Raw genomic sequence first — 247,580 nt, forward strand, 5'->3', positions numbered from 1 at the left:
AGATGGCTGTACAGTCAAAGATAAAAACTCACTTATTTAACACAAACTCTCCTTGCATTAATGTTAAGAGCAATGCACCCGCATAGTACTGGGGTTCTAAGAAGGGACTGTTCTGAATAGACATCTAGGGCTAAATACAACAGCAGTTTAAACCTACTGACTTCAATGGAGTTTGCCCAGTTTATGCCCAGGTTGGAGTCTGCCCTAGGGATTTTGTAGCTCATCTTCTGTCACTGATGTTAATGTGGACTTTACCGTTGACTTGAGTGGGAGTGGGATTCTGTCCTTATGTAGCAGAGCTAGGCAAATAACATTAATTGAATAATCTATTAAAGTAATTTCATAATGTTTTTATTCACTCAGCTACAGAGTGCCTTCCATGAATGTTGTCATGAATAACGTTCAATGAATTTTACAATATTTCTCAAATTATTCTAGAATATGTTTAAAATTATTTGCCTGGCCCTATTAGAGAGTTTCCCAGAGGCCACAGTAATGGCTCCAGCAGTCCACTATTCAAAGCAAGATCAGGGATTCTAGCAAAAGGTAATTTCACTAGAAGATCAAAAAAATATATACCATGAATGAAAATGTTCTGGACAAAATTGAGATATCCACTGATATATGGAAAACCTGTGCAATGGGATCCTCAAAGCAATGCATGGAAACACTCACCCCGTTCTCTTCCATTCTTGTAAGGAATGAAAGAGGCCTATCTAGTGATAGCCACGCCTCAGTTTCATGAAAGTGAAAATGCACCACATCCACAACCAAAATACCCCGGCAGAAAAAGGTATATGAAGCCAGTAACGTTTTGAATGACCTAACATTCTCTTCGCTTGTGTGGATCTCACCTGTAGGTGGCAGTTCTGCACTTAAGAAAACTTGCAGTGACAAACAATGATCAAGGCAGAATAAGCATCATCAAAACAAACTGCATTATAGTTGAGAATATTCACATTTCCAAGATCTAACTCCTATACAACCAGAAAACAGAACTCATAAGACTATCTGTGTTAATGACATCTAGTATCTCCCAGTACCATGAGGAAGCCAGAGAATGCCAGAAAGTATGTCAGACTGCCACAATACTAATATGTTATCAAAAACTTTCACATCTGACCCTGTACAAATAAAAGAAACAGTCAGAGGGCTAAGAGTAAAGGGTTAAAATGGAATGTGGATGATATTCAGTAGAGGCCTTCTCCAACTTTCCATGGACTTCATCCGGGGCTTGATTCAATTCCCATTGAGTTAATCCCCTGGAGTTTTGGAAGAATATCTTGAATCATTTCTAATAATCTGCATCAAGTAGGAAGGGTCCTTGTGAAACTAATTAGTCTCAACCTGGTTTCCACATCTTGGAAAATCACATTTTATTGGCACTCTGTTTACAGATCTATTTACAGGAGTAGAATTGGGCCAGTTCTCAGTGGTTCATCATGCCAGCACTTTCCCTGAGGGTTCCCATCTTGTGATCTTGAATCTAAAAGTTTTTGTTAATTGTGACCAAATCTTTCAAAAGCAGCTGCCTATATTTAGGCACCAAGTCAATGGTCTGATCTTCAGAGGCGCTGATCACCTGACCCACATTATCAGGTATCTAAATATGAATTTAAATACCTGTTTCTAGGCCTCCACTTCCAAAAATTTTGACCAATGTTTCTAGCCCTTTTGGTTGCAAAAATAATCTTCAAAATGTGAACTGAATGTAATCCAATATTGATGATGCCTACAGGAAGCCTGAATCAATAGCAAGAGGTGTGAACTTCTCCACTTATCTCAGTGGGATGTTAAGTCTGGGTGACCATACTGTGAGGCTCTGAACAATCTATTGCCCCATCATCTTATTCCGATATTGTGAGCAGGCAGAGCCTGCGACTTGGCCTACTTTACATATTTACTTCAGTATAACTATGTCGCTCAAGGGTCTGGATTTTCACACCCCTGAGCAATGTAGTTACACCGACCTAACCCCCTCGTGTAGACAGCGCAATGTCAGCAGGAGAGCTTTTCCCACCGACATAGCTACCGCCTCTCACAGAGGTGGAGTTATTAAGCCAAAGGGAGAGTCTCTCCCGTCAGATTACAGCGTCTTCACTAGATGCACTAGAGCAGCACAGCTGCATTGGTGCAGCTGCACCAATGTAAATTTGTAGTGTAGACCTGCCCTGAGTTGTGTGCGGAGTTTTCTAATATGGCCCCTTCTCTCCAAGGAGATACGTCAATGAGTGAATCTTGCATGGCTGCTGTGAGGCTTAATTTATTAATGTTTTTAAAGCACCAGCCTGGAGCTTGGGGCTCAGCCACACCATATTAAACGGAAGCCAAAAGGGAGGAAGAAACCAGCACAGAGACTCCAATAAGTGGGGGGGAAAGATGTTCCTTTCTGTCGATACATGTTACTACTGCTTGCAGCTGTCAACTCCAGCTCTGCATGTCTCCATTCCTTGGAATACGAAATGCAAAGCCATAGGACTGGGTCTCTCTGCACAAAAGTATGTAGTGAGCAGGCTGAGCAAAGAAGTCCTACAGTTACAAGTACTGAACTCAACATGCAATGAACTGGAGAGAAAAGGACCATGTCACTGACAAACTAAAGGGACAGGAATTGATCTGACCTGCTGTGACGCTCTGTACCTTGGGGGAACACCCTGCACCCCCATTTTCATCCTTATAATATGATTGTGTGGTGTCGAATGCAAAATTTGTCATGTTGGTTGTCTTCGGAAGGCTCATGATGCACTGTGCATTGTTGTTATAGTAATGTTATAGGTTGTAATTTCATGTATATAGTTATGAGGCTGAAAATGTGTCCTTATGGCTTAAAACAAGCTCAGGCAAAACTCTCCAGGAGCCGAGGGGCAGTTCACACCCCATCAGGGCATGTATGGGATAAACCCAGCCCAGCCTCACAGGAACAAAGGCCACTGGCTGCGGCAGCAACAAAGGATCTGTTGGACTCTCGAATGAGTCACCCCCCCTTCCATTGGTCAGTTTGGAACTGCTATGAGGTAATGCTCACCTGACTCTGAAGGTGGGGGGAAAGCCAAGAGGGAAGAAAGAACATGATAAAAGGGAGAGAGATTTGCCATTCACTTCCTCTCTCTTCCACCTCCATCTACAGACACCACCAGCAATCGACTGAAGGGCTGATCAAAGGGAAGGGCCTGGCTGAAGGGCAACTAGCCAGCTTGTGGTGAGAAGCATCTAAGTTTGTAAGGGCATTGAAAGTGTTAAAAGCAGCTTAGAATGTGTTTTGCTTTTATTTCATTTGACCAAATCTGACTTGTGCTTTGACTCATAATCACTTAAAATCCAGCTTTTGTAGTTAATAAATTTGTTTGTTTGTTCTACCTGAAGCAGTGCATTTGGTTTGAAGCATGTCAGAGACTCCCCTTGGGATAACAAGCCTGGTACATATCAATTTCTTTGTTAAACTGATGAACTCATATAAGTTTGCAGAGTCCAATGGGCATAACTGGACACTGCAACTTGGAGGTTCCTGGGGTTGTGTCTGGGACCGGAGATATTGGCTAGTGTCATTCGGTTGCACAGTCCAAGCAGTAGCTGGCCAAAAGTGCTCACTCACGTAGCTGAGAGCAGCTTACATGCTAGAGGCTGTGCGTGAACAGCCCAGGAGTGAGGATTCTCACAGTGGAGCAGGGTAAAGCTGGCTCCCAGAGTCGAGGATTGGAGTGACCTCGCAGATCACCGGTCTAGATAGCAGCAGGGGAACGCTACACCTGCATTTCTCCATCAATGTGAATAGCTGTAATGTTACAATAGTCTAAACCTGCCTCTTCCTCTCTTTCCAGGGCATCATTTTAGACATCAGGACACACTGATATAAAGGGAGCTTCCCTTTATTTGTCATCATGCTAAATAATCAATACCTTTTATTAAAATTGATGCCACAGCATGTGACAGTCCTGCAGCACAGGAGTCCTTAGTTAAACAGTATACACACATGGTGTGGGAAGTGGAACCCTGGGCTTTCTGATGAAGCCTCTCCCATTTGAGCTGAAGGAGAAATCACCATTAGCTGTCAATGGAGATTTACAAGCTCTGGAACATGCAGCAAAGAAGGATGCACATATTGGTGTGAACGTACAGAGAAAAAAGGGGACACAACCACATAAGGGCAAAGAAAACCAGAGACAAGGGAAATACTGAATGCTCAGGACTATTTCAAGGGAAGATTAAAAAGGCTGCCTTTCTCTCAGTAGTCTTTTCATCCAAAGCACACTTTAACGGCCCAGTGAAATTTCCATGCGTCATCTGTTTCCATTGAATCTGTACGCCAAAGGCATTTCACGAGGTAGAAAGAGAAGAGATTCCATTGGGTTTGGTTTTTTTTAAAACTGCCTGTCACAACATACCCCAGAAAGGCAAGAAAATTATACCTTTCACTTACTCATTGTCACTAATATCTACAGCAGATATGGGAACATAAAACGGAGACCTCACCTGACTAAATGGAAACCTAAAAAAGGAACAACTAATCATATCAGCAAAGCCTCAGACAAGTACTTGAGAGACACTCTCGCCATATCAAATAGTACCGGCAACCAAAACACAGCCCTACATCATGTGACTTATTCCTCCCTGTAATTGTGTATCAGTGCTGTAAACTGGGAGCCCTGGAGGCTGAAGTCCTCTGTACACAGAATAAATATGACATGGGCAGCAGTTGTGCAAGTTTTTCCTCTGCACTGCCCTGCTAATGTGCCTCAACCTTGGTTTGTAGGGGTGAGAGGGGAGTTAACTTCCAAGGCTCAGGCAGACCTGGGCTTCTCTGCTGAGACTGCCAACAGAAAAACCAACTAGTTTCAGTTGTGTATTTTATTTTGTTTAATATGAACTAACTAGAATATAATTATTATTGATGATGGATTCTCCCGTCACTTTGGTGGATGAGTGAACTATCATATGATTATACGTAACATGAGCAGAAAGGGGTTCAGCACAATGAAACGGGTGTAGAGACCTTTTGGTGGTGGTTGGGAGGCACTAGCCACAGTACTACTGAATAGAACCTTTGCAGTGATTGAGAAGGGGAAGGTTAACATTCTCACCCACTGCAGATTGGTTATGCTGCCTGGGATTCACAGGGAAGCTGGTCTTTATTTCTGTAAATTTGAAATGTCAATTAATCTTTTTCATGGAAAATTGTCATCATTTGTGGAGCAACTATAATGATCAGGAAGATCCCTCAGTCTGCTGTGAGGTGGGGCTCCTAGGAAGAGTTTTCTGAGTCACTCTCTAGTTGACAGTTTGATCCCAAGAGGTGCAGAGCAACCTCAGTTCCCACTGAAGTCAGTGGGGTCGGGCTCTGTGTTTAATTACAGCTGGTAAAAAAAATCATTGAAACATTTTTTTGAAACAAAAAATGGCTTTCTGATCAAAACGAAAGCTTTCACAGAAAAGTTTTATTTGGGTCAAAATTTTCCAGAAACCAAAAATGTTGCATAAACCGGAAAAAAAAATTAAGATTCATTTTTTTGTTGAAAAACAAATTCTCATGAGAATTGTTTTACAGTCTTTAAACAGCCTGCAAAATAAATAATCATCATTTTTCAACCAGCTCTAGTTTGAATGCTTATAGGAACCACTTTCACCCTGGGACAATGAGAAACAGGGCTTATGAGAAGCCCTTGTGCTTTTATTGTTTGGAGAAATCCTTTGAAGCCAAGTGTATGAGTGGCTTCTCCTCCACTGAAAGCAACAAAAGCTAATTCAACACTATCCACTTCTACTCAACCCAGGGGCCAAATTCATCCTGGTGATGTAACTCCATTTAACAAAAAGAAAAGGAGTACTTGTGGCACCTTAGAGACTAACAAATTTATTTGAGTATAAGCTTTCGTGAGCTACAGCTCACTTCATTGGATGCAACTAAGTGACTTTAATGTAGTGTCTTTCACTGCCGTCTGATCATGTGGTCCAGCCTGATCTAATGTGACTGGAAATAACTAGAAATAACACAACCCTTTTGCAAAATGACTTAATACAATCCAACGGCACCAGTGAGGATGTGCCACATGGCCCCACACAAGCCAGTGAGACTGCATCTCCAGTCACACTGCAGCTGTGAAGAAGATGACTTGGTGATGACTTCAGACCCACAGAGCTGAAACGTGACATTTCTTTTCCCACAAGGCAGCAGAGACAGTGGTCACCTATGCAATTGCTTTCACACCAGGGAAGTGTCAAAAGCCTGATTGCTGGAGATGTAAGAAGGATCAAAATAAACTTTGGAGCTAAATTCTTGTTATCTCCCATTCTTTGTAAGGAGCTTATCTGGGCAGCACCCAGGGAGGAATGCTGGAGATCTTGGCTCTATGTAGGGTTTACTGCTAATTAATGCGCTGAGAAGGGCAGAGTAGCTGTTTATAATAGGAATAATAAAGTACATTTCTTACAATTCATTTAATACCAGAGTGCTTCATGTATTGTATGATACATATTTTCCTACCACCTCAGTAAACTGCCCAGGACTCCCTCTTTCTGCCTTGGAAGCATGCCTTGTTCTTGTGCCCAAGGGAATATAAAGGTTTGAAATCAAATACTTAAACCATAAACTTAACCCTTCCAGTTGGTAAGAATTGAATGCACACTCTAATCCTACTTTTGGGACACAGGCAGAAAATGCGCTCAAGATCACACTAGGAGACTCCTCATGACTGCAGAGATATGAGAGTGAGAAAATAGCTATCCTTGATGCTTGACTGATTCTGCTGTCACAGAACAAGTGCCTTAGCAGGTGGTGATGGACAGACAATCCTGATTCTTTCAGTCCCAAAAGATCTACTTGATGGAAACTCATTCCCATTCATTGAATACCTGATAAGTCTGCTTAATGGACAGGAGCTCTTCATTCCTTTAGACTTTTTTTGTTTTTTTGAGGGGATGTATGTGTATGTTCTTCATATTTAGATGCTTCAGTTTATCTGGTTACAGAATGTGAAGGGGAAATTGCTTATTTGTCTGGCTTTTCACAGCTCCATCTTCTGGTGTGTGACCAGGGGACAGCTGGAGCAGTGGTGGTCCTTTGTGGGGCAGCTCAGGTTTGATCCGGGAAAATCAAGGCCACAACAAAAGAAAGGAGCAAAATCTGAGAAGAGCTGGTACAAATTCAGGCTCATCCAGTCTGCTTCAGAGAGGTAGAAATATTTATTTTAGAAAAATCTGGGTGCATGCATGCACACACACATGCTGGGTGTGCAGTGTATCCACAGCCTGTAATGGTGAGGTACTGCCCTTCCCCCTCTGAACACAGCACCCTGTATCTAGGGGGAAGTGATCTATGACACACTCAAATTCAGGGTGACTCCAATGCAAACAGACTGTGACAGGTTTTCATTACAGTCACTAGATTTACTTCACTGAGACGAAACATTAGCAGTGTGCAATGGCCTGCAGCTATGCCACCTCAGACTGTGATCATGTCACATCTGGTTAGCTAAGTGGGTCAGCACTGGTCAGTACTTAGATGGGAGGCCTCTAAGGAACAGCTAGGTTGGTGATTCAGTAGGTGGCACTCTTCCCTTTGAGCCAGTGCCCTGGAATGGTGCTAGCAATCACTATGCTGCTGGAGGTGCTGACTTTCAGACAAGATGTAAAGCCAAGGAAATAACCACTGGCAGCCATTAAAGACCTCATGGCATTTATTTTATTGCTTTGCAAGACTGATTGTTTTAGTCAAATTCCATCCTGGATAATTATATTAAGCCAGATCCCAGTTGGTGTAATTCTGCCTAGCTCAATGGAAGTCAGTGTACCCAACTGAGGATCAGGCTCCGTTCTATGTACCTAACACTTGCACTTCAGTTTCAACGGGAAGAGTTTAGTCTGCGGTTCCCCAACTTACTGATGTGTAGTACGGCTGGCCCAGAAAAGCTGCAGCGCTGTACCCACAGGTAACCATTTCAGTGGTTGGTGAGTGATCACAGTCACTGAAAAGCACTTTGAGGATCATTCAGCTGAAAAGGGGTTTTATAAATGTAATTATTATTAATAATTTGTCCTGGGACCAAAGTACTATTCTCATCCAGGATGCAAGGGGAATTCCATCTCCATGGCCATTATTTCCTCTCTTTTCTTTAGCTTTTTATTAAGGCAAAGTTACAATAAAATGTTAACAAACTACATTGTACATTACTATTACTTAATCAGGATCAGGTTACTATTCAAAGAACCTGGCTAATGATTCTGGCTTGCTAGCTAGGGAGACCTCTTCCTCTGAGTATGCTAAAAGGGGTGACCAAATTTCTAAACGACTGTCCTCTTTTTGGTGCTTCTCTTGAGTACATACTTAATCTGAAGGTTTTTCCATTACAGGGACTGTCAACATTTTACTGCATCATAATTCCATAAGAGAAGTCACATTTTTCCAATAGTGTGCAATACAAAGTCTTGCTAACAATAAAAACATTAATTTGTTGTTCTGTTTAAAATGTAGATCCTTTACTGGAGCATTAAGCAGGTCAGGGGAGGAAGCCGGCATTTTGTCATAAGATGACTCTCTTTAATAATTTCCTCCCCAAACTGTCTAATTACTTGCACATGTAATGATTGTGTCCCAGATGTTGCCTTTTCCTGGAAACCCCCCCCCCCCCCATCAGAGCACCTCCGTAATAACAACAGTACTATGGATCTTAATTGGAGTCAAATGCCATAAGTAATTTATAAAAAATTTCTTTATGAGCTGCACAAATTGAAGAGATATATCCCCTTTCCCATATAAAGACCTACTCAGCAAGATCAATTTCTTTGTCCAAATCTCTCTTCCTTCTTTTCAGTGGGATTGTTTTCTTAGCAACATCTTTTTGACTCAGAATTGTATACATTTCAGGAATTAAACCTTTTGTTCCAGTTTGCTCCTGGGTCAACTCTTCAAATGTGGTTGAAGGTCTAGATAGAAACATTTTGGGTCCAGATTTTACAATAAAATGTTTGTTTTGTAAATATTGAAAATGTGTTATCTTTATATTATTTCCATTGTCACATATTTCTTGGTATGATTTCAGATCAGGACTTAGCAACAGCTGGCCAAATTGAGTAATTTCAGCTCTTCCCTACTGTCACTTTGATTTTTCCTAAGGATAAATTCCTGATTATTAATTAAAGTAGCTATGGAAGAGGGCCTCAGTGACAAAATTAAAAAAAAAAAATTCTAAAGCTGGTCTGGATGAATGTGGGATTTTTTATTTTTGGTGACCTACATTTCTTTTTAACCCAACAATTACTATGAATTGCTATATTTGGGCTCCAGTTTTGTTTGAGTTTTATTCAGTGCTTGGATAGCCTATTGTTAACCCAATGAGCACATATTTTAATTGTGATACATAATAATAATAAGACAAATTGGGGGAAATTAGTCCCCCCACAGTTTGTAGGCTTAAAAAAATTGTTTCAAATTCAATATCCTCTAAACTCTTTGTGACTCTCAAAGATGTATGATTTTGAGGAAAAATGTCTTTCAGAAGCGTGAGTTAAAGATGTAGATGCATACATATATATTTTAGTATACAGTATTAGTACAGGGAATGAAATGTCAGGTGCTCTAGGCCCCTCTGATAAACATTAAGGCGCTAGTAGTGGTGACTAATGAGAACTGAACTGCATTGCGCAGTATCAGCTCCCAGGCTGGGCACATCTAAACCTACCAGCAGGCTGCTGGAGTCAGGGTCTTACAGAACAAAGAATGGCACCTGGCAGCAGTGACGTATATGGGGAACACTTCACTGAGTTTTATAGGATCTTTGGTGGCTGATCCATGGAGATGAGCATCGCACAGGGTAATGCGCACAAGGAAAAGGGCCACAGGACAAGGATTTTATTTGTAGCCCTGTAATTAATATCCAGGAGCAGTTGGTTTTGAAGGAAGGATCAGGAAGGATCTATTGCTCTGTTTCTTAGGAAATTAAATAACAGCACCATTGAGACACAGAGGAAACAGCTAAATTTGTACTCACATATACATCCCCAGGCTATGGCAACTGGTTCTGAGAGAAAATCCAGCCATGACCAGAAAAAATGGGTAAAGTTCCATGGCTTGGGCAGCAGTTTTCTTACATTTAGCATTCCCACCCACAGCCCTAGTAGTCATAGGATTGATTTGTGCCTTCTTTCCCCTTCAAAAGAGAAGATAATAGTTTGGTCCACCACTTTCCCCAATAACCAAGATCTGATATCCAAAGCTTCTGGAAGGATTTCTATAACTAGAACAACTCCTTCCCAACTTCTGGCAACTAAAGCACAGTTCTGGGCAGAAGGTACCACTGAGAAGCTGGCAAGCAGAGAAGGAGCTATGGGTGTTTGAGTGCTATACAAAGCACACAACACAATGAATAATAACAACTAGAATGATCCAAAGTGTGCCAGGCACTGTGCAGGCAAAGAAGACCTTCCAAGCCAAGATTCTTGGAATGGGCCCCATGTCCACATTTTGGTCTCTACATAACTGGCAAGCACTTTGCACCCAGGACATATCTAAGTATGGTCTTAGGAGCCTAACTGCAGGGCACATCTTTTTGAAAACCTTTGCCACTGTCTCTTCCCTTTCAATCTAAAGCAGTTGATGATATTTTTTTATCCCATGATTCCAATTTTCTGTGTCTTTACAACAGCTAGGGGAGGTATTTGGATTTTCATGTACCAGGATAGAACTGCCAGACAGCTCCACTCTATTCCATCTGCTCAATCCACCTCTAGCCTGTAGTAGCTCTGGAATCCACAGCAGCTTTGGCAGAGCACTGGGACCAGAATAGGAACTGCTTTCTCATTTACCCTTCGGGGGGTGGTTGACCTTAGACAAATTAAAAACCTTCTGCCTTACTGGCCATGCACTGTGCTAAGTGATAGGGGAAAGGGGATTTGGAAGACAGACTGGCAGGGGAGCCAAGGGAATAAAGAGAAAGGGACAGAGGATGAGGGGAGTGAAAGAATGAAAGGGAGAGTTCCCAACAGAGAGAAATGAAGGGTTTTCATGTGCTCTGGCTGTTGCATATTCTGTTCTGGTGGCTGAATAAACTTGGGATGCCGTTGCACAATCCCAAGAATCAGCCAAGAAGCACCCCTGGGACAGAGAAAAGGTAACAAGGGTATTGCTAATAATGGAAGGGGACAGAGGACAGATGAAAGACAAAAGGAAATAGGAATGTATTCAGAATATTAATATATATTAGATTTCAAATTAGAACCTGTCTGGATTCTGATTCCAAAAGGTCCTCTGCCTGCTACTCCAGTGATGGTCAAGCTATAAAAATAGAATACGCCATTGGGTAGTTGTGGACCTCTGAGACCAAATAATCCAGCGCATCTGAGAATGTGAAACTCACCACATCACCCCAGGATCCCCAGAAAACAATGCTGCTGGAATCTGACAACTCAGAGCTAAACACACTTGGAAGGTAATGCCATAATACCATCTGGCCCAAGAACGGCAAGTTTCAATACCCCAATGGCATCATGCAAGTGCTGAGCTTTGTCTGCAGGAAGTTTTGTGGCTCCTGACAGCTGCCCATCTCTGAGATGCAGCAGATCTGATCAGTGACTAGAGATTAATTACCAGCTTGGCATCTCAGCTCCCATTTTCTGTTGTTGTTTTTGTTTTTAATTAACCCAACCTTCTGAGGGAGAGAGCTGAGCCCAGACAGCCTTCTGTTTAACTTCCTTCATGGAAGAAATTGCTAATGGACAGTGCTAGGGCTGGAGTGATTATTGGATCCTTTACATGAATTCACCTACATAAATCATTCTGCAGAAACTCATTTGTCTTAACAAGTTCTTGCGTCAATGTTCTCTTTATTATCTCATCTTAGAAAGGCTTGCTAGCTCTTTCCAGACGCTCAGTCCGTTAAAGAAGAGGGCAGAATGAAGAAAACTGACTAAGCATACTAAAAAACTCCCATGTGCTAGAGCACAAGTACTCTCACATTGTCTTTCTGCTTGTCTCTCTCTCGCTTTCCTGGTTTCCACTGCAAATCCAGACTGTAGTATCTTCCTCTGTGAATATTCCTAATGATTTAAATGGGAATACTTACAGCATAAGACACTAACATGGGTAAAAGTCTCACAGTCTAACCTTTAAGACGAAACATATAGCAAAATAAATGTTTTCCCTTTTGCTTATTTACGATGTATACAGACTGGCTCAGTGATTTCTCTTAAAAAATGGTCTCTCGCCTCCACCAGCAGCTGCTTGTTTTTAAATTAGAAATATCAGCTCCTCATTGCTCCCTTTGCTGGAGGATCCTGACAGGTTTTTATTTTTAGAGGCACCAAATAATGTTATCAGCCGGGGCTGCGAGTCACCCCCTGCTGTGTAAAATGATCTCATCCCTTCAGTTGGGAGAGCCACACCTCAGGTGCGACATCACTAATCAGATTCTCCAATGCTCTCTCATCAGTCTGCTCCAGGAAATTGGGGGAAGTGAGGACTTGACAGTTGTAATGCAGAAAACAAGCAGCAAAAAATAAAAACCCACTGGGGCTGGGAGAGGGGGAGGAGCAGAAGTATTTTCACATCAGAAAGGAGCACTAACTGGCAAAGCTTTTTTAAAAGGTGCTTTATGATTCACTTTGAGCTTGTTCATAATGGAAATTGGAATGGCGCTGAATGTATAAATGGACAGAATGGCCTGTATGGCAGCAGAATCTGTGCCCACTTGGTAGAACCCGCTACTGTGCCCGCTCACTGGTACTGCCAAAATATTGCTGATGGATGACAGCTGTGCCACTGCATTGGGGTTTACAAACCCCACAGGGACCTGCAAGGGTTAATATCCTGCTGTGAGCCCATTTTGCCCCACCCACCAGAGGAGCTACAAAGGGGCAGGCTGGTGGAGGAGGATAGGTCTGAGAGAAGCTGGACTGGAGTCTGGAACTGGTCTAGGATTGATGCTGATCAAACCTCCCTGGAGGGACTGTAGGCTGTGACAGGGAAGTATTTGGTGGCAGTTGGGGCCCTGCCAATAGTCAGCAATACAGATTGTTTGCTACCAAGACTGAAGTGCGGCCCCCCCCCCCCCCCGCCCTTGTTGTTAGCTGTTCATCTAGCAGCTAAAAGTTTGTTTATACCTGTGTTTGTTGCCCATGGAGCTACTAGAATACCAAGGGGCTTACCCTCCTTTCACTTTCACCGGTTGAAGGGAAATCAGATTTATTGACTTCCATTGAATCAGGTGCATTAACTTCAGTGGAGTTACTCCAGACTCTACTCTGGGTAAGCAAGATGAGAATCAGCCCACGTGTATCTGTATTCAGTTAATTCTGCAGAAAAACTGGCTTGGAGAGTGGTTTGACTGCTGTTTGGAAGCTGGTTTAAACAATCCTCCCTTGAAAGCCCTTACTAATTAAGCCTGGCTAAGAAAATCCAAGTGGATTCTTCAAAGCACAACACCCTATAGAGAAAGGAATTTACACCTAACAATCCAGTGTTGCAGAGTGCCAATCAGTCTTACTACCAAAAATATTTCTATGCCCAGCTACATGTGGAATTGCTAGGATTCCTCCACCATTGTAATCATGAGCTGTGTATTGACAGAGCACTGGCCAGAAATTACAGGGGTGAGTGGATTCTGTGTCAGTTTGAAGTACATGAATAGGAACTAGGAATATTGCAGGTGAATGGGCACAGGGCCATTAAGCAGCATTCCAATCTTGTAAAACAGGCCAGAAGTATCCTTGGTAGATGAATTTGGTATTAATTAGATTTTCTCACGGATGAACCTATTCTAACTTGGTACTACTGGAAACCATCAGGCTAAAATGACAAAGAACAGACTGTACAACTGGATGAAAAGTAGTTCCCTGGACAAGCAAACTTTGAAAACTGTTGGGGGGAGGAGGGTCAGTAACTAGTAATCAGCCCACACTCCTCATCTTGATGGGCAGGATAAAATTGAGCTGTCACTTCTCCAAATTCATACCAAGTTCTCTTTTATCCAAGTTCATATAGATGAAGTTGAAAAGCCTTTTCTGATGCATTTGGGAAACTTTTTTTTTCATAACTGATATGAATTTCAGTGCTTGGGAAAGTGAAAGATTAATAGCACTGGCTAGAGCCAGGCAGAACACAAGCAGGCTTCCCGTACGCAGGTCTGCCAATTTCTACTTGCAGCACTTCAGATAATCTAATCCTGAGCTACCACGCAGTTCTGCCAATGCACCAGAATTCTGCCAATGCACCATTCTGTGCTAGCCCCATCCTGGTCTCCCACCCAATTCTGACAACATACCAGAATCCTGGCCTGTGCCATTCCCTGCCACTCCAGTCTTGGTTCTCTACACAGTATTACCAGGTTTCAGAGTAACAGCCGTGTTCGTCTGTATTCGCAAAAAGAAAAGGAGTACTTGTGGCACCTTAGAGACTAACCAATTTATTTGAGCATAAGCTTTCGTGAGCTACTACTGCTGTTACCAACAGGAGAGTGGGTTTGGGGGGTGGGGGGGAGAAAACCTGGATTTGTGCTGGAAATGGCCCAACTTGATTATCATACACATTGTAAGGAGAGTGATCACTTTAGATAAGCTATTACCAGCAGGAGAGTGGGGTGGGGGGAGAGAAAACCTTTTGTAGTGGTAAACACCCGTTTTTTCATGCTTTGTGTGTATAAAAAGATCTTGTGTACTTTCCACAGTATGCGTCCGATGAAGTGAGCTGTAGCTCACAAAAGCTTATGCTCAAATAAATTGATTAGTCTCTAAGGTGCCACAAGTACTCCTTTTCTTTTTACAGTATTACCAATGCATCTCAGTCCTGATCTTCAGTAACTTCTCTTCCAGTTGTGAGTGCCCCACTCCCTCTGCATTTTTTTTTAAAGCTAACTCAGAACTCTGAATTCATCTCATTGCTGTCCTGCAATATTATCTTGCTATGCCAATTCTGGACTTCTTTGGAGCACAGATTTCCAGTCCTACTAGAGTGTGGTTTGTTTACAGTGTATAGAAATACTCACTAGGGAACAGACTGAGATCACCAAAGTCTCTTTGGTTCAAATTCAAGGCAGATGCTCAATGAAGCCTGTAGAGGTGACCAGCCAATGCATGAACTTACTGTACCCCAAAGCTCTCTCCAGCTATCAGAGGGTAGAGGGAGCAGTGGAATGCCTGCTGGAGGTAGACAAAGCATGCCCCAGTTTCATTTTAAATATCCCCCATCCTGTTACTGTGGTAGCACCATCTTCAATGCCATGTGCTGAATATTTCTTTAAGGCTTATACTGAAACAAATATGTGGCTGCCTAGGATTTCACATTGGTCACTATACAGCACACCAGAACTTCACTGGAATGGCATGGAATGGAACCTAGATTCTCTTGCTCCAAAGGGCCTATCATTGAAGCTAAAGGAGAATCTCCACTAGCTGTTAGCAGTATAGGTTCTGTCACATGCAGTTGCACAGTTCTGATTCCATCCAGGAGAGGGAACTGGTTCACGTATACACTCTAGTCAGTATTTTACTCTCTCTGACATCCCTTGCCCATGACAGTCTCATCTTGTCAGAAGCTCTTAATATACACTTTCTTGGGATTGGAATCTAATATCCAATCCTCCCCTTCTATCATAGGTTGTTTGTTTAAAAGGAGAGTCTATGCCACATAGCAGGATGCCCTTTTTCATATTCAAGCTTCTTCTGAGTCTGAGAAGCTCGCTCAACAGTAATTCCTGAGTCTGGCAATTTTTGTAGCAAAGATCTGTGAACAGGGCAGGGTGTTGATTTTGATGGATTAGAAACAGCATATATTACAAGTCAGTGAAATGTTAGCCCTTTTAAAATCCATTTTGTGAGGGGGTGGGTTCTCTCCCTCTGCCTTTTCTTACTGTTGTTGGCTAACTCACACAGATATACGTATGTGGGTGGGTGTGCACTTTCATGTGCATTACACACACACACACACACACACAAGATTTTATACCCTCCATACACACTCTGAGGACTTTACCCCCACCCCTGTGTACACACATTAATATACACTCATATGTGACTGATGTCCCATACACAGGTACGCATGACTTTACACAGACACACATCCACATTCCTGCTCAACTTTACACATACACATTCTCCTCCTCACACTTCCAGCCCTTCCGCAGGAATCCATCTGGGCTCTGGTGATGCAATTCTTTATGAAAAACGAACATATTGTCCTAAATTGTGCTGCAAGGGCCTCACACTAGTTCCAGGATAATGTCCATGCTACTGCCACCATGCTCACTTCTACCACCAAGACACTGTGGGCAGCACAGCATTTCGCTTATAATGCTGAACAGTCTCTTTGCAACTCCTTCTGCCACTGGATGGGTTACAAGCTTCCTGTTTTTTACCAGGGCCGTTTTAAACAAAGGGCAACTAAGAATGGTGAGATCTTGGGGAAACTGCCCCCCTTTCTGTTGCTTGGCTGTCAGATGTCACCCGCAATGCCAGCTGCCTCTCAAGCTATTCTCCACCTGAGAGATTCCAAAACAACAGCAAATGAAAGAAAGCCTTAATAATGACGCCAGCTAATGAAGGATAGAGGTGAGGGCCCAAACCTGTGAGGCCTCCTCCTGCAATGGGAGAGTTGAGGGCATGCAGTACTTCACAAGATCAATGCTGAGAGACAGAAAGAGATCCAAGAAAAATCCAAGGCATGCTTTTCAGCTCAAACTGAATGTAAAAATGGCTCCTGGCTCCCATTCCGGAGCTCTTCCTTGCCACCTTTGCTATTACCAAGACCATGCTCGGGCAAGGAAATCCCCACTGAATGAACCCATCTGTGTGAAAAGGCTTTTAATTAAAGTTGTAAAGGAATTTCCGTAACCCAACCCTCTCCCATGTGAGAGATTACGGCATAGGGTTACGTAAGAACCATTGGACCTGCCCATGAACCCAGCACTTAATGAACACCCTGGCAGGGATGGCATTAGCCCTGTGAGAATGGCAGGTTACAAGAAGACCCCTGTCCAAGGGGTTAATAACAGCTCACTGCTAATCAGACTGAGCTAATAAAATATGTCATGGCATCAATGCTATAATCACAAACAGGAGGGGCAGGAGATTGAGTGTTCTACTTATTACTGGAAATGCAAACCGCAATCCAGAATCCGTTAAGCCATGCATTTCAGTCACGCAAGATCTCTCCTTGGCTAAGGCAGGGAAGGATGTGACAGTCCAAGTCTTTGATATTGTGAGCGTGACTCAATGCTGCATGCGCTGGTATGCTTGTACTGGGGAACAGGGGGGATGGATGCAGTCGTCCACTGCATGGCTTTGCATTTGATTTTGGGTGCATCTCTGTGGCAAGGAGAAACTAAAGCTCACCAAGCTGTGGCTATTGAAGAATATGAACTGTCAGCTTGTTCACATGCTCAGCTGTGATAATTACTTTCTGCTTCTGTAACTCACTCGCAGCATCTAACTCAGTGGGAGGCTTTCCCTTTTACTCATGCAAGAAAAATGATTTTAGTGTGTGGCATGCCCTAGCCAGGCTATCTACAGTCAGGCCAGATTGAAACAGTAGAACTGATGTGGTTTTAAGCTACTCCCCTCTTGCTACCCATCGTCCCCTATGACCACCTCTTGGCTCACCATTCTTGGTAACAAATCAGGCCATCATTAATATATATATATATTATCATCAACTCTTATTCAGTGATGTTCCATTCTATTTAGTACAAGCACTGGCTGCAGTCAGTAAATTCTGCTGGACATATGTGTAACATGCATTCATAGACCTAGGTACACAAGAGTATGCTTCTTTTATACTCAAACATTTATACTGTCCTTTTACACCCAAATTTACATCCACTCAACACCAATCCTTTTCTTTATTGTACTTGATTGACATAAGAAATGATAATAATGAACTGATGCTATGATCTTTGGGCCAAGTTCTAAGGTCCTTATTTAGACAAAAATCCTAACTTTAATCCACACAGGGAGTGAGCCAGGACTTCAGGATTTGACCCAATATTTTTCATACTATAGAAATTAATCACATATCATTTGAAGCTTTTTGTACTTTTTGTGTGTGTGTTCCCCTCATCAAGGTCTTTCTCTCATCTCATGGACCTTGGCATGCTGAAAGATGCTGGAGGAAAAGTTCAAATACTTGCCAGAATATTTAAATATGAATGCATGTGTGCTCTAATTGATTTGTAGACTTCAAGGCCACAAGGGACCATTGTGATAATTTAGTTTGACCTCCTGAAAAACAGGCCATAGAACTTCCCCAAAATGATTCTTAGGGTGTATCTTTTAGAAAAACATTAAATCTTGATTTTAAAATTACCAGTGACCGAGAATCCACAATGCCCTTTGCAAATTGTTCCAGTGGGTAATTACCTTCACTGTTAATATGTTACACCTTATTTCTAATGACTGTATTTGTCTAGTGCTTTTACTCCTGAAGGATCCCAAAGCTCTGTATAAAAGATAATACAGTGCATATACAGCCACCTCTGGTGTGAAACATGACAACTGGGTAACAACCCACAGCGATGTTACAGTTTAAGACTGGAAGTGAAGAACAATGGCCTGATTCTTCATTACTTTGTGCCTTGTTTAGTCATTTACCCCTGTGCAAAGATGGTGTAAAATGCTTTTCTGCTGATTTGGTAGCATTTGACACCCATTTTGCACTCATTTCACACAAGTATAAGTGACTCCTCGAGAAGCAAGGCAGTGGAGAATCAGACTCGTTGTACCAAGTTCGAACTGTAAGGGGAATATAATTACAGTAGGCTAACTGTGCCTACCCCATTGGAATTTGAACAGGGCACCAGGACTAATACTCCTGCTCTCCAAATAAATGTCATGGGAAGGGCTGCAATTGCTTACGGTCTCTGTTTTATGTCACATCTGAAAGGCAGCATTTCAAAATGCTGCCCCTGACACCATGCTGGGTCATTGGTTCAATACTGATTCAGAAGGGAATGCCAGCTACAGAATCGTCACTCCCCCAGCACTCTGGGTTTTTTTGGACATATTCTGACCAAGCCAAAATGGATTAGCTTACGAGATCTGACAAGTTCCCAGCCTGAGGTGGTATGATCTACTGAAATACATCGGGCATATACTAGTGTGCTCCTCCCTTAACTGGCGGCTTTGGTGGATAGTGGGATTACCTAAGGGCAGAGCCAGTACCAGTGAAGCGGTAATGTTAAATGTGTGTTGTCAATTATCTAACTTTTCACAGTGGTGTGTATCTAAGAAACCCCTGTAAAATTAAATTAAGAAAAAAAAGAAAAACCCAGCAACTATATTAATGTATTATGAAGGTTAGAAATGTAAATGAACTAAAGGGTTGCACATTTCATTGCTTCTGTAGGCCAAGTTCACTGTACACACCAGCGGCTGCAAGCATCCTTCCATTACCTCCCACAAGCTCCCTGTGTGCTACCCTCCCATGCCCCTCTGTTCTGGGGACTCCCTTCAACCCCCCTTCCTTCCTCTTGCCTGGGGCTCTGTATATCCCCCATTTCACCCATTCCAAAGACCTCTGTGTTCCCCTCTATTCTCCCCTCTGTACTCCGATTCCTCCATACTGGGGTTCCTCATTCTCCCCTCTTGTCCCTCATTTCCACCTCATACTACAGCCCTGTGTTCCCTCCCCAACACCCTTTTGGAAGGGGCTCTGTGCATCCCCCATTCTCCTCCTGTAGCAGGGCTCCCTGTTCTAGCCACCCCTGTTCCATGTCTATGATGGGGTTTATAGACACCACACTAAGACTAAGGGAGTGATGGAGCAGTACTGGGACAAGCGGCCACTGCCCCTTAGTAGCTGCAGAGCATGCTCCAAATAGGGGACCTGCTAAAAAAGGGACTCGGACAGGCAAACAGGGAGAGTGAAGGAGAGGCTGTCTGCTGGGAAGAACTCAGTTTGCAGCTTCTGGGACAGAGTGATCAACAGGAGAAGGGTCTGGACTGTAGGTAAGACCCAACTGGGAGGCCAGGGGCCTGATTCTTTGCCCTCCCCTGCTCCATGACAAGGGAGACTAACTGGACACTGAGAAGCAAGCTGGAAAGTATCCATTTGACCTCTTAAACTGCTGAGGCTGATTGGGAAGCCTCTGCTAGGGAGGGGCAGAGTGCTGTGACCATGCCCCAAATGGAAGAGTGAGCCGGGAGGTAGGAAGTGGCCCAAGAGAAGCTGGTCTGGTCTATGAGCAAGAGGGGATTGAGACACTTCTCACTCTTTCTGCCTTGGTCCCTGGGCTGGGAGCCAATGGAAAGGGAGAGCTTGGATACCCCTACCTTCCTCACCCTGCAGCTGGCTGGGAGAACCCAGGGCGCACTGGGAATGACCGACCGTAATTTGGCTGCTAGGCCCATGGATTGTCCAGCAAGGCCATCCAAAGAGGTTGGGGACTGTTGAGCCATGACCTGCAAGTCCCTAAGTGAACCCCCCACCATTCCCTCTTTTCCCATGCCAGGGTTCTGTGTGCCCCATATACCTCATTCCTCATTTCCCCCTCCCCCACCCCATGGCCCTGCCATCATCACTTCTCTTTCTGTCTGGGGGAGAAGACCTTCAGGATGTCAACACAGTAAATTCAACTGGAGGATGGGCAGGGATGAGAATGATAGGGGTGGTTGTTATGCAGGAGAGTGTTAATAGGTGCTATCAACATAAGATGACTACTGGTGCATCCCCAGAATATGAGATGTCTCTGCCCCCATCTGCATAAGCTCACCTGTGGGAGCCCATCCCAGCCTGCATGACTCCACACAGAGGCATCATCTCCGCTGGTGTCCTCATGTGTCCACAGTCATCTCTTCTCCTTTTCATCAGAGAAACTGTCACACCCTGATGGCTCCCTCCCTCAAAGGGTCCCCTGGGGAAGGCAGATCAGCATTGTGTATTGCTAATGCTGTTGCAAGCATTGCAGGGTATTTTGGAAAGGGTCAAAGGTGTGAGTAAGTGTGGAATGGAGGATTCCTTTGCAGGTGGCAAGAGGCTGGGGGGGAGGGACGTCGGAAGAGAGCAGAAAACAGGTTAACTCCACGCTCCTGCTAGGCCCGAAGATAGGACGCTGACTCCAGCCAACTCAAGGCCAGGGCACACATCTGACTCTCTGCTGACTGCCAAGAAAGAGGGGAGCCCAGAATCCACCGAGCAGCTGTGAGAAAGAAAAACCCAACTGCACAGATCTGCACGGTGGTGAGGCCAGCAAAGAAGAAAACAAGGTCTAAAACTGCAAAGATTAAAAACACCAGCAAGAGGGGGAGCCAAGCCTTGCGTTCCTGAAGCTGGGGTCTTTTGAAAAAGCTAAAGACACCATGGAAAGCCGGTTTGGAATGGCACAGAGGGCATCAGGAGAAGAGGTCCCTGAACGAAGCACCCCCCCCCATCCCACCCCCAAGGAGCCTGGAACTTAAAACCCTCCTAAAAGCTGAAGCAACTTAAAGATCACAGTGGACACCGGACGACCTGGGCCCAGGTCAGAACTCCCGTCCACTCTTCCCCCTCTTCTGCTTACATTACACCCAGGCTTGGCCAGCCTCGGGTAGAGAGTGTGTAATTATGAAAGTGTGTTAGGGCTCGGGGCACTAATGCTTTCTTCCTTCCTCTAAGTAACATGGGAAGCACCCATCACACTCTGCTGTTATTTTATTATTTTATCAATAAAGCTTTAAAATTTAGACACTTGGTGTGTTATGTCAGCTCCTCCCTTAACAATCCTGTGGCCTCAGCTTAATCACCTGATGCTTCAGGCAGATTGGTAACAAAAATTTGTCATAAAACCCATGTCCGCTGCCAAGTCCCTAGCGGACAGGGACAGCGCTCCACAAAACTAAGAGTGTCCGGCTTTAAAAGGGACAAATGGCTTCCCTATGCCTATAGGCCAAACGTTGACAATTACAGACGTGGTTGAAGCTGCTGGGTCTGCTAACCAAATGCCAGGAGCTCCATGTGTCCCCCATTTCTCCCTTTTGGTTTTTCCAATTTCACAAAAATCAATAGGGTTTAGTCCATTGATGCCAAGATCCCACATACCCTGAAATCTTGCAACTGATCAAATGTGGCATTCAAAAGTTATCGTGTTACATCCAGACAGAAAAATGTCATCACTGGTGCTGGATATGAGGCAGGGGAGTATCTGCGTGTGCAAAGGGCCATTAAGCACCCTCCCCCTTTTTAAACATGAAGGCCATGCCCCCTTGCTTTTGAGAACCTGATCTCAACAGGGTCACAAGCTGAGTGGACTGTTAAGGCCAATAAGTGTCTTTTTACTTGTTGGGCTGTCAACAATACATGCTGGGTTGGGGGGAAGGGATGGCACATAGATCCCCTGCCACATGAGGAGAATGAGGGACTGTGGTATCGGGGGAAGGGAGAAATGTGGAGGGCAGGGGAGGACGTGGTGAATGGGGGATACATAGAGCCCCTGACCTGAGGAAGGGGTTTGCAGAGAGTCCCTGAAACAGAGTGGGATGGGAGGTAATGGAAGGATATGAACAGCCCCTGGTGTGTGCAATGAGATCAGCCTACAGAAGCAATGAAATGTACAACCCTCTAGTATGGACAAAGCAAGTTGTACTTTAGCACATGCTAAGCTAAGAGTTGGAGCCTAAGGTTCACCTTGCCCAGCTAACACATGTTAAGATAGGTTTCAGAGTAACAGCCGTGTTAGTCTGTATTCGCAAAAAGAAAAGGAGTACTTGTGGCACCTTAGAGACTAACCAATTTATTTGAGCATAAGCTTTCGTGAGCTACAGCTCACTTCATGTTAAGATAATACATAGTCCTGCCATGCGTGCAGGAGACTGGACTAGATGACCTCTTGAGGTCCCTTCAAGGCCTATGAATCTATAAAAATACAACTTTTCCTGTCTTCTCTAGTGTTTTAGAATGTGTTAGTTAAAACACATTTCAAGTATAAATCTTTTGTCCTCATCTAGACAAGACTTTAGAGCTTGTAGGCCTGATTCACCAGTGCAATACTCCAGTTTTATGCTGTTGATGGAATTATACTGGTATAAAACTGGAGTAATGCAGTGGTGTGTAAGAGAGTGCAGTTGCTTCCTGAACTGATGCTGGCTTTCTTTTAGTATTGCAAAAACAACTTGAAATGGGGAAAAGCTGGCTTTAGACTAGGAGCTTTCACACTATTTTTAAGAGATGCAGTTACAGAAAAGCTGTCTGGATGGAGCACGCAGATTTTTCAGAACTGTTGGTGTGCTATGCTGATGAGTCATAAGCTGCAGTTCATGATCACCATTGAGAGTGTGCTAGGCACTGTACATTCACATAACAAAAACCTGATTCTTGCCCTAAAGAGCTTATACACATCCCTGTTCAAACATGCATATGCTTATCAATATGTTAGATTAGGATACTGAGTCAACTCCTTTCCAGCTCCTAGCACAATAGGATTCTAATCCATGACTGAGGCTCCTAAGTGCTACTACAATGCAAATAATATAAAATAATAATACAGGAAATAACCAGGATTCCTGAACTTTCTAGCCATGTGGAAGCCATGATAACTAGGGATATAACGGTGGAATAATATTTCCAAAGTGAGCAAGTGTGATGGGGAAGATATCTCTGCATCCAGCTTGTACAAAGAGCTCCTATCTTGGCAGAAATGAAGGGCCAGTAGCCAATAACAATGCAGCTATGTAGGGGGCTCAGAGGGAGAGATCAAATCCTTCCTGCTTGAGTAACACAAAAGAATCCTCGGGAGAATCTTGAAAACAATTGACTCTGACATCTTAAGTGACTGAGTGAGAAGATGTACAAAGAGGTTGGTAAATTAGCAACAACTTGAATTAACTTGCTCTGATGGTGCTGCAGATTTGAGTCCCAGAAAGAACACAAGGCCACAGTATGATCTCAGAAATGCCTACGCAAATCTAGAGTAACTTCACTGAAGTAATTCCAGATTTATACTGGAGTGAAATCAGAATCTTGCTCTCAGAGTTATTAGGCTGGTACAAACTACGCTTTACCCCAGTGCAGAAGGTCCACACTAAGGAGTTGCATTGGAGTAGCTACACTAGTGCAAAACCCCTCGGGGTAGACAAGGCTTTGGGAGAAGCTTTTGGTATGTGGTCTGTGAATGTGAACTGGGTACAGCAGGTTTGGTTCCATAATTACAGGAGAGAGGAGGAGAAATCTGAAAAAAAAAATGGAGATGGGCCCTATATTTGAATAAATGTACATAAGGATGGCCATACTGCGTCAGACCAATGGTCTATCTAGCCCAGTATCCTGTCTTCTTACAGTGGCCAATGCCAGGTGCTTCAGAGGGAATGAACAGAACAGGTAATCATCAAGTCATCTTCCCCATTGCCTATTCCCAGCTTCTGGCAAACAGAAGCTAGGGACCTGCCTATCCTGGCTAATATAGATGGACCTATCCTCCGTGAACTTATCTAGTTTTTTTCTTTAACTCCGTTATAGTCTTGGCCTTCACAACATCCTCTGGCAAAGAGTTCCACAGGTTGAATGTGTGTTGTGTGAAGAAATACTTCCTTTTGTTTGTTTTAAACCTGCTGCCTATTCATTTCATTGCGTGACCCCTAGTTCTTGTGTTATAAGGAGTAAATAACATTTCCTTATTTACTTTCACCACACCAGTCATGATTTTATAGACCTCTATCATATCCCCCCTTAGTCGTCTCTCTTCCAAGATGAAAAGTAATGTAATGGGAATGGGTTTCACTTGCCTCCTATGACCAAACCCACATTTACCCAAAAGGCTCATCTGAGAAGGTACCATGAGGACTTTCTCATTTGAGCAGGATAGTGTGAGCCACCTTGAAGATGCACCTCCTAATGGACTAGAACTAGAAAGCAGAAGAACTAGATAGAAACATCTTTTCTAAGGAAAAACTCAGAATTTGAAGGAAAAAAATCCCGAAATGAGTCAAGGCCCTAATACTGCAAGAGTAGCTAAGATCTGCAATGTTTTCATGCCTGTAGTTTTCTCCTGTCCTTGAAAGTAAAGCAGTTTTTTGTTCTGTTTCAATCTCCCTCATGAAGATTATAGCAACAGCCTATCCTCCTGCTAGGTCCCTAGTCAACAAGGGAAGAGACACTCCCCCAACCTCCTATGTGAAGCCATGGAAAAGAAGGGGCTCCATTTGGCTGTTAAATTCTTCCTTAGATGCCCAGTGAGCCTGAGAAGCAATTTTCCAACTGTTTACAACTTACTGTTTTCAAGACATGGCTAGGAGACTATTTCTTAGGGAGAACCAGCCCCATAACAGGTCATCAGATTTGGAGGTGTTATTCAGCCATTTTGAGTTATTGATGAGCAAGTAAAACAAAAAAAAAATCTCCTTTTTTTTTCTCAGCTAGAAAATTGTGTGTGGGATGGTGGGTGTTGTCACTTTTTCTACTCACAATCAGTTGAAGGGTTTTTTTCCCCTCAAGATTTCATACCCCTGTGTCAGATGAGACCAATCATAGAATGTTTCGGTCTCACCTAAGAAAGTTATAACTTAAGAGCATGTGAAAAAAGGGGGTAAGCAATGAACATAATCTTAGCTTTTTCTCCCAGCAAAAGCTATAACAATAATTCCTGAATATGCAACAGGATGATGGTTCACATGCAGTAGGTAAAGAATATAACGGTATACCAAATGTGCAAAAATATGTCTTTATGACCCTACAGAAACAAACCTCCTACAGCCCTAAATTATAATACCATTAAAAAAGTTACAAACCTATTACATGAAGAATCTGCACAATGTTGCTTAATGGCTTTTCCATTGTTCACTGTTATTTCTGTGACGCATTGCTATCTATTGCTATTGTCAGCACTCAAGAGACAATGTCATTTAAACATTGTGTATGTTTGTGTATGTGAACACACACATGCACACACAATCTGCAGCAGATCCTCAGCTGGCGTAAATTGGCATAGTTCCATTCAAGTCAATGCAGCTGTGCTGTTTTATACCAGCTGTGGATCTGCTTTTCTGTGTATAAAAATAGAAACTAAATACCGTCACTTTGATCTTGGTCATAAATGAACACTAATGTACATTCAAACACATTCTCATGCACACATGTATGCATGCCCACTTATATACACACAATCATCTTACTAATTATGACAATAAATTTATGCTGCTTCCTTAACTGGAGCTTTTAAGAATACTTAGCTCTTACCTAGTGTTTTTCATCTCTATGTCTTCAAGTGCTTTACAGCAGAAAATAAGTATAATTATACCCATAAATAGGTGAAGTGATTTAGTAGGTCATTGGCAGAACTGGGGATAAAGTTACATCTCTTGATTCCAAGTCCAGTACCCTAGCTCAGGAGTTCTCAAACTTTTTTTTGCTGGGACCCCCTTTGAAAACATTTCAGGCTGTTATTACCCCTTCCCCCATATCATGCTACCCTTACTTCTGCACTGCTGCTGGTGGCGGTGCTGCCTTCAAAGCTGGGTGGCTGGAGAGCGGCAGCCACTGGCAAGGTGCCCAGCTCTGAAGGCAGTGCAGAAGTAAGGATGGCAATACTGTGACCCCCCCCCTACAATAGTCCTGTGACCCCCTTTTGAGTCAGGACCTCCAGTTTGAGAAACACTGCCCTATTGGATATTGCCTCCCGAACTGAGCCACACTGCAGAATAAATTCTATAGCCAAGATTCACATCTTCCTATCCAAGGTTTCACTGAGCACAACAGCCACATCTGGAGGGAATGCTAGAATGCTATTAACTTAGCTTGTGTTAGGCTACAGATCTTTTGGGGGAAAAATACATATTTTCCGGAGTTTACATGAAAGAAATTGGAGGAAAAAAGCCACAGTGCAACCTCATTTTAATCTGACCTCATAAATGATTCCTTCCCCTTTTGCTTATTTATTCTTTGTATTCTTCTACGGCCATGGATCACAAGCTACTGGTAATTTTATAACAAATGAAATATTTTTCTATCTGTCGCACAAAATACATTTCTGGCTTTCTATAGTGTTTTTCCTAAGGGGGAAATCAAAGAAGGTTTCTTACCAGAGATAAAGAGAGAGAAATAAACCATAGCTGAACTCAGAAACAAAGAGAGAAAGAGCAACATAGCTAGGGAGACACAAAGAAAATAACAGGCAAAACAGCAAGACAAATTAAAAAAAAAACAAAACAGGGGAAGCAAACCAAACAAGAAGCAGAAAGATTAAGATAGACAGCAGAGCTCTTTTCAGACTCTCTCTTGCACTAGGATTTCATGGCACGCAAAAACAATCAAAGGAGCAGGATCTGGATAGGCAAAGTGTCATTGCAACCTGGTATGTGTGTGCATGTGTACGGGCATGTATTTTTGAACCACTAGTGAGAAACTGAAATTAATAAAAGCGCAACCCTGCATAGATGATAGTCTCATTACCTGGCATGCTGCTAGGTCTAGGAGTAAATTTCTGAGCTCTGACTAACTCTGACCCATACCTCAGTTAACTTTGCATACAGTGAATGTAAAAACATGTATAATCATTGCATAATGTAAATACCATCTCAAATGCACCCACAGACTCTATCTCTAGGTTATAAAAACAAGGATTAACATTATACAAATTCAATTATTTATAAAGTGTGTGTGTGTGTGTGTGTGAGAGAGAGAGAGAGAGAGAGAGAGAGAATACACGAATGAAGACTAATTTTAACCCACAAAAACCAAGACACTGGACTATCAGTTGTGCCACTGAGTATAGTAGGAATCTCAGCACAGCGAGTGACCTTCCATACCACATCTGCTGCAATGCACAGGCACAGCAGAGAGGGTTATATGAATGGAATGGGTCCCCAAATGGTACCATTACCTGGCATTGATGTAGTGTTTCTTGCTAAAATGTACACTGTACCATTAGCAGTCACTGATGCAATGCGCCTCTGGCCAAGATTACCCATGGTTCTGCTAGCTTCTGGCCAGTATTTCCTGCCTCACCATTAGCAGGAATTGATATTGTGATCTTCTGGTTGGTATTTTGTGTGGCTTCATTACTGGCCATTGAGACCCTGTCTTAGCAGGAATTCCCAATGGTTTCATGAACAGACATATTCACCCTTTCACTTTGGACAAGATTTTATTTTACAACATTCCCAAGCAATAAGGGATTAACCCTTTTGTTTGTGATTGGATGGCAGTAAAAATGTTGCCCATGAGCCCACTCCTCCTAAAGATGGGAAGTAAAATTGTGCCCTAACCCTGTGTCTGCGTAGGAAAGTGATACCAAAAGAGCCAGACCAACAAAAAGTTCAATTATATGCAAGAATGCACTGAGCGCACAATCTAAGTGATCAGAGAGCATCCAACTGGCTGTAACAAAGCATGTCGCTGAGTGCAATCGAAACCAAAATAGAAGAAGCCTGTCTGCATCCCATGCCCATCTTCATTTGACCACTGGATGTTGTCTGGTATTTACTGTACCTTAGGCCATGGCCTCTCCTGTCCATAGGTCAGTACATCACTGCCATAGGCACTGACACATTGTCCTTCTTATTGGGATTGCCTTTGACATCATTTCTAGGCACTGACTGCCTGTCCCCCTGGCCAGGATTTCATAGAGAATCATTACTTGCAGTTGCTTCCCTGGGTATGTCTACAATGCAATTAAAACCCTGTGGCTGACCCATGCCAATTGACTCCAGCTCACAGGGCTTGGGCTAGGGGCTGTTTAATTGTGGTGTAGACATTCGGGCTCAGACTGGGGCGCAGGCTCTAGGACCCTGCAAGGTGGGAGCGTCTCAGAACTCAGGCTGCTGCCTGAGCCTTGATGTCTACACTGCAATTAAATAACCCCTTAGCCCTAGCCCCGCAAGCCCGTGTGTGTCAGCTGGCATGGGCCAGTCACAAGTATTTAATTGAAGTGTAGTCATATCCCCTGGGTCCCTGGTTGGTACTTCCCATGATTTCATTACTAGGCACAGATACTTTCATGTGCTAGCATTATTAAAGCACTAATGCCAGTCCAGCCCTGCCTCTGGGATTTCTTTCCAGGGAATGGCACTCTGTTGCTCTGGCATGGGTTTTGTATGGTATCAATTCCACAAATGCAGGTGCTGGCTCTGTGACTGGGATTGCCCATGGCATCATTGCTAGGCATTCAAACTCTATTCTTGCAGCTAGGATTTCAAATGGTACTGTTTCTGGACATGGACTCTTTGTCCCTCTAGCAGGTATTTCTCATGGTATTGTTACCAGCCATTAACTCCAATCCCTTTGTCTGGAATTTTATGTGGTGTCATAACCAGGCACTGGTGCAGATTTTACATGATCATTCAATTCATTTCATACTGTGGATTTTTGGAACCATTACGGATATACCTTAAAATGGGATATAGATAGCCTCAAATAGTTTATTTTCATTTTCCTCCCTCTTGAGCTATTTAGTCAAATTAAATGTTGTTCTTAAAATGTCTGTGAGCTTTTCTACATCGGGGCTTTAGCCATCAATGTAGCTGCGGTGATGTAACTCTCTACCATCTGAAACTAGGGTAAGCCACATTGCTGCAAGTCACTGCTTACACATCTACAATAGGTTTTGCATTGGGGCAACACCAGTGCAGCTAAAGCAGTGGCTCAAACCCCAATGTAGTCAATCTCTGAGACAGTTAGTGCATTTCTTCTGTACCCAAAATGAAATGCATGGGGATTTGTGGTGTGCAAGGAATGCAGGATTATTGCAGTATTTTTATTATTTTTACTGGTGCAATGCGCAAATATGGCAAAATATGTTAATAGTGATAATAAACCCACAAAATTTACAGTAATTAATTGAAATCAGTGGGATTTTGTCTAATGCCTTTACCCTGGAGATAATCCATAAAAAGAACATTAATGCATAGTTTAAAAAGAAAAATTATGGAAAGCAGCACTTCTGCATATGCAGTAGCTTCATTTTAAAGTTACGTAATTAGGCTTTTTAAATTAAACAAAAAATGTAGTACATGGCCTCTGTCCATAGCAAAGACTAAGTGGGTGTAACATCTAGCTCTCTCAAACCATGTCTCAGAATCATAGAATCTCAGGGTTGGAAGGGACCTCAAGAGGTCATCCAATCCAATCCCCTGCTCAAAGCAGGACCAATCCCCAATTTTTGCCCCAGATCCCTAAATGGCTCCCACAAGGATTGAACTCACAACCCTGGGTTTAGCAGGCTGATGCTCAAACCACTGAGTCTTCTTTATTACAGGGTAAGATAAAACTACCCATCTGATACATCCCAACAAAAAATAAAATAAAACTGGTTTCAGCTCAGTGCAAATCCAAATAGTTTATAAACCCTTGGAAAATGTGGTTTTGTAAAACTTGTACCATGAGATGCTTCTTGCAGGAGAGATGGTCTTGTGATCCAAACATAGAGCTGAGATTCAGCTGAACCAGGTTTTGTTCTGGGCTGTGTCACAGGCATCGAGTGGGTAAGTCACTTTGTGTCTTTGCTTCACCCTGCTTCACATAAACAGGGATAATAACTCTGCCTCAGATTAATATATGTAAACTTCAGTGAGATCTTTGGATGGAAGATTCTATAGATGTTCAAAGTATTTGTATCACAATTTATAATTATTCTTTATATGACAAAGGACTTTGCCACCTAAGCAGTAGGAGCAAATTCTGCAGTCCTTACTCAGGCACAGCTCCCATTGAGGGAATTTCATTTGTGTAAGGACTGCAGGATTTGACCCATTTAGACTCAAGAGGCCAAATTAATCTCTGCTGGATTTCTCTGGTACATACAATGAAGCATCTCAAGGGACTAGCAATGAAGGGTGTTCTTCTGATAAAGATAAGGAGGAAGAATTATACCCAGTACATTTGGGGATACTTTAGAATGGTCTCTTAAGACAAGAGGTTGCCTAATAAGGGTGATCTGAGGCATGCTAATTTGGGAACCTGTATTTCTGCGGCAACACGTTCCAGAATGACTGACCTTATTTTTTGTTTTTAAAGCAGTAATTGAGGCACTTATGCAATAGACTCCTAGGTAGAAAGAGATATATGCCACAGGATAATAATCAGACTAATTCCTGCTGAGAAATATCTATGTAAATCTTTTCTCCTACCTCTTCTTTCATAGGTGAGTTCTGCATTGACGTTCTCACTGACATGCACCAGCAATTAACTGTCCTCTGCATACCTGATGAATTCCCCCCCCTTTCCAGAGAAAAGTTTGGAATGCACAGATTATTATTTTTTTTTACAATGTAGATTTTTTTTTTTTACTGCTGAGAAGAAAAATAATAAAATGAATGACCCCAAACTTTATTAAAAACAAAGGGCCTGTGTTTTTCTGCAGGCCCCTTGAGGTCAAGATGGATAGTCACTTGTCTAAAAGCTTAGCTGTTCACTTCCATCCAAGGTTTACGGTGAGCTGGCTCATGAGGGATCTCAACCGTGGCCCAAAATACGAGAGACCTCTGGGTTGTGCCTGAGGTGGGAGGGAGCATTACAACTGTATTTAAACAAGCTGTCTGGGCCCTTCAGTTTTGTGACAAACTGATGAAGTTCCACTGTTAGGCAATAACTGACCTGGTACTTCTTTTAAATCACTTTAAGCCCTGCTTCCATCCATCACATTCCTATAAGATCTGATTTCTGTTCCATTTAGAGTGGCCATTTTCTCTCCTGATTATTATTCAGGTCTTACAGTCCTGGTCAGAAAGACCAGGGGAGGGAGAGGAAATTTAAGAGAACATTGGATTTTAGCATTTATAATATGGCAATACCATGACTGGGGGTATGGGGGAACGAAGGAGGTGAAAAATCTTTGCTATCTAGGGTCCTTTCCACACACCATGTCTTCTGAATCAAATTTCCGCTATTGTTGCGTAAAAGCCCAAATGCAACTCTGAAGTTGGCCAATTGGATCTTAGTGAATACTAGGCACACTGTCAAAAGGAAGTGAAAGATCCTCCACATTCAAGATGCCTTTAGATTAGATTTTGTTGTCTCTTTGATTTCCCTCTAGCATTTGCAGAGGAGAGAGGATGAAACCCAGTGTACCTAATCAATAAAAGACAATGAACCTGCTAAAGTGAGGAGTTTAGACCTTTTTCAATCTCATAAATTTCTTTTTATACAAAGATTTTGGTTTGCCTAAGATATAGGAGGAAATAGAAGCAGGCTATTTTAATCCTCCTGAGTGAAGAGAGCTTCAGGGATTGCTATGTTATCCCTGGCAGCAGTCCTGATTTTTCACAAATCACTGTGTATGTGTCAGAGATCAGCAGTGTCCTTAATGCTCCTCGGCGTGTGCAGTTTGATATGACATAATAAGAAATTCACAGGATTTTTTTCCCCAAGCAAACCCCACTGCAAAAATGCAAGGTTTATAAAGGAGATATTCAGACTTGTGCATTGAAACTGACTCTTCAATCTGTCTAATGACGTATGTGAGAAACTATATTCAGATGAAAGGAAAACCTTGCCAATGTTATGTACCTAATATTGGCTTCACTGCAGGGATTCACTGTTCAAAAACAATGCGCTTGATTCTGCACTTATATGGGTTTCACAGTGGTGTAACTCCACTGAATTTATTCTGAATTTACAGTAGTATACAGGAGAACAGAATCTGTTCCTATGTGTTTTTAAATCTTCTTACAATGCATAGTGAATAAGGGCCCGCTCCTGCAATGGTTTACTATCCAGCATAGCACTTACTACCATGAGTATTGCCACTGAGCTCAGTAAGTAGGGTTTTCAGGATTGAGCCTGCAAATTATAAGCTTTTAGAGGCTTCTGGTGTGAAAAGTATATTGTACATATAAGGTGCGATATAAATTACTTTAATTGTCATTTCTGCATCACTTCTGACTTAGTCATGAGCCAGACCCTCAGCAGGTGTAAAGCACTGAGAATATAGCCTCATGTTTCTAACTGCCCTTCTGTATTCAGAACAAACACAGCAAGGAAGGGTTCCTTTTCTGGAAAAAGAGGGGGAAAAAAACCCATGATCTGGGCTCAGAACTGTGCTGAGGAGGATCTTTTGCTTCAACAACATCAGGAAGAAACGGATACACTTTAATCTAGATGAGAAACAGTTTTGGTTTTACCATCAATGTGAGCTTCTTTGTTATATGCCATAGGCATATAAGCATTCTACATGCTCTTTCTTCTGTTCCTAAATTTACTTACTCTGACTTTTGACCAGAAAAGACCCTGCTGTTTCCAAACCACCTAAGTAAAGGCAGATCAGATATCTAGCTCAGTTGTAATTGCAAGCTGGTGAGCTGATGGGACTCACTGGCTGCATAAAGCAGAAAATTTAACTCTCCAGTATTATTCTCTTTTGGTGTTGGACGGCTAGTCCTTGTATACTATCCGTACACACACATATCATTATTAGCATTCAGTATTAGTATTCATGCTATCTCTGTTAGGCCAGCAAAAAATACTTTCTCCCTTTAAAAAGCTGGACAGGTGACAGACACTTCTTTGGGGGGGGGGGAAGGGGGGCTCTAAACCCAGAAAACTGAGATGGGCACCCTAAATATCATAACTGGACAACATCTATGTTTATGTGTATGCATAGTCCTGATATGTAATATACTAAGGCACCCCCACAGGTGAGAAAATCCCCTCTGTGTCAGACAGGGACGCTTTTTTTCCAGCGACCAGCCGCACAAGCCTGATGAAAACAAATCCTGCCACACGGCCGCCGCTGTCCTTTGCAAAGCCTCCTTCCCTGCCTTGCCTACACTGAGATCAGCTTCGAGCAGAGACTTGTTTATTTGTGACAGAGAACAGCCCGAGCACGGGGCTGGCGTGTGTGCCCCGAGCGGGCTGGATGCGACCAGGGACAGCAGCCACACACACAAACCGACGACCCGAGCGGGAGGAAAGCGGCTGGTGCCCTTCGGAAGCAGCAGCCGCGCGGCTCCTTGCGCTCCCGCTGGAGAGCACAGCTAGGGAGGGATTCCCCCACCCACCCCCGCATTTTCCGTGGCAGGGAGCCGCGGGGTTAGATCCCAGTTACCTCTTGGCGCTCGGCCAGGAAAGAGCCACCGGTCTCCCCCCACCCCCACCCCCACTTACTCTGGTCGCCTGCTCAGGGCGCCTTTGCCGATGGCCGCGGCGGGTTTGTGCTGGAGGAGGGCGGCGCAGCAGCCCCTCTCCCTGCTGTCCTTCTCCGGGTGGTGCTGATGGGGCTGGAGCGGGGGGTGCTGGTGAGCGGGAGCCCGGCTGCTGCCGCCGCCGCTGGGGCCCGGCTGAGCCTGCCTGCTGGGGAGCGGCTGCGGCGCCGGGAGCTGTTGGGGGTGCTGAAGCGGCCCCGGCTCGGGCTGCGGCGGGGGAGCCGGCGGGCGCGGCGGGGGCTCGGCGGCGGGAGCCGGGTGCTGCTGGCGGAGGCTGCGGTTCTCGGTGCTGAGCTCGTCCAGGCGCCGCTCCAGCTCGTCGATGCGCTGGCGCTGGGTGTGGATGAGGCTCTGCTGGTTCTGCACGATGGCGGTGAGCTCCTTCAGGTAGAGCACGGCGCGCACCGGGTTCTCCAGCAGGCTCTCCATGCCCCGGGCCCGGGCCCCTCCGCCCGCCGCGCGCGCACACACCCGCTCCCAGCAAGGCCGGCTGGCGCCAGCCTCTGCCCCCTCGCGTCGGGCGCGGGCTGAGAGAGGCGCGGGGGGAGGTCTCCTCGGGAGGGCCCACCCCCTGCTACTGGAGGGACAGCCCCTGCGAGCGCCGCGCAGGTAGCCGGGGCGGGGGAGGGGGCTGGGCAGGGAACAAAGCGAAGGGGGAGCTGGCGAAGGGGCTGGAGAGAGGCAGGTGGGACGGGGAGGGAGTGGCTCGGGAAGGGAGAAGAGGAGAAAAGAGGGGGGTGGGCTGGAGAAGGGAGGGGGAGCAAGGAGGGAAAGTCCCCCTCCCCCATGGCTCCCCTTTCCCGCTAGTGCCCAGGGGGTTGTGCTCCAGCCTGCCTTTTCATGGCTGCAGAGAAAGTTACTTTGCAGCTCAGACCACTTCCTTCTCCATGTGATAAAGTCATGGCCCAAACCAAGGGGGAGGCTGGCAGCAGCCGGCAGTTACATCACAGACACCCACACACACACACACACCACATCCCCTGGGGTCAGGGCCCCCAGCAGCAGCCGGGCTCCCGCTCACCGCTCTCTGGGTGTCCTCGTCACAGTTTCTCCCACCCCCATGAGTGGCATTTCTAGATGCTGCTGCTTTCCTCCATAATGACGCAGGGATTTTTTTTTCTTTCTAAAAAGTGACTACAATAATTCTGCCGGGGTTTGTCTGGTCCTGGCTTTTTACTTCCCCTGTTAACATGCAGGAGGCAGGACTGAACATGTACCTGGTGGAGGAGTGATCAAGGAGAGTAGATGGTAGAAGGAATTCTTCCTTAGGAGCCTGGTGGTTCCCCTGAATATTTCCTCTCCCTTTTCTATTTCAGAATAAAATGGGACAGAAAGTTCAGTTCTACTCTGGGAAAAGAAGCTCTGTAAAAATAATGTCCTGGGGGCTTCCTGCTTACTGGCTGTCAATTTCCATATCAAATGTGTTCATTTCACAAGAAATAACACTTTTTGTCTGATTACAGCCTACAAACTCCACATGGGATCTGAGAGACAAGCTGGGCTCTTTCATTCTTATGCATCATCATCATCATCACCAGTAATAAAGCATGTGCTGTCCAAATTCTATCCTCAGTGACACCTGTGTGACCTCATAAACAATTCTCTTGATGCACAAGAAGGAAAAGAATTCAGTTCCCTTTCCCATCACTATTTTGGCTCTGCAAAGCTAACAGGAGTAAAAAGCAGTAACATCTTATTTCACTCACTCACATCAGAAGATATGACTAAACAAACACAGAGTGCAGACCTGTAGAATTAAAAGGAACCATTTTATAGTCACATTTCAGAGTTGAACTGCATCCAGCTAGCTTTGCAGGCCAGCAAAGGCCATGTCCATGGCCTCCTTTATTGGGGAACCTAAAGATGTCAAGAAAAATTTCAGTTTCAATTATGATCAAGGATAAGCCTTGTGCAGCTAGCCTTGAAAATGTAAACTGATGCAAACAGATCACCTGGAAAGGAACTTGTCAGTGATTCCTTCTAAGTCAGTCCTCTCACAGCCAATTAGGGATGGCTTTTGGGGTCCAAAAATCCACAACCATAGGCTCCTTGATTTTTGGGAAGACCCCAGATCAATTCACAGCAGTTAAGAACAAGGCCACCCAGCCTACCACAAATGGCAGTAGAGATACCACAAGCTCCCTACCATCCAAATACCTGGGACAGGTGAACCAAACCAAGAAGATCTCTTGCCACAAGGTGGGGCAGTTCAATAACATGGAACACACTATTGGCTAGTGGACTAATGGCCTGATTTAATGGCCACTGAAGTCAGTATTAAGACTCTTTTTGACTCCCTGGGGCACTGGATCAGGACCTAAACAAGGGACTGAGAGCAAAGGGTTAATCCTAGCTCTGACACTGACCTCTATGGCCTTTGTCATGCTATATACTGGTAAGTATACAAATTTGAAAATTTGAATGCCTAAAATGAGCACCTAAATCCAGAGATCCTGAGCTTGTGCAGATCCCATTGTCTTAAAAAAAGAAACAAACAAGCCAATTTTGTTTAGGTGCCTCAATATGGCTTTAAATGCTGAATTTTTACACCCACATTTGACAAGATTGATCTTACCTTCTCTACACCTTAGTTTCCACATCTGTAAACTGGAAATAATATCCACCTCCCTTGCAAGGATGTGGTGAGAATTAAATAGAACATGCTAGTTTGTGCCATACAAGCTCTCAAATTCATAAATCCTCCTTGTGCAGAACAATGTGCAAAGAGGGTTGTGGGAGAAGCAGGCTCATGGTGCATTGGGGCTAGCATCCTTGGCAAAGCAGGGGGATTGGGTCTGGGGAATTGTGATACAAGACACAAGCTGATAAGTAGGGAAAGGTGGAATTGTAAAAGCTAGGTAAGTTTGGCAGGGGGTGTCAAAGAGCCATATTGCTAACTGTACAAGATGTCCTAGGCCCTTTAAGGAAGCCTACTGATCCAGTACCACCTCAGTCTTGGTTCAATCCTGAACACGGGCATTCTGGGGAATGTAGTCCAGAGGAACAAATGGAAATTGTAGACTGGCAGAAATATTATATATATTATAAATATAATTGTAGACTGGCAGAAATATTATATGTGTGTGTGTGTGTGTGTGTGTGTTGCCTTTTGCCTAGTAAGAGGGAGAGATTGATTGAGGTTCACTCCTCCAATGGAGAAAAAGCTAGGCTATTTTAAATTCTCAGTCCAGTTCTGTGTGTAGTGGCAAGACCATAGTGGAGAGGGCCCCTTTATTGCTTGAGTGGGTGAGTGAGGGTGGGTTGTAAAAAAATCATTTTGCAAGTCCACCTAAAAGTACTAAAGCTAGCTCTGGTGTGCAGTTTTCATGGAAATACCAACTGACCAAAAATGGTTTTTCTGACGGATGATTAGAAACGTCTAAAGAGCTACAATATGTTGCTGAAATGTTAGAGGGCACCTGAATCACCACAGCTGCTCCAGCACCTCCAAGGTGTCCTTGCAGCTATAGCGGGTATGTGTGTATACATATATAGAGAGAGAGAACCAGGGTGATGTTACCCCTGGTCACTCCCCAGGCCCAGCATATGATCCTAGCAACCCATCTTCCCTTCTGGGAGTGCCACATAGGACAGGAGCTCCCCAACTCCTGAGGAGAAGGGTGAGAGAAAGCCAGGCTAGGATCTCCTCAACCACCTCTGGTCAAGTGGCCCATTTCCCCCCTGCCCCCCGTGCTTTTCCTCCTCCCCCCAGGATAACAGCTTTTTTCCTGCTGCTGGTTATGGTAGCTCAGGTGGTAGCAGTCTGTGCTGCAGTTCAAACATGCCTGATGATGCATAATGGGGAAGTTGTTACAGTTGGACAAAATGGGATTTGTTTTTACCTTTTTCCTAAACGAAACCAAACCAAACCAAACCACACAACATACATCTTAGGAAATAACATACAAAAGCTCTACATTAAAAGAACGTTATTTTGATTCCAAAGTCCATAACGTGAAAGTTAGGAAATGCTAGCTTTGCAGTTGTCTGTGCAACCTTAATTCAGCCTCCTCCTTGTGCCTGTGGAGGGGTCTTTAACTACATGATCCATACTATTTTTCACCCGCAGGACCCTACTTCATTCAGTGCGCAGGATGGATGTATGAAGGACGATAGCACTAATTATGTAAATAGACACAAGTGACTGGCTCCTCAGGTGCACCAGAATGCTGTTTGGCAGGGGGCATTATGCAACATTTCCATCTCCCATCCATACTCTTGGGGGGCAGCCAGGGGCTGAGTCATCACCCATTGCAAGTTAGCAGCTGCTTTAACAGCTACTTACAATAAATTGCTTGCAAACAGCTTATAGACCAAAAATTATTTGCAGGAATTAGATGAATAATTTCAAATAGCTATTCAAATATCAAATAGATATTCCAGAAAATTACAATGTCCTCATGCATTATTCATAGGGTATACATCTAATGAAGGATTCTTTCACTCAGAATTGTTCACTTAGGGCCTGATACAAACCCCATTAGTTCCTCATATATTTTTATTTTCATGCATCATGTTCATATAGAGTGGGATCCCACAACCCTTACTCATCTGAATGTCATCATTGAATTCATTGGGGCTACTTGGCTGAATAAGATTTGAAGGATTAGACCCATGGTCTGCTTTTTTATTTTTACCACTGTTGTCACAAAAATCTGCACAACTGTCATCTCCAAACAAAGAGGCTGACTAGCTCCTCTGAAGAAAATGTCTCTGAGTGGCTTTTGCTATGAAGTATTAATTGATTAAGTGAGCACAGCTTTATTCCAGAGAAAGAGGCAGGAGACAAGGTAACATTTTGTGACATTAAAAGGAAAAGTACATTCTAAAGAGGGACCTTGCTACCTTTTAATTTGCTGTAAATATTGCAAGGTTTCAATAGCAGAGATCAAATACAGTCAAGAATTTTTTAAAAAGTGAAAAGTACACATCTCATCTAATTATACAATACGGAATTTGTACCTTTCCTGATGAGTAGATGTTTTAAAATATTTATATATCAGCTTGGCTGACTGAACAAAAAAAATGTATTATAAAAAACTAAAATATGTATACTTAACACATCTCAGATCCTTATGTTTGATTTATAAAACAAAATCATTTCCCCTTGCTTTTGATTTTGGGATATCAGTATGAATTAACAATTAAACAGTCCTGTCATGCATGAGTTCACCTTACTGCAGATTTCCTTTCGAAGACTGTAGGTAAGATTCCTGAGTATGCTTCTCAATCGTTAAAGTTGGGAAATGGGAACCAGGACACATGGGGATGGTTCCTGGCCCTATTCGCATCTGGTTCAAAACCCACTGGAGTCAATGAGAGTCTTTCCACTGACTTCAGTAGGTTTTGGATCTAGACCCACAATGATTTGCTGTGTGACCTTGGACAAATCACATATGGTATGTCCACACTGCAATAAAAAACCTACAGCACTGTGACAGGGTGTATCAACCCAGTAAGCGTTAGCCACTCCCTGTGAGCCCAAGAGGCCTTGCCCCTTTCTCCTGCTGGGCATGCTCCAGCTGGAGACAGGGTATAAAAGGAAGAAGCTCAGCTCAGACTGGGTTGACTGAGGAGGAGAGTGGTTGTAGGCTACAAGCTCCTGCTAGGAAGCTGCCAGTGCTCCAAACAGAGGAAGCCGAACCCATCAAATCTACTGTGGGACCCCAGCCAATCACAGAGACAGAGGGAGGCAAGTGGCTGCTGCCCTGAGAGTAACCACCAAAGCTGGTATCCTGGGTAGGAAGCAGTGTAGGGAACACATTTAATGAAATAGGAAACGGAACCTGACATTGGGACCACTTGTTCTACAGGGCCGTGGGTTGGGACCTGGTGGTATAGGGTGGGCCTGGGTTCCCCTATCCCTTCTCGCACCCACTACAGGGACCAGTGACTGCCCAGGGGCCTAGGTGCCATGGCCTAATATTGAGTACTACTACCTGAGACAGTAGACACTGGTGCATGGCCCAGCTTTACTGATTCTGGCCACGAGGCCTCATGACCCTGTGAACAGGGCAAGTTGTCCCTTCTCTCCCCTTTCAGCCTGGTGCCCCACAACAGGCACCGAGTCTCAGAGCTTGGGCTGCAGGGCTAAAAATAGCAGTGTAGACATTTTTGGGCTCAGGCTGGAGCCTGGGCTCTGAGACCCTCCCTCCTCCTGTGATTTCAGAGCCCAGGCTCCAACCTGAGCCCAAACTGAGTGTCCACATCTTCTGAGACTCCTCCAGTGCTCCTCCTCATCTCGATGCTTCCTGAGTATTTGAAAAGGGACATGCACACCACGAAATCAAAAAGGAAGCAGGAAGGCAAGAAAAGAAAAACACAATATGGTTTTCATGGCAAGGTGCAAGAGGGTATTTGAGCCAAACAGCGACTCTGGAGGATTATTGCAGTGGTAATAAATTACAAATAATACAACAAAAAGTTCTTCTAAATTAACCTTCTAAAAATGGAATGTGAAGGTCCCAATCTTGCAGAGAGGTGAATGATTCCAAGCAACTGAGAGGACTAGGCACATTGTAGGAGGTACTTCAGCATCTTCTAGGCTCAAGCTCTCAAAGTTAGTCATTGTCCAAACCTGTCACTTTGAAGTGGGGCCTGATCCCAAAGCCCATCCAGTAGGCTTTGGATCAGGCATTTATTGGTGCCCTGCCATTTGTATGTGTCAGTAGTTATGATTTATTTAAAAACTCCCTTTCTGCACTTCTTTGTACTCCATTTCATACACAAATGACTGGGGGATGGCTTGGATTTTGAAATGACTCTGGAAACATTCTCTTTGTTTATTTTTGTAAATTTTCTGTGTGCTGCATTTTTACAGAGATCAGCACACACCAAAAAAGAGGCAAAACACAACGAACCGTGACAAAATATATACAAACAATAAAACAGCACAAATTAACTATAGAAAAATGAAAGCAGTCTAAAACAATATAGACCAAAGTAAATCATGCCCAATAAGCATAACTATAATAATAAACATGCCTTATCTATGTCAGATCCACCAGTCATAAATATTTATTTAGGTAACAAATGGCTTATTGACAGAATCTGAATTTGGGATTTCTCTCTATTGTCCAGTCTAAGTAAATATGAAGTGTCTGCCAAATCTGCCAATATAAATCCTACCAATGTCATAGGGATCATCATACTTAATAAATTAAATGAGAGAGAGAGGAGGAGGGAGACTGTTTTTGTCCTACTAATAGGACGTATAGAAAAACGGTTAGAGAGACCAGATCACGTCAGTGTTACAGCCACATTGAAAGTGATGTGAACAGGATAATAAATTGGGGGAATGTGTTCCCTTTTTCCTTCAGTGGTTGCAGCTATGGTTCAATCCTATAAATTGCTCCATGCAGGCGGATGCATGGAACCTCATAGGAGTAAATGGGGCTCTGCCCAAGTGCAGTAATCTGCCTGAGTGGAGCAGCTTGCTGAACTAGGGTTTATGTTTGTAATTCTTTCAGTGGACGAAGAAGTATTTCATTATTATGGGATGGATCCTGCTATCAATGAAGCAAGTAACAAAATCTCCATTGACTTTAGTAGGAGCACGCCCACTCCTTTAGATTTAAGAAACAAATTAAAATTAATCTCCAGCAGCAGTTAGGAAAGGAAATGGATAAACCAGTTATTAATGAATGCAAAAATGGCATTAATGCAACATGCAGGTTGCAGTTAAAATCCAACATTGTGTAAAAATGGAGCAGTTAAGATTGTAACAGCATTGGGAACTCTGCCAAAATGCTCATCTTTTATCTTTCGTCATATGGATTTTTAGGATATAAACAATAATATACCAGGCTGCATATTTAATTAACAAAACAAGGCTAGAAAATACCACATATGGCTGAACTGATGTAGCTTTTGGCACTAATTTTGCATTTCCTGACCTGTGAATTTAACAGTTCAAACTCAGGTCCAAATTCTGTCTGCCCCAGTGCAGATGTGCTAGAGCTGAGAGAGAGGACACAGGGAGCTGCTTTTCCGTCACCTTGTGTACCTGCACAGGATATAGCCATAATGCTGCAGGCTACAGTCCTTGGTTGGGTCTTCACAGGGGAATTTAGTAAAAAACCTCACTGATGCTACTACTGGTTAAGCCATGCCAGGAACAGCACTGGCGGGAGCCCAAGTGTACAGGGCCAGATTAAGAAAGGGGCTTTAGGAGCTGCAGCCCAGAGCCCATGCTCCAGGGGGCCCCACAAAAATAAATCACAGGCACCAATCTCCAGGGTGCTCAGGCTGCCTGCCCTCGCCCCTATGCCACTCCCAGAAGCAGCTGGTTGCTGGCATATCTCTGCTGCCCCTGGCGGGGGGAGGCAGCTCTGCACGCTGTCCCCCTTCCCCCAGCAGCGCACAGAGACATGCCAGCAGCCAGCCGCTTCCAGGAGCAGCATGGGGCTATGGCAGGCAGGCAGCCTACCTGAGCCCTGCTGCGCTGCCAGTTGGGAGCCACCTGTGGTAAGCGCCTCCCGGCTGGAGCCTACACCCCACACCCGCTCCCACACCCCAACCCCCTGCCCCCAGTTAGAATCCCCTCCTACACTCAAACTCCCTCCTAGACCCTACACCCCCTCCTGCACCCCAATCCCCTGCCCCAGCCCGGAGCCCTCTCCTGCACTAAACTCCCTCCCAGAGCCCACACCTCTCACCTTCTCCTGCACCCCAACACTCTGCACCAGCCCGGAGCTCCCTCCTGCACCCAAAATCTATCCCAGACCCTGCACCCCAGTCCCCTGCTCCAGCCCAGAACTCACTCCTGCACCAAACTCTCTCCCAGAGCCCACACCCCTCACCCTCTCCTGCACCCCAACACTCTGCACCAGCCTGGAGCCCCCTCCTGCACCAAACTCCCTCCCAGGAAAAAGACTTGTAAACGGGGGCCCCACAAAATCTAATAGCCCTGGGCCCACAGGAGAGTTAATCCGGCCCAGCAAGTGTAGACAAGACTCCAGCAGCTTCTGCCATTTTTAGCACCACATTAACTGAACCGGTTCCTCTAAAGATGTAAGTACTATAGTGGTAAAAACTCTAGGCCTTCCTACAGTGCCACTATTGGTTCAGCTGAGCTAGTAGTTAGGTCTGCTGGGAAATTTTCATTAATGTAAACGCAGCCATATAGCATTCCACAGGCCAATTGTACCAGAGCCCCTTAGAGAGTGTGCACAGTGAGAAGTGATGTCATAAAATGGCAAGGTTTTATTACACTCTACTAAAATCTTGGGGTAAAGTCCTGTCTCTGTTGAAATCAGTGGCAAAATTCCCGTTGACTTCAGTTTGGCCAAGATTTCACCCTTACAATCTAGCCAGCTAGCTACTATCATCTATAGACCTAGCTATATCTGATGCTTGGTATCTGGACGCCCACTGAGCATGATCAGAAAGAATTTTTCAATCATTCATCCCTTTTAAAAAATTACCTCTCTGCCACAAACTAAATAAAGAAATTAGTCCTCAGTGAGGACTCGGTTCATGCTAATTTTCAAGCATCAGCGTTCTTGGTTTTTTTCTGAAGCTCCATTGAAATGAATATGATTAGATTTTTATTCCTCTGATTTTTTCCCCCTTCCATTATTCAAAGCAGCTCAAGGGATTTTGTTCAAACTTTGTAAAATAATTCCACTTTGGGCAGAGACCCAGAGCCCAGTGTGAAGTGTGGGTGCTCAATCCCATGCAAGGTGAGACCCCAGATTTTAAATCCTGCCGATGACTTATTCCTCATTTTAATTCCAAAATTGTCTATGTTCCGTACAAATGTAGTGCCCCATCATTTTTATTGTTGAAAGTTATTTACTTCAGGAATAAAGTTCCATGGAAATGAAGCCACAGAAAAAGTTATGCACACTAAAAGAAGGAATCCCCACATCATTATAAGTTTCCCGTATGAATCGCTTTTTTGGTGTTCCTCATTTTGGGTCTCTCACACTGCACCTCGTGTGGCAGATTGAGAGGAACGATTTCAGCACCATAGATGAAAGTTTCAGGAAGTTATGAGCAGAAACTGTTCTGCAATCTTAACCACTAGCTGGTACCACCAAGTGCCCACTGTACTATTTTAAGGTAATTAACATTTCTCCCTTGACATCAGTAAAAATCAGCTTTTGCCTGCTGCTAATTTTCTATCTGGTTACTGCAGCTACTCTGTGTTTGAATGAAAGTGGAAAGAAGCTGTTACCAACTGTTTACACAGCACAAGCAATGACTCACATGGGAAGAGATGTACCCATATGTTAATGAGCAGTGGAGGCCTTGGTCAAAGTACAGTTATTTCTCCTTGAACGTTTTGGAAATCTGATGGTAGCCTGGTGAACAATTTGATGCCTAAGGGCATGCTCATTACAGATGCACAACTCCTTTCCAGTTTCACTAACTGCTTCCATTGCTCATACCAAAGATATTTATATTTATTTGTGCTCTGAATTGCACCTTATTGCTTGCTTAGTACTAAATCCCTTCAGATTCAAATTTGGACCTCAAAAAGGGGGTCAATAGGGCCTGTCTCACCAAGGGTGAAATTCACTCCTGTGCACCAGGTCAGCACAGACCCATTTAAGCCCTAGTTTGAGGACACAAGTGATACATAAGCATTGTGCTGGACCTCTGCACAGAGTGAATTTCACCTAGTAAGATCTGTGGTCACAAGGAAGGGTAACGTTGTAAGCCTATTGTGGGATCTCACCAACAGCAGGATTCAGATCTCGCAATTCAGTTTCTTGACCTAAATTGCTATTCCTTTTATTTTTCCATTGCAGATCATACCTAAATGGCCATGTGTTCAGAACATCATTTTCTTTGTCATTTTTAAAAGAACCCATGTTTTTCATATTCAGAGCACATACTGACCTGCCATCTCTATTGCTTAGGGTAACATTTTCAAAAGTGCTTGAGTCCTAAGTTCCATTTTCAAAATGACTTAGGTACTTAGGGACCTACGTTCTAGTGACTTTCAGTGTGATTTAGGAGTCTAAGTCACATATGCAGTTTTGAAATTTTTACCTTCATTCAAAAGGTGTTAAGGTTAGAAGTTGTACAAAAAGTCAGCACCAGTCATAAATCAGTTAAGCCTGTGGGGCATTCTCACCCTCATTTAACAAACGGAGGTAATGGAGGCACAGAGGAGTTACCCAAGTTTACACAGCTAACCAGTGGCAGAACCAAGAATAAACCCCAGGACTCTTAGACAATGAAATGAGAGATGGGGCTACCACCACGTCTGTTGGGAAATCAGTCTCAGTAGTAGCAAATATTCTTGATGGAGACCTTACATTTTCCTTTGCCTACTTTCATTCCATAACTCCTTGTTAGTCACATAGACTCATAGACTTTAAGGTCAGAAGGGACCATCGTGATCATCGACTCTGACCTCCTGCACATTGCAGGCCACAGAACCTCACATACTCACTCCTGTAATAGACCCCAATCTCTGGATGAGTTACTGAAGTCCTCAAATCATAGTTTAAGACTTCAAGTTACAGAAAATCCACCATTTATAGTAGTTTAAATCTGCAAGTGACCCTTGCTGCGGAGGAAGGTGAAAACCCCCCAGGGTCTCTGCCAATCTGACCCAGGAGAAAATTCCTTCCCAACCCCAAATATGGTGATCAGTTAGACCATGAGCATGTTGGCAAGACCCACCAGGCCAATGCCTGGGAAGGAATTCTTTGTAGTAACTCAGAGCACTCTGTACCTTGGGGGAACACCCTACACCCCCATGTTCATCTTTATAAAATGGTTGTGTGGTATCCAATGCAAAGTCTGTCGTGTTGGGTGTCTTCGGAAGGCTCATGATGCACCTGAGCATGGTTGTTATTGTAATGTTATAGGTTATAATTTCATGTATATAGTTATGAGGCTGAAAATGTATCCTCATGGCTTAAAGCAAGTCCAGGCAAAAACTCTCCAAGAGCAGAGAGGCAGTTCACACCTCATCAGGGCAGGTATGGGACAAACCCAGCCCAGCCTCACAGGAACAAAGGACACTGGCCTAGGCAGCAACAAAAGAATCTGTTAGACTCTCCAGGGAGTCACTCCCATTCCTTTGATCAGTTTGGAACTGTGATGAGGTAATGCTCACCTGACTCTGAAGGGGTGGGGGGAAGCCAAGAGGGAAGAAAGGATATGATGAAAGGGAGAGACATTTGCCATGCTTGCTCTCTCTCTTCCACCTACACCTACAGACACCACACCAAGCAGCTGAAGCGCTGATCAAAGGGGAGTGCCTGGCTGAAGAGCAACCAGCCAGCCTGTGGTGAAAAGCATCTAAGTTTGTAAGGGCATTGAAAGTGTTAAGATCAGCTTAGAATGCATTTTGCTTTTATTTCATTTGACCAAATCTGACTTGTTATGTTTTGATTTTTAATCACTTAAAATCTATATAATTAATAAATCTGTTTGTTTATTCTGCCTGAAGCAGTGCATTTGGTTGGAAGTGTGTCAGAGATGTCCCTTGGGATAACAAGCTTGGTACATATCAACTTCTTTGTTACATTGACGAACTCATATAAGCCTGCAGCGTCCAGTGGGCATAACTGGACGCTGCAAGATGGAGGTTCCTAGGGTTGTGTCTGGGACTGGAGTTATTGGCTAGTGTCATTCGGTTGCACAACCCAAGAAGCAGCTTACATGCCATAGGCTGTGCATAAACAGCCCAGGAGTGGGGGTTCTCACAGCAGAGCAGGGTAAGGCTGGCTCCCAGAGTCAAGGACTGAAGTGACCTAGGAGATCACTGGTCCAGACAACACCAGAGGGGAACGTCACACCCTTTCCATCTAGTGTCCCCATCTCCAGCAACTGGGGTTTTGTGCTACTGGTAGTCGTGGATGGGCCATATGCCATTGTAGACAGTCCCATCATACCATCCCCTCCACAAACTTTTCAGGATCAGTCTTGAAGCCAGATAAGGTTTTTGGCCCTTGGCCCATCTAAAATAATTCCTCTCCTTCTTTGGTGTTCATATCCTTCAAATACTCTTAAATGGCTCTTATTCCTCTTCCACTATCAGCAGTTTTCTGGCTAAGCTATTTAGTTCTTTGACTCTTTCCTCATAAGCCAGTCCCTCCAGCTGCTTAGTCCTAAATCTGTTTGACTTAGCTGTCTTAGTCAGCTGTCTTAGACAGCTAAGTCCCTAGTCCACCTCCACAGTGCTAGAAAGGTCAAGTCTTTGAGACCACTCTCTGGTCACTAACACACTCACCAGGGCTTGTTATAAAGGTAGGCAAATGGCCCCAGGCATTTTTAGGCAGAGAAGAGCAGGATGTGGGTTGACTCTAGGACTGCAGCTCAGCAGATTCTCCCAGTAGCAAAACAGTCAGGCAAAAGGGGAAAGAAAAGCAAAAGTGCTTAGTATTGCTGGGCAAAGCCTAGATTCTCTCTAAAAGGAAATTCAAGGAAATGTCTGTACAGATGTGGAATCAAATCTTTAATGATTACAAAAGATAGGCCCAAGCTGGAAAGTTTGGATCTTGGTTCAGATCCAACCTTCCCCCAAATTCAGGGGTGTTTCTGGTTCTTTTTAATGGGTAAAATTTATCCCTGTGAAGAGGGCCAACCCAAGACCTATGCACCACTGAACTGTATTTTAAAGCCTCAAAATAGAGCTTCAGGACTTGATTCAGAGCCCATTGAAGTCAATGGGAGTTTTCCATTGACTTCAATGAACTTTGGGTCAAGTTCTTTGCAAGGGGTGACCTTTCCCAACAGGGTATTTTGGTTTGATTTGGTTGGGTTTTTATCTGAAACTGTGAAAAATTGTCTAAATGCTAAAATTATCTCTTCATGAACAAGATTTTTATGAACAAGATTTTGGGTGCAAACTTTTTTTCCCTAATTTTTAAGTTTTCAAAAATGTGCCCATTGAAGTCACTGGCAAAAATTCCATTTACTTCAATGGTTCAGGATCAAGCCCTAGTTGAAGATATTCAGAATTAAAATAGCAATTAATACATACAGCTTGCTTTCTTTTTTCCTCATTATTCTGTCTGGAAATAGGCTGTCCTAAAAATGCACCAATTGTTCTGCTGTCTCTATTTAAATTGGAAGTAATGCAATTTATTAGTATGCAACAATATTTAGTTCATATTTTACTATAAATTTTTTATCACTCTCCAGTTATTTTTAACTATAATCTTTAATGTATAGACTTGCATCTCTTTTCCTGTTTCTCTTTTTTATTAGTCTTCTAGAGATAGTCAGAGATCCTCTAAATGTGAATCAGACAGTTGGTCTAGGAGGTAGACAGTAGGTCTACATTAATTTAATGTAAATTAAAAAATTGAAGCTAATGTAAGAAACTAAGAAAATACTGTGAAAAATCTCTCTAATCAAAGATATATGATTCATATATTGAATATATATGAATACTTAAAAGAGTTGTTTGAGAATTGAGGATGCAATGGGCATGAAAATTCCACCACCACCACCCCTTTTTCCCTTGGGAATTAAAAGCTTAAAAGAAAAATGTCACCGCTCCAAAGCTGGTTGAAAAGTGGGATGACATTTTCATGAAAGTGTTGACTCCTTTTTTTCTCATCACAATTCAGAATATCAACAACATAAAATCATCAGTACTTCAAATTTCTGTAAGCAACTCCAACATTTAGCACTAGATTGCAAGCAACTTTGCCAAGGAGTAAGTGTCAGAGGAATAGAGAAGTTAAATGACTTGCCCAAGGGTATGTCTACACTATGAAATTAGGTCATTCTTATAGAAGTCGATTTTTAGAAATCGATTTTATACAGTCCACACTAAGCACATTAAGTTGGCGGAGTGTGTCCTCACTACTGTGGCTAGCATCAACTTATGGAGTGGTGCACTGTGGGTAGCTATCCCACAGTTCCCGCAGTCTCCACTGCCCATTGGAATTCTGGGTTAAGCTTCCAATGCCTGACAGGGCAAAAACATTGTTGCGTGTGGTTTTGGGTACATGTCTTCAGTCGCCCCTCCCTCCGTGAAAGCAACATCAGACAATCGTTTTGCGCCTTTTTTCCGTGCAGATGCCATACCAAGGCAAGCATGGAGCCCACTCAGCTCAGCTCACCGTCACCGCTGCTGTTGTGTCCTGGGTGCTGCTATCAGCAGATGATTCAGTAGGACTGCTAACCATCGTCATACACCACGTCTGCTGCAACTCTGCTCTCCTGCTCCCCAGCGACAAGCTCGGGGGAGCTGTTCTGGTCCTCCTGGGTGCTGTACGACTGCTAACCGTCATCATCCATTCTACTGCAGCTCTGCTCTCCTGCAGATACCATACCACAGCAAGCATGGAGCCCGCTCAGCTCACCATCACCGCTGCTGTTGTGAGCATTGTAAACACCTCGTGCATTATCCTGGAGTATATGCAGAACTGGCTAAGAGACGCCAGCACGAGGAGGATTTTGATGAGGACATGGACACAGATGTTCCTGAAAGCACGGGCTGTGGCAATTGGGACATCAAGGCGGCAGTGGAGCTGGTTGATACAGTGGAACGCTGATTCTGGGCTCAGCAAACAAGCACAGACTGGTGGGACCGCATAGTGTTGCAGGTATGGGATGATTCCCAGTGGCTGCAAAACTTTTGCATGCATAAGGCCACTTTCCTGGAACTCTGTGACTTGCTTTCCCCCACCCTGAAGCGCAGGAATACCAAGATGAAAGCTGCCCTGACAGTTGAGAAGCGAGTGGCGATAGCCCTGGGAAGCTTGTAATGCCTGACTGCTACCGGTCAGTCGGGAATCAATTTGGAGTGGGCAAGTCTACTGTGGGAGCTACTGTGATCCAAGTAGCCAGTGCAATCATTGATGTTCTGATATCAAGGGTAGTGACTCTGGGAAATGTGCAGGTCATACTGGATGGCTTTGCTGCAATGGGGTCCCCAACTGTGGTGGGGCGATAGATGGACTGCATATCCCCATCTTGGCACTGGACCACCTTGCCAACCAGTACATAAACCACAAGGGGTACTTCTCAATGGTGCTGCAAGCACTGGTGGATCACAAGGGACGTTTCACCGACATCAACGTGGGATGGCCGGGAAAGGTGCATGACGCTCGCAAATTTAGGAACTCTGGGCTGTTCGAGCAGCTGCAAGAAGGGACTTACTTCCCAGACCAGAAAATTACTGTTGGGGATGTTGAAATGTCAACATGTTGAAATAGTTATCCTTTGGGACCCAGCCTACCCCTTGCTCCTATGGCTCATGAAGCTGTACACAGGTAGCCTGGACAGTAGTAAGGAGTAGTTCAACTATAGGCTGAGCAAGTGCAGAATGGTGGTAGAATGTGCCTTTGGATGTTTAAAAGCTCGCTGGCACTGTTTGCTGACTAGGTCAGACCTCAGCGCAACCAACGTTCCCATTGTTATTTCTGCTTGCTGTGTGCTCCATAATATCTGTGAAAGTAAGGGGGGGATGTTTATGGTGGGGTGGGAGGTTGAGGCAAATCACCTGGTGTCCAATTATGAGCAGCCAGACACCAGGCTAATTAGAAGAGCACAGCAAGGTGTGCTGCACATCAGAAAGGCTTTGAAAACCAGTTTCATGACTGGCCAGGCTTCGGTGTGATAGTTGTGTGTGTTTCTCCTTGATGCAAACCCACCCCCTTTGTCGATTTTAATTCCCTGTAAGCCAACCACCCTCCCCCCTTCAAAATAAAGTAACTATTGTTTTGAAACCATGCGTTCTTTCTTTATTAATTAAAAAAAAATGAGATAGTGGACAAGGTAGCCCTGGTAGGGTGGGGGAGGAGGGAAGGACAAAGCCACATTGTTTATTGTAGCCACACTAAAAATCAAACAGTTTGAATGACAGCCTTCTGTGGCTTGGGCCATCCTCTGGAGTGGAGTGGCTGGGTGCCCAGAGCACACCCCCCCACACACACATTCTTGGGCGTCTGGGTGAGGAGGCTATGGAACATGGGGAGGAGGGTAGGCGGTTATACAGTGGATGCAGCAGGGGTCTGTGCTTTTGTTGGCTTTCCTGCAGCTCCAACAGCTCCATCATGTCCGTTTGCTCCCCCATTAGCCTCAGCATTGCGTCCTGCCTCTGCTCTTCGCGCTCACTTAATCCTTTCCTGACCTCTGCCACTGAATGCCTCCATGCATTAAGCTGTGCCCTATCAGTGCAGGAGGACTGCATGAGCTCAGAAAACATGTCATCGCGAGTGTGTTTTTTTTGCCTTCTAATCTGCGATAACCTCAGGGACGGAGATGATAGGGGGAGCGTAGAAACATTTGCACCTGGGGAGAGATAAAAAGGGAAAGTAAAACTGGGTTGGCTTCTTACACCTTCATAACATGTGGGAATGTTTTCAAACTGCAGCACCCCCCCTTTCCCAGAGCAAGCAATGGGTTGGGTTTCACATTTAAAAGGAGGGGCTGCAGTATTTGGGTAGATGTGCAGCACACACATACCACCACCCCACCGCGTGGCTATTCTCCGGGATGATCCCTTCAGCCCTCCCCCGCAACACGTGGCTATTCTCTGGGATGATCCCTTTTAACCAAGCACAAACAGCCCAGCATGAACAGGGTCCTTTTACTGTTCCCTTACAAAAATTCCCCTATTTCAACCAGGTGACCATGAACACTATTGCTTTTAAATCCTGTACTGTAGTCACAAATGTGCACTCACCAGAGGTACCTTCTCCGGCTTCAGGGACAGGGATCTAGCCTTGGGAGGGTATTGGCTCCAGGGTGATGAAAAGGTCCTGGCTGCTGGGGATTCACCGCTTGCCTGCTGCTCATTCTCCTCCTCTTCATCCTCCACAAAATCCTCCTCCATGCGACGTGAGACTCCCCCCTTGCAGGTGTCCGCGGACAGTGGTGGGATAGTGGTAGGGTCCCCACCCTAGGATTCCATGCAGCTATTCATAGAAACGGCATGTCTGGGGCTCTGACCTGGAGCAACCGTTTGCCTCCTTTGTCTTTTGGTAGGCTCGCCTGAGCTCCTTAACTTTCACGTGGCACTGCTGTGTGTCCCTGGTGTAGCCTCTGTCCAACATGCCCTGTGTGATTTTGGCAAATATATTTGCATTTCTTCTTTTGGATCGGAGTTCTGCCTGCACATATTCTTCTCCCCATACAGCGATCAGATCCAGTGTCTCCCATTCAGTCCATGCTGGAGCTCGTTTGTGATTCTGGGACTGCATGGTCACCTGTGCTGCTGAGTGCTGCTGAACTCGCCACGCTGACCAAACAGGAAATGAAATTTAAAAGTTCCCGGGCTTTTCCTGTGTATCTGGCTAGTGCATTGGAGTTGAAAGTGCTGTCCAGAGCGGTCACAGTGGAGCACTCTGGGATAGCTCCCAGAGGCCAATACTGTCGATTTGCATTGGCATTACCCCAAATTCGACCCAGCAAGGTTGATTTTAGCACCGCTCCCCTCGTCAGGGAGGAGTACAGAAGTTGATTTTAAGAGCCCTTTAGGTCGATGGAACTGGGTTGGTTGTGTGGATGCAGTCATTTTTAAATCAACCTAACGCGGCTAAATTCGACCTAACCCCATAGTGCAAACCAGGCCCAAGTTACAGTGAATCAGTGGCAGAGTCAAGACTAGAAGTTAGGTCTCTTAACTTCCATGTTTTCCACCTATTAAAAGTGTCAGCAAGAGTATTCTTAGTGGGTTAAAGTTTTCAATGACCGCAAACTTCATTGCTCCCTTCTTTCACCATTGCACTTATGTGTTTTATGGCTACAATCAGTTTTTGACAAAATGTTGGAAAGAAAACAAACCAAGCCAAGATTTATAAGTGCACTCTGAAATGGATAAATAATGGCTGTTGCAACTGAAAGGGCAGTGGCTGAACGTTTGGAGGCAGGAGGCTTATTGATATGAGCATGCCTTATTCTGTATTGACTTTAAAAACTCAGCAGTTTGTCTGGTCAGAACTTGGCTGGGTGGCCACCTTAGAACACTTCTTGTTCTGAGCTTGTTTCTTTTGTCTTAGAGCAATGGCTAATGTTAATGTTTCAATATACTTTTAATAAGATTTTATTTTGAAAGGCCTTACATGTCATGTTTGATGTCTTGCCTGGTAGCCCTGTGGGAATACTCTGCATTGTTATGCAGGAAGTTTGGGTTTGATCCCTCCTTCTGTTATCGTATTGCCCAGGAATTCATTGTTACAAAAATAAAAGCATTAGCCTACAGCCAAACTGCTATGGGCAGGGATGTTTGTGATGTTTTGGGGCTCACCCAGACCAGTAAGAGGTATTGTCACCACCTGCCCTGTAATATTAGGGGCCTTTATCCTGTCCAGCTATGGTTCAATTTCCTGACACTCATAGGTATAGTTTGACTTCTATATTTGGGGGTGGGGTGGGGGTATAAAGGGTGGGGAGGTAAAGCTCAGCAGGGGATGCAGGTGTGGGAGGGGTGGGGCTCGGTATGGGCTCAGTGTGGGGGCTCTGGATGCAGGGTGTGAGACTCTGCAGGATGATGATTCAAGTGGGGGAGGTTCTGGGTTTGTGTAGAGGGGTCTGAATGCAAGGGGGTTGGATGGACGGGGGGGAGGGGAAGCTCCCCATACAGTGACCCCTCCTCCCTGCAGCTGAGCAGTGATGACGGCAGGGAGCAGGGGAAAGGAGCTGACAGAGGAGCTGGCTTCCTCATTTCCCAGGGGGTTCTCAACCCTGGCTCCACCCTAGGCCCTGCCCCCCATCCACCCCTTTCCCCAAGGCCCCACTCCCACCCCCTCTCTTCCCACCCCTTCCCGTCCCCACTCTGCCCCCGTCCCGCCTCTTCCCGCCCCCTCCCCTAAGCGGGCCCTGCCCTTGCTCTGGCCCCTCCTCCCAGCGCCATCATTGAACAGCTGATCGTGGCGAGCGGGAGGCACTGAGAGGGAGGGGGAGGAGCTGAATGGCAGGGCTGCCAGTGGGTGCTGAGCATCCACTGGTTTTTTTTCCATGGGTGCTTCAGCCTTGGAACACCCACCGAGTAGGCGCCTATGTGGGTGAGGAGCTTCCTGCAGCCAGAGAGGTTCCTGCGGGTGGGTCTGACGGGGCTCCAGCTGCTCCAGGGGAAGAGGAAATCCCATTCCCTCCACCCCCAGCAGCTGAGCCAGGTGCAGAATTCCAGTTCCTCCAGGAGTAATTCACTATGTCACTCACCTGGGCTGTACACTGCACAGATGCTTGGGAAGCAGCTCAGCTGCCTGGCTCTCCTGGTTCACTGCTTTCCTGCCTTCCCCTTACACAGACCATGAGGGGGAAACTGACTTGCTAGCAGAGAACACCTGGCTGTCCCCGTCCCCTCCAACATTCATCCATGCCCTCCGAGGGGGCTGAGGGGTCGGGGGAAAGCAGCAATGCCAGAGGCTCTGTGCCTGCTGGTCAGTTTCCCCATGTGGGCTGTGCCCTAAGAAGCTCCTGCAACTGCTCTGCCATGCCAGCTTCAGTCTCCAGCCGGTTCCCCTTGCAGAATCTTTCCCCAAGGACACGTGGCTGGGGGAAGGGAGGATGCATCACAGTTCTGGGTTGGGAAGGGTGAGGGATGAGAGGGGGAGCAGTAGCCTCAGTTGTGCCCCGTGTTACAATTCTGCTTCAGAGTGTATGCACCAATACAGAAGGGTATGTATGAGCAACTAGAGTTATAGGAAACAATGGTAGCACCTTCTATTATATTGCTTGGTTTCCTGACTAATATGCATATTGCTTAGTGTTGTGTGATCCCAGTGTTGTGTGAGCCTATACTGAGAAATATTTTGCACTAAAAGAGAGTGCTTCTGCCATCAGGAACAGAACAGGGTACAGATATAGGAACAGCAACTCAATCTGTTCCAAGCTGTCTTTACTTCTGTACCACAAGTGGAAAACTAGAGTTGAGCCTGAACCAAAACCTAGGGTCTGAACATCCCTGAAGGTTAGGATAGTTCAGTTCCAGATTCAATTGCAGTGTCCAGGCCTGGTCTTTATCATGGGTCAAACCAAACCTCAGATCTGAAAAACCTCAACTACAGGGAAGTTTGGAATCAGATCTGGTATGTTTTCTGGTTATGGCCTGATGCTGTGCAAAATTGACTCAGCCTGCTCCTTTTGAATGTTTGGCAAGAGCTATTCAGCTAACTAAAAGAAACTTGAGAGAACTCCAAAACACACATGCATGGTAGCACCCTAGTTCTGCTCACCTTCCCTTTGCACATGTTCTCTCAGATTCTGGGGTTTCTGTTATTAAATCCTAGTGTAAAGTAGAATAATAGCACATGACGCTTTTCATCTGAAGATCATAAAGGTGGAAAGCCATTATTATTTCCACTTTTCAAGTGAGGAAGCTGAGGCATGAATTACTTACACAAAATGTCTTTGCTTGCTAAAGGATGCTGCAGCAACAGAAAGAACAAAATAACGTTATGTTCTCAATCTCCATTTTTTTTCCACCTAAGTAAAAACTCCTAGATGAAAGGTACAGTGCCTTGAACCTGCGTGAAAAGCTGTCAAATCTATTGCAAATCTAAAAGACTTGCCTTTTGCATGTGAGTTTGAGGTTATGACAGGAGAGTTATCAGGATGAGTTGATAACAGCAATAAATCCAGCCTATGGGGAAAATTTGTCTTTATGCAGGAACTGTGGACATTGTAGAAGAGTTTAGATATTACTGTGATGGAATACCAGCAAGACAGACAAGCACATAGATAGCTAGATATAGATAGATAAGAGGAAGAATGGCTTTGAAAATACTGCTTGGATCATGAAAAGATTTAAAATGCCCTGAACTGGCACAGATCAGACACTTGGGCACAATGAAGTTGGTTTGTGGCCATACCATGCGAAGCATCAGGACAACAGGAAGAAACAGTAGAATCATCTAGTTTTGTTTGTTAAATAGACTAAGGCCAAAACCCTGCCCTTACTTCAAGTAACCTCACATGGTGTGAGGACAGGGGAAGAGGGCCTATAACCCCCTGTCCCTACAGGGCATGATGGCTGAAAGTGAAAGGTTGCAATGCACTCTTATGTGCTATTTAAGTTCCCCAGATCAGGAGGAGTATGCCTTTTCCTGCTGTTGCCTGCTAGCATATGCAGATCCTGTCAACGTATTCAGTAGCTGACTGACAAACAGCCTAGACAACCTCCCTACCCTGCAGACAGTGACCCTTTAGGGATGAATGATTTGGCATATTAGCTGAGGCCATCTCTTTGTACCCTAGAGATCATGTTCCGTTGGTTGCATAGGGAGATGGGGCTCCCTACATTTTCTTCCCTCACCTATAGAAAAGTGGACAGTATTCTCTTAAGCAGGGGAAGAAAATCTATACTGTCTGATTTGAATTTGTTTGCTGAAACTTGCCAATGCAGAGAACTGGGAAGGAGAATGATGCCCATGCCTGGGTTAATCAGCTTTCAGTACTCGCTATGTAAGAGGGTCCTGTCATCAAAAGCACTAATCAGCCAATGAAAATTGTTCTGGATAGGTTTTTATCCACTGTTTCACTGGCTGAGAGTGGTGTCACTCAGTATCTGCAGAATAATTGTGTGGGTGGAGATGAGAAGTAAGCCAGAGGCTAGCCCTGTCAGCTTGCTTGCGTAGTTTAATTAAACACATAGTAAAACAGTTGCTTTTTCTAATTTGCCTCAAGATTATTTTTATAAATTCTTTAGTACAATCACATCTCCCATTTCCTTAGGCCTTATCTAGACTACAGGGGAAAGGTGTTTTTTGGTCTGTGTTTTTGGTATATGACAAGGCCTTACTGGAGCTCAGAATATTATTACTTCCCTCCCACTTGCAACCATTTTCTTATTGAGATTCTGGCCAGTCCCATTGCCATCCTGATACCAATTCTTAGCTGGGCCCCAGTCTATTCTTGTTGCTCTCCTCCTGCTTTCTCTCTTTCCTCCCAGTGTCTTACTGGGGTTCTCATGGTCTTCTTCTTATCTACCTAGTTCTGTTATTTCTGTCTGCCATCTGCCTGCAGTAGCTCTCTCTCTACCAAAAAGAAAAGGAGGACTTGTGGCACCTTAGAGACTACACAATTTATTTGAGCATAAGCTTTCGTGAGCTACAGCTCACTTCATCGGATGCCTTTTCTTTTTGCGAATACAGACTAACATGGCTGCTACTCTGAAATCTCTCTCTACCTTCTTTCATTCTCAGTGGGGCTGGCCCAGCCTTGCACCCACCTCCTCTTTCTTTAATTTGAATTTTCTGAGTGTATTGAATTGGATTTTTATCTGAGTAATTGCAAAGCACTTGAAGGGCTTTCCATCAGCAGTATATAAATAAAAATGGATCAGAATAGATTGGATTGCTGCTTCTACATCTGTTCCCATATTCTGTTTCTGACAGGTCCTGACACCCACACACGCTCCTTGCTCAGACTCAGCTAGGTCTTATTGCTTTCATTCTCAGTGTTGTATTGGCGGCAGGCTTTATATTCCTCACAACTTCCTCTTCTGACAGAAATTTTCACCTTGTTTTCTACCTCCTTGATTTAATGGTACACTTTAAATGCTAAACAACTTGATGATCTGGTCCCTTCATTAAGACTTCATATGGGCGAGCACTGTGCTCACTCTTCTTGTGAGCTCCCAAAACGTTATGTTGCTGCTAATTTGCTTTAGAATTCCAACCAGTTTGATATCACTCTCTACCTTAACCTGCAACAAGTGTTCATAATTTTGGATCCCACAGCAAATGAGCATAGCCAAGTGAATAATTTGCAATTGGTATTTTATCTAATGACTTTAGCATCCCCCCCAGTTGAATATGCATGAGCAGATCTTGTATGTATTTGTATGTGTATTTGTATTTGTATGTATTTAGTTTGAATTATGTGCCTACATTTTTGTGCTGTTTTTAACTCTATGTATCAATCACAAATAGTTCTGTGTGAGCATTCAATACTTGATATTTGCTATTCACATTGTGTTAAGTTGTAACTGATCAAATAAGTCCCCTGGCATTGTTTCTGACACTTGAGTGGATGGGCATGCATATACTTTTGGCCTGATGACTTGTACACGCACAATTAAATTTTGGGTTTGATTAATATTTTTGCATACCTCTTTGAAGTTCACTTTCCATGAATATTTGTGTTAGTAAAGTTGTTTGCTTGGGTGTTTGCAGAAAGAGAACGCAAAAGAGGCATAAGCAGAACCAAGAACTGATTCAAAAAGTTCCAGCAAATAGTCACCATTTAAAACAACAACAACAGTATTTCATTGCCCAGTTCTTCAACTAAGCAATGGAGGGAGAACAAGTACATGTGAGTCAGATGTTCACTGTTCCCCAAATCTGAGAAACGCAGAAGCAGAAAGGCAGCTGGAAACAGAGGCAGAGGAGACAGTGGAACGTTTGTTTTGTGACCTTCTTTTAAGTCATATGTTCACTTCTCTTTTTGTGGGCCAGGATCAGGTCCAGGGGGAATGTGATCAGCTTCCCTTTCTTTGTGATTAGATCAGAGAGGGGAGGCCCTGAACTATGTTCTGTTGTAAGATGGGGTCAGGCTATGGCGGTGGTTGAGAACCTCTGTCATGCGACATGCGGCAGCAGTATCCCCAAAGCCAGTGTGATAGCTGCGCTGGGGCACGTTGGGGCTGGGGAGCATGGAGCCAGGGCTTAAGGTGGTCTGAAAAAAGTATGTCTGAGGGGGTTCCCATACGCTGGGAGCAGCAACCCTGGGGACTTCAAGCACTGCATGGCGAAGTCTCCGCTTCCCCTCCAACCACTGGCACTATTGATTGTGTGGATCCAGGGCCACGGGGTCGGGTTGCGTGACACCGAGCCACCAATTCGTGTCCAAGTGACAGGCCCCTTCCCCAGCTGGGGGTCTGGCTGCGTGGGGGCGCGGGGGGCTCCCAGGGCTGGTCGAGGCCCGTGCATGGTGCCCGTTCTGCACTTGCTCCCGGCCGGCTGGGGCTTCAGGCCAGGCCTGGGGGAAAGGGGGGTGCGTGAGCCCTGGGACCCCTCCGCCCCAGCGCTGCCAGGCCTCTGTGGAGACACTCGGGGCCCGGGAACGTCGTTTGCCTCCCGCCGCCCCCGTCACTTTATTGACACCGAAGGTTACAGGCGTTTTGGGGACCCCTAAGCCGGGCCCCAGGACAATCGCCCCCCTTTGCCCCCTTCCCCCCGTCAGCCCCCTGGCTGCTGGTCCCAGCCCGGCCGGGCACTAGGACCTAACGGGAGTGGGACAGAGTAGGGGCGGAAGTGGTGTTCAGCGGGAGCGGAAGTGACCCGTTGTAGGGGCGGAAGTGGGTGAGGGTCGGAGGGGCGCCATTGTTGCCGTTGCGGCCGAGGTGTTTAGGGGGCGTGTCCCGCTCGCGGCAGGTGAGGGGCCAGAGCCACGGGGGCTGCCGCTAGATGGGTCCCTGGGGGGCTTGTGGGGACCTCAGTGTCCAGCTCACCCCGGGACTGGCGTTTCCGGAGGCCGGGGGCTCTGTGGGGCGGCCGTGGCCGGGGGGGCGGGTCTCTGGGGCCGGGCGGGACTGGCGGGAGCGGGGCGGGGGGGTCTCAGCAACTGCACCTGTGTTCACCTGATGTACCTGAAGCTTGTAGGGGGAGCCTGGGCTGGGAGGGAAGGGAATGGGGTCCGGGATGACCTCTCACTGGGACATATTGGTCGGACCTTTGAGTGTTACCTGCAGTCCCACACCGCGCGCTCTCTCTCTGTGTGTGCTCTGTATGTGCCTTGCTGAGGTGGTGCAGGTGTTGCTGGCGGGCACTGGGCACGTAATAGTAAAGTAAGGGGTTGTAGCAGCATTCTGGGGAAATGGCTTAATTATATAGTTACTATGAGTCACGAGTTGGAGCAACAAAAAATAGGTGCATATCTTACCTTTGGTGCATAGTAGATCTGCAGATTCTGGGGTTTATACAGCGATCAAAGGTAGAATGACAATTTTGTAAAAACAAAACTGCTAGTTATGGACATTACTAGTATATTCATCATTGCTCAGTGGCAAAGCTTGGATGATTGTATATATGCATGTGTACATATATGTTTACATTTATAATTTTGGGTCTGGTTCTATTCAATATCTTCATCAATGATTTAGATAACAGCACAGAGAGTACACTTACAAAGTTTGCGGACGATACCAAGGTGGGAGGGGTTGCAAGTGCTTTGGAGGTTAGGATTAAAATTCAAAATGATCTGGACAAACTGGAGAAATCGTCTGAAGTAAATAGGATGAAATTCAATAAGGACAAATGCAAAGTACTCCACTTAGGAAGGAACAGTCAGTTGCACACATACATAATGGGAAATGACTGCCTAGGAGGGAGTACGGCAGAAAGGGATCTGGGAGTCATAGTGGACCATAAGCTAAATATGAGTCAACAGTGTACCACACTGTTGTAAAAAAAGCAAACCTCATTCTGGGATGTATTAGCAGGAGTGTTGTAAGCAAGACATGAGAAGTAATTCTTCCACTCTACTCTGCGCTGATTCAGCTGGAGTATTGTGTCCAGTTCTGGGTGCCACATTTCAGGAAAGATGTGGACAAATTAGAGAAAGTCTAAATAAGAGCAACAAAAATGATTAAAGGTCTAGAAAAAAATGACCTATAAGGGAAGATTGAAAAAATTGGTTTTGTTTCTTCTGGAAAAGAGAAGACTGAGAGGGGACATAACAGTTTTCAAGTACATAAAAGGTTGTTACAAGGAGGAGGGAGAAAAATTGTTCTTCTTAACCTCCAAGGATAGAACAAGAAGCAACAGGCTTAAATTGCAGCAAGTGAGGTTTAGGTTGGACAATAGGAAAAACTTCCTAACTGTCAGGGTGGTTAAGCACTGGAGTCAATTGGCTAGGAGGTTATGGAATCTCCATCATTGGGGATTTTTAAGAGCAGGTTAGACAAATACCTGTCAGCAATGGTCTAGATAATACTTAGTCCTACCATGAGTGCAGGGGACTGGACTAGATGACCTTTGAGGTCTCTTCCAGTCCTATGATTCCATGTATGCCAGGCACTCATGGGGCCGCTATTATTTTTTTGTTTATTGATTATTTGGTAATTTGGCAGTTATCAGACTTGTGCACACATTTTTGGTAATTTTTGGAAATATGATTAATGACTTCTGAGAGTTAGCATCACATTGCTATGAATGCTTACATCTCTGAGTTGCTTCAGGCTGTTGCAGATACAGGAAGGCAACTGTACTTCAGTTTTGTATCAGTTAATGCTTGGTTTGCATTTTAAAGACTCTCTTCACAACCCTAGAAATTTACTTTAAAAGAGTTTGCATTCTGCAGAATCTGAATCACTACCTCAAATGGACCTGATATTAGATACCACTGCATTAGAAGATTTTTGGCCTCTCCCCAGAATCATAGGCACCACCATCCCATTCACAGAAATAAAGCTTACTTGTAGAAAGAGGCAAGGCTTAAAGTAGACTGAATCACTTTGGAGTCACAGAACTATTAAAAAAAAGTATGAGTCAGGTCTGAGGCAAGTAAATAGCTGCTGACAGGACATTGTAAGTGTATTAAAGAATCACTCTGAGATTTAAAAATATGTTGCAAACAAATGCAATTGTTCCTAGTAATGACAGATCTGTGACCAATTTAAGCCTTAGAAAGAGGGGCTTGATAACATATGAGTTTCATACTGATGTATAATAGTATCTGTTTTGATGGGATGACAGGTTTGGAACAGGCTTTGTTCCGGCCCTTATTCTGATCTCCACAGCTGTGGACTGTATTGTTCAAACCCTGCAGTGGAAGCAGTGCAGTTCTATAAGGCTTTGAACTGCAGTTTGTATATGGGACATGGAGAATGTCTAAAGAATCCCTGAATGAGGAAAGCTGCTGTGTAATCATGATGATGTAGTTTGTGTACACATAGGAAAGCCCCTGCTTTAGTTACTCCGTACTGATGGAGAAAGAATTGCTGCCATTTGAAATACGTAGTGAGGATTACTCTACAAGCAAAGGCTGCAGTGTGTGTGTCGGGGGGAGGGAGATAGCTTGTGAAACTGGTTCAGTCATCATTACCCAGGACATCAGCTGATTGTTTGCAGTAAAGTTGTGATGAATAATCTTCTCAAAAAATTATTCATCTGAATATCAAGTAGTTGCTGTTGAACCAGCAACTAATGCAAAGAAAGCCACATGCTTGTGGAAGACTCATATTTCAGCCGTGCATTAGAATCCATTTGTTAATGTTCCAGAGAGAGCTCTGTTTTTTAAAAGTACAAATTTTGGATTTAAATTATACATTGGTATGCTTAAAGTAATATTACTAACCGTTGACTAAAATAGATGCTTCTCTTGCACTGTGGAGATGCAATTATTTGTCAAATAAATTCATGGGTAATGTTTTCAAAATAAACACATGCTATTGTGATAAATGCATTCATTCTAATAAAATTCTTCTGTGTTGAAAATAAAGAATGAGTCAGCCAACAGTAATACCGTTGCAGTGGTATTACATTTACCTGTGTATACTGAGAGAGGCTGCTGACAGGCATAATAACTGCTGTGTAAAAGGTTGTTATTGAGGCCACATCAGCAATGGTGGGCACATACATTTACTTTAATACTGAGTGAAAAACTTAGCCCCATTGTAAAATCACATCATGAAATGTTGAACTGATCAGTGATTGAGCCATGGTCTTTCCTGCCAAAAAGAGGTGACTGTCATCTCTCGAAAAGCATTGCAGATATGCTTCCACCACTAGAAGCGGGGGCCTCACCCTATGGAAAAGTACGTTTTTTCCAGGTCTTGACAAATAAATGGACACAAATCAGATGTCAAGAATTATAACATTCATAAACCAGTCGGAGAACACTTCAATCTCTCTGGTCACTCGATTTCTGATCTCAAAGTGAGTATCCTTCAATAAAAAAACTTCGAAAACAGACTCCAATGAGAGACTGCTGAATTGGAATTAATTTGCAAATTGGATACAATTAATTTAGGCTTGAATAGAGACTGGGAGTGGTTAAGTCATTATACTAAATGAAACTATTTCCCCTTGTTTATTCCTCCCCTCCCCGCCCCCCCACGTTCTTGGTAACTCCTGGAAATGTGCTGGAAATGGCCCACCTTGATTATCACTTCAAAAGGTTTTCTCTCCCCCCCCACCCCACTCTCCTGCTGGTAATAGCTCATCTTAAGTGATCACTCTCCTTACAATGTATATTTTTTCATGGTCTTTGTGTATATATAAAATCTGCTCACTGTACTTTCCGCTTTATGCATCCGATGAAGTGACCTGTAGCTCATGAAAACTTATGCTCAAATAAATTGGTTAGTCTCTAAGGTGCCACAAGTATTCCTTTTCTTTTTGCGAATACAGACTAACACGGCTGCTACTCTGAAATCTAAAGGTGAAAGGCTCCCTGTCTATTGCCAATTTTCTGAGGCATCCAGTCTTCCTAGAGTACTGAGTTTACTGTGAACAGAACAGATACCACTTCCTCTGCCTGATGCAAGGTCTGGAAACAAACTTACTTTGATGTCTCCCTTGGGAAATTTTCTGCATTTCAGTCTTCCTTGTTCTGCTGTTTTGCCACTCCCCTCTTTCTGCTCTGGTTAGGCTGTCATGATTTGGGAAGGATGTCTGGGGGTCCCTTGATGTGTTTGTTTCATTATGTTTGGTTGATGAACTTGTCTCATTTAGAAAGTGGAAAGAGCTAAAATGGCAACATTATTAAATCTATGTGTTCCCTGGGACTGCTCTGTCAAGACAGAAATGCCCAACCCACCATCCCACCAATCCGTCAGTGCTTCCATCTTAAATGTGGTGCTTTTCTTATTTATTTGTATTATCATAACATCTAGGAATCCCAGGCATGGACCAGAACACCAAACACAAAACAAAACAGTCCCTGCCCCAAAGAGCTTGTAGTCTAAGATGATACAACAGATGTGTACGGACAAAAGGGGAGCGCAAGGAAACAATGAGATGCTATTTGGTAGTGTGACAGGCAGTGGTCTTAGTAAACCAGTAGCCTAGTTGTTGTTGTTTTTTTGTAGGCCTCATGACAAAGGAGAGTTTTAAGAAGGTATTTAAAGAAGGATAATGGCTGAGTTTTGAGGATGTTTATGGGGAGCTCCTCCCAAGCCTGTGGAGGCAGCATGGGAGAAAGCATAAAGGCGCATGTTAGATTTTCAAACAAGTGGGTAATGGAGGCTGGAATCATGGAGAAGTTGGAAGTGGAAGCTGATCTTTTGCTACTGAATGAGATGTGATAGGGTGCGTGGGGATAGGTCATGAAGGGTCTTGAAAGTGGAGACAAATAGCTTATGTATGACATGATAGAGAAGAGGGAGCCAAGGAAGGGAGAGATGTGCTCAAAGTGGCATGACAAAGAGGGGGTGACATGCTCAATTTCCTAGCCCAACACTTTGATCTTTTGCAGCAGCATTCTGAATGGATATCAATGGGCCAAGATTGCATTTGTCAAGGCCAGAGAGGAGGATGTTGCACTAACCGAGACATGAGATGATGAGAGCTGACCACAACTTTGTAAGGTCTACAGATCTATGTAAGGTCTATAGATAAGAGAGAGTGCTGGTGGATACTTATCTTTAAAGATCTCTCACTCGTTCCACCAAAAGAATCATGTAACGGTAATGCCAGTGGCACTAGCTGAACAGACTGAGGGCTCTGTCACTACGGTAGGAGGGGGTCAGGGATTGAAAATGAGAAGTTTATAGTGTTGGCCATTGAATGGTGACTCTGACGCTTGTTCTACATTGGTGCCACATCCTCCCTCCAAACCCTGTTTTCCCCAGGAGTGACCTCTTTTCACTGCAGATCCCTGTAGCCTTGTGCTCATACAATTACCGGGTTGGTACTTCTACATGGAAGTGGTGTTGTCACCGTAGTGCGCTCCCTGACTCACCATCTCTGCTGAATTAGGGACATAAATACTTCTGAGGAATGGCAATAATCCTTTGTTCTACACGCCTTGTTAAATCCCCTCCATGCCCTTGTACTCCAGACTGCGCTGCATGTTGACCGTCTGTGAGGCTTGTACATGGCATTCTTGGGGATGATTTTTTTTTTTTTTTTTTACTCTGCTTTCTTGTCTTGTGTCATCTGCTGCTACTTCTGCAACATCTCCTCTTGAATGACACACACTTAGCAGACCACTCCATGAGGCTGATCACAGGATCTTGTGATATCACTGGAATTTCCTCAGGCTTGTTTTCCTGCTGTATCCCAGAATCCTTTGTTTCTTCTTTGTCCTGTGCCTGGCAGTTTCCTATTTCAAAGCCTGTTGCCTGCACTAATTTGTTTCTGTTGGCTTCTTATTTCCTCTGATTGATTGTTTTGGCTCTTTTGTGTTACTTTACATTTGTCGACCAATTTCCCTAGTCACATCAAATCTGTTCTGCTCTACTGCTGCTCCAAAGCCTTTGGCAGGACGACAGATATGGTCTGCTCTCTGTCTTGCTGCTTCCAAGCATAACCAATTTGAGCTCTTATATAAGAACAGAAAATAAAGGAAGTCTGTTTCTTAGCATGTTGGGCCCTGTTTACTTGTGCTCTTCCTCAATCTAGCATCACAGATACAGTTCTTTCTACAGTTGCAAGTGTCTTGACATCACTTAAGGATCAATTTAAATGATGTGGGGAAAATAAGTTATGGGAGAAGAGACTGACTTCAGGGCAGGAGGATCAGCCCTTTACACACTCTGTCTCTGTGAGATGTTTGGGGAGGGACTGCAGGTATTCAGTGGGAAGTACTGGGCGCTCTTTCGCTTGAAACATTTTAATATTTGACTGGATGAAACAATTTTCCCCTGGCCTCCTGGGAGAGCATAAGATGGAACCTAATAATAAAAGGCTGTTACATCCCTAACTCCTGACTCGAGAGCATTCCTGCCAGACAAAAGGTGTGCTCCTTATGTGTGGAACCCAACTTTCCCACAGGACATTGTGTCGCCCTGGATTTGAGGGGCGTATATACTCCTGAATGTGATCAAGCTAATTGCCAACCATATTATGTGCATTCAGCCGCCATGAAGTAATGAAATAGAACACCGCTTAATGAAGGTTTAATTTGGAGACAGGCTTTCAGAAGCAAGGTGATATCTAGCTGGCAGTTTCTGCTAATCAGAATGGAAGGAGGGGACAAACACGTAAGCAACTGAGTCTGAAAACCTTGGTGGTTGGAAAACCTTGTCTAGACGCCTCTAATATTAAATTTATTGAAAGTTAGAAAAGTGATCCAGTAGGGGTCATTATGACCTATGTGTTTTGTAGAAGCTAGTTATAAAAGATTAGCTAATAGAGTGTACTTTGGAGCAGTCCTCTGAAGCCATCTTGAGAGAGTTTTTTCCTGACACCCTTTCTCCCCTGTGGGTAAGCAACTGGCCACTGCCAACCTGCTGTTAATTACTCAATGCCATTCCAGACATTAGGTAAATATCTGGGCTGTTCTAAACCTATTGCTTATGTTTGTGTGTGCTTAAATCTAATATACTGCAGTTTTAGACAAGAGCATGCTTACTTGCATTACTCCTTGATCAGACAGAGAAGTGCTGTGTTCCTGTTGATTTATTCCTTACACCACCTGGAGTGAAATAGTTAAGTTGCCCCTGTTGGGGGTTCTGAAGACCCAGGGTAACAATTGGTCTGACTGATGTTCCATATTGTTTAAAATTCAAGTAGAGCATTCACATTTTTTTAAAATAAGGTTTCTTCTTTGCTGGTTATTTCTATTTCTTTTACTATAAAAAGCTTTGATGGGGCAACAAGCCTTGTGGATGAGGAGGTAGATGAGCTATACCTTGACTTCAGTAAGGCTTTTGATACTGTCTCAGATGACCCTCTCATAAGGAAACTAGGGAAATATAGCCTAGATGAACCTACTATAACATGGGTAAACCACTGGTTGTAGAACTGTACTTAGAATAGTTATCAATGGTTCACAATCCAGCTGAAAGGGTATATTGAGTGGAGTCTTGCAGGGATCTTTCCTGGGTCCGATTCTATTCAATGTCTTCATAAATGATTTGGATAATGGCATAGAGAGTACACTTATCATCCACAAACTTTATACCATGCTGGGAGGGGTTGCAAGTGCTTTAGAGGGCAGAATTGGAATTTGAAATGATCTGGACAAACTGGAGCAATGGTCTGAAATAAACAGGATGAAATTCAATAAGGAAGTACTCCTCTTGGGAAGGAAAAAATCAGTTGCACAAATACAAAATGGGAAATGACTACCTAGGAAGGAGTACTGCACAAAAGGATCTGGGGGTCATAGTGGATCACAAACTAAATGAGTCAACAGTGTAATACTGTTGCAAAAAAAAAAGCAAACGTCATTCTGGGATGTATTAGCAGGAGTGCTTTAAGCAAGACACGAGAAGTAATTCTTCCACTCTATTCAGCACTGATAAGGCCTCAACTAGAACATTGTGCCTGGTTCTGGTCATCCCACTTCAGGAAAGATGTGGACAAACTGGAGAAAGTCCAGAGGGAGCAACAAAATTGATTAAAGATTTAGAAAACATGACTTAGGAGGAAAGATTGCAAAAATTGTGTTTGTTTTGTCTGGAAACAAAAGTCTCGGGGACATAAGTCTTCAAGTACATAAACGATTGGTACAAAGAGGAGGGTGATAGCGTTCTCCATAACCACTGAGGACAGGACAAGAAGCAATGGGCTTAAATTGAAGCCAGGGAGATTTAGGTTGGACATTAAGAAAAAACTTCCTAACTGTAAAGGTGGCTAAGCACTGGAACAAATTACCTAGGGAGGCTGTGGAATCACCATCATTGGAGGTCTTTAAGAACTGTTTAGGCAACACCTGTCCGGGATGGTCTAGATAATAGGTGCAGGGGACTGAACTAGATGACCTGTTGAGGTCCCTTCCAGTCCTGCATTTCTATCCATGAGAAAAACATTCTGTAAATTAGAGAACTATTTCCAGCTCATGCCTGCCCAGGGGCGAGGACTCTAAACTGGAGAGCTTTCATGATGGTGTAGAATACCAATTTCTAGGCCACTGGACTGGCTTAAATTGGAACTTTAACGGTAGCTGCTACAGTGTACCTGTCAGAAGTACAGGAATAGGTGTCCTGACTTTCCCACAGTGCTTTGGGGTTGGAAATTTGTGAACTGTGATACTGATGATGGAGTCCTGGTGCTTTATGAATATGCTCTCTCAAACATTGTCTTGCTAAAGAGGGAAAGAGACTTAATATTTAACCAATTTTAATTGGCCAAATTTAAAAATGTTGTTTAAAATTCAAAACTTGGAAAGGGGGTGGGGAAGGAACAATTTTGACAATCTGGGAAATCTCTCCCCCCCATTTTTTTACTTCAACCAAGTTTCCTTATATATATGAGGCTTGGTTTTGGAGTGGGCCTTATGCCCCTTACCCTGTCAAACCTGGAATATTATGTCAGCGCTGGGTTGTTACAGCTTTGGTGGTGATAGGGTTGCCAAAGTTTCTCCCCATCACCTAAGAACAAATCTCAGAGATGGAAATTTCCTAGAGACTGGTCTGCAATACCCTGAGTTTAAAAGATGTCACTCTGATCAGGACAGATGCTGAGCAGAGAATGCTGTGCCTATTTTTGAGCCTCAAGGAACACTGTATGAAATGGCCCTTCACTTAAAGAGTCTTAATGTTTGTTGCTCTCATGCAGGGCTTGGAAACAATTACCAAATATTTACTATCCAGAGGCAAATATGAAATGGAGGAGCAGGAGGAAGAACTACTAGGGAGGTCCAGTGGCAATAACATCAGCCTTTTAACAGCCAAGTTTCCCAAGTGGCAAGAGTGAAATTGACATGATTCTTGTCGCTTTCATTGATGCCCCTAAGATTTTAAAAAGCAGCAGTTAAACTGTCTAGCTAGTGTTTTAGTTTCACTCTGATTGGGAAAATTATGAGCAGTGATAGATTTCGTGGAACTGTCTGGAGACTCAGGAGAACACTGCATCGGGTTATGCTCACTTCAGGTTTGGAATGCTATCTAGACACCCATGATGGTCAGGAATGTAATTATTAAATAAACAACCTTAAAATTGCACTGAACTGATAATGAAGGAGCTTAAGATCACCTGGGAAAGCTTCCCACTTGCTAGTGGTGAGTAAATGAGTTTTTTCCAAGCCCTGTTCTCATGACATGGCTGCTCCTTCACGGTTTCTAAGGGAGTCCTGACAGATAAATACCTGTGCCTGTAGCTCCAGAACAACTTGGAACGCGAGCATTGTCTTCATCTCTCCTTTGTTACTTAGCCTCAGACTCCATTCTGCTGAGGTAGTTTTCATCCCTTCAGATAAAAAGTGCTGCCCTGACTTCCTGACTCCCAGAATTCTATGGCAGGAAAACTGCAAGCAGATAATCACGAGGGAATTACGCTGCAATGTGGTTGCTGGACTGTCATAGTCCTGAGTTACTGCAGACACTGCACACTCTGCCTGAGTTGTAGGAGAGAGGGTGAAGAACACAGCTGGGAGAAATAATACTAAAATAAACCTGAAAGAGCAAGGCAGGCACTTTCAGAAGATTAAAGATAGTGGGCAGGAGAAGAGGAGGAGAACTGTCTCTTGAGAGAAGCTGCTCCGAGATGGAATGATATGCTGTATCCTGTGGCCATAGTGTCTGAGTTTGAAGGGAATAGTTTATCACTTGAAAGCAATTTCTGCTGTTTTTAATCTCCACTCTCTCTGACCTCTTCCTGAGATAACCTCTGCCAAAAAGCAGTCCAACCTGCAGTTTATTTTCTAGATTATTGATTTCCAGGCAACAAAAAGCTGGGGTAAAAATAGGACAGCAAGCCACCCTGTTTTTTTCAGAGTAGCAGCCGTGTTAGTCTGTATTCGCAAAAAGAAAAGGAGTACTTGTGGCACCTTACAGACTAACCAATTTATTTGAGCATAAGCTTTCGTGAGCTACAGCTCACTTCATCGGATGCATAAAAGTGGAAAATGCAGTTAGGATATTTTTATACACACAGACCATGAAAAAATGGGTGTTTATCACTTCAAAAGGTTTTCTCTCCCCTCACCCCACTCTCCTGCTGGCAATAGCTTATCTAAAGTGATCACTCTCCTTACAATGTGTATGATAATCAAGGTGGGCCATTTCCAGCATAAATCCAGGGTTTAACAAGAATGTGTGTGTGTGGGGGGGGGGTAGGAAAAAACAAGGGGAAATAGGTTACCTTGCATAATGACTTAGCCATTCCCAGTCTCTATTCAAGCCTAAGTTAATTGTATCCAATTTGCAAATGAATTCCAATTCAGCAGTTTCTCGCTGGAGTCTGGTTTTGAAGTTTTTCTGTTGTAATATCGCAACTTTCATGTCTGTAATCGCGTGACCAGAGAGATTGAAGTGTTCTCCGACTGGTTTATGAATTTTATAATTCTCGACATCTGATCTGTGTCCATTTATTCTTTTACATAAAGACCGTCCAGTTTGACCAATGTACACGGCAGAGGGGCATTGCTTGCACATGATGGCATATATGACATCGGTAGATGTGTAGGTGAACGAGCCTCTGATAGTGTGGCTGATGTTATTAGGCCCTATGATGGTGTCCCCTGAATAGATATGTGGGCACAGTTGGCAACGGACTTTGTTGCAAGGTTCCTGGGTTAGTGGTTCTGTTGTGTGGTATGTAGTTGCTCGTGAGTATTTGCTTCAGGTTGGGGAGCTGTCTGTAGGCATGGACTGGCCTGTCTCCCAAGATCTGTGAGAGTGATGGGTCGTCCTTCAGGATAGGTTGTAGATCCTTGATAATGCGTTGGAGAGGTTTTAGTTGGGGGCTGAAGGTGACGGCTAGTGGCGTTCTGTTATTTTCTTTGTTAGACCTGTCCTGTAGTAGGTGACTTCTGGGTACTCTTCTGGCTCTGTCAATCTGTTTCTTCACTTCAGTAGGTGGGTATTGTAGTTGTAAGAATGCTTGATAGAGATCTTGTAGGTGTTTGTCTCTGTCTGAGGGGTTGGAGCAAATGCGGTTGTATCGTAGAGCTTGGCTGTAGACAATGGACCGTGTGGTGTGGTCTGGGTGAAAGCTGGAGGCATGTAGGTAGGAATAGCGGTCAGTAGGTTTCCGGTATAGGGTGGTGTTTATGTGACCATCACTTATTAGCACCGTAGTGTCCAGGAAGTGGATCTCTTGTGTGGCCTCGTCCAGGATGAGGTTGATGGTGGGATGGAAGTTGTTGAAATCATGGTGGAATTCCTCAAGGGCTTCTTTTCCATGGGTCCAGATGATGAAGATGTCATCAATATAGTGCAAGTAGAGTAGGGGTATTAGGGGACGAGAGCTGAGGAAGCGTTGTTCTAAGTCAGCCATAAAAATGTTGGCATACTGTGGGGCCATGCGGGTACCTATGGCAGTGCTGCTGATTTGAAGGTATACATTGTCTCCAAATGTGAAATAGTTATGGGTTAGGACAAAGTCACAAAGTTCAGCCAGCAGGTTTGCCGTGACATTATCGGGGATAGTGTTCTTGACGGCTTGTAGTCCATCTTTGTGTGGAATGTTGGTGTAGAGGGCTTCTACATCTATAGTGGCCAGGATGGTATTTTCAGGAAGATCACCGATGGATTGTAGTTTCCTCAGGAAGTCAGTAGTGTCTTGAAGATAGCTGGGAGTACTGGTAGCGTAGGGCCTGAGGAGGGAGTCTACATAGCCAGACAATCCTGCTGTCAGGGTGCCAATGCCTGAGATGATGGGGCACCCAGGATTTCCAGGTTTATGGATCTTGGGTAGTAGATAGAATATCCCAGGTCGGTGTTCTAGGGGTGTGTCTGTGCGGATTTGATCTTGTGCTTTTTCAGGGAGTTTCTTGAGCAGATGGTGTAGTTCCGTTTGGTAACCCTCAGTGGGATCAGAGGGTAATGGCTTGTATTAAGTGGTGTTGGAGAGCTGCCGAGTAGCCTCTTGTTCATATTCCGACCTATTCATGATGACAACAGCACCTCTTTTGTCATCCTTTTTGATTATGATGTCAGAGTTGTTTCTGAGGCTGTGGATGGCATTGTGTTCTGCGTGGCTGAGGTTGTGGGGTAAGTGATGCTGCTTTTCCACAATTTCAGCCCGTGCACGTTGGTGGAAGCACTCTATGTAGAAGTCCAGCCTACTGTCTCGGCCTTCAGGAGGAGTCCACCTAGAATCCTTCTTTTTGTAGTGTTGGTAGGAAGGTCTCTGTGGATTAGTATGTTGTTTAGAGGAGTGTTGGAAATATTCCTTGAGTTGGAGACGTCGAAAATAGGATTCTAGGTCACCATAGAACTGTATCATGTTCATGGGGGTAGAGGGGCAGAAGGAGAGGCCCCGAGATAGGACAGCTTCTTCCGCTGGGCTAAGAGTATAGTTGGATAGATTAACAATATTGCTGGGTGGGTTGAGGGAACCATTGCTGTGGCCCCTTGTGGCATGTAGTAGTTGGAAAGTTTAGTGTCCTTTTTCTTTTGTAGAGAAGCAAAGTGTGTGTTGTAAATGGCTTGTCTAGTTTTAGTAAAGTCCAGCCACGAGGAAGTTTGTGTGGAAGGTTGTTTTTTTATGAGAGTATCCAGTTTTGAGAGCTCCTTCTTAATCTTTCCCTGTTTGCTATAGAGGATATTGATCAGGTGGTTCTGCAGTTTCTTTGAGAGCGTGTGGCACAAGCTGTCAGCATAGTCTGTGTGGTATGTAGATTGTAATGGATTTTTTGCCTTCAGTCCTTTTGGTATGATGTCCATCTGTTTGTATTTGGAGAGGAAGATGATGTCTGTCTGTATCTGTACAAGTTTTTTCATGCAGTTGATGGATTTCCACTCCATACGGCTAAATGCAGTGTCTTGCATAATGACAGGTTTCAGAGTAGCAGCCGTGTTAGTCTGTATTAGTCTGTTGAGGTCTTCCTGCTAGCTAACATTGGAAGTACTGAATAAGTTCCCCCTTTCTAGTGTTTATATGTGTATTATCTCAGATAGTCCCAGCTGCTGCCACATTGTCTGTAAGTAGCACGAGCATCCCCTTTGCTGCCGCATATACAAAGCTGGCGGGTTGGGTCTAATGGATTTGGGTCTAATGGATTTGGCATGATCAGACTGAATAGCTGACTGTGCTAAATATCATCTATTAAGCCCTAGTAATACAGGGGTAGGGACGGGGGGCAAGTATTGTGATATGCATGAATTTTTGTATTGGGGAAAATGCAGGGAAGATCTAGTGGGTCTGAGGAAAGGATGGAAGTGGGATATTGGAAGTATTTGGGTGAGAGGGAAATGTGGTGATAATGGGGTGGGGGGGGGGGAAAGATAAGGGAGGGCAAGATCACTAAGCAGAAGACTGAAGCTGATGACAATAGCAGAACATTATTGCCCAGTGGGTTGGAAGAAATGACCAGCTGTTTTATTTCAGGGAGATGCTATATTTTCAGAGAAATATATTGTTTGTATGTGACGGTATTAAAACTGAGGAGCTTTGAACCCTGCTGAATCAAAGCCAGCTGTATGAGCTTGCTGGCGCTGCAGCAGCAGGACAGCTGGAATCCTCATGGAGACTCAGATAGTTAAGACAATTTATCACATTTAAATGGTGTCAAAGGCAAGTCAGACTGAACAGGAACTTTGACGTATCCTAGGACTAAGTGGGAATGGACACAGATGAAATGGCCTCAACTGGGCAGTCAAATGAAGGGAGGGGGAGGCTAGATCTGGACAATGAGAATGTTTAAAAGGGGTCTTAGAAAGACAAGATGGGTGAGGTAATGTCTCTTATTGGACCAGCGTCTGTTGGTGAAAGAGACAAGCTTTTGAGCTATGCAGAGCTCTTCTTCAGGTCTTACCCACCTGTCTCTCTAATATCCTAAGAACATAAGAATGGCCATACTGAGTCAGACCAAAGGTCCATCTAGCCCAGGATCCTGTCTTCCGACAGTGGCCAATGCCAGGTGCCCCAGAGGGAATGAACAGAACAGGTAATCATCAAGTGATCCACCCCATCACCCATCCCCAGCTTCTGGCAAACACCATCTCTGCATGTCCTGACTAATAGCCATTGATGGACCTATCCTTCAGGAACTTATCTAGTTCTTTTTTGAACCCTGTTATAGTCTTGGCCTTCACAACATCCTCCGGTAAGGAGTTCCACAGCTTGACTGTGCATTGTGTGAAAAAAACTTCCTTTTGTGTGTTTTAAACTTGCCACCTATATGAGACCAACATGGCTACGACAACACTGCACACGAAAATGTGTCTTAAGCTTTTCTTGGGTGAGAGCAAGAATTGAAAAGGAGTCTCTTGAAAATACAATTCTCTAGTAAAAGAATGGAAGGACCCTATAAAGAAGAGGAGTATCTGCTGTGAGACAGGGGTGGCTGTGGGGGCCATCTTCACTGACAGAGCGGGTATGATTAAAGCACAGTTCTGTAAATTCTGTAAGTCTCTTCCTTCAATATTTACCTTTTTCGCCTACCCCTTCCCAGAATCCATCCATTCGCATCTGTGACAATAGGATGAGTTTAATCTTTTGATGCCAAATCAATCCAATTGAATCCTGTTTCTTATTATTCCCTTCCTTACCCCTCAAGATAGTCATTTCAGTTACAGGAAATGTACTTGTTCAGCAATAATACCTACCTTTTGTACAGCACTTTTCATCAGTAAATCTCTAAGCACTTTTCAAAGGAGTCAGTATCATTATCCCCATTTTACAGATGGGAAATTGAGGCAGAGAGCAGGAAAGTGACCTGCCCACCGTCACCCAACAAGCTAGTAGCCGCTTTGGGATTAGAACTCGGGTCTCCTGAGTACTAGTCCAGTGCCTAGCTACTAGGCCATACTGCCTCCCCAAGATGGCTGATGCCTTGAGGAATGTGGGTTTGCCTCCCTCCTTGCTTCCCAGATGATGAATGGGAGGAGGTAGTGGCAAGACTTGATCGCAGTTCCAAACCCAAAAGTTTCAGGGTGGCAAATGTGCCACAGGGGTGCATGAGAACTCCTCCATGTTTATCCTGCTAGTGTGATTTAATGGGGAAGTTATATGGCACAGAGTTGAAACTGCTCTGTACTGTTTTATGAAAACCATATGATTCTAATGGAATGTGTACTGTAAATCTTGAAAATGTGTGGTAGAACAGCTACTGGGGGGAAATTTGTCTTGGCACATATTGATGACATTTGTGTTTTAGCTCAACTGAGAGGAGTCTAAAAGAAAAGGAGGACTTGTGGCACCTTAGAGACTAACAAATTTATTTGAGCATAAGCTTTCGTGAGCTACAGCTCACTTCATCGGATGCATTCAGTGGAAAATACAGTGGGGAGATTTATATACATAGAGAACATGAAACAATGGGTGTTACCATACACACTGTAACAAGAGAGTGATCACTTAAGGTGAGCTATTACCAGCAGGAGAGCGGGGTGGGGGTGGGGGGACCTTTTGTAGTGATAATCGAGGTGGGCCATTTCCAGCAGTTGACAAGAACGTCTACGGAAAGGGGGTAGGTGGGGGGGATAAACATGGGGAAATAGTTTTACTTTGTGTAAATGACCCATCCACTCCCAGTCTCTATTCAAGCCTAAGTTAATTGTATCTAGTTTGCAAATTAATTCCAATTCAGCAGTCTCTTGTTGGAGTCTGTTTTTAAAGTTTTTTTGTTGAAGAATTATGACTTTTAGGTCTGTAATCGAGTGACCAGAGAGATTGAAGTGTTCTCCAACTGATTTTTGAATGTTATAATTCTTGACGTCTGATTTGTGTTCATTTATTCTTTTACGTAGAGACTGTCCAGTTTGACCAATGTACACGGCAGAGGGGCATTGCTGGCACATGATGGCATATATCACATTGGCAGATGTGCAGGTGAACGAGCCTCTGATAGCGTGGCTGATGTGATTAGGCCCTATGATGGTGTCCCCTGAATAGATATGCGGACACAGTTGGCAACGGGCTTTGTTGCAAGGATAGGTTCCTGGGTTAGTGGTTCTGTTGTGTGGTGTGTGGTTGCTCGTGAGCATTTGCTTCAGGTTGGAGGGCTGTCTGTAAGCAAGGACTGGCCTGTCTTCCATGATCTGTGAGAGTGATGCATCCCAGATTAGGAGGATGCTTGAAGTTCCCTAGATCACTGGTGGGGAGTGATCCTGCTCAGTCTGTTGATAAAGGGTCAAGAGTTGTGGAGAATTTTTATGAAAAATGTGTGACTCAGTTTACCTATTCACTTTATATTGCTACTCACTAGTAGTGAATGGGTTAATTTCTTCCTCTGGAACAGGGAAACTAGGGATGGGTGTGTGTTACATACGCTAGTCTGGCTTAGACCCAAAAATGCTATCAAGAACTGAATGGAATCAGCACATATGTATAGAAGAACCAATGACCAAACTCTGACTGGGCATTATCTCTTAACACCTGCCAACCAAGGTGGAGATGTGAAATGCAACAGAGGCTGCGATGCAGGATAAAGACAGGAGGTGTCAGGTGACTGCTGAAAGCTGGGATGGCCATGTCTATACCGCAGGCGCTATCATGGCATAGCTACGGCCACTTAACTATGCCACTCTAACCCTGTAGTTGAGATGAAGACTACAGTGATGGAAGGGTTTTTCTTCTGTTGACCTAGCTTCGTCTGCACTGGTGGTTAGTCGACATAGCTATGGTGCTCAGGGGTGTGGATTTTTCACATCCCTGAGTGCTGTAGCTATGTCAGCCTAAGATTTAAAAGTAAACCAGGCCAGAGACACAGAAGATCTGACGGAGACTATGATGGATTCTAGGAGGCCATAGAATAATGGAGCAGTTGCTTTTTGCCATTGGAGACTTTGTCTTAAGCTTGGTTTTTCCATACTGACCTAAGGACTAGCAAAGTCTGTACTCCAGGTGACTAATAAATGCTGGTTTGCTTTGACAAGGCTTTCCTAGGTCACTGCAAATACTTACTGGTTATATTGTTCCCTGAAGGTGTAAAGTCTCTAACAGTATTCTGAACTCATATAGACACACTGAGAAACAGGGATGCTGTAATCCGAAGGCCCAGTCTGAATTGTAGAAGCTGTGAGGCTCACCCTTTTGAAAAGCTAAGCCTAGGACAAATAGGGGTACTCCAAAGTAGACTATATAAAGATGGGGCATCAAACCCTCTGAGATGAAACACCTTCAGTTTTGGATTCCAGCTTATACTACAGTCTCTTCTTGTTACTGTATGTACATGAACATCTAAGCAATATTTTTTAAGTAGTTGTTTGAAGTGTCCCATGGGCTTGTTAGGTTTTTTGTTTTGCTCATCTTTACTCTGAAACTGATTGAAGGCATTTTTATACAAATCCCCTTGCTGGGTTGGGTTGGACTGGAAGTTTAGACGGCGGCATTTAGTGTCATTCAGATCAGAGGTATCTGGCATTTTAAAGTCCTGCTGGATTCTAATGTTGTTTGTGCTTTATGCAGATACAGTGCTGTTCTCCACACCTGGAAAATGCCTGTAGAAATTATGGGTTATGAGGATGAAATGGTGGAACCAGTCTGTGCTGTTCTCTCCCCTGGACGAGGATGTGAATACTGTCCATGCCGTACCTTGTGGCACAGCAGCAGGGGAAAGGATGGAGCCTTCAGGAACAGGCGTGGTGATTAGTGAAGGTCTTCTGCCAATAGGGCACTAGGATTTTTTCCCCTTCATCTTTCGGTGCAGGAGTTGTGGAATGAGATGTAGTCACAGCAGCAATGGAACCCACTTCTGCCATTCCCTGGTAGAATGGAGGAGGAGACTGTCACTTTAATAGACATATGGGGAAGGAAGAAAGGGTATGGAGGGCCTTTCTGCTAAAGCAGGTCCCAAATCAGATGTTACCTTGCTCCCCAATTTACTGCGGTAACAGCCTTTAGTAACCCATTCCATTATGGCTATAATATAGGTGATGCCCACCCCATTTCAGTCCGGGTGCACATTGATGGGTGAGAGGCAAGGATGCAGTATGTGGTGTGCACACGAAGCCCTTGAGTCATGATGGATACCAGGGCAAACTCTTCAGTAGGCTGCCTCTTCTGAGGCTGTAACGTGTGGGTAGCTAACTCCCTTTGCAAAGGGACTGGCTGCTCCAATGACATCTGCCAGTAAATGACTATTGGAGGTGCACCGGGGGCACCTGGCTTTTCTGATGTGGTGTAGGAAGGCCATTTTTCTCCTCTCCCCTCCCCAAGCTCCCTGTGGAAGTGCCACCCTCCAGAAACTCTGGGCTGTAAATGGGAGTATTGCTCTCATATTTTGTGGGTAGGAGTCTCTACCTGGGAGCTGCAACAATGGGGTGATGTAGATCCTGCACCTACGATTAGGTTCCTTTCATGGACTGGTAAATACTGCTGGGAAGGTGGGGGAGAGAACAATATCCTCTAAAGCTCCCCAGCTGTCTGCATTATTTGCCAGTGCCTGTGGCTGGGGAGCTCTGGCTGCCCTGTTTAATTCGCTCACTGTAAGGCACAGCTGGAGTTAGTCCCTGCTGCAGCTCTCTGATGGAGGAGTTGGGAAGCTAACTCCACCCGCCTCCCTTTTCATAGGGCTCTGTGTCCTCACAGCTTGTCTCTGGCCAGAGAGACCTTCCAAACGTGGAGAAGCCCTTGTCTGGGTTTTTGTATCTGAAGTAGGCAACCTGGGATCCTGAGACCTAAATCAGGTCTGTCTCTCTTAGGCTGTGCGTTCGTGAGCTGCTATTTAAGAGGTCTCAGGTACCATGAGAGCTATGGTGGAGTGCAGCCTGCTGTGGGGCCTAATTACAACCTTATTAATGCCTTTTTCATCACTTCCTTTGAGCCTTCAGATGGTGATTAAGCCTATTTATGGGGCAGAGTTCCTTAATATTCAGCACGGTGCACCTCTTCCCAATCAAATCAGTAACATCTGCATCTCTGATTGCTGCTTAATAACATTGTAGAACATGGTTAATTAAAAAAGGTATAAATAGACTTTTTTCATTCTCTAACTTATCAGAGTGCTTTCCCCTCCCTTCTGCAATCCAAATAAAACTTTACACTAACTGAGGAAAGGTTGGCTTAGCAGAGGGAGCAGGGCAAACCTCTTGTCTTTATCACCTGTGGGTGAGTGGGAAACAATCCTGCACTCCCACCAGGATTAGTTATCTGGCTTCTGCTCTGCTGTTGAATCAAATTTCAGACCCTCCAACTCATGCCAGGAACAATAATCCATGGTACAGTAAAGATAGAGTTCAGTATAAAAGCAATTTCTGAAGCAGTTGCCACATCTTAAAGAATACACATTCATTTCCAAAAGTCTAATTGCACATGAATGTTCCTTGGGGGCTTGATAGATTCACCTGGCTGCTGGAAGTGGGCAGTGTGACTACTGCTGGCATCAAATGGCTAAAATTTCTGGGCTGCTTAATATTAACTGCACCAGTCTATGCATGTTGGGTGGCACTCTTTCCCCTCTCCCGACCAGAAGACAATCTTTGCTTCCCCAGCAGTTATTGTTCCTTCCATTCCTGCTGGAATGGAGACTGGAGCTGGAAAGGGAGACCAGCCAGAGCGTAAATGGCATTGACAAGCCCTATGCGGTGGTGATGTAGCCAAAGGACCTGAAGAAGAGCTCTGTGTAACCTCAAAAGCTTGTCTCTCTCACCAACAGAAGTTGGTCCAATAGAAGATATTACCTCACCCACCTTGTCCCTTGACAAACCTTGGCACTCTCTGTGTCAGCTGCTGCTGTTGGACAAACCCACAGAGGATTCAAGGCAAAAATGCCACCTTGAATATTCGTAAGTTAAGATGTTTTGATCAAAACTTCAGGTTGGAGTAACTTTAGGAACAAATTTGCAGAATGCCAGGAAAGGACTATTCTCTTTAGAGGTCTCCTTGGGCCTAAATTTAAAGCCTGTCATGAACCAGCTACAGCAGAGCCAATCCGATTTGACCCGAGCCCGTTGGGTTGTTTTCACACCTCACCCAACACTTTTGTAGTGTGGTTCGCATTGGGTTGCCAGGGTCTAGATGCTGGCCTGGACTCCATTTTCTTTACTTTGTTTCCTCCATGGAGCCACCGGGGCTATTTACTCCCTGGTCCTGCTGCCCTCTCTCGTGACCTGCTGCTCACCCCAGCTCTGCACCATGTACCTGAAGGACAGCTGGTTCCCCCTGCCCCGGGCCGTTCCCCCAACATGTCTCAGCGCCACTGCCTCATCCGGAGGCTTGTCCGAGAGGGGGCTTCCCACTCCCAATGCCCACAATTTGTCTCCAGCCTCCTCCTACCTGTGGGGTCAGTGCCTTGGTGGCTGTATGGCCCACTCCTGCTGGCTCCTGCCCATGGGCGGCCGGTGATCTGGCTGTTGGGGGAGGCTAACTCCCAGCCCCACCCCTTGTGCCCAAAGCCCCTCCCCTCCCCCATCCCTTCTGGGGCAGCCAGCCCTGGTGTGGCAGCCAGCCCTGGTGTGCTGGTTGGTGCGGCTGCAGGGCTCCCAGCACCAGACGCCCCGAGTCCCTGCACGAGGCAGGCCAGCCAGCCTGGGAACAGAGTGCTGGGAACTGCAGAAGGGGGGCCTGGCCTGGGGGTGGAGTGTGGGCTGGGCCATGCTAGGCTGTTTGGGGAAGCACAGCCTCCCCAGCCTATGATACCTGCTACCCATGCTGCTGTCACCACCTTGCTCTGCTGTGAGTGCTGCAGAGAGAGAGGTACTGTGACTGGGCATGCTTTTTGCGCAGTGTGTGCTGCACAGTGAGGTGGCAGCAGATGGCAGGGCTGGAGGATACATCTGCCGTCACACTAATCCAATGGGCTGGAGGAGGTGATCAGAGACTACCTAGTCCACCCCAAACCTAACACTTGTAGTCAGGTCCCGTCAGGTTGCCAAGGTCTATTTCTCTTCCTCACTTGCTAAGGCACTTAGGATTCATATTGAACTTTGGAGCACAGCTTAGCTTTGGTTACCAAAATGCAGAGGCTGAGAGCTTGGGGATGGCAGAAGACAGAATTGAACAATAAGAGGGTAGAGCCCATAAGCTCTGCTGCTTCTGAGACCAGTGCTGCTTTGACTGCAAGGAACAGCCCAGCTTCTGTTCCTTCTGCAAGTATGTGGCAGATCAGATCATTACCAATTAAAACCTCTAATGAGCAAAAGTTCTATTTTAGGGTTTTGTATGGCCACCTTTATAACTGTAGTCTCTGAGTACTCCACCTTTTCAAGAGTGAAGCAGTTATAATCCATGGCATTAAGAACCCCTAGTTCTTCTCTTGCCCCTTGTCCTTTTCATTTAAGGGGGAGGGATAGGTCAGTGGTTTGAATATTGGCCTGCTAAACCCAGGGTTATGAGTTCAGTCCTTGAGGGGGCCATTTAGAGATCTGAGGCAAAAAAAATTGGGGATTGGTCCTGCTTTGAGCAGGGGGTTGGACTAGATGATCTCCTGAGGTCCCTTCCAACCCTGATATTCTATGATTCTATGAAATGGTAGGCCTGTTTCTAATGTTTTCTGAGTTGACACTTGAATCTGCCCACTGCTGCATTGGCAATCATTCATACTGTGTAGTGTATGAAAGGCTCTGTCACGTAGGTTTTGTGAGGGCTGGGCACCAGTTGAACCGGGTAAAGGTGTTGTGTTGAGAGCCCAGGAAACTGAAGTAGATCAGCCGCAAAACTGGGATAGCAGCAGTACAGGCTTTTCACACCTTGTCCCACTAATCTGCTTCTCCTGGAAAGGAGTGATGGGAGCTGGACAGTAGCCCTCATGGCTTCTGAGTGCCAATAACTTGATTCTACTTGTAATATTAGCTTTTTCTGTGTCGACACTTTTCAATTGGGAACTGGACTGAGACAATCAATTAACGGGAATAAAAGAGACTTGGTGGGATAACTCACATGACTGGAGTACTGTCATGGATGGATATAAACTGTTCAGGAAGGACAGGCAGGGCAGAAAAGGTGGGGGAGTTGCATTGTATGTAAGAGAGCAGTATGACTGCTCAGACCTCTGGTATGAAACCTCAGAAAAACCTGAGAGTCTCTGGATTAAGTTTAGACATGTGAGCAACAAGGGTGATGTCGTGGTGGGAGTCTGCTATAGACCACCAGACCAGGGGGGTGAGGTGGATGAGGCTTTCTTCCGGCAACTCACAGAAGTTACTAGATCGCAGGCCTTGGTTCTCATGGGAGACTTCAATCACCCTGATATCTGCTGGGAGAGCAATACAGCGGTGCACAGGCAATCCAGGAAGTTTTTGGAAAGTGTAGGGGACAATTGTCTGGTGCAAGTGCTGGAGGAACCAACTAGGGGCAGAGCTCTTCTTGACCTGCTGCTCACAAACCGAGAAGAATTAGTAGGGGAAGCAAAAGTGGATGGGAACCTGGGAGGCAGTGACCATGAAGTGGTAGAGTTCAGGATCCTGACAGAAGGAAGAAAGGAGAGCAGCAGCATACGGACCCTGGACTTCAGAAAAGCAGACTTTGACTCCCTCAGGGAACTGATGGGCAGGATCCCTAGGGAGAATAATGTGAGGGGGAAAGGAGTCCAGGAGAGCTGGCTGTGTTTTAAAGAATCCTTATTGAGGTTGCAGGAACAAACCATCCCGTTGTCTAGAAGGAATAGTAAATATGGCAGGCGACCAGCTTGGCTTAACAGTGAAATCCTTGCTGATCTTAAACACAAAAAAGAAGCTTACAAGAAGTGGAAGATTGGACAAATGACCAGGGAGGAGTATAAAATTATTGCTCAGGCATGCAGGAGTGAAATCAGGAAGGCCAAATCGTACTTGGAGTTGCAGCTAGCAAGAGATGTTAAGAGTAACAAGAAGGGTTTCTTCAGGTATGTTAGCAACAAGAAGATAGCCAAGGAAAGTGTGGGCCCCTTACTGAATGAGGGAGGAACCTAGTGACAGAGGATGTGGAAAAAGCTAATGTACTCAATGCTTTTTTTGCCTGTGTCTTCACGAACAAGGGTCAGCTCCCAGACTGCTGCACTGGGAAGTACAGCATGGGGAGGAGGTGACCAGCCCTCTGTGGGGAAAGAAGTGTAGTGAAGCCCTTTGGTTCCTGGCGGTTTTTTCTTCTTGTACGGTGAACCACACCGACTCTCTGGAAAACTACAGGAGCAATTCAGGGTGACACCAACACAGTTGTCATGAGGGCATTTAAGGAAATTTTAGGCCAATAGGTGATCCTGTCCTGGGTCCATACTGACCTTGGGGTAGAGATGTGAGGGTGATTCGGAGATGACATTGGCCTCATACACATCCTTGATGAGACTTTTGGCACTCCTAGACTTCTCTGTGCTGAGTGCAACAGGAAAGTTGCCACGAACATCCAGGCTTTGTTCATGAAAGGAATGTAAAATAAGTAGGGTTTTTCCAATATAGGTATTGGGGAAGAGTCAATGGGTCACTAGGAGTACGAACCGACCTTGTTGGTCTCAGTCCCTAGTGCTAAAATGGGAGACTCGTAATCAAATCAGAGGAGGTGAGTTTGTGCAATAACTTCATAACTCCTCTGTTACTTGGAGGGGGTGATTCTTGTGGTATAAACATGAACTGAAACATTTCAGGTTTTACTCCTAGGATTGGGTGGCTCTGAAATGTACAGATGTGGAGTCTGTCTGGGAATGGAAAAGGGGAAAAAGAGATTCTTCTTCTTCCAGTATGGTCTTCCATAGTCTGATGATAAAATGATTTTATGTTCTGAAATGTGATGTTTTGTTTCCAGCATAATTATTTTGAGCACTGATTTGCTGAGTGCTGTACAAAACTTAGACCAAAGATACAATCCTTGTCCTGAGGAGCATCCAAGCAAAGTAAAATCTTCCCTCTCCACTGCACTATGGCTTTGGCTGATTACATGAAAGAGACTGTTGCAGGTTTCTAGATGGTGCTGTTGTAGCTTGTGCCTAGCTTGTCCTCTCCTTCCCAGTTTCTGGTGTTCTCTCTTGTGTCTACTTAAGTCAAGGAGAAGAGTAAAGGTATAAGGTTCCTGGGATAAAGGCTGTGATGAGATGGAGCTGCATATGCTGCAATTACCTATTTACACTCTCTCTCTCCCTCCCACAGGCACAATGGCTACAGTGACCCAGAAGCACTTCTTGGAAGGGCAGACTTACTCTGTCCCTCTGATCCAACCTGACTTGCGCAGGGAAGAGGCTATTCATCAGGTTGCAGATGCACTTCAGTATTTGCAGAAAGTGTCTAGTGATATCTTCAGCAGGTATGTTGCTGTCACACAGGGAACTGGGACTGATGCTGAGTGCCAAGCAGGAGAAAACCAAATGCTGCAATAAGACTGTGGCAGTGAAGGGGCCTTGGAGAGCCACCAGAGTTCCAAAGGAGGTGGGGAGGGCCAGATGTACCCCCAGCAAAAATAGACTGAATTCAGGTTTGATCTGAGTGTGGTATGATTAAGGCTAAGATTGTGTCATGATATTTTTAGTAGGGCTGTCAAATTAACAAGTTAATTGCAGACCCTCTGGGTGTAAGGGGAGCATCAGCTGCTCCAAAAAACCTGTTTGGTCAGGCTCAGTAACACAAGCTGCCACCAGAGGGCGGGAAGAGACAAGGCTACAGAAAGTAATGTACTTCTCATCCCTGCATTTTTAAAGTAAAAACTAGGGCTGTCGATTAATCACAGTTAACTCACGCGATTAACTCAAAAAAATTAACTGCAATTTAAAAAATTAATTGCAATTAATCGCGCTGTTAAACAATAGAATACCAATTGAAATGTATTAAATATTTTTGGATGTTTTTCTACATTTTAAAATATATTGATTTCTATTACAACACAGAATACAAAGTGTTCAGGGCTCATTTTGTTGTTGTTTTTTATTACAGATATTTGCACTGTAAAAATGATAAAAGAAATAGTATTTTTCAGTTCACCTCATACAAGTACTGTAGTGCAATCTCTTTATCGTGAAAGTGTAACTTACAAATGTAGATTTTTGTTTGTTTGTTACATAACTGCACTCAAAAACAAAACAATGTAAAACTTTAGAGCCTACAAGTCCACTCAGTCCTACTTCTTGTTCAGCCAATTGCTAAGACAAACAAGTTTGTTTACGTTTATGGGAGATACTGCTGACTGCTTCTTATTTGCAATGTCACCTGAAAGTGAGAACAGGTCTTCGCATAACACTTATGTACCTGGCGTTGCAGGGTATTTACATGCCAGATATATTAATCATTCATATGCCCCTTCATGCTTCAACCACCATTCCAGAGGACGTGCTTCCATGCTGATGATGCTTGTTAAAAAAATAATACTTTAATTAAATCTGTGATTGAACTTCTTGAGGGAGAATTGTTTCTCTCCTGTTCTGGTTTACCCGCATTCTGCCATATATTTCATGTTATAGCAGTCTCGGATGATGACCCAGAACATACTCGTTTTAAGAACGCTTTCACTGCAGATTTGACAAAACACAAGGTACCAATGTGAGATTTCTAAGGACAGATACAGTACTCGACCCAAGGTTTAAGAATCTGAAGTGCCTTCCAAAATCTGAGTGATGAGGTGTGGAGAATGCTTTCAGAAGTCTTAAAAGAGCAACACTCCGATGCGGAAACTACAGAATCCGAATCACAGAAAAGGAAAAACAACCTTCTGCTGGTGGCATCTGACTCAGATGATGAAAATGGGCCACTGTGCCTTGAATCATTATCAAGCAGAACCCGTCATCAGCATGAACGCATGCTGAGCCCCCTCCCCCCGAGCCCTGTGCTGGCTGCAGCTGGGGCTGACTCCCCCGCCCCCCAAACACACACACACCCGAGCCCCGTGCCTCCTGAGGTTGGGGCTGACCCCACCCAAACCCGAGCTCCATGCCGCCCAGGGCTGGGACTGACCCCCATCCCGACCTATGGGGCTGATCCCTCCCCCACCCCCAAGCTCCATACCTCCCCCACCCCAAAGCTCCACATCTCCCCCGGCTGAGGCTGATTCCCCCCTCCCCAGCCCCCCATGCCTCTCCTGTCTGAGGCTCTAAAGTTTTACATTGTTTTATTGTTAAGTGCAGTTATTTTTTTTTAAATCACTTGACAGCCCTAATTTTTAGTAATAGTCATGTACAGGTCATGGGCAAAAAAAAAAAAAATTCATGGAAGCCATGACCTGCCCCTGGCTTTTACTAAAAATATTGGTGACAAAATTGGGATCTGTGGGTCCTTACACGGCCTGAGGCGGGTAACTGCACAGGGACTAGGAGCTGCCTGCAGCACCTGGGAGCTCCGGTGTACCCCTGCCGCCTGCACCTCCGAGGACGTGGGGCCGGGAGCTGCGGGGTATCTCCGCCTCTGGCACCCATGGTGCCCAGGAGCGCGGGGGGGTTCCCCACGGTGGTCGGGAGCTCCGGGGCCCCACTGCCACAGGCGGCTTGGAGCTCTGGGAGCCGCTCCTTGCCAACCACCGCGTGGTGGGGGACACGGCAGCTCCTGACCACCACCGCAAGCTGAAGTCATGGAGGTCGCTGATTCTGTGACTTCTGCAACCTCCATGACTAAATCGTAGCCTTAAGTATGATCAAAGAGTTGCCTGTGCTGAGTTTGCTTTTAGCCTACAGCAATTTGGTAGTGTTTGTTTTTAACTCCATGGCAGGCTGCCACATACTGCAGTCCTAGTTCTGCTCAGTTTCTTCTTTTTCGCTTTTAAATGGGAAATCTTACGATTTATGATAACTTGCGGTGTCTTTTTCTTGTTCTTTGTTGTTTGAGCACTGCAGTAGAAGATGTCTTTTGGTTTTGATCTCTGCTCAGCCATGTTGTTGCAGTATGACTCCTCCCTAAGTTTCTAGTATCTTGCACCTGCAAGTGAGTACATTGTGAGAGCTGAGACTGTATTTGAGTGTCTGCCTGTGTTCTGTGTGTTTCACGATGGTTTCGTGAGCGGCCAGAATGAAGATCATGTTTAGAAATTCAACTTGTGCGTTGTGTCTTACCAGGATGTTGTGAACTTTAAGGTTGGGCCTAGTGTCTCTAGCATTACTTGGTTTTGAATGAGTAGTTTGTGTGCTTTCATCAAATGACTAATTTTGGTCTTTAACTGCTCTTTGAAATGGTATCAGCAGTTCAGTATCTTCCTTATATATTGCTCAGCAAAGGCAGTTGCCTTTGTTCTGCTCTGCAGCTGTTGTTGGACGAGTTCCTCTGTCCGCCTAGTTCATTTGCAGGATTTACTGTAGAGGAATTCAATGTACTTTGCTGTTAAGTCCTAGTCTTTGGTCCCAGATGAGTTGAATTATTCTGTCAAATAGTTCTTGCAGTGGCTTTAGTGAGGTTGTATTTGCCTAGTATATTTTTTTATGGTTTAGATAGATTTCCACAGTCCTTTCTCAGATTGGATTTTACAGCCAGCCTGAAACTCTTCTGGTTTATTGTGAGGTCTAGGCATATCCAATTCAGGTTGTGGGGTCTCTCTAAATCCATAAATTTGGCTTTGCTTTTTTTCCCCTGGCAGACCATGGTTTCAGTGTTTCCTAGGACATGTTTGGCCTCGGTGCTAATAGCATGTCTTTAGCTGGTGTAGATTCCTCTTGAGAGGGTGATAGTATGTTTAGGTTATTAACATGAAATGTCTGCTGTCCTATGCAATTGTGTCGCAAGAGTCCTGGGTGCAGGGATTGCTCCAGTCGAGCAATTGAATCACTGACATGTAGGCTGAAATGGATAGACCTGAGGCTTTGTTCTCTCTTATTCCTTGCACTGTGGGAGCGCTGTGGGGTTGGGGAGGTTAGAGGAACCCCTGGAGGGGCCATAGACATGCAGAGGGGAGGTTTTATGGGAGCCCCGGTGGATGGGGTCCCTGTCTGAAATCCTTATTCTGTGCATGAATAAAGCTATCAGTTAACAGGAGCTGTTCTTTCATTTCTGTACTTGCTGCTTTGTGAGGCAATGCGCTGTAATTTCCCTGGGGATGAGAGCCTGCTTCTTAGCATGCAAGTCACTCGCAAGTCCTGAACACTGACTGTGACACTGCTCCCTCACTCTTCAGTGCGCTCATGACTTCTAATTACTAATTTTTTCCAACAGCATAGGAGACTTCATTGGGCCCTTTGTTTGCTTTGCCTTTCTTCTGAGGTCTCTGCTCTCCAATATAATTAATCATGATTTAGTAATTATGCAGGCGTCTGATTAAAAGTTCCCCAACCTTGGGTGTTCTGTGCCAATCAAGAGAGAGGCTTTCAAGGTGAGAACTTTGCTACTTAGCAAAAGTGGCCTCTTCTCTTCCCTGAGATAAGGCAGCTATATCTCCTATTTCCAGGAAGGAGCAGCCTTATCAGGAGGAAGCTGCCTGTTCTGAACTGCAAATCACCAGCTCACTGTGTTGAGGGGAGAGAAACTTGTGCAGTATAGCAGGTTCAGCTGAGTGTGTCGAGCTCCTTGCGTTTGTGCTGTGAGAGACAGAAGTTTTGATGCTATGTTGTAGCAGGAGATTGCACTTCCAGGAGTGGCAAGGGAATCTGTATAACTGCCTGAGGTGGAGTGGAAGAAGGTCTGATTTTTTCTCCACCCCTATCCTTGTTATGTGCTCTAATGTCTGCTTTGAATTTTAACTGGATGATGATGTGAATGCCAGATAAATCAGATTTCTTCTTGTTAAAACAATCTACCTGAGGAATGAGAGAAGTGATCTTCCTCCTGAGGACACTTACGCTCTCCACCCTCGGGAACATGTTGCCGATGCTATAGAAAGGGCACCAGTGATGTGATAAGGGCTGTCATGGACTGTCTAGGTCTCACATAACCCTCGGAGAGGGGCAGAGGAGGGGCATATGCTGGGTAGGTTAATGGCAGCCCAGGGGCTGCCACAGTGAAGAAGAAGACACGTGGAGTTAGCTGCCTGGAAAAGGGCACAAAGGACATCTTTGGTTTTGGGAAGAGGGAGAAAGGAAAGGAGAAACTTCTTGCAGCTTGGGAAGGTTTAGGAACCACCACATGTAACAAGTGCAGAAAATCTGTGCCCGTTCTCTCCTTTGCAAATGTTCTGTCCTTAGCTTTGGCTCTGGTAAATTACTTGGTGGTGAAAGGAGCATTTCTCATGGTTGACTAATCTGTGAAGAGCCAAAGGGATATGGGGCTGGGGTTATCTGTGATCAAGACATGTAGTTCTCCCATTCACAGATAACAGCCAGAAGAATTTTAAGGTTAGTTTAATGCTAGTGAAAGGTGTTTGACAGCCCTGAAGAATGAGTCCTCCTATTTTCAGAACAAGTAAAGCTTTTGGGGAGGGGGAGGGTTCCTGTGTGAAATACAGCATGTGACTGCAATAGCAATGTCTGATCTGTGCTGTGGTTGGATTGTAACTAAGAGGCACCATCTCCAGGGAATGGGTAGGAAGCTTGGCCTCCATGACTGGTTTAGACCTTAGCAATTTGGTTGCTGCCACTAGGAAGGTGATGTTACTGTGTCACCACAATGGGGTGCTTACATCAGTGAGACACATTTAAGTGTTAGACACAGGCCCAACTAGGTCGACACAAGGTGACTTAGTTTGAGCTAACTTTGTTGTGTATATCAGGCCTGAGACCCATCCAGGGCTGCCTCAAATGGAATACACCAAACTCAGGTGTGCTGGTAGCGTTTGATATAGAGGCTAGGCCCTAAACTGGGACAACAAGCTCACTTGTCACTTGAGCTGTCAGTTTCTGTATTCTGTTACGAGTCTTACTAACAGTCCAGTCCTCTTCAAGGGGATTCCTGTCCTTGTGGTGCCAGTAATCGTGGGTCTGCTGCTGTGGGAAGATCGAGTGAGAGGCTGACGGTATAGTTATCAGGACCACACTGCAGTTTGATGGAAGTTTTATTCTGTTGCACGTTAGCGAGGAAAAGGAGTTCGTGTAATTAGCCCACCGTGGAAACTAGAATACAGGCAGTATTCACTGCTCTGTCAGAGCTAAACAGTTTAGAGCAGGGGGAATCTATTATTATTTTTTTTTGTCAAGGTCCAAATTTCTTGGTCAAGGTCCAGACTCTAGAGAAAATAGTTATAATAAAAAGTAACGATAATGACAAGTAACTAAAAATGTTGGGCTCCGTTCAAAAGCATTTGGCAGTCCTGATTTGGCCCACAGTCTACCTCCTGACTTCCACTGGTTTGGATCGTATGTTGAAGGGCCTTTTATGCTTTTTTTTTTTTTTTTTTTTAAAAAGTCCTTATATCATAGTCTTCAGATTCTTACCGATCTTGGAACGTCAGGAGTCCCACTCTTGGGCAGCCAAAGAGAGCTTCTAACACTCTCCTCAGGAACCAGACTGACTGCCGAGAACACTTGATTAACAAAGGGCTCTCTTCTTCTTTTTCTAATTACTGTCCTCTCTATGGGGTCTTGGATTGAAATAATCTGCCATTGTTTCTGCCACTAGGATGCTATTGGAGATGCAATTCATCTGACTTTGGCATGTTTCATTGCTTCTCTGATGGGCTCTTGGCTTGCTGGGACTTCTCTGTGAGGAGTTAGCTCTTTTCTCAAGTTATGGAGTTTTTGGTTTCCTGCTAATGTTTAGTGGGGGGGTGTTGTGGGTTTTTTTTTTTTTTTGCAGAGCTTTTTAAACTCCTGTGATACACATATTTGCTATTCAAACTGCTCCCTGATCTGGAGCATATACCCCAGGCTTGTTACTGTAGTATAATGTGTAGAGAATCAGATAGGGATTTTAGGATTTTTTGTCTTTTAAGTTACCTTATTTGTGTTTTTACTGCCACAACATTTACATTAATTTTGGTCTGGAGTTTGCTTGTCATGTCCCGGCTTCCTCTGTGGTAAATCACCAAGTCCCAACAAGAAATTCTAACATTTCTTCAATGCACACACAGAAGAAAAGTTTAACACTTAAAAACAAACCCAAGCAAGTCTCCGTTTGTTTGCATTTCCTTATTCCCTCCCTATTTGGATGGAACAGGGGTTTGAGGAAACTTAAGAATTTTTCCCCATAGAGGATTATAACTTCAAAAAAATTAAATCTACTTGAAAGAGTTTGTAGATACTAGAAACTTTAGGCTGTTGTTTAAATCTGTGAAGAACTTTTATTTTCATGTTTTAGAAAGGAAGTGATGGAAACATTAAGGTTCTTTTTAGGCCCGTTGGGAAACAATAAGAATGATGCAGAGCAGCCTACAAGCCTAGGGCGGAAGTAGAATGGGTGGAGTCATTGGTGACTGGGGAGATGGGGAGTAGCTAGTGGGTGTATTCAACTGTTATTGAATGTTGAAGAGGAGAACTGGTGGGGATGTGAACTGTTAGGGGATTTGGCTGGTTAGGATCTAGAGATTTCTGGAAGGTGGGCAGAGCGTCTGATGTATAAAGATAGCCTAGTTCTAGTGTAAACTTAGCCATGTTTACACTGGCGCATAGGTCAGTATAACTTACATCGCTCAGGCGTGTGAATAGTCCACACTCCTGATTGATGTAAGTTATACTGACCTAAGTGCCAGTGTGCAGAGCACTATGTCAGTGGGAGAGCTTCTCCTGCCAACATCACTACTGCCTCTTGTGGGAGGTGAAGTCATCAAACTGACGGGAGAGCTTTCTCTGTTGGCTCTGCGTCTTCACCAGAAGCGCTACAGCAGCATAGCTGGGGCACTTCTAGTGCAGAGGTAGCTTCACTTTTGAATGCATTAGGTGTGTGTTTCTCCTGTTAACTGTAGGAAATGTGAAAGCTGTTTGGCAATCAGTAAACACTAAGAATTGATTACAGTGGTGCAGCCCCTTCCCTGGCTCCATGTGAGCGAGGATCTGGGGAAGTCTTGTCCCTTTGGACGTACTGCATGCATATCAGAAGCTCTAAAGCTTTGGGGAGAGGGTGGGGGGGACGGGAACACCTATTCAGATGAATGGAGAAGTTCACATATCTCAGCTATTGTTTCAGGCTGTATTCGTCCCCAGGGGTATTCTCAGTCGGCCGAGAGCATCACATTGAAATGAATGGGCCACATCCATGCTCCTATGCTGCAGAGGAATATGCAGAAGGAGCCCTTTACCTCCATCATCCCTCTATCCTTCCTGTTTAAAGGACAACACTTCTATGTGCTCTAAATTCCACAAGCTTGCATGGATTTTCTTGAAATTTGCTATGCTTCATGGGAGTGCAGAGTGAGGTTTATGACCCACATTTGGGTCATTTGAGCCAAAGTTCAGAGATATAAGCTCCTCCCCCCCAAAATATCAATTTTTCAAAGTTTCTAGGGTTTTTTTTGTTTTGTTTTGAAGCAGCACTGGAGAATCGGTATTGCTATGGTGGGTCAGAATAATCTCAGTTGGTTATTTATTTATTTTTTTACCCAAGGTAGTGCGGGGCACCAAGTCTTTGTGGGACCCAAATCATGAATGGTATTTAAGAACATATTGACTTCTTTGCTAGCATAGTGTGTAGTCTGGAAGGATTACAGTGCGCATGCGCCAATAAAATAAAAACCCACGAGAGGGTGTCAATGCAGCTGCTTTATGCTTTTCTGGCATAATGCTGACGCCAGTGCCCCTGCTGACCACCCTGCTGCTGATGTTTCTAGTCCAAACCTTAGTCCACCTGTGCAATAAAGATTTAGTAGCTCATGTTGCTTGCTACAAGTTGTCTCGGCTCAAAGTGTTTGTATTTGAGGGGGAGGTTCACTATGATCACAGCAGAACAGTCAGCAGCTGATCTAACCAAAATTTTTGTTTTATCAGGTGGAGAGGAGATGGAGAGCTGTGACAGAAGCGGGGCGCGGGGGCAGAGAGGGGTTGGAAAATGAGGATGGGTGGTAGGCAAGCCTTGGATTGGTTGTTTGAGGAAAATCTGTATGTTACTAGCCCCTGGGCAGGGCCGGGGAGGGGCAAGTGGCTGCTTCCTGATCTCAGGGCAGATTAATGTGATGTTTCCAAAGACATGGGGCGTGGAGGTTTGGAACTCAGGCCAGGCTCCCTGACTGCTGAGGGAAATGAAACGTGTGCGCTGCCAGGGTTACCAGCATGTGGGTTCTGGCTGATTCCTGGATCACAAGGTTGCAGAAGTTTGCGGGAGAGCAAGGAGTACACCATGACATGGGGATTGCTGACAACAGGCTGATTTGGGTAGAGAAAGGTGGCCTGTGTTGGGATCATGTTTTGCCCACATTGCAGCATCTAACTGATGACATAAGAGGACCTACCGGATATTGTGGTGATTCACTCGGGCAGAAATGATCTGGGCCTTATTCGCAGTGCACCTCATACAGTGTGTGAGAGCAGATTTGGATGGCATCAGAGATCTGTGTCTGGGAGCTGCAATAGTTTTCTCTGATTTGTCTGAGCAGCTGACTAATTGCTACAGTGACAGTATGAAAGCTATTAATAAGTGTTGGAAAAACATTAATCAGGAAATTGGAGGGTTCATGGCTGACTGGAAAATGTGTACCATATGGCATAGAAACGTTACAAGCTCTGAAACCCCCTGTTTCTTGGAGATGGGGTACATTGGACAGGGGTCAGAAGATCTTTCTCTCAAACATAAAATTGTCAGTCGTTTGGAACAGAAACTCTGTCTGTGATTTCTCTACTGGCCCTGCCACAAACTCCACCTTCCAACCATTCTGAAAGACCATTCCACCGTAACATAATTGTCCTTCGCTCCAGGCACGCATGTGGGTTGGGTTCCAGGAAGGAAGAAGCAATGGCAATAGATATGTATGTACACCAGGAAGCAAGGACTTCAGGGAGATGAGATCCCTGCTTGCAGTGGGGGTGCCTGGGTACAGTAGTGGGGAGGAGGCCAGATTGGAGGGAGGAACAGTTGGGAAATGGGTCAAGGGGATGGCTGGGGAGGTGTGCCGTAGCAGGGCTAGTGGGGCCCAGTTAATGGGGAGGGAGAGAGGGTAGCTGGTTCGGTATGCAAATTTCAGGACGTGATACGCACAACTGCTTAAATGATTGCTAACTCCTACCAATATTTAAAAAAAAAAGTGGGAAATTCAATGGCAAAACACTACTTTAAAACTGAGTTAAGGTTGCTTGGTGGGATGTCGTCCCCTTGCAGAACACTGAGATGAGCAAAACTCAAACTTCTGAAACTCAGGAAATGCACCGTTTAGGTTGTCCATGCACTTAACAAATACACTTTTACTCTGCCAACCCCACAGTTGGTGAAATGTACAAGTTCTTCACCTCCTTTTACAACCCATTCATTCTCATTCACAGGATTTCATCTAACACTTTTAAAGTGGTGGTGGAGTGCACGTCACCCTCCCTCTGTTCCCTGGGAGCTGACTGTAGCCAACGGGAATTATTTGCCTACACTGCAAGTGCAGTCACTGTGTTACACTAAATGGTGGAGGCAGTAGCAGGGCCTGCTAGTGCATGTATGATATGAGGAATGTGTGGATTACTTTAAGGTGTGTGACAAAGCTGTGATTATGATAGGAGATGTGTTTTGCATCCTCCAATGTGTGTGAGCAAAGGTAAGAGCTGCCATGTGTACCTTCAGGATCCAGTATGCATCATTTCAATGTGTACATTATATAATAGCAGGGCACAGGGGTTTTATTAGGAAGGGCATTATTAATAATGAGCAGCCTAAGCATTTATTATATGCATGCAGTCCAGGTAAAGTGAGTGTGATCAGCATCAGATGTAGCTGTGCTGATTGGTGGAGGTACCATAGTTAGCTCTGCTTGGTAGAGGAGTATGTGTGTGAGAGAGCAAGTGAGCTGTGGATTACTTTGAGGTGTGACACAGCTGTGATTGTGATATGAGGAGGTGTTTTCCACACTCTTGAGGAAAGGGAAGAGGCGCATGTGTACCTTCAGGCGGCTGCATGCATCATTTCTATGCAGAATTGTATAGCTTAAGTCAGTAGCAGGACAGAGTTTTTATTGCAAAGGCTATTATCTGCAGTGAGGCGGAATATGAAAAGATTCTAATGCTTTTATGATGATTAAGTTAAAGTGAAGGTTGAGATGATATCCTGTGGGTAAGTGTAAGGGAGCTGTAAAAGGCTGGAAAGTGTTTCTTAAATTGTGCATGTGTGGTGTTATTTTTGAGGAGTTTGTGTGTGTGTATGTATACACACCAAAATCTGAAACCTCCTGAATCTCTAGTGCCAGAAGTCAGTGTGAGTATATGCATATTGAGGCATTGTTCAAAGAGGGTAGAGGGAAGGTAAGGTGGGCAACCTTTTTTCCCTTCGTATCTTTTAATAGTATTAAATGGAATCCTGTGGTGAGAGTGAAAGGAAGTGAAGAGCTTTACTACTGGGGGAATTCTGCACCACCACACATGCTCAGAATTCATGTGCCATGCAGAATTTTTTTTTCTCAGCAGAAAATACATTCTGCATAGAAGTGCTTCAGTTATGCCTTTCGCCCACCAGGGGCTGCTGTTTCGCCAGAAGAGAAAGCAGCCACTCTCAGGTGGGAGGGACTCCAGCAATGAATAGGGAAGAGCACCCTGCCCATGGGGCCAGGTGAGGAGGCACAGGATATGGGGGGGATGGACAGTATGGGGTATGGGAGGGGTCACAGACTGGAGTTCAGAAGGACTAGTGGGGGGCACAGACTGGGGTGGGGGCTGAATGGGAGTGGGGATGCAGGGACACATGCTTACAGGGGAGGAGGGTGGCTGAGTGGGGGTACAGGGACACATCGGGGATGGGGCTGGTTCAGTGTGGGTGCAGGGACACATGGGGATGGGGGGAGGGACGTGCAGGTATACTTGGGGACAGGGACAGATGTGCCTGACTGAATGGGGAGAGCTTAGGGTCAGCCATGGTCTGCATGGGGAAGGCTCCCCAAGTCCCTAACAATCCCCCGCCCCAAAAAACCCCACCTGTTTCATACTTCTCCCTCCCACACCCAACAACTCTCCAAGTTCGCACCCAGGCTCCTTCAGCTCCTCCGTTACCCCTGACTCCCCTGAGTCTTTGCACTGCTTTTGAGGGGTGTGGGAAGTATGTTTCTATATTGTAGTTTTAAATGAACACCAAGTTCTGTATTAAAATGCGTAGTAAGGAATCTATTTGACAAAAAAAAATTTCCAGAATCTTTTTTGTTGTCTGTATTGTTACAGACATACTTGATAACAGGTATTTTGAAATAAATGACCAAAATAATTGAAATTGGTGTGATTATATTGTGTTGTTTTGACAAATAAAATATGCATAATTTTAAAATATTGTGCACAGAATTTTAAATTTTTTGGTGCAGAATTCCCCCAGGAGCAAGAGCTTGTACTTTTCAGCAAATGTGGGGTTGGCAGAGTAAAGGTGTGTGTGTATTAACAGGGCTGTATTGGGGCATTGCTGAAAGAGGGCAGAGTTAAGATTTCATAGGCAACCTTAACTGCATTTTTCTGGCTTTCAAAAGTTTGAGTTTTGCTCAACTCATCATTCTGCGAGGGGTGATGTACCTATCACCTAGCAACCTTAACTCTGTGTTAATGACATTTTTTTTGCCACTGAATCTTTTTGACTTTATGGGACAGATATGTTTATATCAATCTGTAAACTCATTGTTTTGTGAATGCCATTTTGACTTCATACTGTACTATGCCTTTCGCTTTTGCACTGTACCCTCCATCTTGAGCTGGGACACCCAGGTGGTATTAGGAGAAATCCTTACACCTAGCAGAGGGACTAACAATGGGAAAGCCACCAAGAGTAGTCAACTTCAATCATTTTCCCTTCAAACGGATCCACCCCAGGAGAATTCTGTTTAAAGGCTTGATCTTCTTCAGCTAGGGGGCTTTCTCAACAGCCATCCACTGCCAGGAACAGGAAGTCTGAGCAGGAGAACTGGGGAGCAGGAGGGTCCTGGGACCCCAAAAAGACATTAATCAAAACCCAAAAGTAGCTAGGATGCCTGAGAGAGGGTTTTGCCTGAAGCACTTGTTTTTGCCTGGATCTGTAAATCTTGTGCTTTGTCTGTCAGTAAAGTGTATCTGGTTTAAAAGTTTCTTTACAAAATCTGTGTGTTCTCTTGTTTCAGCTGTCACAAGATCCTGGGGCCTGGTCTACCTAGCTACGTTTTTCAGGCCTGTGAAAAATTTTGCACCCTGAGCTGATGTAGTTATGTTGACCTGGTGTAGATGCATCTAGGTTGATGGAAGAATTTTCCATCAACCTGGCTAACATCTCTCGAAGTGGTGGATTTACTGCATCAACAGGAAAACTCCTGCCATCACTGAGGAACCTTCTAAGCTATGGTGCTACAGTTGCACAGCTGTAATGCCATAGCTGTACTGCGGTAGCTTACATACATCCTAAGAGTTACATTGTAAATCAAAGTACCCGGGAAGGCGGAGCTCTGGGGAGGGCATGCTTAAGCTATTTGGGAGACTTGGGAGAATCAGCACTGGTCTTGGGGCCTAGAGCGGCTGGACTGCAGAGTCCCACATACCCAGGAAGGGGATGCCAAACAGGGTGTCTTTGTGCCAGAGAGGCCAGACTAAGAGACAGTGTCTGGATGCTGCTCTGTACCAACAGGCTTCAAAATAAATGGAATCCAAAGCTAGGTCCCAATTCAGCAGCCTGGTGACTGTCCACAGAGGGAGCTCAGCTAGAGCTGTAATAGCTTAAAATTGAAGGAAATGGTAGGAGACAAGAGAGTGAATGGAATTGAGTAATGAGAACAGGTAATTCCTTTGAAATAAAAATGTAAATATTGTCAATAATTAGCAATGCAGAACTCTTGCTCACCTCCAAAAGGGCAGAGTATCTGTTTCTTTGAGTTCTTCAAGATTAAATATCTCTCTTGAAGTAGAAGAGCAGAATATTAAATTTAATCCTGCATTTGAGATACTTTTGATGCCATTGTCATTGAAATGTAGCCATGATTACTTTCGTCCTCGTTCCAGGTCTCTTGCAACTCTTTAACATTCAGGAGCAGTCTGTCCTGGGACCCCATCCCCCCAGAATGGCAAAGTTCAATCAGTTATGCCATAAGTGACTTACAGGCAAAGACTTGAACTTGATTAGAAAGCTGTAGCTTGCTTTTATGCTAACAAGGCCTGCAGTATAGCACAAAATGTGCCATTAAAAGAAATGATGGAAGCACTCACACAAACAGATTGAAACTCACAGGTCTCTTACTAGATGCCACAAGTGAAGAAAGGTACAGTTTAAGGACTAGCTAAAAGCACCAGTATTAATACAAGATGTTTGGGAAAACTTGAGAAATTATTTCATAGTATCTACAAAAGCATCCTTATAATGGGTGGGAAAGTGTTCCTGCTGAGTGCTGGATCTTACATCAGAGGAGAGAGAACCTTGCGTGCAGGCTGCTGAAGATTCCATCCAAGAGTGCAAAGGGAAACATGACAAGGTTTTAGCCATATGCTCAATCACGAAAGTAAATGAGCTTCAGGTGCAATCAGGTTAAACTGCTGATGTATCAGTTCTCTCTTTTAGTGTTTAAGAAGCTGGCCTAAAGCACAGTGCAGAAGGTAAAGGGGGAAAAGAACCTTCCACAACCACCATCGGTCTCAGGGTCTGTTTATTTTAAAAAGAATTCCTCTGCTTCCCAGTGATACTTGGTGGAATGCTCAGAAAAAAATTTCTGTATGCTTTCATCCATGTTTTGAAATTTGTACTGAGAGCAAGGAAGACTGATCAAAACAGAACATATATATTTTACAAAAAGCCCTGACAGAAGGGCACTGTACAACCTTGGAATATCTTTTTATTTTTTTTAAAACCCTTGCTTGAAAGTCTCTCAAATTGCATCAGATCTCTTGATGTGGGGGGGAGGGGGGAATGTCAATTTTAGGTGGCAGCTCTCCAGTTCTGTTGCTGAAGTCTGATCCTGACTCTTAAGACAAGACAAACTCCTGCAAAGGTGTGTAAGGGTGAAAGAAAAGAATAGAAAAAGGATAGGAAGATGCGCTTCTGTCTCTAGTTGCTTGTGGTCTTCCAGCAACTTAATTGCATAGTGTGACCCAATTAGTCACTCTTGGACCCTGGCTGTACTCCCTTTCCTCTGGAACACATTCTCTGGTTCTTCTTCTGGTGGGTCTGTGGAAGTCAGAGTTCACCCTTCTCAGGAACCATTTCAAATTGGTGCAGATTGGTCACAGAAAAGTGTTATAAGGCTGGATGTGTCAGACTCATTAAACCGAAGGCTGGAGGAATAAAGATGGCAGTAGAAAATGACACACTAGAAAAAGAATAGTAGTAACCATAGGTTAGCATTTCAGGAGTTACACAGGACATGGCTATGGAAGTGGTGATTGATTCCCTGTTCTCATCTCATCTGGTCATGATATTTCAGGCTTGTGGAGAAAAGAGAGGCCCAACAGTACGATAGTATATCTCTTATGTCCCAGTGTGTGGGAGCAGTAACCATGGTGATACCCACTTTTTGAATCAAGTTGCCAAGTGCTCCCCAGAAAAGAGATGTCCACAGGAGTCAGTGGCAACCTTTCCACATTTCATTTTAAGTTTCTGGTAGTCGATATATGAACACTTCCTCTCATGCTAAAGATTCTGTAGCAACCCTCTGGAAAACTGCTAATCAAAAATTCATGTAGTCCAATCAAATTCAGTTCACACTGTTTCTTTGACTGACTTCTTCGCTTTCTTTCAATAACTATTTTACATGTCTAGGCTAAAATTAACTTCTGCCACGTCTCACCCACTCTGGCTTAGCAAAACCTTTCTAAACATTTTTAACAGCTGAGATTTAATGCTACGGATGCCACATGTGCAGTAGCTGTCTTTGCCTGTTGGCCAAGGAACTTGAGCCAAAATAAGTGATTCTATAGATGGAATGAATGTTTGTTCCAGATTCATAACTAGGTTTCTATTAGGAGGGAAGAAAGAGGCATATGTTAAAAGAGGCATATGTAAAAATACTCTTGGCTGATAATTCCTATTTCACCAAAGGAGAGTTTAGTGAGTGGTCAAGTTGAGTGACTAAATTGAAAGGGATTAAAGAAATGAATCCAACTGGCCACTGGCTGACTGCTTAGCATGTTTTAATCCTTATGGTGCCTAGAACAGAAGTACATAGAAGCAGTACACACTAGCCAAAAAGATAGGAATGTCCTGCCTTTCATCAAATATTAATGTATCATACAATGTCCAAAAGCACAAACTAAAATGATGTTCAGTCAGAAGACTGGCTGCAAAAACTTTGGAGTGTGATCTGAAGCTCTCTGAGTTGCGGCTGTGACAGCAGTAAGAAGAAGTCTGGAAGGCAGGAGGGCAGTGGAGGGTGGGAGGAAGGTATCCTAAGCCAGGACCTCTGTGTTGCCCACTGTCAAGGCTGAATCCCCACTCCGTCACTCCGATTGCAGAAAGTGGGGGCCTGCAAGGATTCTAAAAATTAATACTTTCCACTCTAGGCTTGTCTTAAACTCCCACTTACACTTTTTCTCTGACATTGGCTTGGTAAACGCTGCCACCACCCAAATGCAAAAAAAAAAACCCTTGGACCCAGGAAGGAGCACTTGGGAATTCCTCCCTGTGGGGAACCCTCAAGCCCTTTCTCTCTCTCTCTCTCTCTCTCTCTCTCACAAACTCACCCATCCGGGGAAGAGCTGAGAAAGAAAACAAAGGAAATTAGCTGTTGCCCCCAGCTAATCAAACAGCATATGCACAAACCTCTGAGGACATCAAAAATCCAATCCTGTTCTTAAAAAGCTAAATTAAAAACAAAAAGAAAGAAAATACGTTTGGAACTTAGGGTTTTGCTAGATTTTAAAGGAGCAATTCCAAAAGTTAAGCACCCAAAGTAGTTTGTTGGGGGTTCAGCTTAAAGGTTACAAGCAAACAAAAACATCTGGGGTTAGCACAGAGGAGATCCACAAGCCAAAATAAAGAAATAAACCTGATCGCATCTATCTAAACATTTGCTATCCCAATGAGTCCTGCTAGGTATGGAAAATAATTTTTTATACCTGGTTCAAACCGTACACAGCATTGCTGCGCTGTGTTCCTGCAGCCCAGAGAGAGCAACCACAAACAAAGAACCTCCCATTTTAAAAGGTTCTCGCCTTCCCATTGGCTCTTTTGGTCAGGGGCCCACTTTTTTTTCTTTACCTGGGGGACTTTTTATCCCTTTACAGGTAAAGTTAGTAAAGAACAGCTACCAAGAGGGATTTTACAGCTAACTGGCTGGCTGGGTGTCCATCAAAGGGAGCTACCTCCCCCGCCCCCCTTTATTTATCACACCCACCACAAATGATTTTCAGGCACTGACAGCAGAGATACCCAAGTGGACCTTCAATCTGCTGCTAGAACAAAGTGATCCTTTAAATAACTGGGTTTCAGAACAATGTAGGGTTTTAGGATTCTCTGACTTCTCAAACTGTGATGGGAACTGGATAGGCAGTGAGCAGGTATCGTGGAGCACGAGTGATATGTTCTCCAAGTGATCCATTCCACTCAGAAGCTGCACTTGCTGATGTTTCTGAAGGCTCATCCAGGGCTGTCGCAATGGTGTGTTCCAGCAATGCAGGATTGACGTGATAGAAGCGTGGATAAATGTGACAACATTCTAAGTTTGCAGTCTCCTGGTATGGGAGGAAGAAGTGGCATTTTCTGCATACCCAAAAGCAGACTTGAAGAGAAGGTGAAGGGACCCTTTGAATGTCTGAGGAAGAAACAGAATTATTCACAGGTGACTCCAGCAGAAGCATCTATAGGAGTAGGTCAGTGGCATCAAAGTGAGTAGTCTGGACTGCACCCAGGTCTAAAACCTAAATAAGGATGAGCCTTTCCGATCTGGACCGGTGACAGCTCTCCTGTGCTCCTCCATGCTAGAGCTGTGAAATTGACAAGAAAGGCTCTCACAACTTGGGCTGTCATCCCAGGGTGGGGTTGGGGGGGGCTCCAGCTAGAGCCCAGTTGCCCCGGGAGCTCCAGCTAGAGCCTGGCTGCTCCCCAGGTTCCTCTTTCCTAGCCAAGCTGCTGCCTGAGCCCTGGCAGGCAGCCCCCCTCCCCACTGCCCCTCTTAAGTTGGTGGAAATGCTCCTGGTTAGGATGCGCACCACTGACAGAAGGAGGGCAGTGTGGACATGAACCACTGCAGTAATTACTGTGGTGGCTATAAGTCGACCTAACAGAGGCTGAGTTAAGTTTGTAGTATAGACACGCCCTCAGTTTCTGGAGCACAAGATGTAGCCACTGTCTTACTGCCCATGCTGTGAGGAGGTCCATGGCTATGCTGTGGGCACTACAGCAGCACCGCTTTGGCGCTGCCGCGGTACTGGAGTGTAGATGCCTCCTGTAGCGGTGGAAGGGGTTTTTCCGTTGCTGTAGGTCATCCACCTCTCTGAGGGGCGGTAGCTAGGTTATGGCAGCATTCTTGGGTCAACCTGGCCACATCTCAACTGGGGTTAGGTCAACATAGCGGCGGTGCTAGGGTTGCCAGTTTGGGTTGGACATATTCCTGGAGGTTTCGTCACAGGGCCATCTTTAATTAAAGATTAATCTTTATTTTCCTGGAGACTCTAGGATAATCCTGTATGGTGCTCAGGAGATATGAAAAATTCATACCCCTGAGCGCTAGCTATGTCAAGCTAACTTTTAAGTGTAGAGCAGGCCCAATGTGACTGTACCTGAAATGTCACATGGTATGATTGCACCCTCGGACAGGAACAGTGGAGACATGAGCTTCGGCTTACTCTCCCGCCTACATCAACCCTATAACCGTACTCTGTCTCCCTCCATGTATGTGCCCTCTTACCCTGACATCGCTCCCAATCTCCACTCTCTTCATAACTTTCACAATGAGCAGCTCAAGCAAAGCTTGTGGCCTTCTGCAAACCGTGTTCTCAACCAACGTCATGTGGAATCTTCCCTTCCTTCAGCCACTACCTGCTGCAGACTGCTCCTAACAGCTGTGTAGTGGAGGAGCTCTAGGCCCACAGTGTGGAAGGTGAGCCAATCAAGAGTATTCCAGAAAGAGGGGATTGCTCTGGAGAGTCCTAAGGGAGTAGTGGATGGAGATTTCCTGTTTTCCCAGTTAGGGGAAACATCCAGTTTTTCCCCTAGGTGATTTCAGTTATCACCCCACAAATCTGTCACCAGGAAGCAGCTTCTACTCCACATCACGTGACACTGGAGCATGAGCAGAGGGGGAAAAAATCTCTCTGTCATTTCAACTTGTCTCTGGTGCCATGGGACACCCCTTCCCACCATCCCCCAAAATAAATGACTTAGCCTGCAGGTTTGGCAGCACTGTCTGAACTGGCCCCAACTCCCTCTGTCGTCCTGATGTCACTGTTTTCCTATGCAACGTGATAGCTTTACCTTCTCAACCAGTTTCCATCACTGAACTCACACACACAGGCTTGAGTCCTTTCTCTTCCTATGAATGAGTTTCTTCTACTCAGTCAGCCCTGAAGGAGGAGACACAGAGAAGTCACTTCATTTTATAGGCATGACTTCCATCAGGGATTTAGTATGGAGGAAACAGTCTGGAAAATAACATTGAGTGGCTTGAAATGTGTATTTCAGACTCCCACCAATATAATTGGGGGGAAGGGGAAGGAAGAGTGCAAAAGGCCTGCTCTTCACACTTGGCTGGCACATTACATTCTCTCGTTATGGTCCTTTTTCTTTGACTAAATGTGGTGCTGTCAATTGACTTTGTCTGAAATTCTATAGGATTGAGATCTGAGTGTAAATGCAATCTCTATGTCAGCAAAAAATCTATTTCTGGAGCTAGCAAACACTCATGAAATGAGAAAAACTCCATTTATAGAGCAAGGAAGGAGAAACCTCATTTGTTGAGGAAGAAACCCTGTGTATTGAGAGAAAAAGAAGGGTCTGTTTCATGGAGGGAATGTGCCATCCTGTGGCCCTGGAGGTGTGTGGGGGGGGATGGGGGAGAGCATGGAAACATTTTTGGGGGTTGGGGGATTATTTAGGTATAAGGGTTTTGTAAGTGTACTCCACCCCCTGCTCTCTAAATAGGTGACTAATTCAGGAGCTTGTATCTTCTAGGGCAGCTGCCTTTCTTAATTTATCCAAAAACAAGGATCTTGTCATCCTAATTAAAGCACCTTTTAAACAAATGGGGCTTGAAGTTTTTACTACTAATACTGTGGTTTTGGAGCGGCATTCAATAGCTGTTTAAGAGGAGCCCCTTGATTCAGATGAGAAGCACATGAGCACTCCACATCAGCAGGATAGGGCTTTAGGAAAGAGGGTGCGATGCTGTATGGCTGGCATTCTGTCAGTGTTACTGCTGTGGTGAGGTTGCAGAGCAGTGGAATGTCTTTCTGATTATCTAAGATATTAGAGGCACCTACCACCTTAGTATCTCAGCACCACACACAGTTCTGTAGAAAGCACAAGGTCCTGTGTTTGCTCCATGGATCTAAGGAGTGAATTTTTTTCAAAGCTTTTTTTTTGCTCTAAAACGTGGCTTTCTGAATATGGTATTGTTCAGAGTGTTTCTTGCTGGTTCCATATCAGGGTGCTGATTTTTGAGATGGTTTTTCTAGTCTTGCAAAAACTCATTCTGAGCTTTGAGAATCAAGCTGTGTTCTTTCTTTCTGAGGTATGGTCAGAAAAAGATTTTGAAGGCCAAATAATGCCCTCGGTTATACTTGTGCCTACTGCATTATCTGCCTGTGGGGTTGGATGGCTGCTACACTGGACATGGTTTGTCCAGCAGAACCTTTGTTATTGATGGTGACGTGCCACAAGGAGAGAAGCCAGCTTGTCTGTCAGAGCCCAGGTTGCATTTGTGGGGATGGCACTTAAAAAAACATCTGTGCACTGAGCAAATTTGAGCAGGTATCAAGGAGATGCAAGAAAGATGGAATCCTATAATACCATTATTAATGATTTGTCTACAATACACTTCCATTTTAAGGAAGTCATTACTTGGGGCAGATTTATTCAAAAGGCACAGAGGGAAAGAAGATTGCCTGTCTATAGCTGTTCTCAAACGGGGTCACTGGAGGGCCATGAGCTGCTTGAATCAGAATGATGGTGCATCTGTCTGTTGAAGCGGTGACCATTCTGCTCAGGGGAACCCAGTCTGAGATTCATTCTAGGGATGTGGTGTTGTTCCACAGAGCGTGCTATGCCTCTGATATTTATCCAGTCTCTCTGGTGGAGTATCGTCATCTTAATGTAAACCCTAGGCCTCTACTTTTTTCAGTGGTGAGCCCGATGTCCCCACTCCCCTGAGACTGGGTTGCTGGCTTCAGTATCTGTGTTTCTCATGGTGGCTCCTTCCACTGGTCCCAAAGACCATGAATCCCTGTTCGGGTCTTAGCCTTTTTGGAAGCTGTACAACAAACAGATGTTTGCAGTGACATAGGGCAGCCATTTCAAAACAAGACAGTATATATTAATCACCTGGAACATACTATTTTAGGGTCACAGGGTTAGAATGGTAGAGTAAAATGTACATGCATGGCTCTCTCCTAGCTTGCTAGCCTCTGCTTTTTTTAGTTAGGTGGGCCCTTCTTTGCCTTGGTCTGAGAGGTAGACTCCCTGCTTGCAGAAGGCTGCCTGCCTCCCCAACTGGTCCTGGCTCTTATCTCCTCACTGCACGGGGCAGCCCGCATCCATGGTGTTCACACGTTTTGTCTCCCTTGGCTGGTACTAGAAGTTAATGTCCAGTCAGCGGTCATCCATTGCCTTTGCAAGGTAGCTCCATTCACATGTTGACAGTTTTTGCTAGGGCATGTCTGAGTTCGTATGAAAATTATGTGACAAATACCCATCTCTTATTCCACTAGTCCATGAAAGAAATGAACCCCTTCATTCCCACTTGGTAACAGTACAAAAGTGAGTGGGGGAAACAGTCACACATTTTTTTTCATAAAAATAATGCAGACATTTCCCATGTTCTCCACAGGGTGTCAAAGGTTTTTCATGGGCAACTAAACATAAACCCCCGAGTGCGTAAGCAAGCACTGTGGTTTCCTCTGGGGAGGTGTTGGGGTCACAGCTGGAGGGTAGAAGATGAGTCTATCTGAAGGAATGTTCACCTGCAATATGGGAAAGCTGGAGAAATACTTGTGTACAAGTAGGCTTGTTACCAAGCCTTTGGTACTAGAGTGAACCTTTTGAGATAGAACTGGGAGCTGAAATTAGAAGCACAGATGAGAAAAGGAAGGTGTCAGTCAAGGGTTGGTTTGTTTTTTTTTTGAGCCAGTGATAAACTGGCAGCAGGAACGAACTGGTAACCTGTCAAGCAGGGGCTTTGAGTTACTGGGAGAGGATATTTTCTGGTGCTGCTGGACTTTCTAATCCTCTCGTTACAGTGTGTATGGTAACACCCATTGTTTCATGTTCTCTATGTATATAAATCTCCCCACTGTATTTTCCACTGAATGCATCCGATGAAGTGAGCTGTAGCTCACGAAAGCTTATGCTCAAATAAATTGGTTAGTCTCTAAGGTGCCACAAGTCCTCCTTTTCTTTAATCCTGGAAAAAATGCTGAGGGATCTTGACATTTAAGAACTAATTGGCAGTAGTGATCACAAGATAGTAATGAAGATCTCTGGCACCAGAACAAAAACAGCTAGAAAAATGTTGGCAGAAAAACTTTGAATGATAGGGCAGGGAGAAGTAGAGACAGATTTAGATTGATACAATGAATTGTAAGAGGGGTTAATTACTACAGCAAATATGTAGAAACAGGTGAACGTGTCACCAGGAAGAACAAGGACGTAGATACCACAATGATGGGCAACTCTTAAAAGCCCAGGTGGCCCACTTACCAAACCTGCTGGCATCCAAAATGGAGTGGGGGAAGGACAAAATGACTGGCCCTCATTAGAAGGTGCAAGTTTAAAGGGGACAGAAACAAGTGGGAGAAGAAAGCCCATGCTGCTCCGGCAAATGTTTTTCTTAGGGCGAGTCCACACTGGCAACGTTCAAGAGGTCTCTCAGTGCTCTAAAAAAATCACCCCCATGAGGGGCGCTGAAACTTGCTGCGCTCAGGAGGGTGTTTTTTTTCACACCCCTGAGCGAGAAAGTTGCAGCGCTGTAAAGTGCCAGTGTAGACAAGCCCTTAATTGCAGGTTACTTTGCCTACAAGCTCCGTGCTTGTGGGACAGGCTGCTTTGCCATGGCAGGCCCTTTCTCTGACTTGGGCTTGTTTCCTCCTGACTTTAGTTATACATGGATGGATCAGTGTTTTTATGAAGGCTGGCATTTAAATTATACACGTAGATATACACGAGTTAGTGTTCATACCAGGACCACCTTCTGATAGATATACTGACAGGCAAAGTGTTGAGGGCTTCAGCTTATCAGTAACATGCAAAGAGAATGCTGTTCGATCACACACTCCATCGAAGGGTGGGAGAATACCCTAAATAAAGCAAAGGAGTTCATTGGTGAGACCCCACTTTGAGGACACGTGAATGGGGTTACACCTTTGGTCCAGAGAACGGGGGTGGAGTGGGGTGTGGGGGGTAAATAAGCTTAAGCCTATGCAAAATCTTGCTATTTATTTACTCTATGCACTGTTGTTGTAGCCATGTCCCTCCCAGGATACTGGATATTACCTCACCCACTTTGTGTCTCTATTTGTTTACTATTATTTGGTCGAGAAAAGAAGTAGTTGTAGGAATAGTTGCACTGCAGTGCAGAATTACTTTAAAAAAAAAAAAGTGGGTTTTTTTTTCACATTTAGTCAACCATTACAAGTAAGCTGCAGCTGGAAAACACGTGGTCACCCATGGGAACTTAAAAAAGAAAGCGCAAGTTAAATAGTGGCGAGAACAAGAGCCTGGAAATCAGGATTCCTGGGGGTCTATTGCTGACTGTCGCAGAAGGCTTTTTGGCTGGGGACACGTAACTCTGCCCCTTTGTGTCGTAGGTATTGAGGATTATTTAACATTTGGGAATTGCTTTGAGCTCCTGGGATGAAAAGCAATGAAATTCAAACCATTATTAGATTAAATATACAGAGAGGCCTTTTTCCTCGGAGGGTGATCAGCATGTGGTCTTCTGTCACAGGGAGAAGAAGATTCCACGTACTAGAATTTGGAGGTGGGGGGGAGCGGAGTGGCTAGTGCTTTGAACACTATTTATATCTGGTTATTTTTTTTGTTTTTGTACTTGCGTGGAAAAGTTTGCTGTTAATACAGCATCTAGCACAATGGGGCCCCCAGGTGCTACTCAAAAGAAATAATAACCTGTCATGGGATCATAAGATTTGCACCATACTGTATTGAACAACTGGCCCATCAAGTCTGGTATCTTTCAGTTGGAAGATCTAAATGTGTTAATGAATGAAGTCTAACGCACATGTGAGGTAAATATTATCCTTTTTTACATGGGGGAAACTACAGCAAAGACCCACAAGCCTAAAGTCATGTAGAATGTCTATAGCAGAGCTGGTAGGTAAACCCCATGAGTCCTGGACTCCTTGGACTCCAGCCATGAAATAGCCCTTCCTCTAGAGTATGTCTACACTAGACTTCCCTCCGTTGTTAGCGTAGGATACAACTCCCTGTACGTATGCTAGTTATGAAAACGCTAGTGCTTAACACCATGGGTGCCACTGATGAGAAATGTTAAGCCTGATGTAGACTAGGCTTAAGGTGCTTAACAAAGGATTCTGACTCGTGTGCACAGGATTAATCAAGCTGTCAAATTTGAGATGGGAGAGGAATTTCTCCCCAGGATGTCTTGGGAAATACCACTGGAACCCTGATTGCAACCATAAATTTATAGCTCCTCATTTGTGGGGGTTGAGCCTTCGGAGGGGAAGATCCTTAGTGGTGGGCTGAGGATAGGACAAAATTGTGGTAGCCTGGAGTCTCATTTAGTCTTAATTCACTGTGGTGGGAACACTCTCAATGAAAGATTCAAAGACAAAAGAAATTATTTTTGAGTGTGAAAACATACCCTGTGGAATGTAATGCACACAAGATCCTGCTGCATGTAACCTGACAGTTCTGAGCTGTATGAGCTCTGAAAGGAAGTTTGGCCTCTAGAGAAATGGGACTATATGCTAACACTTAGACACCTGCAAATCAGGCTCAAGGAGTAATCAAAGTGTGATAAACATTAATTAGGGTAATAACCAACCCCTTACTGGAGGAAGAAATGCTGATTACGTTATCTCACTTAGGATTTCATTCTGTCAAGGATGGTGCTAGATGACAGTTTTTGATTACACTTACTCAGACATGAAAAAAGACTCTAGAAAGCTGCTTAAATGTGAAGGAGAAAAAGAGCAGAAGGCAAACAAGCTGAATTTTTTTTCTTTAACTGAGTGATTTAACTTATTTGACTTTCTGGTGAAAACATACACTCTTATTCACTGCCTTTCAAACTTTTGAGGGGAATTGGTATTTTTAATGGACTCTGAATGCTTCCCTGAACAACCATAAATTGTAAGTGTTTTTGCAGCTTTTTTCTCTTGCTCATTCCTCCACTGTTGTGAGGAAATGCTGGCTGGCGTGGCAGAGTGATTAGTGGTTAGAGTTGGGGATTGCTTGTCAGGTGTCCTAGAATCTATTTGTGACTCTGCCATGGATTACTGCATGACATGGGTGCTTAATCTCTCCCTGCTTGTTTACCAGTCTGTAAAAGGGTGTCCTACCCAACACCCAGAAGTATTCAGGCTGTGGTAAAGCATACTTCAGTCCCTAGGTGCAGAGCTCGCTCAAGCCAATCTACTGCCCTAAGCAGTGTGACACCCCCGTCATATCCCCTCTAAAGTTCACAGCAAGGATCGGCTCCCCATGTGCCCTCCACAACCCTTCCCAGTGGAGCTGCTCATCTTATCCACAGCGGGACCAAAGCACCCTCCCCTCCCCTACCTGTTGGGCCCCCAGCAGCATCCAACCGGCCCCCGCACCTTTCCAAATGAGCTCCTCCTGCCCATCCAGACTCTTCTGTGAGAGGGAAGTTACTGTCGCTTCAGAATGGGGATCCTTGCTCCCCTGGTGTATCTTGAGCACAGTGTCGAGACAGACTCCCATTTACTTTGGCCAAGGCAGCAGCACTTTGTTCTAGTTACATCTCCCCCAGGCCCCACCGTGCTCCTTTCTTTGCTCTGACTAACACTCTCCCTTCACCCCTTCAGGGCCTCTTCCAGAGTCCTGCAGTTGTTCTAAACTTCAGGATGCACCAAACCAGGAGGTACTTACTGCTTCTAACCTCTGCCTCTAACCCACCCTCCCACTGGGAAGGGTAATTTAAGCAGGGCCTTCCCATTTTATTACCTTACAAAAACTTTTGGTAAATGTTGGAACTCCTAAAAAAGCCAAGGGCTTGTAGTGCTAACCTGACAAGTGCATGCAGCCGATTGGATAACTCTGCTAGTATCCCCTTCTCCTCCATGGAGCTCTGTGCCCCCGCTCATGGAGTCACTCAGTGTGAGGGCCCACGGCTGCAGCTCAAGCTGAGACGGAGCCAGAGGCTGGCTTGCCCCTTGTATATACAGTACATTTTTAGGGGAAAGTCATTTAATACTTCAGCTGCTTTATCTTCGTGTGCGCCCTCATTTCTCATTCCATTCTGTAATGTTCTTTCTTCTTGGCTGATCACTTACCTTTGTACTTCAGACATAAAATCGGAGTTGCTTGGTATTCCAGGGAGATCTATTCACAGCCTCTCTTTGCATTTCTGATAATCCTCTGTATTTGTCTAACTTCCCCATATTTCTCGTCCCTCTTCCGATCTTTGGGTGACCTCTTACCCATTGAATCTGTCCAGGACCTAGTTACTGATTGTGAATCACCCTTCTCTGCCGTGACCCATCCCACATGTAGTTGAGCCTAAGGATTTGTCTACACTTGCAACTGAATGACAAAACTTTTGTCGTTCAGAGGTGTTAAAAACATCCTCCCCTCCCCCTGCCAGAAGACAAAAGTTTTGTTGAGGAAAAGCACCAGTGTGAACAGTGCTTTGGCTAGTGCTGCTCATTGGGGGTGGAAGGTTTTTATCGGCGAGAGAGCGCTTTCCTGCCAACAAACAGTGGCTACACTACGCGCCTTTTAGCGGCACGGCTGTAATGACGTAGCTGTGTCGCTAAAAGGTGCGTAGTGTAGTCAAAGCCTAATACAGTTTTTCCTCAGGCTGCTTTACGAGGGATGTGTCTTGAAAATCCTCTGAACTGCTTTCATATCTTTCTAGTTCAAAAGTTGGCATTGAGATGTGCTTTTTGGGATTACCTTCCTTCACATCTGGTCCATCTCTGATCCTCTCTAATCCCATATAAATCACACAGGCTTTGGCTTCAGGGATTGTTGGTTTATGATTGTCCTTCCCAGAGACACTTTCATAGGAACGTAGGATTTTTGCCAGTGCTAGATTAGACTATTGGTCCATTGAGTCCAATGTCCTGCCTGTAGCAGTGACTGCTGCCTGATGCTTCAAATCCTCTCCTCATTGGAGTGGGATGTATGAAAAAGGAGTTACAATCCTAAAAGCCCAGTGTTGAGGATATCCCAATAAGGATCCAAGTGGCCGAGGTAGCAGGAAGTGGTGCTGTGGAGAAACTAGCCATTGACTCACTGGCTGTAGGCAGTGTCAAAGAGGTGGGTTTTGAAAGGGAAAATAGGTGAGATGGGATGGAGTATTCCCATCATCTGGTGCAGCAGGAGCAAAGAGTTCACCTCTGACAGAGGAGCTTAAAGGAGCAAGTTGGGTGCAGGAACAGATGAGATCTGTGCTAGATAGATGGAGAGTTTTGAACGTGGAGTGGTGTGTGTGTATATAGTGAAGTTGAAAGGACGGGTTTAAAACTCATCTGGATTTTAAAATAATCCATTAGAGAAACCTGTAGTACCTCCCCCAAGACAACTGTTTTTGGGTGTGGGGGATGGTTATTCTGGTTTTGAACTAGGATCTGTACTTAAATATGGGTGATGTGGTCACATGCCTTGCTCAGACACTGTTCCTCCTTGCCACGCATGTGCAGGCTCCATGAGAGGAGGGGGAGAGATCCTGCTGCCTGCCTGCTCCTCTCTGGAGCTCCAAAGTGACATTGAAACCAAGAAGGGAGCGTCTCAGGCAGAACGGAGTACTGAGAGCAAGATTGCTAACAAACAGCCGTGACTAATACGAACACAATCCGTTTAAATATTAATAGCATTGTCCGCTGTTTAGGGTTCAGGCGGTGTATTTTATTTACATGGACCAATTCCAGACCCTCAGCTACCTTTAAAAAAAAATAAAACCTTACGCTTACCCCTCCATTTTAAATACATGGCAAAAACGTACCAAAAGCAGTGCTCGGAGTAGAGCGCTTTGCCCTCAGAAATGAATGGACGAGCTCTCCATCCCATCAGATGTCCTGCCTTTTCACACGCCTATGGCTGCCTCCGGGAAGTGAGCTCTTGTATCACTGCAATAGAAAGGCTGAAGCTTCCAGAGAGCTCTTTAACGGGAGTCTTACTTTCGTATGTGTTTTTCAGTGGATATCTGAACAGTACAGTTTTTCTTAAGGAGAACACTGAGCTTTCTTTAAACTTATGTATATCAGTGTAATTTGAATTTTAAACTCAGAACATTGTAGTGTAGTGCAGGTCCTTACATGTGTGATGGGTATTCACTGGATTAGTCGGATTGAGGTGACTTAATCATTTTTTTATACTTCCCTTGCTCAGCAAGAAATAGATTAATTCCTGAGGATTGTATGTCCTGCTTCTGTGATAGATGCCTGTAGCCATACCACTGCAGGCTAAGCTTTTGTCAGATCTGCCAAACTCAGCAGGATTAGGCCTAGTAAATCCTGGGATGGGAGAGCACAAAGGAAAATGCAAGGTGCTTCAGGGAATATCATTGGTGATTCAGTACAGCGTACTCTTATATCTGAGTTGATATTCAACAGCTGTCTTTAGATGGGATTTGAGACAGAGGCCCTGATAACTTGTGATCATTATTTTTAAAAAACAAATTCCATAGTTCCTTTGCATGCAGTTTTTATCTCCACTTCCTGTCATAGTTGTGATAGTAAGTTGTGCACCAGCTGCCATACATATTTCACCTAGAGGTGGCTACATTTCAGTGATTCTTATATAAGTAGGGCTTGTAAAGTGCTTTGGCTGAGAGGTGCTTTCCTCCCTTCTCTCTTCCTTCTCCCTGACCACTGTTTGTGTGCGATAGTCATTGTACTAGTCATACGTGGCTTACTTGGGAGAGAAATATAGCCACTGTTTCTGTTGTGCCAACAGAAAATAAATGCTGACATGTTGACCATCATAAAGCACTTCTTTGAGCTGTGTGACTTTCATGATGCTGGAGTGCAGGCCAGGGAAGGAAACGGAGCTATGGGAATCCCCACTCCCATAAAACATGGCCAGGTGGAAAACCAATGTCTGTAAAACTCAGATAATTGGGGAAAGAACCTGCTTCCCACCATCTAAATGTTTTAAAAGCAATGGAAAGGTGGGGAGCTGCATTTTATATGGCTGTCCAGTGAAGTTCGTAGTGGGATAAAGTCATCTCCAGGCTTCTTAGAATCCGGCCGAGGTTGGAGACAATAAATCCTTCCTGTCTGATGACCAGGTGTCTCTGTGTAAGCCATGCACTTGTGCAGGCATCCCAGGGAGCTGCCAGCTGGGAGGGTAGAAGGTAGCACTCCAGGGCTCTAGCTAGCTCTGCTATTATATGGCTCTCCTCACCGTAGTAGTTGAGCCCCTCACAGTCTCTTATGTATTTGTCCTTGCAACAGCTTTTAGGCCGGGAAGCACTGTCATCCCCATTCTCCAGGGGGGAGCAGAGAACACAGACACTGACTTATCCTCCTAGGCCAATCAGGGAGTATTTGGCAGAGCAGGAATTGAACCCAAGTCTCTGGAGTCAGAGTCCAAGGCCACCACCTTAACCATAAGGCTCCCCTTTTCCTGGACTGCTTTCAGTGCTGTTGACTAGCCGGAGGGGGATGCTCTAGGGCTTCCCCTTCCCCAGTTGCTTCCCATGCCATGGCAGTACTCAAGGGCATCTCTTCTCACAGCTGCGGGCAGTGGGGGAAGGGACTCAAATAGTCTCCCTCCAGTCTGTCTGCATCACCCAATGAAAGGGAGGAGGGCATGGGATGGAAAGGGGGTGATAAGGAGAAGTGGAAGGAAGGTGAGTGAATGAAGGGGAGATGGTCAAACGTGAAGAGAACAGACTGCTACTGTGGGGTCTGAAACATAAGCTCAGGCAGCCGTTGGTTCTGCACACAGACAGGGGGACATGAAACGGACAAATCAGTACTGCGTCTGTGAGAAACTTGTACCGCCTCAGCCCATCAGGCTTCTGTGAGGGAGCTAACAGAATACTGGCGCAAGGAGAATCAATACATGATATCTGAACTTTCAAAAAGCCTTTGACAAAGTCCCTCTCTGGAGGCTGCTAAGGAAACGAAGTAGTCTCGGGTGAAAGCTAAAGTCACATCATGGATTTTAGGCTGGTGAGAGAGGAAAGCAAAGCAGAAATAAACGGTCAATTTTCAGCATCAAAGGAGGTTAATAGTGAGGTGCCCCAGGATCTGTACTAGGAACAGTGTTAATCAATACGCTTATTAAGGATCTGAAAGAGGTGAACAGTGAGGTAGCAAAATTTGCTGGTGATACAAATGTTGAAGATAATAAAGACTAGAGAGATTGTGAAGAGCTTCTGAAGGACGAAGCAAAGTTAGGCAATCAGGTAACGAAATTCAGTGAAGACAAATGCTTTGTAATGCACACTTAAAAGAGCAACTTGAACTACTCAGAGAAGCCACCAGCGTATAAATTAACTGGAACCACTCGGTGGATGGTGGAAAGGGAATGAATCTGGCCACTGGGCTTATACCATAAAGTCTCTACATAGTCATAGGAATTGCCAATCTGGAATAAGGTGGTGGTCTCAGTCCTGTTCCTAGGGGTCAGGTGACCATGTCGTATTGTAAGATCTTTGGGACAGGAACTGTATCGTTTTTGTATTGTACAGTGCTGAGTACACTGATGCTTAATAATGAATAGTGCCTAGCTCTTACATGGTGCTTTTCATCCATAGATCTCAGAGCACTTTGATACTGATCTCCTTTGTAATGCTTTTGAAAATGCTTAATGAAAAGCACTGTAAGAGCTAGGTAGTGGTACTGATACTCCAAAGGAGGTTGGCATCATTATCCCCATTTTATAGATGGGGAAACTGAGGCACGGAGCAGGGTGGTGATTTCCCCAAGGTCACCCAGCAGGCCAGAGCTGGAACTAGAACCCAGGTCTCTGGAGTCCCAGTCTAGTGCTTTAGCCACTATGCCATACTGCCTTCCCTTTTATTAAAGGCTTTTAATGATAAAAAACCACTCAGCAGTTGGTACCAATTGGACCTCTTGATGGCAGTCTCAGCAGAGGCCCAGGATTCACCAGGCTGGTTGTTCCTGCTTCCCCCTGGCCTTTTTCCATTTGGGTCAGTCAGCAGAGCAGTTGCCCTGGCTATACCTGTTTGCAGAAAAATGGAGGACTTAAATCTCTAGAGCTGTCAGGTGAGCATGTTTCACCAGCACTAAACTTACCCTGCTGCAAAGTGCAGTCTGGACAGAGCCATGTCCTTCCCCCTTCGGCATGAGCACGTGGAGGTACTTGCTTTTGCAGAAGAGTCTCTGGATCCTGGATTCTTACCCTAGGGGAATGTGTTTACCCCTCAGAATCTCCCAGCGGGTGGAGGCCAGCCGGATGCAGCTGCAGGCAATTGGAGAGAGAGTCTCACTGGCTCAGGCTAAGATTGAGAAGATAAAGGGCAGCAAGAAGGCGATTAAGGTAGTGGGTGCTTTTCACAGCTGCCTTTGTAGGCTGTGCAGCCATCCTCTGCGTCTCTTCCCCCACCCTTTCTAGCCTCTGGATGTGAATTCACTAGCAGTATAGGCAATCTGACACACATGGGCTCTCCAGTCAGAGTCCCTCTATCTTGGCAGGTCTGGCCACTCACTGGATGAGAGCCACAGTGTGAACTCCCCTCCTGACATGACCTCCCCTTTATGTGGTGGTTCTCTTCTCTCAGAGCCACATATTTCTGGCCTTGAATTAGGAAGGAGTCTCTCAAGAAATGGTCACTCCCTTTGCCTCCACTCCCTTGGCTCTCTCAAGATCCCATTTTGCTGAGGAACCCAGGACACACTCATGTTAGTAAGAGTTGTGTCTTCACCACCTTTAACTCCTTGCACCTTGTTCATCCAGTTGGGAGCTGTTGTGGTAGCATCTCACATTCAACCCCTGCTAATCTTGGGATCCAAACAGGACTGTGTGAAAAATCCCTGTCCCGTTGCCCGTCTCCCGGCCCCATAGTGTTGATTGTTTCCGGGGTGCAGGATTGCTCTGCTGATAGGATTTTTAGTTTCTTCCTCTCCCGGCAGGTGTTTTCCAGTGCCAAATACCCTGCCCCGGAGCGGCTGCAGGAGTACAGCTCCATTTTCGCTGGTGCAGAGGATCCAGCCACACAGAAACGGCCGAGGCACAAGATTCAGAGCAAACACAGACCGCTGGATGAGAAATCCATGCAGGTAAGGGAGTTGAGGGTGGAGGCCCCCTGGGTGAGTGGGTATGCAGTTGGAGGGGGATGAGGGCAGGAGGGGACTGTGTTACTAGGGGCTGAAGGCATATGGGAAAAAGGGACCAGGCCTTTTGGGGATGGGCATAGGCAATGGGTCTGGTCTGTTTTCCACCTGACTTGATAGGACATGTGGGAGCATGTGTTCCAAAGCTTGTGGAACGTGTGAGGATTGTGCCAGCGGAAGACTTTCCTCCTGGCCCCACAGAGGTGGTTACTGGCTGGGTGTGCTCTGCGTGGGAGGCTGTTGGGTGCCCTCGCCAGTCTCTGGAGCTCTTAGCGCGGGCCATAGCTACTCACCTTGCCACCTGTGTTTCCATTTTCGTATTTGGTTTGAGCAACCTGCTTGTTTCCTGCAGTGGTGTTGTTTTGTTGTGTGACACGGAAGGAGGGTGGCTGGGACCTGCATGGGCTGATGGTCTGGGAGGATCGGGAGATCTTTCAGGAGCAGTTTGTCAGATCATAGTTCTTTATTACATGGTAATTATGTGAAGGAGAAGAGGGAAGTGCCATATATGCGAGTCTGTGTGGAGGAGAAAGAGGGGAAGAGGTCTCCTCTTCTAAGGAGGCAGCATGGTCTAGTGATTAGGGCACTGGGCTGGGAGTCAGGAGACTTGGGTTTTATTCCCAATTCTGCCACTGACCTGCTGGGTGACATTGGGTAAGTCACTTCCCCTCCCTGTACCTTCCCCTCTCATGCTTGTCTATTTAGACTGTAAACTCCTCTCAGCAGGGACTCTCTCTTGCTGTTAGTACAGCACCTAGCACAATGGGAGCCTCTCTGTCAGCTGAGGCCTCTGTCATCACTACTTGTATTATGGGAGCAGGCACTGTCTGCAACCAGTGGTGCTATTAAAGGCTAAGCTTAGACGTGTAGCTATTGGCGAATGATCCAAGATCCCCTTGGCATTCCCCTCAGCTCTAATGATTCTGCGGCGGTGAGGGGAGGGCAGCCTGTGAGCGGGGCCCTAGTCAGTAGCCGAGAAGGTGGCTTAGATGGAGGTGCCGCTTGGCAGTTCTGAAGCTGTCAGTGCTAGAACACCCCAAGGAGAGGAAGAATAATTCTGTGCTGCTCTCCAAGGAGACGGCTAATGCACGACGCTGGGAATTTTATCTGGTGCTGATCCCTGCAGGGTAGGGATTAGCCCAGCAGCTCCCTTCCTAGGGTGGCCGCTCACACATTCCCAGAATACTGGACATTCCAGTACTTTCAGGAACCCCTGCCAGCGTGACCCCACCCCTCTCGGTGTGACCTCGCCGCACGGGAGGTGCCATTTTGAAGAGCGCGTCTCCTATGCACACGAAGTCATGCTGGTGGGGTGCAGTGGCACTCTCTTCGTCGTGGTGTCCTGTCCCATGCCTGACAAAGCTGCTTTTGTCTCACGGGAACAAACCTCAGAAAAGCGGACACCAGACGAATGGCCTGCCTGTCTCTTCACCTCCCCGTGGAAGTACTTTCCTTTTCCTTCTCTTCCTCGTGTGTCTCAGGCCAAAAATAAAGTTGTCCCTGAATAATTCAGTGCTATAAACTTTCCTGAGCTTAAAAGGAGCTGAAGCCTCTTCCAGCAAAGCAGCAGGAATATTTCAGCCAGTCCTCAGAACTTCCCAGCGAAGTGGAGCTGCTGGCTGGGCAGGCAGCTGATAGGTCACCCAAGCGGGGCTTGTGCTTCCCTTTGTGGCTTCAGAGTAGCAGTTGTATGGAACCTGCTGAGGGCCACTGGGCAGAGACTGCTTTGAATCCTGCTGACGAGAGGTCAGAGCCTGCTGAGGAGCTGTAGCCCAGCACGGGACATGCAAGACTTTCTTCCTCCCTCACTTCCAGAGCCAAAAAGGCAGCTGCCGGTCTGTGTCCCCATGTACCTTTGTCAGGGAGGGGCAGTGTCTCTCTGGCCTGGGAATGACATCCTAGCCACCTAATCCCAATCACTTACTACCATGTATGCTGTACATCTATGTCAGCTGCCCTGTCTTTCCACTGCCACCTCACAGCCGTCTGCAGTGCTCTCCGTGTCCTTCCTCTGTGCTGCCTCTGCCCCCGCTTTCCTACACTGCCCCTTTCTCATTTCTTCCTTTACTTTCCAGGACCAACCCCCACGGTATGGGTGCGTGCACATGTTACGCTCCGGTAGCGCCTCCCGAGCCCTCTTCCCCTGCACTGGGCTACCTCCAGCTCCCAGCCCACGCACCCCCGTTGTGACTCCAGACCCTGGCTTCTACCCGCTCACCCACCTCAGGGCCTGACTTTGCCAGCTAGTCCCATCCCTGGCCTCGTCTAGCTGCCTCCTGGTGAAGCTCCCTGGAGGGCTGGATGCGGGGTGGGCAGAGAGGCCCAGTGCTGTCTTGCCAGGTGGCTGTTGGTTTATTAATGCCAGGAGGGATCTGGGCGAAGTGGCAACTGGCATGTTGTGTAAGGCTCAGTATAGTAAGAGTGCTGAGCTCGTTCCTGGGGCCGGCTTGTAAGTGGCTGTTTGCAGCTGGGGAGAGAGACTGAGGCTCTCGGAATAATGAGACATGACGGAGGAAAGTCTCATATTGGTATTTGTACCCTCAGTTATTCCAGGCTTTCAGCGGCGGCCTCCTTGCCCACTGTCACATCTGACGAGGCCCATTGCTGTGCGTTACATGCTGAGAGTAGCTGGCAGGGCCTTCACTGACTGGGCTGAGGAACCGGAGGGCTTCATATCTGCTGTACTTCAGGAAAGCCCCAGGTGGCTTTTGCTGCCATCACCATCACCAAACTTATCTATTATTTGTGTTACTGTGACTCCTAGGAGCTCCAGTCATGGACCAGGACCCCATTGTGCTAGGTGCTGCACAGACACTGAACACAAAGAAAGGCTGGTCCCCAGGGAGCTGACAGTAGAAGTATAGGACAAGAGACAAAAGATGGATACTGACCGATGAGGGAGTACTGCTCAGTACGACGTCCAGTGGTTTTTGCTGTGATGCCTACCAAAAATGTGATGGTTACATTGGTGGTGTGAAAAGGAGAGTTCTGAGGCGGGATGTGAAGGTGGACAATGAGGTAGCTTTGCAGATGTTTATGGGGGCCACCTATAAAGCATGTGGGGCAGCATGGGAGAAAACATGAAGGTGCTTGTGTGAAGATTTAACAAGTGGGCAGCGGAAATGCCAGAACTACCGTTGCCTGCACCAGTTAATTCGGCCCTCTAGTGCATATGCATGCTTTAGTCTTTAATTACATGAGCACATTCTGCTTTTCAGTAGGACCCTGCCCCATTCAGTGCACCCCATGGGCACGCGGGGAGGCCAATTGCGGTTGCACAGACCACCATGAGTATGGCATTTCCTGAATTTCAAGTGCTTGAATTTGTAACCAAAATAATAACCTTTTAATGTGTGTTTTTGTATGTAACTTATTTAGACTCCCTACAGCCCCTCACAGGAGATCGAATTAACGAAACTTGGGAACTGGAGGGTGAGAGATGAAGTCCTGTCATGGGTTAATATATTTGAACTTTTGGCCATTTAGAAAGAGTACACTGAAAGACAGCAAATTTAGGGCCCTGATCCTGCCAGGGCCTGAGCTGCCTGTTCTGCTAGGTGTTGAGTGCCCTAGACTCTAACTGATTTCAGTGAGTTGAGTACGCTGAGCGTATTGCAGGATCAGTCCCTTTAAAACAGCTACAAGAAAGAAAAAAAGATGTGGTTTCACCTGTGGAAATCACAGTTGCAGGTTGTTACTGAGGTAGATGGGGGGGAGGGATAGCTCAGTGGTTTGAGCATTGGCCTGCTAAACCCAGAGTTCTGAGTTCAATCCTTGAGGGGGCCATTTAGGGATCTGGGCAAAAATTGGGGATTGGTCCTGCTTTGAGCAGGGGTTGGACTAGATGACCTCCTGAGGTCCCTTCCAACCCTGATATTCTATGAAAGATATTATAAATTTCAGAACAGGATTAGATCTTTGTATAAAAGTGTCACTTGCAGTTACTTTAAGTAGCACAAAAATTACAAGGACTATATAAAGCCACATACTTCAGGGTAATAGTCATGCTTTGTACTTTTTATAAATGCCTTAGAAGGATTAGACTTTTTAATAAGTAAATGTGAGGAATGGTTGATTTCTCACTCCACCCAAAAAGCGACACCCACCCTTCCAGTGCTAATTGAAATTTACAAAGAGAAAGTTTTAAAAAATACATTGCTTGAGGGCTTAGTGCGTGAGCAGTTCCAGCGAAGACGTCAGGATTCCATGATGCTTAAAAATGAAGCATTGGGAAATGAATATTAATGACCAAATGGAACTTTATTTCTGAATCTCAGTTGAATCTCCACTTGTACAGTCACTAAAGAACTATTTACATCAGTTTTTTTATTTGATGCTAATGGCCAATGCTGCATGGTTGTGGTCACTTTAAATATGTGAACAGAGAAAATATGAATCTGGCTAATTGACTTGATTATACAAATCACTTCTGGTTTGAGGGTTCATCACTTCATCCCTGTGAGACAAGGGCTTTGCCCATTTTACAGCTAGGAGAAACTGATGGGTTCAGTGAACTGGCCAAGGCAGAGGCAGATGTGGAACACAAGTTCCTTGTTCCAAGTCCTGTGCTCAGTCCAGTAGACCTGTGGCCTCTTAAGCTGGTCAGCAACTGGGCCCAGGAAGCAATAGCCTTCCCCTCCCCTGTGGTATGGTATGTGATATACAGGAGGTCAGAGTAGATGATCTTGTAGTCCCGTCCGATCTTAAATCCAGAGTCTATGTATAGTACAGTACACCTAACTACATTATGGAGGTTGTACATCTTCCCCATAGCATCAGGCACAGGTCTGATCTGAGATGGCAATTCCCATGTTCTTTAAAAGTTAAGCAGTTCAGATGAAATAACTCCCTTTCTAAAGGGAGTGCTATACATTATGTATGAAGCTGTAGAGCTGAGAAAGAGGAGATTTTGGTTCACTAGAGTTGAAAAGTCCTGCAAATCTCCTGGGCTTTGTAAAACCATCTGGCTCTCCACTCTTCCCTCCGCTTACCCTCCCCCACCTGCCCACTTAGTTGGTGCTGGCATGCTTGCCTTTCTCTCCCCCCACCCAGGGCGGGGGCATCTCAATAGCAGGAGAGCAGAAGGTGGCAGAATTGACAGGTCAGTCCCAGAGGGAGGCGCTGTAAATACTGATGTAGGAGCGCTGGCTGTGTGGACATGCACAATCACTCCAATCCCAGCCCCTCTCAGCAGGAGGCATTGCACAGCATAGGGTAGGTTAAGGGAAAGGCTGTGGGTCTCAGTCCATAAAAGGTGCTTGCCACAGAAATTCAGGTCCAGGTGATTTGTGTACAACATCTTAAACGCACTGTTGTGGCTTCTCTTCTGAACATGACCATGTCTATTGCTGGACACGGAGCTGGTGTCCTGCCTGGTGTGAACAAGGGTAACATAGCAGGGTGGCTATGTGGAGCAGCTGTGGTAGCATGTGGATAATGGAGAGGGCCACCAGAGGTGCCACGCATTCCCAATGTGTTGCCATCTGTTTATTTCATTGCAGGAGAAGCTCAAGTACTTCCCAGTGTGTGTGAGTACAAAAGTTCACCAGGAGGATGATGCGGAAGAAGGTCTTGGCAGCCTCCCCAGGAACATCAGCTCCCTTAGCTCCCTGCTGCTGTTCAACACCACCGAGAACCTGTGAGTGTTGGAGCAGCACAAAGCAGCTCTGCTGCCACCACCTGGTCTCTGATCTGCTGCCTCCCCACCCCGGCCTGCCACCTTATCTGGGGAGACACTCTCGCGCTAGCGGGCTGGTGGGTTGATTCCCCTGAATAGCAGTCTCCATCCAACATCCTTTCTTCTTCACCCCACTCTGAGTCAGAGCTGTTTGTTACTATCAACATCTGACCCAGCATGTGCCCCTGGACACCTCTCCTCTCCCCCATCATTACTTGCCCGGCACCTGAATATTTTCTCTCTTGTTCTCTGTCCTTCCCTCTGTCTCGTTTGCTTATATAGCTACTGCCACATCTCCCTCCACCTCTTTGCCTGAACTTGAGTGGTCACTTCACTCCCAACTACTTCAACTTCCCCCCTGATTGATTTAGTCCTTGTTTCTCCTGTTCTCCTTGAGTGGAACTGTACTTGCCAAGGATGTCTTCTCCTGGCCAAATCTAAGGACGCCCCCATGGTGCTTATCCTTGATTTTTTTTCTGCTTTGGACAGTATTTCCCCCTCTGCTCCTGGGGCTCTTGATGTTCTCCTTCCTGACTTTCTTCCTCCCTCTCAAACAATGTGTCCAACAGAGATTGGCATGCTAGGCATGCCCTGCTCTAGATAGTGGTGTAACTGCTGTCCCCATAACATGGTGTGTGGTGGGCAAGGGGAGAGAAGCTTGGTGGAATCCAGATGATAGTGACAGATATTCAGGTTCACCCTGCACTAGCCTGCAGAGTGTGAGATCAGGATGGGGAAATCCCAGCTCCTGGCTGTGGCGGTGAAGAAGGGAGAGGGGCAAACCTGCAGGAGAGGTGGGATAAAACACAGGAGCAATGTAGCTGAGTGGAGGTAGTATTGACTGGGACTGATATTAGATTTGGGACATCAGGAAGCTGTTTCATCACCCCTTAATGCCTGGTCCCATCCTCTGGCTGAAGAACTCTTCCTTGGCTCTTCCCCGAGCTAGAATCACTGACGTTTTCTTCATCTCCAGGTACAAGAAGTATGTCTTCCTGGATCCTCTGGCAGGAGCGGTGACCAAGACCCACGTGACTCTGGGAACAGAGACTGAGGAGAAGCTCTTTGATGCACCCCTCTCTATCACCAAAAGGGGACAGCTGGATCGGCAGGTGAGATGCAGCAGCAGGCAGGGCTGTACTTGCTGAGCGAAGGGACACCATGCTGCAGACAGCACTGTGCTCATCTACTAGAGGAGAGCTGGTTTTTGCAGGTGCAGGAGTTGGCAGGGGAATGGTCCAGAGGGGAGATCTTGGGTGATGGGCAGTGGGGCATTTCACCTGCCTTAGTAACCTCATTAGGGTTTGTGTGTATAGTCCTTGCTGGGCTTGGTGGATGCAATGAGACTTCTACACCTGAAGGTTGTGTTTCTCCAGGCTGTGTAGACTTGGCGGGTTGGGTACTGATAGCGCTGATGTGGCCTCCTCTGGTGCAGGGCTGACTCCCTGCGATATCACATCTCTTCCTCCTGCACTGGCCTGCTCAGAGCCTGAGCTGCAGAAGGGGTTTTTGGCAGGCATGTGGAGAAACGGAGGTTATTTGGGCTGAAGAAAAGCAGCAGCTATTCTGAGTCCCTCTTTCTGCTCCCAAGGGGAAGGTGTTAGGAAGAGCAGTTTCCCACACCCTCAAGTGGAAAGTGGCTCCAGCACGATGCTTGGGAACTACCAAAAGAGCACTAGGCTCTTAAAAAATGATTGGCCATTCAAATATCCTGCATTTCAGCCCATTGGGAAAGCCTGACAGGACTGTTATCTCTTTAATATGAAGTGCCCGTGGCACAGCAGGAGACAGGGCTGATGGAAGGAGCAGCTTGTTAGCTGGAGGCGGGTGATCACAGACTGGTGTGTTGTCAGGGATTTCAGATAATGCCCTCAAACTAATCTAGCTGAGTTCTTTATCCCCTCTCGTGTGGCGCAATCCCCTGAGCAGGGCTGCGCTCAGCCCAAGTGTGGAGAAAAGGCCAGCGGAGAGCAGCCCATGCCAGCTGACAGTGCCCCGTAATGGTGGTGCTAAGCTGCTCTTGTCCCCGGTGTCAGTCAATGGGAGGGGAAAGAGGCAAGGAAGGGGGCTCTTCTGTCACTGTGAATGATGGTGTTTGAATCTCTCTCTTCTGGCATCTTAAGTAAAGGGAACCTGCCAAGGAAATAGTAAGAATTGTGTTGTGCCCTTTTTGAGGCCTGGAGGAGGTCAGGAAGCGTGTTAACTCTTTCCTGCTTGGGTTTTTCCCATTGAAGAAAAAGAAATGTAAAGTCCAGTCTTCCCTGGCTGCTTTGGAGGGTTTCTGGGAGGTTTATTGTGAGCTCTTGAAGCCATAATTGAGGAGGTGGTGGTGTTAAATCTTCAGCTCAAACTTCCCTTCTTGAAAATGCATGTTTGTCACTAGAGTGTGAGTGGAAGCAAAATAAACAAACAACACGGCTAAAGAAAACCCTTTCCCTGTTGAACAACTCAGCTTCACCGTTAGACCTTGCAATGCCATTGTTTCATCAGCTCGCCAGTTGTCAGTCATCTTCTAGCTTGAACAGAACCATAATTTCTAATGTAAATAGCCCTTTGTAGACCCACACACACACACACCCCCTCACCCTCCAGAATGGAGCAAGAAAAGGCACAAACCCATTTTTTGCCCCTCTGCAGGTTGCTTTTAGCGCACACATTCGACAGTGGAGTAACACCAGGGATGCTGTTATCCCAGAGTGCAGACTGAGCTGATTAAATACCTATGTAGTGTGCTGAGGATCTGCCATGAAGAGCACATCTGCACTGCGAAGAAAAACCCGTGGCACTGAGTCTCAGAGCCCAAGTTGCTGACTTGGGCTTGTGGGGTTAGGGCTGCAGAGCCAAAAATAGCCGTGTAGCCGTTAAGGGCTCTGAAACCTGGTGATGTCCCCTTAGCGAGAGCCACCAGGAGAGCTGACTGCAGCCCACATGCCACTGTCTGCAGGCCGCGTCTCTTCCCTCTGTTACTGGCTTCTCTAAGGGAAAGCAGTCTCCAGATGCCCAGCTGTTACCCTTCGTATTTCTGTCTTCCAGGTAGCTGAAAATTACTTCTACGTACCAGATCTGGGCCAGGTGCCTGAGATAGATGTGCCGTCCTACCTGCCAGACCTGCCGGGCATCGCTGCTGATCTCATGTACAGCGCAGACCTGGGGCCTGGCATTGCACCCTCGGCACCCAGCAGCGCTATCCCAGAGCTACCCACCTTCAACACTGAGTCCGTGGAGAACTTCAAGCCAGGTACTTCAACTCCCTTTGTCTGGGGCTCATCTAGGTGGGTGGGGGGAAGGCCACTAGGACAAGGCGGAGATGGATACACAGGGAAAGGAGCTGTAAGCAAGTAAGTATTTGCAGATGCAGACTTGCCCTGTGGCACTCCCCAGAGGCATGGACTGTGACTTCTCCCCAGCACTGACTTCTGCGTGGACCCTGGTGAGGACCTAGAAAAGTCCCTTCTTAGAGGCCCCATCAGGATTAAAGCTGGAGGAGTCCCTGACTTTCCTAGCCAACTTCACGTGCGTGGGCCAAACCCAGCGCCTTTCCCCTCACAGACAGGGAGTGTGCCTCTGGCCTTCTGCTGCCCAGCCTGTGGCACAAACTGTCAGTCCCTCCCTCCTGCCCGGCTGGGAAGGAGGGGAGCTTGCAAGCACTTGGATTTTGCTGGCAGCCAGTCAGCCTTGTTGTTGTGATGAGAAACTGCTAGTCTGTGCCACCTTGACTACACAAGGCAAATGGGGAAGAGCCCCCTGATGCCATGGGGTGGGGCTAATGCTGCCCCTTTCGTCCGCACAAAGTGCTGAGGATTGTTAGTGGTGGTACTATTGTGGGTGAGGGTGCTGGGGGGATAGTGTCGTAGCAGGTAGTGTCCCTCGGTGACTTTGCACTCCTCCCTTTAATATTTCAGGTCTTCAGGATGGTGTGCTAGTGCCCCCACCCCCACCTCCCCCTCCTCCACCCCCTGTGATGCCAACTAGTGCTCCCCCACCCCCTCCTCTGCCCCAGCCTGCCTCCCTTTCCAAACAGCCAGCCAGCGAGGAGAGCAGCAGTGCAATGTCTGCAGGTAAGGACTGAGCTTCTGCTAGGGCTTGTTATTTGGCAGGATCTAATCTAACAACTTGGCCCCGCCCTTTTCCCTGGGCCAGCTTTTCCCATGGTAACCCCAAGGCTTTTCCAATGGCTCTTCTCCCCTTACAAGCAACGACGACAATTCAGTGGAAGGCTGGCTGCTTCCTCCCCTCATGCCGAATCCTTCAACTCTTCAGTCTGCAAACAGGGGACTGTAGGTGCAGCCCATTGACTTGAACAAACAGCCCCAGGAGAGCAGGCTGAGCTGACCTTGGTACCCAAACGTAGGCTGTAGAGACTAGATCTCAGCGTGCAGTAGTGCAGGGGTTCCCAACCAGAGGTCTGGGGTCCGCTGGGATGCAGTGCGCAGGTTTCAGGGGGTCCGTCAAGCAGGGCCAGCACTAGACTCGCTGGGGCCCAAGGCAGAAAGCCGAAGCCTGATCAACTTAGTGTAAGGGGACTATTGCCCCCTTACTAACATTCCGTGGGGGTGTTTTAGTTGCTAGCTCCCAGTACTAAAAGGGGAAGGGTAGATGGGGAATCAGGACCCTGAGACTGCCAGTCCCTAGGAGCAATGGGGAGAGACCAATGCTCCAGGTCAGCCTGAATGACAGGGCGAGCAGGCTATCAGGGAGTCACGAGGCCAGGGAGGTCCCGTCCTCCATGTGAGCTGGAATTGCCTGGGTCAGACAGAGTGGGGCCGAGCTAAGGAGAAAGCAGAGGCCCAAGCTGAGCTGTGGAGCAGAGCTGGGCCAGATCCAGAGGGACCAGAAAAGCGGCCCAGAGAGAGCAGACCCTGTCCTGGGAGCAGAGCTGCAGCCCCAAAGCCAGAGGCACAGCCCAGAGAGAGCAGACTTGCCCTGGTAGGAGAGCTGCAGCAGCCAGAGCCAGAGGGGCCAGAAAAGCAGCCCAGGAGGCAGGGCAGTGCTGGGAGCAGAGTCACAGAAGCAGCCTGCAGAGCAGACCTGTCCTGGGAGCAGAGCTGCAGCAACCAGAGCCAGAGGGCCAGAGAAGCAGCCCAGGGAGCTGGAGGCAGAGCAGCAGCAGCTGTGCTGAGGCAGAGTGGCACTGGAGCTGAGGCAGAGTGGAGCTGGAGTTGGAGCAGTCTGGAGCCGGGTGTTGTGAGCAGCTGGGGAGAGTGAGGGGGGACCTTGAGCAGTGGACTGCCAGGAGGCTCTGCAGGCCAGACTCAGAGGAGGATTGGTAACCCTGACAGGGCGGGGGCGACGCTGGGAAGAAGGGCCCTGCCACCTAGAGCCTGAGAGCGTGTGGCCACCACCAGAGCGAGTGTCCAACCCACAGCATCCCTGCAGCACAGCCAGGGCCTGAGAAGAAGGCCGGGGACTTACAAGGAACAGACTGTGAACTGCCCTGACATTCCAGAGACACTGTTTGTGATGTTCCCTGCCACAGAGCGGGTTGATGTGTTTCCTTTAACCTTTCTCTTTTTCCCTTATTCTTTTTAAAATTAATTGTTGATTAAATAACTTGCATTTGCTTTAACTTGTATGTAATGGTCAGCGGGTCAGAGAAGTGCCCAGTGCAGAGAGAGTACCCCGGAGTGGGGACACCCTAGCTCCTGTCCTAGGTGACCACAGCAGGGTTGGGGGTCGAGCCCCCCCAGGAATCCCGGGCCCAGCCTTGTTGGGGTTACGAGGACTCTGCCAGACAGGAGCGTGGAAGGGGAGTCCTCAAGGGCAGGGAGGCCACTGGGTAAAGGAAGTGGGAGCGAGGACTCAGATCCTTTCGCTAGCCCACTTCACCGAGGTAGTGCAGAAGCCAGGAAAGTTCCCCACAATAGCGGGACTATTCCCCCGCTTACATTAGCTTCACAGGATCCTCTGTGGAGTGGGGCCCCAGGCAATTGCCCTGCTTGCTACCCCCTAATGCTCGCCCTGGCTTTTATATGCAGAAAAACAGTTTTTGTGGCACAGATGGGCCATGGAATTTTTATAGCATGTGGTGGGGAGGCTCAGAAAGAAAAAGGTTGAGAACACCTGCAATAATAGATGCTCACATGATCATTAATATTGTGCACTGCATGCTGGGAGCTGTAGTCTCTGCTGTCCACACTTCTGTACTGAATGAGTGTGGACATGTGCTCCAGTTTAAACTGAGTGTGGGCCACCTGGTTTCTTGCAAGGTACCAGTGCAGCCCTCTAGGCCCCCTGGTTAAATATAGCAGTGTGGAGTATAAGCTATAACAAACTGTTTGTGTGTGCAGCACTATAGCTGTTAAAAGCCCTATCACTTAATAGGACACTATGAAGATATGCACCTTCTACTCTGTATTACTAACAACTTCAGCTTAGTTAGAATGGAAATAATGGCCATTCTCCTTTCCTATGATAGTCTCTCCCCTTTCTGCATGTCTCTCCCCAGGGGCAATGGAAACAAGATTAATCAGTTTTACTGTTCTGGATAGTATTGGTTTACTAGGGAATCTCCCATGAAAGTTCTTATGCACTAGGAAGATGCAGCTATGCTCTGGGTACAAATAATTTCTACTCATCCTCACTTAATTTAATAGAATTGAATAGCTTAAAAATCTTCATGGACCTTTCTATTGGCTTTAGTTTGATACAAACCTTTGTCACAAGAACACTGCGCCTTATAGTGTCCCTTTGACAGGATCCGGGCTATTTTCTCTTGGTCCCACAAGGAAATGAATTTTTTAAAACAGGAGCAATGCAGAAAAGCTGCCCCCAAACCCAGGGAAGTAGCAGTGTTTCTGCTTTCAGACTAGGAAATGGTTGCATTAATTTGTGGTTACATTACTCCTTCCTCTGGAGCATTTCGTACTGTCTACTGCTGGAGATGGGGGCCCCAGATTAGATGGATTGCTCTGATCCATTCTTGGCTATCCCTGTGTTGCTGGCAGGGCAGGGCATGTCTCCCTGTAGAGCCAGTGGGTGCTGTTCCCCTGTAGGGCAGAGGGCTCCCTGGAGAACGGTGTGAGATGGCCAGTTTAGGATCAAGGGACAGAATATGAGGGTGCAGGGAGGGATTCTAGCTCAAAGCCCTTCATCTGGCAGCACACTGCACAGCCCACAGTATTCACTGATTTATTTTAAAGGCTCCCCTTCATTCTATGCGCTGCGTCATCTCCCGGCGACTTGGAAAAGGCAAGTGATGAGGTGCCAGAGCTCTTCGGTGTCTCAGGTTTCACACCCAGGCAGGTGGTTTAGGTTTAGCTAAAGCAGCAGCGTGTAGAGTGCCCGCTGTTAATTTTTAATTGCTGACACATCAGATGGTGTCCGTTCCTCAGGGCTGACTCCTTTCTGTATCCCTGCAGCTCCAGTCCAGGGGGCTCCAAAGGAAGTTGTGAACCCTTCAACTGGCCGGGCCACTCTCCTGGAGTCCATCCGCCAGGCTGGCGGCATTGGGAAGGCCAACCTCCGAAGCGTTAAGGAGAGAAAGCTGGAGAAGAAGAAGCAGAAGGAGCAAGAACAAGGTGCCCAGAGCGCTCTCATCTGTAGTCATCCTCAATCCCCTGCCCCAGCTAGATATGCTTAGGTACCCCCAGGAAGGAGTCTCATAAATACCTGAGGGGCAAAGCCAAGTGCCAAACATGGCAAGCCCCCAACACTGCACAGAAGCCTTAGAGCAGAGGGATTTCGTCTCACCTCACGTTGCAGTTTTGAATGAACTCAATAGCTCCTACGTGTCAGAAATGCATTAGTGCTCTGCCTTGGGAATTCTCCCCTCTCGAGGGTGGAGATGAAAATGTTTCATGTGAACTTGTAGTGCTGGAAGCATTTCAAAGATAGCTCAGGGCAGGCTGCCTCTGGAGAGGAAATTGTGCCTTTGCAAGTCCTGCGTCACGACTGGACTGTTTTTAGTAGACTGGTTAACTCCAGTTCATTTAAACTGGCTGAAACACCCAACCTTTTCCTTCCTCCAAGCTGCTGTAGGAAGCTGACATGTTTCCCAGGCAGGCCTTGGGTGCTGTGATGGGGAAGGGTAAATGTGGTGCAAGGATGGGACGGGTCAATTATTTATTTAATCCCCAAGTGAAGGTCCCTACACAATCTCTGCCAAGGCAGCTCAGTCCTAGCCTTCAGCATATCCCTGCTATTCAATCCTGAACTCCAAGGCAGCTCTGCCAATACAGCACCATGTGCTCTGCGCAGGGTCAGTGTGTCACGTCGAATAGGGTGGGACCAATCCCCTGTCCTCCTGTTGTGTCCTGACCACGTGTCGAAGCTGGTCCCCAGTTAATAACTAGCCATTCGTACTAGTCTGGACCTTGTGAGCAGGGCATTTGGTCTGTCACCTGATTTGTGGGGCTTTACTCTTTCAGTGATAACCACAGCACAGGGTGGAGACTTGATGTCCGACCTCTTCAACAAGCTGCTCCTGAGGCGTAAAGGTACCATGCCATGGGGGGGGCTGCTCCTTTCCTGTAATGTGACATGAAGAGGGGCAGGTTTCCTTGCCTCACTGCTAGAGCTTGCAGGAGTTAGAAGGGAGGAAGCTTTTGGCCAGCTTGGCATGCCATTTGGCTGAATGCTTTGATGCTGCTGCGGACACACCCGATGCCCTTATGGGCCAGACTGGGCAATCCCCTTGCAGAGCAGGAAGAACTTACCTGTATACCAATGCTGCCACTGGCGGAGTGTCACTGCAGTGAATCCAGACGGGAGGTGCTGCTGGGGGTGGGGTCTTAGCTGGTTTCAGTGCCTAAACTTTACCTGGCATCCCCAAGGCAGAAACCTGGGCACTGGCTGTTGTATGTTTTTAATACTCTAAGGGAAAGCTCCCCTGTCCCTGCTCTGCACACTCTGGGCAGAGGCTCAGCATACCTGGAGAGCCTCAGAGGGGGAAGCATTTTGTATTTACCCATTCTCTTAAGGGCTGGGGCCTCCCCCCTGCTGTCAAGGTCTCCCAGCCATAGCTTAATGACAAGGCCCTCCGTAGGTACCAGGCAGGCACCTCTGTCCCTGCCATGCTTCAGCCAGGGGCTGCCTCCTCCCCTGCTCACAGAGTCAGAGCGGGTTCTGGTCCCTGCCCTCCCTTGTTCTGCCAGCTGGAAATGCTGACCTGGCGCTTTAGCTAATGAACTCTTTCCCAGCAGCACTGCGGTGTTAATGGGAGTTGAGTTTGTGTGTGCCTGAGACAGCATTTTGCACAGGTGCAGGGCTAGCTCCTGCCTCCCTCAGTTCTCCCTCCGAGGCCTCACTCACCTGCTTTTCTCCCCCAGGCATTTCAGGCAAGGGGCCTGCAGCTGCAGGAAGTGCTGATGCTCCCAGTGCACCTGGTGGTGCCTTTGCCCGCATGTCGGACACAATCCCACCCCTGCCACCCCCACAACAACCCCTGGGGGACGAGGAGGAAGATGACTGGGAATCATAAATGCTTTTGGGCCGCAGGCCTGGGATCGGTTTCCTCTTGGCCAACTGGGAACCCAGCCCTGCTGAGCTAAGCACCTCAGCAATGGACCAGCTCTTGGAAATAACTGTTAGTGAGAGGGCACAGATGGACCCTGTCACTTTCTCTTACCTCCTGCTGTTCCCACTCATCTCTAACTACTGTTGAGTATAGTTATGACTCTTACTTCTGCTCTGTTTACTTCCCCTCCCCCCTAAATAGTGCATTTAATTTCAAATACTGCTGCTCACACTCACTCAATAAATCCTGCTGTAGCTGGAGGGCAGCTCACGGAAGATCTGATCAAGCACAACTGCAAGGGCAGCTCTAAGAGCCTTCTCCTCCTTAGCCAGCTGTATGTCAGGCTTTGGTTGGCTGCTCCTGTGACAGGATTGAAGGTGCACAGCAGGTCTGCTGGTGGTTCCAGTGCTGCCTGGCAGCCTCCCTCATGTGAAATCAGCTGTAGGAGAGCCATGGAAACTCTGCTGTTGGGTATGAATGGCTTCTACAGTGTAAGTCAATAAAGGAACAAGTACCCAGAAGCTTTCTCTAGCCCACTCCAGTCTACACTGTGGAGTGTTCTTGACTCTAGGAGGAGAGGCCCAGCTGTCCTCCATTAGCGTCTCTGGGAACAGCAGGCATGTTGGGGTACGGTCTGTGTGAAAAACATAAGCCCTAAAACTGCTGTATATGTAGGTGCACTACAGACTTTGAAAGCCTCTACCTACAACTTCTACTCTGTCAAAGAGGTGATGGGCAGAACTGTGCAACTACAGTACAGTCAATTCCTAGTTTGCTTAAGGAGATGTTTCTTCACTGTAGGGGGAAAGTAGATGTCTTTGAACTCCTATGTGCACGGTTTAGATGTGCCAGACTCTTCAGGGACTGATACAATTCAGCTGTAGCAGAATAGAGATTTTATCCAGGTATGTGTAGATGCACATGGGAACAGTCATTACCCCACTGCCCAAGGGTTTTCCTGAGTTACTAGGTGGCAGAAAGTAATCACTGATGGCTTCTGCCAGGAACTGCTCTAGTCCACTACACAGCAAAGCTGAAATATCAAAAAGCCAGGAATCAATGTGGTACACCTCCACCCCCTTTACATCAAAAGGGATTTACAGTAAACTATACTGAGGGAGTGCTCAATATGAGCCCCAGGAAAAGGCAGCAATAAAGCTGAATACCTGAAGGTGACACATGCAGACAGGTATGTAGTCAACAGGAAATGAAATAAATGCTGCCTTGCTTTATGGCTAGGCCAGCAGAGTGATAGGCTTATGTCCCTTCCCGCTGCTGGAATAGTGACACAAGCCTTGGGCCGTGCAGCAGTGCAACATTCCTGGTCCACATTAGCAGAAAAGCGGTGAACAGCTCTAGCCTCAGCTTACACAACATCAATGAGGAAATAAAGGCCTTGGATAGGTAAATACAAATGCAAGCCACCCAGGTGGCATGGATGAAGCCCCAGGTGGAGTGCTGCAGATTCATGCTTACAGCACTTTAGGCCATGGCAGAAAAAAGACTCTGTTTCCTGTAAGCTCCCTAAATATTCTTTCAGGGGGCAAGCAAGCCAGCTAGCAATACTGCCCCCAGCCATTATCTAGTGAGGGCTCTGGGAAAGCACAGATTATTTACACAATGCCAGTGGTCAGAGATGTAACTTCAGGCATGGCAAAACTAAGAGTTGAAAATGCCTCAGTTGGCCCAAGGCATTTGCCCTTACTGAATTAACTGATCTGTGGAGCAGGTATGTGGCCACAGGACCATTAGCTAAGGGGGCAGAAGGGATATAAATCTAGGCTCTAGCTTTCAGTTGTTGAGCTTCTGGGGGCCTCCACAAGAGCAGTACTAGTCCCCCATCCCCTACTGGAAAGGGAAATCAGCAGCCAGGGAACATCAGCCTGATTTTCAATACTTTGCCCTGAGCGCTGCACCAAGAGGACAAGTAGTAATACCCCAGGGTGGGAAACCGAACAAAGGGGAGGAGTAACAAAACCCAGACGCAGCACCCTCGGTGCAGAAGAGAAGCTAGTCCAAGTGGGAGTCAGATCCAGTAGCTGCGGGTGCTCTTATCTCCCCTCCCCTCACAGTCTGAGCTAGGGTACTTTCCACTGTCCAGCCCAACTCAAATGCAATATAATCAGTCACTGCCCAGAAGCCACATGGGCACGAATAGCTTTGGTCAATAATTTTCAACTGCAAAGTCTTAGGGAAAAAACTTCTGTTGCAGGGACAGCAACTGCAGAGGGCTCTGTACTTGTCATCAGCACAATGCTCTTCCTTCTCCCTCAGGAAGCTTCTGACCCATGACATGACTTCTTCTCTTGGTGAAACTAGGAAGAGAGGAAATCACATGACATTGTTCATTCCTGGCCCCAGCGCTCTAGTATCCAGAGTGGTCAGGCCTGTGAGTCGGGGGAAGAGGGCACGCAGGTCCATATAGACATTGTTGGGGGGCAGTTCCAGGACATATATGGGGTGGAGGTGATGGGTACATAATGGGAAGTAGGACATTGGCTACTGCAGGGTGCATGAAATGGTACTGACCTTCCTTAATGCTGCAAATGCTGGTCCAAAGGCAGGTTTGATCTCTGTTCTTTCCTTGATCCACTGGGGTAATTTGTTGAAGACTGAGGGGCGTGCATATCTGTGATCTACGAGTAAGATGCTAGCAAAGTCCTTCTGATGGCGAATCGCTCGTCCTGCACAGATCATCATAAAGGGAAACCTCAGTTTTGTCACTTTGTATCCCCTCTAGACCCTATTTTTACATGCACACTATTATCAGCAGATCCACTCTAGAAACAGGCCTCCACCAGGCTGCTTGCCAATAGCTTGAACGCACAATCAGGTCACTGTTGGATCTCCTACCACCTGAGTTGCATGTGCCATGACAATTCTTCCCAATACCTTGTCTCTCATAACAGAATCCTCTCCTTATGCTGCTCCCCACCCATCCCACTCTGCCACAACTGCTTCTTTGCCTATTCCATGACCCTAGCTCCCGTAACTGCTCTCTTCATACTCCTCCCATCCAGCCCCATGAAAGATGAAGTCTTACCTATTGACTGGTTTACTGCCTTCATGCATAGATTTTCAATCAGCATTTTGCTAGGTGGCTGGCCCGCACTCCTTGGCTAGAGGAGAGAAATAAGACTGAGGCTGTGTCTACACGAAGCAGCTTTTAGCGACAGGGCTGTGTTGCTACAGCCATGTCACTAAAAAGCGCGCAGTGTAGCTGCTGTTCGTTGGCTCTCCTGCTGACAATATTTTCCACCCCTTCCGAGTGGCATTAGCGTTGGCAGTAGGAGAGCGCTCCTGCTAACAAAGAGCTGTTCACACTGGCGCTTGTTGTCGGCAAAACTTCTGTCTCTCGGGAGCTGTGTGTTTTTTTAACACCTCTGAAAGACAAAAGTTTTGTCGTTCAGTTGCCAGTGTAGACAGCCCGAGTAAAAGGCGCATGCAGTTCAAGGTAGGAATTAAAGTTCCTTAGTACAGAAACCAGGCCCTGGAGGGGTACTGGGCCTGGAGGGGTACTGTATTCTTTGCCCCTGCTGTTGCCTAGCTGGCCTAGGGAATGGTGCTGCCAGGCAGTCCCAGGTACTCATAATAAAGAAGGGACCTCAAGGCCCACTATAAGGATATGGGAGTTCAGTCACACACTAGAACCTGGGAAGTGCAGCTGAAGGTTGATCAGGCTCCTCAGAAAGGACATTCAAACTAACCAGCTCCAGGGCATCTGAAGGAGGAAGGTAGCTTCAATGCCAACCCCCAGGGTTTCAGAGCTCCATAGAACAGGGGCTCTGCCGGCAACAAGAAGGATTCACTGCATTAGAAAGAGGAGCGTGACGCTGGAGTGCAGTTCTCTGTGTAGTATTGCTCTGGCAGCCTCTCTTGGGCCAAGTCCCCCTTCTCCCTTTGGAATTCAGCAGGGTCATTCCTGCAGATCTCTGCCTGGCTCTAACCCTGTTGAGCCCATTTACTAGCCTCAAAGCATGCAGAGTCAATGAGATCTCTGACCCAGGCACAGGAAGACCCAGGTCTTTATTTCGCAGAGGGAATTGGACCCTAAAAGGACAATAAGTGAAGCAGCTGAAATCGGCACTGGGGTGCTTACTCCTACCATTGTTTTGTCAAGATAGGCCATTTTCTCCTGGAGTTCTGAGGACTTGATGTTGGGGTAAGGCATGCCCACCATAACGACACACCTGGAAATGGAAGGAGGGGGACACACACACACAAACATTGTTAGTGCCCTCTCATAATTACATACTGTCACATCCCGAACAAACTGATAGGGACACTAAATTGGAGGGGGTTATCACTGCAATGCAGTCAACTCTGGCGTGGAAGCAACAACAGTGCCCAGCCGTCCATGACGGGAATACTGAAGTAAAAACTGCCAAGGGAATTCAGGGAGCCAGAGTGGGGATTTATCCCACACAGCATTGTCCAGTGAAAAGCACTCCAGGCTATTTCATGACCACACAGTGGTTGGGTGTCTGCAAGGCACCTACAGCTCATAGTGCATCCTGATACCACTCCGGGCACACTGCTTTCAACCCTGACTCAATCACACCACCCTCACTTCCTGCACCCCTGCGGTTTACTTGCAGGTCTCCCACCCAAGTCCTGACCAGATTCCTCCACAGCACAGCCTAGGAGAGCCAGCAACCACATCAGCAGAGCTGTGTTCAGATACCACCTTAGGAGATGCGCAGCAAACCAGATATTTCTTACCTTCCCAGGTCATCAGAGAAATTGATTCCTTCACTCATTTTCCCTCCAACCACAGAAAAGAGCAGGGCCCCCGTCACATGGCCTCCCACCTGGCTGCAGCGCTGCAGGAAAGAACCCCCAATCACTCATGAGATACTGGAGCTGTGGAAACTTCTGTGCAATTGGCAGCACAGAGACCTGTCTACGTTGGCCAGAGCACATTAACCACCCACATCACCTGCTTTAGAGACACTCTCTTGCATTATGGGGTATTGAATGTCCAGCAACCTGCCAACCCTGCTTACCTTTATGCACTTAGCATACTCTGACAGCACCTGCTCCACCTGGTTTGCTCTCTTGGGCTCCTGAAATATCTGTCACAGGCACAAAGCATAAGTTGCAGCAGGAAGATGCAAATAGATTTAATGGTGCAATTCCAAAAATAACACAGAGAGGAGAGCCTAGAGGCACATTACCATCGATCTCTAACCGATGTCCAACTATGCCCCCTGGCTAAGCAATGCAGACACATCCTAATAGTGCCCTGCTCAGCACCTGTGGGACCTTTCACATCCAGAGCAGAAGCAGTGATGGCCATTAGTGACTTTGGAGACATTTCCAGTTACTGAGACGTTAACCAGGGTTTTTCCTTCATGGGTGCTTGCACCCAGATCTCTACTGTTTGAAGAGTGGAAAGAAACATCCATGTAAGAAGGGGGAGTGAAGATCTGGGAATTCAGGTGTAGCAAGAGGGTAACATGGAAGAGATCTCCAGCACTAGTATGATAATTTATAGAACAGTAGCACTCAGGTGTGATTAAGGCCCATGTGTGCTGATGTGCTCTACAAGCAATGTAAGAGACAGTCCCTGCCCAAGGGAGATTAGGGTAGGAGGGGAAGCAGAGTTCTAGAAAGGCGAGGTTATTGCCAATTCAGCTCCTGAGGAACAGTACAGGTCTGTTTCTCATAATATAGCCTCCTGAGCATTGTTCAGTCCAGTGCTAAACTGCACAAGCAGGAAAGTTTTTGGAGGCTTTATCATCAGAGTTCACTGTTCAGAAAGGTTTCCTGATATTCAGCCATTTTCTTCTGTTCAGTTTCATTCTGTTACTCCTGGTTATACACCCTTTGTACCATGCTAAAACACTGAACCTTGAGATGTAGGCAAGCATTATCCCCATTTTACAGAAGTGGCAGACAGCTTAAGTGACTTGACCAAGGTTACACAGTGACTCTGTGCTGCAGTCAAGAACAGAACACAGATTTCTTGATCCTCAGCCCTGTGCTTTAACCAGAAGATCCATTCATCCTCCCAGTAGACCCACAGTGAGCTGAAAGCTTGTGTGTAACTGACAGTGTATCGCTGAGTCTTAAGGCTTGTCTTCACTACTCAGGTAAGTCAACCTACATTATGTTTCTCCAGCTATATGAATAATGTAGCTGGAGTCAACATAGCTTAGGTCGACTTACCCCAGTGTCTTCACTGTGCTGCATCAACGGGAGACACGCTCCAGTCGACTTCCCTTACTCTTCTCAGAGAGCTGGAATATCAGGGTCGACCAGAGAGCGCTCTGCTGTCGATTTAGCGAGTCTTCACTAGAGTGAAGACAAGCCCTTAGTCAATCACACTATTCCCTGGGCAGGGGATGTGCAGCCAAGTCTGGGGAAAGCAAATCCTCTGTGAGAACTTAATAACCTGCCCCTCACAGCAAGGGAATCAGAGAGCATTGTAGGCTGACTAATGCAGATGAAGACCATCTCTGCATTTACAGGAGCCATGTAACAGCATTTAATCTAATTTAGATCCCAGCTCAGCAAACAGCCGTCTGGGAGGTATCATTTATACGTTACTGGAGGGACTGGCTAGATAAACATCCTCTCTGCTCTGCTGTGCAGGATATAAGAACAATTTGGGGAGAGAGAGACAAGGCCTGTAATGTGCAGATAATTGTTGGACTTTTGAAACCTCCATTTAAAGTACCAACCACCCTCAGTTACACAATTACCTTCTTCTTAGTCGCCAAGCGGGTGAGCAGCCCCGTCCTCTCCCAGTGCGTGTACACCTGCTTTTCGTACTCATAGGAAGGAAAGAAGCACACTACGCCCCCAGGGACCACATTGCACAGGTTACCAAGGATTCGGCCCATCTCATCCATCTATAAGGGCAGAAAGACTGGTGTCTGCTGGGGCTTACCATGGCCCTGCAGTGGCCTAATTCTCCTGCCCTGTCCCTGACCCAGAGGACAGATGCCTCCCACTGACAAGTCTTAGGACACTCATAGAGAAATCAATGCAAGTGTGCTAGCTCACCAACAGTTGCCTAGAGGCACTGGCTGGCTCCAGGGCCTGGAAATGTACATGCTCCTTGCCTCCCCGTCTAAGCCGCAGTCCCAAGAGTCATTGTAAAGCAATGGTTGTTCAGTGTGTCTGTGAAATGAGCTAGGAGGTCTGTCCATTTCCCAGGGAACAGGTGTCCGCTTCACACCCAGAATGATGGCGAGAGCTCACTGGCAGCTCTGTTAGCAAGTTCAGCTAAGGACTGAATGGGCAAGAGGACTGATGTCTCACTCCTAGGGGCCCTTCAAAGGCAAAGGAGGATGGGGAAGCTTTCGCAGCCACTATCAGTGCTGTAGATGCTCCTCACTCTCCAGGCCTGTCAAGTTAGCTTTCACTAGCACTAAACTCACTTAAAATGGCTTAACAAAAACAGACCACCCCCAGTATGCCTGCCCCTGTGGCCCTCCACAACTGGACCACTCCCCTGCCAATCTGCACACCCCTCTGGACTTATTTTTCCCCACCTTGGAGCCCCCCAGAATTCCCCACTCTGCACACAAAACTGCCCCTTGAACCATCAGACCGCATAGCTTAAGAATGAAACAGACATGCTGACCATCTGAGGCAGGTCTCTCTTCTGATAGGTGAACTCTAGCTGCTGGTTAGATGGACCACTGCAGAGGATTACGGGTAAAATGTTGTCTGGAGGAATCACATGACCTGATGACAAACAAGGAGATGGAATAAAAGTCACAGATGTTCAAGCAAAGCAAGCTAATAGTGCAAGGCCCCTGGGACTAGGTCACATGCACATAGCAGCAGAGGTACACATTAATTTCTCTTGGTCTGGGGGAGTGCAAACAGCTTTAGCACAAGCCCCTCAATGCCTTTACATGGATCACACCAGCCTTAACCTGGTTCAAATCATTCCCTGCACATTATCTCTGGGGCAGAGGAAGAAGGTACACCCTATCAGCTGGAGGTGAAAGAGAACCTGGCTGCCCTCTGCTGCTGTGATTTCCAGGCAGGATGTCTGGTCACTAGAAGGAGCTGGCAAACAAACAAAGTCAATGGCACCTGCCTGAATTCCCATACAGTCAAACTAGGGGCCCAGCTACAGAGAGAGCATGTGTCAAGCTCCCCTAGACTGACACTCACCACAGGAGAACTCCACCACCCTGTCAGCACTGATGGCACACGACAGCAACTGCTCTCGGAAATCAGACACCTACAAACCAGGAGCCAAGAAGAATCAGCAAAGCCAAAGGGCTCTCATCAGGAGATGGGGAAGGGCTGCAGTCAGCACACAGCACAGGGATGGGAGGACCAGATGCAACGATGGAGGAGGAGGAGGAGGAGTCAGGCCAATGGTTTGGGGAAAAGGACAGAGGGAAGAGATGTGCTGGGTACTTGGTGCAGATGTGGGACCCAGAAATACAAGGGCACACAGAGGGATGAACAGATGCAGAAATACTGTAGGTGCATCTCTGGCCTGAAACCAGAGCTGTACCCAGGGGAGCAAGGTTGATTGGCCGGTAAATTCTGCAATTTCACAGCCAGCACAGCTGCACCATCCCATGCAGCAGTTAAAGTTTCTCCAAGTCCTTGGGCAGGACCCTCTGCAGGGCAAGGGGAACCATTTGTTTCTAGGCAGGAAAGCAGAGAACCCACAAAGCATGGGCTGCAGCAGCCAGCCGCCTCCACGGCTTCCTATGGCCAGTGCCAGTAGGTGCAGAGCAGGAGCACCACCCTGTGGTCCAATAGCCTCATCCTACCAGTGCAGTGCTCTTTTTAGACAAAGCCATCCACAGTGTATTGTGAGCAAGGCATTCAGCCTAGCTTTCAGAGCTTGGGTCTGCCTCTTTGAGCTGGGACCCAACTCCTAGTACCATAGCACACCTCTTCCGCTCCCCTGCCTCGCCATTTACTGACACTAGACTGAATACCTTCCCTGGGGTTGGCTAGTTACGGCGGGAGGAGGATGCAGACAGCAGGGTACGACAGAGTCTCCTTGTAGTGCTCATGGGGTGGGGGCCAGACTGCTTGGCACAGCCTTCCCTCCATACAGCTTCAAAACCCCGATGTGGCCCTCAGGCCAAAAACCCCTGGGCTAGACGGAAACGCCTAACGTGGATGGGTCATGCATGCCACTGTGGCGCTACTAAAATTCTGATTTTTCTGGAAGGTCCCTCTGGCAAGATCAGCATTATAAAGTCGGTCAGAGGATTTCCATCCAGTGCTAGTTTTGAGCTGCACTCAGCCTGAGGGATTGGCTCAGACCACATAACTCAAAGGGCAATCAGATACCTTGAGGGCTGGGAGACTTGGCCAAGGGCAATGTTAAGCCCCAGCCAGGCATTCAGACAGGATGAGACGTCTAATGGAGAGACCACTCTGAGGAGTTACGATGTCTGAAAGCGTTCGGGTGAGTAACCTCCCAAGCAAGAGGCACAGCAAAGGGGGTATTAGCACACCCATCCCTAGCAGTTCAAATGGACAGCGTGTCAGGGAGAGTGGGGCTTTGCTATGCTTGTACCATCAGGAATTGCTAATTCTGTGGCTACCTCATGGGGAATGGCGCAATGGGACAGAGGAGGGTCTTGCTTGGTGCCTACAGTGCTTTTCTTTTGCTGCTGAGAGGAGCAATAAATGAAGGACGGGCAGAGCACAAAGTCCCTAGACCTCACGCTAATATGCAAAGAGACTGCCACCTTTTCCCTGCCGCTGGGAGGATGGAAAAGCAGATTCCCAGCCTGATCACTGCAATGTAAGCAGCCTGGAGAAACGTGCTGAAATGGGGTGGGAATACATGGCTCTAGTGTTGCTTAGCAGTTCATTGGTGTATTTTAAAGCATCCCAATTATGTCCAATATCCATCTCCTCCTGCTGCTCCTTGTGGATTGGCAAAAGGTGCCAGATAGACCAGTTAGTTCTTAAAGAAGCAACCTTGCTCCCTCACCGGCTGCATGGTGCCCCCTGCGATGATCGCAGCACGACATTCCTTCAGCACCTTGGCAAAATGGACAGCTGGATTCAGCAAGAGGAATTTGAGGCTGCTCTGACCTACAGTGCCTGGGTAAAGAAGACAAAAGACAGACAGACAGACACACACACCTTAGTAGAACACCCAGGATTATCAGCAGACCACCTTGTGAGGGGAAACCCCACTTTCAAAGCAGGAGCAGAGTGCTGCAGGGCCCATCTAAATCATTTACATCTGGGGGGATTCTGCACCAAAAAATTAAAAATTCTGCGCACAATATTTTAAAATTCTGTATATTTTATTCATCAAAAAAACACAATATTATCACAACAGTTTCAATTATTTTGGTAATTTATTTCAAAATACCTGTCAGCAAGTATGTCTGTAACAATACAGACAACAACAAAAATCCCCCAGGAGTAGAGAGTTAAAGAAACCATGATGACAACTCAGTTCCTGTTTCTCTGCTCCCTCCCCTCAGAGCCCAGCAGGGGGGCCAGACACCCACACCCCATCTCCCATATAGCCCAGCCACAGAGTCCTCCCCATCCCAGACACACATACCCCTTCCCCACAAATCCCAGGCATGGGGCACCCCCAGCCCAGACATCCACACCCGCTACTCCTCAGAGCCCAAAGGGAGAAGCAGCCTGATGCTGGATCCCAGGCTTCTGTGGCGTTCCCTGCATGCCACCTCCTTCCCTCAGGGAGTCCCGGGAACCGCAGCTGCCAGGAACCCTCCAACTCCCTCCCCATCACCCCAACAGTATTTTCTATCTGTGGGCTGGGGAGCTGGGCTCTGCCAGGTCTAATGGCCCCAAGTGGTAGCCAGCAGCTCTGCAGCCCATTTCTGCAGGAAAAAAGGAAATTATGTGCAGAACATTAATTCTGTGCAAATTCTGCATTGCACGGTGGCACAGAATTCCCCCAGGAGTAATAGTTTGGATGGCCAGCTCCAGCGTCAAGTGGGTGACTCTGCCAAGGTTTCTCCTTGAGCTCCATGAGAACCCTACGTAGGGTGCTTGTCTCTGGGAATGAGGCCCTTCCAACAGAGGTCTCACATTCCTGCAGGACCCTTAAGCTGGTACTAATTATTTATGTTGCTCCCAGGCCCCAATCCAGCAGGACCCCATGGTGCTAGGTGCTGTGTATAGGATGCTGCACAGAGTAAGAGAGAGCCCTGTCTCTTATAATGCAATCTAAGTCTTACAATCTAATTATACTTAAATTTCTAAGTCTCCCATCAGTGAGGTGTCTAGGTACTAGCCAGTGGCTTTAACATGGCTTTGCTTGAGCCTCGTGAGTGCTCTTCACTCCAGTACCTTGCCGGTTGAGGATGACTCTCCCATCTTGGTTTGCATTGGTGAGAGCAAAGAGAAATCCTTCAATCTGCATCAGAGGAGAGGCCATCTTGGGCTGGCCATCCTCAGCCTCCACAGGAGAGCACTGAATAGCAGCTGCAGGTCAAAAGAGAAAGGGAGGGGGGGAAATCATCCAGTCAGAGCTTAGATTCCATTCCCAGAGGAGTAAGAATGCAAGAGCTAAGGCCTGGTCTATATGTAAAATTTAGGTTGAAAAAGCGATGGCACTCAGGGATGTGAAAATCCCCACTTCTGAGCGCTGAAGCTGTGGCGACCTAACCCCCAGTGCAGACACAGCTAGGTCGATAGAAGAATGCTTCCATCAACCTAGCTACTGTTGCTCCAGGAGGTAGAGTTCTGAGAGAGACAGAAAACCCCTTCGACTGCCATACATTGCATCTACCCTTGGGGGTTATGCTAGCTTAGCCAAGGTGCTAAGGTAGCCTAAGGTGTATACCATGGATCACATGCCACTTCCCCGAGGAAAGAAACAAATCTTTCTAGATAAATAGCACGCACTCTGGCAAACAGAATAGTAGAGCAGGGAATCCAAATTTCACATTCCTCATGGCCTTCTCCTCCCTTGCTTCACTAGCTTTCCTAAGGCAGCTTCTGCAGCAAGTGTCTCCCTCCACTGGAGACAGCTCTGAAGCCAAGTGCATCTCCCCCCTTGTCCCATGTAGAGGCAAGCTCCACAGCTTCACTTCCTCCCCCTCTTTACCCTGCATCTGAACTCACCTTCTTTGTCAGGGCCCTGATGCAGGGCGAGAAGGAAGTTCTGCAGTCCAGCCATCTTCTGCTTTTCCTTGTTAGTTTTTACAACACTGGTGGCTCCATATCTCTCCACAAACCCAAAAAGCTGCCAAGTAAATAAAGAGCAGGATTTACAAAAGATACAAACACACTGACAGCAAGTCACATACAAAGGCCCTCACTGCATGTTATACACCTGTTACAGAAGCCAGACTTTCTGGCATGTCTCAGTGCTTCCAAACTCTTCTAGCCAGAGCTTCTTCCCTCCCTTGAATCAAAGTGCTAATGCACGCCCCTGCCACACGACGCAGCCTCTACGGGTGGCATGTTTTAGAGTCCAAGAAAAGGCAATGCAGAACTAGCTCTGTGTTAGCGTTCTAGTGCTTACTAGCTGCCATACACTGTGAGCATCAAATACCCAGCAGCTGGGGACGTTTGCAGGGGCCATTTTGTAAACCAGAGGAACACAATCAATATGCAGAGGAAAGCAAGAAGCTTACAGCCATATGCCCAGCTGCTATGCTCCTTCCCCTTTAAATGCTAGACTGCCCCTCGTCCTTGAACTAGACAGGGCTGAACGTCCTGCCATGTTGGTTAAGGAGTAACTTGGGACAATACCTTCCTACTGATCAGACTTTTCTCACAGTAACGCTGAACCTGTGGGAGGAAGACAGAGCGCGCGTTAATACTCAGAATCCCCTTCCCCATCCTGCAGCCACCCCTGCTGGACTAGTATCCCTTCCCCACCCCCATCTCTCCTCCAATAGCGATGCTGGGAGAGGAGTGTACAGTGTAATATTAATCGCCTAACGTGCGCTGTACTTTATTACAATTTCAGCTAAATGACTTGCTAGGTTCCAGAATAACCGTGTTCTTCAAACCCAGTGACCTAAGAGCTCCTTAATGCCAACTAGCAAAGGGCACACCCAACACATTGTTGTCAGAATATTTAGCCAAACAGTGAGGTATTGCAATGGGGTGGCCTAGGCCCTCCACTCTACCCCTGCTGAAGGCCTCACAGCCCTGCCACACCCCACCCCAGAAAAGGGCAGTGAAATCCTCCAAGCTGCCTAGAGTGGCAGTGTGGGACATAGCCAATCACAGAAGGTCTGCAGGGAGCAGCCAATCCAGGCCCAGCAGGTCCATATAAAAAGAGCTGCAGTGCAGAGCAGCAGAGTTCAGTTCCATTCCTTCCTGGAGCTGGAGGAGTGTGGACAGTACACCTGGCTGTCTGAGGGAGCTACAGGACCTTAGAGCAGTGCTGGTAGAGACTGGGGGAAGTGAGAAGGAGCTCCAGGCTGGCGGCTGGGACTCAACCAGGACAAGGCCCTGAGGTAAGAGTGAAGAACGTGGTGGGGCATGGGGAAGTGGCCCAGGGAATCCTAGCAACGCAGCTGCTGTTAAAAGGACATGGCAGACAACGCAGCTTAGTTAAAAGGACATGGCAGACTGCTGCTATCTTTAGGGTCCCTGGGCTGGGATCTGAAGTAGAGGGCAATTAATGAACCATCTCAATGTTGTATACTAAAGAAAAGAGCGTCCTCAGTGAGCCAACAGGAGAGACAGCAGACTTCATAAAGTCTGTGAGAGCCCAGTAAGAGGAACTGGACACTGCAGAGACATGTCTGGGGAACTGAGGCACACTGAACATTATCTACAAAGCAAGATTAAGACTGGCAGAATCTCAAGGCGCTTGCTGGTGAGGCTGACAGAACTGGTGTGGCAGGGAGCTGATACATTCTAAGCCCCAGCAAAGCTCTCCCTGGCTTAGTTCTGAGAACCCTAAGGAGAGCATCACAAGCCCCACACATATAAATAACCCTGCTTTGCCCACAGACAGCCCACCTCCACTCACGTGTGTTGTTGCCATGGCCTGAAAATACACTCCCTGGGTGCACACAGCTTTAGCATGCTGCCATAGCCAACGTAAAAGAATACCTTCTAAGACAACTGGGGCAATGGAGAGAAGCTGGCAGGAAGTAGGCTAGCGTCCTGAACATAGGACCAAGTCAGGACATCTGGGTTTTATTCCCAGCTCTGCTACACGCTTCCTGCATGACCCGACCTCCCCCCACCCCGTCACTTTACCCCTCTGTGTCCTAGCAGAAGACAATTCTCACACTACCTTGAAGAGGTTGATATTGTCAATCTGACTCTGAAACAGGAAGTCATTGATAGATTTTAGTTCTGTCCCTGAGAGAAGAGAAACATGTATTACCTGCTGGGCCTACAGCCCTTCCCCCCCACCACCACCCATCTCCCCTGCCTGTTGAGCCGTACACTGCTCTAGGTATCTGAGGCATTCAGAGGCACATCTTACCTGCTTGAGAAATGTTCTGAGCATTTGGATTTTGATTCACGTTTCCTGCAAAATATCAAACCACTTCAAGGCAGCATGATTCACACTGGGTTTATCTAAAAACTTAAGCAACACACTTAAAACAGCTAAGGGGGAATGCAACTCTAGCACAAAGACCACACCCTGAAATTAACTGTCTGGTTGGAAAGTAGTTCTACAGTCAAAACATTGCCTTTTCTGCTAATTTCTTTGTTTTCCTCTGTAGGATAGTTCCATATCATATGACAAAAGTTCTGTAGCATCCCTGCAAGTGGACACCTACATTACTTTTGTACAGGAGGTGGCAGACGGGTAGGTGCATAGAAACACTAACACAGTATTCATCATGTTGCAGAGACTAAAGGAGTGCAAAATACCTTTTCACGCAGGCACTAAGTGACCTTTGTAGACACAGGCAGGTGAAGTGGTTAGTTGGTGCCTCTGACTTTATTTTTTATTTCTAGTATTTAATCCCCACCTCACATCTCACACCTCTGGAGATTAAATCCTGAAGTTACACACACACTGCATTTCCTGATGGAAGTATTTAAGGGATGGCCAGGGTGGGAAGGAGGTAAGGAAAAAAGGATGGAGCACCTGAGAGAAGAGGGAAAAGGGGGAGGGAGAAGAGTGTCAAATTGCATCTTCCTATTAGTGACAATGAAGGGTTCTTTACAAAAGGCAGCGGTTCCCCTCAAGGCACATCTGATGCCTAGTGGACAAGTAGAGAAGTAAACAAGGAGCCAGGTTAGCTCCAGGGGATCTAGAATCACAGCAGAATAAAAGGCAATATTCAAAAGAGAAATTCACTTGATGGTTAAGAGTCTGCCAAGGCAAAGGGCCTCACTAACTACTAGTACAGCAATTCTGTTCTATTCAGGCTCTTAAGCCATGCTCATCACCATAGTATCTGTCTGCCATCTTAGTAACTTGGCACCCTTCATTCCCCCATCACTCCAAGTCAAATCTGAGAAATTGTTGGGAGTACAGGAATAAAAGACCTCTTTCCTCAGCGACCTACAGCATGACTTGTTGCCTCCTTTCAATGAAAGAGGAGGCAAACTTCCGGTGGAGCCAACAGTCAACATCTCCAATTTGCAAAACAGGTTGACAAATTTAGCAGGTGATGGAGCTAGGATATAAACAACAGCGAGTTTGCAAAAGCCACAGGGAGAGAGAGGGGAGGCAATTACACGCTGAGGAAGCACCAGCCAGCTCAGAGTCTTAGGAACATCAATGGAAGTGAAAGCTCTCTTACCTCCTAGTATGGACACAAACCTCTCCAGCAAATACAGAATCTGTTTAATGTACATCAGGTTTTTTGCCTTCAGACGTTTCCTATGAGATAGTTGATGGTATTAAACTCCAGAATGAATGGCCCACAGGGACTATAACACACAGCTTCCTAAGTCCCAAACACAAGCCATCAAGCTGATCAGCCCAACTCCATTTCTTCAGCGTGAGGAGATGAGAACTAAGACACAGATTTCCCTTGGACTCACCCTTCCAGTTTGTTTGCAAGGGACAAACCCAGAAAGCCCTGGCCAAGTGTTCACAGGTGCCAGAATCACTGCAGTACCCAGCAATGTCACTTCAAGAGTCCAAGTGTTTAACAGTTTCTAGCACTGACTTTCTCCTCTCTCACTGGTTAGGGTTAATTTATTTATATTGCAGTAGTGCCCAAAGTCTAATCAGGATTTAGGCCCCACTCTGCTAGCTGCTAGACAAATACATAATTATTAGCCCTGTAAGCGACAATCACTGTACAGCTGGTAAGCCTGATGCAAGTTTTGGATAGGGCGGATACACTGTACACAAATTTTGCCTTGGAGGTCACCAGAATTCATTCCGTTTCAGCCACGAAGACAACTAGAACACAAAGGGTCAAAAGCCTGGGAGAGACGTGAAAAACTAAAAGCTGGAGGTTATGGCACAGCATGTGGCTGCCAAAGTAGAGGGAGAAACTGGGAAAGAATTTAAGAGAATGAGAAAAAGCCACACATGCTAAAATGTCACCCTGGCTGTCTAATACCAACCCTAAGAACCAGGCTTACGAAGATTCTAAACAGAGCTAGTAAACCAGCACTCTCCTTTCAATTGTGAGAGTATTAGTGCAAACAGCCTCCTGCATGGGAAAAGCAGGACAAGGCCCTGCAGATGAGAGAGAAATAAGCTCTTGCTTCTCCTCTGCTTGCAGCTGCGGAGCTGTTCCTCTCTGGGATCCTCACCTGTATCGTTCCATGTACTGCAGCAGCTGGGAGTAGGCACAGCACAGCTACAATAGAAACAGAGCTGGTATGAACGACTCCATAAATACTGGGTTCCATTACAGGTGGCAATCTACTAGATACAGAACACAAGAATGGTTAACAGAGCAGTGACTTCCAGCCCCTGACTCACCTGAGAGCCACGGACTTCAGCACTGTAGATGCAGGTTATAGTGTCTATCAGATTGTGGGCCTCATCAATAATCACCACCTGATCCTTCAGTTTGATCCCAGAAGCACATCTGGTAGATTCATGCAGGAGCATCTGATAGGGCAACACCACCAGCTGCAGGAGAAACCCAAGCTTTAAATGATCGTACTATTTCAATAGTATGAATAGTGGGCGTTTACAAAGGACTTTCCAAAGACAGGTAAGTAACATTACTCCCTTTTGTTATGGATAGGAAACAGGTAGAAAGAGGCTAGGGGACTTGTTCAAGATCATACAGCAAGTGAACAGCTGAGCTGGTAAGAGAAGCTGGGTCTTCCAACTGCCTGTCCCGTGCTCTAGCCACTGAATGTGTTTCCCCCGAAGCATTTACATTAAAAACATAATTTTAGCAAGGAACCTGCAGATGAATGCCTTTCACAAATTCTCATGTTATTAGATGGTCACAGAGAAATTCTTCTGACAAACACACTCAGAGCAATGGAAATGGCTCAGATTGTCTTAGTGTGTTAAGGTTGGCACCAGAGTACCATTGCAAATACCATTTTGCACTTATAAGCCACCTTTCATCCAAGTGTCTCAAAACGCCTTACAAGCATTAAGTAAGCCTCACAATGTCCCTGGTAAGGGAGTTGAGTATTATAACTATGAGTAAACTGGGCACATAGAGATTAAATGAATTGCAGCACATCACAATGAAATAGTGGCATTCATCCCCAACCCCCTGCTCTAACCACTCTCCACCTCTCCCATTCCTCCAAAGGGCCATATTTAGCTCTGTTTTGGTTAGAGCTGTTAGGGAATTTGCCATCAAAGAATGTCTTTGGTTTCTGCATTTCCATGGGAATGGGTCAGTTTTGCTGACATTTTTCAATTTTTCTTCAGGAAAATGTAAACGAAATGTTTCATTGTGTGTCAATTTAACATTAATCCCAACATCAGCCTTAGTCATCACCGTGCACCACGGGACTTGGACTTTGTGTGCCTCATGCCCCCCTTTTCCTCATGTGCTGAGCTCCCCAGCCAGACAAAATCTCCCATGACACACCACGTTAGGGTGACCAGACGTCCCGATTAAATTGGGACTGTCCCGATTTTTAGTTTTGTCCTGCGTCCCGACCAATGCACAGCCGGGATGCCATTTGTCCCGATATTGCGGCTTTGGCTGCTCCAGCGGGTTTTTTTGTTTTCCCTTCACCCATGTGTCCTGATATTTTGTCCGTTTCATCTGGTCACCCTACACCACATTCTCACCTAGCCAAGCTGCCATGTGCATCCTGGGTTTCCCAGGAACGAGGTGCAACATGGAAGATGTTGTCCTGACCCATGCTGGGAAATGGGAGTGTGAGGCATCTGAACTACAACTCCCATGAGGCTTCATGGCAACCCAGGCAGCCGGAGAATAATGCGGAAACAACCAGAAACATTTCATTTTTGGTCAACACACAAAATGTTTCAATTCAGGAACACTGAAACAATTCATTCCAATCACAAACAGTAAAACAAAAACATTTAGCTATTTCCAAATCTTTCAGAACTTCTCATTCCAAGACAAGTTTCAATATTTTGACTTTTCATCCCAAAATGTGACTGAAACCAAGGTTGAAATACTAGAATTTCCTGCAAAATGAAATTTCTGTTTTTCGATCAGCTCTAGTTTTTCTGATGTGTAGAAAACACTCAACTTTACGATTCTAAGTTGATATGATCAGCAGGAAACCTGAGGAATACAGCATTACAGAGAACAAGTGAGTCAGTTTATTTTCTGGTGCCAGGGAGCTATTCCTCACCAACAGCCCTAGCTTCTCACCTGGGCGGCAGGAATGGCATAGCGACTCCCATAATACGGACAGGCTTTAATCTCCTTGCCCAAGGCCACGAGCTGCTCAATATCTTTCACCTTGACTAGAACCTCGTCCCGGAGAAACTGCATTTGCTCATAGGAGTAAAATGGACACACAGCCCGGCTCACACGCCTTTTCTTCCCCTCTGATTCCTCTCCCTCACTCTTCTTCCCTGAGGACAGGAGGCAGAAAAGAACTGAGTATAGGCAATATTCACAAGAGTCAGAACAATTACTTTGCATCTTTATAGCACCTTTCATCCACGGATCTCAAAGTAGATTTTGCAACACACCTGACCATCCATTACCTACCTATTGCATATATAGTGCCTAGTGCTGTACTATTGAGACACTGAACAGAGAATTAAGATTTGCACATAGTATTGTCCCCAGTAGATCCTGCTCTTACCATCACGAGATTTAGCCACTTGGAATTTTTTCTTCTTTTCTCACCCCCACACCATTGTGCAGCTTCTGATATTATCACAAGGTGGCTTCAACAGCAGACTGTAAAAATGCTCGTACTTGGGATCATTCCAATCTCCTCTAGCATCAGTAGAGAGTTACAAACAAGGACCTTCCACTTAACGTCCTCCCAATTACAGTGACAGATTCAAAGTACTCAATGAGCACAATGGTCTAGAAGGATCTCCTCTGCCTTGTGAGGTAGGGAGGAAAAAAAGTCCCTGACTAGTTCTGCTTCTCTGAAGATATCTTTCCCACAGGATTCTCACTCCTGGAGTCTAAGCTCCCACCAGTCTCCCCCTAGAACTCTCCAAGCTCTTAAAAGGATTTTTAAGCTCTTAAGGGCAGTCATAGCAGGAAGCAATACAAGCTACCACACACTATCCCCTGAGCTTAACCACTGGGCTTTTCTATTCTATTCCAATCCATCCAGGTGCCTGTACAAAGCTCATCACCAGAGTATCGAGTGCACTTGGAACATTCCAGTCAGTTCCAATTACACAACTGGCGAAAGTTTCCAGAATCAAAAATATGCTTCAAAACAAAAAGCAAGGTACAAAAAGCATTGCTGAGGACAATGCTTTCAAAAGCGCCCAAGTCTGACTGAATTTCATTGAGACGGGACCGCCTCGGTCACTTAGATACTTTTGAAAATATGGCCCCCATGTCACTAAAGAGAACCTCTAAACTCCAAGGGAAGATGGAATGGGTGAGTGAGGATAACCAAAGCATCACAGACCAAAAGCCTCATGGAGAAAATTGTATGTTGTTAATGGACCTGACGGGAAAGCTAAGCTGAATTTTTAAAAGGCCACTCAACACCTTTGAGTAATGCAGGGGAAGAGCCGGAGCAGCTAGTATTGAAGGTTTAGCTGCTGCAGCAAGCTCCATCACCAATCATGGTCAAGAAGAATCCAAATGGAACATTCCAAGTGCAGCTGGTAAGCTCCGTGGCTGGCCCAGGACAGTAAGCAGGAACTCTGTCTCACAACCTACCCTATCACCACTGATGTTAAAGGCCAGCGACCTCAGGGAATTCTTCCCAGTCTTGCTCTAAAGAGCTGAAGAGCGAGCATCTTGGTGGATGGTACTCTAGGGAAGGATTGTCCTCAGAAACAGAGCAGGAAATAGATGGGGGAGGAAGAGAATCTCCTGACTTCTAGCTCCTATTCTAGACAACTCTTTTCCATATCAACAATACAACCTTCTACTCACTGAAGCATCACTCTGGATCTCCACTTGACCATTCACAAAGCTCCAAAGTCCAGCTGGAAATGACACCCTCCCCCTTTGAAACAAACATCCCCAAGACACAGCCTAGCTGGATTAGAGAGACAAGCCCCACTTCCCAAATGGGAAACAGCAGCATTTGAAGAAAGCCCCTTGAACCCGCGCATAGGCTACTGTATCAGCAACCAGACAAAGCACATTGCACTGGAAAAGTGTTCATACTGATTGTAGTAGCAGTTGCTTCCTCAGTAGTCCAAGTTAGGAAGTGCTCATACCATGTTTGTTCTTCTGCATTTCCATACAGCGGTCATTGATCAGCTGGACAGCCCCCAGATGGCGCACCTCCTCGTTCACACAGAGGCTCTTAGAGAGAAACAGAATGAGAGAGGCCGTTATGTGCTCTCACCTTCATTTGTAAGGTATAATTTCCTTTAGAACAGTCAGTCTAAGACTAGCTCTGGAACTGGACAGGTCTTCTACAGCAGGGTTCTCAACCTTTTTCTTTCTGAGCCCCCCCATCCCTCAACACGCTATAAAAATGCCACGGCCCACCTCTGCCACAACAACTTTTTTCCTGCATAGCCAGTAGATTAAAAGCCAGGGCTGGCATTAGGGGGTAGCAAGCAGGGCAACTGCCTCGGGCCCCATGCCGCAGGGGACCTGCAAAGCTAAGTTGCTTGAGCTTCAGCTTCAGCCCAGGGCGGTGGGGCTTGGGCTTCAGCCCCAGGTCCCAGTGAGTCTAACACCGGCCATGCTCTCTGGTTTATTTTGGCGGCCCCCCCCCCCCCAAAACCTGCTCACGGCCCCTGGACCCCTGGTTGAGAACTACTGTTCTACAATATATGGGATGCTGCCAGGTGTGCATACTTTGCCTTACTCCAGAACGAGTTACCAAATCTTCTGTATGCCACCATAAAGTTTATACACCAGCAAGCAGACAAAAAAAAAAGGTGCCCCAAAGATGGTCTATGCCTGCATCCATGGTTCTGTGGTTTTCCCATTTACGCCAGCACCTGGAGGAATACTAAAACAAAGCAAGGGACTGCTTTCCTAACACTTCAGGTGCTTGTGATGTCCCCAAAGTAGAAGAGGAAAGCAAGGCTCTTGAACATATGACGATGGTGGCCAAAGCACAGTCCATGGGCCAAAAACCACCCCTGGATGCTCTAATTTTTAATACAGAGGTTCACCCCTGGAGATTACAGGTTCCAGCACTTGATCCAAGTGTGACACAGCGGCCCATTGTTGGTTCATTACACTGTGTCAGCAACTCTTGTCTGGCTGGACATACTCACTACACCTAACACGCTGTTGTCATAATCTGTATCTAAAAAGTATCATATAAAGTATCGTATGTGAACTAGTAACACACTGGTCATTAATATTGGATAGCGTATATTCACGTGATATATGACAAGTTATACATGTGTGCTGAGAATACATGTGTTTTTAAGATGTGTCTGGCAGACAAAGCTTAAGTCACCCCCACCTCAGACAAAGGAATGTGGTCCCTCCTGCTTTAATGAGTCTCCAGTGTAAATTGAGACAAGAGAGACAGTGAAAGTACATTTACATAAAAGGTAAACAAAACTAGGAAGTGAGGAGACAGTCACTTTACTAACTCGACAGGGGGGAAGAGACTGCAAACATTAACATGGCATCAGCTCCCTCGTGGACACAGCAAGCTGAGCCCCAAGAGAGGCTTCCCAACTTTGAATACAAAGACAAAACTTTGAGGATATAAGCAGAGAGAGAAAAGGCCATACTGGCATCCCTCACTTGAGGGACTAACGAGGCTAGAGCTCTTGAAGTCACAGAATAGTGACACAGCCAAGGGGGTTGAAGTCTCTGGGAACAGAGTATAGGTGAGAAACCTGCATAGGCAAAGATTGTAACTTGCTGAAATTAAGTTTGAGTCCTAGAAGCATTTATTTGTTGGTAACCATTTCTATCCTTATTCCTTATACTTGTTATCACTTAAACCTATGCCCCAAGTTAATAAACTTATTTTACTTTTATCATAAACCAACTCAGTGCTTTCATTGAGGAGGGTTTGTCAACCCAAGTTAGGTTAGTAAGCTGCTGTGTACTGTGTACTTTTAAAGAAGCAACAAACTTGACAAGGTTTTTGGGTGCTATAGCAAGGGCGGAGCATTGCAGAGGAAGATGTCTCTGCAGAACTCTGGAATTGGAGTTCATTGATTGTCACAAGTTTGGACTGGCAGAGTCCCAAAGAGTTTGCTGGCAAGGCAGACAAGCTGGCATGTCAGGGAGCTGACATATTGCTTAGCAGCAGCAAAGCTCTCACTTGCTGAGGCCGAGAAGGGTAACACAGTGGCTCACAGTTCTGGGAACCTCAGCAGGTTGTCACATTAAGCTCATGGTGGGGAATAAGGCACCACCACAATGCCAAATTAAAAAGATTAGTGTAGCTAGTATTCGCTCTGATTTTGGCAACCTAAGTTAAGCCCACGCATTGCTAATGTCACTTTCAGAGGAGCAAAATTTGGGCACCTGAGGAATTGAGTCTCAAATATTTTTACTAGGTGTTTACTAGTGACATAACAGTCATACCCACACACATCTCCCGGGATTTCAAGAAGGATTGTTTTATTTGTGAGACAGCATTTCAGTTCCCCTGGGAACCACCTCAGAGTGCTGCATACCTGCCTGGACCCCAGTGACACCAGCCGTACCTCCTCACCAAAAGGGCTCTTCTGAACTTCATGCACAAACTGAGCCAGCTGGGAGTGTGTGCGGCTGCAGTAGTAAATCTGTGATGAAAAAGAAAAGGAAGGCTAGAGGAACTCAAGGAGGGCTGTCTGCCTACCCTGTCATGAGAGAATCTGGATGGGAAAGACCCACAAATACTGGACCGGAGGGACTTCGAGACAGACTCATGGGACGCTTGGAGAGCCCCATGACCGCACATAGGACCATCTTTTGTCTGACTGTCGAATATCCTGAGGGAAGTAAGGCACTGCGTGACTCAGTAGGAGGGTTCAGCCTCTGGAACTAGCATCCCACCTGTGAGGACCAAACCTGACAGCTGGCAAGTGAATAGATGCAGACTCATGATGCCACATCCAGATGCCAGGGGGCATGCTGGTAGCAAGTTACCTACAATACATCCTATCAGTGAAAGGTGACATTTGTGTCTCCCAATCTAATCAAGGGGTCAATGTGTGACTGGATTCCAAATAGCCCTCACAAGGTGCTGGGACATTTAATGAAGCATTTCCTGCCTTGCTTATTGAGCGTGCCTTTCAAAGGCTGAACATTGTCAGGGGCCAGCTGACTGTAGCATTATCTCTTACTAACAGGAGTAAAGCATAGGAAAAAAACACTGCTAAGATAAATTTTAAGAGACTCTTGCCATATCTCCCAAGTTTCAGAGATACTCTCCAGGTAACACAGCAGCATGCGCCACCAGTCCAGGCACTAGAGAACCAAGGGGCAAGTAAGCAGTGGCTTTTAAAAGTAATAAATGGCCATTTCCAGTAGTGTGTATTTACAGTGACTTCAGGGAGAAAATCTTAGCGATCTCAGCAGAATAAGCTGCCTAAATAGCCAGTATAATTCAAAAGGAGATGGTGGCAGAGATCCCCTTAGCAGGGCAGTGGCATCCACAAAGCTGCTTTTGACAGGTTGAAGAGTAATCCAGATCCCCAGTTCCTAGATCCCGCTGTCCCATATCACACTGTAGCTGTAAGGAAACTTTAATTCTTCTTTTACACACATTGTAAAGGGGAAGCATTAGATGCCCCTCCACATCTTACCTTGGTCACATGCTCCTCCTCCAAATCATCATCATCTTCATCCAACCTGTGGGGGTGGGGAAAATAAAATAATTTTCTTTCAGCAGCTTTCCAAAAGATTTGTCTCTTATACAGTGCTTCAAAGCGACTTCAAGTGAGGTGGTAGCATCAGCTCAGGAAAAACCTCAGTCTACTGAACCATTAGTTGTATTAAAGTCAGATTTCTACAAGTGGCCTGTAAGTCTGATGAACAGCAATCTGGGGTCAAACATGCACTTTTTAGCAATTACGATTCAGTATCCCGCACTAATCTGAGCATTCTTTGGCATCCTCTTTACTAGGCACTTTAAAGAGTTCATGAGGATTTACTAGCTCATGAGCTCCAGGCCCCTGCTAATCAGTTCCACAATATTCCTTGGTACACTGGTTAAAATGAAACCTCAAACACATACGTACGCACACAAAGTAGAGAGAGAGGTCAGGCGAGCCAAAAATCTAATACATGAGATTCTCCAACAGGTGTTAAAATAAACCAGAGTGCATGGCTGAGTGGTGCAGGCATTAAGTTTGAAACAGAATTTGATGCAGTTTGCCATGTGTTTTGAGATTTTAGGATGAAACTGAGGCACTATCTGCTCTCTGCATTCAGTAACGAACCAAGGGTATTTTTGGGCAAGTAGGTATTTGCCCTAGTGTCCTTGACTAAAATCATCTCCTCCCCATACTATTGCATAACAACATATGCTCCAGGTGCATGCCTGGTTACCCGAGAAGTGACTGCATTTTAGTGCTTGGTAAAGCAATTCCATTTACATGTAGTTTAATAAGTGTTTTGGATTTATTCAGATGGAAAGTGCTATATAAATATTTATTATACTTGCTGGTAAATCCAAATTTTACATGTGTTTTGTTTTCCCTGGTAACACATGGTTTAAGCTGAAATCCAGATGCCAAAGGAACAACTGTGTGTATATGAGAGAGAGAGAGACTGACTGTGTGTGGTTTTTATGCAGCGGTTCAGTGTCCTTCAAGATGTTCATGTCGTCTTTTTAAATTCTAGAGCCTCAAAAGCTGTCAGTACTAATCTGCAGGATTAACATCTTTTACTAACATCCTGAGGAGTATTTTGCTTCTCTGATGTAAGGAATTTGAACTCAAGTTAATTACCCAGTTCTCAGAGGGTTTATATGGGGAAATAGGCCAGGATGAAGTGGATGGCTCTACCCATTCCAGATAAGATAAGCACTTCTTCAGATCAGAGTTCAAGCCACAGTGCTGTCAGCATGAAGCTGATCCAGCTGAACAAAAGCCTTTGCGGTTCATGTAATTATATGGAAATACAGAATCTGCCTTCCAAGGACCAAATAGGGAGGAACTCCAGATTTATGTGCCAGAGAGATACATTTAGATCTAAAAGAAGGATGCCTGAATTTCCACATGAGAACCCCAGGAACCAGCAAACCAGAAACCCCTCACATCATTATCACTACCTAAATGTGATACAAGCAGTAAGTCCCTGTCAAGGAATCACTCACTCCCAACCCTTACCACGATCCCACTTTCTTCTCCTCATCACTCTCATACTCGGCAAGAATCAGCTCCTCCTCCTCATGATCCAGCTGCTCTAGAACATCTGACCCTAACTCCGTCGACAAGATCTCTGTACTGAGCTGGAGCAGCCGCTGAGTTTCATCATCTTCAAGCCTCTGAAATTAGCACAAAGGACTATTATTCACTCAAAGACAGAGAGCACCATTCCGTACAACAGACAGTTCAGAGGGCAGCACCGTCTCCTACAGAATGGAGGGAACAGGATTCATCCACGTCCCCAGCAGAACAGAGAGGTACACGACGAACGGTCTCTGGAACTGCTCAGCAACACAGGATGCAGTCAGTACATAAGAATGGCCATACTGGGTCAGACCAAAGGTCCATCCAGCCCAGTATCCTGTCGGCCGACAGTGGCCAATGCCAGGTGCCCCAGAGGGAATGAACCTAACAGGTAATGATCTAGTGATCTCTCTCCTGCCATCCATCTCCACCCTCTGACAAACAGAGGCTAGGGACACCATTACTTACCGATCCTGGCTAATAGCCTTTAATGGACTTAACCTCCATGAATTTATCTAGTTCTCTTTTAAACCCTGTTATAGTTCTAGCCTTCACAACCTCCTCAGGCAAGGAGTTCCAAAGGTTGACTGTGCGTTGAGTGAAGAACTTCCTTTTATTTGTTTTAAACCTGCTACCCATTAATTTCATTTGGTGGCCCCTAGTTCTTATATATGGGAACAAGTAAATAACTTTTCCTTTTCACTTTCTCCACACCACTCATGATTTTATAGACCTCTATCATATCCCCCCCTTAGTCTCCTCTTTTCCAAGCTGAAAAGTCCTAGCCTCTTTAATCTCTCCTAATATGGGACCCATTCCAAACCCCTAATAATTTTAGTTGCCCTTCTCTGAACCTTTTCTAATGCCAGTATGTCTTTTTTGAGATGAGGGGATCACATCTGTACGCAGTATTCAAGATGTGGGCGTACCATGGATTTATAAGGGCAATAAGATATTCTCCATCTTATTCTCTATCCCTTTTTTAATGATTCCTAACATCCCATTTGCTATTTTGACTGCCGCTGCACACTGCGTGGACATCTTCAGAGAACTATCCACAATGACTCCAAGATCTTTCTCCTGATTAGTTGTAGCTAAATTAGCCCCCATCATATTGAATGTATCGTTGGAGTTATTTTTTCCAACATGCATTACTTTACATTTATCCACATTCAATTTCATTTGCCATTTTGTTGCCCAATCACTTAGTTTTGTGAGATCTTGAAGTTTTTCACAGTCTGCTTTGGCCTTAACTATCTTGAGCAGTTTAGTATCATCTGCAAACTTTGCCACCTCACCGTTTAGCCCTTTCTCCAGATCATTTATGAATAGGTTGAATAGGATTGGTCCTAGGACTGCCCCTTGGGGAACACCACTAGTTACCCCTCTCCATTCTGAAAATTTACCATTTATTCCTACCCTTTGTTCTCTGTCTTTTAACCAGTTCTCAATCCATGAAAGGATCTTCCCTCTTATCCCATGACAACTTAATTTACGTAAGAGCCTTTGGTGAGGGACCTTGTCAAAGGCTTTCTGGAAATCCAAGTACACTATGTCCACTGGATCCCCCTTGTTCACATGTTCGTTGACCCTCGCAAAGAACTCTAATAGATTAGTAAGACATGATCTCCCTTTACAGAAACTATGTTGACTTTTGCGCAACAATTTATGTTCTTCTATGTGTCTGACAATTTTATTCTTTACTATTGTTTCAACTAATTTGCCCAGTACTGACGTTAGACTTACCGGTCTGTAATTGCCAGGATCACCTCTAGAGCCCTTCTTAAATATTGGCATTACATTAGCTATCTTCCGGTCCTTGGGTACAGTAACTGATTTAAAGGACAGGTTACAAACCATAGTTAATCGTTCCACAATTTCACATTTGAGTTCTTTCAGAACTCTTGGGTGAATGCCATCTGGTCCCGGTGACTTGTTACTGTTAAGTTTCTCAATTAATTCCAAAACCTCCTCTAGTGTCACTTCAATCTGTGACAGTTCCTCAGATTTGTCACCTACAAAAGACAGCTCAGGTTTGGGAATCTCCCTAACATCCTCAGCCATGAAGACTGAAGCAAAGAATTCATTTATGAATGTCAACTATGAATTTAGTTTCTCTGCGATGACTTTATCATGTTTAAGTGCCTTTTGTATCTCGATCATCCAGGGGCCCCACTGGTTGTTTAGCAGGCTTCCTGCTTCTGATGTACTTAAACATTTTGTTATTACCTTTTGAATTTTTGGCTAGCTGTTCTTCAAACTCCTTTTTGACTTTTCTTATTAAATTTTTACATTTAATTTGGCAGTGTTTATGCTCCTTTCTGTTTACCTCACTAGGATTTGACTTCCACTTTTTAAAAGATGCCTTTTTATCTCTCGCTGCTTCTTTTACACGGTGGTTAAGTGACGATGGCTCTTTTTTAGCTCTTTTACTATGTTTTTTAATTTGGGGTATACATTTAAGTTGAGCCTCTATTATGGTGTCTTTGAAAAGTGTCCATGCAGCTTGCAGGGATTTCACTCTAGTCACTGTGCCTTTTAAATTTCTGTTTAACTAACCTCCTCATTTTTGCATAGTTCCCCTTTCTGAAATTAAATGCCACAGTGTTGGGCTGTTGAGGTGTTCTTCCCACCAAAGGAATGTTAAATGTTGTTATATTATGGTCACTATTTCCAAGCGGTCCTGTTATAGTTACCTCTTGGACCAGCTCCTGCGCTTCACTCAGGACTAGATTGAGAGTTGTCTCTCCCCTTGTGGGTTTCTGTACCAGCTGCTCCAAGAAGCAGTCATTTAAAGTATCAAGAAATTTTGTCTTTGCATTTTGTCCTGAGGTGACATGTACCCAATCAATATGGGGATAACTGAAATACCCCACTATTATTGAGTTTTTTATTTTGATAGCCTCTCTAATCTCCCTTAGCATTTCATCGTCACTACCACTATGGTCAGGTGGTCGATAACAGATCCCATCTCGTCCATCATCCTCTCTGACAGGGGCCAGTACAAGACAGTGTGCAAAAAAGCATGTAGTAGAATATATGTAATAAACTGTCCATAAGCAGATTTTCTCCTAGTTCCAAGCTGCTAGCGGTTGATATATGTCCTGAAGCATATCCCATATCCTTATATCCCTTACGGCTTAAAAAACAAAACAAAAACATTGTGATGGTCTTATTCCTAGAAGTATCTAACCCCTTTTATGGATTCTACTAAAATCATCATCAATAATATCTTATGGAATTAAGTTCCATGGGTTAATTTTGTGCTCTGTAAAAAAGGGGGCTTTTATCAGTTTTAAATTAATCACCTTTCCATTTCAATGAACGCCCCCTGATTCTTGTGGTATGAAAATGGGGAAACAGCACCTGATCCACCTTCTCTAGATTATTCATTGTTTTGTATAATTTGACCTTATTGTTATTTGTCTCTTTTCTAAACTAAGCTGTTCCATTTTTTTAGTCTCTCCTTATAGGGAAATTTTTAATTATACCTAATTATTTTTTTCTCTGCGCCCTTTTTAGTTCAGCTGTATCCTTTGAGATGGTGTGACCAGAACTGAATACATATTCCAGGTGAAGACATGCTAACAATTTATATAATAGCATATTTTCCTAATAGGTGACTGAACACAGAATTGCCTGCTCAGGCACACAGAATGAGCATACTCAAATTTCGGCAGGTGTCTCTGAAACTTTGGCCCACAGCATAACCAGATGCTCAGAATTGAGAGAACTAAGACTAGCCTCCCAGTCAGCCCTCTTCTTAGTGAGCAAAAATAAAATCTACTGTCTTTATTCACAAGGCATGGCCTTTTCCAAACCACTTTAACATATCACTGTGTGAAGCAAGACAATAGATGTAATTGTTCCCCAAAGGGGAACCTAACTAACTAAACAAATAAAATAAAAAACCCTCAGATTAACTTCATGGAGCTGTTTTTGGTTTTTTTGCTGCCACAGTCAGGAGCTGAAGTTGAACCCAAGTCTAGAGACTATTAAAAAAATAATAATAATCCAACACATTTCTACTCTTTTTAGTGAATTTTCAAAACAACCAAATAACAAAGCTTTTTGAAAACACTAGAAGCAGACATACAGGATGACAACAGAAGGGAGTATAGTCCACCAAAGTACATCCTCTTCCTCTCCAGGCACACAAATGCAATCACAGGAAATATTCCATATCAAAATCACCCATATCTTGACAGCTTCCAAAATAAACTGAGACAAACTTGTAACACACAATCCAAGACTTTAACGCCCCAATCTTGCAAACACTTACACACACAAGTAGTCCCAATGACTTCAACGAGAATATTCATGAGAAAAAAGGCCCATGTATGAACAAGCGATAACAGGACCTGAACCTCTAGTACAGAAACGCCTCTGCTCTCTGGGATAACTCACCTTTCTTTTTGATGCATATTTGAGTTGTACGTTATGGCGAATTTTCTCAAGACGAGCCTCTCGCTTCTTCCTCCTGATTTGCTCTTCCTGAAATGAAAGGTGTATATAAGTCAATTTACTAATTTAGGCTTAGAACCCAAACAACATTCCTCTCTAGGATCCCGAACCTCCCTTAGCCCCGAAGGCCTGCTCCCATTCCTGGGCCCCTAATCCCTGCGCCCCCTTTACTCCTAACCCCTGCATCCCCCTCCTGCACCCACATGTGGAAACTGACCTGGATGCACGAAGCAGCTGGCATTGCTGCTCGCTCCCCCGGGACTGCTGCTCCTCTGCCCCCTGCACACCCCTAACGAGCTGTGAAGGAGGGAGTGAGGAGCAAAATTAGGGCTCCCTGCATCCAGGTCACTTTCCCCACCTGGGCTGCATAAGGAGAGGGCACAAGAGCAGCAGTTGCTTATGCCTCACAGCACAGCTGGGAAAAGTGACCAGGACACAGGGAGCTCTGGTGTGTATGAGAGAGAGAGAGGGTAAAAGCAGCTAACAAAAGCCAAAGCTGGCCAAAACACCAGACATGTGCTGCTCCCACTAAAAGGAAACCATCACACTACCTCATCCTTCACACTTCTCATCTGAACTACCAGGGCTTAAATTAAATTTTTGTATGAAATTGGGGTGAATTTAAAAACTGTTTAAAATGTTTTAAAAATAAAAAAATATGAAGAACTTTCATACATTTACAGTATCATTATTCATACTAGTCTTGCTAGTCCTTCCCCCCAGCAGAGAGGCACAGAGACTAGGATCAGAACCAGCTGTGCCCCCCACAAGACCCAGCCAACCCTCCAAATCGGACCTGACCCACATCCCTCCCCAGACCAAACTGGACCCAACCCGCATCCCTCCCTAGACTGAACTCCCTGAACTGGACCAGACCCAAATCCCTCCCTAGACCAGGGGTGCTGGCAAGTGGGATGGGGCTGGGGGAACTGGGGAAGGTCCAGTTTCCCCCAGGGGTGCTGGTGGGGGGATGGGCAGGGCGCACTGGGTCTCCCCAGGGGCTACTGGTGAGGCAATGGGGTGAAGGGACTCCAGTTGCTCCACAGGGCTCGTGCCGAGGGGGCTTACCTGGAGCAAGGAGCACCCACGGGTTGGGGAGTCCGTCCACTGGGTGCTGGTGCCACCTCCTGCCCAGCATGGTCCAGGACCCCCACGCTCCCCGGCCTCTGCATTCGAATAATGGCAGGGGCGGGGCGGGCAGACGGGGAGAGCTGCATGCACAGCACCCTCCCACCAGCACTGCCCCAGGCCTGGCAGGGGCTCGAGAGCCCAGGGAGGAGGCAGGGGTCGCGTCACAGGAGAGCCCAGCTGTCTGCGGCAGCCCGAAACCCCCCAGGCCTACCACCAAGCCTCCCTACCCCGCTCTCTCCACCAAGTGGTACGAGCCTCTGGGAGGAGGAGGTAGGGCCATAGCAGATGAGGGCTCCTCTCAGCCCCCGTCACTGGCCGGCGCCCCCAGCTGGCAGCCGGCTGGCCAAGAGGAGCAAGTGGACAGGGGGGAGAGGGAAAAAGGGAGTGGGGAGGGAGAAGGCAGCCCTGGGCCCGCGGGCTGAGAGGAGCGGTGAAATGGGAGGCTGGGCTGGAAGAGGGAGAGAAACCAGCACCGCAGCTGCTTGGCCACAGTGTGCAAGTGGAGCGCCAGATCGGACCAGCACATGGCACCCTCTTTGGTGAGCCACCCTGCGCAACCGCCCTGGCTGCCCGCCACAAAGGCTGGCCCTACTTATACCTCCAGCAATCAGCAGCTAGCCATATAGCAGATAGCTAGGGCATCTCCAGAATCAGTGAATTCTGATGACTTGGGGGGCATAGGCTGATTTAGATGTTTTTCTAGACCAATGGTTCTCAACTCGTAGCTTGCAGGCCACTTGCAGCCAATCAGCACACAACTGCGGCCCATGTGACATCCTCAGGGCCATACAGGTAGTGTGTGTGTATATATATATATGTTGTGCAGATGCGGCCCACATAATACCTAGAGAGCTTCATATGCAGCCCACAATGGTACACAGGTTGAGAACCACTGCTGTAGACCCTATGGTTTTGTTCTCTCTCACACATGCATAGTTTCTGATCTTTCTGGCTGCGAAGAGCCATGTGGCCATTAATCTCTGTCATCTAGTGACACAAACAGACATTGGTGCAAAGAGGGTTTGGGAATTATCCCATTCACCTTAATATGGGATTACCTTTGAAACCAGTTTATGGCCACTATGTGCCGATCTTGTTTCACTGCAGATAGTCACACCAGAAATATCCAGCTAATGGTTTAAACCACTGGAGCTGAACATCCCTCTCAGCTGCCATTTTCCCAGCTCGTTGAGAGGACATTCTCCAGAAATACAGCTGAAAGTTATGAACATATAAATAGCTGCATGTCTTTTGATTATTGGTATAATTGGGACACTTGCTACAGTCCTTAGACACAAGAGTAAAAGTATCATTTACATATGGTCAGCTACCAGCGCTTAGCAGATCAGAACATTTGACTTTACAAAGTTCCCTGTTCCCACTATGCCATCCACTGTGTTCCTTACAGACTGCTACTGATCTTGACTATAAAGGAGCATTGTTTGACCTTTAGTCTGTCCACCATGGCCCTCTCTTCTTTTTTCTGCATAAACTCAGTGATCCAATTCAGCTCCCCTACTGAGCCCTGGCAGTTTGAGGCCTCCGCACAGCATGACGTCGGCTGTTGTTGCTTGTCTTGTCCATTATGTTCATCTGCAAGGAGGCGGGCCTCCTCCTGCTTCTTTTTTTCTTCAAAATCTCTGAGCCAAGAGAGCGCTCCACAGATAAGACTCAAGGATTTTCCCTGCAATTAAAAAAAGAACAAAAATATCCAAACACACCTGGTGGAAATGGGAGTTATCACAGCCCTTAAAAGAATCCCAATGGCAAAACATATTTCATTATGTTAAATATGCCTCTGTGGAGCTCAGGTTATGCTTGAAGCAATAAAAGATTTTATTCAAAATGTACAGGATGCTACAGAGGTTGCACAAGATAAAGGCCTTAGTCTCTGATGTTTGCTGGTGTTATAATAAAGAAATAGGAACCCTAAGGCATATGCTATGGGACAGTCCAGCAGCCAGACAGCTGTGGAAAGAGGTGAACACGTGTTAAAACAGTGCTCAGCTTCAGCAACAAAACCTCAGTCAAAAAGTATATCCTACATCATTTATGTGCCAAGCTGTGTTAACTCTGCCACAAAGATTTTGGTTCTTGAGGACTGCAATGATCACCAGGTGCATGATTTTACAAAAATGGAGGAGTACACGAATGTCTACGATAGAGCAGTGGTACTCAGACCTGTCCGAGTTAGCAACCAAAGAAAGAATATCCTATCACCATACAGAGCAATTATATGAATCTGAAGAAATCTGGACCCTGTTTCTAGATATGTTTGGATTAAAAAAATGTTGAGATGACTCAAAGAATGCCAGACCTCCATTCCACTTAACTCCTCCTCTCTTTCCCTCCCCCGCTTCCCTCCACTCCCTGTTCATGTATTTCTTTTTCTATTTTATTATTGTTACCTCCACCCTAACATGTTACGTCTATATAGCATTGCCTGGTTTTGTATTGTCTGGTCTGACTTTTTGACCAACTGTATAATTGCATAAATTCTACTGGATACCCTATGAAGCATGTGGTATTCAGAAACATATACAAGCCGCAAGTCATTTATCTGTTTTGTACTTTTCATCTGTTTCTTTAAGAAAATCAATTAAAAAAATCACAAAAAAAACACAAGAAGTGACACATTGATTCAAAACTAGATGTATTAATACAAGTTTGACCAGAAGGATTTCCATAAGGAAAAGGCACAAGGCCACTGCTAGATGACAAGCCCCAGAGATGTGGCTCGGTAGTATTTGCAATAATGAGAATAACACAAACATAATTATATTATATATAAGGCACATTTCACTTTTAATGCTTTTACATTTCCGTCTTGAGTAAGTCCCTTCCACTCCTACTTATTTTTGATCCTCTTTAAATGCCACATCTTTCTGGTATGGAGGCGCACAATCTATACACACTATTACATTATATTCCCATCACTAGCATACAGACAGGGGCTATTGCTTCCAGACAGTGTGATGTATTCTTTTTAATATGCAACTCAAATTTCCACTGGCACTTTTAAGATACTACAGTAGATCATATGACTAGTACAACTTTTGAAGTCTGCTACCTACCCTGTGACCTATTTCAGAATTACTGCTTTCCAGGTTTCTCCAGGCCATTGACTGACTAGTGTTGTTATTCCCCAGCCTAGATGTAGTTTGTCCAGGCAGAATCTTTTTATTGCTAGCATGTTTCTCCTGTTTTTATTTGTACCTTTTCTCCATGACAATTATAAGCCAAAGGTGGCTGGCAACAGCTCTACGCTCCCTGACAACTCAATAATTCTGGATCCAAACAGGATTGAAAGGGATACTGAAGAAACTTGCAGGGGTGGTACTGTTTGTTAATTACAGTCTCGTCAATATCCAAATGCAGGACAGGCTCAGCAACACACTGCTCTCACTTACCGTCCCTGTGGGACTCTCAAAGATCCCGACTTTGCCAGCCTCCAGAACATCATACAGCTTGGCCATGAAATCCTCTTGGATGGAGTAAGGGGTGTAAGGAAATGGGAAATTAACCCTGCCCTTTCCCTGAGCTGCACCAGCCGCCTCCTGGCGGAGAAAACACATTCCATGTGAAGTGTGCTAACACAGCTCTGCATGCCTCTCGTTACCTCTGCCAGCCCTGGGGCCAGTCCCTGAGCCTGACCCCTCCAGCCCTGGTGCCAGCCCCCAGAGCAGCCCCACGGCCAGTCCCCGAGCCTGACCCCCAGAGCAGCCCCTCTGCCAGCCTCTGAGCCTGACCCCCCAGCCCCTCTGCCAGCCCCTAGAGCAGCCCCTCTGCCAGTCCCCGAGCCTGACCCCCCAGCCCCTCTGCCAGTCCCCAGAGCAGCCCCGTGGCCAGACCCCGAGTCTGACCCTCCCAGCCCCTCTGCCAGTCCCCGAGCCTGACCCTCCCAGCCCCTCTGCCAGTCCCCGAGCCTGACCCTCCCAGCCCCACTGCCAGCCCCCAGAGCAGCCCCTCTGCCAGTCCCCGAGCCTGACCCCCCAGCCCCTCTGCCAGTCCCCAGAGCAGCCCCGCGGCCAGACCCCGAGTCTGACCCTCCCAGCCCCTCTGCCAGTCCCCGAGCCTGACCCTCCCAGCCCCACTGCCAGCCCCCAGAGCAGCCCCTCTGCTAGTCCCCAAGCCTGACCCCCCAGCCCCTCTGCCAGTCCCCAGAGCAGCCCCGCGGCCAGACCCCGAGTCTGACCCTCCCAGCCCCTCTGCCAGTCCCCGAGCCTGACCCTCCCAGCCCCTCTGCCAGTCCCCGAGCCTGACCCTCCCAGCCCCACTGCCAGCCCCCAGAGCAGCCCCTCTGCCAGTCCCCGAGCCTGACCCCCCAGCCCCTCTGCCAGTCCCCAGAGCAGCCCCGCGGCCAGACCCCGAGTCTGACCCTCCCAGCCCCTCTGCCAGTCCCCGAGCCTGACCCTCCCAGCCCCACTGCCAGCCCCCAGAGCAGCCCCTCTGCTAGTCCCCAAGCCTGACCCCCCAGCCCCTTGGCCAGCCCCCAAAGCAGCCCCGCGGCCAGTCCCCGAGTCTGACCCCCAGACCCTCTGCCAGCCCCCGAGTCTGACCCCCCCCGACCCTCTGCCAGCCCCCAGAGCAGCCCCGCGGCCAGTCCCCGAGCCTGACCCCCAGCCCCTCGGCCGGCCCCGCCCCCTGCCGGGCGCCGCGCTCCCCAGGCATCGCTCTGCTGCCAGCCCTGTTGCCCACCTCCGTGCCCGGCAGAGCCCCCGCCCCGCGCTCGGGCTCCATCATCCACCCCGCGCGCTCCTCAGGAGCCCGCGCCAGACCCGCCACCGAAGGGTCCACTTCGAACGAAGCGCCAACGACGCGGGGCGGCCTCGGCCCCGCCCCCTGCATCTACCGCCACCACACGTCACGTCGGCCTCGTTCCAGCGTCGACGTCCAACGGCTCTCGTGCAGGAAGACTCGACCAAGCCCCACGCTCCGCCTGGGGTCGGTGCTCCTGCTCCTCCCCCTCCCCCTCCCCCTCCCTCCCCGGTCTTCGGCGCAGGCCGCCGCGCGCCTCCTCTCGTGGCCGTGGCCCGTGGCGCGCCAGCTACCGAGTCCTTCCGGCTAAGTCCCGCCGCGCAGCGGCCCAGGGTCACCGCCTGCAGCCTGAGATTAACCCCCAGAGCAGCAGGCGTTAAATCGCTCCGTTAGTGCGACCGGGGCAGGGCCCCTTGCTGGGGGAACGGGCAGAGGAAGCGGGGGGAGAGGCTGTGGAAGAGCTGGTGAGATTTGGGGGGGAGGAGGAGGGGGGGGAATAAAAGGGAGAGGGAAAAACAACAGGAAAGAGGGGGAATAGAGGGAACAGGCGATGAAATGAGAACTCAGACCACAGGAATCAGGATCGGGAGGGGGGAGAGCGGGACAAACGGATTTAATACTGGCTGAGGAAGGGGTTTTTTTCAGATTACTCATGGATTATGTAGTTGATTGTGTAGTTTCGGTTATGTGGCTATTTAGGCCAAGGAAGGATTTAGGACAGCAGTTAGGCAGACCCTGTGCGATAACAGCAGGCAGCAGAGACTGTATTAGCTGCTGAGGGCGAGGGAGGACTAGATGATCTATGTCCACTGGCCTCAAAGGCTACGCTGCAATGTAAGATCAGGGTTAGTGAGACCTGAGTCAGGTGACCTGTGAGGGGGAACCCTGGGCTTGAGCATCTATGTTGTACTTTAACCATTTGTTAAGACTTTTCTAACTCCTGCTCAAAACTAGGGCTCTGGCATCCCCAGGGCGGTGACAGACCCGAGTCAAAATAACCACTCCTCTCTCCCAAAATGTGGCTGCTCTAGGCCTAGGACCATGATGTACTATGGGACAACTTTACTGTCCAGCCTGCACTTACATTTTGCTTCACTCCCCATTGCAAACCCAGGAGGATGGCTGATAGTGTGCTTGCAGATGAGTGATTAGAAAAGGATGGGTTAACGCTGACCAGAACTGTTGGCTGTTTGCAAAGCATAGCTGACTTCCACCTTCAGTAGAGTGGATTGTAGATTGTTGAGCTAGAGCAGGGTTCTCAAACTGGGTCAGAACCCCAAAGTGGGTCAGGACCCTGTTTTAATGGGGTTCAGGACTGGTGTTAGACTTGCTGAGACCTGCGGCCAAAACCTGAGCACGACTGAGGCCAAAGATGAGCCAAGGGCTTCAGGCCTTGGGCTGCGGAGCTCAGATTAGAGGCCCCCTGCCTGGGGCTAAAGCCCTGAGGTTTGGTTTTGCTCCAACCCCTCCCCCCTGTTGGTGGTGCTCGGGGGGGGGGGGTGAGGCTTCGGTCCCGCCTCGGGTCATGTAGTAATATTTGTTGTCAGAAGGGGGTCACGGTGCAATGAAGTTCAAAAGCCACTGAGCTAGAGAGAATTAAGGCAGTTGTCCTATGGAATTGTGGGATACTTCCAGCTGACTCCCAGGACCTGAATCAAGCAGGGCTGCAGCTGCACTGCAGAGCAATAGAGCTCAGACCCTGGGTCCCAGTTTAACTCAAGCTCAGACCCTCCAGCTCTGCAGGGTCCTGGGACATTGGATCTGAAGCCTGGGTTAGCACAAATTGCAGTGTAGATGCAAAGGGGGTTAGGCTTGAGCCTGGGTGTACATTACAGTGTAGACATACCCAAAGAGTATGTCTCCAAACCCTCTTGAAGTAAGCCTCCCAGCCCAGTCAAGAGACTCAAGCTAGCTGTGTAGATGAGGCTGTGAAGCTTACCCACCCTTCCTGTGCTTCAGAAACCAAGCTGTAATTTCAAAGTGCTGTTTACAGAGCTATTTCTAGAGTGCCAGTGTGAACCCTGTTAGCCTGACTTAAGCTGTGAGGCTCACTTCCTTGGTCTGAGTAGACATACCTAATAAAGTATACAGATTTCTGTCTCAGTTGCAAGGAGCACTAGAACAGACTAATGGATCAGTTTAGTCTGATTGCCCAGCTACAACAGTGTTACCAGATTTGCCTGTTACTTTGGGGTATGCTCATTTATTAGGGTTATTCTTGGGATGGGGTTCTGTACTTCTATCGATGTACTACTTGTGTTCTCATAGAGCTCTATTTCTCCCTGCTGCAAGTTCCCTCCCAATGGCGCTATCCTGCAGGAGCTAGGTTCCCCAGGGCTGGGTTCTTCCAGCCCCAGAATCAGATGAACACACACACATTAATAGCGCGTGTCTGAGAGGACTGGGTTAATCAGCACTCCCAAGCTACCCCTGCTATGTCCCTGGACTCAGCAGGCGGGGTCAAGCAGCATTTCCAAGCTGTCACCCTCACAGGCCCTTGGATTCAGCAGGCGGGGTCGAACAGCATCTCCAAGCTCTCACCCTCATATGCCACGGCACCGTACTGGAATAGAGTGCGCCTGAGCAGGCTGGGGGGAGCAGCGCTTTCAATCTGGCACCCTCATATGCCCCTGAACTCAGCAGACTGGGTCGAGCAGCACTTCCAAGCTGCCACCCTCATATGTACCAGGTTCAGCACATCCCTATCCCCACTTTCACGTTACAGTTGTTCTGGTAGTAACCCACTTGAGTAAACCCTACAGGATTTTTGGGTGCTGCAGGGACCTTTAGTTAGATACAAGGAGCGTTGCTGCAGAGTGAATGAGGAAGCCAAAAAACACCCAGGGGAGGGGAGGGAGGGAAGAGAGAGAGAAGCAACCAGCTTAACCATGAAAGTTATTTTTTGCCAGGTAATAACCACAGGGGAGCCAAACAAGCAAAACAATTATGGTATTAAATATAACTTAAATTTGATCATAAAAGTCAGGTTTAGAAATAACTGATCACACAAGTCATGGTCAGAAGGTTATACCTAGAGAGAGAGAGAGAGCTGGGTTCTCATCATTCCCTGACACTTGAATCGATTAGGGGTCCCAGATGGTAATGGTAGCTGAGGGTCTGGAGTGCAGGAGACAGGCAGAGCCCCCAGCATGATCAGTCAGCAGAAGATGAAGTCCCAATGGAACAGATTCAAATTTTGGATCCAGGCATCAGAACACTTACTTGAGCATGGGTTAGGAAAACAACAATGGTTTAAGGGAGAACACTAGATTTGTTTATGGGTAAACTGATGGCTCAAGGAAGTATACCAAAGTTGTTTTGTTCAGGCTAGACAATAGGAACTGGTCATTCCTGGCTATGGGCCGTATTCCTTGGAGGGAGCTCACAATGAAATTAGGGGGCTTCAGTATTTTGGATACCAAGAAAGGATTTATTACTAGAATTGGTCTGATAACCACTGAGTTGGGTGTGTGCAGGCATGGGTTCATTAACGTCTGGAGCAGAAATCCCCCATCAGGCAGTGCTTCCGTAATCCCAGAGTTCCATGTGGTTCTTGCCTTGGAATCTCTGTTCTCCATCCTGTATGCTAATGGAGATGCCTCCCTGTTCCATCTTTGATGCAAATAAGGCTAGGGGAGTTTCCTTAATCCTTGTTCCAGGAGTTCAGGTTTGTCTCCCACTGCCTTTTCATTGTTTTTTGTAAGTCTTTCTTCTGATCGGCTTTGGTTCAAGAAGAGGCTGTGGGGGGAGGTCTTTCGTGAGTCAGACAGGCTAAATACTGCGCCCTGGTTCCCCAAGAACACTATGCTGACAGGTAACAACAGTGGCTCATGCCAGATGCTCAAAAGGAAGGTTTGAAACATACTATCCATCTAATTGTGCAATAGCATACCATGGGGAAGATTTTTTCCCTACACCAGCTGGTTTTTATCCTCCCAGATGCTGTTTTCATTCACAAATGCCTAAATCTTCCTCACCCCCATCCTCTCCTTTTTTTACATTTACTAAGCTCTTTCATACAGTTATTCTTTAGTTATTATTCTTTGGTTATTCTTTAGCCATGAATGCCACAGAGTATACATTGCCTTAAAAAAAAACTTGTATCCATTTTATATTTGCTACCTTTTAATTTCACTGAATGTTCCCTTGTCCTTGTATTAAGGGACAAATAAATGGGAGCCTTCACATTTTATGAAATTCTATTGTATTCTCTCTCACGCTTCTCAAATTTAACAGTCCTAGCCCTTTAAATCTCTTCTCATATGGAAAGCTCCTCTGATTCTTCATTGCCTTGCTTTAAACATTTTCTGTTTGTGTTGCCTTTGTTCAGATATGGTGACATATCATTCATGTATAAAATTACATGAGGCAGAATTCAGCACATCCTATACCTCTCCAAAAAACTGAATCTCCCATTCCACAGAAATAAAACCTCCTCATATAGGACTATTGTATCTCTTCTTTATATAATATTTTATGAAGTACTCCAGGGATGAATTCCTGGCCCTCTGAAGTTAATGTGAACTTTGCCCCACCTGAAATACATTCAAGAACAAAAGATGGGACAATAGGGAGAAAAGAGGTTTTATATAATATGGAAATACTGTTGACAGTAACAAGTGAAACAATAATAGTAATATACAATATGGAGAGAGGTTTTATGTAATATGGAAACATTAACATAGTAATAAAAGTAATTATCATTGCGAGCAATTATGTAGTGCTTTATATGTTAAAAGCATTTTACTAGCAGTAACTAGTTAAAGAAGGAACAAAAGTATTGCATTACCAAAAGGACTAGAAAACTGGAAACAGTCTCTGGCTTCCATGGGAACCCAAAATGTGAAATGGGTATAGCTAGGACATCCAAAAGCTTCTTTTGTTTTGTTTAAATTAGAAGGTTACATTATTGTCTAGGTTTTGTTAGTCTCCCGCTCTACATGCTAAAGGTGTTTCAATGAGAAGAGACATATTCTAGAGATGCTGCCAGGGAGGAAAAGATGGATAGCGCTCACTGTGAAAGTGTTTATGTATCCATCCTCTTTGAGAGCAGCCACTTCACTTTGATTTCAGTGTGTCTCCTGATTTTTGCTTATGGAGGTAAGAGTCCTTTAAACTGAATACAGTAGAACCTCACAGTTACGAACACCTTGGGAATGGAGTTTGTTTGTAATTCTGAACAAAACATTATGGTTGTTCTTTCAAAAGTTTACAACTGAACATTGACTTAATACATCTTTGAAGCTTTACTATGCAGAAGAAAAATGCTGCTTTCCCTTTTTTTAGTAGTTTACGTTTAACACAGTACAGTACTTGCTTCCCGCACCCGCTGCTGCCTGATTTGTGTACTTCTGGTTCCAAATGAGATGTGTTGTTGACTGGTCAGTTCAGAACTCTGAAGTCCTACCGTAAATCTCTTGGAAAGAGGAAGAAAAACAGACAGAGCTCCCATCTTTAAGATCAAAGAAAGGGAATAACCCAAATCCCGTGTCTAAAATCTGGTGACATTACTGATTTATGTTCAGTGAGAGTCACCAAAAACAGATTACTTTGCCATCCACAGTTCAAGAAGAGATGACATCCCCAGGACTGCTTACAATTTGTAGTAAACTGAAGGTGTGACTGAGAACCAATCTGGAAATTATTTTAACCTTCTTGTATGTAAATAAAATAAGATAAAAATCTAAAAAAATCTCCCTTTCTATTCTACCACAAATCCCCACTCCCTATCCCCAAATTATCCAGCACCCAACACCCCATCCCTCACATCCACATTACACCTCCTCCACACAATCTATAAAACAACCCACTCCACTAGCACTCAGCTCCCCACAATTCACTCATTCATTCCAGAATACCCCAATTTTCTAGCATCAACCACCTCTCTTTGATATCAGAATGATCAGTCCAACAGCCAGCTCTCTTCCACTCTTGTTTCTCCACACTCATGCCCAGTTCAATTCCCCTCCTCTGCTTGAAGGGAAGAAGGTATTTGAACAGGGATCTCCTATCTCTGAGGAAAAGGCTCAAACCACTGGGCTATGGGATATTCTGATTAGGGATGTAAATATTGTTTAAAAAGTTAACCGTTAAAATGATTGAAATATCATTTAATCGGTTAACCAATTATAGGGAGAGGGGCCACTCCGACCGGGCTGGGGCCTCTCTGGCTGGCCCGGTGCTGCAGCTGGGGGTAACGGTTAGGGTGGGTTAACCGGTAAGACTAGTGCTTACCAGTTAACAGTTTAATATTTTACATCCTTAACTCTGATGTGGGGTGTCCTCAATCTCTCATGTTGAAGCTGTTCCACTTGTTCCTGGGTAAGTGTTTTAACCACTAGGCTAAAAGTTATAGGGGAGGAGGCTTCTCCTACTCCATCAGGATTTTGAATGTAGCCCGAATCTGCTAGGTCTGCTCAGAATATGCCTACTGGCATGGGCTCTGCAGGCAAGGTAGGAGGATCACCCAACTTCCCCTGCTCCGAGCATCACGCTGGTGTTTAGGTGTCCAAATGCTTCCAGTGAGGTGGCAGGGTGCATGCCCAGAGGCCGACACTTATGTGACTAGGAGATGGTTACAGTGAAAATTTAGGTGCCTGTAGAGTTAAGCAGCAGCTTACTGGGGGGGGCGGCGGCGGCGGCGTGCGTGGTTTGCAGCAGTGCCGAAAACTGAAACTTAGACTCCTTTCTGAATCTGGGCCTCACTCCTTTTTATATACCCCAAATAACCAATGTCTGCTACTGCTTTCTGTTCCATATTGCCACTCTAATCCTATACTACAGGGGTGGCCAAACTTACTTTGACCCTCTGAGCCACATTTGACAATCTTCAGAAGTTTGAGAGCTGCTGGGGCTCTGGGCTTCAGCCCCATGGGAGGCACCTTACAGGGTCTTGGGGCTTCAACCCCACTTCTGCTAAAGCCCTAAGCCCAGCAGGCATGCCCCACAGGGCTGAAGCCCTGAGACCCCCTCCCCTCTGGGCAGAAGGCCCTACCCCACCATCCCGCTGAAAGGCAGAGGTATCAAGCTCCCCCCCAGTCTGGTCGATAGAGAATGCGGGGAGGGGGATCTGCGAGCTGCAATTTAATTGTAAAAGAGCCGCATGCAGTTCACGAGCCATGGTTTGGACACCCCTGCTATACTAGATGTGAACGCAAACTGAGACTTTTCCTACACGCAATACATTTATAGGGTTTCTTTCCTGTGTGGACTCTCAAATGCACTTTAAGTGCTGAGCTCTGTCTGAAGTTTTTTCCACATTCACTACATTTATAGGGTTTTGCTCCTGTGTGGATTCGCGAATGCGCATCAAGGGCTGAGCTTTGTCTGAAGGTTCTCCCACATTCATCACATGTATATGGTCTCTCTCCTCTGTGGATTCTCAGATGCACATTAAGTGCGGAGCTCCGTCTAAAGCTTTCTCCACATTCAGCACACTTGTAAGGTTTTCCTTGTGTGTGGACACTCCGATGTGAAATAAGTGCGGCACGATCACTCCGGGTTTTCCCACATTCAGAACATCGATAGAGATTTTCTCCTGTATGGATTCGGTGATGAGTCGCACGTGCCGAGCTCTGACTGAAGCTTTTATCACACACTGAGCATTTGTAGGGCTTTTCTCCTGTGTGCGTTCTTCTGTGGGTAATAAGCGATGAGCTCTGTCGGAAGCTCTTTCCACAATCACCACATTTGTATGGTTTCTCTCCCGTGTGGATTCGCTGGTGTCGGATGATGGCGGAGCTGTCACGGAACCTTTTCCCACATTCTTTACATTGACGGGGTTTCTCCCCCGTGTGGATTCTTCTGTGTATAATAAGCGATGAGCAATCACTGAAGCTTTTCTCACATCTAGTACAACGGTAGGGCTTCTCGCCCTTGTGGCTTCTTTGGTGTACAATGAGGTGCGAATTCTGACTGAAGCTCTTCCCGCATTCTTTACATTTATAGTGTTTTTCACCCGTGTGGGTTCTCTGGTGTCTGATAACATTTGACCGCTGACTGAAGGTTTTCTCACACTCATTGCATTGATAAGGCTTCTCTCCTGTGTGGATTCGCTGGTGTTTAACCAGGTCTGAATTCCGAATGAAGCTTTTCAAACATTCACCACAACCAAAGGGTTTCTCTGCCACATGGATTCTCTGATGCTGAGTAAGATAGGAGTTTCGACTGAAGCTTTTCCCACATTCAGAACACTGATAGGGTTTCTCTTCCACGTGCACTGTCTCTTGCTCAGCAAGGCCTGGGCTCAAAACAGAGTCATTCTCACGGTCGGATGTGTTTGGTTTATCTTCAGTGTGATCATCATCTTCAGGTTGCCTGACACTTACTTCTTGGGAAGGGGATTTTCTCTGTCTCTTCCCAGGAGATTTTCTGATTTCATTTTCTGACTCCTCCGGACTCTCACAAGCTTCTGTTTGGTCAGTAGTCTGGGAAATATTCCCTCTAAATCTTCTTGACAATGCGCTACGTGTTTTCATTTTCCCAGGACCTTCCTGAAGACGAATGCCCTTCTTAAGTTTACTCACGACTCTGGCACTTGCTGGAATAGAAAGAGAAATGAGACATGAATAATTCCCTGTGCTTGTGAGAGAGAGGAAGCCTAAAAAAAACAAAAAGAAAAAGAAAACCCCCACACACCACAAGTATTTCCCACAAATAAACCACACTTCCTAACATTTTAATCCCAAAGCCCAAGTCCCCCAGTACATGTGCAGGAAGTGGAATGAGAAACACAAAGGGAGTGAGGTGAAACTGGCAAGAGAATGGGTGTGCAGTGTATTTTTGAAGGGTATTCTATTGAAACACTTGCTCAGCAACACATGCTTTAGGTTCCTCCACACTACAAAATGGGCAGGTAGGAGCACAGCCCAGAGCACAACGTATGTTGTTTTACTCCATACCCCAAGCTGAGCACAGGTTCAACACACTCATGAGGCCATGTTTAAGGGTTTGTGTGTGGCTCTGGGCAATGACATGGATCACATGTCCCTAGCCTACAGTATGGACTTTGACCCCTTGAGTACGTCTATCACTTGCCTTTCCTCAGAAAATCCTGCTCTTGACAGATTTTGCAAGGGGGCAGGGGAGGAACGTGGTAACCTTGGTTCCCCCTTCAGAAATTCCCACTGTAACCACTCCTCTCCCCACTAGCTTCATTCCCTGTAAGTCATCAAGTGTTCCTCCTCTTTCAGTCCTCTTCTGCTTATCTGGTAGAGAACCAAAGGGTTCTAATGGGCTTTTTTCCTCTGTGTAGACCATCCCTGTTCCCTCACTTCAGGGGCTAGACCTTCTTTCCAAATTAAAATAATCCAAGCCCCATGCATTCTGTAACAAGCTGGACCTAAATTTTGCCTGCAACACTGGCACAGCAGATTGGAAATTCTGTAGCAGCTTCATGTAAAAAGCCACCAGTTATTTTATGAATTAATTATGAAAATGTATAATACAATTAGTACAATAGCCCCTTTATCATTTACATTGATTTAATGTTCCTCACCTGGGAAGAAACTTTGGAATGTGGAACAAATGCATTAACTGGTTGTTTCTGCTTAAACAAGTAGCAATGGAGTAGTTAACATTTTTCACATTTAATTTGTCATTCAAATTGTCAGTGTTAACAATTTGAGATGAGTGAGGCAGTTCAAACCCCTCAGCTATTGTTTCATGCTGTCTGCAGACTTAGGAAGACAATGCTGAATTGACTATATTAATTTTCAAGGTTTTCTTTATGACCACCAGGGATAGGAACATTTAAAATGAAAGTTGAGATTCTGGTGCACAGTTCTGAAGCAAGGAATGGATCCCAAGGCTGCATAAGAAAGACATAAGAAAAAGAAAACACTGGTGGAGTGAAAAACACCACACAATTTGGTTATTTCCTCTTTCCAACATTCTGGAGTATTAACATTACAAAAATGCATGGAATGTAATTTAATTTTCTAGACTGATTCTTTCTGAATGGGTGGACGAATCCCAAAATTGTGCATTGGGATGGGATCCACAAAGGTACTTAAGTCCCATTTTCAGATGCCACTGTGATCTGCAAAACTCCCACTTGGCTGCTGTCCAACCCTATAGGCACCTAAACTTGCTCGGCACTTCAGTTGCACTTGATAGGCAAGTAGGAGAGCACCTGCACTGCTGCCCTACACTAGGCATCCGGATGCCCATCTTCCACCTGAGTCCCAGAATGATCCATTATCCAGGGAAAATAAGCATTCATCTGCCTAAGTCATCTGTGGAAGCCTGATCCAGTAAGCATGCTCAGGTTGCCTAACATCACACAAATCATCTGCACACACCTCCCGCATTATAACCTTTAGCCCAGTGATCAGCGCACTCACCCAGGATGTGGGAAACCATCAGTTCAAGTCCTCCCTCTGCCTGATGAGAAGGGATTTGAACAGGTGTCTGTCAGATGAGCGCCCTAACCACCGTTTCAGGATAGTCTAATGTGTGTCTCTTTCAATCTCTTCTACTGAAGTTTTTCCACTTTAATTAAATAACTGAATAATTAAATATGAATTTGGCCAGAAAAAGATTAGTGAAAGTACAATAACTAAATAGTGCATGCAGGTGCTTATAATAAATCGCACAACAACAAGCCAGTATGGGCAACTCAGCACTCCTTAAGCCAAACAAGCCAGTGCACAGCCCCTGGATTCATGGAAGGCTCTACAATAATATAGCCCCAGCAGTCATAAAAGAAAGATAAAGAGATGTAGAGAGGGAGGAAATAAAGGAGAGAAAAGGTAAAATGGTGCATTGGCAAAAGGGAGAGGAGACAGAGTTTGTGATGTCACCGAGTTTGTGATGTCATCAAGTTGCTATTGGGAACTGGTCTGCAGCAATAACCCTGCTCAGAAAGTTCCCCACCTTCTCCTCCTGACCCACCTCAGGTAAAAGCAGCAACAGGAAAAGGAACAAAGTGAGGGATAGGCAAGGAACCCAGAACTCCCTCCATGGTCTTTAACACCTCCCATAGTTCAACCTTCAAACTTCCTCCCATCCCCACCCACATACAATCCAAGAAAGATGAGGTGTCAGATAGCAGCATGGGCCTTCCTGATTGTTTCTGGTGAGTAGGGAAACTTATCATCATCCCTGACACTGACTTGTGATAGGGGACAGGAGAGTCCCCTGTTCCCCAGCCTCGCTCATTGCAAATCAGGAGCCTCAGCACCTCAGAACTAGGAAGGAGGGGCCGCGTTTACATATCAGTGACTGTAATTATCCATATCTAAATCTTGGCTGCACAGAGCATTGCCTCCTGGAGTCCTTTTCTTCCAAATGCTTTAACCTGCCAATTTGTTGACTTTGAACACACACCTTACAGCAGGGGTCTCAAACACGCGGCCCACGGAGTTATTTGCTGCAGCCCGCCAAGCTCCCCGCACCCCCCCGGAGTTATTTCCTGCAGCCACCAAGCTCCCCTCCCCCGCAGCACGCCGTGTCCCTGATCCTCTGCCTACCTCCAGGTGCTTCCTGCGGCCAGTGGCGCTTAGTGCTTTCCAGGAGGGAAGGGGGAGGAGCAGGGACCCGCACGCTCAGGGGAGAAGGCGGAGAAGAGGTGGGGATTTGGGGAAGGGGTTGGAATGGGGGCAGAGAAGGCGTGGGGCCTTATGGAAGGGGTGGGGGCGGGGCCGGGGGCAGCGGGGGGAAGGGTGTCAGTGATGCAGTCCTCAGGCCAATGTACTAGTCCTCATATGGCCCTTGTGGTGATTTGAGTTTGAGATCCCTGCCTTATAGCCAAAACTAGAGAAACACCCGACACCTGGCTTTTTTTCCCCAGTCTGCCACATTAACCAACACTGAAAGGACCAGGGTCAGACAGAAAAACATATATAAAAGAATTGAACTCTACGCAGTAGCCTGGAAGCAGACCAGAGAGTTGAAAAGATTTAGCCACAGCAATCAGTCAGAACAGTATCCTACAACAGAAGAAAAAGAACTGCAGGTGGCTGAACTACAGATTACAGGCAGGGCCTGACGCTTCCCATTACAAGACCCTGCTTCCAGTTACTTATAACTTTGCCAGACTTTAATGGTTTCAGCCGAAATGTTCCATACTGGGTGCCTGCCTCAGCCTGAACTTATTTATTTATTTATTTCCGCCAAAGTGGTTCAGCCATTTCTGAGAACAGACGTAAGGGAACAACACATGTTCTGGTAACCTTTTCCTTGGAAAGCTCTAGTGCTCCTGTGCTTTGGAGCGCAGTCTTGAAATTGGCAGGGTGCTAACCTTTGTGTCAGGGATGTACCTTTGCCATCCCTGTGAAAACATAGGCACGGGAACTGGGGGTGCTGCAGCACCCCTGGGGTCCTGGCTGACGACCTCAGCTTGGGGGTCCAGTGGACGGGGCAAGGGGGCTGGCTTTCAGCACCCCCACTACTAAAAATGTTCCAGCGCTACTGTGTGATAACCCACTCAAATATGGCCAAGTTAAAAACCCCTGAAAAAATCTGTTCACACAGGCTTGGCAGAGACTTCCTGGATTTCAGCAACTAAAATCTCCAAAGATTGTGTCTTCACAGAACACGCTCAAGCCTCTCACAGCTCTTAGTGCTAACCACATGCCATACGCACTATCCCCACTGAGCACGCGTCATCCCCTCCCAGCTCCTACGCATGAGCTGGCTGCACATGTGCCATCACCACAGGGGGACTGAATATGCTCCCTCCAGCCCAGGTCAACAAGGGTAAAGCCAAATGTTCCTTGGAATGGCTGCTCCCAGCTATGGTGCAGGCTAGGGTGAGGCGGAGCACTGGAACTGAGTGTAAGGAGCCTGTCTCTCCTGTGTTGTCAATGACACACGCCTGCTGGTGTCCAGGCCGTGCAGAAGATGAAGTCGTCTGATTAGAATGCCGAGTGGACAAAGGTCAGACCACAGGAAAGGGAAAGGAGTAGTCTGGGACAAAGAGTCTAGTGAGACAGTCTGGAGGCAGCAAGAAGATAAATGGGATTGCTCGAGCAAAGAGACCAGGACTGGGAGGAGGCTGGGACTAATGGGGCAAGGAGACAGGGACTGGAAGCAGTACAGGGAAACAAGGGGAGGACCAGGAGCTAGTTGGCTCGGAGGAGATGGGGAACACAGAGTTCAGAAGAACCACGGAGAGGGGTAGATTGGACTGCCTGGGACTAGGTGCAGGGCATGGGAGAGGCGTAGGAGATACTAGCTGGGGAGACCGGGATTCGACAGTGAGCCCAGATGAGGAGACTAGGAAAACCTTAATAATGTTCTTTAAAAGCAGTCTGTGTGTGTGCATATCTCCAAGTTTTTTAGTGTTATATACAGGTTCATTGAATGTATGAATCCCCGAGAGAGCATGCACACAAATCCATCCGCCACTGCTTTCTAGAAGATTCTGGATCCATTTGCCAAGAATGGGGATTTATAGAACAAATTCTTGAAAGCAAACAATATCCCACAATTCCCTTCCCAGGGAAAAAAGAGGGGGAGGTGAAGGAGAGAGTTAACAGCACAATTCAAGGCCCCAGTCCCAGAACAGGGAGTCACAACCATCATTCTGGCCATCATTCCCAGGAAAGGTGAGAAGAGGTCTCCCCCATAATTCAGGACCCCCTTCACAAGAGAAGGGGTCACTCGCACAGCTATGGACCCAATCCCCAGGAGGTGGGTTTCCTCCCAAAGGGTCAGGTCATCCTACAGTTCTGCACCATGTTTTCAAGAAATTGTCACTTCCACAATTCTGGACCGCATACCCAAGAGAAAGGTTATACCCACATCTACATCCCTGCAATTCTTTCCCCAATGTCTGTCATCTGCAGCATTTCACTTCCTTCCTGCTCCTCTTTTGCAGTACTCTCAAGCTGGTGTTCTGCTGCCCACCTTCAGGATGAGGGCTCATTGCTAATGGGAACACCACTCTCAGAGCAGGAGTATGATCAGTTCTTCAAACCTCTTCGTGCCCCTTACCGAACCAGCGCCATCTGCCTCATTCGTGCCTTGTATGGCTGCCAGAATTCTTTGATCCAGAGATTGGACCAATACGAAAACCATGGACTCATCCCTCAAGGTAAGGCTGACCACAGCATCCAAAAGCAGAAGGACTGGGGTCTCAGACCATCTGGCACTAGGAATGATCAAATGACAGATGGGAAGGAGTCCTTAGGTGCTTGGGTTTATAACAGGGATGCGGAGGAAGCCATCTGCTGATGGGGTTTATTCATTCTCTTTCCTTCTCTTCCCAGGGGGATATGTATATGCAGTGGAGGGTTTTGTTTTGGTAGAGGTTTTGAGGGTTATTATCTACATGTTACTATGTATTTATATTAGAGAAGGCAAGTTTGAAGAATGTGTCTTGCCTTCTCTAATATAACTAGAATATAGTTACTCTACATTACTACAGAGAATTATTTCCCAGGTATCTGCCTGACAGGTCTTGCCCACATGCTCAGGGTCTAACTGACCACCATATTTGGGGTTGGGAAGGAATTTTCCCCCATGTCAGATTGGCAGAGAGCCTGACGGTTTTTCACCTTCCTCTGCAGCATGATTGCAGGTTTATACTAATGTAAATGGTGGGTTCTCTGTAACGTGAAGTCATGTTTTGAGGATCTCAGTAATTCAACCAGAGGTTATGGCTCTATTACAGGAGGGGGTGAGGTGAGGTTCAGTGGCCTGCAATATGCAGGAGATCAGACTAGATGATCATGATGGTTCCATTTGACCTTAAAGTCTATGAGATAGGAACTGAAGAGAAATAGTCCCATTTAATTACATCACATGAAGGGACACAACTAAAGGATGTGGAAAAAGTGGAAAGAGTAGATCATGCTGGTGGGAGAGCGACACTATATAGGAAAGCAAGCACAGAGTCAAATATAGTAAAAATATTCAATAAATCAAATAGTACATGGAATTTTTATCCATAGAGATTCTATGTTTGAATAAGAAGAGTATAGCAGCAGGAATATATTACCTGACCAGGATGGTGACAGCGATTGCAAAATGCTCACGGAGATTAGAGAGGTTACTAAAACCAGAAAACTCAATAATAATAGGAGCTCTCAACTATCCCCACATTGGCTGAGTACACGTCACCTGAGGACAGGATGCAAAGATAAAATTTCTACACACCAAATGACTGCTTCTTGGAGCAGCTAGTCTTGGAACCCACAAGGGGAGAGGCAATTCTTGATTTAGCCCCAAATGGAGCACAGGATTTGGTCCAAGAGGTCAATATAGCCAAGCCACTAAGTCAGAGCGACCATAATGTACTAAATTAACATCCGTGCAGGAGGAAAACATTCCAAAGAAACCCACCAGAAGTAGCATTTAACTTCAAAAAGCGGGGGGGACTACACAAAAATGAGGAGTTAGTTAAACGGTAATTAAAAGGAACAGTCACAAGAGTGAAACGCCTGCAAGCTGCATGGAAACTATTAAAAAACACCATAGAGGATCAAACTAAATGCATACGCCAAATCACAAACAGTAAAAGGGCCAACATAGGGCCCTACGATCCGTTTTATTATTGTGGATTTTTGGATTTATTATTTTCTGATTTTTTCCATTTTAAAAAAAATTAATTCCATCTTTATGTTTTTAAATCATAATTGTCTGATACATTAACAATTAAGTAGCCTTACTATAAATGCATAAAAATGTTCAAAATTGGATTGCAATGAGAAAAAACTGATTTTACAGAAAAAATCCTGCAATTTAAACAACATATCCTGCAGATACACAATACAGGGTAAAAGTCACACATTTTAAATCACTTTTTAAAGTAGCACTTGGTAATATGATCAAACTGATATTGCTGAACAGTAACATGCTCCTGGACAGGAGATGCACAGCTCTGCATGGAAGAGACTCCTGTCTGGGAGCATGTGAGCCACTTGCACACACTAGCACGACCAGAGACAGCTGCGGGTGAGCCTGGTGCCCGCCCCAATGGGTGGGGCTGAGGGTGGTACAGCCACACCGGAGGAGCAGTTAATGGAAGGTGCTGGCTCCTGCAAGCAGTGGCCCGACATCCTGCTGCTTTCACTGCTGTGGTTCTCGGTAAAGCCCTGCAAGTCCACAGATATCTGCATACATAAGTTTTGTATCCACACAGGGCTCTACAAAAAAGAACTTGAAGAGCAACTAGCAAAAGACAAAAAAACTAAACAGGAAATTTTTTAAGTACACCAGAACCTGTGGAACTCATTGCCATGGGATGTTGTGAAGACCAAAAGTAAAATGGAGTTCAAAAAATAATTCGATAAGTTCATGGCGGATAGGTCCATCAATGACTATTAGCCAAGATGGTCAGGGACACAACCCCATGCTCTGGGTGTTGTTAAACTTCTGAGTGCCAGACACTCGGACTGCATGACAGGTTATGGATCACTCGATAATTACCCTGGTCTGTTCATTCCCTTTGCAGCAACTGGCCATTGTTGGAAGACAGGATACTGGATTACCTGGACAATTGGTCTGACCCAGTATAGCCATTCTTATGTTCTTACAATCCTGTATTGTTTTTTTTAAAATCACCGTGGGTCATGAAGATGACCAGCCAGTGCTGGGTTTTTAACCACTCAAACTTTGGGAGGTTACTGGATGGCACTGAGTTTTATTATTGGCAGATGCGGACCACCCAGTCTTGGGATTTATAACTGAGGGTTAGGAGAAGTGACTGTCCAACACTGGAGTTTTTCAATAAATTTAATTATTATTTACCTCTCTCTAGGGCCTGTATGCTCAGACCTGCCAGAAATTCCCTTCTTCGCAGACTTTTGTACATTTACCTTTTATCGCTGTACTATGAAAAAGTATTTTGTTAAGGTGAGTCTGAACTGTTTCCAGATGAATCTGGTACTGAGGAATGCACTGGGGTGCGCAGACACAGGAAACGGCTGGTAGCACTCAAAGAGAGTGGAGAATGGGGGGCGGGACGGATGAAGGGAGAAGGATGATAAAGAATTGTGGGAAGAACAGAACATGAGAAAACTAAGAGAGGGAGCATGTAAAAGAAGGAAGGAGAGGAGAATAGGAAGACAGTTGTACAGAGAAATATGGTGGGCAAGAAAGGAGTCAGGGAGAGATTTTTTTTTGCCTGTCCTGATGCCTATGAGAAAACTTTGGATGATAGGAATGGGAAATGTGTAATTGTGTAGCAAGTGCTGACCCCACACACCTAAGAAAAGAACGGGTGCAGGGTCCCTGTGCTTTTCTGCCTTCCTCTGACGTACCTCTGCTCTTCCACAGAGGGTTATATGCCCAGAGGAGATCCAAAGCAAGACTGGTAGGACACGAACCTTCAACCAAGATGTCACTGCCAGTGATACACTTTTGCCCCCAAAAAAGACCTCTACCCAGTCTTCCACCACCGCAGGACCCCTACCTCCTTCTGGTACAGGAGCAGCTGCTGTCAAGGATATCCTCCTATCAACTTCACCCCAATCCAACTCCCACACGAGAATACTCTTAATCTTCTCTCAGAGCCCACCTAAACCTCAGAGCATACCAGGAAACTCCCCTGTCAACCAGATCAGAGAGGAGGCTGAAAGTGGCCAGCAGCAAGGAGAGCTGTCCAGCCCCCAGGAGTCCCATCTACCCACCAGCGACCTGGAAGACCTCTTCCTGCGGCTAAAGGACCCCAACGTGCAGCACTGGATGCAGGCAATGCAGGTGCTACTGGCCAAGCTGAAGACAGCAGAAGAACAAGAGTTACAGGCTACTTCCCTGAAGCTGCTGATGGCACTGAACCATGCAAACATGCAGCAGGAGGCTAAGCCAACAGCCACAGAAACAGTTCAGGAGAGAGAAAAACAGACAGTAGGGAAGGAGCAGCTATGAAGCCACCCTGGCTGGTTTATATAAAAGAAGAGTCTGATGTGCAAGCTTCAGTATAAGCTGACCTTTGAAAGGAAAGCATCTTACAGATGGGACTTCCCTGAAACCATCAGGGTAAGGGGAGGAGCTCGGGATACTAAATATGTGAAGTCCCTTTAAGGTTTCCTGCATTTCCCATAGCCAAGGTGTGGCAATGAAGAGGGAATGCCTGGCTGTTTTGGGTTTGAAGGAAGGTGGATCCCATCAGCTGAAATGGAATGACCAAGGACTGAACAGGAAGAAAGCTTCCCTTTGGAAACAATTGTTCTAAGTGAAGGTTTCCCTCTTTCATATGAATAATTTTTCTATTGTGTCATTCTTTAAGATGGGAGGTCTCCATTCCTAGAAAAAGGGGGAGGGGGGCAGGGATGGAGAAAGTGACTCATACTTGTCTGTTCAGGTTTGTATCCTGCCCCAAAAATGCATACTGTTCTGCACAGATGAGAGGGGATTTGTGTGTGATTCAGTACATACGTTAGGAGGAAGTCAGGCCCTTCATCCGCAAACGTAGGTGTTTCCATTCAGAGCCAAACACACATTTTCTTCTCAAAAAATGAGACGTTCCAGTTGAACACCACAATGGATAGTCTACAATCAGGAAGGTCTTGCCCTCCAGGGTAATTTCTGGTTCAGGACATTTCCTCTCCTACAAGCATGGTGTCCGTATCTTGTGATCTACTCCTGGAATAGAAGGTGTAAAAAAAACAAAGGACTGATATTGATTTCAATAAGTGATCTCACCTGTCCCAGATGGGAGCTAGATCTCTGAATCCACCTCAGAGGATCTTTTGCTGTAGTGGCTGGAAATGGTGCTCTGTTATTTTTATAAATAGAGGACAGATCTGTAAAGATAATTATACAAAAGCATTTGCAAGTGACAGAGACAAAGCTGCCAGGGAGCCCGTTACGGCTTCCTGATTCTGCTCTGAACTGGTGCCGAGTGTACTCTGGAGGCTGCTCTAAACTGAACCAGCTCATTATGTTTTCCAAGGGACCACATGCTTGCTGAGGAGAGCCAAAGCACATATGCTGGCCAATTACCCTGCCCACCTCCCTTGCCCCTTTGTACTGAGAGCAATGGGAAGGAAGTGTAGAAACCAGCCCTGCCAGCCAAGCAGTTACATGAGAATCTCAGATAGGGTGGATAAAAATCATTATTTTTCTGAATTTTTAAATCAGATTATAGAAAGTTTTTCTTTTTAAAAATGTTTAAAATGAAATCTGAATTTAATACAAAATATGTAAAGGCCCAAGCTTATTGCAATCTCTTAAAAACAATTAAATAAAAAGTAAGTATGCTGAATCCATGAGCCCCTATTAAAAACTTTAAGTTAAAGGATGCTTTTCTATGTAAATAAAGAATGGGGGAAGGGGGAGAGAAATCTAACTTTTGAGGTTAAACTTTATAAACATGGCACAATAGGTCACGTATTAAGGGCTTGTTTTGTTTAATACAAATAAATATGCTATTTTGTATCTTCAATTAAATTCCATCCTAATGCAGCTTGACATAAATCATTAGCAAAAAGTTAACCATCCAGTAAATAAGCAAGATTATTCACCATTTTCTAACATACTAAAATGTACAATTGATAAGAATCTGAAAATATTAAACTATATAATTGCTTAAATAAATCTGGCCTAGGGGAAGTATAGTACATTGGGGTGGTATGGAGGTTTGAAGTAGCAAAAGAACTAGGTAGGTAGCAAAAAAATGCATCAAATCTAGTGTAAAGGTTCTATTTAATTGTAAATCAACTTGGTTTAATGGTTATATCTACCAATGAGAATGCACCTTTCTTTGGAAAAATAACTGAAATACAAATGGTAAAGTTGATTAAAATCAATTATTTAAAATTGCAGTTCTCCACTTGGTGGTTTAAATCATCCAACCTGATCTCAGAGCCTTCATTTAAAAAAAAAAAAAAAAAAAATTCTAGCCTTGGTGGTTGTGGAGAAATGCTTGAAAATGTGACTCCTAAAGATTCAAAATCAGAGGGCAAACAAAAAGATTCCAAAGTTATTTTTGAAATTCTCATGATTTTTAAGCCAATCTCATAATTTTTAAGTATTTGGGGCTGGCAATACAGATTACACGTGCAAAGATGAAGTGTGAGCACGACTCAGTAACTGCCAAAATTTGAAGTGTTTTGATGCCACTTTTCAGCAAAAATCCCACTGTTCTTTGGAAAATTCACTTCATTTTGTTACCAAAAGTGGGAGCTGTTGGGTGCTGAGCGTTTTTGAACATGTGACCTGAGATATTTTTAGTCCATATGATTGAACCTTCTTTTCATTTTTAAAACACTCTAAAAATCTACATGCATAGTGAGATTACCTCAAATACTGGTATGCTACAACTGGAGTATGGGGTACTCTTATTGGTGCAAATTTGGAGTAATGTGATCTAGGGCTTCCCCAGATACAACCTCTCCCCCACAAATAAGAAGTGAACTTGAATATTCAAATTGCTCTAAAACCCACCTGCATAGTGAGATCATCTTGATCACTGGTATTCCACAGCAGAAGCTAGGGAAGAAGACTTTGGGAAAGAAGGAAGGAGAACATCCACTTAGAGAAATGGGTCAGCTCACATCTCTCAGAACTATCATGGCATTCATCCCTGGGGGGGGAGGGGCCTTCTGATTCATCTGGGAACCTCTCATTGAAATGAATAAACTACTTCACACCACTGCAATCCTGTGATGCTGAAAAGAGCTATGCAGAGCCCTCTCCCTCCCCACCACTAGTCCCTGAAGTGGAGTATGAAGTCCAGGACTCCCCTCCACTCCACCTTGCTGCCTCCAACCAGTAAATCATGCCTTCCTCTTGGCCCATGGGTTATCACCTTCCCTCCTCGAGATCAATCCAGCTCAGGGGAACATGGAGGGGCTAGGACGAGGGCACAGCTGATTAGCAGTGAGGTGTTCTCAGGAAGCCTCTTTGTGCCTCCCCACAGATGCCCCCCAATTATGCCCCCCTCCCTCCCACCACTTCCTCAAAAGCCACAGAATTGAGATTAACAGCAAGTCTTCCATTGACTTAAAACGGGCAGGATTCCACCGCAGGCCTTCAGATGGCCCGAACCACTTTTAGCCAGTTCCGAAGTAATGGCTCAAGCTGCCTGTAGGTCTGATCTGCACTATAGCTCCAGACAGTTACAATTTTAAGACTGCTTACAGTCTGGGGGGAAAGCTTCCTTTGTGCACACTGGACCAAAAAGCCAAAAATCTAGGCCGGCAAACATACAGGCGGACCATGGGGATAAGGATCCAGCATAACAAACAAGATGAATGGTCCCGGTTGGTGCATTGTAAGTTTCACCACGGTCTCTGCCATCTAACATGCTTTTTTACCTTCAAAAAGTATAGTTGTTTCTTTACATTTCCGCATCCTAACTTGTTATTTTAAAGCATTTATAACCCATCCCTGGTCACGCTGAGCTGCTTGCTGCTGGTTAATTTCACCTTTTCTGCTGCTGTATTTGTTTGCTTTTAATAAACAAACCTCCATACCATCCCAATGTACTATACTTCCCCGAGGCCAGTCTCCCCTAACCACAGCTCTCTTCCACCACCACCCTGAACCTGTACTATCCTTTAAACCGCCTCCCTCTACACCCACTTCCTCCTTTCTGCTATAACCCACTTGCTAACACCCCTGCGGCTGCCTCCCCCAAATCGCCCCCAAACTTCCTTCCACTCTTCCCCGGAGCAGAGCTGGCTGGGGGGGACGCTGCCCGACTTTTCTCCTTTCTTTCCGAGACGTTGCTCCTGTTTCACTTCCCCCGTTGTTGCCTGCAACTCCCAGAGGCACCGATTTGTTGGCCTCGCCCCCTGTCTGCTGGGGCTCTGCCCGCAGGCCCGGACTCGTCCCTCCCCGGGGGTTCCGCGCGCACCGACAGCGGGAAGGGAAGAGGAAGCGGCTCACTATTCAACTCCCCTCCCCCTGCGCAGGACTTTGCAGCCCTCTCTACCAGCGGGAGGCTCTATGGTTTTAATCCTTCACTGCCCACACCAGAGCCGAACTAGTTTCTTTGTCTTCCCTCCGGGCTAATCTCTCCCTGGCCCTCTCGGCGCAAACCCCACCCATGGCTCCTGGCTGAATTCCTCCCCCCGCCGCCTGCATGGAGCGAGCGTTGCATCCAGGAGACAGCGGCCGGGCTGGAGAACCAGCCGCGAACTCCGGGAGAATGCAACAGACTTGCCAGGGGATCTTCTGCAGCACGTACCCTCCCTCAAACTTTAACGACAAAGTCCCCCCACCAAGCCATCGTCGGTGTCTCCTGTACACCCCCACAGGAGCCCCAGAAACTGCAACAAGATCTCCGCGACCCTGGTGCTGAGCAGGAGCAATGACTTCCTGGAGACTACAGGGAACGGCTCCTCTCGCTCCCTAGTGCCAAAGCGCTCTCTGCCCCACACAACCCTAGTGCCCCCCTCATTCTTATTGCAGAGGATTGTGTACATCCCCCATAAAGACTAATTCAACTGAGGCTACAGAAATACCTATTTACACTATGTCTCTAGCTATGTTATCTGGGCTTCACTACTGTTTTTGGCAAACTGACTCTCGTTAGGGTGCCCATGTTACAAACCCAACTCTCCAGTGCAGTAGAGGTACAGTACCATAAAGGAGAAATCCCACAAATATTTTGCCCGTCTCTCAATATGGGTCACACATCGTGTCCCACGTAGGGGCTTTGACAAGCAGAGAGGTGCAGATCTGATCACTAGGCCCCTAAAATAGGTGTTACCACAAAGTCTCAGCTAGGGTGGTATCTTCCCTTTAGGCAAACCTTGTCAAGGGGCTGCCTAGAGCAGTGGTTCTCAACCAGGGATACCCATACCCCTGGGGGTATGCAGAGATCTTCCAGGGGGTACATCGACCCATCTAGGTATTTGCCTAGTTTTACAACAGGCTACATAAAAAGAACTATCAAGGTCAGTACAAACTAAAATTTCACACAATGATTTGCTTATACTGCTCTATATACACTGAAATGGAAGTATAAGATTTACATTCCAATTGGTTTATTTTATGGTAACAGCGAGCTGTGACACTTTGGTATTTTTATGTCTGATTTTATAAGCAAGTAGTTTTTAGGTGAGGTGAAACTTGGGGGCAGGCAAGACCAATCAGACTCCCGAAGAGGCTACAGTAGCGGGGAATGGGTGAGAGCCACTGGTGTGAGGTTCCACTCTCCTCCTGGGCCTAAGGTTTTCTGAGCTCACAATGGTCCCGGCATCTCCTCTGTTGGGGGTTCGCCGTGCTGTGGCAGCACGCAGCTGGGATGGGGCAGTTTCCCATTCCCCAACAGGATTCCCTTCTCCTCCCCTCCCCCAAGGCAATAATCAGGCCTCCCCGCTGACTAATTGGGTTTGAAACGTTTTTGTTTTTCGCCTGGAGAAACCGCAGCAGCGATTGCTCTCTATGAAACCAGCGATCAGGGGGATTAACGCACACCGCGATTCGCTTCGCCCCAGCAGCCACACGTCCAGTTGGCGTAGGCGCGGGCGCAACAAACGCAAGTGCCTCCTGTAAGGAGAGCGGGAAAGTTACACAGCCCCCAAGCCTCCCGCCAAGGCGCGTGACGAGGCGTTCTATGGCCAAGGCTCGTGAGGCCGAGGCTGCAGGACGGCTTCCCGCTCGCTCTGTGCATACGTACCCGCCGCCCTGGGCGGGCTTGTCCTCGGCCGCCCGTGGACGCTCCCAAGAGCCCGCGACAGAGCCCACTTGCTGCCCGGGCTATTGCAGGAAAACGGCCCGCAGGAAATTGCAAGACCGCGGTCACATGACGAGTGAATCGCTGTGACATGCGCCCTCTGGTGATTCAGGAAGAGGGAACTTGGTGACTCAGGGGCACTGAGCAAGTGTAACTAGGTCACTTGTTCTCCTCTAACCCGCTCCCCTCCCCGGTCACCCCCACCACTGAAAAGGATTCCTTTCTTTCTTAGCAAAATGGCGATGGCGGCAGGCAGCTGTACACGGGCATAAGTGTGGCTGGCAAAACTTTCTAGTCTAGAAAGTACTGGGTTGGAGGCAACATTGCTGCTGACACCAAGGAAATCAGATTGACCGGGTGGAAACGTGAACCGATCCAGTTGCTTCAGGCACACACACCCGCTAACCCTAGCATACACCCCCTTCTTATGGAGGGATTTTGCACAGATAGAGCATAAGCTCATGTATGCTGCTCATCTAGAACTCCCTCTGCCTTTCATCTGAAAAGGAAGCCACTTTGCTTTGTGGGATATGCAGCTACCTCATCAAATGTCACCGGCACACATGAAACAGCTGTTCCCCAATCAGTCTCTGCTGCTTTGGTGATAAACCCAGTGCTCAGGCACAAAGTGACTAGAAAAGGGGCAAAGCTAAGTCAGGGCAGAGTGGGAAGTGTCCCCAAGGCTGCAGGAAGGATACTATGGAGCCAGTGTTCATTTCTGTAGTGGCTGAGGGTTGCAAGTTGCCATATAATTTATCTATTTACCAAGCTGTCCCATAAACCCACTGAAATGGCCTCTCTACGCCTGCAATCTTCCAGCTCCTCCAGCTGCCATTCCACCTTTCTTCTCTCTGTGTTGCTCTGTTTCCCCACCCAAGAAGAAATCTAATGGGTTTCTTGCAGGCTGTGGTCTTAAAACAGAAAAGCGACTTAAGTTTTCGATCATGCCATTTTATTGGCGGTTGCAGCATTAGAAACCCAGTGCAGCATGTCTCTTTCATGTGTATTCTTAGTGTGATAAAGAGACAAGCTTAAGAGAAGACAGAAATAAGAGAAGTGCAACAAAAACTGTCCCTTTCCTTACCCTCAAGCTCTACATCATTTCACCACTCTATAAAAATAAAAGCTAAGACCTGCTAACCCTATTGCCGACGTAAGGGGACTGTTGCCCCCTTACTAACATTTAGTGGGGGTGTTTTAGTTGCTAGCTCCCAGTACTAAAAAGGGGGAAGGGTTGATGGGGAATCAGGACCCTGAGACTGACAAACCCCAGGAACAATGGGGAGAGGCTTATGCTCCAGGTCAGCCTGAATGACAGGGCAACCAGGCTAATCAGGGCGTCAGGAGGCCAGGGAGGTCCTGTCCTCCGTGTGAGCTGGAATTGCCTGGGTCGGACAGAGTGGGGCCGAGCTAAGCTGGGAGCAGAGCTGTACCAGATCCAGAGGGACCAGAAAAGCAGCCCAGAGAAAGCAGACTTGACCTGGGAGGAGAGCTGCAGCAACCAGAGTCAGAGGGGCCAGAAAAGCAGCCCAGGAAGCAGGTCAGTGCTGGGAGCAGAGTGACAGAAGCAGCCTGCAGAGCAGACCCGTCCTGGGAGCAGAGCTGCAGCAACCAGAGCCAGAGGGGCCAAAGAAGGAGCCCCGGGAGCTGGAGGCAGAGCAGCAGCAGCAGTGCTGAGACAAGAGTGGTGGAGCTGGGGCTGGAGCAGTCCGGAGCTGGGTGCGGTGAGCAGCTGGGGAGAGCGAGGGGGACCCTGGGCAGCAGGCCCAGCACAGGGAGACGCCTCTGCCAGGAGGCTCTGCAGGCCAGGCTTGGATCGTAACCCCGACAGGGCGGGGGCGACACTGGGAAGAAGGGTCCTCCCACTGAGAGCGTGTGGCCACCACCAGAGCGAGTGTCCAACCCACAGCATCCCTGCAGCACAGCCAGGGCCTGAGAAGGAGGCCTGGGACTTACAAGGAACAGACTGTGAACTGCCCTGACATTCCAGAGACACTGTTTGTGATGTTCCCCGCCACAGAGCGGGTTGATGTGTTTCCTTTAACCTTTCCCATTCTTCCTTATTCTTTTTAAAATTAATTGTTGATTAAATAACTTGCATTTGCTTTAACTTGTACGTAATGGTCAGTGGGTCAGAGAAGTGCCCAGTGCAGAGAGAGTACCCCAGAGTGGGGACACCCTAGCCCCTGTTCTAGGTGGGCCCAGCCTTGTTGGGGTTACGAGGACTCTGCCAGACAGGAGAGTGGAAGGGGAGTCCTCAAGGGCAGGGAGGCCACTGGGTAAAGGAAGTGGGAGTGAGGACTCAGATCCTTTTGCTAGCCCACTTCACCGGGGTAGTGCAGAAGCCAGGAAAGTTCCCCACAATAGCAGGACTATTCCCCTGCTTACACCTAGTAATGATTCCACTGTCCAGCTGGCAAGGGGCAATCCAAGGTTCCTAGCAACCAAGTCCTTAGTGGGACCAAACATCCACAACCCCTCTTAGAATAGTTTAATTAGTCTGCTTTGTGATGTCTCTAGGAAAGATCTCCACTCCCACTGTTTGCAGCAGTTACAGCTGGTCATGACAATCAAGGATCTTTTCCATTGGGGATCCAACATGGGTACAGAAAACCCTTCTGCTTCTTCCTTTTGACACCATCTCCTAGATCAGAGAATCATAGAAGTGTAGAAAGAAGGGACCTTGAGAGGTCATCTAGCTCTGTCCCCCGCACTCAAGGCAGGACTACATAATTACTACACCATTCCTGATAGGTGTCAAATGTTCAGTTTCTGCAGAGGCTTATGTGTCTCTTACCTTCATTAATTTTCCCCTTTGCATTACCACCCACCTGTGGCCAGGAAAGACTGAATGTATCAGATAACAAAAAGTGCCTTTTCCTCACCCACTTTACCCCTCAATCCTATTGTGACCCTTAATGCTACCATGAACCAAGTCCCGTAACTTCCTGTCATAAATATAAAGGGAAGGGTAAACCCCTTTGAAATCCCTCCTGGCCAGGGGAAAGCTCCTCTCACCTGTAAAGGGTTAAGAAGCTAAAGGTAACTTCGCTGGCACCTGACCAAAATGACCAATGAGGAGACAAGATACTTTCAAAAGCTGGGAGGAGGGAGAGAAACAAAGGGTCTGTGGCTGTCTGTATGCTGGGTCTTGGCCGGGGATAGACCAGGAATGGAGTCTTAGAACTTTTAGTAAGTAATCTAGCTAGGTATGCGTTAGATTATGATTTCTTTAAATGGCTGAGAAAAGAATTGTGCTGAATAGAATAACTATTTCTGTCTGTGTATCTTTTTTGTAACTTAAGGTTTTGCCTAGAGGGGTTCTCTATGTTTTTGAATCTAATTACCCTGTAAGATATCTACCATCCTGATTTTACAGGGGGGATTTCTTTATTTCTATTTACTTCTATTTTTATTAAAAGTCTTCTTGTAAAAAACTGAATGCTTTTTCATTGTTCTCAGATCCAAGGGTTTGGGTCTGTGGTCACCTATGCAAATTGGTGAGGCTTTTTATCCAACATTTCCCAGGAAAGGGGGGGTGCAAGTGTTGGGAGGATTGGTCATTGTTCTTAAGATCCAAGGGTCTGGGTCTGTAGTCACCTAGGCAAATTGGTGAGGCTTTTTACCAAACCTTGTCCAGGAAGTGGGGTGCAAGGTTTTGGGAAGTATTTTGGGGGGAAGGACGTGTCCAAACAGCTCTTCCCCAGTAAGCAGTATTAGTTTGGTGGTGGTAGCGGCCAGTCCAAGGACAACGGGTGGAATATTTTGTACCTTGGGGAAGTTTTGACCTAAGCTGGTAAAGATAAGCTTAGGAGGTTTTTCATGCAGGTCCCCACATCTGTACCCTAGAGTTCAGAGTGGGGGAGGAACCTTGACATGGTGGCATAGTGGTGGGATTAACCTGAAATCATTTTGAGATCCAGTTGAGATTTTTTGAACTAGAAATACAGATTTTAAAAAGGAATATTTTTTTCCTGTGGAAAGGAAGTCCAGAAAGCAACTGAAAGCTGAAACTGTGGCCAAGCAGAGACAAAAGGGGATTATCTTTGTGAATTGCAGGTTTTCTTTGCCTGGAGGCAGGGTACTTAACTCCTGCAGGGAAATTCACAGTCTTCCAACCCAGAGGTTTTTTTTTTTCTTTTCTTCCTAAAAGTAAATGGGGGGGGTGTGTTCTACCCATTTGCTTTTTCTTTGGGCTGGATAAGCAGGTTTCCAAGTAGTTGGAAGTTTTTTGCTTTAATTTGGGCCCAGAGCAGAGACAAGGGAATTGTCTTTTTCTGTAGGCTGACAATCACTATCAGAGAATAGGTATTCTATTCCAGCACAGCAAAATTTTACAGCCAAGTTTTGTTTGTTTATTTCTAAACCTCGGGTGTAAAGTTAGTTAAAAACAGAGAGGTTAGAATGACCAAATCCTCAGCTCGACTACAGCTGGAATTAGCCAAATTTCAGGCTGAGGAAAAACAAAGGGAACATGAAAGACAGATAGAACTCATGCGGCTGGAGAAGGAGGTACAGGAGGCTGCCCACAAGAGGGAAATGGAGGCAAGGAAGCATGTGGAGGAGGAGAAGGAAAAGGAAAAAGAGAGGAAGCATGTGGAGGAGGTGGAGAGGATAAAGGCCCAGCAGAATATACCAACAAACCCTAGCAATCCTTCTCCAGGTACCACTTCCCATCCCAGAAAGTTCCCCACCTACAAGGCAGGTGATGATACTGAGGCCTTCTTAGAAAACTTCGAAAGGGCCTGCCTTGGGTACAACATCTCTACTGACCAATACATGGTAGAGCTGAGGCCGCAGCTCAGTGGACCCTTAGCTGAGGTGGCAGCTGAAATGCCTAAAGAACACATGAACAAGTATGAACTGTTTAAATCCAAGGTGAGAGTCAGAATGGGGATAACACCCGAGCAGTCTCGTCGGAGGTTCAGAGCCCTAAGGTGGAAACCAGACATGTCATTTACCCGACATGCCTACCACATTGTGAAGCATTGGGATGCCTGGATATCAGGAGCAAGTGTTGAATCTCCAGTAAATTTGCCCTTCCTAATGCAAATGGAACAATTCTTAGAGGGTGTTCCTGAGGAAATAGAAAGATACATCCTAGATGGGAAACCCAAAACTGTAATCGAGGCAGGAGAGATTGGAGCCAGATGGGTGGAGGTGGCAGAGAAGAAGAAAACTGGTCGCAGTTGGAGCGGAGACCAGAAGGGACCACCCCAGACACACCCTATTACCGGGGGCTGCCCAAAGCCCCACCTACCTCCCAAAGAACCCTCCAGACCCCTTATCGTCCTGCCACCCCGTTCTCCAGCAACCCTCCTCGCCCCAGTGACCCGTCAGCTGGACGATGTTTTAAATGTAACGAGCTGGGGCATGTAAAGGCCAACTGCCCCAAGAACCCCAACAGATTACAGTTCATTGCACCGGAATCACACCAGAGGTCCACAGGCCCAGATACCTCCCAGATACCCTTGGAGCGGAGGGAAACTGTGAGTGTGGGCGGGAAGAAGGTCACCGCGTGGAGGGACACCGGGGCACAAGTGTCAGCTATCCATGCTTCCTTAGTGGACCCCAGTTTGATCAACCCAGAGATCCAAGTGACGATTCAACCCTTCAAGTCCAACTCTTTCAATTTGCCTACAGCCAAGTTGCCTGTCCAGTACAAGGGCTGGTCAGGAATGTGGACTTTTGCAGTCTATGATGATTATCCCATCCCCATGCTGTTGGGGGAAGACTTGGCCAATCATGTGAAGCAGGCCAAGAGGGTGGGAATGGTCACCCGCAGCCAGGCTAAACAAGCCGTGAAGCCTAGCTCTGTTCCGGAAACTTCTATCAGGACCCGGTCAGAGGTGATGGACCCGGACCCCAGGCCAATGTCTGCAACAGCAGTAGTGGATCCAGTCCCAGAGACCCAGACGGAACCAGTCCCAGAACCGGAACCAGCCGAACAACCAACACCAGACCCCGTGTCAGCACTGAATCCAGTACTTGCAACCTCAACACCAGAGGGCCCCACCGAACCTGAACTGGCAGCAGCCGATAACCCTACACAAGAGGCTCAGCCGGAGCCTGAATCCCAACATAGTGCACCAGCGGAGAGCGGTTCACAGTCAACGGAAACAGCTCCATCCCCTATATCGCTTCCAGAGGGACCAAGCCTAGGTCCACAATCCCATGAGGAACTGATGTCTCCAGCATCAAGGGAACAGTTCCAGACCGAACAGGAAGCAGATGAAAGCCTCCAGAGAGCTTGGACGGCGGCACGGAGCAACCCACCGCCTCTCAGCTCTTCTAATCGATCCAGGTTTGTTGTAGAAAGAGGACTTTTATACAAGGAAACTCTTTCTGGTGGACACCAGGAAGACTGGCATCCTCAGAGACAGTTGGTAGTTCCAACTAAATACCGGGCCAAGCTCTTGAGCTTAGCCCACGATCACCCTAGTGGCCATGCTGGGGTGAACAGGACCAAAGACCGTTTGGGGGGGTCATTCCACTGGGAGGGAATGGGCAAGGATGTTTCTACCTATGTCCAGTCTTGTGAGGTGTGCCAAAGAGTGGGAAAACCCCAAGACCAGGTCAAAGCCCCTCTACAACCACTCCCCATCATTGAAGTTCCATTTCAGCGAGTAGCTGTGGATATTTTGGGTCCTTTTCTGAAAAAGACACCCAGAGGAAAGCAGTACATACTGACTTTCATGGATTTTGCCACCCGATGGCCGGAAGCAGTAGCTCTAAGCAACACCAGGGCTAAAAGTGTGTGCCAGGCACTAGCAGACATTTTTGCCAGGGTAGGTTGGCCCTCCGACATCCTCACAGATGCAGGGACTAATTTCCTGGCAGGAACTATGAAAAACCTTTGGGAAGCTCATGGGGTAAATCACTTGGTTGCCACTCCTTACCACCATCAAACAAATGGCATGGTGGAGAAGTTTAATGGAACTTTGGGGGCCATGATACGTAAATTCGTAAATGAGCACTCCAATGATTGGGACCTAGTGTTGCAGCAGTTGCTCTTTGCCTACAGAGCTGTACCACATCCCAGTTTAGGGTTTTCCCCATTTGAACTTGTATATGGCCGTGAGGTTAAGGGGCCATTGCAGTTGGTGAAGCAGCAATGGGAGGGATTTACACCTTCTCCAGGAACTAACATTCTGGACTTTGTAACCAACCTACAAAACACCCTTCGAACCTCTTTAGCCCTTGCTAGAGAAAACTTACAGGATGCTCAAAAAGAGCAAAAAGCCTGGTATGATAAACATGCCAGAGAGCGTTCCTTCAAAGTAGGAGACCAGGTCATGGTCTTAAAGGCGCTCCAGGCCCATAAAATGGAAGCATCGTGGGAAGGGCCATTCACGGTCCAGGAGCGCCTGGGAGCTGTTAATTATCTCATAGCATTCCCCACCTCCAACCGAAAGCCTAAGGTGTACCATATTAATTCTCTAAAGCCCTTTTATTCCAGAGAATTAAAGGTTTGTCAGTTTACAGCCCAGGGAGGAGATGACGCTGAGTGGCCTGAAGGTGTCTACTATGAAGGGAAATGTGCTGGTGGTGTGGAAGAGGTGAACCTCTCCATGACCCTTGGGCGTATGCAGCGACAGCAGATCCAGGAGCTGTGCACTAGCTACGCGCCAACGTTCTCAGCCACCACAGGACTGACTGAACGGGCATACCACTCCATTGACACAGGTAATGCTCACCCAATTAGGGTCCACCCTTACCGGGTGTCTCCTCAAGCTAAAACTGCTGTAGAACGGGAGATCAAGGATATGTTACAGATGGGTGTAATCCGCCCCTCTGAAAGTGCATGGGCATCTCCAGTGGTTCTAGTTCCCAAACCAGATGGGGAAATACGTTTTTGCGTGGACTACCGTAAGCTAAATGCTGTAACTCGCCCAGACAACTATCCAATGCCCCGCACAGATGAACTATTAGAGAAACTGGGACGGGCCCAGTTCATCTCTACCTTGGACTTAACCAAGGGGTACTGGCAGGTACCGCTAGATGAATCTGCCAAGGAAAGGTCAGCCTTCATCACACATCTCGGGCTGTATGAATTTAATGTACTCCCTTTCGGGCTGCGAAATGCACCCGCCACTTTCCAAAGACTTGTAGATGGTCTCCTAGCGGGATTAGGAGAATATGCAGTCGCCTACCTTGACGACGTGGCCATATTTTCGGATTCCTGGGCAGACCACCTGGAACATCTACAAAAAGTCCTTGAGCGCATAAGGGAGGCAGGACTAACTGTTAAGGCTAAGAAGTGTCAAATAGGCCTAAACAGAGTGACTTACCTTGGACACCAGGTGGGTCAAGGAACTATCAGCCCCCTACAGGCCAAAGTGGATGCTATCCAAAAGTGGCCTGTCCCAAAGTCAAAGAAACAGGTTCAATCCTTCTTAGGCTTGGCCGGTTATTACAGACGATTTGTACCGCACTACAGCCAAATCGCTGCCCCACTGACAGACCTAACCAAAAAGAAACAGCCAAATGCTGTTCAGTGGACCGGAAAGTGTCAGAAGGCCTTTAACAAGCTTAAAGCGACACTCATGTCTGACCCTGTACTAAGGGCCCCAGACTTTGACAAACCGTTCCTAGTAACCACAGATGCATCTGAGCGTGGTGTGGGAGCAGTTTTAATGCAGAAAGGACCTGATCAAGAATTCCACCCTGTAGTGTTTCTCAGCAAAAAACTGTCTGAGAGGGAAAGCAACTGGTCAGTCACTGAAAAAGAATGTTATGCCATTGTCTACGCTCTGGAAAAGCTACGCCCATATGTTTGGGGACGGCGTTTCCACCTGCAAACCGACCATGCTGCACTGAAGTGGCTTCACACCGTCAAGGAAACTAACAAAAAACTTCTTCGGTGGAGTTTAGCTCTCCAAGATTTTGATTTCGACATCCAACACATCTCAGGAGCTTCTAACAAAGTGGCTGATGCACTCTCCCGTGAAAGTTTCCCAGAATCAACTGGTTAAAATCGTCCTTGAGATGTGGAAAATATTGTTAGTCTTTATGTACTTGGTAGTATATTTAGAGATGCATGTGTCTTATTAACTCTGTTTTTCCTAGAGCTCCAGGAAGAAATCCCAGCCAGTGTTTCATCCTAGCTGAGATTTGGGGGGCGTGTCATAAATATAAAGGGAAGGGTAAACCCCTTTGAAATCCCTCCTGGCCAGGGGAAAGCTCCTCTCACCTGTAAAGGGTTAAGAAGCTAAAGGTAACCTCGCTGGCACATGACCAAAATGACCAATGAGGAGACAAGATACTTTCAAAAGCTGGGAGGAGGGAGAGAAACAAAGGGTCTGTGGCTGTCTGTATGCTGGTCCTGGCCAGGGATAGACCAGGAATGGAGTCTTAGAACTTTTAGTAAGTAATCTAGCTAGGTATGCGTTAGATTATGCTTTCTTTAAATGGCTGAGAAAAGAATTGTGCTGAATAGAATAACTATTTCTGTCTGTGTATCTTTTTTGTAACTTAAGGTTTTGCCTAGAGGGGTTCTCTATGTTTTTGCATCTAATTACCCTGTAAGATATCTACCATCCTGATTTTACAGGGGGGATTTCTTTATTTCTATTTACTTCTATTTTTATTAAAAGTCTTCTTGTAAAAAAACTGAATGCTTTTTCATTGTTCTCAGATCCAAGGGTTTGGGTCTGTGGTCACCTATGCAAATTGGTGAGGCTTTTTATCCAACATTTCCCAGGAAAGGGGGGGTGCAAGTGTTGGGAGGATTGGTCATTGTTCTTAAGATCCAAGGGTCTGGGTCTGTAGTCACCTAGGCAAATTGGTGAGGCTTTTTACCAAACCTTGTCCAGGAAGTGGGGTGCAAGGTTTTGGGAAGTATTTTGGGGGGAAGGACGCGTCCAAACAGCTCTTCCCCAGTAACCAGTATTAGTTTGGTGGTGGTAGCGGCCAGTCCAAGGACAATGGGGGGAATATTTTGTACCTTGGGGAAGTTTTGACCTAAGCTGGTAAAGATAAGCTTAGGAGGTTTTTCATGCAGGTCCCCACATCTGTACCCTAGAGTTCAGAGTGGGGGAGGAACCTTGACACTTCCCCTCCGCGCCCTCTCCCCCCAGCATTACTGGTGAGAAAAGGGTTTAGTTACTGAAAACTATATCATGCTCATTCCACACACCTACACACACAAAATATCTGCTACACTGGAATTAAAGTTGATATATACTAAGAAGACTTACAACACGTGTTAGAAGTTCAGAGTTTAGACTTAAGAGTGACCTATAATGGAAATAAAATTGATTTGTACCTTTTCTGCTTCTTTATGATGTGTAAGGACAGCCTTATAGATTCCCCATATTCTTCCCCAGGAGATTTTAGTCTCCCCCCTGCTTTTTACTTTAGAAGTATCAGGATCATCAAATCTAGTCTTCCCTATTAGACTCCTTGGATGCCTCACACGTGGGTTGGTGTCTTTCTCAGCCCCTACGTGAAGGTGTCTTAACAAGGCACCTTTTCACCAGAGTTTTAAATAGGTGTTCAAACAAACAAGCAAACCACACACACGAAAACCCAGTTCAGAAGGCAGAGTTTTAATCCACCTCTCTCCACACAAACATACACACACAATTCCTTTCTCAGTGAATCAAGTTTCAGTAGCATGGTTCCCTCTGATTAAGATTTTCAAAGCAGACTAGGAGAGTTAGCTACACAACTCCCATGGAAGCGAATAAGTGTTCTGTGGCTAAATCCTTCAGTCCAGTGAAAATCTCAGCTATTTGTTCACCACGCATCCAGTGTAGTCAAGGCCTGAGTTTCTAATTTAATAGCATATATTACTTTAAAGACTCTACACATCTCAAAGAAATCAAAAGAGTGGAAAAAAGCCAATGTTTTTTCCTCTGCAAGTTTAACTTTATAAGAAATCCAAACATTTAACATTTTGGAAAGACACAGACGATTTGTCACCCAAACACCTTAACTCTGCTCCCACAGAGATGCTCTGAGAACAAGCAGAGTCAGGTGATCCATGATCACAAAACTAGATTTTTTTTTTTTTTACTTTTATTTGTACAGTGCACCCTTCATACAGGTGCACACAGACCAAATTTTCTAATTTCTGATCAAACAATTTATTGAAGGCAATCATTTCCCAGTACACAGATTCCATGCATCACCAGATATACAAGTGTCATTAGCCAACTAGATAGCAGAGTTACCTGTACAAAACTCAAAAGCTGAAATCATGGTATTAAGGTTGTAAGACAGGACAAAATTGAATGTAACGTTGTAGCATGTGCTTTATGTATGAAAGCAATGAGCCCAAAGGTCTGTCATTGGCAGTCACACACAATCACCTGCAAAGCATACAAGTCCAGAGGCCTTTCTAAGTTTAAGCAGTGCACCATCATGTGATGGAGACTTCTTAAAGACCCTGTGAAAGAAAATGAATTGGAAGCTAGGGGACGGAAGGGTTCTGGCATTCTTACAATGATCAGTCCAAATTTAAGAAGGTCAGAGCTGCAGGCTGTGTCCTGCTTTAGAAATGACAAATAAATGGATGTTTCAAAATTAGAGTTATCACTTTGAGTTTTACATATAATGCTGTAGGAAACCCACCCTCCTGCCCTGTCCCCATATTGGCTATTGACACCTGTACAACACAATGGGCATGGGACTCATCAGTCTGTAGGTCAGATAAAAGGCCTTTGCTATGACAGAAAATTTTCCCCACATATGCCCTGGCCATTTACAATAGGGTTTCTCATCCATGTAGATTCTCTTAATGTATGAGATTTGAGCTGCCACTGAAATGCCCCCATATTCAGTATACTGATAGCATTTCAACTCCATGTAGGTCCTCTAATGGCTAATAATGCAGATCCCTTTAGAGCTTCCTCTGCCTTTTGTTCAGAAGAGCCCACTCCTAGGTGAAATAGATGGCCACCTCCTCGAATGTCACTGGTACATGAAATAGGTGTTCTTCATGCAGCACCTGCTGCTCCCAAGACAAACCCACTGCTCAGACCCAGGTCGAGAAGGGAAGGGCAAAGCTGAATCAAGCTATTACGAACAGTGTTCATAGTGCTGTGCTGGGGACATTATCTAGCTAAGCCTTTGTAACAGAATCGTTCCCATGGTATCTAAGCTTACAAACTGCCTCATAATTTCTCTGTTTACCAGAATAACACATGCATTTGTGTTTGCATTGCATACACCCAACAAAATGAATATTCTCCTGCCATCTTCCAAATCAGCTTGGCCACCAAATCAGCTTGGCCATCAGCTTGCCTTCATTCTCTGGATCTCTGTGTTGTTGGGTCTTCCCCATAAGGGGGAGCTCAGGGGGCTGCTTGCACCTCTTCTCACCGTCCTCCCTGATAAAGGAGGGTGGGAAGCACGGAATGGAGAATGCTTTGTGATACAGGACAGTAAGGAAAAGAATAACCCCCCCCTCTTTCAGGTAAGGGGGCAGACGAGGGTGAAGCAGTGACTTGTGGGAGGGCCAGATGGAGGTGGTTGACAACCTGAAGGGTTAAGGACAGTCATCTCCTCCTGTACAGGCCCTGATCCATGCACATTTTAGGTGTGGAGGAGAGACATATGGTGGGGTCTTTCCCTGCTGCACAGCTTGGGAGCTGCACAGCTGGGAGGGGCAACTATAATGCAGAGTTCCTAAGCTCAGAAGGACTGGAGCTCAGATGATGGGCTGCTTAGCTGACTGAATGGCATTTCCTCTACCTGATACAAATGGCCTAACTGCTTCGGAAGTCTCTCTTGCACTCTCCCCCATATTCCTTCAGACAGAGCTTCCACCACTTCTGAGACGGCTCCCACTCCCCAAGTTTTGTAGCCACACAAGAGGGGTAAGCGGGCAACCATGCTGCACAGAAGCTTTTGCTAAGTTCCCCTAAGATTCGGCTTAAAAATGTATAATAATGTCCTCTTATGTTTGGAGGCCAGGTGCGGCGGAAGGGTTAGCTTTCTCGGCATCACAACATGCCTGATGCATTTTTAGGAGGATTTTAATTAAGAGATTGATTGTGAGTCAATATTTTCAAGATCAATTAACATTGTAGCACTGCTTCCGCTTTGTTGCGTCATTCAGTACAGCAAAGAGCCACTCCTGACAGCATGGGCATAGAGTGCCACATGGCTCACGGGTCCCTGTCTCAGTGTCTCTCTCCCGCATGGGTGCTCCGGTGCTGAGTGAGCCCTGCACTCTGGCTGAAAGTTTTCCCACACTCGGTGCACTCATAGGGCTTATCTCCAGTGTGGATCCTCCAGTGCTGCACCAGGGCAGAGCTCTGGCTGAAGCTCCTCCCACATTCCGTGCACTGATACGGTCGCTCCCCTGTGTGGACTCTCTGATGCTGGGTGAGTGCCGAGCTGTCACTGAAGCTCTTCCCACAGGTGTGGCACTGGTAGGGTTTGTCTCCTGTGTGGATCCTTTGGTGGGTGGTGAGCTGCGAGCTCTGAATGAAGCTCTTCCCACACTCGCTGCACTTGTAGGGCTTGTCCCCCGTGTGGATTCTCCTATGCTGCGTGAGGTGTGAGCTCTCGCTGAAGCTTTTCCCGCACTCACTGCAGTGGTAGGGCCGCTCCCCGGTGTGAATCCTTTGGTGTGTGATCAGCGTGGAGCTCTGGCTGAAGCGTTCACCGCACTCCCCACACTCAAAGGGCTTGTCACCGGTGTGGGTTCTCCGGTGTTGAATCAGCACCGAGTTCTGCCGGAAGCTCTTCCCACACTCAGTGCATTGGTAGGGCTTCTCTCCCGTGTGAATTCTCCGGTGCTGAATGAGACCCGAGCTGTCCACAAAGCTTTTCCCGCACTCGTTACATTTGTAGGGCCGCTCCCCTGAGTGGATCCGCTGGTGAGTGGTGAGCTGGGAGCTAAAGCTGAAGTTCTTACCACATTCGATACAACTGTAGGGTTTCTCTCCAGTGTGGATCCGCTGATGCTGCATGAGTGACGAACTCCGGCTGAAGCTTTTCCCACATTCATTACACCGGTAGGGTTTGTCCCCAGTGTGGATCTCCTGGTGTCTCAGGAGGTTCCCCTTCCTACTAAAGCTCTTCCTGCACTCCACACATTCATATGAGTTTTCCCCAGCATGAACTCGCTGATGTTTCAGGAGCTGTGACTCCTGATCAAAGCTTTTCTCACACTCAGAACATTTGTGGGGTTTCTCTCCCAGGTGAAGCCTCTGATGCGCTTCCAGATCTGAGCTCAGGCTGAAGCTCTTACGGCATTCAAGACATTTATAGGGTCTCTGCTCTGTGTGGATTTTCTGATGCCTAATAAGGTTGGAGCTCACACTGAAGCTTTTTCCACATTCATCACATTTGTAGCGTTTCTCTCCCGTGTGGATCCTGTTGTGGTTGTAGAGAGTGGAGCTCCGATTGAAGCTTTTCCCACATTCAGCACATTTATAGGGCCCTGCTCCAGCATGCAGTCCTGGATGTTTCACGCATGTTGAGCTGTCAGTAAAGCCTCCTCCGGATTCAGTACATGTACATGGCTTCTCTCCCTTGTGGATCTTTTGATGCTGAGTGAGGTGTGAGCTTTGATTGAAGCTCTTCCCACACTGCACACATTTGTAGGGCCTCTCCCCCGTATGGATCCTCTGATGAGTAACCAGCGTCGAGCTTACACTGAAGCTTTTCCCACATTCACTGCACTGATAGGGTTTCTCTCCAGTGTGGATTCTCTGGTGTTTGATTAGTGCCGAATGAACACTGAAGCTTTTCCTGCATTCTGTACATTGATAGTGATTTTCTCTGCCGCGTGGCCTCTGATAGTTAATGGGGCCAGCATGCGTGTCTAGTTTCTTTCCTGCGTCTAGCTTCAGCTGAGGATTCTCCTCTTCGCTTTCTCTCACAATCGCATCATCTAGGGAAGTAAAGAGAGAATCCAGACAGCACTCATTGCCTGTGCTCAGGAGAAAGGCAATCTCAGGGAAGCGTAAAGGGTGTGTTACAAGTAAGACACTAAGCTTAAGGGTATGAGCTTAAGGGTGTTTCTGCACACTACAAGTGCTACACTGGCAAGCTGCGGAGCTGCAGTTATTCCACTGTAGTGCAGACATTCACTACAGTGATGGAAAGGGTTTCGCCATCACTGTAGTAAATCCACCCCCTCTAGAGGAGGTACCTAGGTCAAAGGAAGAGTCCTTCCATCCACCTAGCCGTGTCTAAAGTGGGAGTTAGGTTGAGCTAACTACATTGCACAGGACATGACAATTTTCACAGCCCTGAGTGCTGTAGCTAGGTTGACCTAAGTGTGAGGTGTAGATCAGGTCTAAGACTATAAGCTTTGCATCAAGCCCCAGCACAATCTTTCCCTAGACAGGGACAGGGAGTGAGGAGAGGGACATGGAAGAAAGAGTTGGGAAGAGGAACAGAGTGAAAGAGAGTGAGGTGAGGAAATGTATGAGGATGAAAGTAAAAGTAGATTGGTGTGAGGAGAGACTGGGGAGGCGAATGGACTGTGGGGCCTTTCGCTCTCTCCCTCCAGACTACTGAGGACCGTTTTTAGCATGACTATTGTTCTGCAAAAGGCACCTCAGGCTGCTGATGTGGAGGAGAAGCAGAGTCCATCATAAGCAGGGAAACTCAGAGGAGCAGTTTGCCATCAGCATCTCCTGCTACATGGGGATCTAGTCTCCCCAGCTTATTGGGTCAAAAGCCCACCCTATTTGTTTTTAGCCCAAGACAACAGTGGACTTTGCCTCTCCCCCACATCAGGGGACTGAGGTACTTTTTGAAGAATACAAAAAACTCTTAACTTGGTGCTAGGGGTGCTCCAGTGCATTTCCTATCAATGCTATCACTGAGAAGAAAAAGAAAAATTCAGGAAAAAGCACCAATTAGAACAACATTACTATCCACACCAACATCATGTCACATTTTGCCACCCACACCTCACCTAACTTTCCACTCTTTGTAATTTCCAAAAGCTGGAATATTGTCTGCTTCATAGTGCATGAAATACCAAGTGTGTAAAATTTGGCAGTGTGCAGTAAGAGGGCCTGGTGGGGGGAAAAAACAAAACCTAAGACTGCTTTTTTAAAAAATTACAAAGTTAGGGATTTTTAAAGTGGGTTAAACTTTTCAAATTAGGCATTTTTAGAGAATGGAAAGTATATTGAAATTCAAGCTTATTCTGATTCAAACAGTATAATTTGGGTCATTACAAGGGTGAGATTTTGTTTTATAAGGGAGTTGAACTCCACTTTAAGCTGAAAACCATATATTAGCCAGGGATCTGCTACAAAGCCTCCATAATAAAGAGAAAGTATGTGGTGTGAATAACCAGAAAATATTGGCCAAATCTTTCAAAAGAAGAGTCAAAAAGATATGTGCTTTATAAAAATCTCCACTTATGTCTCAATATGGACTTTGGAGCCTAAGTGATTTGGGAACCCAAGTCTCATTGGGCACCTTTTCCTTGTAAGTCACTTAGGAGCCTCAGATTTTTGAAACTTGTCTATTTCTTGTCCTCAACATTCATAGTATTAATACAGTTAGACAAATACTCTGGATTTTATATAGGGCAGACTCAAGTTTCTAGAACAGGTGGAAGAATCCCAAGAAAGTTGAGTGCTTGGCATACCAATGTATAGGTGATTCTTGCTAAGAGCCTAACAATGCACTTCTACTATAGCAGAGCCAATGAGATCACAGAACAAGACTGATATGAGACTCATGAGTAAGGCTACGATTTAGTCACGGAGGTCAGGGCAGTCACAGATTCTGTGACCTTACCGGACCGCTGTGACTTCTTCAGCTTCAGCCGACAGCAGCTGAAGCTGTGGCTGGAGCCAGAGCTATGCTCTCCACATAGCCCCACTGTGGGGGCTGCCACCAGGGCCGTGTGCCCCTGTCCTGCAGTGCGGGCTGCTGCTGGGGCTGTGCACCTCTGCCCCGCAGCTTGTACAGTTATTTTTAATAAAAAAGTCACAGGCTCTGTGAATTTGTTTGTTGCCTGTGACCTGTCCATGCCTTTTACTAAAAATAACCATGACAAAATCTTAGCCTTACTCATGAGCTGTGTTGGAATTCCAGCTCTAAAACGGGCTAATTAACTATGTAAATTGATTTTAAAACAGCTCTCACCTGTATAGGGGTCTCTAAGGCTCTCCATTTTCTCAGGGCTCCGGAGATCAAAGACATATGGTTTTTATCCTTGTTCCATCTAAGAGGTCACTTAACCCCTAGCTGCCAAAAATCCTGGTCCTGGGAAAGAAAACAGGGGTAATGAACCTCAACAACAATCAGATGTGATTAATGAGGGAAAGTATACCCAAAAGCCCCACACAGAGGAAAACCGGTGCCTAACCTTAAGCCTTGTCACTGCGAGTCTGTGACAGGCATCAGGGTTCATCCTTGCCGATTCTTTGGCAGGACTGGGACCCAGAAATGTGATCCTACCCACACTGAGATCAGTGACAGAGCTCCCACTGACTGGTGTTGCAGGACTGTGAGCTCTTCAAGGCAGGGACCTGGCTTTTACACATTCCTGTGAAGTGCTCAGCACATATCTGGGCATTTATTATTATAAAACAATAGGGAAGTATTTGAGGAGGAATTGGAAGAGGCCAGTGACAAAGCCAGATGAAAATCCAACAAGGTATTTAGATGCCTAGAGGAATTTTCAAAAGTGCCTACCCTCATTAGGTTCCTAACTCTCATTGAAATCGAGCTGGCTGTCAGGCAAGCTACCACCTGTCCCACCCCTGCCTCTCAGAGCTCCTTTGATGCTCTTAACTGAGTGTCCTGGAGGTTTAAAGCATCCTTCAAAGCTCTCCTCAAAACTCTCCTTTGCTGTGATCTACCAAAAAAAAAAAAAATTACCATGCTCATATCACTGCCTGTCAAGCTGCTCAGGGCAAGGGCCATCTTTTTGTTTTGTGTTTATTCAGTGCCAGGATAAAACAAACAAATAAAATAATAATAACAATAACCACCTGCTTAGGCACTTTTGAAAGTCCAACTAGGCACTTATACGCATCTTTAGGTGCCTAAATACCTTTGGAAAAAGTGCTCCAGTAGCATTCACGTTTTTAGGATGAGTAAATCTCATCTTCTTGAATGTGGTTTTTATTCATAGCCTGAAAGAGGAACCCAACTTTCCGCCTTTTTCAAATCCCAAGCAGTTTCTCAACTTTGAATTAACTAGTCCAAATGAAGGAAATATTCTCTCTACACCTGCTAGCTAAACTGAAACCAAAAGGAAATGAAGGAAAAGCTTTTTCCTTCAAACAAACAAAACAAACAAAAACCTCTGAAGGACTTACATTTGGAAAAATTTGAATACCAACTTTCATTGCATTGTAAAGATGGAAAATGATATAGGTTCTTACTTAATGCAGTACAGGACTTTGACCTCAAAAGTTAAAGATGTTTAACCTGACGATGTACATCATTAGAAAAGCAGTACCCTTTAATTCATTCAAATCTGCGGAGAGTTCCCTGATGCAGCACATTTATTTATTTAAATAGTTTCAAGCAAGTTTAGGCCTTAACATAACTTGTCATAATTATCAAAATAATTTTAAAACAGGTTTATTTTTAAAAACAAAAATATATTTAAATGAAAAAATCCAATTTTTTAAATGTAAAACAAATCAACTTTTATCCACTCTGCCTTCCAATACTGGAATAAGCCATACCTACATAAGCACTTTTATATAAGTATATCTGTGTCTACATTAGGGGGGTTCGCAAAAAGAAAAGGAGTACTTGTGGCACCTTAGAGACTAACAAATTTATTTGAGCATAACCTTTCATGAGCTACAGCTCACTTCATCGGATGCATTCAGAGCTATTACCAGCAGGAGAGCGGGGGGGGGCAGGGGGGAACCTTTTATAGTGATAATCAAGGTGCACCATTTCCAGCAGTTGAGAAGTTTTTTGTTGAAGAATTGCAACTTTTAGGTCTGTAATCGAGTGACCAAAGAGACTGAAGTGTTCTCCAACTGGTTTTTGAATTTTATAATTCTTGATGTCTGATTTGTGTCCATTTATTCTTTTATGTAGAGACTGTCCAGTCTGACCAATGTACATGGCAGAGGGGCATTGCTGGCACATGATGGCATATATCACATTGGTAGATGTGCAAGTGAACGAGCCTCTGATAGTGTGGCTGCTGTGACTAGGCTCTATGATGGTGTCCCCTGAATAGATATGTGGACACAGTTGGCAACGGGCTTTGTTGCAAGGATAGGTTCCTGGATTAGTGGTTTTGTTATGTGGTTGCTGGTGAGTATTTGCTTCAGGTTGGGGGGCTGTCTGTAAGCAAGGACTGGCCTGTCTCCCAAGATCTGTGAGAGTGAAGGGTCATCCTTCAGGATAGGCTGTAGATCTTTGATGATGCGTTGGAGGGGTTTTAGTTGGGGGCTGAAGGTGATGGCTAGTGGCGTTCTGTTATTTTCTTTGTTGGGCCTCTCCTGTAGTAGGTGACTTCTGGGAACCCTTCTGGCTCTGTCAATCTGTTTCTTCACTTCCGCAGGTGGGTATTGTAGTTGTAAGAATGCTTGATAGAGATCTTGTAGGTGTTTGTCTCTGTCTGAGGGGTTGGAGCAAATGCGTTGTAGAGCTTGGTTGTAGACAATGGATCGTGTGGTGTGGTCTGGATGAAAGCTAGAGGCATGTAGGTAGGAATAGCGGTCAGTAGGTTTCCGGTATAAGGTGGTACTTCAAAAACAGACTCCAATGAGAGACTGCTGAATTGGAATTAATTTGCAAACTGGATACAATTAACTTAGGCTTGAATTGAGACTGGGAGTGGATGGGTCATTACACAAAGTAAAACTATTTCCCCATGTTTATTCCCCTCCCCCCCCACCCCCCCCCCTGTTCCTCAGATGTTCTTGTCAACTGCTGGAAATGGCCCACCTTGATTATCACTGCAAAAGATTTCCCCGCCCCCCGCTGGTAATAGCTCACCTTAAGTGATCACTCTCATTACAGTGTGTATGGTAACACCCACTGTTTCACGTTCTCTATGTATATAAACCTCCCCACTGTATTTGCCACTGAATGCATCCGATGAAGTGAGCTGTACCTCAGGAAAGCTTATGCTCAAATAAACTGGTTAGTCTCTAAGGTGCCACAAGTACTCCTGTTCTTTTTGCGAATACAGACTAACATGGCTGCTACTCTGAAACCTGTCATTAGCAGGGTTGTGCCACTTTAAAACTACAGTATAGGGATGTAGTTAAAGCGACACACCTTTTGTGTTTAGACAAGCCTTAAGTTATGTAACGTCTCATTTTCTGCTTTTTATTTTGATCTGGTTACGGCTTATAGTTTCTGGTTAGTTCCACCATTTATGCAGCATTTCAGAATAGTTTTTTTTTAATGGGGGGGGTTGTTTTGCAGTTTATTTCTTTTGTTAACAAAAAATCAAGTTTGCTCGTTGCAAAAAATGTACTTATATCCCCACAACTCTTTTCCTTTGACCCCAGCCCGCTCCCATCATCTCCCGCCTCCAAATTTCATCTTAAATCCCCTCCCTCTACCACTCCCTTAGCATTCACCGATCTTCCCCAAACTCCTTTCCACGTTTTTCTGAAATCCTGGTAGGCGGCGTACTCGGTTTTGTTAAAGATCATCCGGCTGTGCCTGAGGATCCCTGTTCAGCTCCCCACACGCTGCCCCTGAGCTGGGGGGAAATCCGCAGACACCCCCCCCCCCCGGCCCATGCTGTCCCTCAGCTGTCCAGCTGGGCGGTGCGGGAGAAATCCTGCCGAGGCACATCCCTTCAGGATGAGGGGCCCTGGTTCGTTCTCCTTCCCTGAGTGAGTCCCAAGTCCAGGCTCCAGCTCTAGCTCCCTCTTCGTTGCTGTCGCTTCCTACAGGCAGTGATTTCCCCTCCTGGGCCCCGCCCTGCTGTGTCCCCTCCCCCCGCATTACCGAGCCCCCCCGCCCGGCTCACCCGTGTGGCTGCGGGAAGCCGCAGGAGCGGGTCGCTCAGTGCGAACGCCCGGGGGTGCGGGGCTGTAGCTGTGCGGCGCCAGGTGCCATGTGCACGGCGGGCTGCAGGGAACAGGACGTTCCAGGTCGCTGAAGTCCCCACTGGGCAGGACTTTCTAGTCCTCCTCTCCAGAACCGGCTCTTTGGTTTTAACCCTCACTTCCCCAGACTGGAGAGAGACGTCCCCTTTCCCGCGGTTCTGCTCCTTTGTACCCTTTCCTGCTAGAGGCCACTCACAGCCCCCTGGCCTGTACCATCCCCTGCCACTCAGAACAAAGCTCCCACGGGGCTCCTGGGCCATTTTCTCTCCCCTCTTGGTTTTGGACAACTGTAGCCAGGAAAACAGTTCAAGCACAGGGTCCCAATTTGGGGTTCTGCTGTGTCCCCTTTAGGGTGGTTTGAGCTGCTGTAAATCACTCAAGCTGGCCCTTGGTAAGCTCCCAGAATAAGGGTGTGCTGAGGGACATGCTGATGGGCAGGGTGCTGTTCGAGCACTTGTGCCGCAGCACTGCTCAAAGCCACAGTAATAGTTGGACCTGAAGGATGGTCCAGTGCTTAGGACCTTGAGCAAAGAAGCTTCAGCTGGTCCTGAATAACTCCATGTGTAGCCAAGCCCTAATAGCAGTTCCCCCGCTATATTCTCCCATCCAAGTCTCTCCACCTACCAGAGGGTGATGGAGGCTTCTCCACTGCTCCCTTGAATCCTGTACTGCCATTCCCAAGAGAGCAAAAACAATAATCCCTCACCCCACCCCAAAATAACACCAAACGACAGGAGATTATCAGGAAAACCATGAGAGTGAAATAAATGCCTTGGGGCAACTCTACACTACAAAATCAGTTGACCTAAATTACATAGCTGTACAGCCACTCCCACTGCAGTAATTAAAATCACTTTTGCATCTCCACACTATGCTCCTTGTGTCAGCAGTGGGTGTCCTCCCCAGGAGCGCTTACACCAATTTAACTGTCAATGTGGGGCACTCTGGGATGGTTTCTAAAAGGCAGCAATAGTGTACACACCGCAGACTTGTCCCATCAATGTAAGTGACCTACAACTGACATCAAAATGCCACGCCCATGAAAGGCCTAGGGCTTATGTCCATGTAGTTAGTGCTATAAAGACACTGCACAATATTTACATTGGCAATTGGCTGTCATTCTTGTCAGTATCAAGGCTCCATGGTAGAGCTGTGAAATGCTCCATGGTAGAGCTCTCTGCAGGGGTGGGGGGCTCCAGCTAGAGCCTGGCTGCCAGGCTCCCCGCTGGGCTACTGCCCAGCTTCCCCACTCATACCGGACTGCACCTGCCAGGCTCCCCACTCAGTGCCAGGCTGCACCCACCCGACTCCCCACTCCCAACCAGGCTATTGCCTGGGCTCCTGGTGTTATACCAATAAAATAAAAACCAGCAGGATCTTATTAAAGGGAAAAAGGCAAAATACCACATTTATTGTGAATACAGAAAGAATCATAGTAAGCAGTTAGTTATAGTTATAACATTCCATTCAATCTCATATTTATTCACATATTCATTCATACAAACATACCCACACAGGTTCTGCAAGGTTGTTATCATAGTTACCAGCCTTAGAGTTGCTCATGCCAAGCCACTGGCCAGGTGGCCTGGACATGAGGAGGGAGCAGGGCCTTGTCAGATGCTCATCTGATGCTCCTGGAAGTTGGTTTGCAGAATCAGACCCCAAAGTTCTCACTTTTTAGAGTCTATTTTTATAGGAATTTCTTCCTATGCCAGTCTATGGGAATTGCTTCATCATGCTGTTGCTGAATCAATCAGCAGATAGCACATTCCTGACGGCTCCAAGATGTTATCTTGTTCTTTGGTTCTCCCATTCTTGAGGCTGTTGGGTGGATTCCAGTCTGCCCTCCGGGGGGTCCTCTGGTTATTTCCACTTGACGCCTTCTTCAGCCGATGGACACTGGCACCTCCCTGATCATTCAGTTATTATCCACACCAAGCATCCATCCACATACATCCTCTATCTCTATTTTAATCACAATTGTTAATACAACAAAAGGGCGGGGGAGTCTCTGGGTGCTGTTTCTGTTGTTAGAGTATTGCTTTGAGTCTCTCTCTCTGTGAATTGCTTTGAGAACAGACTCTGTCTTAGAATGTACTAACACAATTAGCAGCTTGCAAGTTTCACACATAGAGGGAGAGAAACAGTACCAAAAACCAAGAGACCTCTTAATTAGTAATACCCTGGAATTGAAACTATGGGGAATCAAACTCATTTGTGATTTTTAATACAGAACTTCTTTAATATGATCCAACACTGGCTCCCTGTTCAGCTGCCCCTGGGCTCCCCATACCCCACTGGTAGCGCTGATGCACCAAGGCTCCCTGCCAGGAGCCTGGGTGCTGCCCCCCCAGATCCCAGATCCCCGCTTCTTGCTGGAAGCCTGGGAACTGCCCCCCGGCTCTCTGCTCCCCACCCAGTGGCTGCCATGCTCTCAGCAGGGAGTGGGGAGCCTCAGTCAACACGTAGGCTCCTGGCAGGGAGTGGGGGGCCGAAAGCCTCAGGGCAGCACCTGGGCTCCCTGCGGGGAGCTGCAAGTGGAGCTGAGAGCCTAGGCAGACAAGCTGGCATGTAGCCCAGGGCTGCTCCTACTGGTAGTCACAGAGCATTTGACCCCCTAATTCCTGAGCTACCAGTAAAAGACAGCCTCAAAATGGAGCCCTAAGCTCTCCTCCCTCATCCCTTCACTGCTGGCACCATCAGGAAAGTGGGGACAGAGGACCAGATATCAGTGTTAGATAGGCAGAAAGGGGGAAGGGAACCAGGTCAGGGAGGAGGGGCAGAGAGAGAACTGGTTACAGGGGGCAGAAGGGAAGTGGAGCATGGGAAATAGGGAGTAGGTGCTGGACAGGAGGTAGAGACCCTGGCAAAGAGGGCAGGCAAGGCCTGGGGGGTTATGGGAGGGGGATGGCACAGAGAAGCAGGGAGTGACTGGGAGGAACAAGGCAGGAGACAAGGGGTGGCAGGGGGAGCTGCTGCCACTGCCTCTGCTCCTGTGGGGGGGCCCTTCACCCTCAGCAGGGCCCTTCAACCTGTTGTTTCCCCACAGGCTGTGCTCAGACCTGACCCCCACTGCTGCTCCCTGCCAGAAACAGCTGCTAGCAGCCTCCCACCAGCATTCACAGGCTGCCAGATGTTCCTTCTCTGGCCTGCAGCGCTTGTGTGTCTCTGCCAGGGATATCCCAGCTGGCCTCTTACCTGCTCCAGGCCAGTCCCCAAGAAAGGCTCCTCCCAGCCAGGACAGCCCTTTTTAGAAGGGTTTCCACCTGCCTGCTCTCATTGGCCAGGTGTGTCTAGGTGGGAGGGGAGTTACCCTCCCCCTACTGGAATATGGTCCCCCAGGGTTCTTCCTGGGGGCAGGGGAAGCCCAGGAATGAATGAGCTGCTCAGCAGATTCATCACACCGCTCCCCGCAGTGTTGTGCGGGAGCCTTCTCCTTTGCAGCTCCTGGCACCTTAGCAGCCTCCTTCAATAGGCCTCAGCCTCAAAATCTAAGAACAGCCTCTAGCAAAATAGTCAGGCAATATTTAAAAAAATAAAGCCCGTGAGTTGAATTCTGCACTCAGAGGTAAAGAGTCAGAGGCTCCCTATGTGTAGGATTCTGCCTGGCAATTTTGCCGGAAACCAACACAAAAACAGGAGCCACCTCCTCTATCTTTCCTCCTAGCCCTTAGTGCAGCATCCCCTCCTCGGAAACACCCGTTTTCTGACACTTTCCTGCAGCTTCCTCCCAGTCCTGCACCTCTTCTAGCACACCTCAGTCTCCAGCAGTCACCTATCTCTGCCCCCTACATTGTAGACTACTACCCCTCTCCTTCCCCCAAAAGACTTCTGGTCTCCTACCTCCATTGTTCCAACATCAAGCATTCAAAACTCATGAGTCAGGCCCCCCAAATCAGGAGACTGAAAAAAAATCTTAGGTTTCAGAGTAGCAGCCATGTTAGTCTGTATTCGCAAAAAGAAAAGGAGTACTTGTGGCACCTTAGAGACTAACCAATTTTGTGAGCTACAGCTTATGCTCAAATAAATTTGTTAGTCTCTAAGGTGCCACAAGTACTCCTTTTCTTTTTACAAATCTTAAGAATTTAAAAAATCATATTTGGGAGTGGGTTGAAAAAAATTTCTTCTGGTTTTTGAGTCTTCAGGGCACAATCAAGAAGGCCAGAAGTGTACTTTTCCTTTTTAAATAAAAGATTCTCACGTAATCACTTGATTTCAGGAGCTGGGGATTTAAGGACAACACCAAATATTGCGAGACTCTAGATAAAACCACAAGAGATAGGACCACTGCACCTCTATCCCACAAAGCAAGCTGCTTGAAGTGCTATTGTCCCTTCTCTCGGTCTGGCCCTCTGCAGTATGTTACTGCATATGATGAAAAGCAGGTCACTATGAGGCCAGCTGTAGCTCAGCAGATTGGGGTGGAAGACCAAGGCAGGAGCAAGTAGGGTAGGAGAGAGGTGAGAAATAAAGGAGGGATAGTTAGATTATGGGTTGTTGTTGTTTAATACAAACCAACACCTGTGAATTTAATTTCTAAATATGCAATTAAAAATCTAATCACTCACTCATTGGAATTCAATGGGCTAAATGGAATACATTGAAATTAGATACCTGAGATAATATTATTAATGTCATAGAATATCATGGTTGGAAGGGACCTCAGGAGGTCATCTAGTCCAACCCCCTTGCTCAAAGCAGGACCAATCCCCAATTTTTGCCCCAGATCCCTAAGTGGCCCGCCTCAGGGATTGAGCTCACAACCCTGGGTTTAGCAGGCCAATGCTCAAACCACTGAGCTATCTTCCCCCCTATATCATTGTATCAGGCTCTGGGAAATAAGCTGCTATGGAGAGGCTCTGGAGCTATTTAATTGTCCATGCTATAAAAAGGTTAAACTCACCAAACCAACAATTTTCTCTGCTGAGGGAAGGTGTAATCTGAACAGATGGGAAATATACATGGGAGAAATCAGATATCGAGGAACTCCAGGGCCAAAGTGACTGTTCAGTCACAAGCTGAATCTGGATAAAATGAAACGCGTTCTCAACACTACAGGGAGGATCCTCTCTATCTAGGTTCATACCATGTTCATTACTATGCTATATGAGTCTTTTTTAAGTCTTCCTTTTCCCCCTTTCCCAGCCTTTCCTGGACTTGCCAGTCCAACACTCACTCCATGTCCACTCTGCTCTCCTGTACACAGTCTATCCACTGTTTTCTTGGCCATCCTCTTGCCCACTGCCCACAAACTCTAGTCTCAAGTGCACCCCAAGAGTATCTCCGTCATCCATCCTTCATACACTTGAGCTCTTTAAGTGGCTGTATCATTTATCTTTTTACAGATATGTTGTATGAATTTGCATTTCCGTCCCATAGACCAACCCTAATTCTCCTGCTATTTTCCAGATCCCCACCTTATCTGACCGCCAAGTTGCTTCCCTTCTCCACATCCGTGCCTTTTTCTGTGGTTTTGCTCACAAGGGGAGGTTTGATGGGTAAGCTGGGCCTGATTCCATCTGCTGCCTTAAAAGAACAGAGTGGGAGGCAATGAGACTGAGATCCTTTGTGATTCAGGACAGCAAGAAAAAAATGACATGATCCATCAGATCTGCTCTTAAGGAGCAGGAGATGGAGCTGAAGCAGTGTCTTAGGGTGGAAGAACAGTGGGACACAGTTGCCATCCCTTAGTGCTTAAGACTCACCTTCTACTCCTGTGCAAGTCCTAGACCATGCAGAGATGGCTTAGGAGAGGCGATCCTCATAGCATGTGCCGCTCAGTTGGGAGCTGCCTGGCATAGGACAGCACTTGCCATGACAAAAATGTTGCAGTTTTGCTCCTGCATGGCTTAGCAGTTCCAGATGGCATTTGTTTCTCCTGCAGCCATCTCACTACTCCCCTTTGCCCCTTCTGACTCCGACTTCCATTCCCCCTGCCCACCCCCACACACACATTCTGTGATCCTACAGGAACAGGTAAGTGGCTGCCATCCAGAATGTCTAGTTGCACCAGAGCTCCTGAGAAGTTCTTAACCATTTGATTTAGAATTTAATTATTTTAAAAAATTATTTCTCCAGCTTCTAAGTCAAATCTATTTCCTCTCTCCGCCCCATTTGCTGGATCTTTCCATGTCTGGTGCATTCTTAGCTTTCAATAACACTTGGTTATTGACCAAATTCATCATCAGTTAAGACTATTGCACCACTCCCAGTTCACCAACAAATTAAAATACAGCCCTGTGACATAAATTAGAACCATTGACAAAAAGTATTGGTCTAGTGTGCTGCATAGGTCAAAAAGCCCTCCTTCCATGCAGATACTCCCACAGCACGTTGAATCAGGGGGAGCTATCACTGAACCTTTTCTCATGTTCACGTGTGGCTCCTGTGTGGAGTCTCTGATGCTGAGTAAAGTCCACATCTGTCACTGATGCTTCTCCCACATTCAGTACATACATAGGTTTGCTCTGTGTTTAAGCTCTCCTCAGATGAAGATCCTCCTCTTCACTTTCTCTCACAATCCCGCCATCTACCAGAAGACACAGAGAATCCAGACAATGATTCATTCCTGTGCTTGGGAGAAAGGTGATCTCAGAGAAGAAAAGTCTGCATCACAAATAACCCACTCTTCATAAGATGTTAGACCTTGGGTCCAGCTCTAGCAAAATCCATGGAGCGAGATGAGCAAGGAGAATGCTCCTAAGGAGGGAGCCCCTCTCCAGTAGGGCACCTGTCCTGGCACAGAGAAAATGGTGAGGCACAGTGTTCCCCATAGGCATGGCTCAGCTTGACACATGGCTCAGAGAGGGCAGAGCCAGCTGCAGATAGGGCTACGGGGCTGCAGCCAGAGAAGGAAGTGCTGGGACATGCCAAGCCAAGGCCCCTGATGCTAGGGCAGGGCAGGGCCCAGCCCAGAGACTGCAGGGAGAAGTATTGTCCAGCCCAGCACTCCCACTCCCCATGGAAAGCCCTGGAACCCAGGCTTTAGACTCCCTCCTTGCTGTTGCCCCGCAAGGAGCAGGGAGCTCAACAAAGTGCCAGGACCTCCCCTCACAGCCTGCAGTGCTGAGACTGCAGTAGGAGCTCCCCTGTTAGGTGGGGAAGCGGGTGCCCCAGCCATTGACTTCTGTGCAGGCAGTGGGCCCCTGGCCGTGGGGCCTCCCTGCTTTGCTGTCTTGGGCATGGTCAGGACAGGAGACAGGGGTTGCTGGGTCTCGGCTCAGAGCTAGCCAAGAGAGGGGTCAGAGGGCTGGGCTCCTTGAGCCTCCCCCTCATTGTACCCTTGGAGGTGAGGCATGGAAGAAAGAGTGAAAAAGTGAGGGGCGGGGGGGGAGTATGTGGATGAAGGGGAAAAAAAAGAGGGGAGGGAGGAGATACCAGTGAAAAAATGGTGAGGAGCGTGAACTTAAGGGGAATCTGCTGCCCGCCCCCCAACTTTTGAAGGCTTTTGTGTTGTAACATAGTGGTAAATCAGGAGGGTAGTTTTGTGGTGGCATCTCCCGCTATGCGGGGGAATACAATTTTCCTACCTACAAAATCCCAAGGCAGTTCATATTAAAGTGAAGGCTCACTGGCAAGTCAGATACATGACTGGTCCTTTCTGACTCTGCCAGAGCACCACAGAGACAGTGAGATGGGACTGAAGTACAAGAGCTTATATCAGCTATGTTAAAATTCCACATTTGTACTGAATTCAATGATAGCCAGGTGCTCAGAGACCATAGTGACAGACGTGGTATAAGAACTGAAATATAATTCAATAGCACAGTTTCAGGCAGTATCTCTGAATCAGCTGCTTTTGAAAATGCCACTTGTAATTTACTTCATAAATAGAGCTGGCCAAAACTCAGGATTTCCAGTTCTTGGGAAATTTTGATATTTCAAAATGTGGTTTTATTCCAAATTGGACCAAAACTGAATTTTTTGAAATTTCCGGCAACCTGGCTGTGACGGCTTGTCACACGCGGTGTGCAATCTGGGAGCCATGGGAACCGCTGTGCCCCTCTAATCACCCCATGGGGCTGGCCCTGTTCACGCTGCTTCCTTAGTTGGAGACACAGCCAGCCTCACCAGGATGTTATTACCCAACTCGACAGCAGGTGGTGCCACCCTAACTGAGCTGCCTGAGTGATGTACCGAAGCAACCCAAATACAAACAGCAGACACCAACCAATTTCCCAGCTCCCCAGGCTCACACCCCCTGCTGGTTGCAAAATTATACTGTGTTGCATTGCACAGGGATCTGCACAATGTAAGCTCATAATTAGTTCACTCTCCCCTCAATGTGGGAAAGATATGCAACAAGCCTGTGTTAACCAAACTGAGATTTTTCCCCAGACACTTCACTCAAAGGCACACTGGTTTAGATAAAGCAAAAAACAAGTTTATGAACTACAAAAGCTAGATTTTAAGTGATTATAAGTGTCAGCAAACAGATCAAAGCAGATTACCTAGCAAATAAACAACACACAAACTAAGTCTAACGTACTAGACAGATTGGATATGAATTAGCAATTTCTCACCCTGGTTGATGATACAAGCAGTCCACCATGTTTCCATACACAGGCTAGAAATCCTTTTAGCCTGGGCCCAGAACTTCCCCCAGTTCAATATTTGTTCCTTAGGTGTTTCCAGGAGTCTCCTGGGGTGGAAAGTGAGGCCCCTAAATGATGTCACACCCCACCTTATATAGCGTTTGCATATGGCAGGAACCCTTGGTTCCAAAAACAGTTCCCAGCCCAGTTTGTGGAAAAATACAGGTATCCAAAATGGAGTTCAGTATCATGTGGTCTGGTCACATGCCCTTGCTGAGTCATAGCAGCGATTACTTACAGGCTGGCTGAAATGTTTACAGGATGGTTACGCTCTGCCACAGTCCATTGTCTTTGCTGATGGGTCATCAGCACTGTTTAGCTCCTTCATTGTTCTACCTGAAATGCTAGCTGACTGTGGGTGTTTTTCAGAGTAAGCACATTTGAAATACAGATACACTATCAATGTTCATAACTCCAGATACAAAAATGATACATTCATACAAATAGGATAATCATATTCAGCAAATCATAACTTTTTCAATTACACTTTACAAGACATATATTGTACTATATGCAGCATAATTATGTCATAATCATATCATAACCATACCACTATGAAGAATATTGGATGCAGTGTCATATTGGCAATTAAAAAAAAGTTTCAGAAACACTGACACATGATGTTTCCAAAACAAAATAGGCTCTCTGAACCCCAGTAGCCACAGACTGAAACTGACATTCTTGTCAGTTTCATGGCTGCTATAAGGCTAGGGCTGGAGCTTTCAGGGCTTACAATCTCCCTGCCACAGACCCAGGAGCCTGGTAGTCCTGCCAGAGCTCTCAGGTGTTCCAGCCTCCCTAGCATGGACCAAGGAGCCTGGAAACCATGAGGGCTTTCAGGTTAGTCATAGAACCAGGAGCCTGGAAGTCTTAGGATGGGCTTCTTGTGTCCATGGCTCTATGGCAGACCCACCATGCAGACTGCCTTGGGGTCAGGGAATGCAGGGCTTCCAGACTCCCAGGCTAGTTGGCTCCCAGGGCTGCCTCTGAACCATGGATCCTAGACACCCAGAGCCACAGATTCTGGAAGGTTTCCAGCAAAACCCTGCCTTCTTTTAGCTGAAAATTCATTGAATGGTCACTGTTTGCACAAAACAATTCAGACTTGATCAATCAGCATTTTCCAGCACAGCGTCAGACAGCGATGGGTGATACCTAACAGAATGCTATTAAAGATTGCTTGCATCAGTCACAAAGGTTGATGATAGCTCCATTCCCTCTCCTCTCTCATGTGCATGCACTGCTTCTCCTCAAAGAGACAGTAGCTTCAAAAACTGCAGTCTCTTCTGTTATTATCCAAGACCTGCACTATTAATAGCTAATGCACACATAGTTCCTATGATGGCTCTGGGTCTGATGTTCTTTGGCAGCCAGATAATATTTAAATCATTCTACCACAGATGCAATCCACTCTCAGGGACCTTTTGGATGTAGGTTTCTTTGAATACCAACCTTGTGGGTCAGGTCACAATACTTCACACTCAGATTTGGCCTGGTCACCCCTCTGTTGACAGAGGGGCGGCTAGGCAAAACTTGAGTGGTGCTGCGACCAACCACCACCACCGCTGTGGGGTGACTGCAGCGTGGGCTTGCTCTCCAGTCGCTCCCGGTCCCCTTGAGGCCTTGGTGTTGGGAGAGGGAGGATAGCCCCAAGGATAGTCACTGATTGGGACTGCAGGAATGCCCCTTGACAGCCCCTCCTATTGCTCCTCACCCTGCAGAGATACTGCTGTGATGGTGGACTTAGACAGCTGTGATTATGCAGAGCCGAGGGGAAAGAGTGGTGAGGAAAAGGAAAGCGGAAAAGGAAGGGGAGGGTTGGGCGGAGAGAGGAATAGTAGCGAAGGCAAAGGGTGCGAAACAGAGCGGGGGGAGGGGAGGCAGACATGCCAGAGGGGTTAGACAATCAGAGCCCGGGGGACATTTCCCTGGGGGCACTGGGTGAGGCACAGGCGGGTTCAGAGAGGAGGCGGATCTGGTTACCCACCAGCCTAATCAGCTGCACCAAACCAGGGCCCCACTCCCCAGTGCCCAGCCCGCCAGCCACCCAGAAAGTTTTGAGTAGGGTCTGAGTTCTAGGGGTTGGCACGAATTGTTGCTGTTAATACCGCCCTCCCTCCCTCTCCCCCCGCCCCACACTCTGCCCCATCCCAGGCCCCTTGGCTGGCTCCCCGCGGTCCTTTCTCACTCATTCAGTGCCCCTATGGACTTCATTCTGCTCCCTGCACACGCCTTGCATCTCTTTCCTGCTCCCTCAGTGAATCTAGCACCAGCAGCTGCCAGCCTCTGAGTCTGACTCCTGCAGAGCCTGGTACAGGGACTGTGGGGAGGCATCTTGGGTTGCCCCTGTCCTTGGGCTTCTGGGGGTTGGTACAGCTCCTGACACAGCTTAGATTAGCCCTGCTTGAATGTTTTTGAGACTTTGGAATGTTTTCTGAAAATGCTAGTTATACTGATAGCATGGGAAGGACATTGGTGCAGATGTTAATTTAAATAATGTGTAATGTAAAAAGCCAGTAAAGAGGTGGCAGAAATACAGATATGGTAATGTGTAGGTTTAATGTTCATTAGTATTGTAATAGGTTATAAGAGGAGTAGCCTTGCTAAATTGTGAGAGATTTCCAATTAACACACACTAGAAGGTTACCATTACATAAGAATGGCAATACTGGGTCAGACCAAAGGTCCATCTAGCCCAGTATCCTGTCTTCTGACAGTGGCCAATGCCAGGTGCCCCAGAGGGAATGAACAGAACAGGTAATCATCAAGTGGTCCATCCTCTGTTGCCCATTGCCAGCTTCTGGCAAACAGAGGCAAAGGACACCATCCCTGCTCATCCTGGCTAATAGGCATTGATGGACCTATCCTTCATGAACTTATGTAGTTCTTTTTTGAACCCTGTTATAGTCTTGGCCTTCACAACATCCTCTGGCAAAGCGTTCCACAGGTTGACTGTGTGTTGTGTGAAGAAATATTTCCTTTTGTTTGTTTTAAACCTGTTGCCTATTAATTTCATTTGGTGACCCCTAGTTCTTGTGTTATGAGAAGGAGTAAATAACACTTCCTTATTTACTTTCTCCACACCAGTCATGATTTTATAGACCTCTATCATCCCCCCTTAGTCATCTCTTTCCCAAACTGAAAAATCCCAGATTTATTAATCTCTCCTCATATGGAAGCTGTTCTATACCCCTAGTCATTTTTGTTACATGATTTTGTTACAGGTTATGGGATTGTAAAGCTATACTTCATTCTGTTACCAGTGGATTGATCACCCATTGATACACTATATCATCTTTGAAATTGAGTATAATTGTAGTACTTGTGTAAATGGTAATTGTAGGGCTGTTTGCTTAACTAACCATTTTATTTCTGAATAAAGTTTGTTTCAATCATTCAAAGGGTCATCCAGGGCCCGCTACTAAATTAAATTGTCTGTAACTGATTTAGAGACTCGAACGCAAAAACTAAGTGTGGTTTATTGCATCCCTAGCTTTAACAATTTAATACTAATTGGGAACATTTAAAATTCAGTATCTGTGTGTGAAGAAAGGGCTTGGTGCAGGGCACCAGACTGGCCAAGCTAAGATGCAACAGCCCTTCCTGAACTGAGAGGGGGGGCGAGACGCATGGAATACATGTCGGGGCCTGGAATGTCGGGGAGGGCAGTTTAACTGACATGAGGGCTTGTGTTGTTTACCCCAATGGCAGAGAGGGGAGACAACCCTGGGCTGGTCCCTGTGTGACTGCCCAGCTGGACTCAATGGTATGCATTTGGGATCATGCCTCTTAGGGAAGGCAGAGCGGTAGCCAATAGAAAGGAAGCCATCCTGGGACTTCACCTCCCCCGCCCTCGTCCCCAGCAGGGCAGCTCTCTCCAGGGCAGGGCTGGGTGCTAATCGGGCAGCAGTAAATGAGGGGGATGCGGTGTGGATTGACAGGAAAGCTGCATGTGTCATGGGGGTGAAGCCCAGAAAAACAAAGTAAGGCTACGGGGGAGCATAGTGCCCACCAGGGGAATGGAACCAAGGAGTGGGAGACCCCACTGGTAGGTGAGGTGCATTTACTGTGTGTCCTTGGGGGACAAGACCATGGAAAGGGGGCTCCCCTCATTGAAGGAGCAGTGTGTTTTGGGGTGAAGCTCACATGGAGGGTTTCTCATTGTGGGGAGCAGTGTGAGAGTGTGTCTGTGATGGGGCTGAAGCTCAGGCGTGTGGTAGAGTAACAGTGAAGTCCAAGACAGAGGGTGAGTCCCTTGGGGGAGTAGTATGCGCTGAAGGGTCAAGCCCAGGACGTAGAGGTCCAATTAATGGAGGAATGTGGGCTAGTAGGAGGTGGGGTGGATCTCAACATGTGAGGTGCAGCCTAAATTTGTGTGTGTGTTGAGAGAATGAAGCCCAAGAACAGACTTCCACTGAAGAGCATGAGTGTATGTGGAGGGATGGAGAGGAATGAAGCAGAGGAGGGTGGGGTTCCCCTATAGGGAATACTAAGCATTTGGGGTGAAACCTAAATAAAGGGAAAATTCCATTAAAGAGTAGCGCGATATTGGGAGACAAAGCCCAGGAAAGTAGAGTCCTATTATGGGCTCAGTGTTCATAGGAGATGGGAGGAAGCAGGGTATTGAAGCCCAGGGCCCAGCCTTCAGAGCAACGGAACCATCATTATTAAGTGTCACCATCTCTTCTCCTCCTAGGAGAAGCCTTCCTTCAAAAGGCTGAAATCCACTTCTCCTCTGAGCAAAGGACAAGGGGTGGTAAAGAAACAAGAGAGAAAGTTTATCCTGATTTTTCAGACACTAAACCGTGAACAGAGGGGAGGAAAAGAGAGTCTAGAGACTGAAGGAAAAGGAGCAAGAAATGAGGTAGGATTCACAAGAGCATGAGGAGGTTAAGACAAAAAACAACTGGGCCTAGGTTTGGGAAAAGGGAAACTAGATTGGGAAAAAACACAAAGAGAAGCCGAGGGACATACACTTTCTTCTGCCATCTCTGCATTTACAGTATTTATTCTGAAAAGGGAGAGGGGAAGTATTGAAATCCGATGTCCTACATTCTGTGCTGCTCTATGCCTCATTATTACATTTCAGAAATTATACCTCTTCCAGGAGACACCTTCCTCCACAAGGCCTGAATATAGTTTTCTTCTCAGCAAAGAACAAAGTGAGGAAAAGAAACAAGAGAAAAAGAAAAATCACAGGAAGTGGAGAAGAGCATTAAATGCAGGGGAAAGGGAAGATGGTGGTCTAGAGAGAGAAGCAGAAGCATCAGCAGCAGTAAGAACAAGAATTACGGTAATAATAGTCAAGGCAGGTTGAGGAGCTTAATAATTGCAATCTTCCTACAGCCGTGTGGCAGATATCGCAGTTTACCACTTTCAGATTATGGTCACATTCTCTTTGTGTGTCCACAGGGAAACAAGAGTGAAGGTAGGAATGAGCGTGTTTCCTGAATCTAGAGAGAGACAGGAAGGAAAAAAAGAGTTCTGCGATTTTAAATTTCAGAGTAAAAAGTGCAATTTTTTATGCATTAAAACCAAATGTTCAAAAAGCCCTCTGGTAATCAACCAAAACAGCTTCTATCTGCCAAAACCCAAGTTCTGGAGTCAGATTTTACATGGCATAGCTGGGGTTGGTAGCACTACCTATTATTAAGGTTGCCCAATATTTCCCATGATTAGAGCTTGTTTTTAGTTGCTTATAACTCTGCCAAACTTTAACCCTTTGGACTGAAATTTTACATCCCAGCCATCTGTCTCATGCTGATTATATTTTTTGGCAAATTTCTACCAAAACAGCTCAATCATTTCTGAGAATGAGGGTAGGGAAAAATATGTTGGTTTGCCCATGTTAAAATATTCTGGTGAACTTTTAATTGAGGAACTCTAGTGCTCCCATACTTTGGACCAGGGACTTAAAATTTAGCAAGGGGCATGTTCTTTATGTCAGGGACGTACCTTTTGCTGTCCCTGTGAAAATCCACTCAACTTTGGCCACGGTTACAAGCCTTTTGAAAAAAAAATCATAGTTTGCATATACTCAGAAACTTTCTAGAGCTTTGTAACTTAATTCCCTAACGTTGCAGCCATTCTGAGCATGCTTCAGCTCAGGGCTCAGCAGGATTTTCCCGCAAAATTGTAGTTCTCAGTGGCTCTTGACCATGCCAGGTCTGGGCACAGGAACTGAGAGCCTCCCTCTCTGGTGCCATTCCTGCTGATACTGAGACAAGGAGGAAGAGGAAGCTGCCTGAATTAAATGCAGAGGGGACAAAAGCCAGAAATCAGCAGCACAAACCACTGAACATAGAAAATGGAGAAGAGCAGAGTCTAGAGACAGTAGGAAAAAAATGAGGTAGAATTCATAGCAGGGATGGATTTGTATATATAGGAGAGGAAGATAAAAAAGTTAGGGGTCTGAGTAGATCAAAAAAAAAGGAGGAACAGGAAAAACAGACACAAATGGATAAATAAATATTAATGTCTCAAGGCTCCTTTTGTTAGTTTACAAAGCCAGCAATGTAATATCTCCCTGCTTTTTAATCCAAAAGTAGGGGAGTGAGGGGGTGGGAAGAATTTAGTGAGGAAAGGAAAAGAGCAGGAATCACCACATCCTTATACCCCAAATTGCTCCTTGTGTAAACGCTACAAGCTTCCTGCACTCCTATGGCCGGTGTCTTGATTGCTCACTTACAAATAATAAAGAATAGCAGCTTCTGTATCTCAGTAGTGTGTAGCGGTCCAAATCATGGATTACGGCCCCATTGTGCTCAGCACTATAGCTGTATCTGCATTGGGTCCCATTGTGTAAGAAACTGAAATAGTAGGGCAGGAGAAGTCCAGAACCAGATGTACCATATAGTAGGATAATGGAGAACAAATTCAAAGTGAGTCAGGACCTGCTGGGAGACCACTGTACAGTATGCAGAGCTAAAGGAGAACAGAAGACTTGGGTCCTATGTTCTGAGACATGTCCCATGTCTCATCATTAAATTTCAGTGTCTTTCTGCCAGGAGTCACCTTTCTTCAAAAGGCCTGACTCCAGATTCCCTCTCAGCAATGGCCAAAGTGAGGAAAAGAAACAAAAGAAAAAACACAGGAAATGGAGAAGAGCAGAACATACAGAGGAAGGTGATGCAGATGCTCTACAGACAGAGGCAGCTGCAGCAAGGATTAAGGTAATATTCAGTTCAGGATGCGGAGATTTAATACAGAATTTAGCAGAGTTGATGTGGACATACCCATATCTACCCACACCCTCCCTCTCCCTCGACCCTTATGGCAAGTGCCCCTTTTTATTTTTCAGTTTGCTGGTTACAACTTTTCCACATGTGCCCAGTAAGTGAAAGGGCAAACAGCAGTGAGGCTAGAACAAACCAAACATTAATGTAACCTCAGATTTATCCCTGGGATCCCTCCAGTGCAGGACTGTGGTGTCCCCAGGTAATTGTGTCTGCATGGGTTAGAATAGTGTGAGCTCCTATTCCAGGGGCAGAATCCTTGCTGAGAGAGGAAGCCAGATCAGAGAGCAGTGTATGCAGAGCTAGAGAAGAAGCCAATCCCAGAGCCCTACATTCTCAGATGCTCCATGTCATATTATTTAATTTCAGACTCTCTCTTTTTGCCAGGAGTCACCTTCCTTTGAAAGACTTGAATCTATTTTACCTCTTAACAACTGGCAAAGTGAGGAAAAGAAAAAAAAGAGGAAATGGAGAATGGAAAATGCTGGGGATGGTGACAAGGAGGGTCTAGAAACAGAAGCAGAAGACAAGGCACCAACAGCAGTAAGAACTGAGGTTTTAGTTAGAACAGGATGGGAGATGAAACACTGCAAAGAGCAGGAGCTGGGGAAAAACAATGGTGGCAATGTGGAAGGGTAGATAAGGATTTCTTTCCTTTCTCTCCATGAAAGGTGTTTGTGGCGTGTGGAGTGCTGTACAGATCAAGAACCTGTTGGCCTTACTCAGGCTAACTACTCCTCAAGGCACTCTTTGCACTTCCTGTGGAAAAGGCATGAAAACGAGTACCAAACCAGCCCCAGCTCTCTAAGCCACTCTCCCTCGTTGACTGCTGTATAAACCACCTCTTGTTCTTCCCCTTTCCCTGACCTCTGCTTGTCTAGCCTGGTCTGTAAGCGCCTTTGAACAGTAACAGTTTTTCTAGAGCTGGAAAGCACCTAGCAGACACTACCACAAATAAATAAGCAGCACAACTAATAATGGAAATGATTTTGCCTCTCCTTCGCAGCAAAGAGATGTGCTCTATCGTGGGGTGGAGGCCCCATCGGGGGAAAGCTGTGATGTTGTGAGGAGAGGAAGCCCAGGGCCTGGTGTAACATATAATGAGATAATGGGGAATTCAGACCAAGTAGGCTGGTTATGTGAGAGGTATAGGCAATCAGGCTTACAGGTCCTACTGAGGGACCAATGTTTATAGGGCTAGAGGAGAAGTGAAGCCCGAAGTTCTGCATTCAGAGCTGCTCTGTATCTCATCATTACATTTCAATGTCACTCTTTTTGCCAGAAGGCCTCTTCCTTCAAAAGGCCTGAATCCACTCTCCCTCCCAGCAATGGACAAAGCCAGGAAAAGAAACAAAACGAAAAAACGAAAAAACACAGGAACTGGAGAAGAGCAGAAGATACAGGGGGAGGTGACAAAGACAGTCTGGAGACAGAAGCAGATGAAGCAGAATCAGGGCTGGATGTGGCTAGAGCATGGACCTCCCAGCACACGTACCTGCGCACATCCGCACTCTTCGTTTCTCATACTCTCTCCTTCTGCCAGGAGCTGCTTTCCCCCCCATGGCTGAAACCCACTTGCACTCTGAGCAAAGGACAAAGCGATAGAAAGAAACGGGAGGGAAAGCAGAAGCACAAACAATTAGGAACACAAAGCGAAGGAGGGGGACACCTTCAGAGTCAAGAGACAGAAGGAGCAGATGGGAGAAATGAGGTAGGACTGTCAGAAAGTGGAGGGGAGGGGGAAATGAAGACAAAAGAGGCCAGGATATAAAAGGATTAGACCTGGGAGAAAGGATAAAAGAGAAGCAGAGGGATATATACGGATTTCTCCCTCCCCTTCTTTCACTGTAATGTATTCCTGTTTAAGTTCAAAAGGTGTGGCCAGGAAATTAGTGAAGAGGGGAAAGGATGAGCAGCTCACCCCCCGCCACATTCCTGCATGCACACTGGCAATGTCTTGCACTCCCATGGCAGCTGTGCTACTTTCTCTCTTTCAAAATGTGTCCCCACTCTCCCTGCAGATACATATTGTGGTGGAGATGAGGCTGGTACCTGCAGCCTGAGACACACAGGCAGGCCACTCTCCCAAAGGAGAACAGAGCATTTGACTTAAAAGTGGGAATAAGGCAGTTGTTGGCTACTGGAGAAAAGCAGGCAGGAGACTCTCCCAAGTGAAAAGTAGAAAGTTTTCCACATAAAAAAAAATGAAATGAAATTCTAAAAAACAAAATGATTACGTCTCCTTCTGTCCCACCACAGCGCTCCCCAGAGAGAAGTCTCCATAAACTTAATTTGCCCTTCTCAAATCCAGTCTCATTTATGACTGAGTAAGTAGCACCCTCCAGTGGAGCTTCTAGACACACCTTACAAATGCTTATTAATGCAGATTCATATATCCCCTGAGATCCCTCCAGTGCAGGGCTGTAGTTCTGCTAGGTATTCGATGGGCACCTGTATGTGTGTGGGTCAAAGTGGGTCAAGCTCCCACTGGGGGAGTAGCGTGGACAGAACATGGGACAAAATTAAGCCTGGAGCGCTACATAATGTTTGGCCCTTTTTCCTTTGAAACAGGAGACACCTTTGTCCAAAAGGACTGAGTCTGTTTTCCCTTTGTGCAGTGAGCGAAGGGAGAGAAAGAACAAGCACACGAAATGGAGAACAGAAAATACCAGGGAAGGTGATGAAAAAGGGCTAGAGACAAAAGCAGAAGCAGCAGCAGCGGCAAGAATGGAGGTTGGATTTGGAGCAGGGTGGGAGATTAAACCCAAAGATGAGCAGCCCCCCCCCCCCCCCCGGTGGAAGGCAACCTGCAGGGTTGGGTCTCACTGGAGATTAAGTGTATGTACTTGGGGAGCAGTTGAAGCCCAGGGATGAAGTCTCTAGGTATGGCAAGGTACGAGTTTGTGCATGCTGGGAGTGGAGAAGGTGATGGCCAGTAGTGTAGGTATGCATAATTAGGGTCCTACTGTGAATGAAGACTGTACCATGTGAGGTCTAGTTAGAGAAGACGTGTGTGTTGGAAAAGTTAGGCCTAAGAGAACAGAGAGCAGCACAAATATTGGGGGTGCGTGGAGAGATGAAACCTAAGACAGGTGGTGTTTATTTAGGGAGTCCTCTGCATATGTTTAAGTGTGACTCCTAACAGGTTTAGTTCTATCACGGGAGATGGGTATCATGAAGTAATGACCAAGTCAGCTGGGAATTACTTTGAGAGAAGTGTTGGACAGTGTGTGTGTAAATGTGGCAGGAGAGATTAGTGTTCAAAGCAGTTTCTTGCCTTATTATTAAGGATTCACAGAAAGGACGGCGGGATATAGAGATTATAAGCAGGAGGGTGTGGGAGAAATCAGCCTAGGAGACACCAGTGACAGTAATATGGTAGAATGGCATGTGAAGTTCTGGGGCAGGATTTGGAGTCCAGCAACCTCCACTTATGGAAGCTCCGCTCTTCATTATTAAATCTCATCATGTCTACTTCTTCCAGAAGCTGGGCTCCTCCAAGAGGCTGAAATCCAGTTCTGCTCTTGACATGGCACAAAATGAGAAAAAGAAACACTGTACAGAGCTAACCCAGAGAAAATGGAGAAGACAAGAAAATGAAGGGGGAGGAGATGCACAGAGACTAGAGTCAGGCAGAAGAAATGAGGTAGGATTCACAGAAGGGGCAGAGGGCATGTGTTGGCAAAATGAAGACACCCCAGGCATGGGAAGATTAGAACTGGGAAAAGCAGCACAGGAGGTGTGAAGGGGTGAATATTGAATTATTCCCGTATTAATTTCCTTTAATATGTCAGTCTTTTTAGTCTAGAAGTCGGGGAGGAAGTTACCGCAGGAGGGGAAGGAGCAGAACCCCCTCCCCTCCAGCAATATTTTTGTATGCACACACATCACAGACTATCTGCACTCTCATGGCAGGGTCCTGATTACTTCCTTTCAAAATCTGTTACACCTCTTTGCAGAGGCCTAAAGAGGGAACAACACCGTGGTGGGAAGGAGGCTGTTAGCCACACCTGGAGAGACACAGAAGACTCTCTGGAGACTGGAGAGCTTTTGACTTCAAAGAGAAACACAAAATTTACCCCTATAAAACCAAAATAAATACAATTAAAGGCAAATTCTCACCCAGCCTAACACTCCCCAAAATAACAGAGTTGTAGTAATCTATCAGCTCTGAATGTCTTTTAGGGCTAACCCAGGTTGACCCTGGGGATCTCCTGCTTCTGTTCCATTGCTCTGGGCCTGTGAGCATTCAAACAGCAAAAGATGAAAAGTTTTCTTGTCAGCTATTTTTATTTCCTTCTTCCAGAATTCAGGCTGATGGGACAAACCCTTTTGCCTCTTCACGGATGTCAGGGGGCAATTAACAAAGTCTTTGTATTTTGATATCCCACAGTGGCCCATTTAGTTTTGACAGGTCTTCTTGAAAGGCAAGAGATGATCCCTCCTGACTGGGTTCTCAGTTTCAGAGCAAACATTTTTCACAGTTAAAAAAACAAAAACTTTAAATGTTACCTTATAGCATGTGATAAAGACAATGTGAGATGAATGCAGGCAGCAACTTACAAGCATTTCATAAAGTCTAAACACTAAATACATTGTTAAAAGTCTAATATCATCCTTACCATAATAGCACACAGATGAAACAGACTGATTTCCAGCAATGAATGTGTCAGTGCTCAGCTGAGGCCTACAGCCTTGGCAAGTGCTGACACCTAGTCTGCCAGCGTCACACACTTCAGAGGCTTTCATTAATGTACCCTCTCTAACATACCTGTGAAACCATACCATTGCTGAGTTGTGGCGTGATCAGGGCTGTGTGTGTTCGTGTGGAGAAGAGTGGGTTAAGCTCCCACTGGGGAGCAGTGTCTTTACAAAGGGAACAAGTCTACTGAGGGAACAAGTGCATGAAAAAATAGTGGAAAATTGAAGTCCCAGGTCCTACATTTGAAACCAGTGCACACAGGGCTTAAATTTCCTAGAGGCTCCCTGCCCCGCCCCCAACATGCTATTAAAACACCATGGGGGAAGGAGGGGGTTGAAAATATTTACCAGTGCTCTGCTCCGGACAGCTCTTGCTGAATTTAAGCCCTGAGTGCACATCTCAGTATTAAACTGCTGTAGCTCTTCTTCCAGGAGTTGCCTCCCTTCCAAAGGCCCGAATCCAATTTTCTTCTGTCACAAAAATCCCCAGCTGCTGGAGATGGGACACTACATGGGGAGGGATCGGAGTTACTACAGAGAATTCTTTCCCAGGTATCTGCCTGGTGGGTTTTGCCCACATGCTCAGGGTCTATCTGATTGCCATATTTGGGGTCGGGAAGGAATTTTTCCTCAGGTCAGATTGGCAGAGAGCCGGGTTTTTTTCTGCTTTCCTCAGCAGTATGGACCATGGGTCACTTGCAGGTTTAAACTAGTGTAAATGGTGGATTCTCCGTAACTTGAAGTCTTTAAACCATGATTTGAGGATTTCAGTAACTCAACCAGAGGTTATGGGCCTATTACAGGAGTGGGTGGGTGAGGTTCTGTGGCCTGCAACGTGCAGGAGGTCAGACTAGATAATCACGATGGTCTCTTCTGACGTTAAACTCTATGAATAAAAAACACTGTAGATGGAGAAATGCAAAAAATGCAAGGAAAGGTGAAGGAGGGAGGCTAGACCTGCCGCGTCCACAGGTTCGGTCGATCGCAGCTCCCACTGGCCACGGTTCACTGCTCCAGGCCAATGAGGGGGCTTTCCCTGGCGGGCCAGTGCCAAAGGTTGCTGATCCCTGGGCTAGACACAGGGGCAAGCACAGCAAGAAATTAGGCAGGTTGAAGAGAAAGGGCAGAGGAGAGAAAGATAAAGGAAAAGGAAGCAGGTCCTATAGAAGGAGGTGGGGGTTGTGTGTGTGTGTGTCCTAGTCTCCTCCTCCTCCACTGCTTTAGTGTCACATGTTTTGTGAGGACAAAGGCTGTTGAGGGCAAAGATACAGCTACCCCCTCAGTAACATACCTGCAGTCAAACCCTCTTGCTGATTTCCTGCACTCCCTTATGAGTGTCCTGGGATTCTCACTTCAAAATCTGTTCCCTGTCTCTGACTATGTAAAAAGCAGGTTGTTAGCTGCATACTGGGAAAGGTAAATAGGGGCCCTGGCTCACAGGTGAGCAGAGATTTGACAACCAGACTGTCAACCTAAGTGCCACTTCCTGAGTCTGACATCATAAAAAATAATTCTTAGAGTTTCTTCCAGCTGAGATTCTCCTCATACTTTTAAAAAAAAGTCATTGAGGGAACCTCTGTTTACCTCCGGGGTCTCTCCAGGGTAAGACAGGCTTCTGTTTGAGCAAGTGCATGAGAGTCCGAGCGGACTAAACTTCCCACTGAGGAAGCAGTGTGTGTAGTGAGGTCAGGAAACCCAGAAGACTAGGATGTCATTTTGAGCTAGAAGTGTGTTTTTGGGGAATGGTGTGAAGGCAAGGATTGGGGGTTCACATTACAGGAGCAGTGTGTGGGAAGCCTAGAAGCCTGATGGACGCCTAGAATAGCCACCCCTTCAGATAAAATGTCCCTACTTTATGTAGATTGAGCCAGTCAAGAAACCAATCTCACCCCCAACTGGTGGAGCCGGTATCCTTTTATACAAATTACCCCTCCTAGAGCACAGTGTTGGGTATAGGGAGAACGCGGAATGTCGGGACTGGCTGTTTAGTTGCCATGACACTTTGCCGTGGTTACCCCTGGGAAGGGGGTGGGGTTAGGGTTACTCTGCACATAGCACTGACAAGTATCATAACTCCCTTATCTGGCCCGCACTGGAAAGAATCTGGACCTATGGACTCATGAGGGACATTGTGGTGGTCAGCAGAAAGCAAGGCACAATGGGTATGGCTTTCCTTCTCACCCCCAGAGGAAGTGAGTCTCCCCAAGAGCAGTGTCGCTCATCCCACTGGAGAAGAAAAGTGATGGGGGTGGGGTAGGTTTCTTATGCAAAGATGACAATTCGTTTTAGAGAGCAGTGCATGTTGAGGGGGTGATGCCAACGTGGTGACGTGTGTGTGTGTGTATGTATGTATGAAACTGAGGATGGGGGAGTCTCACTGATGATGGAATCTATCCATTGGATTGGGGATGCATAGGTTGTAGGCAGATGCGTCTGAGAGTTGGGAGAGGGAAGCATAAGAAACCAGCCTCCCACTGGAGCTGTGCAGTGAGGGAAGAAGCCCAGGACAGGGTGGGGGTTCCGTTCAAAGAGCACTGCATGTATTCGCTGCAAAGCCTACTAGCAGGAGAATTCCCTTAGAGCCTTGTTACATTAAGAAGTGAGGTCCAAGTTAGCTAGGTCCTACTACAGTGGGGGTGTGTGTGGTGTACCCTTGTTGAAGCCCAGGGACCAGCACTCAGAGCTGTTCCATACCTCATTATTATTCTCACTTCTCCACTTCTCACAGGAGATACCTCCCTCCAAAAGGCTCAAATTTACTTCCCTTCTGAGCAAAGGATCAAGTGAGAAAAAGAAAGACGTGTTAAGACAAAAGCAGAAAAAACTCAGAAGAGAAGGCCCAGGAGAAGGAGGAGCGGACAGTCTGGAGGCTGAAGGAGGAGCAGAAAAAAATAAGGCAGGATTCATAGAAGGATGGCCGTAGTGTAGAGAAAGAAAAAGGGAGCAAAATCTGGTGGGATGGGAACCAGGACCAGGCTAAAGGGGATTTAAGGGGTGAAGACTGATTTCCACCCTGTTCCATCCTGTACTGTAATGTCAGACTAGATAATCACTAGATAAAACCATTCTAGTTTTTCGAAAGCGGGGTAGAGGGATGATTGGCCAGATGTGGAGAAAGAACAGAAACCTCTCCAAAACCACATCTCACACGCACACACATACAGGCCCTTGCACACCAAAGCATGGGACTCAGCATCTCATTTTCAAAATCTGGTCACACTCTGTCTCCATGTTCCCTGGACTGGAGCACGAGGCTGTCACCTGCATTCCAAGACCTAGCCTGAAGGAGAGCAGAACTTGTAGCCATCAAAAAAGAGAAGTGGAATTTAACACTAAGACTAAAAAAGAACTACACTGGGATCAGGAGCCTCATCTACGCTCGAGCTTCTATAGGTGCTACCACTGGTTCCAGTGGGGATTTTTAAACACAGTTCCCACTGGTGCTGGAACAATTTTTATAGTGGCGGTGCTGAAGGCAGACACCATGTATTCGGGTTGTTGTTACTACTTCAAGCCAGGGGGTGTGGCAGCACCCCTAGTTCCGGCAGCTAGGAAGGTGCCTAGCCTAGACATGGACTAAACATGTATGAGTGTAGGTGTTTTTCTTGAAAGAGTGAAGCCTAAGAAAACAGGCTCCCTTCGAGGAATGTTGTGCAAAGGTAGAAGTGTGTGTGTAAAGCTTAAGAGAGGGCATCTCATTGACTAACCACCGTAGGCTTGTTTAGGACTGAGTTATTTATAATTAACAAACAGGGGATTCCACTAAGGGAGAAGTATGGTACTGGGGCATGTCCTATTGTAGGAGCAGAGTAAGAGCATGTGTGTTTGTGTACCTGTAAGCTAGTTCCTCCTGGGGGATCTGAGTATGCAAGGATGAGGGCATTTACTTGCAGTCAGGCCCAGTATTAAGAACAGCTCCATCATGAAGTATCATCTGTCCTTGACACAGGAGGTTGAAAGGCTGAAACCCACCTCCCTTATGAGCGAAGGACAAAGAGAGGAAAAGGAAGAGAACCGAGAAAAAAAGCATGAAAATAGGGAAACTACAGAAGATGGAGGAGGAGGAGGAGGAGAATATATAGATATAGAAGAGACAGGGAATAAGGTAAGGTTCAGAGCAGGGCAGCGAGATTAAAACAAGAGAGAGGCTGGCAAAGCAGTCAAGGAAGGTGAAGGGTAAATAAACTTTTCCCCACACTCCCACCCTTCACTGTAATGTATTTATTCTGACAGGGGAGAAGGGCTGGCTAGGGCCTGGGGAGCGTAGCAGGAAACCCCTCCCAGTACAGTAATACCCCTTTGCACCCCAATGGGCCTTTTGCACTGTGGTCACCATCTTTGCAGATCCCCAGGCAAGGAAAAATGTGAGCAGGCTCAAAGGAAACCTGCGATTTGCTGCCCTCCAGGGGAGGAATGCAACACTGAATGATGAAAAGAATTAGTTATTCAATCCTCTGCTCACAATATGCACACAAACAACCTTGGTCAACCTAAAAGGCACTCCCCGCAAGCCTATTCTGAGATACGGTACAATAAAAATACTTGGCACTTTGCACAGCTGCTTCCCTTTGAGACTGTCAGACACTGTCACAGGTGGGACAACTACAACCTAGGTATTTGACTCCTAGTCCTGTGATTTAATCAGATCACCGTCTTACTTCCCAATGCACCTTCCTTCTATGACTCCTGTCCTATAATACCTGGGAAGGCATATACAGCAGGATGCCTAAGCTCTACTTCAATGCTTCCCTTCATTAATATTGGACCCATGTCACACAAATCCCACCCACTACCTGGAAATGAGATGATGTATTTGCTATTCAAATTTCCCTTATTTAATATTTACTTAAAACATATCACTTAGGGAGGGATCTTGGGTCTTGAATTCCTAGTGAGAGTAAGATGAGAATTCTCATCGCAATCAGAATTTTGGCCCTGTGAGTTCCTGGAAATTGAGTGCACACCCTAATATGTTCTCCAGCTGCCAGTAACTCACCCCTCCAAAATCTTCTGTCAGTTTTTTCCTGACATCGCTCAGCAATCTAGCTCTCTGGAGTAGTGCATCTGGTTCTCTGGTCAGACAAAATTCATCTTCCTACACTGGATCTGAAATATCCTTTTTGATCTTGCTTTTACTCACAGTAATTCCCTATTTGATTTTGCATTTTCCAGTTGTACACTGGGCCCCCTGGTTCCAAAGTTCTGGGTTCAGCCAGTGCTTCTTGTCTTCTCTATGGAATGTCAGCCCTTATGGAAAAAATCCTATAGAATTTAAGAATGAAACCAAAAGAGTTCTACAGAAATTAGTTAAAACATTTAGACCTGGGCCTTGAACTTTTCAAGGGCAGATAACTAGGGAGGGGGCCTGTAAAGATAGTAACAAGAAACTTAGATTTGGTGCAGTGGCTGAGAGGGAACCACTGGTGATAGTCAAAGAACAAGGGGTGAGTCTTGCTCAGAGCAATAGGCCAGGAAGATTATTTTAGCAGCTGCAGCATTTCCCATGGACTGAATAGGGGCAATGTGGGTGTTAGAGAGGGATATTGTTATAGTCAAGACAGATGGAGAAGTAAGATGAGAGATGAGGAAGGCTTAGCTGAGCCCTTTTGCAATGGAGACAGAGATAGAGGAGGACAGATCTTAGAGACATCAAGGCAGAACGTGAGGCAAGATCTGGACCTGTATTTGGTGTGTGAGGAGAGAGAGGGAAAGAGGCATCTATTCTAAAGATAACCCAAAAAGAATGAGGAGGAGGATGTGGTATTGTCAACTTTGAGAAGAGCTAGCAGGGACTGTTTGGGAAGGAAGACAGAGTTCAGTTATGGTCATTTTAAACTTCAGGGAAAGACAAAAAGTCAGACAGCCAGGCCAAGTTGCAGAACTGGATGGATGGGAGAAAGGTCAGAAATAAAGAGGTAAAATGGCAAAATCATCAGCATAGAGAGAGGATAGTTGGAGCAATAAGAGTTTCGCTAGGTGCCACTTGATAGAGAGGGTGAGGAGGAAAAAGAGGAGAGAACTGAGGGCAGAAACCTCAGAAGTGAATGAGGGAGCTGCAGTCACTCCAAAATTATCAGCTCCTCTGGCTTATGTGTTGGAATCGCCATAGGCAAAGACACAAAGTGTTTGGGAAAATGCCTCCAACACTAACTGCTGGGGGAGGGGGCAAATGGTCAGTCTGTATCAAATGAGCTTCTGGGTGAAACGGAAATTAATCCTGTGATTAGAAACCTTAGAATCCTATGCGAATGCCATCAGCATGACCCCTACAAAGAATCAGTCAATATTCCCTTTGCTGCAGCCAGGCCCAAGGGGTAGGGGATGTTATCAGGAGTCTTCATAGGGAATGTGAACTGACAAACCCATTCTTTCCAGGCATAGCATAGAAACTCCATTCCCCTCTCAGCCTGAGGCAAGCAGAGAGATCTGCTGGGCCTGGGTTCCTGTAGGGGAAAAGCGTTCAGGGATAGGGTAAATATCAGGAGAGTAAACTAGGGGAGCAGTGTTTGTATATGCCATAGGAGGATGAGTCCCAGAAGAGGAAGGATTCTAATGTGTGTGCATTGAGAGGTGAAGCTGAGGGGAATAGTGTCCTGATGGTGGTGCAGTGTGTGTGACGCCCAGGAGAAGAGGCACTTCCCATTGGGAGATAATACATATAGGGCAGGAGCCAGACCACCGGGTCTTCTATCCAAAGTCAATCTGCATCTTGTTTCTAAATTGCATTTTCTCCTTTACTTCCAGGAATCATGTTCCTTCAAAAGACCAAAGTCTGCTTCCTCTCTGGCCTCAATATCAGCTTCTGAAAATTCACATCCCCACAGCTTGTCTCCTGTGCCCATAAAGCGCAGGTGCAGCTCAAAAGTAGCTGGTTCATGTAACCAAGGAGAGTTTCCAAAGCGGCCAGCGAGTGAGATGGAAATCCAGTTCCACACTCATCAGCGAGAGGGAATCCAGATCTGTGACCACTTTCTTTTGGGGAATTGCCCTCATGGATCTATTTGTGAGCTCCACCACACTCGCTATCCCTACCACTGGCAGATAAAGTGGAAGGATAGCCAGGTCTGGCAGAGTGTGAATGACTCGGCTCAGCGACATCTGGAGAAGCTATACAGTGACATTGAGAGAGTGCATGTTAAACTGATTGACAAGTAAGTTGATGAGAAACTCCAGTCCTAATCTGGCTGTGGAAACACTGACTCCATAGGGAGAGCACCATTACTTCATTCTGGCTTTCCTGTAGATACAAACCAGTCCAGCGGTTGCTTATACAAAAGTGTTTGTGATGGAAGCGTTTAATACTAGGTAAACAATAAAGATCTGCACAGGTGCACATGCACTGACAACAACTAGAATACCCAATCAGATACGGTTGCTGGTCAGAGCTCTGGCAGCACACATAGCCTGGCAGAAGCTCTGCAGTGGTTCCTCATGTTATTTCCTGTGAGGACAACACTTGTCCGGCACTGTGGATCCTCCCCTTATTATCCTTTAGAAAGAAGCTGAGCTCCATTTCTGGTCCTCGTTTTCTGCCACCATAGCAGACAACCTGCTGTCGCTGACTACCAGAGTAGATTGCTGGGCTGCTTCAGCTGTGTCCCCAAGCAACCTGATCCCCTCTGAGGTGAGATTGGTAAATACCGTTGTCAGGGAAACCGGGGGCTAGCAGCAGTGATGCTGCTCCCTCCCAACAGAACGTAATGTAAGAACGTAGGGATTTACATTTGAAAATAATAGTCCTCGTTTCCTCTCGGAGCGTCACAATTCCCTCTTCCTGCTTCTTCTAGGGGGGAACACCAGAGGGAACACACTGGTGCTGGCAGCCTAGGGAACTCACAGCTCCTCCGGTGCTGGTATTTCCCAGCAGGAATCACTAAGAACTAAATTTTCCCTTCAAGTATTGCCAATACAGCCCGCTCTTGGGCTGAGCCTGCACACTCCACCTGAAGCCTGCACCCCTCTAGAAAATTTGGACAGGGCAGAGTTGTGAGGACTTTGCACCAAGCCACAGAGTGCTCTATGTGAGGTTATACAAGGAGATGTGCCACCTTTCCCCCTCCCGAACTCCCCCTTCAGTGACTTCCAGTTGCCAAAAGCAGCAGAGCTGAACTCTTTTGGGCTTTCCCCTTGAGAGTCCACTCACCGTTTTTCGTTGGCCCCCGGTGGGAATAGTTGTACATACGTTTTAGATATTACATAGCTAGATAATTGTAGTCCTACTATGGCAATTTTATATCCTCTGGAAAGCATGATTCCTGGAAACATGTAGCCCTTATAGATGGTAATCCACAAAAAATAGACTCATGTTAAAGAACGCCAATTTTCTAGTTTGAAATTCCCAATTTCTGACCCTCATACCCAATGCCTAAGATGAATGAACTTTAGCAGCCAGGTTTCAGAGTAGCAGCTGTGTTAGTCTGTATCCGCAAAAAGAACAGGAGTATTTGTGGCACCTTAGAGACTAATAAATTTATTAGAGCATAAGCTTTCGTGGGCTACAGTCCACTTCATCGGATACATAGAATGGAACATATAGTAAGATATATATACACACACACACACACACACACACACACACACACAGAGATAAGTTGGAAGTTACCCCACAAAGGATTTGGAAACACTTTTAGACAGAGATGGTGTCCCTAGCCTCTGTTTGCCAGAAGCTGGGAATGGGTGACAAGGGATGGATCACTTGATGATTACCTGTTCTATTCATTCCCTCTGGGGTACTGGCCACTGTTGGAAGACAGGATACTGGGCTAGATGGACCTTTGGTCTGACCCAGTATGGCCGTTCTTTTGTACAATGTGACAGCACAAGACCAATGGGCTCCCACAGAGGAGGAGAGCATCAGTCTGCTAACATTTTGAGCAGGTAGACTGACTCTTCTGTTCGTCCAGCTGTAGATCAATGGAGATCATTTTCTAGTGCAATTCAACAACACTACAACTGTAGAGGTCTGACCACTCTGGGAAGAGCCATGTGTTAGACGCTCCACTCAGAGGCAATGGAGAGTTTATCCTTTGTGAGCATCCCATATAAAAAGCAGTCTTTCAAAAAGCAGATTATCTCTTGAGCCTCTGCTCGGCCAACATGGAATGGTTGCTGAACCAGGATTCAACATCTCACCCAACCTGACGTGGATCAGTTTGCCTGCAAGAGGAATGCAAAGACTCGCCTCTACTTCACAAGGGAAGCAGATACCCAGTTCCTGGGAAAAGATGCCCTTTCTCAGAAACACCCAAATCATATACTCTGTGCCTTCCCTCCCTATCATAGGGAAAGGAGTGCAGAAGATCATTGGGGGGCGGGGGGAGGCACAAGCAATGCTGCTGCTGTTTTACTGGCCAAGGAGGTCCTAGTGCTGAGATCTGGTCCACCTGTTGACATGACACCTGCCCAAAAGACCACACCTCCTACCATCAGAGGCCCCTTCTGCATCACAACCTGAACTACTTGCAGATAGCAGCCTGGGCACCAAAAGGAAAAGTGTAGGCCATATCAGCTTCTTGAAGAATGAGAGAGAGTTTTCTCACTTCGAGGCATGAATCTACAATCAAGTTTTACTCTGCAATTTGGTCCACATTCTATTTCTGGTGTGAAGCAAAAAAAAGACCAAAAGAAATCTGGGTTTACCAAAAGTTATGGATTTGCTTCCCCTGTCCCCTGGAAAGGTTTGCATATGATCATCAGGCTCTCTTACTATTTCAAGACAGAGGATAGCCATTAGTAATGGAGTGAGCTGTATGAAAATCACTCCCAGGTACCTTGGTTTCTCAGAACAGCAAGCAAGAGCATAAGGCCCACTTCCCTAAATGTGCCCTTTCTAACTTTAGTACTCAAAGCCCTGACAGCACAATCCTTTGAGCCCATGTGTCCAATCCTATTTCTTTCTATAAAAGCCTAGTTCCTACTAGCCAGGGTGTCAGCAAGACTAATCTCAGTATTCACATCACTTTGTATGCAGGATCCATACTGTGTCTTCCATAAGGATGAAAGTACTCTCCTGTCTATCAGACTCATTCACAATCAAGATGAACTCTGGGTTCCACAGCTCCTAGGGCACTGTGTTATCATATGTCTGCCCAAATCCCAAGCATCCTATGGTAAAACTGTGGCATAATCTCTGTGGGCATTGAGCACTTAATGTCTAAATAACTATCTTAATATCTTATCTTATTGAGCACTTAATGTCTTAATGTCTAAATATAATCTCATCGTCTACTAGAATAACAGAAGACATAGTTTTTGGCTTCCTGACGTGAATATGTCTAAGTGTAGCCTGTACAAAAAGTTACAATTCAGTCATAAAATTAAATGAGCTCATTATTCTAAAAGTTGGATTGTTTATCAGTTGTTGAGTGTTTCCTACAGCTTAGATAGTACTCTTTCAGTAAGCAGAAATAAAGAGCCGTGGCGAGGAGTAAAGGCCTTCCTGCTACAGACCTGAGTTCTTAGAGGCTGAAGATTCCATTCATGATGGAATAGGGAAGAAGTTCCTCCCAGAAAAGAAAGGCTCAAGTTCGAAAGTTTCCTCTTCATAAATCCCTAGATTATTTGTGGTTTATGGTGACAGAGTTAAGGAACAAGATGTCTCCTCCAAATGTTTGAAGTAGACTAAAGCCTCTATCAAAACATGTCATGGATTCACAGGTATCCCAGTGCCTGAAGGTGCCAGGGTGCATTTTATAAGGTTCACAGCAGCTTCTAGGTTATGCCTTCAGACAGTTCCAGTAGCGGAAAGCTGTAGACCTACTACCTGGAGCTCAGCCTGGCCCTGGGCTCCAGGTCAGGAGAGTAGTCTTGCAGTTATTAATTAGAATAATCTCATCCCTACCTCCTTGGACTAATTGCTTGTGAATCGCCCAACTGTGTGGCTCTGTCCTAACAGGACCTGGAGAAAGAACCTGTAACTGGAGTACAAATTCACACACATACCCCCTCTTCATCTTCACTTCTTCAGAGCCTGAGAGGGTGGAAGGAACTGAGAATAGGGAAAGAGGGGGAAGGGAGATACAAGTTTGCTCATAGTCAGAACATCTTAGAGGCTTCCAGGCTCAATGTAGGTGGCACAAGAGCATCCTAAAAACAGGGATCTGTACTGAATCTGCTCTCAGAACTGCAGTTACAGATGAGCAATTTTTCTTCTTTCCTAGGAAGGCGTTGTCTGGGAAAGTCAACTTGAGTACATTGAAAATAGATCACCATGGGCCTTTCAGTAATATACGGCGGCTGTCCAACACCAGTCATCCTGAGCAGAACCCCCACTTCCCCACTGAGTGGACAGTATACTGGGAGGATGGCAGCATCTGGAAGAAATACGAGGAGGTAAAAACAGTAGGACTCAGATCACCATTCTTTGGGGGAGGGCTGTTTCTTTCAGGGTATAAATCCATTTTGAGGATCTGTCTGTGTATGGTGGTGAAGGCAAGGGCCAAATGAACATGGATTTGGAATTCCTTTTAGTGCCAGGAGATTGGTTGCTCCAGGGTGAGGTTGAGCTCTAACAGTGAGGAGCAACATGCGTGGTGGAGGTGACTAGCTTTCTTCCAGCTACTATAACTGCAGCTCTCCCTTTCTCTCCCCTCTCAGCCCCTCTCGCATGAGTTCCTTGCTGCCTTTGAAGACCGCACACAAGAGCATGTCTTTCAGCTGCGAGGTCACCTCTACACCATGGACTTCAAGCAGAGTCTAATATACAACCATAATACAGGAAACAGCCACACTATCCAGCTCCGGCCCACTTATCGCTCACCCCTCCAGATGCTGCCACAGCTGTGGTAAGGAACGCCACAGGTGATACCATCACTAATGGCCTCTAAGTGGTGCTAGGATGAAGTAAATCATGTCTTATTCTCACTTTAGGACAATTCCAAGCAGCGCCTCAGAAATGCGTTATCCTCCCACTTCTAGCATCCCTGGAGAAGATCCTACAGATGGTTACAGTGGCCCATATCCTGCCTACTGGATCAAGCGTCCAGAAGGCAGTGTCCCATTTGTGCAGGAGGAGGTGTTGCCATCAGAAGCAGCGTACCACACCATTTACACCCTCTTCCACAAGTCTCTCTCAGAGGACAAAGTTCTTCTACTCTCAGTTCACAGGATCCGGAATGACTTTCTTTGGCAAAAATACTGCAGGTAAAATTGATGCTGTTCCAGAGGGGCTCAGAGAGAGAGAGAGAGAGAGAGAGAGAGAGGTTAGATCAGAGTGGAAGTATTGATTGTGTTGCTCATTGCCTGGGATGCAAAAACATGAGCCCTTTGGAGACTAGAAATCTGTATCTCATTGCTAATGTGCTGTGTGTGGACCCTGCAATAGGTAGGAGGTGGATGAGTGAATCCTGGTGCTAACTGCCCCGGTGTGCAGATACCACTGCATTCAGAGATGGGAAGAAAGACCTGTTTGTGCACTATGGTTTGGATCTTGCTGCATACATAAACAAGGACTGTGAATCTCAGGGCTTAAGTCCCAGGGTGTGATCTGCAGCATATGGTACTAGTGCCAGGATTTGCATTTCCAACATCTGAACCATGCACCAGCACAATGTCAGTATCTACATTCAAGTTCGGGATTTAAACTGCCAGCCTCCACGTGGCGTGATTGTTCTTTAAAAAGAGGGCTAGAGTGCAGAAATACATGGTTAAGGTTACCTAAACCACCTTAACTCTGCCTCTCTGTCACCACCTCCATGGTAGCCAGAAACAGACACAGTGAGTCACAAATGATATTCAGATTCGGGATGAAGCTGAAGCCTCAGTGTACGAAGGCAGGAATAAATGAGATGGTCAAATTAATTTCTGAAATGAAGGGTGATTTATTGGTGCAGACAGAAGTACAGTTATTACAACTGCAAATGCATGAGCAACACTCCTACCCTTACACATGCTGTATACAACCGTACTTATTACCCTAGATTTAGAGGGCTAGAGCATCTAGGAGTTTGGTGAGCCTCTGTAGCCCCACTTCCATTTCTCAGAGTGAGTGACTAGTTTATTTGAACTTGAACTCCAGGTTAATGGAGAGAGGCATTTAGCCTACAACTTGTTTTCTACATGTTGAGGATGCAAAGAGACGGACACACAGGGTGGAGATGGGATTAGGTTCCTGGTTACTTCCCCAGCACCTCACCAAGTTTCCCCATAGGTCAGTAACTAACCACACTTGTTTCTCCTTTGCTCTCTCCTCAGCCAGAAGGATTTAATGTCACAGAGCCTCTCAGCACAGGAGAAACTGAGGCTACAGAAGCACCTCTTCCACAGCACCTCAGCCAAACGCCTGGGCTTCACCTGCCAGATAAAGTTTGACACTCACCTCTCAGGATCACATATGTACGGCAGAGGTTGCAATTTCACCGTGAGCGCAGCCCAGGCTGACCGCTATGCCCAGGCAGAAAAGGGTGGGCTGCGCCACATGTTCTTGGCCAAAGTATTGGTCGGCAAGTGTACACGCGGGAAAAAGCATTACTGCCAGCCTCCACAAACAGAGTCTGGTAGCAAATGCTTTGATTCATGTGTGGATAACGTGGCCAGTCCAAATATTTATGTGATCTTCAACAGCTACCAATGCTATCCCTACTTTCTGATCAGCTACAAACTCTTATCTGACCCTGTGGTGCTAGATGATTGATGGACAGCTCAAGGAAGAGGGGCAGTTAATGCTCACTATGAATATGCAGCTTCACTGATGAGGACACACAACCCTTCCCAGGAGCAGCATACCATCCTTTCCCTCCTCCACACCCCATCTCCTTCCTGCCATGATCCCTCCAAAATGTTCTACAACCCATCCCATGGAGATGCACAGTGAGTGCTAGGTAAGAACATGTCAAAAAGCTTTCCAGCATACCTGAAAAAGGAGTCCATTTGGTTTCCAGAGGGTCTCCTCTCACCAGATGGCAGTTTGCTAATAGTTGTTAAACACAGTACAGTAGTACAAACACGATCGATGGTTATATTTTCACTAAGTTTAAAAAAAAAATACCTGGGCCAAGATTTTGAAAGTTGGGCAGAGGCCTAAATGTGGATTTAAGGGGTTAACTGCGGGCTTCTATTTTAGACCATCATGGCCATTTTCTCCCCAAGACTTAAAATTGTTAAAGTTTTGTAGCATTAAAATTTATTTTATTTCTAATTTTGAGCACCCATGGAGTGTAGGACACAAAGTCAGTGAGAAGTTGCAGCAGCAGCGGAAATGCAGGGTAGAACTTCAGATAAACTTCTTACATCCTCCTTCCCTTCTTGGAAGCCTCAGATCTGCTTGCATTAGCACTCTTACTTGAGCCAAAAAATTATTACAGTGACTTCCTGGGTGCTTGGGATTAGTCAGTTTCCCCTGAGCTAAGCTACCCAACTCACCTTCTTATACTGTATCACCATTCAGGGGGCTTGATTTTTTTTCCTTTTTGTTCAGTGTATTTTATGATAAATTTTACTAGGTGTTACATTTCCTTGTTTGTTTGTAAATGAGTGATAATTAAACCTTTGATGCATTCTCTGCTGTTCTAAAAGATTATTAAAATCTTGTGTCAGTTGGAAAGACTCAGTATATAGTACCTCTTCCTTTATTCAAACACCAGGTAGTTTGTTCCTCCATTTAATTTGACTGAGACTTCAGGAACTAATTAAATTCCCTGTTTTATGGACAATAAGGAATGATCTGGTCTGCCCATAAAATGCAGAGACTGAAGCATAAGGGTAGGCCCTGATGCAGTGAATTCCCCTAGAAGTTATCATTCTGATCTTATTATATTGTAATGCTGACAAAACACAAAAGTTAAAATGAAACATCCAGCCTAGAAGCTACACGTTGATCTGACCAGTATTCTCCTGCCTGGCTCCTTTTATGTCAGTTACTTCCAAGCCAATGCTACTGCAAGAAAGCCATCATCATCTAGGAGCTCAACCCTTGTAATGTCTTTCTAGTCCACCCAGTTACAAAGTGTGCTCCATAATTTCAGTCAGTCATTCTTCCTAAAAACTATAACAGTTTACAAGCTGAGCATCCGCCCTGAACACTGGCAGATGTACAAAA

The 247,580-nt window shown here is 46.2% G+C and overlaps 4 protein-coding genes across 6 annotated transcripts; 2 read left to right on the plus strand and 2 right to left on the minus strand.

Moving 5' to 3' along the window:
- The first annotated feature begins 59,182 nt into the window (after positions 1 to 59,182).
- WASHC1 (WASH complex subunit 1) lies at positions 59,183 to 131,875 on the plus strand. 3 transcript variants are annotated; one of them, XM_077827535.1, is made up of 12 exons: positions 59,219 to 59,258; positions 63,237 to 63,373; positions 83,879 to 84,032; positions 115,318 to 115,429; positions 116,023 to 116,169; positions 121,725 to 121,861; positions 122,877 to 123,012; positions 124,934 to 125,138; positions 125,803 to 125,958; positions 129,259 to 129,417; positions 130,267 to 130,335; positions 131,167 to 131,875. In XM_077827535.1, exons 2-12 carry the CDS (start codon positions 63,367 to 63,369, stop codon positions 131,316 to 131,318), a joined length of 1,434 nt encoding a protein of 477 aa, XP_077683661.1. In that variant the 5' UTR covers positions 59,219 to 59,258; positions 63,237 to 63,366; the 3' UTR covers positions 131,319 to 131,875. The 3 variants fall into 3 exon arrangements, with proteins under 3 accessions (XP_077683672.1, XP_077683661.1, XP_077683683.1); XM_077827546.1 differs by lacking the exon at positions 63,237 to 63,373 and having other exon boundaries at positions 59,183 to 59,258; XM_077827557.1 differs by lacking the exons at positions 59,219 to 59,258; positions 63,237 to 63,373; positions 83,879 to 84,032 and adding an exon at positions 114,277 to 115,155.
- A 368-nt stretch (positions 131,876 to 132,243) lies between these two features.
- On the minus strand, positions 132,244 to 166,241 carry DDX11 (DEAD/H-box helicase 11). Its single transcript, XM_077827573.1, has 26 exons — positions 166,116 to 166,241; positions 164,153 to 164,389; positions 161,518 to 161,604; positions 157,048 to 157,205; positions 155,521 to 155,566; positions 154,408 to 154,515; positions 152,017 to 152,104; positions 150,014 to 150,219; positions 148,168 to 148,320; positions 147,996 to 148,042; positions 147,026 to 147,105; positions 145,750 to 145,794; positions 145,555 to 145,622; positions 144,048 to 144,086; positions 143,415 to 143,535; positions 142,638 to 142,772; positions 141,292 to 141,404; positions 139,491 to 139,560; positions 138,949 to 139,052; positions 138,062 to 138,211; positions 136,361 to 136,429; positions 136,077 to 136,177; positions 135,460 to 135,544; positions 134,398 to 134,473; positions 133,884 to 134,038; positions 132,244 to 133,669 (listed from the first exon to the last, which is right to left on the minus strand). The coding sequence occupies exons 1-26, from the start codon at positions 166,179 to 166,181 to the stop codon at positions 133,625 to 133,627; spliced, it is 2,652 nt and encodes an 883-aa protein (XP_077683699.1). The 5' UTR covers positions 166,182 to 166,241; the 3' UTR covers positions 132,244 to 133,624.
- A 4,099-nt stretch (positions 166,242 to 170,340) lies between these two features.
- ACRBP (acrosin binding protein) lies at positions 170,341 to 185,534 on the plus strand. Its single transcript, XM_077827603.1, has 4 exons — positions 170,341 to 171,130; positions 181,286 to 181,501; positions 184,169 to 184,263; positions 184,687 to 185,534. The coding sequence occupies exons 2-4, from the start codon at positions 181,339 to 181,341 to the stop codon at positions 185,275 to 185,277; spliced, it is 849 nt and encodes a 282-aa protein (XP_077683729.1). The 5' UTR covers positions 170,341 to 171,130; positions 181,286 to 181,338; the 3' UTR covers positions 185,278 to 185,534.
- LOC144270805 (uncharacterized) lies at positions 172,032 to 208,231 on the minus strand. Its single transcript, XM_077827587.1, has 3 exons — positions 208,115 to 208,231; positions 204,187 to 205,889; positions 172,032 to 175,685 (listed from the first exon to the last, which is right to left on the minus strand). Exons 1-3 carry the CDS (start codon positions 208,140 to 208,142, stop codon positions 174,600 to 174,602), a joined length of 2,817 nt encoding a protein of 938 aa, XP_077683713.1. The 5' UTR covers positions 208,143 to 208,231; the 3' UTR covers positions 172,032 to 174,599.
- Between the last annotated feature and the right edge of the window lie 39,349 nt (positions 208,232 to 247,580).

Source organism: Eretmochelys imbricata, chromosome 1, assembly GCF_965152235.1.
Source record: "Eretmochelys imbricata isolate rEreImb1 chromosome 1, rEreImb1.hap1, whole genome shotgun sequence".
In the NCBI taxonomy this organism is placed as follows: Eukaryota; Metazoa; Chordata; order Testudines; family Cheloniidae; genus Eretmochelys; species Eretmochelys imbricata.

Bases quoted from the DNA above. Each gene is read 5' to 3' on its own strand.
- WASHC1 (XM_077827535.1), top strand. The intron at 116,170-121,724 runs GTAAGGGAGTTG...ATTTCATTGCAG, and splicing joins TGGATGAGAAATCCATGCAG to GAGAAGCTCAAGTACTTCCC. The intron at 123,013-124,933 runs GTGAGATGCAGC...TCTGTCTTCCAG, and splicing joins GGGGACAGCTGGATCGGCAG to GTAGCTGAAAATTACTTCTA.
- DDX11 (XM_077827573.1), bottom strand. From the start codon at position 166,181: ATGGCCAAGCTGTATGATGTTCTGGAGGCTGGCAAAGTCGGGATCTTT. The intron at 142,773-143,414 runs GTGAGTTCAGAT...TTTGACCTGCAG, and splicing joins TCAGGGCCCTGACAAAGAAG to CTGCTATTCAGTGCTCTCCT. The intron at 138,212-138,948 runs GTCAGCATGTCT...CTGCCCTTATAG, and splicing joins AGAGAGACCTGCCTCAGATG to ATGGATGAGATGGGCCGAAT.
- ACRBP (XM_077827603.1), top strand. From the start codon at position 181,339: ATGGGAACACCACTCTCAGAGCAGGAGTATGATCAGTTCTTCAAACCT. The intron at 181,502-184,168 runs GTAAGGCTGACC...ACCTCTCTCTAG, and splicing joins CCATGGACTCATCCCTCAAG to GGCCTGTATGCTCAGACCTG. The intron at 184,264-184,686 runs GTGAGTCTGAAC...GCTCTTCCACAG, and splicing joins TGAAAAAGTATTTTGTTAAG to AGGGTTATATGCCCAGAGGA.
- LOC144270805 (XM_077827587.1), bottom strand. From the start codon at position 208,142: ATGGAGAGCCTTAGAGACCCCTATACAG. The intron at 205,890-208,114 runs GTGAGAGCTGTT...TTACTTCCCTAG, and splicing joins CCTTAGAGACCCCTATACAG to ATGATGCGATTGTGAGAGAA. The intron at 175,686-204,186 runs GCGGGAGAGAGA...GCTGAGCAAGAG, and splicing joins CTCAGCACCGGAGCACCCAT to ACAGTGCACGTGGAAGAGAA.